The sequence below is a fragment of the Pseudopodoces humilis genome, chromosome 10, assembly GCF_049639895.1.
Source record: "Pseudopodoces humilis isolate 2021_Gansu_Grassland_sample_001 chromosome 10, ASM4963989v1, whole genome shotgun sequence".
NCBI lineage: Eukaryota > Metazoa > Chordata > Aves > Passeriformes > Paridae > Pseudopodoces > Pseudopodoces humilis.
In genome coordinates, this window is record NC_142209.1 from 173,281 (window position 1) to 425,000 (window position 251,720).

Genomic DNA, 251,720 nt, shown 5'->3' on the forward strand with positions numbered 1-251,720 from the left:
GCAAGTAGATTTTTTTCTGTGTGTCCTCCTGCAGCCAGGAGTACTTTTTGCACCATCTGAAGGAGAGCAAGCACCGGGGATTGGAATATCACAGCAGCCTGAGCTCTTGGTTGTTTCCACTCCTGAGCCTTCTGCTTGTCTTTCATCACCAAGTTCTTACAGATTTTACAGATCCCCAATGCTAATTCAGGGATCGAGCTGCGGATGCACAAACCCACATCAGAAGGGACAGAGCCTCTGCACGTGGCAGAAATTGCAGCACCCCGAGGGCGAGCCTGAAAACAGACAGGGAGTGCTGCCTTGTGGATGCTGACCTAGAGAATGACAGATGCCCATTCTGTTCTGTGAAAGGTTTGATGTGATGGCAGAGCATCTGCTGAGCCACACATTTTGGTTGAAGGAAACAGGGTTAAAAGAGGGAGAGCAGCAACAAGGTATGTTGAAGGAAGAGGGGGCAAAAAAGAAATCACTCCAATATGAAACCTTCCAGGCATCTGCCACTGTCACAAGCAATTTGCTTCTTTGCCTAACAGCAAGAGCATTTGCTGTTCAAATCATGTCTGGAAGCTGTGGGAGTATATAACGACAGTAAGGGGCTTCTGGGTTTTCTTGCTCCATTTTGAAATTCATCTCTCATCCTTGTTATATTAGCACTATTTTTAGCAGCTCCTACTCAGAATACAAGTGATTCTCCATGATGAATCTTGAGCACAATATGACAGCAAAGATGGCTGGGTGTCACCAAGCTGAAGAATCATTCTGGAGCCCACGTGTGGCACGGTTCTCTTAGAGATCCCACTGCATTGTCCTAAAGCCCTGGGGTGCTGCTTTCAGCTCAGTGACCTCCCCTGCAGGTCAGCAAGGCCGCTCAGCACATGCAGATGCTCCCTCCAGAGACAGCTGAATGTCCCTGGAGATCCTTGGCTGCTGGACAGTGTTCCCAAGGATCATCTTGTCCAGCTGCTGTGGGACGTGTCCTCCTCCTTCCCATGGCTCATCTCGGGGCCTCTCCTCACAGAGTTTCCTGCCCTTTCTGCACATCACTGGCTGTTCTTTCCCTTCCAGCTCTCACGGTCCCAGCCTTTCCCATTCCCAGCTAGCGTGTCTCCATCCCATTTCTCAGCCTGGCCCTGCCTCCAGGGGCACCCCAAGGTGCAGGTGCTCACAGGACAGCAGAAATGCAGCCCTGCAGCACAGGGCAGGACATGTCCCGTGGAGCAGAGGCGAATGCACAGGGCAGCCTGGCCGTGGTGTGCAGCTCCCAGTGACACAGGGAGAGGATGAGCAATGCCCAGGCAGGATTTGCTGGCTGATGGGACGTTGGGTGTGTTGTGATGGCCATCCAGTGCCCTGTGTGACAGCCCAGGGTCTGTGTCCTTTCCAGATGGGACAAGTCCATTAGGGAAATCTCATGTTAGATTTTGGTGGGTGAGGTTTAGCTGGACTGACTGCGACTGCAGCATTATTTCACAAAATGGGGAGCACGATTTGTCACAAACTGCAATTTCTTATGATGAACAAATAAGATAAACACTCTACTTATGGAATATAGAACTCATTGTGCATGATGGCAGTCAATTTTTGTCATGACAATACTGAGCATTGCTACTCCTTTCAGTGTGATGCACATCTTTAGAGCTGGCTTGTCTCTCCAGCGATCAGAGACAGTGTCCTGGAGCTGAACATACTCCATCTGAGGATGTCCAGCTCCATAATGGGCCTTTCTGGCTCCATTTATAACGTTATCCAGTGGAGTATCTCCTTTGATTTTGTGCATTATGTCCTTAGGACCACAAGTCCTCTGTGGATGATCATTTAGGATTGCTGCAGCAGGTGTTGGTCAGACTCCTGTGTGATCCAAGTGATCCCGTGTAAGATGAGCCAGTTATACTGGAGGCTTGATTCAAAACACATGTAGAAGCCCATATCTCTTCCCTTTGTGTTAAAACTTATTTCTAGCTGAAACACCAAAGCATGGATGTGCCTTGGGATAGCAGCTCACTGCTGAGCCAGTAATTGCAGTCTTTAGCATCCAGCCTGCGTCTGGAGTACCAGAAAGACTGGTTTCAGAAGAGACACTAAAATCTCAGCCACTTGCATCCTGCTGAGGAGTTCAGAAGGATAAAATGTAACAACATGAAACAATTATTTTTATTTTTTTTTTGAAAAAGCAGAAGTTTCTAAATGATAAGGCATCCAATGTTGTCCCTCTGAGCATCAGCTGCAGGGCACAACCATGTACCATGTTCCATAGATTTTGCTCACAGCTCTTTATCTGTTTTTAAAATCTTCCTCTGTGGCACAGTGAAACTCAGGTCTGCTCGGATTTTCAACACTCCTGCAAGATATATTTTAAATGGCAAGGTGTCCTGACAAAGCAGGGCTCAGCAAGCAGTGTCTGTTTTCCAGAAGGCTCTGCACGTCTGGTGTACAGGGTGAGCAGTCCTGTGCAGCCAGTCCCCGCAGCAATTCACATTTTCCCGGGGTACCAATTCCACATTTTTGCTGCACTGGATGTTTGCCACTTGCAATTTCATTTGTCTGAGTCACCTCCAAAACAGAGGTCAAGAAACTTCAGGCAAGGATCAATTGCTGTCAGCGTTTTCTCTTCTCACTGTTTGTGAGGTTTAAACTAGCTGCACATCAGGGCCGGCTGATCCTTTGGATAAGTGGCACCTTTTAGAATTGTCCCTCAGGCTGGGGCCACATGAAGATCTTTTACCTCTTCTCAAGCCAGCCCAGCCATGTATGCAGCCCGCTGGCATCACAGAGTGCCTTTGAAAAGGCTCTGTCTCTCTGCTGCAGCTGCTTGTCCTCGCTTTTGTGTTCCCTTAGCCTGAAATCGGGGTTCTTGCCGCTCCATCCACAGGCTTGTCAGATGTCACCTTTTCAATAGCAGGCATCCCTTGGGACAGGCACTGACAGATGCTTGCTGCCTCCAGCTGCCTTTTGTGAGCGGGTTTAGAGACCTCACCAATTAAACTGTGACCCGAGCAGTGAGAGCTTCCCCAGGACACATAGCCATGGCCTCACTCACAAAACGTCCCCTGGGCTCTGCACAGGTCAATAAAGCTCCAGCTTTTGCCCCCTGGCACGGACCTTGTGCTACAGCACCTCTACTCCTGCTAAGCTGCCACCGCAAAGATAAAAGGGAAGGGAGCGAGAAGGGTCCGTTTAAGACAGTAAATCCCACTACATCTGCAGCGATGGAAGATTTTGTTTTGTGCCTTGTAACTTCTCATCCTGCAGTGCGTGTCTGGGCAGAAGACAGCTCACTCACATTGAAGGGCTGGGTTTTTAAAGCTGGAGAACAGGAGCTGCTGCACAGCTGGGTTGCTAGGGTGCAGGAGGCACGAGGAGTGGTTTTGTTGCACACCGTACATAAAGACATCTTCATTTCTGACGCATCAACTCTCTTCCTGCCTCCCTTTATGCCTCCTCCTCCTCCTCCATTCCTTGGGGTGAAGCAGTGGGCCCACGAGTGAGCGGTGTGTGCTGGCTGTGAGCAGGACTGGCGGGCCCCACAGGCCCCACCATGGCCCAGCACAGCTCCTGGCTCAAAGGGGCTTTCCCAGAGAAATCAGGCACTGCAAACAGCTCCTGCAGAGCAGGAGCACACCCAGAAACGGGGATTTAAATAAACAGCAGCTCGGTGTCCATCGCAAAGACAGCGAGTGTCTGCCTGCCTGAGGCGACACAGCCCTGGGAATGACCCACACGGTCTTGTAGCAGCTAAGAGCAGCTGGCTTGCACTAAGATTCTTGTTGGAATAGGCCAAAGAGCTCTCAGGACAAAGAGTGGTTCTTTCCCATTCATTTTAAAATAAAAGCATACTGGAAATAAGCCACGCTTTCTGATTTTCCCCACAGCTTTTCCCGGGAGCAGCTGGAAGGCTGGGACTGGGACTGGGGCACTTTTCAGTGGGTTAAGGACGGGCTGGATGGCCAGGCCCAGGCATGGTGGTGACTGCAGTTATGTCCAGCTGGTGGTCAGTGGCGTTCCCAGGGGTCACTGCTGGGGCCAGTCCTGTTTAACATCGTTATCAATGATGTGCAAGAGGCGATTGAGTGCACCCTCAGCCAGTTCACAGACACCAGGCTGGGTGGGAGTGCTGGAGGGCAGGAAGGCTCTGCAGAGGGATCAGGACAGGCTCCATGAGCCAAGGCCAGCTGAATGAGGCTCCACAAGGCCAGCTGCTGGGTCCTGTGAAACGCTCCAGGCTGGGGCAGAGTGGCTGCGAAGCTGCCCAGCAGAAAAAGACCTGGAGGTGCTGGTCAGGAGTGGGTGAACATGAGCCAGCTGTGCCCAGGCGGGCAAGAAGGCCAAGGGCATCCTGGCCTGGATCAAGAACAGTGTGGCAGCAGCACCAGGGAAGGGATTGTTCCCCCTGCACTGGGCACTGGTCAGGCCACACCTCAAGTGCTGCTTCCAGTTCTGGGGAGAACTTTCTCACTACAAGAAAGGCGCTGGAGCAGGTCCAGAGAAGGACAGTGAAGGTGCTGAAGGCTCTGGAGAGCACAAGTCCTGTGAGGAGCAGCTGAGGGAGCTGTGGGTGTTTAGCCTGGAGAAAAGGAGGCTCAGGGGTGACCTTATCACTCGCTACCACTGCCTGACAGGAGGCTGTAATAGGGTAGGGGTTGGTCTGTTCTCCCAGGCAGCCAGTGCCAGGATGAGAAGAAATGGCCTCAAGCTCCACCAGGGGAGATTCAGTCTGGACACCAGGGAGAATTTCTTCACTGAAAGGGTGGTTATAGATCAAAGCAAGCTGCCCAGGGAAGTGGTGAAGTCACCATCACTGGAGGCAGCACTCAGTGCTATGGTTTAGTTGGGATGGAGGTGCTTGGTGAAAGGTTGACCTCGGAGGTCTTTTCCAAACTTAACGATTTTTCATGATTAGTTCTCATGATTAAAGTGGTGCCCCAGGAAGGGGTGAGCTGTCCAGTCACAGAGCTGTTCACCTGCTGATGAGTGCAGGAGCACTATTAGCATGGACAGTAGCAGGCACATTGGAAAAGGTGGTGACGTCATTGATACCAGCTGACATGATCTAATGGAAAAATAGACCTTTTCTAATGTGCTTAATAGTTTTTTCATGAGGAAGTTATGGTGGTGAAATAGATTTATAAGTGAATATGATATGCTATCAATATTTGGCTTAAAGTGTCATAAAATCCATATTAAATGCACTAAAAGTGTCTAAATGAGGCATTTCAAAGTGGTTTTTGTATTGAGAAAGCATCAGTGAACAACCATATGTTGACTGGTTTGTGGTGCAGTGTTATTCAAACTGTCTTAGTGATTAGCAGGAAATGTTTAAAGGGCTGTTAATCAAAATGGATGAGGAGACAGAGATTCGGGAAATTGGAAGGTAAGTTACTCAAATAATAGATTTTCCTGTGGTCTGATGGCCATGGAAAAAGAACAATAGCCAGACAAAACAAAACAAAACAAAACAAAACAAAACAACCCCAACCAACCAATCAAATGAAAAAAAAACCCACAAAAAAAAAAAAAATCACACCAAAAAACAACACTTAGCAAATCCAGTCCAGGAGAGGAAAAAAACTCATCCATTTGGGCTGAACAAAATTCTTCCTTTGACAGGAGCTGAAATATTTTTTCTGGGTTGTAACAGGACAAGTAGGCAGCTCAAAACCTTGGGGTTGAAGCAAAGAAAGAAAATACGCCTCCCACCTCTCGCTCAGAATGACGAGGAAATTGCAAGCCCGTAGAAAAGACAAAAGGCCTGAGCTGTAGGTGCACATAGAGCTAGGACACAAGTGAGAGCACGGGGGAGTTGTCTGGATTGAAGATTTGGTTGTATGAACTGTGTGAAGTGGAGCTAAGGGAGGTTCCAGACGAACGTGCTAACGTGTACAGAGCATCATTTCAGAGGAGAGCAGGCTCACCAAGAAACTCTGACAGCAAACTAAAGCTGCTTTGCCTTCAGGAGCTCCGTCTTGCCGTGTGCATGCAGGGCAGAAAGGGGACTGGGCCAGCCTAGAGGCACATCCACATGCTCCTGAGGTTTCTGTGTGAGCGGCAGAGTCCCCATACTGCAGCAGGGTGACCCATCCCTCCTGCCAGGCTGATCCAGGAGGAGATGGCCTCTCCTCGGGCCACCTCTGGGGGCTGGCCACCAGGGCCAGGCAGTCACACAGCCATTGCAGAGCCATGGGAAAGGACAATTCCCTCAGAGCCTGCTGTGGGACAGTGCTTCTGGCTGGGGGGCCCTGTGGGGCCGAGTGTGGCCTCTCGGTGTGTCTCTTAGGGAGGTCAGGCCGCACTCAGTGCCCTGGGACAGGAAATGTGGCTGCTGCAGTGTCAGGCACGGACACTGCTGAGCTCATCCATCCAAGCTCAGACCACAGTGGTCCTTCCAGGGCTCTCTGCTCCCAGCTCTCTAGCTGAATTCACTCAAGCCACACGCCTGTGTGGGTAAGATGCAGCCCTCGGTGCTGGAAGGGAATCTTACCTGCTACCGGGTGCACTGGAGAAAATATCAGCGGTGGGTGCTTGCACTGGAAGGGTTTTTGTGCAAAGAGTGCCTGGGGGTATGGAGGAAGCACTTTGAGAAGTTCAGCAGTCCAGGTCCCCTGCCCACAGCACTGGGGACGCTCACCTGGGCAGGAATGTCACCAAAGTGGCTGCATGTGGAGCCTGGGGGCTTGGGGACCAGTGCCAGCCCAGCTGGTGGCAGCTGTGTGGGAGCTGCTCCAGCCCCTCACCAAATGCTGAGTGGACGTGGATGGCCATGGCAGAGGCGTGCAGTGCTCTGCTGTGCACCTTCCCTCTCCCCTCCCCAAGGTGCCCCTGGCTCTGTGGCAGTGGTGATGGCTCCCAGCCCCTGCAAGGCAGGCCGGGGGAGGCAGCGTGGCCCTGGCCCAGCAGCACATCCTCACAGCCCTCCCGGTTCCCAGTGACACACAGCGGCATCTTCCCAGCCCATGGCAGCTGCTCTGGGATGGGAAGGGAAGGCACTGGGCCGGGAGGGCAGCAGCCTGTGGCAATGGCCACGGGAGCAGCAGCACTCCTCGTGCTTCCTGCCTCCTCCCACGGGCTGCCCTGGCTGCGGCGGAGCCCAGGGACACATCCCACGCGCTCGTGTGACGCTCTTCCCTGGCAGGGAAAGCTCCCTTTCAGAGCCTCATCTCCAGCTGCTCAGGATGAGCAGGGATGAGGAGAGGGGGTGAGGGATGCCACGGTGGGTACCACAGGCCTTTACAATCGTGCTGGCTCCAGAGAGCCCCTGGGTGTCTTGGGAGAGCCCCTGGGTGTCTCGGGAGAGCCCCTGGGTGCCTCTGGACAGCCCCTGGGTGCCTCTGGACAGCCCCTGGGTGCCTCTGGACAGCCCCTAGGTACCTCTGGAGAGCCCCTGGATTCCTCTGGAGAGCCCCTGGATTCCTCTGGAGAGCCCCTGGTGCCTCCAAAGCACCACACACCCCAGGGATGGCCCAGCCCCATCCCAACCCTGCATCCCAGCCCCATCCCATCCCTGCATCCCAGCCCATTCTCAGCTCTGAGTTCTCCACTAGCAGGTGAAGCGAGCCAGGGATGATGTGCCAGGCGTAAAACATGGCATGAGCTGCCGCTTCACTAGCTGGCAGGGAGGAGGAGGAGGAGGAGGAGAATTTGATGTTGAGCACAGCACAGCCTGTACCCTGGGAGAAGAGGCCTGCCTGTGATGGTGGGAGATGGAAGGGGATACTTTAGATTGGAGACCAGCTGGAGCAGCTGAGATGATATTAAACTGCAAGAGCTGGGAAACACAGCTTAGAGGAGAAACAGTGCACAAACCCAAACTCCTCTCATGGGGGCCAGGCTGAGCCAGTCAGTGTTAATGAACTGGAAAAAGGGAAATTTCAACTGCAGCACTTCTAGGAGTCTCCATGCCTGGGCCAGGGAGGATGGTCTTAAAAGCCCTTTAGGCTGGCTGTTGTGATTGCAGTGCCAGAAATTCCGATTACAGCCTGCTCACAGAGAAGTTGGGAAATGCAGAAGGTGACCTGATGTTGTCAACACCAGCATCTTAGTGTTACAGCCATGCAGCAAATGTGCTTGCAATCCACAGAGAAGTGTGACATTCCTAAATCCGGCTCTGCAACATTTTGCAGACAAACTGCAGAGTTTTGTGTTCTGCACAGAAGTTCCTTGCCCTAGCAAGCAGCCTTTGGGACCTGCCTGAGCCAGAGCTCTAACCTTGCCAGAGAGAAGGGCAAGGTTAGAGTTTGCAAACACCTTGATTTGTGTCAGCCAGATGAGCTCTTGAATTGTTTAAATGTCACTGCACAAGTTTGATAGTCAAATTAAATCAATTAGATATTTAGTAAATAATTAGTTACGTTTTTTTCTGTTTGCCATATTCTGCCCTTCGACTTCTCCCCAAAGAGAAGACACCAGAGAGCTCAGGAGCCAACTCTGCCAGTGCTCAGCTGCTGCCTACAGATCCACACAAGTGCTGTCAGCTCCCCAGCTAAAGGAGGAGGACATTCACTCAGGTGAGGTTTTACACTGCCCTGAGCTGGAGCTGATTTTCAGTCTGAACGGGGCAGGACTCGCAGGCACGTTGCCTCAGGTTTGGCAGCAGGACAGTCACGCTCCTACAAAAGCCTATTCCAGTTAATTAGAGCGTTGCCTTTCAGCACAATTAATGATCTGAGAGGATGCAGCATGCCGAGGGAGGTAAACTCTCCTGGCCTTTGGACTCTGTGCTGCTGGCTGGAGGCTTTAGGGACACAGGAGGGAAGGGCTCATCCTGCAGGTTCTGCAGAGGTGAGCAAAGCACTGGGAGGTTTCTGGGAGAGGGATGCAGCAGTGGGTGGTGTGGGCAGGCAGCCTGCTGCTAATCAGAGGCTCCTTTATCTCTCAGCAGGAGCAGGACTGGAGATGCAGCAGCCCATATGCACGGCCGTCTGCCCAAAGCCTTCCCCTCTTTGATGAGGATGGTACAGGCTGTGCTGAGCTGCAACTCGATAAATATCAGCCAATTCTCTCTGTCCCTAGAGGGGCAACTGCCTTCTGCACCATCCAAGGGCTGAGGAGAGGGAGCTGAAATCACTCCCTTCTCCTTGGAGCTAGAGCAGAGCCAGGGCAGGGCAGACACCCCTGCAGGTGTCTCGTGGCTTCATTCTTCAGCACAAAGTACCCTCGGAACTGCTTCAAAGACTTCTCTGGGCAGGCACAGTTAAGCCTTTTATTTTAATTAACCATCTTTCCTTGGGGATACCAGAGTCCCAAGGTCTGGCTTTTCATTTTGCAAAACAAACGGAGAAGGTGTTGCAGTGATACCCATACCTAAGGCAGATGTGCTGCCAACATCCTAAATTCCTTTTTTTCCACGCATGTACGTGAGCTGTCCTCAGATCTCTGTGCTGAGACATGCACATTTTAATTCCAATAGCGCTCAGCACCCCCCGCCGCCCCGAGCTTTTTTTGCAGCCTCACCAAAAATATATATTCACATGACTCTAGAATAAAACTGGAAAGTCTCATCTGCCTGGGTAGTTCCCTGGTGAATTTACATTCTTCTTTCCTTAAGAGCTCTATTTTCTTCATTTGTTGGGATTACAGTAACCTTTTCTGTTTAAAATTTTTGTCCCTTTTTTGATCCAGGTTACTTTAAATAGCAGAGGAAAGGAAATTAACAGAGGAACCGGCAAAGCTCATCTCGCTTCTCAGAATTGATTCTCTGACCTTTTTTCCTGCCTGTGTTTCCCCCACCCCACCCCCCCGAAAATCTGCTTTTCATCTGCATCATTCCAACCTCCTGCAACAGAGGAAGTCCCCGGAGCTTTTTGAGCCCTTTTAAAAGAGTCCACCTCTGCAGGCAGACACCGAGCTTCGTTTCTGGTAAGGTTTTCAATCTCTCACGCTTTGTCTGTGTTTTATACGTCAGCCTGTTCCTCCTGGGTGGGCAGGAAGGGGCCGGGTGCTGCTGCTGACTCCTGACTGGGTCACCCAGCGCTGCCGGGCTGTCGGGCTCGCCTATAAAACACAGCGCGATCCCGCAGCCGCCGCAGCCTCTCCTCCTCCTCCTCCTCCTTGTTTTTCCTGGAATACTCATCCGACCTCGGCAGCAAGATGTGCAAGGGACTCGCTGCGCTGCCAGCCACTTGCTTAAAAAGGTACTGTTTATTTCTGAGCATCTGCTGATGGTCTCGCTAGCCCGGAGACACGCTGATGCATTGGGAGGACAGATTTGGCTCTGATTATTTTGCGAGATTAGAGACAAATGATTGCTGAGAGGCTTTTGTGTTTCGGGTTTTTTTCAGCTAGAAGCAGAATTGCGGAAAGCTGTGGGAGCTCTAAAGCCTTTCTTCCCATCATCCCCATCATCAAGTCCAGCGGCTTTTAGCTTTGCGATGTTTTGATATTCCTGTCAGCTGCTTCTGCTGCAGTCTTCGCACCCCTTTTCTCCCTTGACTCCTCTCTGCTAAATTTTCTTGATTCTTTTAATGGGGAAGCAAGGCAGACAGGACGAAAATTAAGGATTATCGCCTGAAATGCATTTCAGAGGCAGAAATGCAGCCTGGCAGGAGCAGGGACCCGTGTGCCAGCAGGCAGGGATGTGGGGCACGCTGGCTCTGGATGCGGCACCAGCCGGGCTGGGATCGGCCTGAGCTCCCTGGGTGATGCTGAGGGGCCAGGCTGGGCTGGAGCCCAGGGCACAGTGGGGCTGTTGTGGGGCCAGGCTGGGCTGGAGCCCAGGGCACAGTGGGGCTGTTTGGGGCTCATCACACATCGTGTGGTGCCAATCAGGACTGTGGCCCTGCAGGACCTGGCTGCACCCTGGTGTGTGGGTTCAGCAGAGCAGAGCCTGCACAGCCCCAAACGTGCCCTCGGCAGCACAGCCTGCCCCACAGCCCAGCACCAGGGGTCTCTAGGCTGGCATGAGCCCTCCTGGAGGGCTGTCACTCCCTTTCAGGTGCTCTGGGGCCTGGAGATGCCCAGGAGGGAGGCACAGCGCTCCCTTCTCACCCAGCCCATCCCAGCTCGTGCGGGTCTCGGGAAGGCAGCGCTGCCTTTCTGCCCACTGGTGCCATCAGCAGCTCTCCTGAGGCTGCTGCCCACAGCTGTGCAGTGAGTTGGGAAAATGTGAGCAGAGACTCAGATGGCTCCCATCTGGAGGATAAAGCTTCCTGCTCATGGTTGGATTTGAAAACAGGTGCTGAGAATACAAGGAAAAAGTGTTGACACTTCCAGTTGGCAGGAACATTTGATGAGGATAAAAAGAAATTTGAAAAAATGCAAGGAAGAATAGTTCATGTCTTTTAAACACCTCTGTGCAGGATTCCCAGCGAAATCCCAGAAAGCTGTGGGACTGGCTGCAAGCAGCAGTGTCTTGTTCCCTCCTGCTGCCACCCCTCTGCAGACCTGAGCACTCTCCTTCTCCTGGGCAAGGAGCACGACAGCAGCCCAAGCCTGGCAGCCCAGAGCCCCTCCATGTGTGCCTGGGCAGAGCCTGGATGGTGGTGGTGGTCACAGGCACCCTGCTCTGAAGCAGCTGTGAGCTCCCTTTGCTCTCCCTGAGCGCTGGAGCTGTTAAGGGAACATTTCTGAGGCAAGCAGTGAGATCAGCTATGGCCAGCACGCCTGGCAGGGTGCTGGAGCAAAGAGCAGAGCTGGGAGGCTGAGCAGCTACTGGAGCCCTGTGCCACAGCCTCTTGCTCTTTTCCAGGCTGGGGAGAGGGAGAGGAATTTCCTGCTTTACACTACAGCTGTACCCTGGAGCAGACCAGGGCTTGTGCCCCTGAGCAAGCAGGAGTGGTTTGCCCACCCCTCAAACTGGAAGGAAGCCAAGAGAGGTGCCAAGACCACTATCAGCTGCATATCTAGGAGCTGCTGAGAGGAAATTATTGTCCTGAGCGTGCTGGAAGGTGGAACAGAATTAGGGATGAATCTTCAGAGGAGCTTTCCTTGGAGCAAGGGAGCAGCTTGCAGTCAGCGTGGGCTGGTTGTGGTGGAGCTCTTGGCTCATCCCCTGATCTCACCCCACAGTCTTGCTCCAAGCCCTTGACTTCCTCCCTTTCCTGTGTGTCATGGGCTTGCTGGGGTGGTCTGCCATGGCCCTGCAGTTCCTGTGGCTGGCTGGGGAGGTGGGGAGATGGCAGGGGCTGCAGAAAGGATTAGTAAGGGTGTAAGAAGCACAGGCTGGCAGCTGGGCAGACCAGCTCCAGGAGAGATGACACACACAGCATGGTGGTGCTTTTCCATTGCAATATTTTCACTGTAAACAGTCAGAAAACAGCAGCTTCTCCCCCTTTGCCACCTGCTCCCAGGCTGATGACCTCCTCAGCAAGAAGCTGTTGAACACGAGAAATTACTTCTTTGGCATTGTTGCATCTGTCTAGAAATAAAAATGTGCATTATGCGACGAGTGGAAAATCAGCCCTGGAGTCCCTGTCAGTGACCTGCATTTGTGTCACTGAGTGATGCTGGAGGAGCCTGTGCAGTGAGGAGGCTGCAGAGGGAGTGCAAAGCATCGTCTTCATCTCCTTGGTTTTTTTGCTTTCAGTGCCAAAGACATGAAGCACCGTCTGGGCTTCTTGCTGCAGAAGTCAGATTCCTGTGACTACAGCTCTTCCCAGGGCAAGAAGGAGAAGGTATCTGCAAGCCAGAGGTAAGAGCAGGTGCTGTCACCTATCTGGCTATCTAATCCCAGACTGGCTGCAGCATGTTGTTTACTCCTCCAGTAGTGTTTCTGCTGCTGCTTCCCAGTCCTTCCTGAGCACCTGTGCTTGGATCTAGTGTGGGAACAGCCCTGAGGTGTTGATAGTCCTGTCAGCTGACCATCCATACCTGAGGACTTCAATTTCCATGAAGAATGCTGAGCTAGAGGTCCCTTCCTGCCACCACTTCCATGATTCCATAGGAATGAGCACAGGGGAGGGTGTGTACAGTGTCCTGTGCCGGGGAATGATCCATTCCAGACCCAGTGCAGGATCAGCATCCCTGCCTCTTTGAGCTGCATTTGTGCAGTGGTCCACACAGCTGCACAGAGGTGTAGGCACACAAAACAGCCTGCAGCCTGTCAGGGCATCTCTGCTCTCCCCGAGCTGCAAGGAGAGTTCTCTCTCCAAAGAGGACTCCAAAGGGCAAGGTTTGCTCCTGGAACAGATGAGCCTTAGGGTGTTCCAGGATGAGGGAGGGGATGAATGCAGGAAGTGCTCCCTGTGTGTTTCCAGTTCCCACATTCCTCTCTTGCACATAGCTACTGTTCCCCTGCCAGGTTAAAGGAATCAGCCCTTTGAGTTATTCCAGCTCTGTGCTCCAGCAAGAGATGCAGCCAGGCAAAAAATAAATATGAATTCCACGGCAGTTTTTCCAGGAAAATTCATTTCTAGCCCATGGCTGGTGATGAGGATTGCAACCCAAAATTCCCATGAGTTAGATCTGGGATCCCTGGAGGTATCTGTTAAACAAGCTGGTATTTCATTCTCAGTCTCTTGTGTATGCTCTTAAAAGAATCAGGGAGAAAGATTTTCTAGTGGTGCTGAGAAACAAACAAAATTTGTCCTTTCTGCACTCCCTTTTACTCAGCCCTGTGTTTCTCCCTTTGTCTCCTCCTAGGCTTAGCCAAGAGGAAGTCAGAAAATGGGCAGACTCTTTGGAAAACTTGATCCATCATGACAGTAAGTGAAGAGGGCCCTTTGGCTGCCTGCAGAGCATGTGTGCTGTGAGCAGCCCCAGGAGGGGACATGGGACATTATCTTCTGGCTCTTAGGGGCACACAGGAGCTCCTCTGGCCACACAGACCTCAGGGAGGGGTGGAGATCCCTTGCTCAGGCCCAAGGGTCAGTCCCAATGTGATGTGAATGTGGTTTTGGCCTGCTGAGTTGTCTCTTTTGTGAAGACAGCTGGTTCAGCCCTTGTGCAAGAGGAGGGACCTACAGTTAGTGGTGGGTTAAACGAGAACCAAAAATTGGAGATATTATTTGCAGCTGAGCCCATGGGAGACTTTGTCTTCCCATCAGCTGTGGGCTAAACTGATGTCCTTGAGGTTTCCTTCACATTGTTCCCATGGTCTGAGACTCTGTGGAGCGTGCTGGCTGTCTCCTCGAGGCCTCCTGGGAGCACACGAGCTGCCTGTGTTCCCCTGGCAGGGATGCTGGAGGTCACGGCGGGGAGCAGGCAGCTGGGCCCCACGTGTGACATCCCCACGTGTGACATCCCCACGTGTGACATCCCCACGTGTGACATCCCCACGGGGCCTGTGGGAATCCCAGCCTGGCTGGCATGGACCAGCTGTCCCCACTGGCAGCTCCTTCTCTGGGAAGAACCCACAGTCCCTGTTTGCTGGGGCTCAGGGACCAGCACTCTCACCTGACCTGTTTCCCTTTGGACAATCCGTAGGAGGGCTGGCTGCTTTCCGTGCTTTCCTCAAATCTGAGTACAGTGAGGAAAACATCGAGTTCTGGGTCAGCTGTGAGGAGTACAAGAAAACCAAGTCACCAGCCAAGCTCAGCCCCAAGGCCAGGAAGATCTATGATGAGTTCATCTCGGTGCAGGCCACGAAAGAGGTATGTGCACTGAGCATTCCTCGGACAGAGGCACCACCCTGAATTCTGAAGCAGCAGCACAGGCAAGCAGAGGTCAGTGGTTTCACAAGAGATGAAGGTTCTGCTTCTCTGCCAGTTAGCAAGGACGTGGTGTGTTTTTTATTGATTTTATATTAAGCTTGGATAGAGAGAAGGTGTGTTTAGTTACACCCACGTGGCCATCCCGTGTGCACACTCAAATGGGAGAGGTCTGGGATCCCAATGTTTCAGCTGCTCCCGTGCAGTTTGAGTTTCCTGGCTGGCTCCATCCAGAGGGATGTGTGTCAGTCTCCCCTGACAGCTCTTCTGGTAGCAGGGATGCATTCGTTTCCAGCTTCTGCTGGGTAGCAGATAACAGATAACAGATTACAGATAGCAGATAACAGATTACAGATAACAGATTACAGATAGCAGATAACAGATTACAGATAACAGATAACAGATTACAGATAGCAGATTACAGATAGCAGATAATAGATTACACATAGCAGATAGCAGATTACAGATAGCAGATTACAGATAGCAGATTACAGGTAGCAGATAACAGATAACAGATTACAGATAGCAGATAACAGATTGCAGATAACAGATTACAGATAACAGATTACAGATAGCAGATTACACATAGCAGATAGCAGATAACAGATAACAGATTACAGATAGCAGATTACAGATTACAGATTACAGATTACAGATAGCAGATAGCAGATAGCAGATAGCAGATTACAGATAGCAGATTACAGATAGCAGATTACAGATAGCAGATTACAGATAGCAGATTACAGATAGCAGATTACAGATAGCAGATTACAGATAGCAGATTACAGATAGCAGATTACAGATAGCAGATTGCAGATAGCAGATAACAGATTACAGATAGCAGATTACACATAGCAGATTACACATAGCAGATAGCAGATTACACATAGCAGATTACACATAGCAGATTACACATAGCAGATAACAGATAGCAGATAACAGATAGCAGATAACAGATAGCAGATAACAGATAGCAGATAACAGATAGCAGATTACAGATAGCAGATTACAGATAGCAGATAACAGATTACACGTAGCAGATAGCAGATAACAGATTACAGGTAGCAGATTACAGGTAGCAGATTACAGGTAGCAGATTACAGGTAGCAGATTACAGGTAGCAGATTACAGGTAGCAGATTACAGGTAGCAGATTACAGGTAGCAGATTACAGGTAGCAGATTACAGGTAGCAGATTACAGGTAGCAGATTACAGATAGCAGATTACAGATAGCAGATAACAGATAGCAGATAACAGATAGCAGATAACAGATTACAGGTAGCAGATTACAGGTAGCAGATAGCAGATAGCAGATAGCAGATAGCAGATTACAGATAGCAGATTACAGATTACAGATTCTGGGCTGTCAAACAGCCATTTCAGACAACTGCTCTCCGAGCACACATGGTACAGAGACACTTGGATCTTCCCCGTCCTATTTCACCTTCTGGGACAGGTTCTACTGACACTGTCCCTTTGGCCCCCAGGTGAACTTGGATTCGTGCACACGGGAGAAGACGAGCCACAACATGCTGGAGCCGACACTGTCCTGCTTTGATGAGGCTCAGAGGAAAATATTCACCCTCATGGAAAAAGATTCTTACCGCCGTTTCCTCAAGTCCCCTTACTACCTGGACTTGGTCAGCCCGCCTGGCTCTGGATGTGGGCCTGAAAACTGCAAAAGAAACCACACTCACAGCTTAGACTGCAACTCCAACATCATTTCTCAGTGCGCCTGAGCCTGCAGCAAGGCAGGGCCGGGCTCTTGCAGAATATATGGCAGCAAAAGCATTCATTGGCATGAAGCAACAGAGCTGTCTCCAGTAGCTGTCTAATGTCCCCGTTGTATCCATGTCATGCAACAGCCAGCATTTGTAACCCAATCCAGGCTCAGTGTGTGTAGCAAACCCTCCTCTGAGGTCGGTGTAGGGGCGCTGGGGTCTGTGTCTGGCAGGAGCTGGGGGCAGTCGCTGTGTGAGCCCTGTGAGCCCGGGAGGCTGCTGGGGAGCTGTGCCAGCCATGGCACTGCCCACAGAGGGACCAGACCGGCAGGGTCACCGCTCCTCCTGCCGTCTGGATGGCTCCCAGACAGGTGTGGGCACAGAGGAAGCCGAGGGAAACGCTGGGGACTGTGATCTCCCCTTTCCAATCTGCAAAGGGTTAGGTGAAAAGGGCTCGCTGTTCAAAGCTCCCAAGTGTCCAGGCTGCCAGGAGTGTTTGCTCAGAGCTCAGGCTGTGCTGCACTGCAGTACCAGGCACAGGAAGAGCTCCTGCTCTTTCTTGAAGGGAGACCAGAACTTTTCGGGACAGCCTCCCTCGGTCGTCACAGCCACAGTGGCAGGGAAGCTCAGCCTCCCTCGGTCACCACAGGAAGCTCTTCCCTCTGTAGCACCACGTTCATGCTGGCCAAGGACCTTCCTTAGGGCTGTGCAGAGCTGTCACTTTTGGGGAGGCTCATTATTTCCTAAGCTATTAATTGTGACCTTCACGCTCCCAGGTTAAATCCTCCAGCAGAGCAGAACAGAAACGTGTTCCTTCTCTGGCAGACAGCTGTGTGTTCCTGACTCCAGGGCTGCCATTTGGATTCAGCTTTGCCTGTCCTGGCTTGTGAGGAGCAGCTTGTGAGGGAATAGGACCACAATATCTGAGGAGGAAAGGCCCTGCTTGGGAGTACTTGAAAATGTTGGAGTTTTTGAAGGTGTTATTTATGTATTTCAGCAGTAGCATGGCTCACTTTTCCTGAGGATGGTAGGAGGAAAGTGTCTGTCTCATGACTGCTCCGGGGCTTTGCCAGAAGGCAGCTGATGTTTTAATTGCAGTGGTGAGACGTGGCCTTTGCTGTGGCTTTGGCACTGCAGGGGCAGCACAGGAGGCGGCACAGGTGTCTCTGTCCCCCAGCCTTGGTCTCTCCTTCACCAGGTATCGCTGCTCTGGCCGCTGTGCATCCTGTGCTCTGCATCCCAGCCCAGACAACAGCTCTCACACCGGGGTTTTGGCATGGCAGGAGGAGGCTGTGGCTCTCCAGGCCCATCGAGAAACTTCTATTTTAACATGTGCTTTATTTTGTATTTATGCAGTGTACTAACACCTATCACCGTGCATGTTGAGCTAAAAGATGGAGAGGCTTGCTGAAGCTCTGAACATGGCCAAGCATGTGGCTATGTTTTATTTTCCCCTGGTACTGGGAACTCTTGGTAACTATTGCAAAAACTGTATTGATATTTAAATAATGATGAATGCAGTCTAAATAAAAATGTTTGCGTTAGTCCCTTCTAAAATGCCATTGTGTGAACAAAAGAAAATGCTCGGGGATCCAGTTCATTGGACAAGGTTGCTCTGAAAAGTTATGGAAAAGTTATGTTACAAGTGGCCTCGCTAAGAGATTAAGTCACAGAAAGATGAAACAGCTGATGGAACAACACTTACATCACATCCTTCAGACACATTCAGCACCACGAGCCTGGGGGATAGGGGCTTTTTATGGGTCTGACCTTGGCTGACCATCAGCTCAGCATGGGGATTAGCCACTCTCACCAAGGGCCTGGGGTGAGTGTGAGGCTCCCCTTGGCAGCTTTGGAGCAGGTAAGCCCACTCAGGGCGCCCTTCCCTGATGCAGGTGCTTTGCAACCCTGAGCAGACAGAACAAATTTTATCTGGAAGCTGAGCCTGTCCCTGGGCCGTGCCCTGTGAGTGCAAAGAGCAGGGCTGGCCCTTGCTCAGCCCCTGGGGCAGCCCAGCTGCTGCTGCTGGAGTAGGAGCTGACCCTGGGAGCCCGAGGCAGCAGAGGGGCTGGGGGTGCCTGTGCTGCCCTGGCCTTGCAATGTTTTCTGTGGATCAGCCCCCTGGGCTGATTCCCTTTCCAGTTTACTGAGAAACCACTGCATCATTGTGGCAGAAGCTCTCAGAGGCTCTTGGTCTTGCCAGGGCTTTGGGGCACGAGTTTCGGGCGTGCTCTGCAGTGGGTAAGGAAATGCTGCACCTTCAGTACAAAGAGCCAAAATGAACAGTCCTTTGAGACAGTAGCAGAAATACATGTTTATGTGTGGATTACTGAGTGGTACATGGACATGGGTTAACACAACTCCTCCCATCCTCCCCACATGAATATCTGCAGTGGAAATCCCATGGAGAACTCCAGACTGAAAACCTGCAGGGTGTGAGGAGCTGATGTGCCCCTCTGCCTTAGCTCTAGCCATTGGCCACAGCGTGCAGCACCCTCCAGGGAGTGACCAGGGCCTGAGGGGAGCCTGGGTGAGCTCTGGGACACTCTGGGCCACTGGGCTTTGGGCAGCCCTGGCAGAGCCCAGCCTCAGCACGCAGGGCAGGAGCTGAGTGCCTCACCCTGTGATGGATGAGGTGCGAGGCTCCGGGTCGCTGAGGTCACCATAAAACACACATCAAACCATCTCCTGCTGTTCCTCTGGGGGATGCAGCTGCAGGGAGCCCTTTTCCACACGTGCCCGTGGCAGGGAGCGGGTGCCAGGGTGGCGTGGAGGCAGTGCCTGGTGCCCCACGGCCCCGGCTGCAGCGTGGGGTTGCCTCGCCCCACGGCAGAGATCGGGCTCCCTCGGGAACACGAGATCTGCCTCCTGCACCTGCCAGTGCCAGGATGGCACAGAGCCCACGGGCACAGGGTGGTTCTGGGGGATGCACCTTTGTGCTCGCTCAGCTGGATGGCCGTGGTTTCCCTCAAGAGGGTCTGGGACCACGCAAAGCCCGCGCACATCCCCTCTGTGATGGACCCCGAGCACCACATCCAGAAACTCTGCTTTTTGGCTCTCTGACTCAGGGAGTTGGGATGCCCATGCTACAAGTATATATGTGTGTGTATATGTTACGTGTATATATGAATACAGGAGTACATGTTGTGTTTATATACTGCTATATATGCCAAATTTCATGAGAGCTAGAGTGATAAAATACATGAAGTATCTCATACCAGAAATATGGTTGGCATCAGCCCGATAGTAAATACCTCTGGGCCTGTGGAAAGCTGGGCCATGGGGCTGGTACAGGTGTTGCCACCTTTCTGGGCAAGCCTGCTCGAGTAATTAGCCAAATGACCCTTCTACACAAACACAACTTCCCTACAGCTCCAAAATGCTTCAGTGGCCGCATTTCCTGGCCACCCGGTAGGTCACTGGCAGCCCCCAAAGTAGACTTCCAGCATTTTAGCAGAAATTGAGCCAGGGAGGGATTGCCAACAGAGCTGTTTCGTCTCTCCTGAATCCAGCCTGCACCCTTCTGTTCAGCACATACATACCTAGACACCTTCTCCCTGCCCCACGTGTTCCTGCTGCGGCACTGACGTCCCAGGCCTTGTGGTGCACGGCAAGAGCCTCCAGCGGCATCCCAGCCTTGTGGCATTGGTGGTGGTGGTGGCATTTAACTGTGAAACAGGTGAGGGGATCTGGAAATAGCTGCCAAAGGATTAAGTAGAAATGGAAGATCCAGGTCCTTCTGCAGGGAAGCCTGTTTGGTTTTGCATTTCTGAGTCACGCTGTAAATGAGGAGCTCGAACATGCTGAACCACTTGTACTGACTCCATGGGGACGTTGGGAGGGTGCAGGGAGGGTGTGCAGGCAGAGGTGGGGGAGCAGCCTGCAGCAGGGGGGATGGCCAAGCCCCACATCCCGCACCCAGCCCTGCTTCCGCCTCCCCCTTGCTGCCCACCTGAAGGGTGGGCACTGCCAGGGTCCTGTGCCCTTTGATGGGACCCTCCTGCTGCTCACGCTCTGCCTTGGGCTCTTTAGGGTCACCCGAGCCACCCTCTGCATTCACCCCAGGGGAATGCCTGTGAGCATCACCCCTGCTGCTCCAGCACCGACTTTCCCAGGCCTTTTGCTCCAGAGCTTAAAAAAAGAGTCACGTTTGTGACTGCCTCCATCCTTCCCCTGCCTCCCCTCTCCTGCCTGGAAGACACAGCCCATTTCCTGCAGCTCGGATTTGTCTGCAGCTCCGATGTATTTTTCTTCATCACCATAGTGACAAAGTGTAAATATTTGGGGCTGGTGGGGTTTTGATCGGATTTTGAAAGTCTTGAAGAGGCTGGTGAATCCGTTGTTTGTGCTCTTGTGCTCTGCACGGGGTCCCGTGGCTGGCAGGGAGGCTGAGCACGCCGGGGAAGCTCCGGGGAGCCCGCGGGCAGCACGGGTGTTTGCTGGCACCTGCCAGGTTGGATGAAGCAGCTCTTTGCAAGCTGTGACCCCGGGGATGATGCACCAGGAAACCAAACGGGAATGAACCATCCAGGCCTGTGGGGCAGGGGTTTATCACGTTTCCCTCAAGGCTGAAATGAGACCCCAGGGGCTGCTTTTCATGTATGTCCTTGCCCCATCCTCAGGTGTGATTTATTCTGTTAGCAGAGGGCTGGCTTTGACAGCCTGTGGAAACACACGGCCTGGGCAGACAGGAGGAGGCAGGAGCGAGAGATGCAGGCTACACAAACTCAGCAGGGTCTGCACTCTGCTCTGGAAGCCAGGGGGTTATTTTTCATGTTTCCAATGACGGCTTTGAGTTTGCGTTTGTTTTTTTGGGTTTGGTTTGGATTTTTCAAATTGGATCTGAACATCTGGAATTTCAGCTTTCTTTCCCTCCCAGCACGGCCTCCCTCCCTCCTGTGCTCGATGTCCCTGTGTTGGGTTTGTGCAGAAGTGTTGCTTTGGCGTGCCTACTGCAGGGAGAAGCGACTGGAACAGGAGAGCCCATGGGCAGCCCCGGAGCTGCCATCCCAGCACCACGAGGGCTGTGCCCTGGCACAGGACGGGCCCCGGGAGCTCAGGGCGTCGTGCAAGGCTGGAGCGAGCAGGAGCTCTGAGCTGCTGAACAGTCCTGGTGTTTTGGACCAACAGGTCTCGTTTTATCCTCTTGTTTTTGTGTTTGGAGTGAAGCAAACAGGCTGACCCCGAGCTCTCTCTGCTCAGCCCCGGTGCCAGCCGGCTGTGCCGTACAGCGGTCCCTGCCGTGCCTGTCACAGTGCCCTCCTTGCTGTACGTGCCACCGCTGGCCCTGCCCTGCCCCGTCCCTGGACGTGCCACTGCTGCTGCCTGCTCTGGAAGGAAGTGATGCCCAGCAGGCAGTGGAGGTGTCTGAGCTCAGCCTGGCCAGGGAGGGGAGCGCCTGCAGGCACCTGTGCAGTGTCAGCAGCACCCTGGGAAGCCGGGAGGAGAGAGCGAGCCTGGGCCAAACCAGCAGTGTGGGCAATGCTGGGAGCAAAATTCACCTTCTAAGGAGTCCTAAGAGGACAAAGTCAACACCTCAGAGCCTCCAGCTACTGCCAAGCTCCGCAGCACCAGGGATGTGTCAGCTGGCCATGTGACCCCTGGCACTGCAGGGCTGGGGCTGATCCCTCACCCTTCTGGGTCCCAGCACCAGGGAGTTTCTGCAAATTGGTCTTTTGTGGGAGAGGAAAGAGATGGCAACAGAGGAAACACCAGGACATCTGACGGTCCAAAGCACGGGGGGAGGTGTTCAGCAACACCCCTGGGTGCTGTTCTAGGGTGGTATGGAGGAAGCAAAGCAGCTGCAGGAGAAGGGGCGGGTGTTTAGACAGAAGCAGTGGGGATGCCTTGCACAGCCCTGCTGCATTGCTACTTGATCAACTCATGATAAAACTCCGACCGCACAAATCTGGGCAGGGAGTCTTTCTCCATCAGGGCAAAGATCCTCTTCTGGGCCATGTCAAAGCTGGTTGGTGATGGCTCCACCAGGTTCTTCATGGTCATAGCCTTGGTGAAGTGGTCGATGTTCACCTGCCATGAGAGTGTAAGAGGGATGGGAGCCTGCCTTTGGAGGGCTGAGCGATGGGCTCCCCTCGCCTGCTCTGTGCCACCAACAATCACACAAAGGGTGAGGGGAGGCTCATTTCCCTGGAAGAATCACTGGTGGCAAAGCTGTGAGGATGAGCTCTGCCCTGCTGCACAGCCCACCTGGGGAGGAAGATCGCTGTACACTGGCATCCCTTATGACTGACATCAGGGCACAGGCGTGTCTGGGGGTGCCTGTGGCTGCAGACAGCCCAGCAGAGGCTGAGCATGCAAACAGGGGCTCCAGGCTTGTGGAGGATGGGACTGCAGCACGTGGGGATGGGGCTGCCCCTTGGCAAGGACACAGCCCCCCGAGCCCCTCAGGCCTGCAGCCATCGCTCTCCTTTGGGATGGAGGTGCCAGGGCAGCAGCCTCGTCCCTCCCAGCACCATCTCCTGCCCCATGGCCACTGACCTCTTTGGGTGCCTCCGTCTGGATGAACTCCTCATAGATCTTTTTGGCCTTCTCCACCAGCTTCACAGGGGACTTGGTTTTCTTGTAGTCCTCACAGGCCACCCAGAACTCGGCGTTCTCCTCACTGAACTCGGAGCGCAGGAAGCTGCGGAAGCTGGCGAGCCCGTCTGGGGGCCAAGGGGGAGGTGAGACCTCGCTGAGCACTGGCCAAGCCCTCGCTGGGCACCCCGGGGGACGTGGGGAGAGGGGAGGGGACCAGGGGGATGCAGGGGATGGGAACTCACAGGGGTTTTGCAGGAGCTTCTCCAAGGAATCACGCCACTGCAGAGCCTCCTCCGGAGATGGCCTGAGGAGAGTAAAGAAAGCCCAGGTGGTCCTTGGTTACCCACGGAAGCCTCCCTCGGGGCTCCAGGTTTTTAAACAATTCCGTTAAAAACGGGGAGGAGAGGAGTAACAAGTTGCAGAGGCTCTCAGAGCGGAGGCAGTGCTCTGGGGATGGAATGGGGATGCTGCTGCATCACAGCACAGGCACCCTTCTCTGGGGGCCAGCCGAGTGCAGGGGGTGAGGATGGGGTGGGGATGGGGTGAGGATGGGGATGGGATGGGAATGGGGATGGGGTGGGGATGGGGATGGGGATGGGATGGGATGGGATGGGATGGGATGGGATGGGGATGGGGATGGGGATGGGGATGGGGATGGGATGGGATGGGATGGGGATGGGGATGGGGATGGGGATGGGGAGGGGGTGGGGATGGGGATGGGGTGGGGATGGGATGGGATGGGGATGGGATGGGAATGGGGTGGGGATGGGATGGGATGGGATGGGATGGGATGGGATGGGATGGGGATGGGATGGGAGGGGATGGGATGGGATGGGATGGGATGGGATGGGGATGGGGATGGGGATGGGGATGGGATGGGGATGGGGATGGGGATGGGGATGGGATGGGATGGGGATGGGGATGGGGATGGGGATGGGGATGGGGATGGGGATGGGGATGGGGATGGGGATGGGATGGGATGGGATGGGATGGGATGGGATGGGATGGGGTGGGGATGGGATGGGATGGGATGGGGTGAGAATGGGGATGGGATGGGAATGGGGTGGGGATGGGATGGGAATGGGGTGGGGATGGGGATGGGGTGGGGATGGGGGTGGGGATGGGAATGGGGTGGGGATGGGGATGGAGTGGGGATGGTGAATTCCACCCTGCTTGAGCAGAGCTGGGGCTGGGCTGGAAGCGATTCCTTCTGCAGCCGCGGGGCTCCGGCTCCCAGACGGGAGAGCAGAGCTGGGGCTCGGCGGGCGGCCGGGAAGCATCCCCGTGTTCTCCTGCTGGGGAGGGGAGAGATGCTCCCCGAGCAGCCGGGCCGGGGTCAGCGCCCCGGGCTCCCGCAGCTCTCCCACGCCCTGCGGGTCACCGGCCTCGGCGCCGGCCCACGGAAACCTCCGGCCTCTTCCATCTGCCCGCTTCTCCCTCCGCTCTTTAGGATTTTTCAGTGCGATGTTCGCCGTGAGACTGAAGAGTTTTGTGGGTGTTTCTTTTTGTTTGTTTGTGGCTTTTTTGTTGTCTTATTTAAGCCCCGAGGAGTTTGAGCACGCTGCCCGGGCTCCCGGCTCCTTCCCTGCATCCCTGGCAGCGCTGGCTGGAGGGCAAGGGAAGCCCCCCGGATCAGCACTGGGTGCTGGGCTGGCTGTGGACAGTCTCCACTCCCTGCAGGCAGTGCTGCACTGTGTTCTGTGCTGCAGGGGCCACACACGGGGGCTGAAATCCCCTGGCTGAGCAGAGCATCCCCTGAGCGGGGAGGGAAGTGGGCAGGACAGCCTGTCCTGGTCCTGGGGGGCCAGGAGCTTCAGCAGCGGGTCTGGGGGAGCTCCAGGTGCCCAGCCCTGTCACACTGCCCAGGGGGCTCCAGTGGGAGAGGAGAGCAGCAGGAATGCCAGGTTTGCTCAGGGTGGGTACCAGCCCTCACTTGTCATGACAGGGGGTTCTTATCCTTCGCTTTCTGGACCCTGAATTGTGTTTGCACTTCTATCAAAAACCAGAGCTGTCCCTGCCCCCATGTCCCTGTCAGGTGAATTCTCACCCTGCTGAGGAGGAGCATCACTGCAGCAGCCTAACTCAATCCAGATTTCCTGGAAACCACCAAATTCACTTTCCCATTATGTGCCTGTCCCTGGGATGATGTTGACTGCGAGTGAGATGCTGACAGGTGAGTGATGCCAGAGCAGGAGCAAACAGCTCCTCCAGACAGGGGGGAGTGGAGATGTCCTCTGGCTTTCTGTGGGGATGGCTGATGGAGACAAAGGTGTCTCTGTCCCAGAGACATCTGGGCACGGCAGCGATGGGGTGAGAGCCACACGATGGCTCTGCCAGCCCTGCTTGGCACGGGCAGCTCTCACAGGGCAGCGCTGTGGCAGGCAGGATCCGTGCTGGCAAACGTGCCCCTGCTTATCACAACCCACACCCTGCATTGGCAGGAGAAATAATTCATGTTTCACGTGCTTTAAAAAACGTTGATAAGCCAGTATTATACAGCAGCTCGGTGCTGGAGAGCAGTGGCCAAGCCAAAGGCCGTAAGGTGAGGAGGTCCCATCACCACGAGCCCTGAGCCAGGTGTAGCCGTGGGGCTGTGCACCCAGCTGAGGGACACACTGCCGCCCCCAAGGCAGATGGCTGCAAAGGCTGGCACCTCTGGGCTGAGGCAGGTGACTCAGAGAAGTCCAAGTGCCGTATGCCTCTGGGAAAACCTTTATCGAATAACATGAAATCTCATCAAAAGTAAATTGAGTTTCCATGGGAAATCTAGTTTCCGTGGAGCTGTATTGGCTGACACGTCTCGAGCTGCCCTGACACGACTTCCTGAGCCTGCACCTAGCAGGGAGGTGACGAGGAGCCTGCCACGAGCTGCCCTCCACGTGCCAGCCCACGACAGGGCTTCAGCTCCTCTGCACCCCAGAAGGGCTGGGCAGTGCAGCCCAGCCCAGTGCAGTACTCACTTCTGGGCCTTGGCTGGCTTCTCCGGCTTCTCAGGGTAGGGGATGATGAAGTCGATGGTCGAGTCAGGCTTCTGGAGCAGTGTGCCCAGCTTTGTCTTGATCTCCTTGGCCCTGCAGCAGGGGAGGAGCAGAGACGGTGAGGCAGAGGAACGGGGCAGGGGACACTCACAGTTCCTGCCCTGCACCCACTCTGTAATTAATTCCAGATGAACAAATGGACCCTGATGCTGTGAGGGCTGTGCTGTTCCAAACAGGCGCTGTGCATTAGCGGCAGCTCTTGATCTCCGTGCTCTGTGCCCATCTGTGGCCAGGCTAATTGCATCAGCAGGGCTCTCAGGCTGCTCTGGGGCTGAATTAGGGATGTGTGGGTAGCACTCGGTCTCTACAGAGAGGAGCTTGAGGAGGGGCTGGTGAGGAGGTGAAGGAGCTGCCTTTGGAGAAGGTGCCGTGCTGGGGGGCACCTGCCCCGTGGTGCCACCCCACGCTGTGCCACTCAGAGCAGCACTCAGAGCCCTTCTAGAGAGATACAGCATGCTTATCAGTAAAATCCAGCCCGTTTCTGCAATGGGAAGGGTCCTGTGAACAGGCACCTCCTGGGTGCAGAGAGGCAGAAACGGTTTGAGGAGCCGAAGAGTGCCAAAGGCTGACTGCCGCTTCCCACTGCACCAAGGCCACGCTCCAGACCTGCACTTGGAGGATGCAGAGAAAACTGGGGGTCCTGGGGCTTGGCTGCAGGCCCAGCTGTCTCCCAAAATGTTCCCTTTCATGCAATACAAGGAGTAATTAGCTCCTGAGCATCTAAAACTGCTGAGGACACTTCCCCCCTTCCCTGCTGCAGCTCAGGGGTGGCAGCAAGAGCAAGCTGAGCTTTGCAGGGAACACTCAGGTGTGCTGCATGGAGCTGAAGAAATAAAGGGGTGAAAACAGAGCCCCCCAACCCCCATCTTTGTAGGGCAGGGGTTTCCCCTGGCACAGCAACATTTGGTGGTTTCCAGGGCATCTTGCTGGCACAGGAGGTGAGGGAGAGGGGACAGACTGCTCCTCACAGGTTAACTGAGCCGAGCTTTCAGCGTGGCTGGCAAAGCTGGGCTGCGGCTCCCTGGCTTTAGGGCTCCCTGCAATTTTCCTCTCTGCTGTTTATTTTCACAAGCCCTCTGTGGATGATTGCTCCATTGCTATGTCTGCTATTTCATTTCAATTCCTTTGATTTTTTCCCTCCTTGTAAAACTCTCTCTGTGTTTTGGTTTCCACCCGCCAGTCCCCACGGGTGACATTTGGAGACCCGGCACAGGGGTGTCTGCTCTGCTCCCTGCCAGCTGGCCCCCACTGCTGCTGCAGAGACCTGTCTGTGAGCAGCTGTCCTTGCGTGGGGTGGGCAGCAGGAGCAGGCAGAGGGAGCAGCCCAGCCCTGCAGCAGGGATCACCCGCCGTGGGTGCACGGCACACCCAGGAACACAACTTGTCATGGACAGCGTCAGCAGCTACAGGGACAGTGCCCATGGCTAGAGCTTCTGAGGAAACCTCAACCTGGGAGAGCTCAGGAACTCAGGAAAAGGGTGACAAGGTCACCATGCTCCCACACTGAGGTGTCTGGGACAGGGATGCTGCCCTTCATCCTGCTGTAAGCAAGTAAGCAAAATGCAGACAAGTGCTCCGAGCCAGAGCTGGCTCCTGCCATCCTGGGGCCGGCTCTCCAGCCAGCCTCAGTGCCCCTTGGCACCCTGCTGGCCAGCACTGCTGCTCTGGGACCACCTGGCACGGTCCTGAGCCATCCTGCAGATGGGAGCAGGTGAGGGGGGCAGGGGAAGGGGCAGCCCCCTTAGCACCGAAGCAGTGGGTGGCTACAGAGGGTGCCACAGGAAAGCTGAGAGGACAGGCTGGCCTCTCCCTTGGCTCTGCTTTCCCAGAATCCGTGCCTGTGGCCACAGGTTCCCGCAGGAAGGGGACACAGGGGCTCAGGGAGTGTCTCAGGAGCAGAAATGCTGGGTGCCACCTTGTCCCTCTCCCAGCGCTCGGGGGGGATGAGTGGGGATGCTGCCAGTGCCAGGTGCTGTGCAGCAGGGACCGTCCCTTCCAAGCAATGGGACCCTGTGTCACACCATGGGGGTTCATCTGGCAGGGGCAGCGGGAAGAGCAGGGGAGCAGGGGGAAGGGGAGCAGGGGGAAGAGCAGGGGAGCAGGGGCCAGGGGAGCAGGGGAGCAGGGGAGCAGGGGAGCAGGGGGCAGGGGAGCAGGGGGAAGAGCAGGGGAGCGGGGGGAAGGGGAAAGAGCAGGGGAGCAGGGGAGCAGGGGGAAGGGGGAAGGGGAGCAGGGGGAAGAGCAGGGGAGCAGGGGGAAGGGGAGCAGGGGGAAGAGCAGGGGAGCAGGGGCCAGGGGAGCAGGGGAGCAGGGGGAAGGGGAGCGGGGGAGCAGGGGAGCAGGGGGCAGGGGAGCAGGGGGAAGGGGAGCAGGGGGAAGAGCAGGGGAGCAGGGGGCAGGGGGCAGGGGAGCAGACACCTTGGGAGCAGTGGATGCCATCAGTGGAGTTCCTGAGCAGGCAGGGGGATGACACGAGCTGTGCTGGGAGCAGGGGCACCGAGAGCCAACGAGAGCCCACAGTGGCCCAAGGAGCTGGGAAGACAGGACTGGGACTCTGCTGCTGTCAGAGCAACACCTGGGGATGCCCTGCCAACACCTACACAAGGTCTGGATGCAATTGATGGTGGCTTCACACAACAAGGGCTCAGACATGGCTCAAAATGTTGCTGATTCCCACCCTCTGGCAGCGATTTATGGCCGAGGGCTGTCAGGCTCGGGAGGCACTGAGGCCCTCAGCAGCCCCATCCTGCTCCATCCCAGGGACCAAGGCACCCCCAGAGCCCTGCAGGTGTGGGGGCAGCAGCAGCAGCCTCCCCCTGGGCCAGAGCAATTCCCCAGCAGTGGGATCCCGGTGACATCTGGAGGGGCAGCAGAGATAAGGAAGGTTGTTGAAGGAAGCGAGGAAGGACGGAGTGGGCTGAAAGCCTGCAGGCTGAGGGAGGGAAGGGCTATTTAAAGACACCATCCTGGCGTCCTCCAGCGGATGGATTACAAGTTTTCAAGCAAGGCTTCAGGGAAGGCTAAACAGCAGGGGAAAAAAAAGGCAGCTATAAACAAAAAAGGCTTTTTTTAAAAAAAAACCTCAGCTATGGCCGAGTGAGAAAAAGCAAGAGGACTGTAAATGGTGGAAGGTTAACTGTGAGAACATATGGGAGCAAGCCAAGAAAAAGTCTGAGAAATAGCTTCCAAGAAGCATTAACAGAAAATATGGGCTCTGTCAAACATATCAAGAGCAAGAAGGGCTGCTGGGGAGGGCCAGGAGAGACTCCAGCTTTAAAAACAAAACAAAAATAGAAGCTCAAAGGAGTTTAAAGCCGTGGCTGAAAGCTAAAGGTGATGCTGTGCCCGGGGGCAGGGAGGTGCCGGAGGAAATGCCCCTTCACGTGCAGAAGCCTCCAGAGGGGATTTGAGGAGCCAAGAAGCTGCAGGAACGATGCTGAAAGGGCAGCAGTGGCAGCAGTGGCAGCCCCGTGGTGGACACATGGACAAATATGGTCTATTGGAGAGGAGTCAAGGCTCCTCTGGCCGCAGGAAGAGATTCCTCTCGTCCCTCTCTGAACAGGCCAGGCACACACGTGCTGGGGAGGGCAGGGGGCTGCAGCCCCTCGGGTCGGGGGGGCACCTTGGCTGGCTCTGCAGAGCCCTGGCAGCTGCAGGGGAAGGTGTCAGTGTGGGACAGGCAGCACACAGCTCTGGGGATGGTGCTGGGGAGCGCAGGCAGGGCTGTGCTGGCGCTGGGAGAAGGGGACAGTGACCCAGCAGCAGATCCTGGCTCCCCGGGTCCGGCACTCGGGGACAAGCTGGGGGAGCTGCAGGAAAGCCGTGACAGTGGCACTGGGGCACATGGAAAGCCTCATAGAGCAATGCAAGGTGATGCACAGCCCTGACTCTGCGTGTCAGAGCGTGAGTGGAGCCTTTGAGAGGGAGGATTTGAGGGCACAGCAGAAGAAAAAACATTGGCATAGCAGCAGTGGGAGAAAATCTTTATTAAGAAGATTTAGTGTTAAAAAGTGTCAGAAGAGTGACAGCAAGGGCGATAGGAGAGCAGAAACACGGGGATCACCCACAGCTGGAAGAGTGCTCCTGGCTGCCCATGGCACAGGAGACTGCAGGGGAGTGGGGAAAGTCAGCGTGGATTCCTGAGGATGGCTGGAGGTTTCCAGCAATGAAACCATCACAGGCCTGCGCTCCTGTTTGTGCCTCAGATGAGAATTTGCCTTTTGGGCAAGCAGCATCAACCCCCAGGGCACAATTTCAGCTGGAACCTCCCTGGAGCTCCCCTCAGGGCGGTGAATTTCCCCATAACTCTCACCCAAAAGGCAGCGCTAAGGCATTTGCAGGTGTGAGGGAACCCTCACTGAGGGACTCACTGAGCCTTTTCCTGAGTTTCCTCCTCAGGGGAGGCATGGAGTGCCCTGCTGCTGCAGTGACACCTCTGGAGCCCCTGGGAAGCCCGTGGGAGCGAGGAGAGGACATTTCCAACCAGCAGGGAACTGGCCAGGGCTGGAGCCTGATGGGCTCCCACGGCGTGGAGAGGAGCCCCTGCCAGCACCAGCTGCAGGTTTTGGGGCGAGCACCAGGGGGGAGAGAGATGAGAATGAGGATGGGTTCCACAAGGCGGGCACAGCTGCTGCTCTGTACAGGGCTGAGCCTCACGAGCTCAGGTCTGGCTGTTCCACGGGTGAGGGACACGCAGGCAAATAAAACAGGATTGTGAGGCACTTTGGATACAGGGCTGTTCTCACCTCAGAAAGGAAAAACCTCTCTCCTGATTTTTTCCTCCTCTCCTCCTCCGTGTTTTGTGGAAATGAAGATCTGAGGATAAGGGCTGGGTTTGGAGCAGCCCAAAGTCAGCCGGCAGAATGACCCCGGGGCAGAGTGGGGGGGTTTGGGACCGAAGCAGCGCTCATCCCGAGGATCTCAGCCCCTCTGAGCCCCCCAGCCAGCCCCTCCCCACTGGGAGCCGCACGGTCCCGGTCCCCAGAGGAGATGCTGTCCCCAGAGGAGATGCTGTCCCCAGGGGAGATGCTGTGCCCAGGGGAGATGCTGTGCCCAGGGGAGATGCTGTCCCCAGGGGAGATGCTGTCCCGCGGGCTCCCCGCACCTCCCGGCCGCTCTCACCTCTCCAGGCACGTGTGGGGCAGCGCCGCTAAGCCCTTGCACATCTTGGCCGGCTGCGGTGTCCTGGGCCGTGAGAGGAGCGCGGGTGACGGCAGAGGCTGGATGTGCAGCCCGGCCGCCGGCCCCGCTCTAAATAGAGCTGAGTCTGGAGCGGCGCCAGCCCCGCGGCCAATGCGGCTGCAGCCGGCCCTGCCTGCCCTGCCCATCCCCGTCCCGTCCTGTCCTGCCCATCCCTGCCCATCCCTGCCCTGCCCTGCCCATCCCTGCCCATCCCTGCCCTGCCCTGCTCATCCCTGCCCATCCCTGCCCATCCCTGCCCTGCCCATCCCTGCCCATCCCTGCCCTGCCCATCCCTGCCCTGCCCTGCCCTGCCCATCCCTGTCCATCCCTGCCCTGCCCATCCCTGCCCATCCCTGCCCTGCCCATCCCTGTCCATCCCTGCCCTGCCCATCCCTGCCCATCCCTGCCCATCCCTGTCCATCCCTGCCCTGCCCATCCCTGCCCATCCCTGCCCTGCCCTGCCCTGCCCTGCCCTGCCCATCCCTGCCCTGCCCTGCCCTGCTCATCCCTGCCCATCCCTGCCCTGCCCATCCCTGCCCATCCCTGCCCTGCCCTGCCCTGCCCTGCCCTGCCCTGCTCATCCCTGCCCATCCCTGCCCTGCCCTGCTCATCCCTGCTCATCCCTGCCCATCCCTGCCCATCCCTGCCCATCCCTGCCCTGCCCTGCCCATCCCTGCCCATCCCTGCCCATCCCTGTCCATCCCTGCCCTGCCCATCCCTGCCCATCCCTGCCCATCCCTGCCCTGCCCTGCCCTGCCCTGCCCTGCCCATCCCTGCCCTGCTGCTCCCTCCAGCCTCACACCAGGACAGGAAAACCTGCGCTCTATGGGCTCAGGACAGCCCATTGAACTGGAAGGGCCAAGCTGATGTTTAGGGGGCTCCAGGAAGCCCACAGCATTTCTTTTAATGATGCATCAGGCTGCAGGTCAGGATTTAGAGGAAGAAATTTTTCAGGTAGAAATGCTTCATTCAAGTGGGATTTTTCCAGTGAAAATTGGGGCTTTCAGAAAAGTAAAAGTGCTTACGAGAAGTCTCGCTGTTGATCTCAAGGCTGTGGCTAAAATACCCACTGCTTCAACAGTGGCGGTGGCTAACAGTGACATTTGTTTCACCTTGGCTCCTGGGTGACTGCAAATGTGCATTTCTGTGCTTTGTTTGGGAGCTGGGAACAGGGACTTTGCTCCCAACCCGACTGTCCACACCCAGGTGCACCAACAACCATCATTTCCCTGGGTAAAACCCGGGGTTACCTGTAGCTCTTGGTCCCCTTTCCCTCGTGCTGTGTCAGAGCTGTGCCCGCCTGGCTCTGGCTCCGGGCTGGATTTTGGGACTGTTGTGGGATTATGCAGCAAGACACTGCATTCAGGCATCCGAGTGCAGTCAGTGCAAGCTGGAATTCTGCTGGAAACTGCCTGCCTGGAGAGCCTGGGCTGGCTTTGTAGCGGTTCGTGGTGGAAACCGAATGAAGCAAAGCTTCAGAGGATGAGCTGCTCGGACAATAACGGCTTGGGCTGATGAGAGCCCCTGCAGGCGAGGCTCAGAGCCGGGGTCTGTGTGCTGCCCTTCCCTCTGCTGCCCCCCGGCCTCCCCCGGGTCCCAGAGCGGGGAAGGGAAGAGCAGCAGCCACAGAGGATGGAGGCGCTTCACTCTGCCAGGCTGTTCTCATTCTGCCCTGTTCCCAGAGGGCTCAGGAGGAGCTTGCAGGTGCCTCAGCTGGGTCAGGGGTAGCACAGGGCTCAGTGGCCCCATTTCCCAGCAGCTGGGGTGCAGCCCCCACTCTCTGAAGGAACACAGCCATGCAAACGGCACCTTGCCAGCAGGGATGTCACCGGGATGTCACCGGGATGTCACTGGGATGTCACCGGGATGTCACCGAGCGCCAGGCCAGCGCCTGCCAGCCCGGGGGCTGCTCTGAAGAGCTCCTCAGGAGCGTGGTGCTGCTTGCAGGAGGCTTTGCCAGCTGTTCCCTGGCTCGGAGGGAAGGGGCTGGCGGTTCCCAGAGCTCAGGGCTGGGGCGGCAGGGCCACGGGACCTCCTGGGAAAGCCCCGCTGCCGAGCCCCTGGGACCGCAGCCCTCCTGTCAGCACGAACCCCCTGCAATCCCAGCAGTGTCAGAATGCCAGGAGAACGTGGGGCCAGGTGCTCTGTGTGCATGCTGTCCAGCAGCCGAGCACCCCTCCCTGCTCTTCCCCCAGCTGCAGGCAGGGCTGTGTGCCCTCGGAACGCAGAGAGCCCCGCCAGGCGTGCCAAGGACACGGCTCCATCCCTGCACACCTGGAGCTTTGCCCAGTGAGACCCTCTGGGTCTGTTCCCTACAGACTTTTGTCTCCTTCACCTCTTTCAGCCCTGGGGGGGCAAATCCCCTCTGCAGTAATTCAGTGACCGAGGGTCTAAAAGCTGGGCTGGGGGTTTAAGGAGTGCTCAGAGCAAATTGGGGAGCTGAGGTCCAAAGTGTGGGAGGAAACTCCGTGTGGGAGGGTGATAAGGAAGCTGTAGTGTGTGCTGGGATTGCATTTTAACACAAATTTATCTGAAACACTGAAAAAACACTGTAACCACTGAGCAGAAACAAGGGTTACACAGAAATAGCTTGTGTTTTCCACAGACCTTTGTCCAGCAAGAAATGTTTGTTTTGTGTGTTTCAAGGCTTTGGAGTGCTAAGAAAATATTTCCAATAAGAAACTACACAGACCTTCCTTGTCTTCCCACGACAGCTTCATTTCTTTAAGAGCCCTTCAGGGAGAGCTTTTTTGGAGATCTGAGTGCACTCTGAGGAGCAGATTGTCTTGTGTACACAATGGCTGTTTCCTCCAGGAGGGCTCCAGGCTTGTGCTGCCCCTTCAAAAGCCGTGTGGAATCTCCCATTGCACCCGATTTATCCTGGACCCTGTTATTTCCAGACTTTATTATCCTTTCTAGCAACGTGCCTTTTATAGAAGGCAGCAGAGCTGCCTTGCAGTTTCCTGGTTCCCACTGGAACTTTTTAAGAACTAGCATCATATTTAACGATGTTGACCTTTTGGTAAAGGGATCGCTGCAATTCTCACCCAGGAGAGTATTTGGCCGTTCATCTGAGTGCTCCTTCTGGCAGGCTTTTAACCACGTCTTCTAAAAACGGGGTTAAAAATATTTCTTTTTCCCCTGCACGCTTTGGGACAGCAATGCAAATGTGTGTCCCCCAAGGAATGGTGGTAGTGTGAGCTCCCTAACAGCAAAGGGCAATGCAAGTAACTCAGTGAGGCTTTCTGTGATGGCTCATTCCTTCCTATAGAGCCTGGTCACATCCTGTCCTTGAGCCTCCCTGGAGAACTTTCTGCTTCTCACATAGTCATAATTCATGTTTATGCCTTTAGGATGCTTTCCTCATGTGTTCTGCGGCTTGCCTTTCACCTGTAAGTTTCCAGAGCTTGAAATATTTTTTTTTATTATTCTCTCATCTCAATTTTCCCTTAAGTTCTTACCACTTCAGGTATTCAATTCCACTCCCTTGTATAAGCACATGCCCTTTTAAAAATCTCTCTTTGAGCGCTGAGTGCAGTGTGCTGTGTAACCCAGTGCTGCAGGTGACCAGCCTTCGTACTCTGGACACGCAGGTGATGCTGACCAGCCTGCTCTCATTTCCCTTTCTGCATTAAAGGTGCTGTTTTGCTCTCACTGGGACAGTCTTATCAGGAGCTGTGGCTCTGTGGCCCCTTGAACCGAGCCCCACAGGTGGCTGAGGAGCTAAGTGCAGGCCTTGCACCATCTCACTGCCTCCACCAACCTGCTGAGGCCAACCCAACGATGGAAAGGCATGTGGAGGAGGAGGAGATGAGATCTAGGCTCTCTCCATCTGCCACATCCAAGTCAGTGACACAGGAGCCGTGGATGAGGTCAGAGAAAATCCTGGAAAGCAGTGTTACCCGGAGCACTGGGACTCTGGCCAGCAGGGAATTTGGGAGTCACGTATGTTCTGCGTCCCATCTGAGGAGCCACCGAGTTCCTCGACCCCGAGCACGAGGCCTGAGAACAGCCAGGGCCGTGCCTGGGACACTGCACTGCTGCTGGTGCCTGCTCCACGCCCACAGAAGGAAGCTGGGCAGGAGCAAGCCCCCTCCAAGGTGTGCACAGGGCTGGCCTCATCTCCTGCACTCCCGGGAACACGGGGCTCAGGCTCATTTGTGCCCCGAAGGAGAGCCCAGAGACACAGGCACTTGCAAGTATTTGCACGGTGTTTTTGTGACTGCAGGCACCAAGTGGCAGCCCAGGTGTGAGCAGAAGGTCCCTAGAGCAGTCCCTCTGCCCCCTGAGCAGGTGAGGACAGCAGTGTCTGCAGGCAGCTGCTGCAGGCAGAGCCTCCAGGGCTCCGCTATCCAAGCAGCACTGGTGCCACCGTGTGCTCTGTGAGGTGCAGCCTCCACACGCTGCCTTGCTCTGCTGTCCTGTGCCTGTCACCTGCCCGTCAGCATTCCCTCAAGTGACACCAGCTGAGCACACGAGGCCTGGGTTCCTGGTGCGTGGGTGACAGAGATTACCTCAGCACAAAGCGGCACAACCGGATCGGTCACAGGGCTTTATTCAAGGCCTGGGTTACATCATCTTTACCCGTGTCACAGATCCAGCAGCAGAGCACATTGTTTATCCTCACCCAGCAGCCAGCACCTGCATTTTGATCCCTTGACAGAATCAGCCACCGTGCAGAGAGGTGGATGTACCTCTGGCTCCACGCTAGCCACGCAAGCACCCCACACCTCTCCCGTGCGTGTGTTCATCCCCAGCCCAGAGAGCATCTGAAGGGTGAACCGAGCTCCTGCCCGCCATCCCTTCTGCTCTATGTGCCCTGCCCTGGCACTGCCTTTCCCAGCTCATGGATGGCCCCGTTCTCCAGCACCTCCACCTTCCCCTGGCCTGGCTGCAGCACGCAGGCCACCATAGCCCTGGCCACCGTGTCCACAGGCACCGAGTGAGCGGTGGGGAACACCCGAGCCACAGCACCCAGGAACTGCTGGACTATCCACTCCACGGGCCGGGACTCCTGGCGCTTGCACAGCAGCACCCTGCAGAGCAAGGGGGTGAGCTGGGTCAGCCTGCAACAGACTGAGGTCTCCAGCTGCACCAGGGCCCCCCGAGCCGACACGGGCTCTGGGGCTCTGCAGGGTCATGGGACGTGACAGAGCTGAGCCCTCAGACACTAAACTCCTTTCCCCACTGTGCTGATGAAAGCAGAATTCCAGTTCTCTTAGGTAGCAGGAGCACAGTACAGCTGAAAGGACACAGGTGAGTTTTCCCTCTGCAGAAGGCCAAGGTCCATCTGGAGATAAGCTCTGACCTATGTGCCCTGACCTGTGCTTCCAGCCCAAGGCTCCTGTCCTTGCATGGCACATGGCTCTGGCACTGGGATGGGCCATAGGAAATGCAGAGCTTGCTCCCTGCAGCACTGGGAAGCAGTCCACTCATCCATGAGCTGCATTTGCAGCCGGTGGCATTCTCCACTTCCCTCCCCAGCCCTGCCCTCATGTATCCTTTCTCTTCCTCCATCTCCCAGTGAAGCATCTCCCTGCTGCCCTGGCAACCCTCCACCCTGTGCCCGCCCTCCTCCACCACTACTCACGCTGGCCGGAGAATGGTACAGCGATCAAAACCAACAGCCTGCACCAGGTTTTCCACTTCTCCCTGTCAGAACAGCCAGGCAGGATGAAAGGAGACAAGGATGACTGCAAGCACCATCCTTGCTGCTGTAACACCCCGTGAACGGGCAGGAAAGAGCTGCAGGATGGCACTAATGCCAGCACAAAGCTGGGACGGGGCAGGCAGGGATCAGCTCCCCGGGCAGGAGCGCGGCCCGTGGTGGACACGGAGCGCAGGTCAGCAGCGCACCCTTGCATCCACCAGGCAAAACTGCAGCAGGATGCTCCGGAGAGCGGCCGGGCTCAGCATCCAGCCTGGGGACAGATCCAGGCGGCACAGGATGCTGGCAGGCAGCTCCGAGTCCAGCAGCTGTTGGGAGCTGCGGCACACAACACACGGAGAAGAAAGCTTTTGCGATGGGTGTGGTGTCCCTGGGGAGCGATCCTTCCATCGCAGGATAGTTCACGTCTCACCTGGACACCGCCCTGGGCCTCCCCACAGAGCTGTGAAGCCACCCCAGCTTAGGGTTGGGGAGCTGTTATTGGGCTAGAAACCCCAGCAGATGTTTCTGGAGCTTGAGGAGGGAGACAGACGCTGCATGCAGGTGTTGTGCTGCTTTATAAGAAGCCAGCTGCACGGCTCTCCAGCCAGCCCCTTCCCTGGTCCCGCAGCAGCACAGGACCCCCAGAGCCATTAGCATCTCAAGACCTCAGCTCCTGCTTCCTTCCCAAGCATCCCAGCACCCTGTGACTCCTGCAGGAACATCAGGAGCCCACCCCAGCCGCCCCCTCACCTTCACACGGAGGTAGAGGAAGCGGCTGTGCGCGTTTGCCCCCCGGGAGGACTGCAGGACAAAGTGCTTGCAGCCCCCTGCCCGCGCCAGCTCTGCTGCCTGCGCCACGTAGTCCCGATCCACACGGACAAAGCCGTCCTGCGGGGGACAGGAGGGTCAGCGGGGCAGGGGAGGGGACGAGCGGGACCCCCGCTCGCCCGGGGGTCAGGGGTGTCCCCACTCACTGCGCCAGCCTTGGCCCTGGTGGTGCCCAGGCAGCAGAAGCCCACGTCGTGTCCCTGGAAGGCGGCGGCGTGCTCGCCCAGCCGCTCGAAATCCACCACTGCCTGCTCCTGCGGGGAGACCGAGGGTCAGTGTCCCCTGTCCCCTGTCCCTGCCACCAGGGCTGGCCTGTCCCCTGTCCCCTGTCCCTGCCACCAGGGCTGGCCTGTCCCCTGTCCCCTGTCCCCTGTCCCTGCCACCAGGGCTGGCCTGTCCCCTGTCCCCTGTCCCCTGTCCCTGCCACCAGGGCTGGCCTGTCCCCTGTCCCCTGTCCCTGCCACCAGGGCTGGCCTGTCCCCTGTCCCTGCCACCAGGGCTGGCCTGTCCCCTGTCCCCCGTACCCCTGTCCCCCGTCCCCTGTCCCCTGTCCCCTGTCTCCTGTCCCCCGTACCCTGTCCCCTGTCCCCTGTCCCCCATACCCTGTCCTGTCCCCCGTCCCCTGTCCCCTGTCCCCTGTCCCCTGTCCCCCGTACCCTGTCCCCTGTCCCGCCCCCCCTACCCTGTCCCCTGTCCCCCGTCCCCTCTCCCCCGTCCCCTGTCCCCTGTCCCCCGTACCCTGTCCCCTGTCCCGTCCCCCGTACCCTGTCCCCTGTCCCCTGTCCCCTGTCCCCTGTCCCCTCACCACGGCCGCCTCGGCCCCTCCGAGGCTCAGCCGGCGCCGCCCGATCAGTGTGACCCTGGCGAAGGCTCCCCGGGCCAGCAGCTCCCGCAGCAGAGCCCGGCCCGTCTCCCCCGAGGCTCCCAGCACGAACCAGCTCCGGCCGCCGCCCGCCGCCATGGCCAGAGCAGCGGGCGGGACCGGGGCGGGACCGGGGCGGGACCGGGACACGGAGAGGGGACAGGGACAGAGGGACGGGGATGGGGACAGGGACAGGGCCGGGGACAGGGACAGGGACAGGGACAGGGACAGGGTCAGGGATAGGGACAGGGACAGGGACAGGGACAGGGACAGGGATAGGGACAGGGACAGGGACAGGGACAGGGACAGGGACAGGGACAGGGACAGGGACAGGGTCAGGGTCAGGGACAGGGATAGGGACAGGGACAGGGCCGGGGACAGGGACAGGGACAGGGACAGGGTCAGGGATAGGGACAGGGACAGGGACAGGGACAGGAGACAGGGACAGGGACAGGGTCAGGGACAGGGACAGGGATAGGGACAGGGATAGGGACAGGGTCAGGGACAGGGACAGGGATAGGGACAGGGATAGGGATAGGGACAGGGACAGGGATAGGGATAGGGATAGGGACAGGGGTAGAGACAGGTTCAGAGACAGGAACAGACACAGGGACAGGGACAGGGACAGGGACAGGGACAGGGACAGGGACAGGGACAGGGACAGGGACAGGGGTAGAGACAGGGTCAGGGACAGGAACAGACACAGACACAGGGACAGGGACAGGTCCAGGGCCGGTCCCGGTTCCGAGGGTTGGGCACTCCGTGCCCGGGGACGCGGGGCAGCTCCCGGGGCCCGGACGGGGCTGTCCGGGGCGGGGGCAGCCCCAGGGACCCCCGCTCAGCGCAGGGAAGGTGCCCCTGGGCCTGTGCCGGCTGTGGACACCCCGAGGATCCCGCTGCCCGCCCCGCTCGGGCGGAGGGGATGTGAGTTGGAGGGATGCTCGGAGGGGTCTGTGACCTGCCCGGAGGCTCCTCTCCAAACCCCGCTGGGTTCAGTGTGTGCTGCCCACCGGGGTGCCCGGCAGCTGTGTCCCCTGGGCAGGAGGCGGGTCACAGCCCTGCAGTGACTCCAGCGTGAAGCAGTCCCTGGTGCCTGAGGAACAAGGAGATGAAGCCCACTCCCTTGGGAACTCCCGCTGAGCAGGTCCTGGGGTGTGCCGGCAAGCACGGAGCCCTGCTCCGGGCACTGCCTGTGCTTTGTGCCTCTGACAGGGACAGCCATCACTGGGGTGCTCCAGGTGCCACCGGGACACAGCTCTGGAGCAGGCGTGCGGCACCCGCGGCTCTGCACGGCCGCTCCCCTGGGCAGCATCCAGGGGCCCCGCGGCACCACGATCCCGTTTGTCCTGATTCCTGGGGAGGGAGGTGCAGAGGCCTGAATGGCTGATGTCGGGATCAGCCGGGTGGTTTTCCAGCCTGGTGTGTCTGTCAAGTGCTCTCCCTGGCCGAGGGCTGAGGATGAATCCCAGGTGCACGTGCCGCTTGCGAGGCAGGACGCGCGTCATGACTGTCCCCGGCTTAATGGCTGGCATCCCGTTCCACCTGCCAGTGTGGAACCTGCCTGCCCACCGGGCTCTGCTCCGCAGCCACAGGCAAAGCCAGGTGGGTGAACGAGGGGGAGCTGGGGCCTACCGGGGCGCGGGGATACTGGGACGAGCGCTTGAGAGCGGCAGGGGAACCGTACAGTGCCACAGAAGTAAAGGCAGCGACGTGTACGGGGCGCCCGTGGTACCTTACAGGGTACGGAGTGCTCTAGGGTTTCACGGTACGCTGGGGATGCCACTGGGGACGGCGGGATCGGGACTCACGGGGACCACGCTCCCACCGCTCATGGTGTTCCTCTCCTCCACGGCAGGGCTCCGGGGTGCCAGCCGGGTGCCGGGGTGCCCGCTCTCCCGCTGGCATGGAGACCTGGTCCCGGCGCAGCGCTGCCTTCGACTGCGCGCCCCAGCCGGCAGCTTGCTGCCCCGACTGGATGGCGGAGCTCCCCGACGCTCTGCCCCTGTCCCGCCTCTCCATCCCCGGCACCCACGACTCCCTCAGCCTGTTCGGCGGCCGGCGCCTGCGGTGCCAGAGCTGGGGCCTGGAGGCTCAGCTGGCGGCCGGCATTCGCTTTCTGGACGTGCGCTGCAAGCTGCGGCGGGGCGAGCTCGGCATCTACCACCTGTGCACGTTCCAGCGGGCCAGCCTGCGGGGCGTGCTGCGCCGCACCCTGCGCTTCCTCCGCGCCCACCCCGGCGAGGCCGTGCTTATGCGCATCAAGGAGGAGCTGCCCGGCCTCCCCCGGGCCCGCTTCGCTGCCCAGCTGCGCCGCTGCCTGCTGGAGGAGGGACAGGGCTGCGTGTGGTGCCGGGAGGAGGTGCCCACGCTGGGCCAGGTGCGAGGGAAGATTGTGGTGCTGGAGGCGCTGGCTCGGGACGTGCTGGGCATCCCCTACGAGCGGCTGAACATCAGCGACGCCTGGAACGTGCTCTCGCTGGAGCGCAAGTGGGCCCGGGTGCGGCGGCACCTGGAGAAGGCGGCCGGAGGAGACCCGGCCACCATGTACCTCACCTTCTGCTCCGGCAATGGGCTCTTCACGTGGCCCGAGGAGGTGGCCCGCTTCGTGAACCCCCGCTGCTGGCAGCACCTGCGGCCCCGCGGGCAGCCCGTGCGCTGGGGAGTGCTCATCATGGACTTCCCTGGCTCCGGCCTTCTCCGCCTCATCGTGGACAGCAACGGCCCGAGGGGCAATGGACGGGGCACAGCGGCCCCCGGCAGCCCCACGGTGCCGGCCCGGGGCCACAGGGACACGGGGGCCACAGGGGACACGGGGGACACAGGGGACAGGCAGCACGGCCCTGCGCGCTGGCCCTCGGCAAGGACGCTGCCCCCGGCCCCGCGCCGCTGCCCCAGGAGCTCGGTGCCTGGAGGACACAAGCGGGTTTCTAGGTCGTGCAGAGCAGCGGGGAGCCTTCGTGTGACAGCGGGGTGACAGCGGGGTGACAGCGGGGTGACAGTGGGGTGACAGTGGGGTGACAGCAGTGTGACAGCAGGGTGACAGCGGTGTGACAGCGGGGTGACAGCGGGGTGACAGTGGGGTGACAGTGGGGTGACAGCAGTGTGACAGCAGGGTGACAGCAGGGTGACAGCAGGGTGACAGCGGTGTGACAGCAGGGTGACAGCAGGGTGACAGCGGGGTGACAGCAGGGTGACAGCGGTGTGACAGCAGGGTGACAGCGGTGTGACAGCAGGGTGACAGCAGGGTGACAGCGGGGTGACAGCAGTGTGACAGCAGGGTGACAGCAGGGTGACAGTGGTGTGACAGTGGTGTGACAGCAGGGTGACAGCAGTGTGACAGTGGTGTGACAGCAGGGTGACAGCGGGGTGACATTGGTGTGACAGCAGGGTGACAGCAGTGTGACAGTGGTGTGACAGCAGGGTGACAGCGGGGTGACATTGGTGTGACCGCCGCAGAGGCAGCAGAGGAGCGGGGCAGCCCGGGGAGCTGCGCCCTGCCCCGAGGAGCCAGGTACGGTGCCGGAGCGGGGCTGGGCCACCCCAGTCTCACAGGGCAGCAGGGATGGGGGGCACAGGACCTCCTGCCTCACCTCCTGTCGGGCCAGTGAGTCCTCCCAAAATGCCTCTCTGCAAAAGAGTCCTTTTCCTTAAGGGCAAATGCAAATAAAAAGAAGCTAGGAAAGCACTGCTTATGTTGCCTTGCCATTTCCCAACAGAAAAGTGCAGAAAAGACCTTTTGCTTTGGCTGCTTGGATGTGAAGGAGCCTGTACCCCTCTGCCCACGGATGAAGCGCAGTTAAATTGTTCTCTGTGACCATCTCGCTCTTAAAGCACAGCTGCAAGAAGTCACAGGAGTAAGAATTAATTTCAAAGGTGACAACAGGTGGTTAGCAACATCCCTCCCCTCATTATTTTAGCTTTTGTTTCTTTCTTGCAGGGGTTTGCAGTCCCAGGAATCAGGACTCTCAGGCAGAGCCAGCTTCAGCAAGGGCCACTCACCCTGTGCATGGAGAGCTGGATGGCCACAGAGGCAGCGATTCAGATGGGGCTGCCCTGTCACTGCATGCACTCCAAGGGATGCTGCATGGGCAGAGCCCAGCACTCTGCAACAGCTGGGGCAGTGCAGACAGGGCAGTTTGCAGATCCACACAAGCAAGGTGGATGAGGCATAAAAAAGACTTTAAAACATGTTCCATGCCCCACCTGAAGATAATAAATCACTAATCTAAATAGACAACACGATAACTCCTTGGAGCAGAAAGGTAACCAAGATCCCAGGGGGGAATCATCAACCAGGAGGGTGCCTGCTGCATCACTGGCAGCAGCCAAGCCAGACAGTGTGCTGAAGCTGGGAGGTGAGAAAGATGAGAGGAACTTTTAGAAGATGAAAGCTCAGCCCTGGCCTGCCAGAAGGTGAAGAACGTCCTCAGAGTTGCTTCTGTATTGGGTGAAACACAGCTGGGCACGGTGCCTGCTGGGGGAGATGCCTCAGGATTTGCTGGCCAGAGGAGAGGATGCCTTTTGCTCTGCAGCCCTGGCTAGAGACACGGCTCTTGGTGCTGAGCCTGTTCACCTGCTGCCCGGGGAGGGGAGCAGGCGATAGTACACAGCGGGGACACAGGTGACAGGCAGAGGAGCCTGGCTCTGTGTTTGCCATGTGAGACAAGGCTGAAATCCCTGCATTAAACCAGACGTGTGACAAAAGCACTGGTGGTGTCCAGGGTCCATTGGCTGCCAGTGCCTCCCGTGCCTGGGCTGCCCCCACGCCAGGCCAGTGTGGCTGGTACCGCGGTCCTGCCAGAGGATGGGCTCGGGGCCAGGTGGGTCAGTGGCTCTTCTCAGCATTCCAGGGATGCCCAGTGCCATGGAGAGCCAGGCAGGGCACAGGCACAGCAGTTCCTAGGAGCTGTAGGCTGGCTGGTTTGGCTGTCACTTAGGGCTGCCCCTGGACACGTCCCTGCAGCTGCCCCCCAGCACCCCGTACCCACCCTGTGCCTCGCTGGCAGGGCAGAGGTGCCGCCCGGGATTCCCCGGGTGGAACTCGTTTACGCCCTATCACCCAAGCAGTGAGCTAATGTCAGTGTTCTCTGTACCCCAGGCATCCTGTTTGGCAAAGCCTCCTCTGTGCCGTGCTCGTGTGGCTGCTGCCAGGCGCCCGGAGCCGGCGGGCGGCACGGGCAGGGGGGCCCGGGGGGCGGTGATCCCCAGTGATTCCTGCTCCATCACCAGCTTCGCAGTGAAAGGCAGGAGGCAGAGAGCTGTCCTACAGCTGAGGGCAAAGAGACATCTCCGAGAGGGTCTGGATAGGGTGGGCAGCAGTGATTTGCCCAAAGCTACCCCTCTATTCCACAGCCAGGGCTGTCCCAATGCCTCGAGGTCCCTCTGGGTGGGGGGTACAGGGTACCTGCCCCTGGATTTCTGGTCCTGGCTAATCCTTGCGACTATCTCGGTCCCTCCAAGCCTCTTAATGCATCTCCCGGTGTCCGAACGCTTTCAAATCGTGAGAAAGATTTTATCAGGTGCCGCCTGAGGCGGGGCAGGAGCTGGTAAGAGGGTGGAGGCAGACTTGCCCAAGGGCATCCTGCAGCTCAGGGACACCCTTCGGCTCAAGCGCTGTCTGGGGACCTGTGGTGGAAGGGAATCTCCTGCCCGCGCTCAGGAGACGCCTCTCAAGGCTCAGGGAGAGCCGCCCGAGTCCCCAGGGCGGAATGCAGGGATGGCAGCAGCGGAGCTGAACGCAGGCGTGTGTGTCCCCACAGCCCTGTCGGGCCGGATCGGGTGCTCCCCCCGGGCTGCTGAGCCCCCAGGAAGGTGCCCCCGTATCGCCGGGAGCAGCCGGGCCGGGCAGGGGTGACTCGGTTCCTGTGCGGTTTGCGGGGACATTGCACAAGGAGGGGAACGGGCAGTGCCAGCCCGGGCCCGGAGCCTCTGCCCTGCCCCGGAGGCACAGCCTGTGCTCGGCTCTGCGGCACCCACAGCACCGCCCCGGCTCTTTGCTCAGCACGGGCACGGCGAGGGACGAGCTCTCCATTGCCTGAGCCCAGAGGGACGGTGCGGAGGTGGCACGGGAAAGTGTCCCCGTACCTGGCTGGCAGCTCGCCTTGTGCCCTCGGAGGGATGGCTGTGCCATCCGGACAGCTGGGAAATCCCGACACGGCTCACGCAGGCTCAGGCCCTTCCTTGGCCGGCAGAGCAGCAGGAATCCAGCAGGAGCACCTGCCCTGCAGGATTCCCTGGAATCCCTTCCAGGGAAGGCAGCCTTGGAAAGAACCTGAGATGTGAGGGGGTTCCTAGTGATTAACCAGCTCCCAGCAGAGCTGGCTCGGCTTTTCTCTCCCTCCTGCCGTGTGCACCTTTTCCCTCTACCTGCGAAGCAAGGCTCAGTATCCATCCTGCCGTGTAGGAGCCCCTCTCTGAGCCCAGGCACGGGCACCACACAGAGCTCCAACTCCGTCACGTACTGTCTTTGCAGCAGCAACAGCCTCTGCATCTCAGACACCTTGATTCCGTTTTAAAGCAGTGCCAACAACTATTTGTAGTTACAAAAACAAAGGCGGGAGTATTATTTTTTTTCTACTGCTCTGCCCTACCATGTTGGGTTGCAGCAGAAGTGAAACTGGCAGGGGCACAGCCTGCCCTGGCCCGGGGCCGTGTACCCACGAACATCCCTCTGAGTCCCAGCGGTGTGTCACTGTGCAGAGGCGACCCTGAGCACCTGGAGCTGCTCTCCTTCCCAGCAGCTGCCCCTCAGCCTCTCTGCCTGCCTGGCTGCTCCCTCCTTCCCAAACCGCCCACTCGCAGCAGACAGTGCTGAGAGCAAGTGCTGCTCAATTACTGCATACACACACTCAGCAATTCCACAGAAAGAGACAACTGCATTAAATCATTTTTCAAGGAAGATATCCAGAGACAGGAAACAAAGTTCATTTATATTGGCCAGTGATAAAGTAATTGTAATGGGTTATGGCTCTTGCAGAATGGGTTCCTCCTTTTGTCTAGAATGAGTCCTGGTGGAGCAGCATCAAATTCTTTGGAACTGGAAAATTCATGTGACCTGCATGGCTCTTGTTTGGCTTTAGCTGGAAGTGAGCAGAGTAATTGCTGCAGAAAACCTGGCCAAGGCAATTCTACTTACGAGAAGGACGGGGTAAGAAAAGATTTATAATGATTATAATGATCCAAGGGGAGGTGGACACAATTAGACATGTTCCTGAAACACTGGTGGAAGCTCCTAAAGGATGTTAATAAGTCAGGGGGAAGTTCCTCTGGCATATTCCTGGACCTTTCTCATAAAGACTTAAAGCTAAAGACAGAAAAATACGTTGTGTAAGTAATTTTGTAACAAATAACAAATATAACAAATTGTTGTTTGTTTATAAATGGTATTGAAGATTCACAGCCAGGGGAAAACGCCTGCATGCAAGGAGAGCATCTGGCACTGGAGCTGGGAGGTTGTGAGCCACGCTCCCACTCAGCCCATGAGGGACCTCAGCACAGCTCAGCCTCCTCTGTCCTCTGCCAGCGTGGCACTGCCACACGGACACGGTGGCTCAGAGAGGTCTCGGTGCTCTGGGAGTCCTGGGCTGAGGCTGAGCACTTTTCAGGGGCCCCTCCTCCTCCTCCTGGGGTGCTCGGGCAAGCCTGGCTCATTGTGGCTCGTCTCCTGTGGCTGTCATGTCCCCGTGGCAGTGGGGCTGCAGCCAAGTCCCATGCCATGGGGCTGCTGCCAAGCCAGGTCCCGTGAGGACCGTGGCCAGCGCTGACCCCACTGTTCCCCAGCAGCCCCGGGCTCAGAGAGGGGTTTCTTGGGGCTGGAGAGCCCTGTGGCAGGGGAGGCAGGGGTGTGGGGCAGGATGTGGGCTGGAAGCAGGGCTGGGGTGGGAGGGGAAGAGGCCAGGGGCAGGCAGGGATGTGCTGCACGCTCGGAGGAAGCGTGAGCAGCACTGCCCAGCGAGGGACAGCTGCCGCTGGCTGGGCACGCTGTGATCACAGCTCTGGCATGGTAAATCCTGCTCCTTTCCTGGGGGTGACTGAGGGCCTGCCTGGACAAGGGGATCAGGGGAGGGCAGGGCTGTGGGCAGGCGCTGACAGGAACCACAGCTGGGGGCTGTGGGACACACAGGCTGCCCCAGGGACAGCCTGCCCGAGTGACCCCAAGCTCAGGGGCACTGCCGGGCACACCGGGCACTGCCAGGCAGAGGCAGATGCCAGCCTGGCTGGGCAGGAAGGGGCTCAGGGGGGGCACAGGACTCAGGGGCTCCCCAGGAGTGAAGTGCCCTTGGTGCAGCACATTGGTAGCTGGCTGGGAGCACCGCGTGTGCCTGCGTGCCAGTGCCACGGGGCACTGCCCTTGTGTGAGCCAGCACTGCCTGGCAGAGGTGGGGTGCACGTGTGAAACCCTTGGGATGTGCACGCTCACGTCTCCCTCCGTGCCAGGGCACTGCTGTGGGACGGCGACCGGCGGGGAGGACGCGGACTCTCCTGGGCTCTCCTGGCACCTGCCTGGCCATCGCTGCCCTCGCATGGGGTAAGCCACCCCCACCCGCTCAGTGACCCCGCTGCCAAGGGCTCTGCAGCTCTGGGAAACTGGAGAAATGTAGCATTGTTATTTTGGGGGTTCATCAGTCACAGCCCCAGGGCTGGATCCCCCTGGGCTGGGAGGGAGCCGCTCCTGCTTGTGGCAGCTGCCTCGGGGCACACTGTGCTCCCCTGGGGCGGCCAGGGCTGAGCTCCCTGCAGGATGTTTGGTTCCCCAGATGCAGTGTGGCAGCTGCTGCAGTCCTGTGAACCGGGGAAAGGCAGGGGCAGCTCTACCCACTGCCTACACCCACGCTCGTGCTGGGGAGTTGGAAATGGATGGAGCCCCAGGGCCCAGGGGTGTGAGGGTTCACAGCACAGCTGGGGCAGCACCACACACAGCTAGAGCGCCTCATTGACATTGGCAGTATAGAAACTCATCTGCTTTTGCTGTCTGGAGGATATTTCCTTCACAGGCTGGCATTGCACAGAGCAAAACCTACTGGTGCTCTGTCCCTGGGAATCCTCTGTGAGCTGAATTATTATCCTAAGAACCTTAGTGAGTGAGCTAAGGAACAGAAACGAGGCAAGTGCAGAAGTGTCAGGAGGAGGCTGAGATTTGGCTCTGAGAGAAAACAAAAAGGCAAAGGCACCTCAGCTGCAGAGGGAAGAGGTATCAGGGCTGCCACGGGAGCCAAGGGGTCAAAACACAGGAAAATATGGCCCATTTGGGGGCTCAGCACCAGCTGGGGCAGGGACAGGCAGCACAAGACAGGGGAGATGAGCTGTGCCACAGGGAGGGTGTAACTGGTGGAGCTGAAGGAAGGAGGTAGGAGGAGAGCATGTGGAGGATATAGACATGGAGCAGATGTCAAATTTGGGGATGGGCTGTGTGAGGGTAGCAGGCAGCTGCCTTGAGCTGTGCTGGGGAGCAGCAGGGGCCAGGAGGAGGGTGGTGGGAGCTGAGGATGGGGCAGGCTCCCAGAGGGTGCCCTGAGTTCCTGTCCTGCAGCCCCGAATTCCCAAAAGGTAAAGAGAGAACTACATTTTCCTCAGCTTCAGTTCTGTTGAACAAAGAGAATAGTTTGCTCTTTCACAAGAAAAACCAGATAAATTATGGGAAATTACTTACAAAAAACGTGTAACAATGGACCAAAGTACAGCCCTAATTAGACTTTAGAAGATGTGTATTTGCATCTAATCTGCAATGCCCAGATCCTTGCCTAACTGCAGTGTGAGAATGCTCTCCGAGAGGAAGCCAGGCTGGTTGTTTGGAGCAGCCTTTGATCCCCATCTCGCTTTCTGCACTGATGGAGATATGATATCCCCACATCACTTTCTGCAGTTGTGGAGATAGCTGCTCCTGGGGAGAATGGAGGAAGCTTCTTTCTGTGGCTAAAAGCCTTTGATTGCATAAAGTTGTGGTGTGAAATGCTGTAAATAAGAGCAGGGTTTCAGCAAAGTGCCCTTCACTTCTGGGTGTGGGTTCCAGTTACTTTCTGGCTTTTCCCTGCCTGGTGGGCATGGCCATGATGTGAGCTTGTTTTTGAAAGACCTTGTTTTGCAACACCGAGTTTTACAAGACTCTAGACCATCTCTGTCTCAGATGAGCAGGTTGGGGTCCAAGTGCTTTTGGGGGGTGAGGGCACACTGGCTGCTCTGTCTTGCTCCAATCTGGCTCTCATGTAGCAGGGTAAAGCAGGAAAACTGAAGTGTGTGCTTCTGCACCGCAGGAAGGAACTGTGCTTACAGAACCATCTTGAAGTGGGGCTTTCCCCTTTGGGAAGTTTTTGTGGGGAACGGGGCTGAACTTTCAATCCTCGTGCTGGAGGAGGGGTTGGCATCACTGCTTGGGGCTCTTCTGCCTCCTGTGCTCTGCCTGCCCCATCTCAGCCTTCACCCTGTCACCTCCACCTTCCTCATGCCTGTGCCATCCCCTCTGTCCTCAGCTCCTTCTGCCATGCCTGATCCAGCCAGATCTTTGTGTACCCACAGGGTCCCATTCTCACCCACACTCGTCCCTTCATCCAATCCCTTCACCCAGCCCGTCACCGGCCTCTCTTGGCCGAGGTGTCAGGCTTAGCCCACCCTCATGTCCCAAGGGATCCCATCCCTGACCCAGCTCCCACCCTTTGTGCATCAATCCCAGAGCTCGTCCCCCCTCACAGGCACGGTGCTGTGGGTGGAGGTGGGTGCCTGGACGTACCACTACAGCGACCAAGGGGACTACACGTGGGAGCAGGCCAGGAATTACTGCCAGACCTTCTTTACCGACCTGGTGGCGATCCAGAACCAGCAGGAGATCGAGTACCTCAACAGGAGCCTGCCCTACCACAAGCACTACTACTGGATCGGCATCCGCAAGCTGGGCGGCACCTGGACCTGGGTGGGCACCAGGAAGGCGCTGAGCAAGGAGGCCGAGAACTGGGCCCTGGGGGAGCCCAACAACCGCCGCTCCAACCAGGACTGCGTGGAGATCTACATCCAGCGGCCGCAGCAGGCCGGCAAGTGGAACGACGAGCCCTGCAGCCGCAAGAAAAAGGCGCTGTGCTACCGGGGTGAGCAGGGGACCGCGGTGCAGAGCTGGGCAGGGTGGGCTGGGCACCTCGGCAGGGTGGGCTGGGCACCTCGGCAGGGTGGGCTGGGCACCTCGGCAGGGTGGCCAGCAGCTGCTGATGGTCCTGCCCTGCGTGTGCAGCCTCCTGCCAGCCCTCGCTGTGCAGCCAGCGCAGCGAGTGCGTGGAGACCATCGGGAGCTACCGCTGCCAGTGCCACCCCGGCTTCCAGGGCCCCGAGTGCACGGATGGTGAGACACCCATCCCCACCCCTCCCTTTGTCCCTTTGGGGTGACAAAGCAGGGTTCTGCCGCTCCAAACGGGCCGTGGCACCGTGTCTCTCCCAGCTGTGCAGTGTGCCAAGCTGGAGCCCGAGGGAGTGACCGTGAGCTGCAGCCATCCCTACGGAGACTTCAGCTACAACTCCAGCTGCCAGTTTGGGTGCCCCGAGGGGTTTGAGCGGCGAGGGGCGGCCGTGCTGCGGTGCCTGCCTTCCCAGGAGTGGTCAGCAGACATCCCCACCTGCACAGGTAGGGCCTGGCGGGGGCTGACAGGGACCCTGCAGCTGGGATGCAGCATTGATGCTTTGGGGGGACCAGCCCCGTGTGCCCAATGCTGTTCGGGCAAGTGTTGCTGTGCCCTTACCTGTTGAGGAAGCATCTCCCGGTGCTGCATGAGAAGTGGGATTCCCTGGGGAGCTGCAATGGGCAGAGCAGCTGTGAGCTGAGGCCCTGTTCTGCCTGGCTGTCCCAGTGGCCACGAGTCCCACTCAGATAGCAGCACCCTGTGTGCACCAGGCACGGGGTCAGGATGGTGTCCTGGCTCCTCTGTCAACCCTGTGGCACCGTCTCTCTGCCCTAGCCCACCCTGATCTGCCTTGGGAAGGCATTTGGCATCTTGGGAAAGAGAAAGGGGGCTGCTGTCCCACAGCCAGGGGAAGGGTGTATCCTGGCAGGGGTGGGACACATTCAACAGGCATAAGGACTCAAGAAATGACGTTAGAAATAAGCTGGGAGGGACAGAGTGTGGCAGGAAACCACACAGGAGAGAAAGCTGTGGTATGTTATGCTGCAGGGGCAGAGAAAGTCTTCCTTCAGTGGCTTGAGGGTTTGCAGCCAGGCACCAGGCATCCCAGAGAACTGCCAGGCTTTTTGGGGGTGCAAGAGCCTCACTCCACCTTTCCTGTACTGCTCTGTGGTACACCTGCAGCCTTGCACAAGGACGGGGTGGGTGGGGGACTGCAGCAGACATGGGACACAGATGGGGACCCTCTGTAGTGAGAAGGAATGGGGGTGGGCAGCATCTTTGTATAAATATTCTTTTTAAAAGAAGCCTGCCTTGAGTTAGTGCTGCTGCTGCTGCCTGTGCAGGGCGGGTCTGTGGTCCAACCCAGGACCTAAGGTAGCTGAGAGCAGCAAAACTGTCTGCAGTTAAGGGGAACAGGGATGGAGACTGCTCTGTAACCAGTATCCCCAGCAGGGGCAAGGGCAGGAGCTGGCTCCCAGTTTTGTGAAAATCCCCACAAGCAAGCTGGGCTGAGCCTGTGTGCTCCAGGCTTTTTAAGCTCCCAGGGGCTTGCTTTCCCAGCTTGTTGTTTTTTTTCTGCTGGCTGTAATATGATTGATTTTTGTTTTATTACAAACAGTCAGATGAGTCAGTTGGTTGCCTGTGCTGATAACAAAATGGTGTTAGCAAGCATTGCCAGCTGGGCTTACTCCAGAAACAAGAGCAAGGCTGCAAGCAAGGCTGATGGTGCTGCAAGGACAGAGGGACAAGGCTGCCTGCCCCAAAGGGGCTGGGTCAGCTGCTCCCACCTGCACAGCATGCTCACCAACAGGCACCTCTGGGGACTCTGGGCAACCAGAACTGCCTGGAAAATAGCCAGGAAAGGAAAAGTCCACCCAGGAAAGAGCTTGGTGTCAGTCTGAAAGCAGAAGATGCAGCGAATGCAGTCTGTCTCTGCTGGGCTGGGTGGTGTTAATGCCCTGCTGACCTTTGGTGGCAGCAGAGCCACTCACCCCAGAAAACCTTGGGTATTGCCCTGGCATGCAGCAAAACACACTCTGGGCACAACCAGAGTTGTTTAGCCACTGCCGTGGGTTACACACCCAAAGCCATCCTCCTGCCGCTGTGACAAGGACAGAGGCTGGTCTCTGCTCCAGGAAAGGGAGGGAGGTGAATGGGACTGTAGCAGCTGTGGTCCTTCCTCCCAGGGGCTTTGGCCCAGGGTACTGAAAGGGATAAACAGGGCTCTGGCAGAGCAGCAACTTTGTCCCCCCAACAAAATCACTTGTAGGGCAGAAAAATCATTGCAGCAACTACAGATTTGAAGAGGTGAGTCTGGGTAAGATTTGATTTGGATTCAGCCTGAATCATGAGATTTAATCTCATCTATCCTATCTCTGAGATCTGCTCTCCCATTGCAGCCATCACCTGCCCAGTGCTGAGAGCTCCAGAGCAGGGAGAGCTGAACTGCTCCCACCTCCATGGGAACTTCACCTTTGGCTCCACATGTGCCTTCTCCTGCCAGACAGGGTTTGTGCTGAGGGGGCCAGAGAGCCGTGAGTGCACAGCCACGGGGACCTGGACTGGGGATGAAACAAGATGTGAAGGTAGAGCTGCTGCTAGAGGTGTCACAGCCCTCTGGCTCACCCTGGAATATTCTCCAGTGTTTTTGTCCTTTCATTCCAACAGTCTAGCCTTGTAGTCCCCAGACTCCTGCTCAAAGTGTTTCTCTGTCCCTGCAGCCATCACCTGCCCAGTGCTGAGAGCTCCAGAGCAGGGAGAGCTGAACTGCTCCCACCTCCATGGCAACTTCACCTTTGGCTCCACGTGTGCCTTCTCCTGCCAGACAGGGTTTGTGCTGATGGGGCCAGAGAGCCGTGAGTGCACAGCCACGGGGACCTGGACTGGGGATGAAACAAGATGTGAAGGTAGAGCTGCTGCCACAGCTCAGGGTGTCACTGCCTGTGGGGTGACTCTAGGGTTTCCCCAGTCTCTCAGACACCTAACACTTTAGCCATGTAGTTCCCTGGCTCCCCCTTGAATGTTTCTCTGTCCCTGCAGCCATTACCTGTCCAGTGCTCAGTGCTCCAGTCCAGGGAGAGCTGAACTGCTCCCACCTCCATGGCAACTTCACCTTTGGCTCCACATGTGCCTTCTCCTGCCAGGCAGGGTTTGTGCTGATGGGGCCAGAGAGCCGTGAGTGCACAGCCACGGGGACCTGGACTGGGGATGAAACAAGATGTGAAGGTAGAGCTGCTGCTCAAGGTGCCACAGGCCTTGGGCAGACCCTGGGATGTTTTCTTTTTATTCCTCTCATTACAAGAGTTCAGCCTCAGTCCCCAAGCTCCTGCCTGAAGTGTGCTTCTTCACTCCGCAGCCATCACCTGCCCAGTGCTCAGAGCTCCAGTCCAGGGAGAGCTGAACTGCTCCCACCTCCATGGGAACTTCACCTTTGGCTCCACATGTGCCTTCTCCTGCCAGACAGGGTTTGTGCTGATGGGGCCAGAGAGCCGTGAGTGCACAGCCACGGGGACCTGGACTGGGGACACCCCTCGCTGTGAAGGTAGAGCTGCTGCTGGAGTGATGGCCATCACTAGCTTTGGGGTGACACTGTGCTGTTCCCCAGCCCCTTGGTCCCAGAATTTTAGTCTCCCAGTTCCCAAGCTGCTGTTTGATGTGTGCCTCTTCACTCTGCAGCCACTGCCTGCCCAGTGCTGAGAGCTCCAGAGCAGGGAGAGCTGAACTGCTCCCACCTCCATGGCAACTTCACCTTTGGCTCCACATGTGCCTTCTCCTGCCAGACAGGGTTTGTGCTGAGGGGGCCAGAGAGCCGTGAGTGCACAGCCACGGGGACCTGGACTGGGGTTGAAACAAGATGTGAAGGTAGAGCTGCTGCTAGAGGTGTCACAGCCCTCTGGCTCACCCTGGAATATTCTCCAGTGTTTTTGTCCTTTCATTCCAACAGTTTAGCCTTGTAGTCCCCAGACTCCTGCTCAAAGTGTTTCTCTGTCCCTGCAGCCATCACCTGCCCAGTGCTGAGAGCTCCAGAGCAGGGAGAGCTGAACTGCTCCCACCTCCATGGGGACTTCACCTTTGGCTCCACATGTGCCTTCTCCTGCCAGGCAGGGTTTGTGCTGATGGGGCCAGAGAGCCGTGAGTGCACAGCCACAGGGACCTGGACTGGGGATGAAACAAGATGTGAAGGTAGAGCTGCTGCCACAGCTCAGGGTGTCACTGCCTGTGGGGTGACACTGTGACGTGTCCCAGCCCCTAGGTCCCAGCAGTGCAGTCTCCCTGGCTCCTTTCTGAGCTCTGCCTCTTTACCCTTGCAGCCACCAAATGCGCAGCACTGAGCACTCCAAAGATGGGCCAGGCTGCCTGCTCCCACCTCCATGGGAACTTCACCTTTGGCTCCACATGTGCCTTCTCCTGCCAGGCAGGGTTTGTGCTGATGGGGCCAGAGAGCCGTGAGTGCACAGCCACGGGGACCTGGACCGGGGACACCCCGCATTGCAAAGGTAAATCCTGTGGTCTCACACACGTCTGGGAGGGCTCTGCTGCAGCAGAGTGCTCTCCCCGGCACCCTGGGCTGTCAGTTTATCCCCTGGCTTGCCAGCCCACATGTCCCCATCCCACTGCCTTCAGTCCTGTCCTCTTGATGCTCCTGCTGTGCTTTATCTCCAGCCATCAGCTGCCCAGTGCTGGCTCCCCCCAGCAGAGGCCAGCTGAGCTGCTCTCACCTGCACGGGAACTTCAGCTACAACTCCACGTGCAGCTTTTCCTGCCAGGAGGGGTTTGTTCGGATGGGAGCAGAGATGCTCCGGTGTGAGGCCACGGGGAACTGGACCAGGGATCCCCCTGTCTGTGCAGGTACAGCGGGACCCCCCAGCTCCTCTGGCACTGCCGAGGTTCCAGCTTTCCTCCAAGCACATCTTGAATGTGGTGGAGAGGGAGTCCCCAGGGCTGTGAAGCCCTGAGAACATCCTAACGGGTGGCTCTGTGGCTTTGTTTCAGAGGATGGTGCCGTCCTAAAGCAGGTCCTGGCTTACAGCAGCGGCTCAGCGCTGGCAGTAGCTGGTGTTGTGCTCTCTGGGGGGCTCATTGCCCTCCTTGCCAGGAAGCTCAGTGACAGAGGTACAGAAATGCCCCCTGCAGCCCACCCTAGCTTTGGCCAGGGGCTCTCGGGCAAGGTGGTCACAGTCCCAGGGGAGGCTGGGGAGATCAGGAGAGTTTAACAGTGTGACTGCCTCCATTCACATGTTTTATCTGCTGAGTTGCTTGGGTTCTGGGCAGTTTGTCCAGCTCAGTGTCAGCAGCCAGGTTTGGAGGGTAGAGCCAGATAATCACTCTGAGGAAGGCAGCAAACGCTTGTTAAAGCAGCCCCACCCCATGCTTGCTAAACTCTGCTCAATTTCAGATGCTGCTGCTGCAGCTTCTCATGACCTTCACTAAACAGAGCTGGTTATTTCTTTTCTGTGTGCTTTATCCCCATGGACATTTCAACACTGTTACCAGAGGAGAAGAAGAAGCTCCTGAAACCCACCAGGTGAGAGCCGTGCTCTGCAGGAGGGTGGCTCTGCCCTGTGACTGTCACAGCCCTGTGTTCATCCTGCTGACACCCAGACCTGCCTGCGTGGGGCTGTTTTTATACGGGAGAATGCATCATTCAGCACTGGCGGGGTGCTAACCCCTGCCCTTCACACACTCCTGCACTCCCCAAGGTGACACCCTTGTGCTTGCCTTCCAGCGACCTGGGAGCGCCGGGCACCTTCACCAACGCAGCATATGATGCCAACCTGTGAGGTGAGGGCAGGTGGGACCCTCGCAGCTCAAAATTCAGCCGGGGTGCTCCTGCGCGGGGCCAGCCCTCGGGACGGATGTGGGTAACACCGGCTCCATCTCTGCTGTGCTGCCAGGCTGCCCGAGTGAGAGCCACCGTGTGTCCCAGGGCTGCAGGAGCTGGAGCACAGAGGGGCTCCATGCCCGTGCTGGTAGCCTGGCCCTGGGCAGTGCCACCACGCTGTGTGCAGCATTCCCTGGGCAGGGGAGCTGGGCAGTGTCACCACGCTGTGTGCAGCATTCCCTGGGCAGGGGAGCTGGGCAGTGTCACCACGCTGTGTGCAGCATTCCCTGGGCAGGGGAGCTGGGCAGTGTCACCACGCTGTGTGCAGCATTCCCTGGGCAGGGGAGCTGGGCAGTGTCACCACGCTGTGTGCAGCATTCCCTGGGCAGGGGAGCTGGGCAGTGTCACCACGCTGTGTGCAGCATTCCCTGGGCAGGGGAGCTGCCTCCAGTGCGGGCAGTGGAGACCCAGCGGGGCCAGGAGCAGCGTGCCGGGGCAGCCTGCAGCCAGCACTGGGCACGCTCCCCCCGGGGATCCGCACACTCCCCGAGCTCCACTCGTGCTCCCCCCGGTGAGCTTGTGTCAGCGGGGTCTGAATAAACACCTTTGTCTAAGTAACGCCTGCTGTGTGCCTGGGCCGGGCTGGGGGAAGGCTTCATTAAATAACCGACAGAAGCAGGGAAATGATTCTTCCCCTGGACTGGCCCGGCTGAGGCCACTTCTCCGCTGCTGTGTCCGGTCCGGGGCCCTCGGCTCAGGAAGGGCGCTGGGGTGCTGGACAATGTCCAGAGAAGGCCAGGAGGCTGGAGAAGGGGCTGGAGCACAAGTGCCGTGCGGTGCCATACCGGGCCGTGCGGTGCCATACCGGGCCGTGCGGTGCCATACCGGGCCGTTCCGTGCGGTGCCGTTCCGGGCAGGGCCCCGCGGTGCCGGAAGAGCCGGCTGAGGGAACTGGGGTTGTTTAGCCCAGAGAAAAGGAGTTTAGGGAGGACTTTATCACTGCCTGAAAGGAGACCGGAGCCCGGCGGGGTTTGGGTTGGACACTGGGAGGAATTTCTGCGCAAAAGGGACACCGGAATGGGCTGCGCCGGGCGGTGCTGGAGTCACCGCCCCCGGAGGAGTTCGCAGCCTGGGCACGGCGCTCAGAGCCGGGGGCTGGGGCACGGCCGGGACTCGCTGGGCCCTGAGCTGGTCCCTTTTCCAACTGATTCCCCCCGAGCGCGGACAGCGGCCGTTCCGTGCCGAGCCGTGCCGTGCCGAGCCGTGCCGTGCCGTGCCGAGCCGTGCCGTGCCGTGCCGTGCCGAGCCGAGCCGAGCCGGGGCGAGCCGAGCCGAGCCGTGCCGGGGCGAGCCGAGCCGTGCCGTGCTGAGCCGTGCCGAGCCGAGCCGAGCCGAGCCGAGCCGAGCCGTGCGCCGAGCCGTGCCGAGCTGAGGCGTGCCGAGCCGTGCCGTGCCGAGCCGTGCCGTGCCGTGCCGAGCCGAGCCGTGCTGAGCCGTGCCGTGCCGTGCCGAGCCGTGCCGAGCCGTGCCGTGCCGAGCCGAGCCGTGCCGTGCTGAGCCGAGCCGAGCCGAGCCGTTCCGGGGCGGGCCCTGCGCTGCCGGAAGCAGACGTGTGTGTCGGCAGGAACGGGAAGCGATGGCGGCGGCCGAGGCCGAGTGGGAGCCGGCGGGGCTGCTGCCCGCGCCGGGGGGCGGCCTGGACTGGGGTGAGGGCGGTTTCGGGGGTCCGGGAGCGGGGCTGGGTTGGGCCGGGCCGGCGCGGAGCTCCCCGGCGGGGCCGGGCCGGCGCTGAGCCCGCTGTCTCTCCGCAGAGGCCGTGCTGGGCGAGGAGCTGAGCGAGCTGCTGGGCGCCGCGGCCCCGAGGGACGAGCCGGAGGTGAGTACCGGGCGCGGCGGGCCCGGGCCCCGGGGCAGCCCGGCAGGAGAGCGTGGCCGCCCGGGGCTGGCCCTGCGGGGGCCGATGGCCGAAAGCCGGCGGGGCAGAGCGGGCAGGGTGCGGGCAGGGTGCTGAGGGAAGGGTGCGTGTGTTACACCTACACCCAGCCGGGCCATTCTTCATCCCTTCGCCTCTTAGATTGCTGCTTCTTTTCTTCTGTAGCGTAGGATTTTCTCCAAAAACCTTTGCTTGCGACCTTATGCATTAATCCGTATCTTTTTCGCTGTCCGCTTGTCCGGTGTGCTTTTTCTCTCCCGGGGCGTTTTCCCCGTGGATTCTCCTCTCCCGGCCCTGCCGTGTCCCTGCTCGCTGTGTCCTGATCCGGCAGGAGCCGGCTTACAGGCAGTGTGAAGCCCGGGTTGTTGGGGTGTTCCTACAGGCGTACAGCCCGTCACCGCACGGCATTTGGGAACAGACCGGCTGTACAAGGGACAGGCATTCCCCAGCAGCAGCTCTTGCCTGGCTGAAGACTCTTAGTGCACAGCTCACGTTGTGGTTTTTTGGTCATTCTTCCTTTAAATGTACTGTGTTGAGCTTTCTTTTCATTCTAACTTGTAAGTACCCTTATCTATGCGGTGTTTTTGGGCCTCCCTTCTAATTGCAGTGTAGTTTTTAGAAAAATCTTTGTTGTATATTTGTATAAGCTGGGTAGGTCATGTTTGTATTTTTCATGCGAGTGCTCATGAAGGGCCACAGGTGCACGGGAAACTGAGACTTAGAGATGCACAAGCAGAATAAGTGGATAAACCCCCCAATTGTTGTTTTAAAGGTTGTATGATAATATGTATGGAGTGATTTTAGGCTGTTTGTTTTGATTTTTGTTGGAAAAGCAAACCAATGTCTTTGGCTTTAGATGTTGACATCAGTGTATTTAAGTACAGGGAGACTTAACACACACTGTTAATCAGGTCTTGGGCAAATCAGTCTTGTGTCTGTTTTCCTGCTGGTAAACTGTCCCTGGTGCTGCTTTTGTTTGTAAAGTGCTTTGAGATGTAAGGGTGGAAGAGCATTAAATAAATTTTTCAAGGCAGATGAAGGATGGCAGCAGGTTTCTGCAACTTGTATTTTATGTGAGATGGTTCAATGACTGAATTTAGAACTTTTGCTTTACAAATTGCAAATAAGAATGCGGTAATTAGTGATGGTCTTAAACTGACCTGCCCCTTCCTACTGGTGTAAGTTAAAAAGAAGCCTTGTTTTGTGTGTTTCAGTTGAGAATTTCTCCTTTAAGGACTTTGATCTCTGCATACCTTAAGGCACCTTAAGTGATTGATAGATATGTTGTTTGTTTTGTTTTCTGGAGCTGTAAGAATGTGAACATAATGGCTGATGGTGTCAATGTATTTTTCTTTTTCTGTATTTGTCTCTTTTTCTGAACTGTCATTTCAGGAAAATGATCTCTATAACTTTCATTTTGATTTGGATTTGATGTCTTGGGACTCGGACCTTTGGAATATTACAGGCCATGCTTATGCAGGTAATAAACCTTCTGTGTTTTGCAGGTGCTACTCTTCCCCTCCTTCCCCACAAGGGTGAGCTCTTAAAACTCATGTGGAGCCGCTTGGTGCCCTGCAGCCTTTTGCTCTGTGATGAGAATTAGGCTGTGTTTCTGTAGGATGGGTACAGCTGGCAACAACCTACAAGCCATGCTATTTCATAACTTTAATCCCCCTACATTTTCTGCCATGCATTGCTTTGGGAATTAAATATCTGGTGTAGGACAGTGTGTTCTTTACTCTTCCTGTTGCTAAAAGCTTGTGCAGTGAAATTGTCTTTACCTGCCTCTTGCAGATGCAAACGTGAAGACAGAACCTTTGTCACCAGCTGCTTCCAGCTGCTCGGTTCCCTCGCCACCGTCTGTGGACTCTCCAGTGCAGAATGTGCCTGTATGCAAAGCCACATGTAACACACACAGCAACAGCTCTGACAAACAAAAAACCCCGTGCTTTACTCCTCTCACCAAATTCATGGCATAAGAAGAAAGAGCTTATTTACCCAACCCTTGCAAAATCCCCTCAGTGGTGTTTTCTTGCCTCTTCTCTGTGACCCATTTGAATAAGAGCATGTTCAGCTCTCTTTCCTCAGCTATGTTCATTAGGTTTGTTGCCAAAGTGCCTTCTAAAGGCTTCTGGGTCTAGCAGGTGTTTACCTTTGCCTCCCATTGCTCTGCTGATGGGGAGAAATACTTGTTGCGTTTTTTTCTTTTAGTGGTACCTGGCATTGACCAGATTCAAATTGCAGAGTAAAACCTTTCTCCTGTTGGCTGCAGCAGCAACACAGATGTGATGAAAAGCAGATATACTCTGAACTGCTGGTACATACTGCTCTGAGCTTCTGAAGCATTAGTCTCCTGTGCTTTCTGTCTGCAGGATGATGTGGACTTCAGCTGTAGCTCCCAGATGTCTCCCATCTCTCTCTACAGCAAGAGCTGCAAAAGCCCTGCATCCCCAGAAGGAGATGGGGGGAAGAAGCCTGCTGTGAGCATCTCTTCTCGATCTGGTATGAAAGAGAAAGTTACTTTCATCCTATAGATAATGTGTGGTGTCTTGCATCCAAATTATGAACTAACAGACACTAGATGTCCTATCATTTATGACTTGCATATTTAATCAGATGTGTTTATTTTTAACAAATATTACAGATGGGTAAAAAAACCCACATTAAAAGCCACTTCATTATTGCTTGCATTATATATTTTGTGCCTCTTGGTCCAATTCTGACTCTTTTTCCTTTTCTAGCAAATAACTCTGCGAGGAGCCTGAAGAGGTGTGGTCAGACGGTGTCCAGGCCTTTGATACAGCCCAAACCCCTTTTGCCTGCTGTGCCTGAAGCTCAGGCTAACATTGGCATCCCAGCTAAAACCATCATTATCCAGACTCTTCCCACGCTTGTGCCCCTGCCAAAGAATCAGCCAGTTGTTAACATCCAGCCAGCACCTCCTAAAGGTAAGGGAATGGTCTTGGCTGGGCCAGGCCTTGATGATGAGACAGTGACAGCATTGTCTGTTTGGGATGGCTGACAGAATGAAGTTAGCTTTGGTGTATGAAAGAGGAGGAATAGAAAAAAGGGTCCTACATGCATTGCTGGAAAATCTTTGGGCTGAGAAGATGGCCTTGCTCCTCTTGTACTGTCCTGTGAGGAGCAGCACTCACATGGGCATTGTTTGAAATGGAAGGCTGGATTATATAATTGTTTGGATTGGAGGACAGAGGCTGTGCTGAGCACTGGCAGCTGTGGAGATAAAAGTGCTGATTTGGAAGGATCTGTAGGGATGCTTTGCTCTGCTCTGCTTGCAGTGTCAGGTGGTACATAAGGTGATTACAGTGCTGTTCTGTTATAACCGAAGGGAGATCCAGCAGAATCAGTTGAGATGAAGCTGGAAAGCTTGGAAGAAGTGATATAAGCCTTTTTTTACCCACACAAAACTCTTTCACAGGATGGTGGGAACATGAGTTTATGGCTTTGTAGCTCACTAAGCAGCATCAAATAGAATGTTGTGAAATCTGCTAAAAATTGAGAGCTGTGTCAGAGGTTAGAAAAGTTGCTGATGCTAAGAGGAAAGTGACTTCCTGCCCGGTGATAATTCTTCATTCCTGCAGTTACCCTGTTACTGATTTTTGAAGCAGCTTGAGCTTTCATTTCTGGATCCAAAGCATTGTTTCTCTCTCCAGCCTGCGCAGCAGGGACACTGCTTGCCTTGCAGGAATTGCCAGCTGCAGTTGCTCGTTCCACCAGCTGATGGCCACAGTCCCTTGCAGCTGATTGCACTGGCCCTGAGCAAGGAAAAGGAGACAAATTCTTAAGGGCATGTATCTAGAAATTATTGCAATTGGGAAAAACTTGTCTCCATTACTGATTTCTCTTGCATCAGGGGTTCAGCCAAATCTGGAGATGCTGACATTTGTTACAACATGCCTAAGATTGCTAGACTGCTTAAAACACAGGTCAGCACTGTCAGCGTGACCTAATTCTTATTCCTTCTGATGCTCCAGCTGATAAAGTACCATCTGGAATAAGGAATGCTGGGGATATGGATTTCTTTGGATATAAGTCTAGTGCTCTGAAGATCAGCTTCTCTTTTTCCCTGAAGAAAAGTCGGGACAGTAGTTTCTGTGAGACAATACAGAGGAAATACTTTTGAGAAAGTATGTCCATGCTTCCCTTTAACTGATGATATGTTTAAAAATTCTCTTGTGCAGCTTCCATAACAAAAACCATAAGGATCTTTTTCATCACTCTAAATCCTCTGCATATGACAAGTTGGAACCACCAGTTTGAAATATGCCATTATCTTCCAAGAAGGATGAGAAATTTTATTTTTGCAGCCCCTTTTATAAAAGCTTGAAGGAGAAAGCATGGTCTTAGAGCATCATCTCTTTTCCACATTAGAAAAATAATTGAAGTAGTCTCAACTTCATCATTTAAGACTCTTAAACAGGATCATACTAAGTTTTGATGTCTTCAAGATGGTGTCTGAAAAAATATAAAAAAAACAAAGCTCTAGTTTTACCCCATACATAAGATCTTGGCACGAGGTAAATTGCTTCACTTTCCACCTTCCAGAAGGCTGGATAAATGCTGTAATCCATTGTCGTGCTTTTTGGTTGGAATGCTCAGCTGGAATGTGCTCTTTCTGAGAGCTGGCAAGGTCATCCTGTTACAAAGGATTAGAGAGACATTAATGTGTTTTCAGACAACAGAATATTACTCAAGCACCTGCTTGAGTTAAATGCAGTTGTTGGACTGAAATTTCTTGGAAGTGACTGTTTCTAATTCCATTTCAAACTCTGTCAAAATTACCTCATTTTGCCGGCTTTTCTTTAAGCTCTGTTCAGTTTGTGTATAAACTTCCTTGCATAAGATGTTTTTCTAAAGCAATGGTCTTGGTGTGAATTGAAGCTTCAGTGTAAGTTTTGAAAGTGTAACTTGCATTGTTCTTTTTTGTTCATCTTCCATCTCTGCTAGTTTGACTTGATCAGTGTGGCACGAGTCACTTCTGTGTAGTAAGTTTTCTATTGAATGCAGCAGTAGTTATAGAAAAAAGGGAGAAGGAGGATTGAGGTAAGTTGGCTAAATTCTTTGAGAAGGTTGTTCAGAGTGCTTCAAGTATTAGGAATTCTGAGTAATGTATATAACAAGTGTTGAATTTTATTAACTTTGAAGAGCTTTTGGGGCAGAGCTCGGTTTATTGGATTCCTGTAATATCTGTAGTTTTAGTTTGCAGGATGGATTAAGAGTCCTGTAAACTTTGGAACAGCTTCTTTCCATTCCTGTTGTGTGGGATATACTGATGGATTTGAGATCAGGTGTGCAGGGCAGGAGGGGATTGCAGTATGCCCTTACAAAGTGGTGATGTACAAATGCATTTCGTCCTTGCTGAGCGCTGCTGTTCTTGTGTTCCAGGTCCATCCGTGGTGCTGCCCCAGCCTGCTGTGGTACAGCTCCAGTCTTCAGGGGTGCTTCCTGCCTCCCAGCCAGTCATTGCAGTGGCAGGAGGGGCCCCAGCACTTCAGAACCACACGGTGAATGTGCTGTCTCCAGCTGCTGGGAGCGGCTCCAGCAGCGGCAAAATCCCGGTGACGAAGCCCCTGCTGCAGAGCAGCGCCCCGGCCGCGGGGCTGGACGTGAGTTCTGACTCTGAGAGCTGCTGGCCAAGGCTGTGCACATCTCTGTAACCTGCATGTGGGGCCTGATGGTCCCTTCAGAGTCTCAGGAAAACTCTTCATAGGATTTCCAGCTGTAAACGGGGAGTTTAGCAGCTTGGCACAGCTGCAGGCCAGGTGTGCAAGTGTAGTGGCAGAAGGCAGTGCTGATAGGTGTTTTCTGCCCCTTGTCTTCTCAAGTGCAACCTCTCAGTGGCTGCATCTCTCTTACTTACAGGAAGATTGGATATATCTGATTTTTGATAAGTGCTAAATCACTTTTCTAATCCATATAATAAAAACATTTTCTTTGGAGGCAGATGAATTGGAAATTTCAGTGCCTCATTCTTTTTCCATAGCCATTGATCTCCAGATTTTACTCATGATTTTTAGAAACTTCAGTTACTGAGCTCCATATGATCCTAATCTCTTCAGGGTCCCTTTTGATGGTGTAGTGAATGTGTAGAAGAGGGTTAAGCTCTCAACAATTACAGTGCAAATAAGAAAGTTTTTCCATAGTAGCTCACAGTAAGCAGTAAGTGTAAAGAGTAGCTTTTGAGATGTGTTTGGGCTTTTTTTTCCCTTTCAGTTTTGACATCTTAACCAGCTAGCCAGCTGGCTGTTAACTTCATTTAGCTCCTAGTAACTTGGAGCTGCTCTGATTGTGTTTTATTGTCCAAAGAAGACGTGCTTGAGGAAAGGACCAAAGCTTCTTGTTGGTGACTTCAAAACTCTGTCATTCCCCCATGAGGTATTCCAAGCACAGTTGTGAGCTGAGGATCCTATCACATCTCAGTGTAAGGGAGGAAGCACTGGTGGAAACACGTGGAATTTTGCTGTAAAGGCACCTGCTTATTAGCAGTGCAGGTCACTGTTTCCCAAAAGCAGTGGGAGCCTATTCCTTCAGCTCCTGTGGAGGGATGATGCTGTGTGGTTTCCTGGTGTCTGGGATTGCCACTCAGGCTTGATGGTAACTTTTCCTCACTAATCATATTTGTGTGTGGGCTGCATTTTATAATGAAAATATTGTGCTACAAATAGTTGAGCAGCCAGAGTACAGTGGAAACTTGATATTCAGTGTGCAAGAAGCAAACAAGAGTCTCTCAGTAGGCAGAGCAGTTAAGTGTGCTGCATTTTTTAGTGATAATTCCCTGTCACGCAGAGTTAACTCAAGAGATCAGTGACCTGCAGTCATTGGATTTGTGACCCCCTGTAAGCAGGGCTAGCATGGCACCTTGCCATTGCCTGAATGTAAGGTTTAATTGACAAAAGCCCCTTTTTGTCATCATACTCCATGTACATACCCATGACAACAGGAGTCAGATGTGTAGCTGGGGTATCAAACAGCTGTTTGTTTCCAAGGGTGGTTGTGTGGGCATTTCCCCCTTTTAGGGGAGCAGTTTGAAGACTTGTGAAGTGCTGCACGTCTTACCTGTGCTTGTTACATGGCAAAACAGTTGCAGCTGCTCTTTGGCACATAGTGTGAAACAGTGCTTTCAGAAAAAACAAATGTTTTGGGATTCAGCTGGAGCCAGCAGGGTTAAAGCATCTCCTTGGGCTGCCTTGGACACCACACGTGGAGCTCAGGGCTGCACAGATGGAGCTGTCATTTGAGCTCAGTAACACCTGTTATTGTTTGCTAATCTGAGCAGATGTTGCAGGATAAAAAGAAACACTGCAGGACTTTCTTTTGGGTTTAGGAGGGATAAACTGGTAGCTTTACACTCAGCCTGCCAGTGGTTTACAGCAGTGTGAGCTGATGGCAGGGCTGAGGCCCTGGGTAACCTGGTGGCACACATGTGCAGCCTGCCAGCCATGGGGAAGTGCCAGAATACTGCAGATCTAGAAAAGATTCATTATGCAAAATAACTTCAGCATAAGTGTGGATTTCTGTTGAGAGTCCTTGTTTCTGTGCTGTACATTGTGCAATATTTGTGTAACATAATCACATTAAGCAAGTTGTGTTCTGTTGAGTTAGAGACAGGAAAACCCTGAACTTCCATAAGAACAAAAATACCTTGCATAGGTTTTGTATTCCTGCAGTCAAAGATGTGTCTTCAAAGACAGCAGCTTTCATAAGCTGAGGTGGGAAGCAGCTCATTGAATGGTTTGTACTTTCAGCATTTTGTTAACTTTCCCAGCAGTGTACAAAAAAACTCTCTGGAGTATGAGAAACAATCTTACTTCTAGAGGTACAGCTTGTGTTGGAAGGGAGGTTAAATTTTACTCATAATTGAGTTTTCTTTGGAAGTAAATTGAGGTAGCAATGTTTATTTGTAAAGTGCATGACTCTTTGTAAAACCTCTGAAGATAAAGGACAATCTGAATCTGGTTAATGCTGTTTGAAGTGATGTTTGAAGGTTTGCAATGAACCTTCCAGTTCTCCATATTCACAGCATTTTTGTATATATCTCCACTCGTGGTGGTCTGGTTTTCAAAGCCAGAAAAGCAGAAGTTGCATCACTGATTCCTGATTGTTTTTAAGGCCAATGTTCTCCCTCTGTGGTCTGTGTTTCCTTAGAACCAGAAGATGCTATCTTGAGTGGAAGATCAATTCAATACAACTTTAAAAGTTGGAGGCTGCAAAAGAAGTTAGCAGGCACTCGCTACCTTTAATCTTGGTTAAGCACTTGTGCAAAGCAATGCTGCTGAAGCAGAGTGACATTGTAAATGGGTTCCTCTCCCTCCTGAGTATCAAAGAGTGACATTGTAAATGGGTTCCTCTCCCTCCTGAGTATCAAAGAGTGACATTGTAAATGGGTTCCTCTCCCTCCTGAGTATCAAAGAGTGACATTGTAAATGGGTTCCTCTCCCTCCCGAGTGTCAAAGTGCTGGAGCAGGGGGCATGTTTGCCTTGGGGCTGGGCCAGCTGTGTAGTGCTGATTGCCATACTGCTTCCAGGTTCAGCATTCCCATTCCACTTCACTCACCCAGCTCTTCCCATTTCCTGCATCACTTTTAGGTGGGATTGGATTGGGTGTGCAGTTGTGGCACAGTCCCCAAGAAAAGCCAGGCAAGAGCTGGAAGGCTGACCAAGGAGAACCTTAAGCTGTTTGCAGATTGTAAATTAAAACAGAATATCTTAAGGACACAAGTACTGGATTTTGTTTAAGCAAGGTTTAAAAATGAGTCAGAAAGTAGTTGGTGTGGCATAGGTTGAAATGCAGGTACTCCACAGAGTACCTGGAATCAGGCTGGGGAGAGCTCATGTTCCTCACAGCATCTGGAGAACTGTGAGTAAAGTAGAGCAATCTGGATAAAAAATAACACACAAAATGTAGATGGCAGTGTCTGAAACAAGTGACAGATGTACCTTAGGATGTACTCTCAGTGCAGAGTCACTGCACTGGTGCTCTAACACCTTATTTTCTTCAGGGAAGCATCTACATTTGCCAGAGGTTCCAGACACGTGATTAAAAGCTGTCCAGTAATGAATAATCCTGAGCAGGTCTGCAGACAAGAATGGATGTAAACAATTTGGTTTTCTCTGAGTTCCTCTTTTTGAAAAGGGGAATGTAACTCCTTCTTTGGAGTTCACAACTTGAGCCAAAGCTGCTGCATGAACTCATTCCTTGTTTTTTCATCTCTGAACAGTTTAAGTGATCCTGGCCCCAGACTGGTGTGTTCTATACACTGCAGTTCTTGGCTAGCCTGAATCTTTTTTTTGGTCCAGTTTTTATATGTCTGCAGAAGCTTTTTTATGTTAAATGTTGTAGTACTTAAAAAATTCAAGACAAAGCTTAGTGTTAATGAAAATACGTTAAAATCTTTTCCTTCTCCACTCTAAAGAGAGTAGCTGGAGTACAAACAGCTTCACTTTCACAGACTTTTGTTGGTGGCAGCAGACTAGACATTAAATAAATGATCTTTATAAAAGCAATTAGACCAACATGGAGGCAACCCAGAACGTTAATGCACTGTAAACGTGTTTTCTTCATCTTTGTCACCAAACTGCAGCATCATGAAGAATGATGTCTTCAAACAGCTTGTGGCCACTTTTTGTTAAAAACACCAGTGCCCTAGAACAGCATACTGTGTGCAGGTAGATACAGGGAGAGAGCTGAAGAGCTGTGGGTAAGGTTCTTTACATAGCCAGACTCAAAATCTGAGTTAGTTAATGTTACTATTCTGTGATTATACTGCTTCCCCAAAATAATACTTCTGGAATAGTTATTACCTTTTCTTCTTTAATATTCCTTCTCTGAGAGATACAGATTACAGCAGTGCCTGTGGTGGTAGGTACTGAAATATTCAGGTCTGTGTAAGATGGATCATTCAGTTATCTGTCAATGTAATGGTCATTAAGGCATTTCCAGTTGCAACTTAATAATGTGATGGAGATCTTCTGTTCCTAATGAAAAGAGAGTTGCTAATCTGTGAGGGAAAGGAAATCAACAGACTAGTGTTTAAACTTAGGATTTCTAGTAGTTTTGTGTAGTTCTGCAGTATCCATCACTGTTTATCCTTGTCAGCAGCAAGATGATTTTGGTCTGGGTTGTCCCATTCAGTGCAAACCACAAAATGAGTAAGTGGTAAAAGATGATGGAGTGTTCCTGCTTGGGAAAAAAATCAGTCATCAGGACTGCTGGAGGATGGGGAGGGGTTGCTTTGGGCTGTCCCAGTCTGGTCTTGCAGACTGAATGCCTGCTAGTGGTTAGAGTGAGTTATGTGCTCTCCTGGAGTACATAACTGGTGTGCTGGTTGAGCTTCACCCCGAAGGAATCCAGTTTGTGTGCTCTCAGAGACTGCTCTGTGATGTGAAGTGAAGCACATTTAGTGGGACAGTCAGGAAACTGAGCCACCCTCCTGATCTGAATTAGGATGTTGGGGTAGATTCATCCAGAGACTGCATTTAAACTGCTGTGTGAGTGCTTGATACACACAGAATGTGCAATCTGAGATTAGCAGCACTATTCAAAACCTCAAAAACTGTGTAGCATAGGTGGAAAAGGTACAGAAACATGTAATCAGTGTGGAAATGACTTGCAGACAGAACAGACTGGAAAACCCTAGAAATTTCCTGTTAGGAAAGCAGATTGTAGCCTGTAAAATGGTGCAGGGAGGAGTCAAGGTGAAAGGCATTCTTGGTGCCTTGCAGACCTGAAGAGAGGTATTTTCTCTCTTTGTGATTTGGTTGATCAAATCAAACTCGAGTGTGTTTGATGACCCCTGCATACAGAATATTGAGAATACAGAAGGAAACTGAGGCAGTGCAGGACCTGTTTTCCCTTAGGTGTACCATGACCCTGAGGTGCCTCTGTGCTGACCATTCCAGCTCACTGGAAGCAGAGTGTGGGAAGCTATCTGTGCAGACCTTTGCCAAAGCAGAGATTCTGCATGAAACAGAGGCAGTTTTAACTCTGGGTTGTTAACAGCCTGTGTTTTGTGTGTTCAGGCCAACGTCCTGAGGCGGCAGCAGCGCATGATCAAAAACCGGGAGTCAGCCTTCCAGTCACGCAAGAAAAAGAAGGAATACATGTTGGGACTGGAGGCCAGGCTGGAGGCAGCCCTGCTGGAGAATGAGAAACTCAAGAAAGAAAACAGCACGCTGAAGAGGCAGCTGGATGAAGTGGTATTAGAGGTGAGAGATTGTGATGAAAGTCTGATTTCATATGAAAACAGTTGTTTAAGTGGAAGGCACTTGAACAGACATGGGGTGATGTTGACTGAAGGACCTTTGAAGATTTCTGGCCCAGCATCCCTTTCCAAGCAAGACTTTCACCAACTCTGACACATTATCTGGTAGACTTTTAATTCTTTACTTCATGGTGCTTCTGAATATTTCACTGGATAAAAGTGGAATATAATGTATAAACCAAAGTTTTATTTTTAAATAGTTCAGGAATGTATTCACACGTAATTAGGCAAGTATAAATCAAAAAAGCAAATATAATTTAGTGTACTTGGCTTCTGACATACCCCTGCATATGTGCACCCCTCTTTTACTCAGTGTCTTCTGTTCTCTCTGTCTAGAACCAGAAGCTCAAAGTATCCTCTCCAAAGAGAAGAACACTGTGTGTGATGGTGATACTGGCCTTTATAATGTTGAATTACGGTCCATTGAGGTAAGCTGCTTAGAAGTTCCTGTTTGCCTAGCAAGTTAGCTGTCCTGATATTTTTGTTGGAATCATTAATAACAGCCATTGCTGTGTCTTAAAGCCTTGCACTTGAAATCTGAAATGTCCTTTATTCTCCTCCTGCTTGGGGGAAGATGCATCTGTATAATGGTTCCATTTTTGGAATCCTTCTGGCAGTAAGAACTAGATCTTGTACCTCTCAGTTCTCCTGGTTTGACATTTTTTTGTTCAGTGCAGCATACAGCAGTTTGTCTGCTCCATTTTTACCTGCAGAGATTAAGAACTCTGTTTAGAATCCTTTTTGGAAAAGAAGTCAGACTTGGAGAGCTGGTCTGCTTGCTCATGCCTGTGCTAATTTCAGTAGCTGTGACTTGAAGCTGCTTTAGTACTCAAAACACTCAGGAAATCCTGCTGTACATTCTGTGCCTTGCAGTCCTGACTGCAAGATGTGTCCAGCTGCAATCTCCCTCGTTACAGAGCCCTTGTCTCCCAGGTCTGGTGAAGAGGTTGTTCCTTCTCCTTGGTTAGTGGAAGTGGTAATCAGAAACCTCTCCTGTTGGAGCTGTTATCTGTAGGGTGTAGGAGCCAGAGAGCAGCAGGGAAATGCTACATCACCTCCCAGGCACTTTATAAAGAAACCTGTGGAAGAAAGGAGAATAAAAAAAAAAAAAATACTTCTTGCACATGCCTGTCTGTTTAACTTGGCTTTGGAACATAAAGACCTTTGAGATGGAGCTGTTCACTTTTCAAAAAGTATTTCAGTAGGATCCCAGTCAGCAGTGTCTCCATTTGTCCTCAGTGCCCCAGTCAAACTGAAGGAATGGGATAAATATGCAGGAAGACTTTGTTTCTGACTGTGATAGAATTTCAGAGAGTGATGTTTGTATTTTTAATAGTAGAAAATCTGCTAAAGCTGAAATGACTTCTGAAGTATTTGCACCTACTGCAAATATCCTTTATCTCAGGAAGTGAAATACAGGTGATAATTTTGCTTTGATATGGATGATGCTAAGGTAGACCAGTTCTTAGTGTCTTTAGAATTTGTATTGTGATTTTTGACTATCAGGCAGAAAAATCATCTTCCAGATACTAAGGGATTGATTTGATGTTTAATAAAGTAGGTAAAGCAAGAAGAAATCCTTGGATGTCTGACTGTTCCTGGCTGGTACAGTAGCTGAGCATGCCAGTGGAACTGCTGTGCCTGAACCAGGTGGTTTGCATCAGCACTGGATTTAGGCAATGAAGAGAAATGTAATTGCAAATTTGCAAGAATTACTCTTTCTGGGTTGGTTTTTTTTTTCCCTCCCTAGAAGAAGAAATGCTCACACTGCAATTAAAATTCTAGGCTGTGTGGTGTGAATGATTGTGCAATACTCTTTAGAAGACCCAGAATGTGGGATTTACAGACTATTTCTTTAGATTTCACTCCTCCCATACACATTTTCTCCCCTTTATAAAGGTGTCACTGAATGGCAGCTCCATGAACACGACAGGATTGCTGTTCTCTTTAGCCCTTCACAACAGAAGCTTCCAATATATGTGCTTTTTTCAGTCCCTGCAATTTCTTACAGAAATAAGTAAATTTTTGTGATAATATCCATGCTAACTTAGAGTTTAGCAAAAAGCTAAAGTTCAGCAAAACCACTGATTTTTTTCCCCCAAATCAGCTAACTGTGGAATCTCTAATTTCCATGCAGTGGTCAGCTGGAGGTAAGTATGTTCTGAAACCTTGTGTTGCCATTTTTTCTGTGTAAGGAATCATTTCACTTCCACACCTGAATGGAGCTGTGCCAGCATTTGGGCTCAGGATGTTTTGATCCAAACATATTAGCAGTGAATGTTTTGTTACTTAAAACCAATGAACCATTTCAAAGAGAGAGTGACATCCAAAAAAAGCAAAATCACTGGAAATTCACCCCCTAAAATCTGTACCAGCTGTTGAAATTTCCTTTTCTGGCCTTACTGTAAGATGCTTCTTAGGGAAGTGGTGGGTTCTTTTGAAGACTGGAGGTAAAACAAGAGGGCAGAGGTGTAGGTTAGCTGTTTCTGTCAAATCAGAGAAAGCAGGGAAGCAGTTGGGTTGTTTGGGGCTGGGGTGTGAGGCTGAAGAGCAGGCAGTGGATCAGGGAGGGTGCAGTGTTTGGCACTCAGCATCCCACAGAGCAATCCCATCTGCATGGGTGGCTGTGTAGGTACTTCTGGTTTTCCCTCTGCATTCATGGATGTCTGTTGCACTAATTAAGACTAACACATCATTTTTTTAATTGGACTTCAGTCTTGTTGGCCATGTGTGTGTGGTGAGATGTTTGTGATGTTTCATGGAGCACCCTGGGACTGCTTTCAGCTGTTTTGAGATTATGGAAAGCAGGCCAGGATGTGGCAGCCCTTGGCAGATAAAATTATTCTGCTGACACATTTTTTCATGCTGACAGATGTGTGGGGGTAATCTGTAACGCTGAACTTGGGGATTTGGGGCTGGGGTGGAAGTCTGGTAGGGAAGTTGGTCTGTTGACACAAGAAATCTGTTTGGAAATACCAGGAGAGTGCTGCCCAGTCTGCTTAATTACCAGCAAGCTTTCAGAACATCCTTCAGCCCTAGACACAGCACCATGGTATCTCTGGAAAAGAATGCAAGTCTAATTCGATGTAAATTGTATGCCAGTGTGATGTGAGGATGAGAAAGGGGCTTGTGTGCAGTTTGTGGTCACTCTGCATTAGGTAGAACTCTTTGGATTTGTTGCTGCTTTGTATTGAAAACTGAAACTTTCAGTTATTAAAAGCAGAAGTAATTTAGCAGGAGTTCTGGTAGTGTTTCTGTTTTATCTGTTTGTTTTATACTGGAAGAAAGGTGCCCAGGAATTTCCCATCTGTGTGTCAGTGAACTATTCTGTAATCTTGGTGAGTTATTTGGATTTGGATTCAACATGTGTAAAAACTTCCTTTTATTATTATTTAAGAGTGATTGGTGAGGTGTGTGGGGGGAAAAGGGTCCATTTTGGTTCAGTTCATTGCAGAAGTCACTCCCTTGCCCCAGCCTTGCATTCCCTGAGGTGCAAGGGAGGAATTGGAAACCAGCAGTGTTTGCACAAAAGGCAGTGAGCACACAGGCCCTGGCACTCAGCAGGGCTGGGAGCTGGAACCAGGGCATCTGAGCCAGGTGTACCTGGGGACCAGGTGTCACCAGAGCCAGGTGTCCCTGAGCCAGGTGTACCTGAGCCAGGTATACCTGGGGACCAGGTGTCCCCAGAGCCAGGTGTCCCCAGAGCCAGGTGTCCCCAGAGCCAGGTGTCCCTGAGCCAGGTGTCCCTGAGCCAGGTGTCCCCAGAGCCAGGTGTACCCAGAGCCAGGTGTCCCTGAGCCAGGTGTCCCTGAGCCAGGTATACCTGGGGACCAGGTGTCCCCAGAGCCAGGTGTCCCCAGAGCCAGGTGTCCCCAGAGCCAGGTGTCCCTGAGCCAGGTGTCCCTGAGCCAGGTGTCCCCAGAGCCAGGTGTCCCCAGAGCCAGGTGTCCCTGAGCCAGGTGTCCCAGAGCCAGGTGTCCCCAGAGTGTCCCCAGAGCCAGGTGTCCCTGAGCCAGGTGTCCCCAGAGTGTCCCCAGAGCCAGGTGTCCCTGAGCCAGGTGTCCCCAGAGTGTCCCCAGAGCCAGGTGTCCCCAGAGTGTCCCCAGAGCCAGGTGTCCCCAGAGTGTCCCCAGAGCCAGGTGTCCCTGAGCCAGGTGTCCCCAGAGTGTCCCCAGAGCCAGGTGTCCCCAGAGTGTCCCCAGAGCCAGGCTCTCCTCCATACGTGCTCTCTGTGGAGCCAGCGTTGGTCCCACTCCCAGCTGGCAGGGCATCCCTGAGCCATGGCAGTAATTAGCTAATTAGCTGTGCTGGTTTTTTAGCACTGGTCATTTTCAAATGATTGCAGTTGCTCCATGCCTTTTTCTCCCTCTTTGATTTCCACGTTTGTGTTGGACTGTGCCTTAGAGTAAACAGATCTGAAAATGTGTTAAACAAGCATGAACAGGGCTGAAACAAATGGCAACCAAGCACGTGTTCTAGTCTAAACAATCCATGTATTTATTTTGGGAATATTTTTATTTTGGTTCTCTGCCATGTTCTCATTTGAATATAAATTGCCTTGTATGTTTGTTTTTGTTTTTTTAACGCAAGTCCTACATGTGATAGTAAAGTATTTGCAGGAAAATAACCCAAGTTCAGTAAAAAGCAGGGAAAGGAGAACAGTCACAGAAGATGCAAAGGATAAATTTTCTGCATCTCCTCTTGGGACAGTAGCAGCAAAGCATGTAAGCCAGGTATTTGCTGGTGGTGTGGCACTATCTTTCTGGCTGTAAAAAGTGTTCAACTAGTTATTTTTTTATCCATAATCAGTCTGCACAAGCTTACATGGTGGTTGTCACCTAGCAGCAGTCTTGGAGCATTTATTTAGATGTCAGCCGGCCAGAATGTGTCCCAACTATCACTTCAGCAATGTAGTGGAGAGAAAACAAAGAAAAATATGAAGTTGGAGGGAGGAAAGGCAGATTTTCAGGAGCAGGAGGTTTGAGAGGGTGGTGTGATACTGCTTTTTTAATATTATTATTAGTAATAATTGTGTGTTCTCTTACAAGTTGGCCACCTCTGTGTGTCTGGAAGCCCTTTCAAACAGGAAGCCAGACACGGTGATGTGCAGAAAGCTGTATTTGTGGTGGAGGATGAGGGAGGTGGTGATTGATGGAGCTCAGTACAGCTGCTGCTGCTGCTCCAAAACCTCTTGTGACCTCGAGCAGCTGCACTAGAAAGGTTGGCCTTTAGCAGAGACTTCACTGCAGCCCCTCTCAGGGCTGTCCTCATGGACTTTCCTCTGCTTTCCAGGACTGTCCTGGAAACTGAATAATCTATTAAAAGTTTAGATCCACTGAGCAGTTGCAAATAAAGACTCTGGCCCGGCTGGCTGAGAAGTGTGATTTGTCTGCTGTTGTCATAGCCTACAGCAAATGAAGCAGCAGTTATTTTTGACTCCTGAAAGACTTAGGGGTGTGTCTCATTTCTTAAATTGGTAGCACAAACCAGGAAAAAAATCCCAGAAGTGCTAAGATTAATAATCTTTTCCTAAAAACGAGGAAATTGCCCAAGGATTGTTCAGCTTGCAAGCTACCATGACCTTCTGCTTGTAAGGACAGCATAATGAGAACACAAGTCTTTGATAGCAGTGCCCAGATCATCATCCCAGCTGGTGTGCAGGATGGCAGTCAGCTCTGCTGGGGTTTGCTGAGCTCCTGGAGCATGCAGGGTTTGGGCTGCTGACAGCAGCACGCATTGAGCACGCCTGTGCTGGTGGCACTCACTGGAGCTGAGCAGCCTTGACTTGGGGTGGGGAGAGCAGGGTTGTTCTGGGGCCTGCTGCATTCTGCAGTGTTCCTGTGCACCTTTGCTCTTGGTTGAGACTTTATCCTGGACTCCTCAGTTAGAGAAACAGAGCCATCTCAGGGCCAGCAGGAGCGTAGGGATACCTCGGGGATGGGATGTTGGGAAGTTATGGTGTAGTGCCAGCAAGGGAGCATTTTCTGTGTGGGCAGAGGAGCTGCTCTCGTTCCCAACACAAGTGCTGTGTTGCTGCAGAGGTGTGGGAGCTGTGTGCTCTGTGCTGGCTCTCTCAGTGCACCCACCAGCAGCCAGGCCAAGGTCCTGCTGTGCCCTGGAGCCACCCTGTGCTGCCCTGGCAGGTACCCCAGGCAGTGATGTGGCATGTTCAGAACCATCCCAAGTGTCCCTGGGTGGACTGAGGCCACGTGTCTGGCACCTGCCCAACACGAAGGGCAGTGACCAGCAGCCCAAACTCAGCATTATTTTTGCCTTCCCAGACTCTGTGTGTGCTCCTTCCTGCCTCCACTCCAGAGCAGAGTGGGGCAGGTTGGTTGGAACCACCCCTGGCTTGCAGCAGGAGTGGAAGAGGAGCTCCCAAACTTGCAGTGACTGCCTGAAGCATCTCTAGAAGGTGTTCTGAGAGCAGAGATCATGGGCTGTACTTCAGGGTCAGTTTCTCAGTTCATCCAGTCCTGGGCTTTCTTTGCACTCTGTAAAGGATAGAAAAGGATTGGTTTTCTGCTTTTTGCCAGCCTCAGTGGCCTCCCATGTGTCTTCAGGAGGTTGGTAGGCTTAAATGTGATGTATAGTAAACCTACATACAAATGATGACAGCCAAATGCCTGTGAATTTCTTACACACTAGTAGAGAGGAGAAATGTGAAGAAAAAGCTGTGAGATGAGTGCATGAGGCATGGAACAGAGCCATGGTAGCCAGGTCCAGGCTTCTGGCTGCCAGGGAAAGATGAAACCCTCTGGGTGTTTGAGCAAAAGCAGCAGAAGTGTCAGGAGACATTTGAGGCTCTTAACACTTGTAGTACAGGAAACTCAATGTAATGTTTGTGACACTGAAAGAACACGTTTCAGGGCTGAGTTGAGTGTACATTTGTGTTGGAGATGGCCCAAGGATGTAAAATTGCTTCTGCAGCACACCTTTGGTCTTGTGTTGTAGTTCCCTCCTGAAGACAGAGGGGGAAATCAAAAGAAAAAGGACAGGCTCAGTGAATGGGACATGGGTCTAGGTTCCAGAGCTTTTAATTCCTCTCTTGACAGGTTGAATAAAATTTGGCACCTTTGGTTTTCTTACAAGCTAAGCTCTGGGAGCAGGAAGGGATTCCTTCCTCTCTCCTCTGCTGATCACAGCCACAAGCTTTGGCAGTAAAGGCTGGATAATGGTATAGAGTTTTCCAAGCAAAAAAAAAGTGCTCTGGGTGTCAGTATTTGCTTTCTTCCCTTCTTTTCCAGAGGCTTAATTAAAAATAAATTGCTATTTGAAGCATGCAAAACACACCAAAAACTCCATTCAGGGTTGCTTTCCTCCTGTTCCCCTGCAGAGGAAGGAGGCTGGGCTGCTCTCTCCAGCCCAGCACTCAGAGAGAGCAGCTCTGGAGCAGCCCTCAGGAGAAGGCAGAGCCTTGCTGTCAGCAGATGGTGGAATAGAAACGAGAAATACTTTCCAGAGAGTGTCTGGCACTATGGCAGCCTTGTCTGGAATCAGTTAGGAAGAGGACAAGGTCTTTGGTTGGTGTCTCCTTGCAGTGTCAACTTTAGCTTGTTGGAAACTGCCCAGCTCATACTCAGAGATGGTTCTGTCCCCAGAAAACTCTTTGTTATGATATCACTGTTGGCTTTCGTCTGCAAATTACTGTACAACTTAAATGTCAGGATTCAAAACTTGAAGTGCACAGGATTTCTTCAGCCAGAAGCACAAATGAAATTTAGTTTGGTCTCCTGGTGAGACTTGCTTTCACATTTATCAAACTGACATTCAAACCAAAGAAGTGAAAATACAGCTAAAATATCAGGTGCTGTTGAATGCCTGGAGGAACCATGGCAGGAGTGCTGCTTTTCTTTCCCTCTTGTAATCAAATTTATCTACACTTCGGAACAAACGTCTGCATGGACTATTTAGTGGTTCTTTCTTTTTTCCCTTGGATCTGGTTTTGCATCTGAAGCAGCTCAGCCAGCTTGGGCTGGGTGTTTGTGGCTGGTGAAAACCCTCTCATGCTCATGGGCTCTGGGCTGTCCAAATGCAGGCTCGCAAGCCTTGCTGGGCACCCCAGGTGTGTGAGTGAGCCAAACAGGAAAGATTCCAGCTTCCAAAAGACTGCTTTGCCCAGTAAAGCCAATTCTCAGCTTCAGGCTTTTTTGACTTTAGATGTGGGGCAGCAGCTCAGTTCCCACCAATAGCAGGACTTGCACAGGGCAGGTATGCCAAAGTCCTCTTCCTTTTCCAGCCTCTCATCTTGTAGCTCAACAGGATGAAAAAACTGTCTGTGCTTTTGCCATCTGTCATATTAAACCAGTTCTTAAACCAACTGTTGATACCTTAGTTGAAAATGCTGTTTTTCTGAAGCTTTCTTCCCTCTGAACGGGATCTTCTACCTTTCTTTTTCACATTTTCTAACCTCTTCTGCCTGATGTTGATATTTACTTCCTCTCCAGTGTCATGGTGCTGGGATCTGTCCTGTAGACCCTTCCTGTTGCTGTTTGTATCGTTGCTGTTCTGCCTGGTGCTTGTGAAGCTCAGCAGATGTTTCCAGATGCTCTCTGCAGGACAGGTCCATCCCCATCCCAGCTGCTTTGAGGGCTTCCTTGCTCCTAAATCATGCTTTTTCCCCTTTCATTTGAGATGAAGGAGGAATATTCCTGATACCCTGTCTCAGCCCCTCAGGTAGCCACGTGGCAAGGAAAGGGCACAGACCATGACCTGCACATCCCCTCCTGTTTGCTCCCTGAAGATGGAGCCCTGTTTATGGACAAACTTCACTGGAGTTCCCTCTGGGGAGAAGGGGAGAAACGACACAACAGAACAACAACCTCTTCTGTTCCCATGGGGAAACACTAACAAAGCTCCCCAAGTAATTAGAAGGTGAAAGTGGGGCAGAATTTCAATTTATGGGGTTTTTCCTTATCCAGAAGTAAAATTATTTTGGTTTTGGGTCATGGCCACAAACCAGAGGAGTAACAAAGGGGATTTTTACGTTTATTTTTTTTCAGACATATCAGAGACATTGAGAAGGAATAATCATTTTGGATTATTAAGGAATGGGCAAGGGGGAGTGCAGAAGTGGCCCATAGAGCAGGAATTGCTACTAGCCCTGCTTCAAAAGAAAAATAACAATCCTGCTGAAGGAAAGGGCATTGGAAAAAACACCCTGATACCATATTTTGTTCTTGACTTTGTGTTCACATTGTCAGAAGTGGGTGCCATGGTTTATGCCTGTAAGGATGGCAAAACATTTTCTCTTTACTTCCTTCTTTGTCTTTTGCTGCTGAAGATATCTTCTTTCAGGTTGAAACATCCCATGCTCAGCTGATTTTTGATGAAAAGATAAAGATGTTTTACGCTTGAGGAAATATAAACATCTCTTCTAAAGCTGGTGCAATAAAGTGAGGTGTGTGTGGTTTAGAATGGGTGTGTAGCTGAAAGAACTAAATCACAAAAAGGAAGATCAGCTTTGACTGTAGAGCAGCGTGGGTCTTTCTCCTTGGTTTGGGTTTGTCTCTGTGGTTCAGAGTTCAGGGTGAGCTGCAGTGGGAATGAATTGGATGTGACACTTCACCTCCCCAAGCTGGAGCCTGAAATTACAAGAGCTGCTTTTGCAGAAGGAGACAAACAGGAAGGAAGATGCAGCTTGGAAAAAATGCAATTTGTTGCAGTTCCTCTGCTTAGATTTTTTCTCAGCCTTAACTAACTAGTTACATGGAAAGTTTCTCTGGTTCCATGTGTCATTTTGAATGGGAAAGGAGAGAAGTAGGATGGGCTAAAACACCAGATCCAGGGGTCCAGCAGCACACTGGGTGGCTGATACACTTCAGGCTGTGGAGGAAGGATTTACAGGAGAGTTAACAACTTTAAGATCTTATGAGGGATATTCTTGGTCTGATGAATAAGGTACCATGTACTTCTGGCTGTCATGACTCCAGATTAAGTACAGTAAGGGCATTTCACAGGTGAGGGGCTTCCAGCAGGAGTGTGAGGCATCCATTTAAATATCAGCCTTAGTCTGGAGCTCTGATTCTTGGGCTGAGACACTGCCAGTTGTGCTGATGCTTTCATTGGCAGAGAAGAAATGTGATCTCATGAAACCTACTAGGTAGTGGAGATTGTTTCTGTAAAATTGGATGGGCCTGGTGTTGCCTGATAGGAGGTTGTGAATAAACCATCCAGCTTTCCAGCAAGTGGAAGCAGTGAGACATTTGGACACCAATGTTCACGGGCAGTAAGGAAACTGTAAGTGCTTTTCTGCCCTTTGGCACAAGTGAAAGCAGAGCCTGGAGCATTTCTGCTGCCCTTGCTCCCTGCTGCTGCCCAGAAACCTGGAGGAGAGGAGGCACTCAAAGCAACATCAGCTGGATCTAGGATTGTCCTGCTCCTGTGGTTCAGAACATGACACAGTTGCTCACAGGGACACCTGGGTTACTACTAATAGGAGTGCAGAAGTGTTGGCAAAAGAGAGGGGATTTCTGGGCAATGCTGGCTGCCTTCTGCTTAGTTGTGGAGTATTTAATCTGCCCTCCTTGCTAGGTTTTGCCTGTCTCTGTTTGTATTTGTTGCCTGTTGCAAAGTGATGCTGTGTAAAACAGGAAATCCTCCCTTGCAGAGTTTATGCTGTGCTGCACAGGAGGAGGGGGCATGAGTTAAAATCTCTGAACTGATCAGCAGGAATGGCAGAGATCTTGTGGGTGTGCTGGGGGCTTGTTGCATTTTTATGTTTTGCCCCTGTTGCTGCTGGTGATGCTCTGCTGTTGTCAGATTTGTCGTTAGGATTTGGGTTTGCAAACATGCACATTTCAGGAAGCAGCCGTGTTATGAAAGAGGAAATGCAGCCTCTGGAGAGGAGAAATCGAAGTCTTGCTTCTGTGCTTTGGAGAGTTCTCGCCTGTAGCTCACCCTTCTGAGGATGCAGGTGTGGCACAGCCGTGGTGGGGCTGTGCTTGCAGCTCACACGTGCAGGGCTGCTCCTCTGGGCATGCAGGGATGCATGCCGTCCCTCTGTGCATGCAGGGATGCATGCTGTCCCTCTGTGCATGCAGAGATGCATGCGGTCCCTCTGTGCATGCAGGGATGCACACTGCTCTCTGTGCATGCAGGGATGCATGCTGTCCCTCTGTGCATGCAGGGATGCATGCTGTCCCTCTGTGCATGCAGGGATGCACACTGCTCTCTGTGCATGCAGGGATGCATGCTGTCCCTCTGTGCATGCAGGGATGCATGCTGTCCCTCTGTGCATGCAGGGATGCATGCTGTCCCTCTGTGCATGCAGGGATGCATGCTGTCCCTCTGTGCATGCAGGGATGCATGCTGTCCCTCTGTGCATGCAGGGATGCATGCTGTCCCTCCTCCTGTGCTGCATGGCTGTGCAGCCTCCCAGCCCGCAGCAGGACAGGCTGTCTGGCACCATGGCCTGCTGCCCTGCCATTGCTCCAAATCCCAGCAGAACTGAACATATTTAGGTTTGTGTACAGTCCTGGTGGATGTCTGGCATAACATTCCAGGCTTGCAGCTGCATGGAATTTGATAGCTAAGTTTTCCTTACATGCTGTATTCATATAAACCATGTAAATTGTACTTTGAGGCTGATGAAAGTTAAAGTTTAGGAGTGCTTTGATTTGATTGTAGATAATTTTCTTATCCCTGTAGGCCTGGGTTACAAGCAGAGTAGTTTCAGCAGATGAAGCTTGTGTGAGGGAATGTGAAAACTAGAGCATCAGAATCCTTCAAACAATTAAAACTGAAGAAGAAAACAGAAATGCTCTTCTGACTCATCCTGCTTTGAACAATGATATTATAGTGACACATCATTTCGTACAGTAGATGTGATGTGAACCTTATCCATGTGACACAACAGCAGCCAGAACCTTCTCCCCCTGGGTGTTTAATGCCTTACAGAAAAGAGCCTTGCAGACCCCTCATGTGTGTGACACATTTTGCTGTGCTTGTCACGTTTTCCAGTGTATTTGAAAAGGATCCCAATGGAGCAGATTCCAGTGTGAGTTCCAACCACCGGACCAGAAATCTTCTGGAGTTCTCAGCTGGCCAGGAGTCCAGCTCAGCTCAGAAGGTACCTGAGGGCATCATTTCCGAGAAGAGCAATAGGTGAGATCAAAACCTTTTACATATTTTGGGTGGCAGAGGGCAGTGGTGCTTTCAGCCCTCACTGCCTTGCTCACCTTTTACAGTGCTCTTGCTGTTTTTACAGAGTACCTGAGCTCTAAACACAGGGTTTTGAAAACTGCTCAGTTTTGCTTTTCTAATGAATGTGGTGTTTTATCTTCCAGAGATAGCAGAGCTTCAGCAGTGTACGTGTGTCCGTGCTGCACAGTGTTAGGGAAGAGAGCACATCCACAAGTGCTTGTCACCAAGGCCTTCAGCACCTTCTTCAGTTCAGCTCTTTGCTTTTCTCCTCTGATCTGTATTTCAGCTTGCATAGTTGTGATGTTTGTCATGCTGTCTATCTCTTCTTACTTTTTAAGCTGGAGTTTTTATTTTCTTAGTTGCTCGAGAGATGACCGGGGAATTTCACGACTAAGAACACACTCTGAACTTAGCAGTGCCTTTTTTCATTTAAAAAAGTCCATCTGAGTCCATCCCTGTGCTTATCCATTATTTAATTAAATACTGACTTGCAGGCTTCCTAGATCTCCAGCATGCAGTACATAAGTGAACATATAATTGCCTCCAGATTGAAGTCTGGCTAGTACAGCTCATGTTTTCCCCTTACAAGATTTATCCTATTAGACTGCCCCTTTCCAGTGGAGTGTTTTGGCTGGTTGAACAAAGCCAGGCACAGATGTGCAGAAAGCCCTAATGTATTTTGCCATGCAGAAAGAAGGCAATAAATCAGGAGCATTTTAAGGCTGTAGCCATGGTGAGGGCTCTGTGTCCTACGTGGTGCATTTCAGACCTGTGGGACAGAAGAGGGGAGTGGTTCTCTTAGGAGGATGTGCTCGTGCCTGTTCCTCCTTTTCTTTCACTTTTTCACCCTGGGTTTGGCAAGCTGTGAGCTTTTGCTGCATACTCTTTATCAGTCCTAGATGCAGTGGAGAGGAGAAGCAGACAGGAAGTTGGAGAGGAAGCTGGGAAAGGGAGGGGACTATGAATAAGGCTTTCATGAGCTCTTATACCTGATTTTTCAGAAAGAAGGTGAGGTTCAGGAGCTACAAGTCTGTCAAAACCAAGAGGACTAAAGCTGAAAACCTGTCAGGAGAGAAACCTACATTAGGTATTTGGTGATAAATTGTTAACCCCTCAGGAACTGCTGAGGGTGTTATGGACTTTTGTACTGAGAAATACGTGCTCTTTTTCACATTTTACCAAAACCAAGCACATTTTACCAAAACCAGTTCTGGAGACAGAGATGTAAATCCTCTCCACTCAGTTGTAATACAGTTTGTGGCTGCTCAATTGTCATATAGCTTATGGTCTTTCTATCTGCATGGTTTTAGTGGATAATAAATTTAGTATTTCTGGAGCAAGTCTTGCACTGGAATAAAAAAGAAAGTTGTGTCTGCAGAGATTGCATAGTTTGCATACTTTGAGGAATATTTTACAGACTACATATTCTATCAATATCGGACCTTCTTGGGAAGAGATCCAACATCTGCTGATGCTCATCTGTCTGCCCTGCACTGAGAGCTGTCAGCCCTCCTTGAGGGATTGACTGACAACATTGGATGTTTGATAGGAATGGTTACTCACCTGTTTCAGAGGTCTCACGGGAGCAGCTGTGACATTCATGGGTCTGCTGGTGTCCGTGCTCATTCTTTGGCTTTGGTCAAAGTTTTTTTAGGGATTTCTTGATGTGGTTTGTTGATTTTTTCCAGGTATGACCGTTCTGTGTCTGACAACAAAGCACTAATGATAGTCTCAGAAGAACCACTGTTATATATTTCACCCCCACCACCCCCCTGCCGGCCCCTGATCAACAGGACAGAGTCACTGAGGTGAGCAAACAACCAAAATGTTGTGAGCATTTCAAGTTTATTAGGAGTTGGTACATCAGCTCTGTGTTGCTGCTGTGAGTGATGCTGTTGTCCAGTCACGGTGTTCATCCAGTACATGACCAGTGTCTGCCCTGTCCAGTGCCTGCTGTCATAAGGACAGATCCACTTGGATCTTTGTCATCTTTCCATGGTTTCAGTAATGATTTGCACCACTCACTTTTCAAACTGGTCATTTGCAATAACTCAATAACAATTTTCTGATTGTCTGGGGGTTTTCACAACTTAAAATAGAAATCACTTCCTGTGTAGAAATGTTAATAGTATGGAAATCAGGTCCAGCTAAAATCCAAGAGAGTTATATAAGAGATGGTCTTCTGTTCTTCAGCTTCTGATAGAAGCAGACTGAACCTGACATTGCAGATGTTCTTTGTTCACTGTTAGAACTCTAACACCTGCCTCCACTTTTTCTGTAGATATGAGTCACTGACCTTATCTCCAGTCTCTTTGTCCATTCTTTCTCTGATTTATTTGCCATAATTTGCCCTTAACCAATAATTTGTCTTGAATTGATCAGCTTTTGATTTTAAATTTCAGTAGTCCTTCCAGTAATTTCAAAGTTACTGTTCATTGGTCAAAAGAAAGGGCTGTCTACTATTTGTGGGAACACCTGTGAATCTAATTACTTTATAGATAAATCTTAAAATAGTATTTTCTTCCTGTGGTATTAAAAATAAGCAATCATAAGGTGAAATAATAGTAATCTTCAGTGTCTATGATGTTTTGTAGTGGATACCTAGAACAGAGGCTAGACAAGATTAAGAGAGTAAAAGCAGGTATTTGTTAAAGGCCTTCAATAGATGTACCTTGGTCCACCCAGGGGCTACACCCAAAATGGAGCACAAGTTTTCACACTTCTTTGTTTGGTCCATTTGCATATTGGGGGTTAATCTTGCAGGTAATGAAGTAATTTACCCCAAGTTTGCTCCCCAAGTTTACATTTCTCAGGGCCTGAGGCAGTGAGGTGTCCTTGGTTCTCAGGCCTGGAGAGGAATTTTGTCTGGTCACAGTGTGAATGTGTTAGAGTTCCACACTAAAGAACTGCAGGATTACAAATCTATGAAAAACACAAAATCCCAGGGCATCTGTGTGGCAGCTGCAGTGCTGTGTGGCCCTGGTGGCAGTGCTGTTTGCAGTCTGTGCTGACTCTGGTTTCCTAGGCTGACCCACGAGCTGCGAGGATGGGTGCACAGGCACGAGGTGCAGCGGACGCGCTCCCGGCGGCTCAGCAACAGCCAGCAGCAGCAGCAGCAGCGAGCTCGAGTGCCACAGGTGTGCCCTGCCCATCCCTGCCCTGCCCTGCCCATCCCTGCCACCACAGATCTGTGCCCTGAACAGCCTCCCTCCCTCCTGTGCCCTGGGAGCCAGAAGTGCCATCCTGCCTGTGCTCAGGGCAGCCACCACTGCCCGCTCTCGATTGTCGCGTTGGCAGAGTTGTTCTTCCATCCCTGCTCGTGGATTCAGGGTCTTGAATTTTTAACAGCCATCAAAATATGTTCAGCATTTCCTAACATGAAATCAGTCATTATTCTTTTTATGGCTTCTCTGTAAGGATAAGCAATTACTGGGGAGAAATACAACCTACAGCACACTCGTGTGACTCACTGTTAAGGGCCACAGCTGATTGGTTTGGTTGAAATATTTCTATTGTTTAAATTTTTGCTAGAGGGGTTATTTTCTTTTGTAAGACTACAGAATTATCAGACTTGTGCTCACATTTCCCATATTTTAAAATCTCTTTTATCTACATGGTATACTGGTATAAAGGCTGAAATTAAGACAATGAATTTTTTAAGTATTTAATTGGTTAGACATAGTAACAGCTTTAAAAGGTATTCAGCATTACAATGTGGGAAATACTGCAATTTTTTAGAGAAGTGTTTATTAAACTTAGATCCTTCTCACTGGTCTCCAGAGCAGAATGGTAAAATATTTAGAAACATTGTCTGTAGTGCCAAGCTCCCTTTCTTGTCTCTGAATGTTGACTTCAAATTTGGCTGTATTAAAAACTTGCTGGTTTTGTTGTTCCAGCTTGATTGCTGACCATTTCAGGTTCTCATTTCAGTGGAAGTGTGCATGTTTCTGTGCAGGGCTGACCTCTGCCCCCCTCTCTGTGTGTTGTAGGGCAAACCAAGGGAATTATTGCTTATGGGCTCCACTTTGTGACACCTTTCCTTTCTCCCCCTTTTCCAGAGCTCCCTCAGTGACAAAGCAGATTCCCAGCTAATGGCCATGCCTTACACAGACACCAGTCTCAGGTAATGCAGAACAGCTCCTTTGTTATTGCTTTCTACTGAATAACCTACTTTTTCCCCAACAGCTGGTAAAGAATGCCCATTTTCATCTTCTCAGGGTTCTTAAGCCGAATACAGCTACTTTTCTTGGCCTGATTCTGTCCCTTAGCAAATAACTGCTTCTAATTATTTATATTACACTTAAAGTAACCCTGGTATTGCAGGTCCACTCTTCCAGGGCCTTTCTAGCCATGAATTTTAAGAAAATCCTTGCTTTGCTCTCCAGAATCCCTTTCTAAACAGATTTGAATATCTAGGGAAAAACAGGGGGAGCTGGCTTTGGATTCTCTGTGAGTCTCTCATTGTCTTCAAGAGGTAGAGCCATTATAGCTAGCACCAAATTATGATGATGACCCTGAAGTACCATTGTGTCTCATTTGCATCCTTTGTGTCCATCTGCTGACTTTGCTGATTATTGGAGCACGTTAATGCAGAGTTTCCTGCTGTCCCCTCCTCATGACTGTCCTGTCCCCCTTCCCTGGTGACAGCAAGCACTGCACAGAAGAGATTTAGGAAACAAAATTTCTCTCTCCTGATCTCTGTGTGAGTCTGTTCAGGAGGCTGTCTGCTTTGAGGTGCCAAAGAGGAGTGTAAGAGCAGAATGGAGAACAGAGGGGACTTTTGGTGAGAACAGCACCTGAAGTGGTGCTGTGGGAAGGAACAGCTGTGCACTCTCCGTTTGCATTGCTGCTTTGAAAGCAGCATCAGCCTGGGGGAGAAGAGCAAGCTGCAGACAGAAAACAGGCTGTCAGATTTTGATACATCTTAATTTACAAGGGAAAAAAAAAATAAAAAGCTTTTTGAGTTCTACAGGCAGATGAAGGATAGCTGTTTTAACTGAACACTCATGAACAAGCCTCATGCCATAAGGCAGTTTAATGTACATGCTTGAATTACTCTTGAAAAAAAGTTATCTGGATTATTTGAAACAGTGTGCAACATCATGCAACTCTGCATGGAATAATCTGTTGTGCTCTGAAGGAAGTGAGATTTTTTGGGCTGTTTTTTTCAGATTAATGATGTTTACATGAAAAGCAGCAGTGAGTCATGGCAGCTGCATGCTGAGACTGTCCTGGAGCTGCTAAGAACATAGAACAGATTTCCAGTTCCTCCCAGAGCCACCAGCTATTAGGTGCTCCATGAAATCATAGAATCACAGAGCAGTTTAGGCTGTAAAGGACCTCTGGAATCTCTAGCCCAGCTCCATCTCAGGAGGGGCTTGCTGGGCCTGGCTGTTTCCATGAGTGAGTAACCAAGCTCAGATGAGCTTTGTTTCCTGTGTGAGAAGGATGGGAGCCCATTCCTGTGGGGCAGAGCTCTGCAGAAGGGGGTGTCTAGAGAAGAGCTGCCTGCTCCTGGGCCCGCAGGATTTACACCCCCAGGCCCATGGAAGGGCAGCTGACTCTGGTCTAGCAGTGGCAGAGGAGATGGTGACAGCCTGCTATTACTGCTGCTGGAGAAAATCTCTTGATGATAGATTTGTTCCTTGTTATATTTTAGAAACACACTAAAATTATCTCAGTTAGCCCCCCTAGTTCAAAACCTGGGTGAGCAGAAGACAGCTGGGGAGGGGAGGTGTCCTTGCCACAAACACACGGTGTGCTGTTAAAGTGCAGGACATGAAAGTGGTCCAGCTAATGGTTTCCCTGAGTACAGCTTTCCAGTGTGATTAAACAAGTTACTTAGGAATGGGCTTGGGGAAGTACAAATGATAGCAGTGCATGCTAGGAATTTCTCACCTTTCCAAGATAAACAGTGGATAAGCACCATGATTGTAGGATTTGCCAGTGTTTTGGTTTGGAATGGTTTAGAGCATCTTTTCCTTGTGTCTCATGTGTGTAAGATGAGAACCGTGGAAAGATAAGCCAGAATTATGTGAATAACTTAGTTTTGCTCCTCTGTCTAAATTGAAAATCAAGAGCAAAACCTTTGAGTTGACCAGGGCAAAAATCTTTGAGTTGACCAGAGGACACAGCAGGGGGGGAAAAAAAAAAAAAAAAGGTGGGTGAGAAGGAAGGTGAATTTGTCATTTGACAGTAAATTAAAAGCTCTGTTTATGCTTAACTTTGCACTTCTTTCAATTTCAGTGGTTTGGATTCTTAGCAGTAAAAGAAAATTATTAAATTATTAAATGGTTTGATATTTTATTTCAGAATGTCATTGTATCCTTAAATTTATTTTCAGAAGTCATCACAATTTTTCAGACACTTCAGATTGAAACTTTTTTCCCTGTTGAGCTAGCAAACAGGATTTTGCTGGCCTCAGAAGCATGAACAAAAACAAATCTGGAAAACTTTGCTACAGTAAGACCTCTGAAGCACCTTGAACTTTCAAAAAATACTGGGTAGTTTCGTTGTCTTCACCTGTGTTCTGTGCTCCTCATGCTGCTCTCAGTGGATGAAGAGCTGCAGTTCCTTTAAAAAGCAGGTCTGCTCACTGAAATTAACTGTCTGGTCTGAGATAATTACCTTTGCCCTTCTTTATTTCAGCAGGAGCTCAGGCAATGAACTGCAGGTGTATTATGCCTCTCCCAGGAGCTATCAAGACTTCTTTGAAGCAATTCACCGAAGGGAGGACACGTTCTATGTGGTGTCATTCCGCAGGGTAAGATAAGGAATATCCCTGGCTGATATTGGCCTTTCACTTGTGTCCCCAAAACTGCTTCTGGCAGAGGCACCAAAGATGACTTAGTCAACATTGAAGATAAATCTGTTTCTTCTGAAATGATGCTTCTCTGTGTCCTTTACAGCATCATGGCCAGATCATGGTCTTTGCAAAACATGCCCATCACACTGGGAATGGAAAGAGCTTTGCAGAAACTTCGTAGTGCCAGGGCAAGACAGCCCAAAATTGCATGAACCCTGTGGTTAAACACATCTAATTAGAGCTACCTAATGGGGGTACAAACCTTCTGTGCTTCTGGGTATAGGAGCAAATGGACCCTCTGCGTCAGTTATTACTGTTAACACAGTTTCTGTCTTCCCCTAAAACCCTTGCATTTGCAGTTTTATGTGTCACATATTGCAGCTCTGCAGGATTGTGTGCAGGGCCACGATTTTTCTGCTGTTTTGTGACTTGTAGGTTGGTATGGATGAGCAGGTGTGCTGTCTGTGCTGAGATAGGACAGAGGCTTGTGCTGCAGCTTTGTCAGGCACAGCTTCACCTCTGCAGCACAGTTAGTGATGGTAAAAGCTGTTACAAAATGGAATTTCAGGTGTCTGGTGGCACTTTCTGCACTGCAAGCACGACTAGTGTTGAAGGCAGGACAGCTGCAGCAGTGAGAAGCTGTTTGGGATCTGGTAATGGAAATGATCAAGGCAAACAGTGGCTGAAACACCAGTCTGGAGCTGGAGGAATTTCTTCCCTCCCTTTTGCAGAGGTCTGGATGAGTTGTTGGCTATGTCTGTAATCTTTGGCTGAGCCTGGGGTCCTGCTGAGCCTCCTGCCCTGCATTTTGCAGTTGAGGTGTCGGATGAGAACTGTTCTGTGTGTGTGCTCAGCCAGCTCCTCCCAGCACCCTGCAAGGCTCCATTTGTTTCCTCTTCATGGGGGTGTCCTGAGAGGGGTCCCAGGGTGGTGGGGGAGCAGTGGTGGCCATGGCAGCAGCTCACCCAGCTAAAAGCAGTTCTGTGTCACAGCACACAGATAAACACAGCTGGTTTTAGCAGTTCCTGTGTTGTCATAGCTACCAATCTATAGATGTCTTAGATACAGAGGTAATACAGCCCTGTCCTACCTGGCACACAGCAAGTTTGTTAATTTGTGAGGTGCATGTCTGTAGAGAAGGTTCAGACAAGGCAAAAATAGCAGTGCTCTTCTTAGGACTAAGGTTTTATGCTGAGTAGAAATATGAAGTTAGTTTCCAGTCTTGGGATTATTGGGTTGTGTCACAAGGCTGGAATTTTGTTATTAAATGCTTGGCATGTTCTGCTGTTCTTTCAGCTAGCAACACAAATACAGCCAGCACCAGGCTCCACATATCCTGAGGATGAGGAGAAGGGAGCGGAGAATAAAAGCTTTCTTGGCAGCTCTGAAAGCAAAGCAGAGCAGTGTTTGTAGAGTTCTGCACTTGGGGCCATTGCTCCAGCTCACCTGAACACATGCACATGTCCCTAGGTCCTGTTTACACTGTGGGGTTAATGACCTGGAAGTTGTCAGCTCTCATTTCAAGCCGCAGATGTCCTTGGAAACAGCGTGCCTAGTGCCACACACTCCCCACAGCTTGCTGTGCTCTCTTGCAGGGAGAGGGGTGGGGGCGGTTCAAACCCATCCATGAAGTTGATTTGGTTGCAAAGCTTTTGGTATTTCTGTTTTATGAATGAAATGTCCTCACATAGAAGGCCGTTTCATGCATTACCTCATTTATTGTTTTAACAGGGCAGACCTGGTGTAGCAGCAAGCTCTGCCCTGAGGCACTTGTAAATGACTTGCTTGGATTCTTTTGTGAGTGCAGAAGAAAGGATCCTGCACAGCCCGAGGGGTGGCATCGGCAGGGCCCCAGCCTGGGAGGTGCCCTTTCACCTCCTCCTGGGGATTCCTTCATTTTCTCTGGCCACAGCTCCCTTTTCACCCCTGACTGGGGCTGGGAGGGGACTGGTTCCCCCCCAGTGCGTCCCACAGCTCACTGTGTCACTTGTCCAAGTGAGGAGCCAGGAAAGGATTTGTTCTCTCGCTGTTTGCCCTGCAGACACTCCCACACACTCAGTAAGCTGTTACAGCCCTCTGACACACAAACCAGAACAGCTAAAAGCTGCAGGCAGTGGTGGTTCTGGTGGTGGTGCTGTGCTCCAGGTGGAAGGTGGGACTGTGGATCTCGGGAGAGACCCCTGGATCCCGTGTCCCGTTTCCTGCTCTGTGCACAAACCCCAGCATTTCTCCTGGATGCATGTGATAAAACACTTGCACTACAGGAGCTGTGCCCTGAGTCCCTTGATTTTCTAGGAAATGGGTTTTGCTAGGGCTACCCCTGCCTTTTACGTGGTGGGACTCAGCCAAGGCTTCTGGAAGTGCAGGGTTGGGTGTTCTGGTGATGCTTGCTACCTGTAAGACTGAGACTGCCACGATCTCATCAATTTTCTTTCCTTGCCTTGGAAGGCTTGCAGGTCTGCATATTTACAGTTGAAGTTTATGTGTTTGGTTTTTTTCCCTTTTTAAGGAGGAGAGAGGAAAATGAAATAGCATTTGGATCAGCTGAGTCCGTAGAAGCAGAGCTTTTGCTCTGGGTCTCTAAAGAAATGAATTTGTTGCTATTTTCAGGGGAATCTGGAATGTCATTTCTAAACAAGAGAAGTCTGCTGCTCTGCCAACACCTTTGATTTCTGCTCTGTAATGTCTGTGATGCCAGGTGTGCTTGATGTGTCCTAAAAGCCCAGAGGAGTGTGGATACAGAGCCTGGTGGCTCTGGGTGAGCCTGGCACCCACACAGCTCTGCCAGAGCTCACGTCTGCTTTGCCACAGCCTGCTCAGCCCTTGACATGGTTTCTAGAATTACCTGGTAGTTAAGGTAATTAAGTAAATCATTGGAGCAAACAAATCCCTTCCACTTTACTTTGGTCTGTAAATGGTGCTGGAGATGACTCCACCCTTGTGTGGTTAGGGTCAGAGTCCCCACAACTTGGAGTGATAAAGCTGTAGATTTCTCCATCCTGGGAGGTTCACTCAGTGACCCTTTGATGACATCTCTGCAGGCATATTTAAAGACAGTGACATTTTTTAGGGTAAGAATGTAATTAGTGTTCTTAAGGAAAGCACAGTTTAAAGTTTAATTTGCTTGGAAAATGCAGAGGATTTCTGGCATTTCCTCTCACTGCTTTCTCTGTTTCAGAGCACAAATGTCTCCTAATATCAAAGTTTGCCCCTTGCATTTATTGCAGTGCATATGCAGTATCTTACAGCAGGATGTAGTAAAAAGTAGATATTAAATGGTGATTCTGTTTGTTAGAGCAAGAGTGATGCCAGCCCTTTGGGAATCAATGGCAAAGCCTTTACCAACATCTGTAAGACCAGGATTTTGCTCTATAAATTTCTGCTTCAGTGCCATAAACCATAGAGCTTCAGGAAAACCTGTTATTATGAAAGTAAATTTTTGGTCCTACAAGCCAACATCTGCAGTAAGCATTTAAGGGTTTCTCAAGTTCTGCAAACAATTTTTTGCTGAAATGTTGAAGCCAAATTTCAGTCAGAACTTTGATTCTTTCTTTGTTTGCTAGGAGTAAAAATGTCTAGATTGTGATGTGCTTCTGTTGGAAATAAGCCTGTGCTGTGCTAATTGTATTTGGGATGATATAATTGTATTTGGGATGATCTGTTACTTTCAGGAAGCAGAGGATTACAAAGGCTGGCTTTGACATGCTTGGGCAGCAGCAGTTTGCTGTGCTGCACACACTTCTGGAACAATAATTTGAATGTATCAGGGAGCACCAGGCAGGTTCCAATTGACTGCACTCCCGATGCCATCTACATCCTGCAGGCAAAACTGCTTTATTGGCTTCAGATGACATTTCACAGCTAGAAATCCATCCCTAACATATACTTAACTCCTACTTTGTTGCACTTGACAATGGGTGGTTTTTACTGAACATGGAGTTTTCTGCTGTTGACTTTTTTTGTGGATTTCTGCAGACTGGGATGTGTAATTTGGTGTTTGATTCAGATGAATTGATCAGTCCTGCTGCCCCTAGAGACAGAGCAGCTATTCTGTACGTCTGAGTCCTGGGGATTTGCAACTGCTGCAAGTTAACATGCAGATTTTTGAAAGATTTTACAAACTGCCCTTTTTCCTGTGGAGCCTGACCTTAGCTATTCAGAGGAAAAAAGCTGCTTTATCCCAGGATTGTAGGATTTTTAGATCTTGTCCTATATTTTATAAATATGCTGAGAATAATACATGGTGAAAGAACTGAGGCTCAGGGCATGGTATCCATGGTAAAACTGTCTGTCCTTTTCAAAGCAGAGGTCACCCTTTTGCCTGTCTTCTCTGTGAGGCCAATTCTTGCCTCTCTGGGAGAGCTTGAGGAAGCAAACAGTGTGTGTGATTGTGCTTCAGCATGCCCTGAAGCTCAGTGAGTCAGCCTCTGTCAAACTACAGCTGTATTTGACTTCCAGATTTGAAAATCCATGATGAAAACCTCCTGTTTCCATCTAAGTGTCAATAGTGAAAATTAAGTCTGGCCTGTCACATTCTTTGTTACAAATTCCCTCTTTTCTGGCCAGACTTTGGATTCTTTCTGTGTCAGGGAATTTTCTCCTTCTGAATCCCCAGTGACCACGTGAATACAAAGAAGCAAGGTTGCTTTCTGGTCTTTCTTGAATGTCTTCCTTTCTGCTGTGGAATATCTCAGGTAGGTGGGGAGGAGGGAGAGGTGGCTTTCAAAGGGACTGAGAGGTGGTGGGGAGAAGGTTTCTCTGTGCTCTTCCTGTTACTCAGCTGGGGAAGATGTTGCTTTTGGTACCTTAGATCTTTTATCTTAGACCTTTTTATCTTTTATCTTTATCTTAGACCTTTTATCTTAGAGCTTGGTCTAAAAAAACCTCCTGAGAGAAATCTAATAATCTAAATGAGGTCTAAAAATTGATGTTGGTCTATAGAACACAAATGGAGGTGGTGTTGAGGGCAGAGGCAGAAAACTCGAATATGTCTGGCATGAAGCAAAAGCTCCTCTTGGATTTTGTGTGTGTAGTCTTGCTTCATTTGTCCTCTCCGTGGCTGCTGGAACTTCATGAATCCTATTAATGCCCTCACTGAACTTCTTTACATGTCCCAGATCTAACTAATACTTGGTTATTTTTAAACCAGTGTTTGGAAGGACAACATACACTGCAGATAATTACAGTGAAGATAAAACATGCTGCAAGAAAGGTCTCCAGAACCCACAGCGGTTGCAGAGACGTGAGCAGTAATAGCATACATGTATTTAAAATGTGCTGCATGCCTGGGAGACAAGGGGGAAAGGAAATTGTTGGGTTTGGAAAACCTCTGTAAAAGACCCACTGCTTAGGAAATGGATGTGGACATAGGCTAGAGAAGTGTAATTGGGCAGTGTGGGAGGAGGATGTGATTATACAGTGGGAATTGTCTCAGTGAAGGAAGTGACATCTGTGTCTCGCTTAATGAGAGTGCAGAACAGACATTTGCTACCAACCAAGTGAGCAGGAGCACAAGTTTATCCACAGACAATTAATTTGTGTTCAATTACAGCAGGTGGTGAGAATATGTAGCTCTGAAACAGTTCCCTGGCTTCAGGAAATAACCCAAGTTCAACAATGCATTAATAATACTTTACTTATGCCAGATAACAGCACATCTTTCTTTGTGGTAGCATGGTATTCATTGAAGAAAATTTTACTGAGGTTTTTCTGAACAGTTCCCAGAAGGGAATGATGGCTCTTGCTTCTGATCTGCAGCAGTGTTTAATGATGGGATGGATGCTGACAGAGCCCTCACTGTACAGAGACAGAAATGACACCTTCAGCTCTGCAGCTGCAGGAACCAGTAGGAAATGACTTGGATCAGGAATGAACCCTTGGAAAAATGACCTTCCTGATACTTTGTTTGCCTTGAATGACAGCACATTTGACAGAGGGCACTTTGAAGTACCCATGCTTGCTTTCTGAGGTGTGCTTCACACTTCCACAGCTTCGGACTAGTGATATTTTCCTGTTCATTTTCAGATTTTGTATCTGACACTCTGGAGTCTGTATACAAGTAAAGCATGCAGAATAGAGATGGGTTTGGTTGCATCAGTGTCCTACCTTTTAGCAGATGTTAATCATGACAGTATTACATTTGAGACCGCTATTTAAAATCTTAGGCACACTTTTAGAGTTAATTCTGGTCAGATGAAGTTTTTTGCTTCCAGTTGGGATTAATCCTTTTGCCAGATTTTCAGCTGGACAGCACACAAAGCTTACTTTACAAAGTAAGAGCCCAGGTGCTGTCATGAGTGTGTGCAGATTATCATCACCTCCCACTGGACTGAACAGAACTCTTGCAGCTTCCAGGTTTTATTTTTAAATAGCTGACACTCCTAGGACAAGAAGTGTGATAGAATTCACTGCACATTTTTATCTTTAAACTGGCTTCGAAACTGCTTGAAGGTGGAACATAAAACTTGTTTTCAACTTCTGGGTGTCCTAGTTGCTTGTGGTCTATCTGCTGGGATGGTGGTGAGAAGAGCTCGTTTTGCCTGGTGCCTGGCATGGTTTGCTCCTCACCCTGCAGTTGGATGCACTCAAGTTTTGCCAGCCCATCTGATAGAGACTGCTTTGAGTTGGTGATTCAGGGTTTGGAATGCCGTGGGCTAAGCTGAGAGATCCTCCACGCTGGAAAGCACTGCTCAGGAAATCCTTTTGGTGTTTTGATTGCAAATGTTCAAATGTGCCTGTGAATAGTTCTGGCACTTGGAAGTGCCTTTGATGGAGAGGAGGCAGAGCTGTGCAGGGGGGCACAGCTCAGCAGTGTTGCCCCAGGAGGATGCAGAGGACAGGAGCTGCCTGCTCCATGCCACGGCCCCTGGAGCTGCTGGGCAAAGGCCACCGAGCACTGCACAAGAGATTGTTGTTGTTCCTTGGTTTTGTGACTGTCCAAAACAAGGCTGGAAGTGTCAGCTGCCTCAAAGAGGTTATATCCAGTATGAGAAAGTGGGCTGAGCTGTGCTCAGAGAGGTTGTGCTGTGTGAGAAGGTGCCCAGGCCTCAGGATCCGAGTCCTGCCAGGCTCCTGTGTAAGCAGTGCTCTCTGGGACTCCAGCAGTGCACATTCCCAAGCTGTGGAGATTCTTAGGTTGAGTCACTTGTTAGCATCTGGGAGGCCCTTGTTTAGCCTCCTTTCTAGGAAAGCAGTGTGGAGCTCCTCTCCTCTCCAAGAACAACCCTGAGCACTGGGACCTGCAGTTTTTCATCAGGAACTCAGCAGGTTATCAGTGGGCAGGTCAGGCTGGAAAAGGTGGCTGAAATGAAACCATTTTGCTGTCTCAGGTAATTTGGGACCAGCCTCTCCAGAAGGGCATCTCCTTACCATCAGGGAAATTACACTGTGGGTTTCTCTTTGCTTTTGCTGGACCGTGTTTGGCATTTGCTAAGCAGCTTACTGTGAGCCTTAACTCTCCAGCAGGCAGCAGAGGTGCTGCACAGAATCCAGGCATGAAATTTCCTCACTGCTCAAGCTCTGTTTCCAAAGTGCCAACCTAGAGAAACACGTGCAAAAGGGAAACAAGACATAAACATGCTGTCATTTGGAGAAAAGCAGCAGATGCAGCAGTTTGCTTGGTGTAAAATTTTGGTGAAATCAGGTAATTGCAGCTCTAGGAGAATAAGAGAAAGTGTAAAGGATTACATTTACACAACCAGAAAGAAACTTTAGGCTAAACACAGGTGTGGTACCACAGATGCTGAAAAAAGGGTGTGAGGCCAGCTGGGTAAGCAGCAGTGTCGTGACAGGGTGTTTCCATTTCAGGGTAGAGTTGGTTGGTGTTGCCTGGGTATGGCAGTCCAGGAGGAGGATATTGCCCACAGCATGGAACTTGGCAAAAGGATGTAAGAAATGTGTGTAAAAAGCAGCTGTGTCCCTCAGTCTCATTGTCATGCACACATGTGCCTGAAAGAGCACAGCAGAGGCTAGAGGGGAGAGCCTGACACCCTGTAAATTCTCAAATCATGACCATTTAATCCCCTACAGCACCCCATCCCTCCTCTGCTCTCCTGGAAATTCTAACCAGCACTGTCCAGCAGAGTAGAACCTCTTCACTGAATCAGATCTGACACCCTTAGGACTCAGTCTCTCCACATCTTCATGGTTGATTGGAGAATTTACCTGTTTGCTTATGAAAGTCACTTCCAGTACCCTGATTCTCCTAGGAAACAGGCATCTTAGAACAAGACTGGTGTGGCTTGGAAGAAGGAAACCAGAGCCCTGCACCTCAGCTGGGGCACATTCTGTCCAGTTGTGTTACAGATCACCTCTAGCTGCTCACAGAGCCCTTTGTGTTTGCAAATGCCCCAGCAAAGCCTTGCTGCAGCTGCCTGGGGCTGTAGGAGCTTACAGGTGGGTCTGGCCCAGCAGAGGATGTGCTGCTGTGCCCCTGGTGTTTCCCTGGCACTACACAGGAGTTCCAGGGCTGTGTGTGCCCCTGGTGTGTGTTTCCCTGGCACTACACAGGAGTTCCAGGGCTGTGTGTGCCCCTGGTGTTTCCCTGGCAGCACACAGGAGTTCCAGGGCTGTGTGTGTTTCCCTGGCACTACACAGGAGTTCCAGGGCTGTGTGAGCTCCTGGTGTGTGTTTCCCTGGCACTACACAGGTGTTCCAGGGCTGTGTGTGCCCCTGGTGTTTCCCTGGCAGCACACAGGAGTTCCAGGGCTGTGTGTGCCCCCGGTGTTTCCCTGGCAGCACACAGGAGTTCCAGGGCTGTGTGTGCCCCTGGTGTTTCCCTGGCAGCACACAGATGTTCCAGGGCTGTGTGTGCCCCTGGTGTTTCCCTGGCAGCACACAGGAGTTCCAGGGCTGTGTGTGCCCCTGGTGTTTCCCTGGCAGCACACAGGAGTTCCAGGGCTGTGTGTGCCCCTGGTGTTTCCCTGGCAGCACACAGATGTTCCAGGGCTGTGTGAGCTCCTGGTGTTTCCCTGGCAGCACACAGGTGTTCCAGGGCTGTGTGAGCTCCTGGTGTTTCCCTGGCAGCACACAGGTGTTCCAGGGCTGTGTGAGCTCCTGGTGTGGTTACAGACAGATGTGTGCTGATCAGAGCACAGGGGAAGCTCTCTGCAGCTCGGGACTGCCTGGAGCTCACCCTGCCTTGGCCAGGGCAGGAGGGAATGGAGGTGACAGGGAGCACATCCAGCAGCGGGAAGTAGCCCCAGGCTCTTGCTCTCCTGCACATCAAGAGCCTGATAAGATATTTCTGTCGCTGAGTTGAGGTAATGGAGGGAGTAGTGCCTACACATTAACTGGTTAATGGCAAGCTGAGTGGCCTTCCAGCTAGAAGAGAAGATTTGGATTGGTGCCTTCAGGGTGCTCAGGACCTCTGATATTCTGCAGAAATTGAGGTGAGTCCAAGATGTTCAGTTGTTTTGTGTAGAATTAAAACCAGTAGAGTAGTAAGAGAAGAGGGGAGGGTTCATATGGAAGCATAATTCAGGTGATTAAAAATGTGCCCGTGCAACTGATGCTATGTAGTGAAATCAGTTACTTTGCCATAGTATTTGTACCCTCAGTGCCTAAGAGAACACTGATTTTTGTGCTCCTCTAAAACCTTTCATGCATCATTCCTCACATCTTTATTCTGTGGTTAGATTTCTAGAGCTTTCTTTGACCTGAAAGTGCCCTGTATTTTGAAATAAAAAAGCTGAAAGCTCCAGTGGCTTGGTGAAACGTTATCAATGGGGCATTTCATTTCTGAAGCCCACATTTATGGAAGCAGAGCTTCTGTGGTTCTCTGATATGGTTGCATCATGCTTTGCAGGATGTTTGTGGAAAACGTTGAGGTTAACTTGAGACTTTTTGTTCCACGAGCAAAATGTACCTAATTAGAACAAAAAGCCTTTGCTGTAGTTCTGGATGATTCTGGCACATGCCAAGTGAGAATTGCACTGCTGAGGTCTTAGATTTGCTTAATTTGCAGTGTTCTTCTCATACTTCTGTTTTTCTTCCTTAACTTCTTCGCATCTGGCTTTCTTTCTGAAATCACTTCACAGGTTGCTGCTGCTACTTTACGGACTACCAGGCACCACAAGTTCTCAAACAGCACTCAAGGCTCCTTCTCTGCTACCTGGGGTCAGAAAAGCTCTTCTCAATTTCCCCCACCTATCCCAAACACCTACCATTGCATGGACTGGATTTCCTTCCAGAGGTGCCTTTCCCTCTGCAGGTTTTAAAAGGAGCCCAGACAACTCTGTGAGACGGCTAAAGCTGGAAAAAATTAATCTCAGTCTGAGTGGGGAGATGAAAGGCTTTTATTTGCTCGAGCTGTTACGTTCTGAATGTGGTGGAGGGCTGGCAAGTACTGATAGAATAAAACATATTACTCTGCAGGAGGAGATGGGCCCAGGCTGACAGCCACAGCCTGATGTCTTCTGAGTGGCGTGCAAGCAAGCATCTCCAGGTTTTTGTCTTCCCAAAGTGACCTTTCCCTCTCTTTTATCCAGTCTGGTGCCTGTGATCTCGCTAATTCAGTTGCTGTGGCAGACAGGCAGCTGCTCTCATGCACATCAGGAGATGGACAAGGAGCTTGTTTACAGTTTCCACCTCTCTTTATCCATTCTCAGGCTTCAGAGCAGGATCCAAGTAAACTATTGTCACGAGAGAAAGCTTTTTCTTTCTCTAGAAACTGCTGTTTTCTACCAGCTGTACCGTGGACAAGTGCAGGTGGCCTGTGTGATGGCTGGTACAGCACTGCAGTGCTCACACTGTTCAAAAGTGGGTGATTTCTTTTCTTCCCCAGCTCCATGAGCAGATCCCAGCACTTTTCAGGGGTAAAGACCAGTGAGTCATTGACATGGTTTATCAGCACCAGAAAGGAGGGTTCCTGGTGTTCATGCCAGTTCCTTGGCTGTGAGTACTCAGGTCCCTCTTTGGGCCATTTTATTGTCTTTTACTGTCTTGGTGGGAAAACAGCCTGAGCAGTTCAGACTTTCAGGAGAGTCTGACAATTGGCAGGGAAGGAGAAGGAACCTCCTGCTTTAGGTGGTCATGGGGATCAGATTGCTCAGGCTGTGCCCAGACATTCTGGAGTGCACTTGAGGTAGCTTGGGGATGATTAAAGAAGAATCTCAATGTCAGGCATCCTCTTCACTTCCAGGTATGAGTTAATCATGTAGCTTATATATGCTTTTAAGACCATTTTCCATCAGACTGTTTTCTTGTTTTGGTTTGAGAGGTTCTTTTTAGGGGAAAATGCTAAGTTTTTATAGTCCTTTTTCCCTTACAAAATGATCTCTCTTTCTAAAAACTGATTTATGTCTTCCTCAGCAAGAAATTCAAACAGAGCAGACAGTTAGCAAAAGATCTGGACTCAGAACTGAGATTTAGAAGTGAATCTTAGCTACAAATATGAAAAAATGAAGCTCATTGGGCTGTGCTAAATACAAACCAATAGGCAAAAAAAAAGAAAGAGAACTTCATACTCTCTTAACTGGGTGTGCTGGTTTTGCATTAATTGAGATTTGGTGAGTATTATTACTAACAGAGGCAATAACTTCTTCAACATTATTATATTGAATACCTCTTTAATTAGAAGGAGCTATTAATAGCTGATGAATCCTTAGCCATACAGATGTCCCAGGATCTGCAGAATGAGAAACATCTTTCCAACCAGCAGCTGTAATGCAATACACATTGCACAGCTTAAAATGCTGCCATCAAATTTGGATTCAGCCCACTGCATCCTGATATTGAAACCTCGCTGTCTGCACCAGTGTTTTGAGGGGAACAGAAGGCAGCTTGGCTTTGGAGCCCCACCATGGCCTGGGTGTGCCAGACCACTGTCCAGCATGGGCAGAGACCCTCCCAGCTCTGAGCTGAGCTCATTGCAGAGCTCTGGGTGAAGCTGGGGGATTCAGGCAAAGCTGCAGCCCACTGAGAAGTTCATTTCTGTGTTATCCCTTGTGTCCCATATTGCTCTATCCCTGGGGGTTTGGCAGTGCCATTTGCATTGATTGGATTTATATAAAGGTATTCCCTGCATAAGAGAATACTTTGGCATGGTTTGGAAGGAGGGAGAAACTGCTTTCAGGAGTGAAATCAGAGGAGAGAAGATGTCAGATGGGTAGAGAGGAAAGAGCACTCAATTCTTGAGGTTCCACGAAAGGTGCTTTCAAAGCCACTTTGCCCAGCAGGTACTGACAGTGCAAATGAGACCTGTGTTTTTAAAAACAGATCAAAGTTCACTAAAAGTACTGCCTCAGTTTATAAAGCAGCTTTCTGCCTGTGGCCATCATCAGGGTGACCTAAAATACAACTTCTTGCTGCTGCTTGGGGGGTGATTACTGCGTCTCAGTGGAGTGAACTTCATAGAGGTGTGGAGAGACATTCAGGTACCCTGAGCATGTGAGGCTGAAGGATGGAGGAGGAGGAGATCCCCAGACTCATAACCCACGGTCAGTTGCTGTTTCCAAGAATTTGAGGGATAACAAACATTTCTAACCCAGACTTTCCAGTCCTCTGATGTATTTCTGTGTAACTGATGCAAACTTCCACAATTAGGAAAGATTTGTTGCTGATTTCCTGTACATCTGCTGTGCTCTCAGAGGCAGCAGCTCCCTGGCTGCAGATGTGAATCAAGCTGCCACTGTCTGCTCTTGGGCAGCACCGTGGCTTAACCCCATCCAGCAAATAAGAACCATGCAGACACTTGTTCATGCCCTGTCTCCCCACCAGTGGGGGGAAAAAAGTACTCCTTGGAAAATAAAAACAGTTCAATGTTTCTCACCACCTGCTGCCTGATGCCCAACCTGTCCCAAGAAGCAGTCCTGGCCAGTTCTCCCCAGTTTGTGTACTGGACACAGCACTGTGTGCTGTGGGATATCCCTCTGTCCAGTTTGGGTCAGCTCTCCAGGCTCCCAGCAGTGCACCTGCTCACTGCCAGAGCATGGGAGAGCCACAAGTCCTTGATTTGGGGTAAGCTCTACTCAGCAGCAGCCAAAAAATCGGTGTGTTAGCAACATAAATTCAAAACAGGCGCTGCTAAGAAGAAAAATAACTCCCTCCCAGCTGAACCCAGGACAGGCACCCAAGGGCAAAGCAGCACCAAGCTGGGGCTGTTCCGGCAGGGAGAGGAGAGAGAGAGGAGCACCCTGAGTTTAATTTAGACTTACTTCATTCTCTCTTGTCGTTAGCCTTGCTTTGAATTTGTTTGTTTACCCCTCCCAGTGAATATATTCCCAGCAAGTTAACAACCACGGATCAGTGGATGGACCAGGAAAGGGAGAAAGTCACAATGGCTGTGAGATGTAAGCTGCAGTTGTCATTTTATTCCCTCAAACCAGGTCTGAATCCAGTACCTGATACCCTGGCTGCAGAGGACATGTATGCTCTCTTTGCAGACACTAAAACAAATTTTAAGATAAATGCCAGGTGTTGAACTCAAGAATGCATCTGTGAGTGCTCAGTTTTTGGGCTGATGAACAGTTGGGTCCTGTTGCACCTATTGTGCACACTTTTTAGGATAATTAGCAGCTGTAAAATGAAGTTTTGCAGTCTAGTATTATTTTTACCCAAATGTGTTTTTGCTTTAAATGTATATCCACCTGTGCACCAGTAATATATAGAATTTTTTTTTGCACGGGAAAATGTTTGGATCTACTTAATAGAAGTTGCCCTTCAGATTGAATCCTGTGTCTTGTGTCCAAGTTCTGACTGTGTCAGCTTCCGTGGCTGAGCCGTCAGAGATGCTCAGTCTGCTGCATTGACAGCTGCAGGTGATGTGCTGCTTGTTTTGCAGCTCTTACATAGTGTGGGGCTTCAATGGGAGGTTTCAATTCTTTCTGTCGCTGCAGAAGGCAAGGAGACAGCAATTTCAGATCAGAGCTGGCTCTTGTGCCATGTGTGTTGTAGGACTGAACACGCTGTGATCAAATTAATTGCCTTGATTTAAAAAAGACTGAAGTTTTGACTCTGCTTAGCAGTTGTTTCTGGTTAGGATTTTAAAGTTCTCTTGAATCCCCAGCTGCCTGCATGTGTGGGCATTTTTGCTCTGTAAGAATTCATCCTTTCTCCTGCTTGGAAATGAACTTGTTCTGCCAGAAGAGGCTGCGTGACCTTTCTTGGATTAGTGTAGCTGTTCCTGAACACTTCTCATGTGCATTTAACCCTGATTGCTGTCTTTGATGTCTTTGTAACCCTGATTGCTATCAGCAGCTTTCTCATACAGTCTTTTCATGAGAAAAAGTCAGGGAAAAGGTAAGGTGGAAGTATGACCTTGACAGACTTGTGAATTTGAGCCCAGGTGGTTCTGGGTGTTGGAATTGGTGCTTGGAGGAGCCCTGTGGTGCATTCTCCTGTGTGGAGGAAGGCTGTGGCTGGCAGGACTGGCTGTGGCACTGCCAGGGGGGCTCTGGAAAGCTCTCAGGATGGAGATCTCAGCACAAGGCGAGATCAAAGTGCTCCAGTACTTGCCTGTCCTTTGAAGTCAGCTGGAGGAGAGAGCAGAGGACAGCTGTATTAGCAAATGGATTTGGATCTGTGTTGAGCCTTTGGAGGAAGCCTGGCACGGTTTCTGTTTGGCTTTGAGCTGGTGGAGGCGATGGCCCTGGCTGCAAGGAGCGTGGCCATGCAGCAGCAGAGCTTTTGTGCTGGCTCACACTGGAGAGCTCTGTGCTGCTCAGGCTGGGCTGAGAAAGGCACAGCAGCACAAAAAGGGGCAGTAGAGCATTCCCCTCTGCACTTGGGGTCTGGCTGCTCTTTGGGGCAGTCTCCAGCTGAGCAGTAACTCTGGGAATCCAGGATTTGTCTTGTGTAGAGGACCTGAGGTCGTGCTGACAACTATAGAAACTTGGGGTTAATGTTTTGTGAGAGAAGCAAAGAATCTGGATTGTATCCTTTCTGGTTTTACTGGACTGGATTCACATGCCCTACCTAAATTACATGTTTTTGCAATTACAGATTGCAGTTGCAAAACTAATAGCCTGCAGATGCGATGCAAAAGCAGAGCTCTGCTGCAGTGAGTTATAGAAGGAGGGGTATTTCTTTTTATGGGTAATAGTAATAAAACAGTTAATTCCTTTTGGGTCTTACAGCTTTGTAAAATCTGCAAAGACAGTTGACAGACTCAGCTGGGAGTTACAGATGAACTGCATTTCTGTGCTTCTGTAGCCCCTGGGAAGGACAGAAAATGGCAGAGAAACATCATTTTCAAATAATTCAAAACAAACATTTTTAATTTTGTGATGCTGGTTAGACTGAGAGAGCCTTTAGAAGAAAACCTGATCCTTATCAAACATGATGGAGAAACTTTTCCACCAGTACAAGCTGGGATTCTTTTTCCTTCACAGAGGCACAGAACCAAGTCAGCTAGACATACCTTTTCCAGTTTGTTTAGAGACTCAGATAATTTCCACAAATAACACACACACAAATTATCAAAGCATTTTCAAGTCCTTTAGAGCGTTCCTATATGACTTTAACCAAAACTGTTCATTTAAACATAGAATTCTGTCCCTCACATCCTCTTACTTTGTGCTTAGGAATTTTTTTTTAATCTGCTGCCAAACCAAAATTACATCATAGCAAATGCATGCATTGTTCTTTACTGTTGGGCCTGCAGAGAAGTTCTGCAGACAAGTTTAACTGGCAGGATTTCTGTCCAGTCTCTGTCCTGTGCCCTCCACATTCACACAGCCTTTTTCCTTCCTATTCAAATCAAAAAGAACAAAACTACAAGGAAAAATACATTTATGAGAGAAATAAAGTCCAGATGGGGTTCCTTCACCTCGTTCTCCCTTGCAGTTGGGCTGGCATTGGTGTGCCCCATTCAGGCTTCTGCAGACTGATTTCCTGGGGCATTCCTTATCCACAGGGCAAGGATAATGGCATTTGGTGCCTCTTATTTTGGGTGTCTTGCCAGTCAAAAATGAGACTGAAATAGCTTGGATTGAAATGAGGTGGTTGGTCCTGGGTAATTCCAGAATGAGGGGTTTGCAGAGGGACAGGGAGCTTGAGAGGAGCTGGTGTCAGTTTAACAGGGTGAAGATAGATGTTTCAGTAGGACAGAGGTTACTGAGCTCTCTTTGGAAGCGTGCTCATATTCCACTCCCTGGAGGGGCACGTGGTGCCTTCTCAGAGCCCCGCTGGGTACAGTCTGCAGAACCTGGAACCAGCATATCTCACTGTTCTTTTAAGGCATAACTCCTCCTCTTCGGCCCTGTACGTTGAACAAAGGGATTTTAAACCATGAGAATGGAAAAACTGAGCAGTGTGTCAACATTTTTCACCTTTCTGTGGCACTGCTTTCCAGCTGCCTTCTGTGCACGTTTGTGAACCGCAGGGGACACAGCTCCCAGCAGCTCTCTGCCACCCTTTGCAGTCTCCATAACCTCTGGTTTTTAATCAGCAGAGATCCTCTGCTGCTGGTTGTCCTTCAGACAGAGCTCTGGGAGCTGAGCCCTGCTCGTGGGCAGGCAGCAGTGCTGGAGGGAGGGAGAACCCCTGGAAGGAAGCTCGTGTCAGGGTGAATTTCCCGTTCCTCTGAGGTCTCTGGGATTCTCACAGGGCTCCCTGGCTCACACTGAGGTGCTTTCCAGTCAGCAGGGTTTGGAGTCCACGCCATATCACATCTGGCAGTAGCACAATTTACAATAAAAGGCACTAAAGACTTCTTCATTAAAAGGTCTCTCATGTGGGAACTAAACTGGATAGCAGCTCCTTCTTCTGCAGGGACTGCGACTAGAAGCTGTTCCAAAGTGCAGTTAGGCTTTATTTATGAAAATTTGTCTGGGAATGGCAGAAAGGTGTAATCTTACACTAGAGGAGGACATTCATTGACTGTGGGATGGAGCTATTTCTGGTAAAACACTTAAATAAAAATCATATCTCATCACTTCATTCCATCACTGCAAAGTGCAAAGTACAGGCTGTAAAAACCACCTGTGCACAGAAACACTGGGATTGAAACAGCACTGGGGTAAAAAGGAGCAATTCTGGCAAAAATGAAAGCAGAAAAAAAACCTATTCCCACTGCTTTTTGAAGCTTTCTTGTTCTGGGACAATCTTCTTCCCAACCCTCAAAATGGGCTCAAAACCTAGAAAAGTAATTAGATGCTGTGATTAGGGGTTCAATTCTCAATTACAAACTCTTGAAGCGTGCTGCAAGCTCAAGCTGTGTTAGTGTGTGCTGGCTAACATGAGGTTAGCATAGGTAGAACTGGTACAATTTCTAATTAAGTTAAATGGTGTTGTTAAAGTGGTAAAGTGCTCTGAGGGTGGGCTGCTGGTACCTTGTGAAATTCTGTTGTGGGTTTTCTGTGGCTTCCTTGCAGTCATTATCCCATTTTTCACCTGCTCCCATACTCCTCATTCCCTGTAAGGATCCATGAGGAGGTGAGTAAATCTCCTTGGATTTCTAAGGTCTACCTTTGAAAAAATCCTCAGAAACCAACCACAGAAAAATCTCAACACATCATCTTTAAAAACAAGTCAGCTTTACTAAGTTCCTGGTGTGATGAGCAAGAGCAGTGGCAATGAGTCACAGTTTGTGTAGAGGCTAAAACTGGTTTCCTCTCTCTTTTTTCTCTTCTCAAACCCATCCCCGTGCTTTTCAGATACAAGGGTCAGAAACGTTTCCAGAGGCGCCCTCCCCTCTGCGTTTCTGCCCTGTTTAACATCCACTGGTGGCAAAGGCAGTGCTCAGGAAGCATTTCCTGATGGACCAGTGCTGCATCCAGTGTGCTGGAACCTCAGGGCACCGTGTGGTTGCCATCCCCCAGATGAATCAATAATGAAATGATGCAGCCATTTCCTCTACAAATTTGTAAACTTTCATACATGTCCCTTTTGAACTGGCAGAGGAAGCCAGAAATGCCAAATTCCCATTTACACCCTGATCTGTGCTCTGTGCTCTGCAGTGCTGGGAGCTGCTGGGGTGGAAGAGCATCAGTCCCTTGGCTCTGAGTGCATTGGTGAGTTCTGTGCCCTGGGAACAGCCTCCTTTTGTACTCAGAGAGCTGCTGAAATCCAGCCCTGGATTCCCAAAAATGAAGTTCTCAGGTACCATTTCCTGGCCAGGAGTTGTGTGCCAAAGGCTGGGATGCTGCTCAGAACCTCTGTGAGAGAGCAGGACAGACACATCACATCTCTGGCAACAGCAAAAAGCCTGAAACAATGATCCTGAAGTTTTTTTAAAAGTGTCAAATCTGTGGTTTGTGGGGGAGAAAAGCTGGCTCAGGGGCTCTGTCAACCCAGGGCTTTAAGAAGTCTAGCTCCTTGGAGTGTTTGTAGTCTGAACCAGTCTCTGAAGTGGCAATGCAGTATTTTGGGCCTGGGAGAGCACATTTGTGTTGCACATTCTCTGTATTGTCAAAAGCATACCTGTAAAGAAGGTCCAGTGTCGTGTCAGACTTGGAATCCCTGAAGATGTTCAGAAAAAATGGGGTAGAAAGTGCATGGATTTGATGCACAATTTTTGTATGATCAAAAAACCACTTGTTCTCTATCTGCTTCATCTTGAGATCACTCACTAGGTGTGGCCAGCCAGTGCACAGGTGAGGATTTAAGCTGTCTGGAGGTGTTGGACACTGGCAGAAGTTGTGGCATTAAAGAGAAAGGGATCCCTGGGATGTGGGGAGCTCCTCAGCCTGGCTCGGCAGCGGCTGGAACGCGGTCCTGGAACACAGCGGGGAGATTCAGGCTGGAAGAGGTTGAGGCACACAATTCCCTGGGAGACTTCTTAGTCATAAACAGAGATGAAAAAATGCCCAGCCACAATGTTTGTTTGCTGTCAGAAGCCTTGGGAAGCCGCTGGAGCGAGTGCCCTTTGGCACGCCTGGCTCCTGTTGCCCCCTCTGCTCGGGCAGTTTTCATTTGTTGGTTGCAATGTTCTAGCACAGAGCTGGTCTCCAAGGCAATGCTAAAGATCAAATCTCCTCATCAAGGCAAATTACCAGAAAGGCACATGAAAGTTTTCCTTTGGTATTTTAATCCAGTCTCCTCGGAGCGTTTATTGCCGTGAAGCAACAAACGTCACTTGTTTTCGCGGAAGGTTGTCCTTGCTTTGTCGGGGATGGATCTCTTGAGGAAGAGCAGGGATGGTTGGGACAGAGTCTCTGTGGGCAGGGGGCCGGGGGCCGTGTTCCTGGAGCCCTGGCTCCCACATGGATCACATCTGTGCCTCTGGGAAGGGTCAGGGGCTCAGCCCACCCTGCAGCAGCACGGCCAGCGCTGCTCCCACGGGCACATGTGTAAATGTGCCCAACAAAGCACATCCCAATCAAGCGTCCTTAATTAAGACCTCGGAAAAGCCTTTTGAAAAATGCTTATCCATACCTAAGCACAACAACTAAGAAGGTAAGAAAAATGTGGGGGAATTGATTTGACAGATAGGAGCCCCTGGGACAGGAGGAAAGACAGCTCCTGCTGGGAGTGCAGAGCCTTGCGGGGCTGGAAACGCGTTCCTTTGTGTCCCGTGTCACGGGGCTCCCCTCCAGCACCTGCACCTCTCTCTCCCCCAAACATCCCCTGCAATATTGTCCTCCAGGATTAGCTCCTGGCTTTGTGTCCTGGGGTGAGGCAGGAATGGAGGAGGTGCTCCCTGGGGCTGGTGGGATACGCATTCCCACAGCCAAAACGAGCAATATTGCCAGTTCTGTTATTTAAAAGCCAAGAAGTGATGATAGTTTAACAAAATGAAATAAAAAAGACCCATGCCCAGCATTTTTTTTTCTCTGTTTATTGAAACCTCGTGGTATGCAATGATGTTTTGTTTATGTCCTTAAAACGATGAGAATTAAAACCAGTTTTTTAATGAAAAAATGAAAATGAAAGCTAAAATGTCTCCATATTTTCATGCATCTAGCTAGGAAGGACTTTGAGTACCAAACCACATGTCATGAGACTGAGGCTGAAGCTGCAGGAAAAGCAGGACTTTTGGAATATTCTAGCACAGTGGAACAGGATTTCCATTGCCATTTGGCTGTAGGGTTAGAGATCTGTGAGGCTCTAAAGCTTTATCCCTGCTAGAGCCCTGATAACGCTGATCTGATAGGCAAGAAACCTCAGAATCCTTCTTGCAGTTCCATGTGTTGTTGGGAGTTATTAAATTAAGGTAACGTGTTCGTGGCTGGAATTTTAGTATCTGTGTCTATATTTATCTGTCTGTGTCATCTGGCCTCAGCATCACAGAGCTGCAGAGATGATCAAAAGCAAGATGAGAGTGCTGAAGCAAGGGTCTCATCTGGAATATTCTTTCCAGGCTGATATTTTTCCAGTCATTCTGCCAGCAGTCTCAGGTCTGCTCTGTCTGTTTAAACTGTCATCTCAGTGCAGCTCCTGCTGCAAGCCAAAGCCATCTGTTGTTGGGTAATAGTTCTGATTTATTCTGCCTCTGCTTGACACTCCTGAGCCAGATGCTGACTTGCAAAATTTGCTTTTATTCACTTTCATTTTTATACCATGTGTTAATATCACAAGCAGTGTTTTAATTTAGGTGGTTTTTTTGTCTACTGTTTAAAATGAGGGGTGAGTGATAGTGTCAGCCACCTCTGGGATGCAATTCAGCATCCTTCAGAAAGGCACAGGACATTTTAGAAACACATTCAAACAGTGCTGCTGAATGTCCAGTATCTTCCAAATCACTAATCTGTGCACTCATTTCTGTATTAATTAGAATTCATTATGTATTGCTTTCAAATAAAAGGTTTGGACTGCTTGAAGACATTTGGGCTTGAGAATGTTGTGGGTGGCTAAGTGTGGTCAGAACATCTGATATCCTACAGCATAGCCTTTGACTTCAGTGAATATGGGGAACTTTGCAAGTTTGCACTGACTGCCACAGTGCATATGGAAGATAAAGGTGATTAGAGAGATGGATAAACCTCACCAGTTGCAGATTTACAAAATGTCTCTTTGTAGGTGGCAGCTTCCAGACAATGTGTGCATCTTGCACATCAGCTCCTGCTGGAGTCTGGCTTTAGAGCTTTTTGTTTGTCTGTTTTCTCCAGAGCTGGTGTTGAATCACTGGGAGGTTGTGCAGCAGCTCCAAAGCACCTTTGAATGCAACTGTGAAGTAGCTCTTAATACAATTTATCCATTCAGTAAATAGAGGTGCCATTGTAAGGCAGCATGAATTACTGCACCAGGCTGCAGACAGGTTAGCAAAAAGCAGTTGCTACTTGTTAAAGACTCTCAGGTGGTGATGTGTGCAGTACCTGTGGTTTGGTGGGTAATGATGGACTTGCAGAAACATTGAAAAAGGAAAAAAACCAAACAGTACCAGCATTTTTTAAGCTCTGCTAAAAATAGTCATCAAACCATGGCAAGGGCATTGTTACAGAAGGTAATTTAATGGACATCTTATCTTGGGGCTGTTCCTTTGGGAACATTGGGTTTCAAGAACAGTTTTTATGTAAGGTTCATTGTCTTAGTGAATGCTGCCTTAATCTTAAGCGGTTCAAAAGTGAAATGGGAATTACATATGTGATCTGAGAATTATACCAGAGTGGTTTTATAATTTTGGTACCCAGATGGTTTTTGCAGACATTTATTTAAGTAATGTTTTCTTCTCATGGTCAGTCATTTGGTGTTTTGGGGGGAAAAAATTTTCATGGGAAAAAAAAGAGAAAGAAAGTGATATTTCTGCAATGTATCTCCAGAATATCTTGATATATTTATCACCTAACTTTGTGTGTAACTCAGTTCCCCAAATATTACATATAACACTGTAGCATTTATATTTTAAAATGGCAAAATTACAGTTTCCCTGACATTAATAATAAATTAATGTATCCTGAAGGAAGTCTAATTCAGTTTGCCAAAAAGATAACCTTGCCCAAAAGTATGAGATGTTTGTATGGGAAAAGCATGGGGAAGCATGAAAGGAGAGCATCAAACTGGCCTAATAATATGGGAGATGCCTGGACCAGAGCTTTTAAGTTCTGTTGATAGGGGAGGAACCGTATTTTTCCTGGCTGCAAGTAGAGCAGCAGAACCCTGAGGAAAGGCTGGTTTCTCCTGGCAGGCCAGGGCTGTGTCCTGAGCGTTTCCAGCTTCCTCTGGCAGAGCCAGGGCAGGCACTTTGGGCACTGCAGAGCTGGTGTTTCACACCCCAGCCCAGCTCTGAGCAGCACAGCCTGCTGCAGCAGGCACGTGGTGTGGAGCTGCACAGGGACAGCAGGATCACATGTAAACAGCTGCTCAAGTAAAGGCTTCCATTCAGCAAGGTCCTTTAAACCACATGTTTAAATATCATTGAAGTCAAGTTAAATTGCTTTAATCATATACATAAGCACTCTGTTGAATGAGGGCTTAATAGTAGTTTCCATCCCTTTGCACATGATCAAGGCTTTTTCATATTCTGCTGCATGCAACAGGAATTTCTTCTTGGTTACACAGCATGAGCAATTGCCACGACTTGTGGAAGACTCCCTCAACAATGTGAATTTTCTGAGCTGTTGTAAACAGTGCAGTGTGGAATGCCAGTAAGAGAGGATGGAAAGGCATTTCCCCAGCTCTCTACTTTGAGAGCAGATTTAACACATCTTCTCTGCTCTTTTCCAGGACCACCTGTTACTCCCAGCCACCACACATAACAAGACCAGGAGACCAAAGATGTCTATAGTGCTGCCAGCTGTAAACATCAATGGTGAGTGCAAAGGGAGAACGGGAACGATACGAGAACAGTTTCAAAGAGATGTGCCTGACTCGTACATGAAGAGCAAACTGGGGCCAAATGTCTGTCATTAGAGCTTTGCAAAAGAAGTCAAGCTGATCATGAGTGGGGTTTGGCTGCCAGGGTCCCTGTTGGGGCTGGAGTTCCAGCAAATCCCCTGTGCTTGGTCACCCAGACCGTGAGGATGGGGGGACTTGGCCAGGAGCAGTCTGGCTCCTTCAGGGACAGGGAGGGTGCCATCCAGGGCTGGGGATTTGTGCCCAGCTGATCAAGGGTTACATGGATGGGATTTAACTTCTCTGACTTGGTGGCTCACAGAGCCCATGGAGACTGTCCTCCTCTCCTCGTTTGGGTTCCTCCCACGCCTGCTTAGCAGGGCAAATTCCTTGGCCTTGCTGGTTTGTTAGGATGCTGACTGCCTTCCCTGGCCCTCCTCAGCTGTTTAGCACGCTGTTACACAACCCTCAGTGTGAGTGGGACCTCTCAGCACTGCCTGCTCAGGACTAATAATCATCACCTTACCGTGCTGCAGGACAGCAGAGAAAACAGCTTTGCACTGGGGCAGATTTCTGCTTTATTAGTGCACAGAAATGTTCTGGGTCAGCATTTCAGTCCCACCTGAGAGACGGGACATGACTTGCACAAACCTATCATGAATTCAGATGGTGAGGAATTGCCAAGCTGGGACATGTTAGGGACACAGGGTCACTGCCACACTCACCAGATGCATTGAGAACCCTGCAGCAGTGTAAACTTTACTTTCTGAACAACTGTGCACATAATGCTTTTTTAAAACATCTGTGTTTTACAGTACATGTGAATCATAAACCCAAGTGTTATTGTTAAATCCCAGCATGCCCAAAACATTATCTGCTGATGTGGATTTCCATAAACTAAGAAAAAAAGAATCCGTTCAGGCTTTTGGCATTTTGATAATTGCACTTTCCCATGCAGTTCAGCCCAGTGTGATAATCTGTACAGCTCTCCTAGGGGAATTTTTATTACAAGTATCAGAATTATTTTTGGCATTTATCTGCCTGAAACTCCCCTTTTTATGTCTATTACAAAAATCCTTTTCTGGCTGACCTGAATTATCACATACAAGTGGGCACTTTATCACTGAAGTACAAACACTATTTCTAAATTGCAAATTATTTCTTCTTGACATTTTACTGAGTCCTGTTTTTATTTGCAATAACTTCATTTGTTGGAGTAAATATAACTTGGAAAATATGCATCAGAATCCAGTGACAAATCTTATCCATAAATAATGAAACATTGTGAAATTATATTTTCATCAGTTCTTCAGGATTTTTCTTTGGAACATCAGCATAATCCAGGGAAAAAAAAAATGTCCAGGGATTTGGGCAGAGATGTGGAAACAGATGAGACACAAGAATAGCATTAAGTAAACAAGAGCATCAAAGACAGATTCCTCTGGGACACCCAGGCAGGTGTTAGGGGAGAAATTACAAGACACACAAGAGCCAGTAGGTAACTTGGCTTGCTTTCTAATCTGACTCTTGGTAACCTGTAGGAAAAGATTCCCTAAAACGTTCTGCCTGGAGGAGAACCCATTTCTGTCCTTTGAGAACATTGCTTCTCCACCCTGTTCTGCCTCTGTGGGGGCTGGAGATGATCTGCACAAGCAGCTGGGAGTTAGCAGAGCTTTCCCCCCAGCTGTCTGCTCTTCTTTTAAGCCCACCTTAATTCTTTGTGCACCTGCAGAGAGTTGGCTGCTGGAAAAGGACGAGTCTCCTTTGGGGAAACTGGCAAAACTTTCAGTGAAAGAACTTCTCTTTCCTCGTGCCTCAGCCAGATCTCTGTGCAAGAAGGGAAATCTTTTATAGAATCTTTTATATAATCTCTTCCTTTTCACTGCCACAGCCCTGGCAGAGGAGATGACAGGAATGCAAGTGAAGGGGTCTTTGTTGTGAAGTTTGTTCAGAACTTCATCACTTGCTTCTGTGAGTTCTGTGTGGTGGTTCCTGACATGGCTCTGCCAGACTGACCTGGCAGTTTTCACCAGGGAACAAAGCAGAGTCAAGGTTACAGCCTCAAGGGTTTTTCTGGGAGGAAAGTGGCAGTCCTTGTGCTGTGAGGTGGTGGCAAATGCCAACAGTCTTGTAATTGATGTGCAGGTGCACATGTTGCAGTCAATAAAATGGAAGTTGAAAAGAAGATGTACAAGGTAACAGCAATGTGTTATTAATTTTCCAGATAAAACTTTGCTTTCAAGCATTCAGCTGCTCTATGCTGGAAATGAGTAAAAACAGCCATCACTTTGTAACACTGTGCCATGTGCTCCTCAGGATCAGCCTTGCCCCTCAGAGGGCATTAGGATAGAGCCAGATCCTCACTGTGCAGGTGCACAGAAATATATTTGCCTATTTAAGTATGTTTAATATGGTAACATATGTTAAATATGTTTAATTTTTTTTTAAGTATAGGAACTTGTTATACATTGGTACATGTTAATCCTCTGCCTCTTAGTCCCTTTTCCTTCTTCCCCCCGGTCATAGCCCCTTTCCAAGCTGGCTGGGCCATCCCCCAGTTGACAGTCAATGTTTGCTGGCAGCTCTTCCCTTTCTGCCTCCCCAGCTGCTCTGGCAGCCCTCTGTCCTTGTGCCACGTCCCTGCAGGCTGCAGTCCCCTGGCACAGCTCTGTCCTGGTCCCTGCAGGCTGCAGTCCCCTGGCACAGCTCTGTCCTGTCCCTGCAGGCTGCAGTCCCCTGGCACAGCTCTGTCCTGGTCCCTGCAGGCTGCAGTCCCCTGGCACAGCTCTGTCCTGGTCCCTGCAGGCTGCAGTCCCCTGGCACAGCTCTGTCCTGGTCCCTGCAGGCTGCAGTCCCCTGGCACAGCTCTGTCCTGGTCCCTGCAGCCAGGCTGTGCCCAGAGCCAAAGCCCCAGCTCTGTGAACAAGTGCAGTACTCACAGAAAATCTGCCTGATGCTGCCCAAGGACCTCAGCACTGGGAGGGCTGCAGGGGGAAAAGCAGAACTGGGGAGCCTTAGTCCCACTCTACTGGGTTTGGGGGCACAGTTGGTGTGCCTTCCTGAGAAGTTACTCCAAGAAGAAATATCTTGCAGTTTCTCATGGGAATGAAAATGAGCTGCAATCTACAGTTAAACTCAGCCTTTTGTTTTCAAGCAAGTCATGTTTGTTATGCTGGATTGCAGCTATTATTTTAGAAATCTAACTATGCACTTGAGACCAGTTAAGTCTCCAGTAGGTTTCATTCCTAAATTTGCTTTTATTGTAATTCAGAATGTTGTTGGCTCATTACAGCAATTCCAAATTGACATATAGGCGGTGCCTTTCTTGAAGTTTAAGTGTAACCATCTGCCATTAGCCCTCTATTTATTTAACTGCAGTGGGTTACAAGGTGGATCTGTGGATCCAAGTGACCTGTAGAGAACAGCACAGCTGAGCCACTGTCCCCAGCTGAGCACGAAGCTCTGTGTGTGCAGCGTGCCCAGCCTGGCAGGGCTGCTCTGGGCTGCCCACAGCAGTGGGATGGGCAGTGCCCCAGGGCCAGCTCCGTGTCTGGCCCCAGAAATCCCTTTCAGGAGTTCTCCTGGGATTGGGTGAGGCTCTCACAGCTTGCTCCTGCTAGGAGCAGCTCTAGGTGTCTGTGCAGGTGTGTGCTCACCAGCAGTACTGCTGGCCTTGGCAGCAGCACAAACACCAAAAAGAGCTTTTATCTTCTCAGGATCCCTGTGCAAACAGTTCCCTATGCGTGGAAGTCCTTCCATCATTCACTCTTTAAACTGAGGCTTGGTGTCTGTGCTCCAAGGCCAAGACAAAAGTGAGAGATCTGATGGGAAAGTCCCTGGTGCAATCTAGGGCTCATTTTCTTGGAATTCGCAGCCGTGACAGAGAGTTTTGAACGTTTCACAGATATTCTGGATAGATCCAGGGGCGTGTCTTCATTGTGCCTTTGAGATGGCTGCTTGTGTGCCTGACCCTTGATAACCTCTGTGTTTCTGGGCTCTTAAGGAGCCCTCTTCTCCTAAGGGTTGCTTTTTGTCATGAAATGCAGCAGCAAAATAATCTCCCAAAGGCAGAAATGGAACAGAATGGTGACTTCAGCAGAGTCCATGTGCTCTGCTGTGTTGGCCAGCTTCTGATTCGTGACCAGTTCCAGCAGCTTTCCCTCTTGCCATCCATCGTCATACTGGTGTAACAGACTTCAAAAGTACTCTGAAATAATCCATGTTCTAGTGAAAAAGGGGGAAAGCAAATCTAGTGGAAAGGCTCTTTGATCAAAACTGGAGCGATTTCTGCCACCAGGCAGCAGGATTATTTGCATGCAGCTACAAAGAACCTCCTTTCAGCTGACAGCCGTGTGTAAGCAGGTCACAGATGTCCCAGGCTGGTAGCAAACTCTGAAAAATCTGTAAGGCAACCAGAACCCACACAGGCTGAGGAGGAAAATAAAAACAAAAGCTCTTTGGGAAGTGACAATGCTCTGTAAGTTCCCATGTCTTAGGGCTGAATAAATAAAGTCTTCAACTTCCTCTGCCTTTCAGGGTCAAGCAAACAAAAGATGCTGTTTCCTTTTTTCAGAGCAAGAAACAGAATTTGCAGTCAGTCATTGAGGAAGGTCTAAAACAATACATATCTGAGTGAAGAGCAGCTGCCTGCCCTGAAGGTTACTGCCTGACATTTTGGGAAGCCTCTCTCCCTTTGGAGAGCCTCAGTTTCCAGGAGGGCAGTGGTCCTGCTGTCCATAGCTGTTCTCCTCCACTGCTCTCCCTGGGTTTAAAGCCAGGCTGTGGTGCCCTTGGCTCCCTCTCACAGCTGCTGTCCTTGGCACCAGGCTGGGACGCCCATGCCACTCTGCCAGGCATAGAGGACACAGGTGTGAGCTACAGAACACTTCCCTCAGGGTTTCTGCTTTTTATCTGTGTTCAGCAGGAAGTGCTGAGAGCTCAGCACAGCCTCACGAGCTGCAGTGTGTGACCAGAAAGCTCTGGGAGTTGTGTATGGGGGTTAGCACCTAGGTGTGAGATGAAAGAAGGATGACTGCTAAGGTTTTCTGGGAAAGTCACTGAGAGTTTGTCAGGTTCTCTAAGCAGGATGTAGGGAGGTACATCTGAGAATGTCTCCAGTGCTGTCCTTCCCGTCGTGTTGAACTGCCATTCTTCTGTTTCTGGAGCTGCCAGAGGAGGAATAGAAGTTGTTTGAGTAGGGAGGAGTCAGAGCGCTGGTTAGAGCTCACTGCAGCAGCTGATGGCTGAGCCTGGGCTGGCACAGGAGAGCCTGGGGTGTCCTGTGTGCAGCCATGGACAAGCAGCAGGCACTGTGTTCTCCTGGAATTAGCAGGATTTGGCAGTGTCAGAGGTGTCCTTCTGCTGCAGAGCTCATGTAGGGCTGTGCTGCAGAGCTCAGGACTGCAGCGATGGCAGAACGGTGTTCAACAAGGAACTTTAACAACAGATTTTAGGAATCTTGTAAGATGCTGCCATTTGTGTTTGTGTTCTCAAAGTCACGTAAAAGTGCAGTTTGTCAAAACAAAATATTCCCTCAAACTTTGCTACATTTCTTTAAATCAGAATTGATCGTTACCTAAACTAAATCTTAAATGGAAGTTTTCAACAGCTTTTGTTACCCTTGAAAGACTTTGCTCTACCCAGCCATATTTGTTAACATGTTTTTGACAGAAAGGAGGAGATGAAATTATTCAGAAAAGTATGAAAGAAATAATTCAAGAATCTGTGCACAAAAGTAATGAAATCAGTGTCACTTGAGTTCATGTTTATTTATTTAGACAGGAAACGATCAAGAAATGAAATCATGAAGGCTTATTCCCTAATGATTTTTTATAATGAGCTGTTTACCTAAATTGCTAAATGACTAATCTATTTTTATGCATTTGAAATAACAGGAAGGTCATTTCAGAGGATCTTCAGTGCCTTTTGCCCCTGGATAGAGGCAGGATTACCCAGGGGTTTTGCTGGGGCAGGCCATGCCCCGGCGTGCCGGGTGCTCCCTGTGCAGACACGGCAGCTGCTGCAGGTGGCATTGTGCTGGGGACACTCACCAAGGGGCAGAGAATTACTCATAAATCAGCTGGACTTCATTCTTGGTATTTCCAGTGGAGTTATTGCAGCAGATTGGTTTTCCACAGGAATGACACACTTGTGTAAAATTCACGAGGTGTGATTAGGAAGAAGCCCTCGGCTGGTGCCAGGGTGGGAGCTGGGGATATCTGTGTCCCCTGGAGGTTTGTTAGCCCTGCCTGCTGAGCTCTCAGCTCACAGAGAGCTGTGCCCAGAGCTGTGCTGCACAGAGGGAACTTTCACCCCAGCCTGGGAGCTTATTGTTGCTGTCCCAGCTACTCTGTGCTATGTGCAGCGTGTTGTAATTCTAGCCTCCAGCCCAGCCAGTCTGCCTTCATGTATCTTCAAATGTTGTAAACTCGAGATTATATAATTCCTCTTGGTGTGAAATTATAGGTGGCAAATGGTTTCATGCTTGTGATACATGGGGCAGCTGTGTCTTTATTTCTGCAGTGATCTGGAGCGTAATTATCCATAATGAGCTCACCCCATAAAAAAGCTGCAGCAGAGCTGGTAGAGGAGGTTCACATTTATGAGTTGTGTCTTGAGGACATCACTGGAGTGAAGCTTGGGCAAAACACAGCAGTGTGAGAGGCCTGTCAGTGTTTGGTCAGTCTCTAAGGACACTCCTGCAGCAGGGCTGGGAGGTTTCTCCCTGCTCCTCGTGTCCTGGCTCTGTCCTCCAGGCTGCACTTCCCTCAGCCCTTCAAGCAGCCCACCTCACCCCTGGTGGGCACCTTCTGGCCTTGGGAAGTACTTGAAGAACACTTCTGGGTTCCTGAAGGACGTTTTTGCTCATTGCCCAGTTCATGAAGTAAATGGTATCCCTGTCCAGCACAAACGCCTTCTGGGTGAATGTGGATGAAGAAATGACTGCCAGCCCAGCTGCCCCTCTGTGTGGGAAAGGAGGCACCCCTGGTTCAGAGCAGGACTCGTACATTGAAGCTGTAAATCTCCTGTTGCTGTAGCTGGGAGACAGAAATGTTTGCAAGGGCTGTGTGTCTGTATTAGCACTGTGTTCAGAGCAGCTCTGCAGTGCTTTCATTACTGACACAGGCTCTGAATCACTGGAGCTCCTGGGGAGGGCAGTGCTCGCCCCACACACACAGGACATGCTGTTAAAAATACTCTTCTACGAGCAAGAGCTGATTGCAGTGTCTAAATAAATGAGGTAACTTTATGTGGCCAAGTGAGACAGGTGGAAAATTTGGCTCACTCTTTGGATACTGTCCAAACTATAAAGACATTTCAGCTGGGAGGGGATACAGGCTCTCACTGGCCTGCAGGCTTAAACCAGTGACACACTTCAACACCAGGGTACAAGTGATACTGGGTGATAGGCGAGGTCCATGTTAATGAAAACATGATGCTGCCTCTTGAAAATAAGAATTAAGGCCAGTAGTTAAATTAATTTTATCAGTAGGTGCCTGCAACTTGAAATGTTACATTCAAAGGTAAGGGTTAAGTAAAATAGGAAAACATTAAGGGAAAAACTAGCGGGGTTAAAATGCTGGCAAATGAAGATTGATTAAAGATTAAAAGCTTACTGCAAAAATCTTTAAAGGAGCACTAAAAAGTCCAGTGGGGTTAAGTAACACATTGAAGTCAATTCATAGAAGTAAGAAGATGATATCTTTTAAACAATGGCCATTGCAGCCAAATGAGGGAATGGGAAAAAAAAAAAAGAGGATAATTTCTGGCAGACTAAATGTCAAACCATAAGAAGTTAAGCCAGAAGATGATACTGAGCAACAGCATGCCTGAGGCATAAAAAAAATAGTAAAAATATTTTTCAGAGGAAGCCTGCCAGGGGATCTCTAGTGCCTGTGGAGGACCAAGGTGTAAAGGAACCCTTACAGTGGAAGTCAGCACTGCTGAAGGAAGGAGTGAAGTGTTCTTGTGCTGGTGTTAACCACTGAGGCTGTATAAATATCAGGAGAATGGCAGGTGACAAATGAGGCAAACTGCTAAAGCAGGGCTTCAGCTGCAGTGTCAGTTCTGCAGCAGCTGGCAGGGTGTGTGAGAGCTGAGTGTGTCCTGGCACGAGCAGCAGAGCAGGGCTGATCCCAGGAAAACCCTACCTTAGTGCTCTCTTCAGCACCCTTAAAGCATTCAAAAACCCTGGAAAAAGATGCTTCTTTGAGGCTGCTGGAAGGAAGGGGCTTTTGTGAGGCAAGAGGGAAGGCTGCTCTCAGATCAGCATCTCTCTGAAGATGGAACAGTTCTGCAGTGGAGGGGAGGGAAGGCTGCTCTCAGATCAGTGTCTCTCTGAAGATGGAGCAGTTCTGCAGTGGAGGGGTTGTTCCCAGGAGGTTCTGACACAGCTCTGTGCTGGGGAGCTGCTCCAGTCCCTGCTGCACTCAGAGGGAGCAGTGCCCTGCTCTGGGACAAGCCCTCCAGCCCCAGCTGTGGAAAGAATCCTTTCCTGGAATGCCTTTCCAGGCTACTCTCCTGTGTGCAGTTTTGTGTCCTGTGAGGTGGGTAGGTCTGGATTTGCAGGCGGTGTGGGAAGTTTGTTTATTCTTTTAGTGCCTCCCAAGTGGGCATGGGATGGTTCTGACTAAGAGCACTGCTCTTCCTCTAGCCTCTTTCCTTCACTCCCAGGAGTTTTCTGTGCAGCAGAACTCCTTACCCTTGCCTTTCTTTTCTCTTTGGGTTTTTGCCTCTTGTCATTAGCATTGTCACAGCTGATTAGATTTTAACTATGGTCATCCTGCAGCAATGCTACCCTGCCAACAACACACATATGCACAGCCAGAGCTGTCAAAAATGTCTGTGTTTTTTCTGAGAAACACTCCATCTGAGGGAGTTTTAAGTGAAGTGCCTGTGAGGGTCAGCTCTGGTGAGTCTGATCTTCTCTTGCTGAGGTGACCATCGGTTCCCTCTGCAAAACCAGAGCAATCACACCAAGTCCACCCTGGGCCATCTCTGCAGGAGCTCATGTTCTTCCTCTTCGAGGGAAGTGATGCAGCATGGAAAGAGATTGAAAAGGGAGGTGGGCAATCCTGGGGAAGAGGAGCTTCCCTCTCCCTGAGACCTCCCAGCGTAGACCAGGCTCTGCAAAGCACAGCTGGCACGGGCTGGCCACGGATTGCTCACGGGTGCTGCTGGCCTCTTCCAAAAACACACTGCTGGAAGCTCAGGGCAGCTGTGCTCCTCACACACAGCCAGTGCCAGTCCCTCTGGTGGCTCCATTATTTACTTCAGAGGCCACAGAGAGCTCGTTTCCTCTGGTTTTCTTGCTTGCCTCTCATGCCTGTGTATCTCCCTTGGATAACCCCTGAGAGCGCTGCTCTGACGGGTTAGACACTGAGAGACCTTCTCTCCTGGCTGTCAGCTCTGCCAACAGCTCATGGCTTCTCAGGGGGACACTGATGCTGTGGATCCAGTCCTCCTGTACTCCTAGAGACACCTGGCCCACAGTCTGAGGGGTGGCAGGGGACCTGGAGACTGAAATGCCAGGATCCCAGCCTGTGCCTGGGACTGAGGACAGCTGAGTTCACACAGGCGACACCGCTGCAACCGCTCTGTTTGGAAGTAGTTCCAAGTGGGAATTTGCTTTTAAAAAGGGAAGTTATTTGGGTCACACTGTAACTTTCTCCCTTGCCTCAAACAATCCTGTCCAACAAAGCAATCTGTAAATGTTTTAGCAATCCTGCTGCGTTGTTGCAGCGAGCGTATTTTTAGTCTGTGACACTGCTTCACTTCTATACTTATTTGGTAGTGTATACCAACCCTTCAGAGGGAAACACTGGCCAGATGTGCTGGGCAGGACAGTCAGGGCTCCTCAGAGGAGATGAGCTGGAAGATTGCAGCGGTGACAATGTGAGGTGACCCCTGGGTGAGGTGTGGGGACATCTGCAGCCCTTCAGCAGGCCAGGGCCAGAGCGCAGCTGGTGCCTTCAGCTCATGAAACCTGCACTTTCCCCGGCCCTGCTGCCCTAAACATGAGCTCTGGATTGGGCCAGGGAGGTTACAAGAAAAACTATTTGGGTAATTAGGTGCTAAATCATCCCTAAAGCTCAACTTCATCGTTGTCAGCTTGCACAGCTCACACAAAGCACCCAGGAGCTGGAACATGTTAGTGGCTCTGAAAGCTGCCCTGGTCTCTGCTGCTGTGAGAGGTGGGGCTGCAGAAGGGGCTCCGAGTGTAGAGAAATGCTGAGACTGAAAACTTTCTCTTTAGAAGGGACTGTGGGAAGTACAGAGTGTGAGTAGCTGTTCAGCAAAGGTGGCTTTAATGGAGTTGGTGGGTTTGGGTCACCTTGCACAGGGATGGTTCTCTGGCTCCTGTTTTGACATCAGTTCAACTGGTTCCATGGATAGCAAAGGCACCCTGTGCTCCCCACCACGAGGAGGGGATGATTCTCTGTCCTTACTGACAAAAACAGGTGGTTAAAGTAAGGATGGGGCAAGTGATTGCCCTCCCTGTGCCCTACCAGGAACAGGGACCAGATCTGTAATCCAGACCTGTGTGGCTGATGGCACCTTAAATGTGTGTTGAGTGAGCACAGCAGATACAGAGCCAGGCAGGTTCTGAGCATTTTGAAGTCAGAAAGCAGCCAGTAGTTGCAGGGTTATCTGCTGAAAAGGGCCTGAGCACTGAGGACAGCACTGAATGATAGAGTATTGGCCCCACAGAGTATTTTTTTTGTAATCCACTGTGATATTGCCCAGAGTAAAGTAAAATACATAGTTCTGGTAGAATAAGGATCTATAAATGTACCTGTGGCATGAGTGCACCTTCAGAGAGCTGTAAAGCTTTTCCATGGTGTTTGTAACAGTCCAGCAAGCTCAGGTGGCCTTTCAGGGGAGCTCTGTTTCAGTTTCTCTGAAGACAAGTTTTCACAATGAACATTTGCTGCAGCAAAGCTTTTTGGGGAAGATGTAATAGGAAAGGATAAATTATCAGAACTACATCTTCTTTAAGACAGGTGTGTCCATAGGGCCAGACATCCTGATGATACGTGTAAAGGTGAAGTCTGTGGAGTTGACATCACCATTTGTTCTTATTAATTGCAATTAGCAAGGCAGTTCCATTGCCTGCCTTTCAAGGCCTCTGTGCCTTTTATCTTGTGCTCTGAGAGAGCATCTCCCATAGAATGTCTCCCAGACATTTGAACACTCAGCTGATTGATAGATGTCAGTGCTACTGAGGGGGGTTTTGGTTTAATGGCCTTTTCAGTAAGACAGTTTTAAAAATCTAGTGCTTCAAGTATGAAGACAATTTTCCATCATCCTCAGTAATTTGCAGCAGTAGTTAATGGCCTCAGCCTTATTTGGGTTTGGTTTGGACTACAGACTTCAGCTTTCATCTGCTGGATCTTGCAGCATGATTGTTTGTAGGGGAAGAGCAGCACTGGGAATTAGGTTTCTGTTCCCTAGACCAGGCTTGTGCTGGGAGTTTGGCAGAGCCTGCAAGAGCCAGCAAGGCTCTTTGGGAAAGTGCAGTCAGCAGCAATCCTTGGCACAGTTACCTTTGCCATTAATTTGAAATAGTCAATCATCTGAAGCACGGCTTTTAAACCTGTTAACAAATAATTAACTGCAGCACAGGCTCTTGGGCCAGCAGGGATGGCTTCCTAAGCTGAGTCTGCACCGTGTGAGAAGCTGCATGTTCTGAACTTCAAAGAGGAGCAATAAATCTATTTATAAATCCAGACACCTCTACAGGAGATCCGTTCCTGTGCTTTCACTTACGTAATCCCACAAAACATCAGTCACAGGTGACTCAGTTCAGTGACCTTTGGAATCCCTGGGTGTCAGGGTTGCTCTGGCCATTGGGCAGCCCCGTGTGGCACAGCTGGCAACGCTGACACCCAGCCAGCCCTTGGGCTCAGGCAGAGCCAGCTGTGGCTCCCAGGCACCCTGCTGCCTGTGCCCAGGCTGGGCACTGTGGGCTGGCTGAGCTCTGGGCACACACACTGACCCCTCCAGGGGTCACCACCCGTGCCTGCTGAGCTCAGTGCTGGCCACAGCCCCTCTGCCCCACTGCTGCCTCCAGCTGCTGGGACTGCACGGGGGGGGAAGGAGAGAAAGCCTGACAAGGCTGATTTTGAATGATCTGACACAGGAATCACCAGGCAAAACCATTTTCTTGTTCTGGGAGTCAGATCAGGCCGTGTGGAGAGCGCACAGCCCCCGGTGCTGTGTCTGGGGAAGGTGCTGACCACAGCTCCGGTCGTGAGCGGGCACCTGCAGCTCACAGAAGGGCAGGGCCAGAGGGGGCAGGAGCAAACACAAGTGTCTGTGGAGCTCTGGTACCCAGGGCTCGATGGGCAGCCGCTCCTCCAGCCTTTCCTTAGAAACCCTTCATCATGGAGATCCTCTCACCTCCCCGAGGTGCTTTCATCCAGGGCTTGCATTTCGTTATCTTTAGAAACTCGGTCAAAGTTAAATACGTTTCTCTTGCAGTCGAGCTGTTGTTTCGAGTCCTGTCATTCTGCTGGCTTCTCCACAATGATCCTCTGCAGTTCTCAAGGTTTTTCTGTAGTACTTCTGCCCAGCCCCAGTTTTACTCATGTTTTCCAGCTCTGGCTGTGGTTGAAATGCATTCTGAAGATTTTGGACAGCTTCTCTCTTTTATCAAAACTGCAGTCTAGCCACTCCAAGGTGGTTGGAATCTCTCCAGTTTAACATCTTACAGAAATCCTCTAAGTGTGCTGTCTGTTCCTCATCCAGATCATGGAGCAGTTTGGTGGCATGGAGCTCAGGACGGAGCTGTGTGGAGTCTCTGTTTGCAATGACAGTGAGCTGCTCTTCCCACACAGGGGACTGTGCCAGCTGCACCCAGGTGGTGTTTGCCTGCTGAGACCCCGTCACACGGGGTTCAGAGAGCATCAGCCCCTCCCTGGGCTGGGCTGGGCTGGGTGGTGCCACCACTTTCAGACCCCTCCTTACAGCAGAGCTGGTCCAGGAGCCTGGCAGCAGCAGCAAGCAGTAACTGCTGTCCTTGGGTGACATCCCACCTCCTCTTGCATGCCTCTTTGGAGCCAGTGGCAATGGGAAAGGCTGCTGGAAGTGCCTGCAGTGGGCATCGAGCCATTCCCACTGCTGCCCTCCCCCCTGTGAGATTTACAGAGGCTTTCTGCAGCAGTTCGGTACCTTTGACCCTAAAAATGGAAAGAATCAGATGCCAACTTCAAACCTGCCTTTAACTCCTGCCTAACTCACAGGCTGAGGGCAGGATTTGGGTGCTTTTTGTGAATGTCTGGGGGGGTGTGCATCCCCTGAGTGCCTGCTGAACAGAGAGGGGCTCATTGTGAGCGTGATTCCCCCCAGCTCTCTGCTGTGCTGGACTCAAAGACCCCTCTTGCTGCAGGGTGGCAGAGCTGTGGCTGGCTTACTGCTGGCACACTTGGTTGGGAGGGAGCTGTGTCAGCACAGGGGGATCCCAGCTGGCCAGAAAGGGCTGGGCTGGTTCCCCAGTGCCACCCACACAGCTCAGCTCCTGCCTTGCCTGGGCACTGGGATGCCCCGAAGTTAATGATAGCCCCCTGTGCTGGCTGCTGTGGCTAGTCAGGGAAGCTCGGTGCATTACCGAGACGTTTTCCTGGCCCTGGCCACCGTCCCATCCCACCTCACCCACTTGTGGCTTTGGAGCACTGTTTCTCACGGAGCTGTCTCCTGTCAGCTGCAGCGTGGGAGCTGAGGAGCTGTGCCCAGCTTGCTGTGACACGGGGAGCCCATCTGTGCCGTTTGCTGGCTCCAGCCTCTGTGCCCCTCAGCTTCCCCCGGTGCCCCTCTGCCCCCCTTTCCAGCCCCCTCTGCTGACTGCTCCTGAGCCCCTGGGGTGGGAGCAAAGAGCACCTCCAAAGGCAGGGAGAAAGGGTGACCTGGAGGGATGGCCTCTGAGAGGGTCCCAGGAGGGATGAGGTGTGTCACCCCTGTGCTTCCCAGGGGCTTGGGTCAGTGGCACAGAGACCTGCACAGCTGCTCCTGGCTTCAGTCACTTGGTGGCACACACAGAGCTTTTTCCATTTCATTGCTTGCAGGTGGGAGCTTTGATTTCCCTTGCAGGCTCTCAGCCCCCTCAGCAAGGGCTTGCTCCTGCTTTTCATTACTGTACCAGACATAGTTGATCTAATGGCTTCCACAGGTGGCGTGGGGTACAGGAGGGTCCGGCCAGGGTTGTCAGCTGTCATCCAGAGTCAGAGTTAATCCAGGAAAACAGTAAAAATTAGTAATGTATATTGCATTCCTGCAGTCCATACGCTTTCCATTAGGTGATGTTCCACCCTCCTCAGCACAGAAGGGAAGCCCTGCCAGTGGCAGTCTTCTGACTCTGAAAGGGTTGGTCGTGCCTGGAAATCCGATCTCGGCTCTTGCATTCCTGGGCACGCTGTCTATGCAGGGAACGGTCTCCCACCTTTAAATGCAGGCAGCAGATGCTGGCCATGTGCACAGCCTGGAAGCCCAGCAGCTCCTGTGGCAGCAGATGTGCACACTGGGGTCCCCTGTGCTGCCCAGGGTCTTCTGTGTCCAGGGGTCTGCCAGGGGAGTGGCCTTGCCCAGTGTCACCACATCACTCAAGTAAAACAGCCAGCTCAGGATGGGAGTGAGGCACAGTTAATTCTTCTGAGAGATCACATTTTAGCTTCTTTTAATTAATAAACCGGTGCAGAAATTCCTCAAGATCCTCGGTGTCAAGAGGATTACAGAAAATGAAACATTCAGCTTTCTTAAATAAACCTTATCTTCAATCACTCCCATGCTTTAGTAAGAACAGCAGTTCTGTAATGGATGTTTCACGGTGCAAGTTCCATTGGTAATTATGTGCAGATGAAGAAGGGGAAATAAAAGCCATTAATTTGTGGGTGTGAGTGCAGATGCAGAGTGTGGTGTGGGCTCTTTGGGGTGTCACGAGCAGTCTGGGGCTCTGCTGTGTGAGGTGGAGCTCCAGAAGGGGAGATCCCCCACTGCAGCTCCTGCTCCAGACAAGGAAAGGTCCCCAGAGCTCTGCGGGATCCCTGGCTGGCAGGGCCAGCTCTGACCCCGTTTTCTTTATCCTGACCCGTGCAGAGAACGTGATCAACGGGCAGGACTACGAGGTGATGATGCAGATTGACTGTGAAGTGATGGACACCAGGATCCTCCACATCAAAAGTTCTTCTGTCCCTCCGTACCTGCGCGAGCAGCGCAGGAATCACAGCGGCACCTTCTACAGCTCGTCCCCCTCGGTCCCCGAGACGCCACACGCCCTCAGGGCCATCGTCAAATCCCTGCGGTAGCTCCTGTGGCAGCCACAGGGCAGCAGGTGCTGCCTCCAGCCCGAGCCCTTCCCTGGCAGCTCCTGGGGCTCCTGGCACAGCAGGGCCGGTTCCCTTCAGCCGTTCCTGTGCCTGACCCTGCCCGGGGCTGCACGGCTCCGCTGCCCGGGGTCAGTCCTGGGCCCTGCTGGCCATGGGCTATCCCTGCTGCGTGTCCACTGGCCACAGCTGGGGGGTCTGGGGCCCTGCTGGCCATGGGCTATCCCTGCTGCGTGTCCACTGGCCACAGCTGGGGGTTCTCTCCTGGTTTTGTCCCCGTGAGGCTGCTGGAGCTGGGCTGGTGAGCCAGAGCCAAGGCAGCAGATGCCCACCCTTGGGATCGTGCCGCTCTCCCCGCAGTTCCTGGGCAGCCCGAGGATGCCCTGTCCAGCCCCCAGCTGCTGGGCCTGACCACACAGCCCCTCTCCTCATCATTCCCTGCCCAAATCCTGCCAGTGCAGGAGGCCCTGGCAGCCCAGCCCAGGCACCCAGGAGGGTGCTGGGACCCCGCTCTCACCACTAAAGCACTAGTTCTGCTGAGAGCAGCCCCTCCGAGGCACTGCCAGCACCTGCCTGCCTCTCCAGGATCCTGCTGCTGCCTTCCCCGGCCCGTGGGGCTCCACAGCTGAGGGCTTGGCCCAAAGGAAGTGATTTCATGCAGCAGATGCATTTGTAAAGTTTGGTTTTTTTTGAGTTTGTTGGGTTTTTTTCTTCCTGGTTTTTGTTTGCGTGGGTTTTTTTGTGTGTGCTGTTTAATACTTTCCACTGCTAACAAGAGCCCGTGGAGCAGCACTGGCCCTGCTGGGGCAGAGGGGCTGCTTCAGTTCCATGGGACACAGCCCCAGCACCTTCTCCTGACACCTCACACCCCTCTGCCCTGCCAGCACTGACACCCCTGGGCACTGAGGGAACGTTCTGTTCACCCCAGACTCTGGCTGCAGCCAAGTGCTGCCTCTCCAGAGCGTCTGTGGAGCTCTGTGCACTGATCTGTCCCCGTTTGTCAGCCGAGCCCAGGCCGGAGCTGGGCCCAGCAGCTCCAGCACACTGGTGCTCGGCTGGGATGGGCTGCCAGCAGAGCATCAGCCTTGTGTAATCACTTCAGCATGTTGTTACATTATTTTTTCTCCCCTGTGCAGTTTGCACAGAAGATGATGAGTTTCATTTTGCCAGCCAGCTGCCATTCCTTCATGCTCTGAGCGCTAACTGCCTCACGTGGGGTTTTCAATTATTATTATTATTATTATTATTATTATTATTATTAATTATTCGTGTATGTGTGTGGCTGTTAGGAAATCAAGGTTGACCCTGCACAAGACAAACAGCTGCAGGGGCAGGGAGGAGGAGGAGGAGGAGGAGGAGCAGTTCCCCCTGTGCAGTGTGTGGAAGAGCTGTGCCCTTTGCCAGGTCCCGCAGGCAGCGCAGGCCCCGTCCTGGCGGCGCTGGCGCTGCTGGAAGGAGCCGGGCTCGGCTCTCTGCTCACACCCGTTCCCTTTCCTGGCCTGGCCCCACCTGAGCGTGGGCCAGCTCACACAACAGGCAGAAATGAAAACCCCAGCGGTGCCCCAGGCAGGGGCTGCTGGCTGCTCCGGGGAGCTGGGGAGGGCACCGGGCTGCTGGCTGGGCTTGGCACGGCAGGAAGGGCTGCTGGGGGCTGGGGGCTCGGGGCTGCTGCAGCACCACATCCTCAGCCAGCACCCCTGGGCTCCGGTGCTGGAGAGCATCTCTCATCCTGTGTAATTCTGTTCTCTGTGTCCCTAGTACTGAAGGCAATAAAATCCTTCTTTTATTTATTACTAATAACTGCTGTTGTGCTTGTTAATGCTGTTTTCCTTCGGCAAATTACAGGAACACGCCCTGGTCTGCCATCTCTTGGGCTGCAGGGTGGCTCTGCTTGGCACAGTGCTGGCACTGCCCGTGGCACAGCCACCCTGTGCCCCTCCTGCTGCTGGAGACGGGGCACCCTACACGAGCTGCTCACCCAGGGCCCGCCAGAGCAGCCCATGAGGGCTGGATGTGGCCATGCCACCCTGCCCCAGTGCCAGTCCCAAGCAGCCTTAAGGCCTCTGGGGTTTGTCTCTGTCTGGTGTGTAAACCAGCTCTCCCCAAACCACCCGAAAGCCACCCAAAACACCCCTGTGCATTTTCATGCACCCAGAGGGTGAAGCAGAGCCAAAGAAAGCCCCAAACAGCTGCAAAGGTACTGGATCCTTTATTACTGACAGCAGGTAAATACAAGATGCTGGTGGGCAGGAGGGCAAGGGCTGTGCCTCTGCGAGGGGATCGCGATGGTGCAGGAGCAGGGCGGGCGTGGGCAGGAGAGGGAAGGGAGGAGATGGAGAGGCACAGCCAGGGCTCTGCCAGCCCCTGCCCAGGCAGCCCAGCTGAGCAGAGCCTGCACCCAGCACATGCCAAGGGGGACTACTCTGGGTTACAAAATGAACAAACAAAAGCCATCCACACGTATTTACAGCATCCCCCTCCCGCCGCCGGCTCCCTCCAGGCGTGAGTCGGGGCTCGGGGTGCGCCCGGCCCCCCAGAGCGGCCTGCAGGGAGCAGAGCCCCATCGGAGGGGACAGTCCTCGGCAGAAGTACCAGCACCAGGGGCTGCTGGAGCTGTGCTCGCAGCCCCGATGTACAGCAGGATCTCCAAGGGGCTGGGAAGGTGGTCCTGAGAGACGGGGCATTCCCACGGGACGTGCGGGTGCTCCAGCAGGACGGGCAGCAGCAGCGTCCCGCTGGGGCCTGGTGGGTGCAGCTGTGCCCTGCTTCGGGGTGTCTCGCTGATCAGATAAAAACATCATCGGGAGCGCCTCGTCTGGGCCACCTCCTCTTCCCTGGGCAGGAGAGCCGGGCCTGCCCTTCCAAAGGAGAACCTCCTTCCCCTGGGAAGGAAAGTCGGAAGCAAGGATACAGCGAAGACGAAGGGGGTGGTTCTGGCCTGGGGATCGATCTACAATCCGCCATAAAAAACCAGCTTGGAACAAAACCCATCATTTACTCTTCAATTTGTACAAAATAACAATAATAACAATAAAAATAATAATAAAAGGTGCTGGTGGCCCCTGGCTTGCAGTGCCCCACTGTGGTGGGGGGTCTCAGTAGGCAAAGATGACGTGGTAGGTGACTTGGTGGCCATTGTCCCAGGCGTAGAGCAGGCGGTCCTTGGGGTTATAGTCTATCTGTGTGGTGTAGGCGTACTCGTTCTCAAAGAGCAGCCTGGGGATGATCTGCGTGTTGGTGTGCGTGTCAAAGGCGTAGGAGATGTTGGCGTTCCTCTTGTTGTAGCTGTCGACCGCGTACAGGACCCCACAGATGACGAAGCAGTTCCCGTAGAAGTTCTTGCGCAGCCCCGTCCGCCACGTGGTCTCCTTCTGCGTGCTGAGGTCGGCCGCGTTCAGCTTGCTCAGCACGATCACCTCCTGGTTGGAGCCCTCGTAGCTGATGGCCGGGTAGATGACCCACAGGCCGTTCTCGTCCACCGCAAAGTCCACGTCGGAGTGGCCCCGCCACCGCCACGGGGTGGACTCCTCGTAGGCCACGTCGTGCAGCATGGCCCAGGCGGCCACGTAGCGCTGCTTCAGGTCGTACTTGATGATGTTGCGCGTGAAGGCCCGGTTGTAGTAGAAGGAGCCGTTGTAGACGACGTGGCCCGTGCCAATCCAGCTGTACGGGAGCTTGTAGGAGTTGCTCCAGCGACCTGCGGGGCAGACACACCCGCCTGGTGAGACCTCCCTTCGCACCGGGGTGGGGGCACGCTCTGCCCCCAGCTCTGCCTGCACCCCCTCCCCGGCCACCAGGCACAGCCTGAGCTGTCCCACGTCCTGTACCACACGCCGGGTGCCAGCAGCCAAGGGTGGAAGGTCCCCAGGCAGATCGTCCCCCCACGATGCAGCATCCCCAGGGGTGAGGATGCTCCTTGGATCAGTGGTACCAGAGCTGGTGCAAACCCACCTTGCTTGAAATTGTCAAGGTTCCTGAACTCCACCAGCGTGTTCCCGTAGTAGTAATTGGTGACGTAGATCCGCTCCTCCTGGGCCAGGGGGTCCTTCATCCAGGCTCCCTCGTTGCGCCCGTAGGTGTTCTGGGTGGTGGGCCCCGAGATGGTGGACAGGGTGTCCTTGCAGCGCCCTGCAGGGAAGGGAAAGCTTGTGAGGCAGAGGCAGGGCTGCCACACTGTCCCTGGAGGCACCACCCCCCTGCAGCCCCTCACTCACCCAGCAGGCACCCCCTGCCACCCCCTGCCACCATGGCCCTGCTGCAGCTTTGTGAGGACCGGCCAGAACCCACAAACATCTCCCCACAGCCTCAGCCATGTCCCTGCTCCAGCTGAGGCTGCTGCCTGTCTCAGGTCCTTTCTCTTTTTGCTGTGCCCAGTCCAGCCCCTAAAGGTGAGAGGAAAACTACAGCAGGTTCCGGAGTTAATAAGTAGACCTCAGTGAAGCGGACATGTCCAGCTGCCATGTCCGTGACGCCTCCCACTGTGACCAAATCCAGGAGTGCTGCGCTCAGCAGGACACACTGTGGGCACGAGCCAGCCCCCCTCACACGGCAGGATGGGTGCAGGACCTGCAGGCACTCACTCACCAATGATGCTCCTGATGTCCTCCTCCTCCAGGCCCTCCTTTGGGGTGGCAGGGATGGCCGGGCTGACCGGCGTTGGGGGGGTGTTCGCCTGGAGCCAAGTTCCTGGGCTGCTCTCCACCTCACTCCAGCCTCCAGCAGGGGTGGCCACGGGCAAAGTCTCTGTGGCCGTGGCCACCAGCGTGCTGGCCAAGGCTGCTGGCAGCTGTGGGGTGCCCTCCTCGGGCAGCCCTGCCGGGGCGGTGACGGGCCCTGGGGCGGTGGGGTCCGGCGTGGCAGGGGACAGGGACGGGGACAGGGTGGCCGTGGCGGCGGTGCTGGTGGCCAGCAGGGTGGTGGGAGCACTGCCAGGGGTGGGTGGCCAGCCCACAGGAGAGGGCTTTCTCACGGCCTCGCCTGCCCTGCTGCTGGGCCTCAGGAGCTGGTCCTCTATCAGCAGGTCCACCGTGTTGTCCCCGCTGAACAGCTCGTCCGCTGCCGAGCACAGGCACAGGTGTCAGCCCCGCAGCCCCGGCCGGCTCCCACCCACCTGTCCCGGGGTGACACCACCTCTGCAGGCTCTACTGAACCACCCGTGTTCCCTCCCCACGTCCCCTCCGAGAGCCACAGTGCCCGTGGCAGGAGGTGAGTGAGGCCCCAGCACCTCAGGCCAGGCAGGGCAGGAGGTGATGGGGATCAGCTCTGCCCTGCCGAGACCTCCCGGAGACCGGGCAGGACGGAGACATCTCTCACCCATGGGGATGGAGACCCAGCTGCATCCCCATGCAGATGCCACTCACCTAACCCAGGGTGCCAAAGCAGGTGCCTCAGCACGGGGATCACTGGGGTTCCCCAGCAGTGGGGTTCTCCTCCTGGTCAGGAGTCCCCAAAGCCCCGCAGGGCTCAGCCCCTGCTCCCAGCACAGACCCCTGGCCGTGCTCCGAGCTGCCTCCACCCTGCACTCTGCACAAACCTCCCGGGAGGCCACTGGGCAGGCAGAACTGAAACACGAGCACGTTTAATAAACCTCCATTTGCTTCTGCAGAGGTGTTGATGCTGGGTGTTTTGAACCGAAGCAGTGACATATTTCCTCAGCTACCAGGGATTTTCCATGGAATAACAATGCTACAGTGCCCCACATCCGCAGCTCACAGGCTGCACGGCCATGAGGTGCCGGCTGTCCCACCTCCCCCTGCTGCTCCCACACATCCCCAGGGGATGAGGCACTGGCTCTGCTGCGGGATGCAGCCCCCATCCCACCAAGCACAGCTTCATACCCAACTCACGTTGCTCCTCGATGTCATTCTCTGACTCGGTGGACTGGGCTTTGTAGTAGGTGACCCCTCGGACAATGGTGGGCTTGGAAGGAGGCCGGCTCCTCACCCGCAGCTTCCTCTGCAGGAGCTGCTCGGGCTTCTTGTCCTCCAGGGAGAGCTGCAGCTCCGGGAGGGATTCCACAGAGTTGATCTGCTGGGAGATGGTCTCATCCTTCAGGAATCTTTCTTCATATTTTCCCTGGAAAAGACACAGGAGGTTGTTACCAAGCGGGCCAGAAACGCCACTTCTTGGCAAGAGTGGGTCAGGCTGCACAGCCCCACACCGGGCAGGGGGATCTGAGCTCCCTCCTTCCCCAGGGTGTCCCTCGGTCCGTTCTGCCATGGGAGCCCCCAGGGGACATTCCCCAGGGTGTCCCTCAGTCGGTTCTGCCATGGGAGCCCCCAGGGGACATTCCCCAGGGTGTCCCTCGGTCCGTTCTGCCATGGGAGCCCCCAGGGTGGCAGAGCAGCGCTGCTCCAGCTGCAGCCCCAGGATCCATGCAGCACACGCTGTGGGATGCGGGGCAGGCAGGAGGAGCAGGCTGGCTCCCGATGGCAGTGTGCAATGTGCACTGAGCTCTCCCAGCTCAGAGAGGCTGAAGGCACCTTCCCAGCAGGAGAGGGAACCTCTCGGAGCAGGAACCCCCCGGGCAGGGACCAGCTGCCACAGCTCGGGTCTGAAGGATTTCATCTCATTAAAGGAAATCGGAAAGGCAGCCTGAGGGCTGAAGCGGTGCCCATTTGGCTGAGAAGATGGGCCCTGCTGCAATTAGCAGCGAGAAAAGGGGAATATTGGGAAATGAGGTCACTCGGGGTAATAAAAGCCCCGCGCTCCGCTCCCCTGCCTGGCCGGGGCTGGCTCCTCTCCAGCGGGCAGCAGCTGCTGAGTGCAGGCTGGGGAGATGGGCAGTGGGGCAGGGAGCAGGGCAGTGGGGCTGGGGAGATGGGCAGTGGGGCTGGGAGCAGGGCAGTGGGGCTGGGAGCAGGGCAGTGGGGCAGGGCAGTGGGGCTGGGGAGATGGGCAGTGGGGCAGGGAGCAGGGCAGTGGGGCAGGCAGTGGGGCTGGGCAGTGGGGCAGGGAGCAGGGCAGTGGGGATGGGCAGTGGGGATGGGAGCAGGGCAGTGGGGCTGGGCAGTGGGGCAGGGAGCAGGGCAGGGAGCAGGGCAGTGGGGCAGGGCAGTGGGGCAGGGAGCAGGGCAGGGAGCAGGGCAGTGGGGCAGGGAGCAGGGCAGTGGGGCAGGGCAGTGGGGCAGGGAGCAGGGCAGGGAGCAGGGCAGTGGGGCAGGGAGCAGGGCAGGGAGCAGGGCAGGGAGCAGGGCAGTGGGGCAGGGAGCAGGGCAGGGAGCAGGGCAGTGGGGCAGGCAGTGGGGCAGGGAGCAGGGCAGGGAGCAGGGCAGTGGGGCAGGCAGTGGGGCAGGCAGTGGGGCAGGGAGCAGGGCAGTGGGGCAGGCAGTGGGGCAGGGAGCAGGGCAGTGGGGCAGGGAGCAGGGCAGGGAGCAGGGCAGGGAGCAGGGCAGTGGGGCAGGCAGTGGGGCAGGGAGCAGGGCAGGGAGCAGGGCAGGGAGCAGGGCAGTGGGGATGGGCAGTGGGGATGGGAGCAGGGCAGGGAGCAGGGCAGGGAGCAGGGCAGTGGGGCAGGCAGTGGGGCAGGGAGCAGGGCAGGGAGCAGGGCAGTGGGGCAGGCAGTGGGGCAGGGAGCAGGGCAGGGAGCAGGGCAGTGGGGATGGGAGCAGGGCAGGGAGCAGGGCAGTGGGGCAGGCAGTGGGGCAGGGAGCAGGGCAGCACGGCACAGGTGGTGCCATTGCCCTACTGCGGACACACGGCACACGTGTGGGAGCCCACCCTGTCCCCAGGGCCTCGGGGAGCCCGTCCCCACACAGGACCTGCAGAGCAGGGCTGGGGGCAAGTGCAGGCCCTTGGCATCCTCAGGAGCAGCCCTGTTTGAGCTGGAGTGGGGCACTCAGTGTCCCCCCAGGCAGACACCTCCTGCCGCCCTGCAGAGGGACACGGGGGTGCGGACAGGATGCTCCAGGAGCAGCCGGCGGGGATCAGAGGAGCCCGGGCCACCCTAGACAGCAGCACCGGGGCACAAGAGCTCCAGGACACCCCGGGCAGACCTTTTCCCAAAACAGCTCACGTCTCTCTGGGGCTGCACGGAAGCTGCTGCCCCCGGCAGAGGCTGTCCCCGTGCTGGGCAGACCCACAGCCCACATCCAGGGGGATGCCCGAGCCCTGCCCGCAGCAGCCAGGCCGGCGGAGGAGGGGACAGGAGGCGACAGGAGGGGACAGGAGGCGACAGGCTGTCCCTGCAGCGAGCCCCAAGCCCTGCTAATCAAAGGCTGTTTCCCACCGCTTCCCGCAATGACATCAGGCTTTCCAAGCGGCTCAGCCACCGCTGACCTCGAAAACCAACAGCCCACCTCCCCCTGCTTCCAGCTCCATCCCGTCCCAGCAGCAGCTGGGCTGTGCCGAGACACTGCTGGGGCTTGGGGGCGCATAAACAGGGCCCCTCCAGGCAGGAGAAACCCCCCCGGGAGCCCAGGGCAGCAGCGGTGACACCGAGCTGTACCTCCGGGTGGGCGTAGGCAGCCTCAGCATCCCGCTGCAGGGAGCTCTCCATGTCGGCCAGGCTGCTGCTGAGGAGCCTGGAGCAGTTCTCCCTGCCAGGGGCATCCTGCAGAGCCTCCTCCCCGCTGGCTCCAGCCCGCTGGCCTTCCTGCGTCGAGTTCCTGGACATGCCCTAGGAAAGCAAGGGAGGAGGCTTTACCCCACTGAAGGACAAGGGCTGTTCTGTTCTGTGGCCCCCAAACCACAGCCCTGGAGCTCCGTGCTGCCATCCTGGGCTCACAGCTGGGGATTCTCCACGAGGCTGGGCGCTTCAGCTGCTACAAAGATGCCCCTGCCCCCAGTGGGATCCAGGAACCCCATCCCTGGTGTGCATATCCCAGATCTTTGCTGAAGGTTCCCCTGGACTGGGAGAGTGGCCTTGGGGCTCTTCAGCCCCCATCTTCAGCCACACTTGCCAGCAAGTTCATCTTGCACTCATTGATCCCACTTTCCTGGCCTGGCCACTCAGGGACTGCTCCTCCTCAACAGCCTCCCACAGAATCTGAGGGTCTGGGGACAGGACAAGAGCCAGCGACCCCCAGAGCAGCTGTCCTGTGAGCAGGAGCGAGCTGGGGCTGGCTGCAACTCATCCAGCAGGCAAAACCCTTCGGCCTCCTCAGTCCCCAGCCACGGACACACCCCATGCCCAAGGGATTGTTGTGGTCTCTGCTCATCCCTCCTTGGGCTCCCACACCTCACACAGCACCTGCTTTGGGGGGCTGGCACATCGGTCACTTCAGCACAGGCGCTGGGGGTGGTTACCCTGATCCTTCGTTCTCAACCTGTCCCGCCATCCATTTCTCCTAAAAGCCACCGTGACCTCCATCTGGGACCTCCAGGTTGGCAGCTGATGGGACAGAGCTGATGTGAGCTGAGGACGAGGCAGAGGAGCTGCCTCGCTCGAGAACGCACTGCATGGACCAAGAATTGGGAGTTCCTTCCCTCTACCGACACCATCGGTCTAAAACACCTTCTTGTAGTGGGAAGAACTCGTGAGACCTCCTAACCTCTGTAAACCAGAGGGGTTAACCCCCAGTCCAGCAGGAACCCTCCAGCAAGCATTTTGCTGCAACAAGCAGAGGAACAGGGGACCTCATGATGCTCTCCCAGGAGCAGCTCTCGACACCATCCTCCTTTGGAGAGGATGACTGATTCCAACAGCCCTCACCACTTCTCCTGTGTAATGTTTGCTTTATGACCCGCTCGGGGACAGCATTTGCCTCCCCTGGAGCGGAGAGGCAGCACCAAAGGCTGGCCAGTGCTGGATGCAGCAGAGGCTGCTCAGCTGCCGCGCAGGGCAGCAGCTGCCAAAAGCACACCCGCCCGCCAGGGCCATGCTTTGAAGCCGTGCCAGGCTCCAGTTCAGCACTCAGCTGTCCCTGTTGTCAGACCCCAGGGCTGGTGCAGGGTGTGATCCTCCTCCACATCCTTTCAACAGGAATTCCCGTGCTAAGCCAGCAGCAGGAGGCATTTCACACCTGCTGCCTGCATCAGCTGGGCTCTGCCCCAAGCTCTGGGCAATCTCCTTCTAAGCCAGGCCTCTCCTGTCGTCCTCCATCCTGTCCAAGTGCCTGCAGGCAGCCTCAGCTGCTTTTACATGATCCTGCAGCCCCACTTCTGGGAAACCAGAGAGCTCTGTGAATTCCCTGCTCCTGCACCTCTACAGCTCCATCTCAGGCCAAACTCCTTCGGCCCTAGGGAGCTTTCTGCCCATCTGCCTCCCTGTGGCACACAGGCACTCCTGAGCGGGGTGAGCAGGCTGCAGAGGCCAGCCCGTGTGCCCAGCGTGCCACCAGCACTGCTGGCCCCAAACCCCCTGCAGGAACTGGCCGCTTTGGTACTGGAGCAGAGCGCAGGGACACCCCCACCTGAAATAATCCCTTGGCAAGCCCAAGGAAGGACTGAAGAACACGCTAAACCACAGGAAGAGGGTGGGATTGCAAAGGAGAACATTGGTGCTTTGTTATTTTCAGACCTCAAAACCCCTTTTGAGTCAATTTCCACGCTTGGAAACCCAGAGCCCCCCAGGCAAACGTGCTCCCCTCAGCTGTCTCCCTCCTGACCCCGGGATGGAGCACGCCGTGCCTTCCCAAAACACTTTAAAGTGGAATTTTGGCTTTATAAATCATCGCCTCTCAGCTCCTGGCTGGAGATGGACTGCTCCACTCCGACAAGAATGTGGAATTACCGTCCCAGATACGGACCAGGGGAGAAAACTCCAGTATTTAATCTGGCAACCTGTCGCTACATAGCTGAGCTCAGCTTAAACTGCAAACCCTACCCTGTGCTAGCCAAAGAAATATTAAACTGTATGGAAGTGAGAATTATTTCACTGGAAGTCTGCTCTAAAATAAAATGGAAGCTTGAGGGTTCTGCTCTGTTTTAACGGAGGCCAAGACGTAACTTGGTCCTTCAGGAATCTGAGCTCCTTGGCTCCCCACAGTCCTGCTGGGTGTACCCCTGCACCAGCCTGAACCTCTCGCCCCCACATCAAACAGCTCCAAAGCTCCTGCTTGACAGCAGCCGGCACACCAGCCCACAAGGAAAACTGAGAGGAGGAAAAAACTTAACAGCAGGGCCTTCTGACCCAAAGGAGATGCTGCTCCTGGTGAGGCCACGCTGGGATCCCGCTCCCAGTCCAGGCCCTGGGGGACTGGGGGAGCTGGAGAGGGTCAGGCCAGGCTGATGGGGTGGGGGTGCACTGGGCACTGCCTGTGGTCCGGTCTGGTTCAGAGACCCAAGCCTGCTCCGGTTCAGTTTCAGCCGAGTGAACATTTCCTCCCGGGCAAGGCGGCTCTGAACGCAGCAGGGTAGCAGGAACTCGGGTGAGGCCAGTCCCAGCGGGGCCAAGGACACTGCAGGAGAGCAGGACTCACCTCCTCCAGCTTCTCCACCCGACCCACCAGCTTGGTGGTGACTGAGTGCAGCTTCAGGAGGTCTAAGCCATAGAAGGCACTTTCCAGCATCTCGACGATGGCGGAGAGCTGCAAGGCAAGGGCAGAACACGGTCAGGAGCAGCACTGGCTCTAACACACCCCGTGGAGCTTCCTCAGCCGAAAGGGCGAGGGTGATGCACCCATCTGAGTGCAAGAATTCGGATTATAGAGCAGGTTTTCCCTTACACAGCCCTGCTGCCCTGGTCAGAGCACGGCATGCAGAGCAGAACTCGCCACCCCCACGGAGCCCCAGGACTTCAGGAGCACATTTTGGATGCTGGAGATTAGTAGCAGAGCAAGGTAAAACACTGCTCTCTTTGCCAGCTCTAGGCAGGCTCTCCCACGAGCCCAAAGGCTTCACTACTCCACCCGTGATGTGACTGCCAGCAAAGGAGGCAACAAGAAAAAGGCAGCTCAATTTGAGATCAGACTCTGAGTTCGTGCCATCCTGTGCTCTTTTTCCTGGAATAAGAAAAAAACTTGTTAAAAAGTCTTGAAATACTCTGCAATTGCAAGGGTGAAGAAACAGAAATTCAGTGCCAGCCTGGCAAGTGTTGCCTTTCTGAAGAACAATTTTATCAGGGGGATGCTGCCCTCTCCTGCAGCCAGCCCTTTGACAGACAGCCTGTGTTGAAGCCCCCCCTGTGCCTGTGTCCTGCCCAGCCCTCGGTCACCATTCCTGGGATATGGATGGAGCATGGCACGGCTCCACGGTGGGAAGGGCTCCTGGGCCACCTCCCCTGCATGGCCAGCGTGGTGCTGCACACCCTGCAGCCCCCGTGGCTGAGCAGCATTTCCAGTGCACAGGAATTACTGCAGGGCCGTGACATTTTCTCCCAGCAGCTACAAACCGGTCAGCAGAGCTTCATAAACATGGGAGAATCACAGGCAGCGCTGCTGGCAGCACTTGGAGTTTCCACCCCGGCCTCTGCAGCCTCCCTGTGGAGCTGACAGCAAAGGAAAGATTTTTTGGGCCAGATAAAATGGCAGCATTAAGAGACAAGAGCTGTTTTATGGCTGTGCATCCACTTTCCACTGAGAGCTGGATGGAGACGGCCGATACAATGCACACGGCCTGCCAGACAGCCGCTGGAGACAAGCGCTTTCCCTCCAGGCTGGACAATTTCCATCACTGCACAAAGGTTGCAGACCACACTAACCTCCTTCCCAATGATCCTGAGCACAGCCTCCTCGCACTGACTCTGCACCAACACCCCCAAAATCACACTGTGCCTGCGAGCAGCACGCTGTCCTGTCGCAGAAATAGATGTGAGGTTCAGCTGCTCCCTGCCAACACCACGCTGACCTTCCCCTGAAGAGCACACTGATGTTCCTATCAGCTCACTGCTCCCTTCCCTTCACCCACTGTGGCCTTTCATGGTCCTTGAGTTCCTACTGGACCTTGCTAAAGGCACAGAAGGACTGAAACCTCCTGCTGGGAAGCCCAGTGCAGGCACTCGACTGAGTCTGGCTGCCCTGGGCTGTGCTCCTGCTGCCTGGATTTCTCTCTCTCATTCCCTCAGGGATTCATCCTCCAGCCCACCCAAAGGAGGGACCTTCCCACAGCTGTCCCACACATGGAGTACCCAGGGCTTTTGTGTCAGATCATAAGAAAGTCTGGTAAAACACAACACACAAATGACCCTGTGCCCTTCCTGCTGCTGAACCGGGCGAGGGCGATGCTTGTCGGGGCAGCAAAGGGAGTAAAACCCTCTGGGGCCGCTCAGAGCTGTGGGGTGGCTGTGGGAGCTGCTCCTCATGAGAGGCACGAGAGCTGCAGCTGTGTCCCCTCCTGCTTCCCAGCTTCTCCTACAAGAAGGGGCTGTTCCCAATGATCCCGACCCCTGGAAGGGCTCTGGGCTTGGAGGGAAAGCGGTCCTGCTGCCCAGCTCCTGGATGGAGTGTGTGCTTGGACAAGCCCTGAGGAGGCTGTTCCTAGAGGACACAGCCGTTCCCTCACCGCAGCTGGCAGCGAGCTGCTCCCTGCTGGAAGCACGGCCGGAGCCAAGGGCAGCCAGGCACGCTCTGCTCCTCCCCGAGGAGGATGAGGAGGACAGAGCAGGAGCTGCTGGCATGGGAGCTCTGCCTGCCTCCCGGCAAGGGACCACCAGGGTGGCTCTGTCACCTGGGGGTGTCCCCTCCCCTGACCACAGAGAGCTCACCACTCTCACCTAAGGCCACGTGGGACCTCCTGGCTTTTCCCCAGACGAGGGACCACGAAACAGCCCCAGACTGGGACCCCTCCTCCCCTGAATGATGGATTGTCTGCCTGTGCCTGTTTATCTTCCCTAGCTGCAGGGGTGCCTGGACAAGAAGCTGCTGACTGTCTGCAGTGGGACACGATGGAACACATCCTCGAGCTCCAAGTTAATTAGAACGAGCCCATCGCGGTGGCCTCGACGGCAGCTGCCCCACGGCGCCTTGCGCGCTGCCTGCCTTCCCACCCGAGAGGGATTCGGGGGCACCGGTGCCACCAGCACTCAGCCTGCCCCTCCAGGGGCTCCCCAGCACCGGAGCAAGCACCTCCTGCTGCCCTACCCTGGCAGCAAACTGGGAACCCAGCAGGGTCTGCTGCCAGCCAAAGGAAGCACCCAGTGAAAGTCAGGAGCGCTTAAACACCGCCACTTCTGGGAAAGAGGGATGTATTACTACAGAGATGAGATACTAAGCAGTAGAGAAGTGTCAGCCTTTGAAACAACAAATCCATCCTGCCATCAGCCAGCTGTGCATCACACCCTCACGCTGATGCATCAGCAGCTCTCGGCCCGTGGAAGCCAAAACAGCTTTTTCTGCGTGGGTCCTTGGGAGTCCCTCTCTGCAACAGAAAAAAGAGCTGGCAGCTGCTGAGCGGAGCAGAGCTGTCCTCCAGGGACACTTGGGGCTGGACAGAGGGCAGGGAGCAGCCCAGCCCCTGCAGAAAGCCACAGAGGAGCCCAGGCAGCAAGGGATGAATCAAGTGAATCATCCACTGCAGCTGCTCGACTCAATCCCTTAAGCTGAGCTCGATTTTTGTATCAAACATGCAGATCTAAATGTAACTAGGAGATAGTTTAGGAAAAAGGGTTAGGGAGCAGGGTTTTTTTAGAAAAAGCTCAGAAAGAAGAGGCTTCAGAAGATCTTCTCGTCCCCAAAGAGTCAGGGGCTGAAGCTGCTCCCCTACCTTCAGGTCGCTGCTCTCTGCCTCCCGCAGCTTCTTCAGCCTGAAGTCTCCCTCGCAGGGGTTGAGGGCCGAGGGGGGAGCCACGCACGCACACTTGCAGCTGGGTCCTGACGTGATGGTTTCCACCGTGTAAAAATCCTCGGCTCTGAAAGCGCCCTCGTTAATCCTCTGGCAGGCGCCACGGCCCAGGGGTCTGACCAGGCATTTGCAGCGGCAGTCGGAGCCTTCGGACACCGCCTTCACCTTGTCGTAGTCACCTAGCAGCTGAGCACAGGCCAGCAGTGAGCAAACCTCCCTTCCTGCGCCCGCACGGCCGGGGACAGGCACGGCCTGCAGCTCAAGGTCCGAACAAGGACGCTCTGGGCACCCCGAGCCCCGAGGAAACCGGCCGGCTCTTCCAGAATCTGCCAGCCAAGGAGCGTTCTGGAGAGCTCAGAGCTGCTCACTGCCTATGAGGGGATAAAAACTGGCTTCTTCCAACAGGGCGTTTTTTATCCCACTGTGAGCAGAATGCCGCTTTGAATTTTAAATACGCGAATTTTAAATTTTTCCGCTTTCCTTTAATGCTCTGTGTGCAAAAGACCCAATAAGCCACCTGCTCCCCAGAGCAAGAGCGTTTTACACAGGCCAACAGGGCAAGGGTGCATCGGGTGAGGGACTGAAAGGCACCCTGTAAGCAGCGTAACCTGGTGGTGAAGCAGTATTTCTGATTAGCCCTATACAATGCCAGGAATTTCCTTTACGGAGATTTGCAGACAGCGCTTCTGAAAGCCCAAGCACAAAAATAACTTCAGCGGTTCGTTTCCAATGGTCTCTGCGTTAGCCATTTCCGAGGGCAGATAACAACACGCTGCCTGATCAGCCAAATCTAACAGAAACCTCCACCGCATCCCACTGGCAGGGAAAGAGCCTGGATCGGCACACAAAGAGGCCCCACCAATCCTCCTCCCAAGGAGCTCCCTTTTCTTCTGAGTCCCCCCGGAAAAATGATAGGACGGAGTTTGTGAAGCGCTCCCTGACGGGCTTCACCGATTTCCCTGCGCCCCGGGTGACGGATGAACTTCCTCCAGCGCACAGCATCACCGGGAATGCCCGGCCGGCATCCCCCGGGCTGCGGCAGCATCATCACCCAGCACCCCCGACAGCGCACAGCCAGCACGGCTCGGAGCGAGCCCGGAGCACCGAGCAGCGCCGGGAGCCCAGGCTCAGCACAGGCAGCCCTGCGGAGCGCGGCCAGCAGGCAGCATCAGGCGGCAGGATCGCTCAGCTGTGCCCGGCAGAGCCCCGAGGTTCCCCCAGCCCCGCGGTACCTGCGAGAGGATGTTCTCCTGGTTGTCCGCCTCGTCCTGCAGCGGCTCCGCGGAGGGCCCGGCCGTGCCGGAGGGGGGGGTCCCTGCCCGGGTGGGGGTCCCGGCCCGGCAGCCGGCGCCCAGCGCGGCCAGGCAGAGCAGCAGCGGCAGCGGCCGAGCCATGGGCGGGCGGCGGGGGGGCCGGGGGCGGGGGGGGCCGCCGCCGCTCCCTCCGGTGCGGGGCGGGGGGGGCGGGCCCACCCCCCCGCTCCGCCTCCTTCCCTCCCTCCGCTCCTCCTTCCCTCCCTCCCTCCTTCCCACGCTCCCTCCCTCCTTCCCTCCCTCCGCTCCTCCTTCCCTCCCTCCCTCCTTCCCTCGCTCCCTCCCTCCTTCCCTCCCTCCGCTCCTCCTTCCCTCCCTCCCTCCTTCCCTCCCTCCCGCTCCTCCTTCCCTCCCTCCGCTCCTCCCTCCCTCCTTCCCTCGCTCCCTCCCTCCCTCCCCTCCTCTCCCGGTCCTTTCCCCTTCGCCGGCGCTTCCCACCCTCGCCCGGGGCTCCCCGCAGCCGCTCGCTGCTGGGGCTCCCGGGGCTCCCGGGGCTCCCGGGGCTGTCCCGGAGCCCGGAGCAGGCTGCGGGGAGCCCCGGCACGCTCTGGGGAGCCGCCCCCCACCTCCCCCGGGGCCTGCGCTGCCGCTCTGCGCCCGGAGAGCCCGAGCATCCCTCCCCTGCCGTGTGCCAGGCAGCCGGGGGCGGACACAGAGCCATCCTTACAGCCTGTCTGGCTCCTGGGGCAGCTCCAGGAGCGGCCTGGCTCTCACGCTCCATCCTTTGGGAGCGGTCCCGATGGCACGGCGCGGCACACCGCGGCTCTCGGTCCCACTGCCCACGCCGGGCACACTCAAGCAGCGGATCCGAGCCAGGATCCCAGCCACGAGTGCCGACCTCTGTGTGCTGAGTGAAATTCGGGCTGGTTCGGCCGGGAAGCCCCGGCAGTGCCGTACCCTGAGCACCTCCTGCCAAGAGGAAATGTCCTGGACACGCTGTTCCCAGGGAAGCGCAGCGCAGCATCCCCCGCTGCGGAGGTGTCCCCGCTGCCGTGCCAATGCACACTCGGCTCGCTCGGGGGAACCGGAGGTGCCCTGAGGAGCCCACGGACGCAGACCGGCACCATGACCCGGGGGCAGCCCCGCATCTTCCTCCAGACGAGCCCAGGGCTCGCAGGCAGGGGTCACACAGGCGGAACGAGAGGCCAAGCTCCCCCGGTCCCTAAGGCACGCGTGTCCCAAAACCAGTCCAAACCCGGGACCAGGCACCCTCCTTGGGGGACTCCAGCTCCTCCATCCCATCCTTCCCCCCCGCTGGGGCTGCCAGACACAAAAACAACATCTCGTGGGCGAGAGGAAGCGGCTGTGGCACAGCGGATGGAGGGAGATGCTGAGCTCAGGATCCGTGTGGGATGGCGCCGTGCCTCCCTCTCCTCCGGCCTGTGGGGAAGGGGCAGGGCCGTGGGGTCCCTGCAGCGGGGCTGAGCAGAACTGAGCGGGAGGGGAAGTAACCAGGGAGGCTGGGAGGAGGAGGAGGAGGAGGAGGAGGAGGAGGAAGAGGAGGAGGAAGAGGAGGAGGAGAGCCAGCCTTTGGCAATTGGAGAGCAGTGGGAGGCAAAGGCATCTCTAAAAGCCTCCCCCCAGCAGCCTCTCAAGGATAATAGGTCCCTTGAGCACTGGCTCCTTCCCTTCGTTTCCACGGCTCGGTTTCCCTGCGGGCAGCTGCCCCATCTGTCGGCACAGGCTGTTTGTCCCCAGGCTGCCAGGCCAGCGCTTCTGGAGTCCCCAGAGCCCCGTGCAGGGCAGGCAGGGAGAGCAGCCCCAGAGCTGCCACAGCAAACAGCACCTACAACTCTGCGTTTCACTAATGATCACTTCCAAAGGCTGGGAAAACATAAGGGAAACAAATCAACCACGGTATTTCAAAACTAAAAGGAAGGATTTCATATGTTACTGGCATCCCTTGCTGATTACTTTTCTTTCTAAGGGGAAGAAAGCATTTCTGGTGGTATTTAGTTTGGGTTAAAGACGGGTTTAAGCCTGTCCTTTGGGGGCAAGGAGAGAAAGTGACAGGCACTTCGGGTTCAGAGCAGTCATCTCTAGTGTCTGAACATTCCTCCTTCAAGAAAAAAAACAACAAATCCACAGACTGAGGAGGACAGCAGAGCAAGGTAGTGTGGTTCTGGCTTTTCTGTCTTGCTGATGGAGACTGGCCCACACTTTGATCGGAGCAGGAGGCCCCAGTATCCCCATACCCGAGCCCATCCTGTGTTACTGGGCTCGAGCAGAGCCAGGGCTGCCCAAGGATGCAGGTGGACAGTGCTGTTCCAAGTGCAGCAAGAAAAAACACCACCAGATCTGGGTAAAAGGGAATTGAACAGCCTCAAGAGAGGCAACGAGTGTGTCTGTCCTGGAGCTGTGAGTGCAAAACCTGTCCCCTGAAAGCACATCCCTGGTGCCCTGAGTTTGTCTGGGCAGCTGTGAGGGGCCCTGCAGCAGGGACCCTGCAGCTCAGGGCCGTGCCAGCAGGAGGATGAAGGCTCAGGGTGCAGGGACCATTCCTTGGGATGTCAGGCTGTGCTGAGATCGGCTTGTGCCTGACAGCACAGGCTTTTGGGGGCACCTGAGGCAGCTCCCGGGGATGGGAGGGCTGCAGGCAGGTGCCTGGAGCTGGATCCCGAGGGATGCAAGGGCTGGATGCCGAGGGATGTCTGAGCTGGATCCCGAGGGATGTCTGAGCTGGATGCCGAGGGATGTCTGAGCTGGATGCCGAGGGATGTCTGAGCTGGATCCCGAGGGATGCAAGGACTGGATCCCGAGGGATGTCTGAGCTGGATGCCGAGGGATGTCTGAGCTGGATGCCGAGGGATGTCTGAGCTGGATGCCGAGGGATGTCTGAGCTGGATGCCGAGGGATGTCTGAGCTGGATGCCGAGGGATGCCGAGGCTGTGCCGTTCCCCTCGGGCCGGTCCCGCTGGCGGGGCCGCAGCTCCCCCGCGCGGCCCGGCCCGGCCCGGACACCCGGGCGCTCGGGGCTGCAGCTCCTCACAGCTCCTGGCCATTAAAACGCTTCATGCCGGGGTCACAGAGCCGTGCTGGCCTGCCCGCGACCCCCCGAGCCTCCTGCAGGCGGCACAAGGCTTTCCTGGCAGGAGAGATGCTGCAGGGTGTTCTCCATGGCAGTGATCCCCCCCGGGAGCTCTCGGTGTCTCTCCCGGTGCCGGGATGCTCCGGGGTGTTCTCCATGGCAGTGATTCCCCCCGGTGCCGGGATGCTCCGGGGTGTTCTCCATGGCAGTGATTCCCCCCCCGGAGCTCTCGGTGTCTCTCCCGGTGCCGGGATGCTCCGGGGTGTTCTCCATGGCAGTGATTCCCCCCGGTGCCGGGATGCTCCGGGGTGTTCTCCATGGCAGTGATTCCCCCCGGTGCCGGGATGCTCCGGGGTGTTCTCCATGGCAGTGATTCTCCCCCCGGAGCTCTCCGTGTCTCTCCCGGTGCCAGGATGCTCCGGGGTGTTCTCCATGGCAGTGATTCCCCCCCCGGAGCTCTCGGTGTCTCTCCCGGTGCCGGGATGCTCCGGGGTGTTCTCCATGGCAGTGATTCCCCCCGGTGCCGGGATGCTCCGGGGTGTTCTCCATGGCAGTGATTCCCCCCGGTGCCGGGATGCTCCGGGGTGTTCTCCATGGCAGTGATTCTCCCCCCGGAGCTCTCCGTGTCTCTCCCGGTGCCAGGATGCTCCGGGGTGTTCTCCATGGCAGTGATTCCCCCCGGTGCCGGGATGCTCCGGGGTGTTCTCCATGGCAGTGATCCCCCCCGGAGCTCTCGGTGTCTCTCCCGGTGCCGGGCAGCCCCGCGCTGGGTGCAGCGCTCCAGGTGTGGCTGGGCAGAGGGGAAGGATCCTCCCAGTGGCTGCTATCAGCCCTGAGCTAACGCACCCAGAGCACCTTTCTCCTTCCTCCCCGCCAAGGTGTGTTCCTGGCTCCCGGCCAGCTTGTTCCCTACCAGCAGCCTCAGGGCTTTCTGTGCCCTTTCCAGCTTTCCAGCTGGGTGGCCCAGCACACACCGCTGTGGGGCTGTTGCTGCCCCGGTGCAGGACCCTGCCCTTCTCTGCCTTGAGCTCCCTGTCACCCCCTTTTCCCCAGCCCGGCTCCGCAGGGCAGACCAAGCCTCCGGCTGGCCAGGCACCCCTGCCGCTCCGAAAGGACACTCGTCACACAAGCTGGGCCAGAAAGATCCCCAGCATCACATGGATGGGACACATCATCTTCCTTGTTTTCTGGCCTGGAGGTGAGCGAGGTGAGCTACAGACTGTGGCTGATCCTTGCCTGCTCCTGGTATGTGCTGGAGCCCTTCCCAGGATCTCCCTGTGGCTTCAGCTCCTGTGGCTTTTGGTGCCACGGCCTCGGGTATCAGCAGCACGTTCTGGGGACAGACCAAAGCCTGGGGGCAGGTGCTGTCCGTGCTCCCCCCTGCAGCCCTCCAGGGGTCACAGACAGACAGACAGAGGCTGCTGGAATATGGCACCACGGTCCTGGGTCCCGCAGCAGCAGCCGGGGCTCCTGCAGGAGCTCCTGGGCAGCTGCCCAGGGCTGCCAGGGAGGCAGGCCAGTGTGGGGAGTGGCAGGGGGACTCAGCAGCTGCCACTGAGCTGCCACAGCACAGTGACACGGTGGCTGGGATGGCAGGAGGCCCCGCAGGCCGGCAGGAGCCGCGGCAGTCGGTGGCAGCGCTCCTGCCACAGCTCCAGCAAGGTTTGCTGCAGGTGCCCAGGGTGGGGGCAGCTCCCTCCCACGTCCATCTGCTGAAGGAGGAAATCCATCCCAAGGGGTGAATTAACCGGGCAGGAAAACTCGTGACGTGGCCCTGAGCTGCCCAGCAATTTGAGAGGTTTCCCCACTGACCGCAGCAGTGAGATTTTTGTTTATGGTTTTGTTTTGTGTTTGTGTGAGTCAAATGATAGCTGGGTGAGCAGGCACGTGCTCCGGAAACCATTCCGGGGCTGTCCTCGGGAGCAGGAGGCTGCCCAAGCCTGACCCTTCAGCATTCCTCCCTCAGAGCACCTGAGCAGAAGGAGGAGGCCTGTCCAAGCCAGAACAAAAAATGTATTTAAAAATATGTCCTAAACCCAGTAATGATAGAACTTCCCAAGAACGGTTTTTGAAACCGGGAGCGGGCCAGGCGAGTTGCACCGTGTCAGGTGGGTTAGCTGGCTGGGATGAGCCCCAGCCTTCCTAGGCAGGTCTGTTCCACCTGTAAGAGCTTGTGAGAGCAGCTGAAAGCTGGGTCTAGGAGAACTTGCAGCAAGCTGAGCTGTGCAGGCATCGATTACACAGCTCAGGACTGATTACTGCAGTGAGAGGAACCTGGGACTTCCTTCTTGCTCTGCCTGATAATGATACTGTGCTGAAATTCCTGCCTTCCTGTTCCCATTCACCGAGCAATGGCACATGCTGGGGTCTGACATTTTCCCACCAGTGTCAGAGACTTTTGGGGTTCACCTGGGCTTTCCTTCACATCAAGGGATTCTGTCCTGTGCTGGCACAGGTACCCACAGAGTACCGAGGAAAGCCCAGCCCCATGGCTACCCCTGCATGGCACAGCCAGGAAAACAGGTCTGCCTGTTAGTCCTGGCTTGAACAGCGCAGAAGATGATAAAGAAATCCAGTGGTAAACCCTAGGGTGTGTCCCTACCTCCGACCCCAAACTCATACCAAGCACCTTGGATGGGATGCAGCTGTTCCATCCAGCCTTCCTGAGATGCCAGCTGATTGTACCCATCCCCACTTCACACTGTAATTAACCCTGGCCCTGTGATCAAAGCCAGGTTATGCCTTGCTGCGTTTCAAAATACAAATCTCCTTGAGCACAAACATCCCATCCCACCCCATCCCGTCCGGCACGTGCCCTCTGTGCCCGTGGGGCTGTGCAGGACAGCCCCTGGGTTCTGAGCTTCCTCGCAGTGCCCAGCCTGGCAGCACAGTGCCAGGCTGCTCCCCCAGGGCTCAGATGGCAGGGATCTCATTGCCCAAAGCAGTGGGAAGGATCATCATTCCTCCTGCCCATCCCACCCTTCCTGGGGAGGCTGTGGCAGGAAGGGCTCTGCAGATCCAGCGGTGCCAAGGGCACTGCACGTGTGTGCCCTCGCTGCCCTTGGCTGCACCAGCACCAGCTGGGACCTCACAGAAAGCACCTCGAGTGAGCAGCTTTTGGCACAAAATGAGTGGTTTTAGACAAAAGCCCCGATTTGCAGTGCTGGTGCAGAAGGACAGATCTCCCCACGCAGCCCTGGCCGCAGTGCCCTGTCCACACACCTTCCCCCTCCCTGCACCCCTCCATGCCCCCCTGACATGGCAGGGGATGAGAAGGGAAGCAGGGGCTTGTGGTAGCCATGGAGCTGCTCAGGGACAAAGCGAGGAAGCAAAACCTGTTTCAGTCTCTCAGGCAGAAGAGCAGAAGTTCCTGGGGCAGCCTCCAACTTGGACAAAAGTCAGGCTCTGAGGACTGGTTGGCTCCAGGGAATCCAGCTTGGCTGGCCCACATGAGTCCCAGCTGTGTTGGCACCCACCTTGGGATGTCCCCCTTGCCCTGCCCTGCTCTCCCCTGAGCTGAGCCGTGGCCCTGAGGGCTCAGGGGCTGTGCAGGGACAGCCGGGCAGAGCCTGCGCACCCCAGCCAGCCCCTGCAGAGGATGCTGGGGGTCAGCACTCAGCCCTGCTGGCAAAGCCAGCGTGCACCAGCTCCAGGACAGCCTGTCCTGCTCCAAAAAACACTTCAGAGGGGTCCAGGCCCCGTGGTTGGAGCCACATCTCACACTGCAGTGCAGAGCTGACCTTTGTCCTGCAGCAATCAAATCACTGATGAACACCTCACTGAGGGATGCACGGGCAGGGGAAAAAGGTGGAGAGAAAATAGGGATTAGCAAGGCCTGATAAAAACATGACCTCTCTCTGACAGCAGCCTGTGTCACAACAGACAGTATTGCCAGGTCCCTGGGGAATGGATGAGCTCAGCTCCTCAGGGAGGGAGCTGCGAGCAGCAGCCTGGCCAGCAGCATTCAGGGAGGCTGATTGATGAACTGGGATGTGCTGGGACAGGTTTCTCCAGCAGTCACCACATACCTGCGGCTCCTGCCGCTGAGGTGCCCTGGGCAGCACATCCAGGGATGGCACCAGGGCCACCAAAGCTGTCTGAAGGGTCTGCATGCTGAATGCTGAAGGGCCTGCAGCTGCAGCCATGAGAGGAGCACGGAGGTCCCTTGGCTTGGAGGAAGAAGAGGAGACTGAGGGGAGAACTCGTAGCAGGTGACAGCTTCCTCACAAGGGGAGCAGGAGGGCAGGCACCAATCCCTTCTGTCTGCTGACCAGCAGCAGAACCTGAGGGAACGGGCAGAAGCTGTGTCCAGCAAGGCTTAGGCTGGACATTAGGAGAAGGTTCTTCACCCAGAGAGTGCTTGGGCACTGGAACAGGCTCTCCAGGGAAGTGGTCATGCCTGCCAGAGTTTCAGAAGTGTTTGGGCAATGCTCTCAGGCACGTGGTGTGATTCTTGGGGTGTCCTGTGCAGGGCCAGGAGTTGTTCTTTGATGATCCTCGTGGGTCCCTTCCAGCTCTGAGATTCTATGGAAGCTGTTCCAACACGCTCTCTGTGTGCCCCGGGATAGCAGCAGCACATCTCAGCTCACTGAAGATCCCGTGGGCTTTTGGGGGCCCAAGAGGCATTTGGGAGGACACCTTCCTACCACCAGCTCCCAGACTGCACCGAGGATGGCTGTGTGCACAGAGGAGTGACATTTCCTGCAGGAATGCCCTACCCTCGTGGTCCCTGCTCATGAAACACTGGGGCCGTGACCCCAGGGCACCGGGAGGGCTTTGCTGGTGCTGGAAATGCCCAGGGCCATCACCAGGGGGTGGGAGGATGCCGCTGGTGCCCAGGAGGTGAGAGCTGCCTGCTGGGCTGTCCTGTGCTGGCTGATTCACTGGCCCCGTGCCCGGATTTGAGAAAGGCAAAGGCTCAGTGCCAGCAGCACTTCTGGTCCCCCTGCAGATGGCAGAGGGGTCCCCAAAGCCCCTCCGTGGGACAGGGCACGCGGCAGCACCCCCCCGTGCAGAGCAGGGACCTCCATCACGGATGTGCCCGTGGCTGAGCGCTCCAGGGCTGCACCAGCCCCACACCCTGTCCCTCCTGGAGACAGCTCACCCTGTCCCTCCTGGAGACAGCTCACCCTGCAGAGGATGGGCCTCTTCCCGCAGGTGCCCAAGGCCAGCACATAATGGACAGAGACCCCTCACAGCTCAGGGCATGAAGGAGAATGGCTAGTGCCCTGTGGCCCCGCAGGGAACCAAGAGGTGGATTATTAATGTCATTATTAATGCCATTATTAATGCCATTAATGCCTATTGCTGCTCCGGGAGGGCCATCCTTGACCAGGGACCTCCAAAGCCCACGTCACCATGGGCTGTAACAAAACACCTGAGATGTGCACAGAGCCCAGGCTGCCCCTGCTGCAGCCATTCCAGCTTCTCTGACCTTGGTCCCTGTTCCCAGCCCAAACGTGGGCCATGGTGCCTGCAATGGGCTCCCCGAGCCCCTGCCCTGCCTGGCAGCGAGCCCAGGGCCCCAGGAGGAGCCATCCTGAGGCAGCCTCCAGCCCTTCTGCTCCCCACACCTCTGCCCTGACACGGACACGAGCGGTGCCTCCCCCTGCCCCCTGCCTGCTCCCATCCTCCATCACCAGCTGGGCACAGCAGCAAGGGCCTGGCTCATCCCAGGAGCTGCCCAAAGCCCAGGGAGCCACGAGCTGCTGGAAGGGATCCGAGGAACTGCGGGCAGGGATGAGGTACAGCCCCCGAGCCCCGAGCTGGTGAGGGTGAGGATCTGCCCTGCTCTGGCTGCTGTCAGTGATTTCAGGGCACACAGCTGCCAGGGCTGCAGCCAGGACACGGCAGCACCCTGCTCTAGCCCTCACAGCGCTGTGTGGGGGTGATTTATCCCAACCACCACAGCCAGTTTGGCTTTTGCTGCCTCACCAAGAGCTCGGACGACAAAGACACGAAATATTGCTGCACCTGCCCAGAGGGGTGCCAGCCACCCCTGTGACTCAGGGAGCTCCCAAGGGGAGCTGAGCCCAGCTGAGCTGACCAAAGCTTCTGCTGAGACCGGCAGGAGCCCAGAGGAGGCCAGGGCTGGAGCTGTGCCCCCATGTCTGTCAGTCTGTCTGTGTGTCTGTGTGTGTGTGTGTCTGTGTGTCTGTGTGTCTGTGTGTCTGTGTGTCTGTGTGTGTGTGTGTGTGTCTGTGTGTCTGTGTGTGTGTGTGTGTCTGTGTGTCTGTGTGTCTGTCTGTCTGTGTGTGTGTGTGTGTGTGTGTCTGTGTGTCTGTCTGTCTGTCAGTCTGTCTGTGTGTCTGTCTGTCAGTCTGTGTGTCTGTCTGTCAGTCTGTCTGTCAGTCTGTGTGTCTGTCTGTCAGTCTGTGTGTCTGTCTGTCAGTCTGTCTGTCTGTCAGTCTGTCAGTCTGTCTGTCAGTCTGTCTGTGTGTCTGTGTGTCTGTGTGTCTGTGTGTCTGTGTGTCTGTCTGTCTATGTGTCTGTCAGTCAGTCTGTCTGTCAGTGTGTCAGTCTGTCTGTCTGTCAGTCTGTCTGTCTGTCAGTCTGTCAGTCAGTCTGTCTGTCTGTGTGTCTGTCAGTCTGTCTGTCAGTCAGTCTGTCTGTGTGTCTGTCAGTCTGTCTGTCTGTCAGTCTGTCAGTCAGTCAGTCTGTCTGTGTGTCAGTCAGTCTGTCTGTCAGTCAGTCTGTCAGTCAGTCAGTCTGTCAGTCAGTCTGTCTGTCAGTCAGTCTGTCAGTCAGTCTGTCAGTCAGTCAGTCTGTCTGTCTGTCAGTCAGTCAGTCTGTCTGTCAGTCAGTCAGTCAGTCTGTCAGTCAGTCTGTCAGTCAGTCAGTCTGTCTGTCTGTCAGTCAGTCAGTCTGTCTGTCAGTCTGCCTGTGTGTCTGTCTGTCTGTCAGTCAGTGTGTCTGTCTGTGCAGCTTCTCCTCCAGCACACGGGGCCCTGCACACACGTCCAGCAGCTGTGCTGCCCTGCACAGCCCGAGCCCAGGCCTCGCTCCTGCCTGCTGGGCTTGGGGCAGCCTGGAGGGAGAAATGAGCGCACAGCGAGCTGCTCTGCCTCAAGGTGAGCCTCACCTGCCTGCCCCGCTCCCTCCCCTGCTAGCACTTCGGTTTGGTACAAACCCCTGCATCTGCAGGGGGACTCTGGCCTTTCCAGGCCCTCCTCACTGACTGCTGGTGCCAAAAATGTTAATGACAGCATCACAGCCTCCCCAGGCTCTGCTCGTGCACAGCAGCATCGACTGACGAGCTCAACAAGGAATTTAACACTCATACTGATTCTTCTCACAGGCATCATCCGCCAGTTCCCTTTTTGATTTCTCCTCTGAGCACAGCTCCATGTTTTGAAGCGGTGCTGACAATCTTCCCTGACCCTGGGGGCAGTCCTGGCTCTACAAAACTCTCAGCAAAATCCACCAGGTCCAGGTCCCTCTTGGCTCTTCCCTGCCACCAGCCAGGTCACGCTGCTGCAACACTCTCAGAGGGGCTTTTGCTCCCTGCTTCTCACCCAGGTCCTCAGAGTTATGTCTCTCCTCTCCCCACCAAGATTTTCAACATCAAAGTTGCCATCCACTAAGCTTGGATCTTTCCAAACAAGCTGGCTTGTTGGTGTTCCATCCACCTGTTTACAGGGACATGCCAGTCCTTGTTGTTCTCTTCCATCCCGTTCCCTTCCCCTCCTGGAGAGGCAAAGGTCACCCAGCCACGGGATTTCAGCTCTGACACAGGGCAATACAGGTGATCACTCAGCTCAGAAGCATTGTGTCAGGCTGTCTTTTGAGTAACACTTGCCATTTCATTTATCTCAGCCCAGAGACAGAATGAGGCAGGGATGACAAATGACTGAGTGCCTCTGCATCTGGGGCAGGTGGCAATCCTAAAGCTGGAGCTGGTGTTACAGCAAAGCTCGAGGTTCTCAGTGCAAGCAGCCGAGGCAAGGTGATTTTTGCTCTCCAGAGCGAGGAGCCCAGGACTGCTGGAGGATGCTGTGGGGACCAAGGAGCCCCAGCTGAAGAGAGCCAGCCACTGACACTCCCTGTGCAGAAGGGAAGGCACCAGGGGTTTGGTCCCAGGGCATTTTAGGACGCAGCTGAACGAAGCCACAGAATCCAGGTCTGGTGCTGGGACCGGCTTTACTGCACTGAAATAAACATCACCAAAGGCCCAGCCCAATCTGCTCCCCAGCTCTGAACAGCCACAGCTGAGGGAGGCACCACCCCACAGAGGGCAGCTCCTCATTCTGTTCCATGCCAGGCCAAAAGCCAGCTCAGCCTAGGGAGGCACCTGAGCCTGCCCACACTAGTGCTGGTGCCTCAGGTCCTCACACAGGGCTGAGCTGGGAGATCTCAGCCCCAAACTCGAGACTGAGACACCTCTGCTGCTGGTGCCACCCCTCTGCTCTGCTCAAAACCAGCAGAGGATGGGAAGAAGTTAAAAAATGAAAGCAAGGTTCTTTAACTCTGTATTCCCACAGGCCAATTCCACCCAGAGCCTGGATTGTCCTGGCTGCCAGCTCTGCCAGCAGGTTTCCTACCCAGAGCCCAGAGTCCCCTCTCTGTGGGCACCCAGCACAGCCTCCCTCTAACCTCACCTGACCCCAGCCAGCCCCAGCCAAGGGAGCATTAAACCCGTAATTAATTATGTGACAGAGCAGGGTGAGCAAGCACCAGAGACATCTCCCAGGAGCCTAAGGCTGGGAAATAGTCTCAGGCTTCCCACAGGTGCTTAGCACACAAAACCACGCTGGAATCTTCAGAAATCACTCATGTCTTTCCTTACTAAAGAAGTCACCACCTTTCTGGCTTACCAGCCCTTCTGTGGCAGACTCCACGCGTCCCAGGTACGCACAGCTTTACACACAAGGCAACAATTTCAATTTCCTTCCAGCCCTCCAAGTCAAAGGTAGATGGATATTGGAATAAAAACACCACTGCATCAAGGACAAACCAGTTTCAGTCATTTATTCATTACAGCACTTGAAGTTACTTGGTGGCAGGTACTTGGTGAAGGTCCCCAGATAAACAACAGGAAGAATGGTTGGTACAACAGATTTATATAAAAAGAGTTAAATAGGTAAAAGAACATGGTAACCTCTCACTCTTGCTCTAAACAGAGCACACTGGCCCCGAGTCCAGGTCAGCATCATCCTTTCAAGCCAGTCATGGTTAAAACCCTCCAGTGCCCGTACCCAGGGGACAGCGAGGCATCTGTTCTCACAGTTGAGGCAGGCGTGTGCTCCTCAGGAGCTTGGGTTCAGCTGCTGGGCAGACCCTGCCTGCCAGAGAGGCTCCAGCTTGCTGAGCAGGTCTGCACAGCCAGCCCCAGTTCCATGAACAAGGGCAGCTCTGCTGAAGGTGAGCCTTCAAGTACATCAGGATCAGCCACAGGAGATGTGTTTGAGCCAGCTACAAACGCCAGCAGAGGCAGGATGCAGGGCAGCAGCCCAGACTGCTGCCTGTGCTGCCCTGAGCCAGATGGAAACCACAGGGGTTGAGGCTGCTCCCGAGCCACGCACAGCTCAGTCACTGCTTTGCAACTGTGTGAAGACAGACTCTGCCTACTCGAGGTCTCCAGTTTCTCCTAAAGAAAAATCTCATAGCAAAAGGTCTAAGCACTTCTCTTCAGCTTTCACACTTCCATTTTCAGGAACTGTTCACCTTCTGTGGAGAAGGAAGATGGATTGTGTCTGAAGCTGTGTGCCTGCAGGAGGGCTGGCAACACAGGTAGCACCAGAATGAAGAAATCCCAGGTCACTGATACAAGACTCTCACCCCACTGAGATGGCTTTACTTAATCTAAGAGATCACGGTATTTCTCTAGAGTCTGCTCCTCCAGTTCCAGCAGCTTCTGGTAAAATTTCTCAGCAGTGTCTTCATCCACATCCATCTGGAAAACAAGGAAAACAGCACTGTGAGACCATCACCTCCTCGGTGGCAGCCAGTGCAGACACTGAGAGCAGCTCTGGGGAAAAGCAGAGGGCATTTCCAGAGCTGCTACCTTCACAAACAGCCAACTAAAGACACCTGTCACCAGGGCATAAGCCAGAACATCATTCCACACTTAACATGCTCTGATCATCACTTCCATTATCTTCCAGGCTCCAGCCTAAGCCAGGAGTTACTGTAGGAAACACTGCAGATAACCCCACATCCCCTTCCTGCTGCTTAGCATTCAACAAGCATCTCCCTGGATGTGTTTCCTGGAGTGGAAACCCCAGGCACAGGACACCCTTGGCACCAGCCCTCCCATGCAGAGCACATGACAGAGCCCCAGCCAAGTCCCCTGCAGCAGGGAGCTCCCTCTCCACTCACCTTCCGAGGCTCCACGTAGCATCTCCCCAGTCCAGAAGTGCAGCTGTGGTACTTGACAAGAGAATCCAGGTACTCTGGCTTCTGCTTGAACAGCCACACCTGGGGAGAGCAGCACAAAGGTGTGCAAGTCCAGCCACACGCCTGCCCAGCCCAGCCTGGCTGCCAGCAGACACAGGAGACACCCCAGGTGCTCCCACCAAGCAGGGGGAGCTGTGACATGCCAGGTTCTGAGCTGGCCCCCCTTCAGATGTGACCCACCTGAGCCAGGAGTAACACTGCCAAAGCAGTTCAGCACGGCTGAACTCGCTCCCACTGTGCTTGAGACACGCTGTGCCCCCCATCACCCACCTCCACCCCCTGTGCTGCACATGGCTCTCCCTGGACAGGACGTTCTGCCAAGATCATTTATTTTATAGCTACTGGATGGAGCTCATAGAGCACCAAGGGGCAGATCAGCCCAAGGCTGCTCCCTGCTGTGGTGTTTGGGGGTCAAACACAGCACCACCCACCAGCCTTGCTGAGAGCCTCTTTGCTCAAGCCACAAGACCCCAGAGAAGCCACCCAGAAGGAAGGAATATTAAAATCAAGTTGTGAAGTACTTACGTGAGCTTCTGCTCCATTATAGGGTGTCAGAGTATAAGTTTTGGCAAAAAATCGGATCTGAGGGGAAAAGAAGGACATGGCAGAATCTGTACTGTGGCCCAGGGTTTGTTGGCAAGCCCTGAGCAGCCCAAACACTCCAGATAACCTGCCAGAGGTACAAATGCCTCTCAAACTGGGCAGTGGGTACCACTGCACACAGACTAAAGCATCCCTTTATCAGCACAAAGCGTTCTCTGGAGCCCCAGCAAGTGTCACTCCCTGATGAGCTCACCCCAAGGCAGGAGCAACAGCCCACACACACCACAGGTGCCTCTTCTGGAAAGGTCTCAGGGCAGGACTGGCAGCTTTGAGGACAACTGAGGAGGCACTGCCTCTCTGCTGCCAGGAGAAATGTGATCCATCAGGATCAGCTGCTGCAAGCTGGCAGCTTGAGATGAAGGGCCACTCTTGCAGGGAGAGCACCAAGGCTCAGAGCAGGCAGCCTCCAGGGACAGGGCTGCAGGGAAACTGGAAAGATGAAGGCCAGAGGAAGAAAGGCAAGGAAACTTTTGGGGCAGCAGGGGGAGAGGCAACAGAGAGCAGGAGGCTTTGCTTTCCATGGGCTTGGAAAGAGAAAAGCAACACTGCCTTCTAGAGGAATGGAAAGAACAACACTGGAAACCAGGTTGTTCTAGAAATGAACAGCATCTCAAAGCACAGGGGCCAAGCTGGGGCCACATCCTGAGCTCTGCTGCCAGCAAGCTGATGGTGTTCCACCAGCAGGACTGGCAAACCTTGCCTGGACAAACACTGCAGGGCTGAGCCCTGCCCCTCTGCACAGTGCCCAGCACCACAGCTCCCAACTCAGCTTGGAAACTGGAGCCCCGAGAGGAGAAAGGGAAGGTTTGCAGAGGGCCCAGCCTGCCCAGCCCAACGGAAGGAAGAAATCTGTAACAACACAGGCAGCAGCAAGGCTGCAGTGAAGTGTGTCACAGGACATCCACTCACCAACCACATGATGGGCATTAGCAGCTTCCACAGAAAAACAGGCAAAATTCTGTAGGTCATGTTGGACATAACGAGCCCAGGACAAACAACACTGGAATACAGACCCTGCAGAGAAGAAACCAAGTCAGTGTGCAATTACACCACAGCTAAAAGAATGGCTCACGCTCCTTCCCTCCCAGTACAGCAAGACAGGGTGTGTACAGACAACAACACTCCACTAAGTACAGAGCAGAGAGCAATTGGATGTAGTGATTTTTAAGAGGCCCAGATTGGAAATGTTTGTGTTACATCTGTGCCCATTTCAAAGCCCCAGGATAGGAAATGCAGCCTCCTGGTGCAATCTCCATGCAGGTCAGCAGCCACAGCAGACATCCCACAAATAACAGCCCTCTCAGACCAAAGGCTACCTCTTCTTTAAGATAGAAGAGCTCAGCCTTTTGGGACTAAACCATTTTCCCCAGAAGTGTTTGAGAATGGCACAACCTGCTGGACCAGGGCTGCAGCTGCCAACAAAATCCATCAATCCCCCAGGACAGGGAAGGCAAGCTGCTTGTACAGCTCACTGAGACAAAGCTGAGCAGCAGCAGAGCCATCAGCACAGCCTGCAGCTCCAGTGCTTGCACTGCCAGAGCAGCCCTGTGCTGATGGGCAGGGACACCTGAAAAAAGCAGAGGCTCTTTGCTCTTTAACACCAACTCTGAGCTGAAGAGAAGAGCCTGCAAGGTAAGAACCGCTCCCAGAATCTCCCTCTTTGGGAAGTTTTCCTGGCAAGAACTGCAGAATCTGGCAATCTCTCTGGCAGATTCTCCACCCCCTACACCACCAGTTCAGCCCCAGCCACGTTTAGCTCTTACCTGTGCATTAAGGAACGCACCAGATTGCTATGAATGCAACTAGGTAACAACAATGTCATGATAATTACAAACAGCAGAAGCTCATTAGGTCCCTGCAGCAACGCAAACCTCATCATCACCTGGCCATTAAGTTTCCTGTTCAGGACCACACTTGTCAGGTCAGTAGCATATTTAGAGGAACTGTATGATTCCTGCCCCTTGGCATGCTGATAGTCAGCGAGGCTGAAGGCAGACTCCCTGGCATTGCTGGAGGAGGTCCAGATAAGTCGTGAGGGCTTCTCGTTACCGCAGAGCAGAGCCTGAAGCTGACGAACCTGGAAAAAGAATCCTTAACTTATTTAACGCATCTTAGGGTATAACTTTACAGCACCCAAGGCTGTGAGCTTCTCTCAGCTTTCTCAGCCAGCTTTTCCTAGACTAGCCAAAAGGAGACACTTGTACAAGCAGCTGTCATTCTGCTGGACAGCTCCGTTGAGCACCTCAGAATTTAATACAGCCAAGCCTTAGTATTTATCCCACCAGACTGAAAACTACGTATGACTGACCTTTGTCTGCTGGCTCACTAAAGTAACTTCAAAATTATATTAACTCTTGCAACAAAAGTCACCATTTAGTGCTATTTAAACAGATGTCAAGGCCTTTACCCTTGTCATTCTTCATCTGTCAGACTGCAGCCTTCATCAGCATCTGAACCCGTGAGATCTGTGCTGCCCAGACCCATCCCTACCCACATCAGACATCAGACTGAGGGTTCAACCTTCCCACAAAGCCTCACCAGCATGAAGTGTCCAAAGAGGTTGGTAGCAAACACCTCCTGGAGCCCATCTCCATTCAGCCTGTCCGTCTGGGTCATGATGCCTTCTGCGGTGGTCAGCATGTGGAGCACCTTCCTGGAAGCCAAGAGCAGGAGCTGGTGAGGAACAGTGCCAGGAGGAACCCAGCACTGCCCCACCTCACAGGCACTGCACAGCTTCACCTTCGAGGGCAACATCAAACCATGGAAAGAACAGATGGGAAAGGTCTACGGAGTATGGCAGGTCCTTCATCCACAGGGGCCTCAATACTGACCAGACCAGAGAAGATCTGTCCCTTCCTTCACTTTCCCCTGGTAAAGTACTGTTACCAACATCTCCTTCCCTCATTTCACACTCAGATAACTTAATCAAGCTCCAGCATGGAAGCAGGCCCTCAGGCCATAGCTAATGGAGGCAAGAAAACCAGTCTGGCACCAGTGCTCAACAGCCCAGCAGTTCTGCTAGACACAAGTCACTGCTCCTCAGCTCAGCTTCCCCGTGCCACCCACACCAACACCACCAGCTTCACAAAGCACTGAGACCCACAGCTCTGAACAGCTACAAAAACCCACCCTGGCATCACAACAACGGGAAAGAGACACAGACTTCACCAGAGCAGCATTTCTCGTGCAGGGGCTGCAGGCTTTGGGTGACCTCTGGCCCTCCCCATGCACCCTCAGAGCTGGGATCAGGACCAGCCCAGCAGAGCACTCAGTCACCAAAGCCACCCCGCACACGGGAGCACAGGGATGGGCTCTGTCTCACACCAGGGAGGGACACGGGCTCCTCAGCACCGGACCCAAGGACACATTTGGGGATGGCAGCTCCCCATGCTGCCCACAGGCTGGGACCGGGACCCCCGGCAGCATCTCCTACCCGGTGAGGAGACCGTGCCAGAGAGCCTTGAAGTTCACGTGCGGGTTGGGCATGATCCCAGCGTTGAGGTAGACAAAGTCCAGGCGCTGAAACCTGCGTGGAGAAGAGCGCAGGAGGCGGGTTCGGAGGGGGGGTCAGGGCTGTCCGCTGGGGTGGGGGCTGATGGGGGCAGATCCCGTACCTGCAGCGGAGCTCACGGGCGGCCCGCAGCACGGAGGCCAGGTTACCCAGGTCCACCTCCACGGTGGACACCTGTGCGGAGGGGTGGGTGGCCAGGATGAGGTCCCGCGCGGCTTCGCTCTTCTGCTCGTTGCGGCAGGCGATGCACAGGTGGATGCGGCCATCCTCATCCAGCAGCCGCTGGCACAGCGCCAGCCCCACGCCGCTGCAACGGGACGGTGTCAGAGAGAGCCCTGCCCGGCCGGCCAGCCCGCCCCTCCCGCTCCCAGCCCGGCGGTGGCCCGTGGCCCGGCGGTGGCCCGTGGCCCGGCGGTGGCCCGTGGCCCGTGGCCCAGCGCTCACCCGCTCGCCCCGGTCACCAGCACCACGCGCTCCATCGCTGCCCCCCGCCCGCCGCCCCCGCGCTTTAAGCGCTGCGCGCGCCCGGGCCCGCCCCGCCCCGCCCCGCAGCCAATCAGAGCGCGGCAGGGGGGCGGGGCCTGGCCCCGGTGGCGTGATGGTGAGCCGAGCGCGGGGGGCGGGGCCAGAGGGACACGCCCCCATGACCACGCCCCAGTGACGCAGCCCGGCGCAGAGGCCACGCCCATACGCTGTGGCCACGCCCACTCCGCACAGGCCCCGCCCCCTTGGCGGCCAGCCTGGGGTGTCCCCGCTGTCCCCTCCCGTTCCCACTGCCGCTCCCACCGGGACCCCGCCGTGCCGCTCTGCCCCGCGCTGCCATCCCGTGCCACCCAGGGAGGTTTTGCAGCGCAGCAGAAGTGCCCGGCAGGTCGCTGTTCCCCCGGCCCGGGGAGGTCTGGGTGCGCGGGGCAGCCCTGCTGCAGGCGGGGTCCCAGCTGGAGCAGGGGATGGACACACCAGAAACCACACCAGGACACCCCAGCGTGTTCCTGAGTGCGCAGATGGTGCAGGGTGCCCGGGCCCTGGGAGCTGCAGTGTGCCCCGCCTGCCCCAGGGCTCCCAAACTGCTGAGACACGGCTGGGATGGAACACAACGCACCCGGGGCTCGGGGCGGACAGCCGAGGGGACAGGCAGAGAGAGGCACCAGCTCCATGACATCAATAAAGCCCGAACTCTTCCTCGACACGCTCAGCAGGGGTGAGACACCCTCTGTGGCAGCCAGCCAATCTGCAGGGCACAGAGAGCTGCACAGCCCACCATCCCTGCCCTGCCCTCTCCCAGCCCCTCTGCAGGGCACAGAACACTGCACATCCCTGCCCTGCCCTCTCCCAGCCCCTCTGCAGGGCACAGAACACTGCACATCCCTGCCCTGCCCTCTCCCAGCCCCTCTGCAGGGCACAGAACACTGCACATCCCTGCCCTGCCCTCTCCCAGCCCCTCTGCAGGGCACAGAACACTGCACATCCCTGCCCTGCCCTCTCCCAGCCCCTCTGCAGGGCACAGAACACTGCACAGCCCACCATCCCTGCCCTGCCCTCTCCCACACCCACGGTCCTGCCCCGCTCCTGCTGCTGGACACGTCCTGACACGGATGCCGAGCCTCAGAGCATCCTCCCTCCCACCCGCTGGGATGGACAGCGAGTGTGGGAGCGCCAGCCGGTCTCTCGATCATCCTTGCTCCAACTCTCAGGCTGTTCCCACCCCGCAGCCCAGGCACACAGGGCAGCTCCAGAGCCCCCAGCCCCGGGCAGCCTGCAGAAGCGCCACAAGGAAACCACGCAGGCGATTCACGTACCGAGTGTCTCTTCAGCGGGTTTGCCCCTACACACAGGTGCATCTACTGATATACACATGCCTTAGCCACGGGATACAGGGAACTGTGCCACGCGCGCCTGCTGCTGCTCAACTAATGAGTACAAAAGTGTGGAGGGCTCCCTGGACCCTCCAAGTCCACAGTTCCTCCTGCCCAGCCGCGGGAGGGTGTGGGGCGTGGTGGGTAGCCTGCCAGGACACACGGCTTTGGCACCTGCCCCGTTTGCTCAGGATGCTGCCAGGTCCGGGAGGACGGACCGGTGCCAGAATGCCGAGGGATGCTCAGGGTGGCAGAGCCCAGCTCAGGGGCTTCAGCTGGACTGTGATGCCAGGCTGAGAGCCAGGAGAGCTGGAGTGCCCCACTCCATGCCTGTGGGGTTATTGCAGGCACGGGCATCAGGCAGCTGCCAATGAAACTCTGCTCGTGTGTTCCTCTCCTGGCTGCTGAAGATGTGGGTTAACCCTGGGGGAGGATGACCTGGAGATTTCCCCATGGAAGTAAAACGTGCTGGCATCCTGCTGCCAGCTGCCGTGCACCGCCCATGGGGCATCCAAAACGCGTTTCTTGGGCAGCTGAGCTGCCCTGGAGTGGCTGTGGTGGGTGAGGGAATGTCCCCTCGGCACAGGATGCCCGCTCCTCCCTGGCTGCACACTCCAGCAGCCGGGAGCACCCCCAGTCTTCTCCCTGTGCAGCCGGGGCTGGCCAGCAGGGAGGGTGCTTCCTGCCTCTCCATGAGGCATGTCCAAAGCCCCAAATGTCCGTGGAGTCTTTGTTTTCACCCTGTGAGTGCACAGCCCACCGAGAGCAGCTCCCAGCTCCTCCTGAAGCGGGTGCTGGCTGCCGGTCTGTCCCTGCTCGGGCGGGCACACACCCGCACACATCCCTTCCCCAGGCGCCCGCCCTGCGTGTGGGCTGAGCTCCCTCACCGAGAAAGTCCAGCTGAATTCGTCCCCTCCAGCTGGGGAAGAGGAGCCGCTCTGTCCCGGTCCTTGTCACCAGGAGCACGCTGCATCAATAAATAACCCTCAGCCAAGGCTGTGCTGCTCCCGGGCTCGGGTCTCGGGGAAGCGGGAGCTCTGAGCCGTCCCACGCCGTGGGGCTTTGCTGTCCTTGGGGGTCTCCTCTGAGGCCTCACTGCACAACGAGAACACGAGCAGCTGCTCGGGGTTTATGGCTAAGTCCGAGTGGAGTGGCTTTGGTTTGCATCTGGGGCTCCTCTGGGGACAGGGAAGGATGGGGACCAGGATCGCGGGAGCCGAGGCTCATTCTTCACTGGCTGAGTCCTGGAGAAGGCGATGGATGTCCTGGAAGGAGGGACGATCTTTAGTGTCCCGTCTCCAGCAGCTGAGCATTAGCTTATAGACTGAGTCAGGGCATAGCATGGGCTGGGGAAGGTAGGTCTGCAACACAAAAAGCAAAAATGACAAAGAGAGAATTACTGCCACAGAACCCGATGTGCAAAGTGCTCCTGGAGAGCCCCGTTTCTCAGGGTGGCCCGTGTCTGCATGGCCCAGGGTGGGGGCTGCGCTGCCGTGAGCCCAGGGGCAGGGTGACCCCCAGATGGCACAGTGATGGGGCAGTTTGCTCCTCCCTCCCAGAGGAGTTCCTGTCCCACAGCTGCCTCACAGCCAAGCTCACCACTTGGTCACCTTAAAGTGTCCCAGGTGCATCACTGGCCCTCTTGTCCCGTCCTGTCCCATCCCATCCCATCCCATCCCATCCCATCCCATCCCATGGTTCCCATCCCATCCCATGGTTCCCATCCCATCCCATCCCATCCCATGGTTCCCATCCCATGGTTCCCCTCCCATCTCATCCCATCCCATCCCATCCCATGGTTCCCATCCCATCCCATGGTTCCCATCCCATCCCATCCCATGGTTCCCATCCCATCCCATCCCATCCCATCCCATGGTTCCCATCCCATGGTTCCCATCCCATGGTTCCCATCCCATCCCATGGTTCCCATCCCATCCCATCCCATCCCATCCCATCCCATCCCATGGTTCCCATCCCACCTCACCCCATCCCTACCTGCCGGCCCTGGTCCCGGAAGAACTCGCCGGTGTTTTCGATGACCTGCTCGTCAGACATGTGGGAGTAGGGCTGCTCCTGGCAGAGCGTGAAGGTCTCCCACAGCGTCACTCCGAACGCCCACACGTCACTGGCCGTTGTGAACTTACCCTGGCCAGAGGGAGCAGAGCAGAGCAGGGTCACGGGCTTTATCCCACCCTGCTCCAGAAGCTGTAGGTGCTCAGGGATCAAAACCTCGTTGTGGACGCTTTGGCATCCAGATCTGAGCTCAGAGAGGTGCCTGGCCCCACAGACCAGCTTTCTGCCTGGGGCCAGAGCCTGGCCAGCTCCAGCTCTGTCTGGCAGTGGCTGCTCTGAGAGCTGGGGCTTGCCAAGGACCCAGCTCCCTGTGAAGGTGAAAACCAACACTGCTCCCGCTTCCAGGTCTGGCCATGGCCAGTATAAAATGCCAAGCGTCCTGCTTAAAGGACGTCCTGCACTGTAACATCAAAAACCACCACAGTCCCCCCAGCCTGCCTCAAAAAGCTGCCACCACTCCTGCTTTCCCCATGCTTCACCCAAATCTGGGCTGCAGTGAGCACAGACCTCACCATCCCTCCTGCACCCCCAGGCCAAGGACACAGAGCCTGAGCCTGCCCAGAGCCATGTCAGTGTCCACCAGAGGAGCCCAGGCCCCGTGTACCAGCAGGATGCTCTCCCAGGACATCCAGCGGATGGGGAGCACCGCCCGGCCCTGGATGCGGTAGTAATCCCCGCTGTAGAGGTTCCTGCTCATCCCAAAGTCGGCAATCTTGATGGTGTAGTGCTTCCCCACCAGGCAGTTGCGCGTGGCCAGGTCCCGGTGCACGAAGTTGAGGGACGAGAGGTACCTCATGCCCGAGGCGATCTGGGTGGCCATGAAGCGCAGGTCACTGTCGGGGGGACACGGGGCTGATGAGAGAGGGAGGGGAAGGGGAAGGGGAAGGGGAAGGGGAAGGGGAAGGGGAAGGGGAAGGGGAAGGGGAAGGGGAAGGGAAGGGGAAGGGAAGGGGAAGGGGAAGGGGAAGGGGAAGGGGAAGGGGAAGGGGAAGGGGAAGGGGAAGGGGAAGGGGAAGGGGAAGGGGAAGGGGAAGGGGAAGGGGAAGGGGAAGGGGAAGGGGAAGGGGAAGGGGAGCAGCCCTACCTGACGGTGGGTGTGTGGCCATCTGCAGGGCCACCTGCCTGCTGGCGGGACAGGAACTGGTTGAGGTCCCCATTCTCCATGTACTCGGTGATCATGCACAGGGGATCATCTGTGATGCACACTGCCAGCAGCCGGATGATGTTGGGGTCCTTCAGCCGTGACATGATCTTGATTTCCTTCAGAAAATCATTCCTTTCCGGAACAGAAACCACACGGGTCGGACAGACAGACCCCGAGGGGCACGGAGGTGAGCGCAGACTGGCCAAGAGCGGCACCCACCCACCCACACCTCCTGAGGGACCTGTGGGCCCCTTCCCCTGGGACTGGAGATGAGCTGCAGGGTGGGCTCAGCAGCTGGACAGGCACTGGGGAGCTGGCTAGGAACAAGGACCCTGACACGTGGCAGCCCAGCATCCCCAGAGAGCTCAGGTGTGTGGTCCTTGCCGCTGGAGACAGGGGAAGCTTTCCAAGCATCCCAGCCCTCCTGGAGAAGCTCTGCACGGGGGCAGCGCTGGGCTCTGTGCCCCCCTCAGCCCCTACCTGGCATTCTTGTTGGCATCTGCCCGCAGCATCTTCACAGCCACCAGCACGGGGCGCTCAGAGCTGCCATCCAAGCCCTCCAGGGCAAAGTCCTTCCCTGTGAACTTCTCCATCCCCTCCACTTCACAGAGGTGAACCTGGGGGAGCAAGGGGCAGCCGTTACCTCTGCTCAGCCTCCCACAGCCCCGGCCAGCCGGGAGAGCTTTGCCCGATTCCCGCTCACCTCCCCAAACTGGCCTTCCCCCAGCTTCTCCTTGAAGGTCAGCAGCTTCCTGGGGAACTCCTCGACGGCCACGTCCTTGCCGGAGAGCAGGTCCATGGTGAGGGCTGGCACCGAGTAGGTGTTGCCACCTGTCACACCCTGCAGGTTGACGATGTCGGCCTCGGCGTAGTGCGGGACGCCCTCGGGGACGCCGGCCTTGGCGGGGCCGCTGCAGCCTGGGGGGACACAGCGGGGCCAGCCCTGCCGTGGGTGTCCTGCCCTGTGCCCTCTGCTCCCCGGTGCCTGCTCACACTGTCCCCGTCTGCCCCAGAGCCCCCCGTGCCGCCCCACGGGGCCGCATTCCCGCTGCTCCGCTCCTTCCTCTCCGGGGGCAAACACACCAGTCGAGCCCTGAGCACCAGGTGAGCAGAGATCAATGCCTGACCTCCAGATCATCGAGGAGGAGGTGCCAGAGCATCCCAAGGATGATGGTGGGACACAGCTTGGCCTGGCAGTGGATGTCGGAGATGGCTCTCGGTCACGGGCTTTGTGTGACCTTCATGTGGGATGCACGGGGGCTTGTGTGACCTCCCCCCTCTGTGACAAAATGTTTGGAGAGCGGCCAGAAGCTGGGGCTGGGGAGAGGGGGCTGCAGCAGGCTCAGTGCAGATGGCTGTGAGCACGCAGGGTGTCCTGGCTCTCACCTGTGTCCTCCTCCCCCGAGGTGAACTCGGGCAGCTTGCGGATCAGGCGGGAGGGCTCCTGGTAGTCGGGTCCCAGGGGGAAGATGCGGTCGTAGGTGGAGCTGGACTCCTGCTCGCTGGGCGAGGAGGAGCGGTTGTGGATGAACATGCTGGATTCGCTGGGCAGGGAGAGGCTGACGGTCATTTCATCATCCAGCATCCTCCGTGATGCCTGTCACAGCGGGGCAAGGGAGGAGAGAGGTGGGGTTCCCCACAGCATGGGCAGGGTGGGGCGTCTCGTGTTCCGTGGTACCAGGGATGTGCCCAAACCTCCTCTCTAGTGCCTTGTCCCTGGGTTACAACACCTGCCTGGGTTTGTCCTCATGCCCCCCCTTCTCTTGTCTGCCTCTATGGAGAAGGGTCCGGCTTCATCAGTTCTGTGAGTGACCTTGGTGGCTGTGGTGAGAACCCTCTGCACCCACGCTCCTGTTCCCCAGCTCAGCTTCAGGACAGAGGGATGGACAAACAGGCAAGTCCCAGAGTCACCACCCTGCTCAGCTAATTCCCCTTGCTTGGGCGATGGGTGAAAAGCACAGCCTTTCTGAGGAGGGGAAGGGAGCATCAGCCCTTGCACAGAGCCTGCTTTCTCTGTGCCGAGCCCAGAAGAACCTGCCCAGAATGATCCCAACCCCCACAGGGCGCCTCACCAGCCACACCACGCCTGCCCACCTTCTCCAGCATCTTCTGCCAGAACTGCCGCCACAGGATGATGACAATGATGGCCACCAGGATGAAGATGATGGCCACCAGGCACCCGATCAGGATGCGCGTGTTGCTGTCGTCCACCTTGAGCGTGGGGTCTAGCCGGAGAAGGGGACAGCGAGGGCGGTCACAGCGGGGCGTGGGGAGACCCCCTGCCCCCTTTCCTCGGTGGGGTGGGGCACGGCCCCCACCCGGCACAGGGAGACACGCTTCCCACGCTTACCGTAAGTGGTGGGCACCACGGGTGCCTCGGCGGGGGGCACCGAGTTGTTGTACATGGCTGCATCTGGCCAGCGAGAAGCCAACATCAGGCGGGGCTGTGGACACCCCCCAGCCCCACTGAGCCTCCCACCAGCACAGCCTGGTCCCTGCGGGGCTCGCAGGGACGGGTACCTGACTGGAAGGTGATCTCGCTGAACATCATCCAGGTGTCGGCAAAGTAGTACTGGCACTTGATGGCACTGGCCATGCGGTGCAGCAGGGGCACGGTGACGAAGCGGGCGCTGGGGTTCACGTCATCCAGCACCAGCACCGAGGACACGGCGCTGGGCTCCCACTCGCTGGCGTCGGCGCGGAAGTAGCACTGCACCTCCTTGAAGATCTTCACACCTTTGGCGAACATGTTGTTGCAGTGGACCTGTGGGGCAGCCTGTCAGCACGGCCGCCGAGGGGCACGGGGAGGGCGGCAGGGCGGGGGGGGCGTGGACCTTCATGGCGGTGAAGTTCCTGATGCGGTCGAACTCGAAGGTGATCTCCACGAAGCCGCCGGCCGTGCTCTCGTTGCGCCAGCCCACGTAGTCGTAGCCCGGCCAGACGTGGTACTCGTGGGTCTGCGTGAAGTCGTCCAGCCCCGACACCCCGTCCGTCAGCTGGCCCAGGCCCTCTGTCATGCTGGCAAAGGGACAGAAGGAGCGTGACTCTTGCCATCCCCACAAACCTGCACCTGCACCCTGCACCCCCCGGCAGCTCCTCACGGGCCCTGGGACACTCGGGGGGATCTTGTTCCTGATGTTCTCTCTGGAAAAGGCTGTGGGGTGCAGAACATGAGGTGCAGCTAGAGCAAATCCAAGGGAAGGGCTGGGGCTGCCTCCCCCATCACACTGTCCCATCACACTGTCCCCCTCACGATGTGCAGCCCTCCCAGGCTGGCCACGTCCCCCCCCCGAGGGACACCGCAAACATTTGCTCTGCTGAGGATCAGCCTGACAAGGCAGGGAAGAAACGTCCCCCTGGCCTGCTGGCCAGCGTGGCACGCAGTCCTCACCTGTAGCCGAAGGCCCCATCGTACACCGAGTCGTTGAGGTAGATGATGGTGCCCCCGGGAAGGACGAGCTGCTGCCCGACCGGCGCGTTGTAGGACACCAGCCCATCTGCAGGAGGGAGAGGTGAGTGCACGGACACCCGCCAGTCCCGGGCGCTGCAGCACGGACAGCCCCCATGGGATGGGCCACAAGGCCAGATGGGCGCTGGGGACACGGGGACAGGCACAGGAGAGCAGCACCCACCCAGCCAGGCGCAGCCGTACAGCTCCACGCGCAGGCAGACGCTCATGGAGTGGTCAGTGACGGGGATGAAGCGGACAAAGCGGGCAATGAGGGGCGGCTCCAGGTCCTTGAGGACGATGTCGTAGGTGTTGGTGTTTCCATCCAGCACCTGGAGAGAGAGCAGCACGGTGGGGATGGCCAGGAGGAGCCTCCTCACCCCCCACGCAATGCAGCCCCCGCCCTCCTCCTCACCTGCTTCCCGTGCCGGTTCCTCCAGGAGATCCAGCGGGTGCCATCCCGGCTGTAGTTGATCTTATACATGGGGGAAAACTCATTGCCGTGGCCCTTGGCGTGGCGCCCCTGGGTGCCCACCAGCGTGATGAAGTGCAGGGCTTGCAGGTCGATCTGCAGGAACTCCTTCAGGTCATCTGGCTCCACCGCGGTCTTGGGGCACCAGGCTCCGTCGCCGTCCTCCGAGTCCAGCCTGCGAGCCCGGAGCGGAGGAGCTGTTTGCAGGTGGCCGAGGCCGGCCCCGCGTCCCCCTCCTCCCTCCTGCTGGGGCTGCTGCAGGAGGGTGCCACACTCACCGTCCGTACTTGGCGGCCGTGGAGTCAGACCACTGGCTGGAGGCTGAGATGTCCTCGTCAGGGATGTGCCCGCCCGACATTCCCAGGGGGTACCGACACACCGCTGCAACGACACCGGCGGGGCGCTGGCCAGGAGGGAACCCCTCTGCCACTGCCCAGCCGGGCTGGGGCACATCCAGGGTGCCCCAAGGCAGCCTTCTCCACCCCTCTGGCTTGCAGAGAGGGGGTGAAGCAAGGAGGGGACAGTCCTGCCTAAGCAGGCACCCTCCCGAGCCAGCGAGGACCCTGGCCAGAAGCGGGTGCCAGCCCAGCTCCAAGGGCTGACGGGCAGGCCGGGCCCTGTCCCCAGGGATCTCCTCAGCCGTGCTGGCAACGACCTGGGCTGCGGTGGAGCCTGTGAGCTGGCACTGCTGTCCCCATGCTCCAGAGGGCTCACTCCAGAGGCCACTTGCCCAGAAACCTCACTGGCAGCAACCGTGTCGTGCTGCTCCCTGTCCCTGCCTTGGGGAGCCAGTGACCAAGACGGGCACTCATCCTCCCCGCTGCCCCCTCAGCTGCCATCTCCAGCCCTGCTCCCGGCCTGGCTGAGAGTGGAAAAGTACCCGGGGTGGCAGGCGGGCTGCAGCCCGGAGTGGCAGCCGACTCCCTCAGCACCGCATCCTCGCTGCTTCACAGGAGTTATTTTTTCACGCCTGGCTGCCAAGAGCACTGCTGAAAGGGCGGCTTGTTTGGCCGTGTTTACCGTCTGGCTGCCGGCTCCAGCCCACCGCGCTCCCGCCCCGAGCAAACACCCGCACCGAGGTGGCGAGGAGCGGGCAGGACGCTGTGCCCGGGCCACCTCCACCCACAGCCCCTGGCTCTGCAAAGAGCCCACATCCCCTCGTGCCACCATCCCCGGGACACCGGGACCGGATCCTACAGCCGGCACAGGGACGAGCGCGCCTTCATCGTGAGCACTGGCGCAGCGGGAGCATCTCCTCTGTCTCCTGCTCTGCTCCCACTGAATTCCTGTTTAGTTCTTGCCAAACATGGAGCCAGCCCTGGACTTTTGTCTTGGTAATAACAATCCTGGCCGGGCAAATCCAATCCTGCCAGCCACAGATGTCTGCAGGAGAAGCAGGATTGCCTCCCTAAGTAAGAACCAACCTCCAGGGAAGACACAGCTAACTCCTCCCACAGATGGAAGGAGCCTTTGAAGGGACTTGTTAAAGGGACTCCCTGGGGAAACCCTGGGAAAACCCTGGGAAAACCTGGGCTCTGTCCATCCCTGCAGCACAGGATGGGGCTGAGCCCTGCAGGAACGGCTCTAAACACGCTTGTGCCGCCGGCTGGCGCACTGTTGTGGTTTCTGAGCAGAAGCCAGGCACCCAGTCAAGCCACTTCACCAAAGCCAGCCTTGGTTTGCTGCAAAACCACCAGAGAAGGCACAGCCCAGCAGAGAAAACAACATCTTGGCACCTGGCAGCCTCGGTGAGCCCCCATGGGCAAGGGCCCCGGTCAGAGCCCAGGGCTGCTGTGCTTTGTTTGCCATGTCCAGCACCTGGCAGGGCAGGACAGCACCCGTGGCACGCACAGGGGGCTCTGCAGCTGCCCGAGGGAGGTGCAGGACAGCAGTGACCAGGCAGCTCCAGGCTTGGGGGGCCATCACATCCTGCCCCAGAGCTACAAAGTCCCAGAAATGAGGGAGAGGATGAGTCCAAACTTGGCCATCGGGCAGGAGCAGAGACCAGGGAAATGAAATGACGGCACCTGCAGCCACCTGGTCCCTGTGTGACTTACCGGGGTTGACCTGGGCTCTGGCAGCATGAGGGACGTGCAGCAGCAGTGGCAGCAGTGGCAGCAGTGGCAGCAGGGCCGGTCTGGGGGTGGCCAACATGTTGGCAGTCCTGTGGAGACAGAGCCAGGGCTCGTCACGCTGAGGCAGCCGAGGAGGGGACAAACACCAGCTCTGCTTGGGGCAGCCAGCTGAGGATGGCAGCGCTTCTCCTGCCACCCTGTGACCCCGTGTAGGAGGAACTGAGCTCCAAGCCTCAGCTCTGTGCTCACAGGGATCCTGGGAGCCATGGCGTGCCACATCCCCACGGAATGGCCACAGGACCCGCGGGAAGCTCCTTGGGCTCTGCCCGGGGCCAGCACTGGCCACCTCCACCGCCTGCCCTCAGCTGCCAGGAACCCCGAGCCCGGGCAGCTCCCGCTGTGCCCACACACCTCTGGGTGACCACCATGGGGTTTGGCACCACGCCGGGGGGAGCACCCGGGACACCCCTAAAGGTCACCAGCCTGCCCCAGGCTCCCTGAGCTCCCCTTATCTGCCAAGAGGACACTTCACACCAGCACCAGATGCAATCGGTTCTCCTTCTATTAAAAAAGGCTGTTTGAACCTAGTTGAAATGCACATTGACCTTTGAGAGAGCAGCCTACTAACCTGGGGGTTAAAGGGACCACAGCTGCTGGCCAAAAAGGGCCTGGCTGCTGGGGTAAATCCCCACTGCACCAGGGATGACTCCTGGCTGGCACATCCTTGAACCAGCCCAACACCACTGGGGCTGCAGGTGAACACCCACTTGTGTCTCTGCATTGCCCCGTGCTGTTGTCCCCACCACCAAGAGAAGGGCTAAACACACCCAGACCAGCTGCCCACATCCCACAGAGCCAGCTGGGAGCTGCTGGATCGCTGCCCCAGCTGGGGTTTGGCATGGCAGGAGCGAGACTGGGGTTTGGCATGGCAGGAGCGAGACTGGGGTTTGTTGTGGCCACACCAGCAGCCAAGGGGACAGCAAAACCCCAGGAGCTGCCACCTGCACTCTGCTAGAAGCTCTCTGCACCCCACAGCACCCTGCTGGATTCCTGGGGGACTCTGCCAAACACCACAAGCTCTGCAGGAGACACAAGTAAACACCTGCACTTGGGATCATTTCCCCCTTTTTTTCTAATTTTCTTTTATTTTTTTAATTTATTTTTTTAAAAGCACATATGTGGTTGCTTATCCCCCCTGTTCCCAGCTGGGAAACTGTAGCTAGTTGAGAATTTCAGCTGCATTGCCCAGAGGCACTCGCAGGAGGCTCCTGCATTTGATGATGGCCAGTTGCCCCCAACATTAAAATCTTAATTTCCTTCTGCATTCCAAAAAATATCCAGGGATATTTTTTCCCCACTACTCTTTCAGGCTGAGTAAACTCTTTAAGCATCAGGATACCAGATGCTGTAATCTCCTGCATTTCCATTTAGCCTAGCATAGGGAAATCATCCCCACGTAGCCACTGGGAAGTGCTTGGGGCTGGGGACAGTGTGGGGACAGTGTGGGGACAGTGTGGGGACAGTGGCTCAGGCTGAGGGCTAAGGGACACGCGGGCAGTACTGGCAGCCCAGCTGGAAGCCAGTCTTGTTCCGCCAGCCCTGCAAACGGGACGACTTTGCAACGTTTTGACTGAAAATGTTTGCTGAAAATTTTCAACCACTGGAAAGTTTTAGTGCAGAGAGTTTTTGGAGCTCCTCCCTGGCATCGCCTGGGCTTCGAGCTCCCCTTGGCTGCTGCTTTCTTGTTGTTTTCCCTTCTTATTTCCCTCCTTCCTTATTCTACTGAAACAACCAAGGGAAATAACTGGGGGAAAAACTAAATCCGCATTTGTTAAGAGACAAAGCCCACTCGAGCCGCGGTCCCCTTTGCTGTCCCAGGTGAGGTCCCCAGCTGGGTGAGGTCTCCAGCTCGCTTTGCGGGCACTGGAGGAGCCCGATGCAGGGAGGGGATGGATGGATGGATGGCAGCAGGCTGCCCACCCTGTGCACACCCGGTCCAGCCTGCCGGCACTTCCAGAGCTCCTCTCGCAGAGCTCCTGTCCTCACACGGGGCTGGGGCTGCCGTCCTGCCGGGCCAAGGGAACGTCCCCGAGCGGCGACAGGCTCGCCGGGAGCTCGGCCCGGCGATAAGGGGATAAGGATGTCGGGATAAGGGGATAAGGTTATTGGGATAAGGGGATAAGGGTTCAGGAGCCCTCCCCAGCTGGCACTACAGCCCCCAGCATGCCGTGCCGCCCTGGCGGGAGCACAGTGCAGCATGCTGGGACCCGTAGTCCTCCTCCCTTCCAAAAATGCCATTTTAGACTTTTTCTGGGCTGGATGCAGCCCCATTTTCTGCAGCAGAAGCGCCTCCCCGGCCACGGGCCGGCGGGCTCAGCCCGGGGCATCGCGGGTGCGAGGGGCAGCCAGCACGGCCCGGTGGCTCCCGGTGCCCGGCAGGAGCGCGCCCGGGGCCTGGGGACAGCGGGACAGAGGGACCCGGGACAGAGGGACCCGGGACAGAGGGACAGAGGGACAGCGGGACAGAGGGACCCGGGACAGAGGGACAGAGGGACAGCGGGACAGAGGGACCCGGGACAGAGGGACCCGGGACAGAGGGACCCGGGACAGCGGGACAGAGGGACAGCGGGACAGAGGGACAGCGGGACCCGGGACAGAGGGACCCGGGACAGCGGGACAGAGGGACAGCGGGACAGAGGGACAGCGGGACAGAGGGACCCGGGACAGAGGGACAGAGGGACAGCGGGACAGAGGGACCCGGGACAGAGGGACAGCGGGACAGAGGGACCCGGGACAGAGGGACCCGGGACAGAGGGACCCGGGACAGAGGGACAGCGGGACCCGGGACAGAGGGACAGCGGGACAGAGGGACCCGGGACAGAGGGACAGCGGGACAGAGGGACCGAGGGACAGCGGGACAGAGGGACAGCGGGACAGAGGGACAGCGGGACCCGGGACAGAGGGACCCGGGACAGCGGGACAGAGGGACAGCGGGACAGAGGGACAGCGGGACAGAGGGACCCGGGACAGCGGGACAGATGGACAGAGGGACAGGGACCCGGGACAGCGGGACAGAGGGATAGAGGGACAGGGACCCGGGACAGAGGGACAGCAGGACAGCGTCCCGTGGGTGCTGCATCCAGCAGCGCTCCCCACAGCTCCCGGCCCTGCCCCGCGCTCCGCCAGCCCGGATTGCAGCTCCGGCAGCGGGACACGAAGCTCAGGAGCAGCGGGACACGAAGCTCCGGCCAGCGGGACACGAAGCTCAGGAGCAGCGGGACACGAAGCTCAGGAGCAGCGGGACACGAAGCTCAGGAGCAGCGGGACACGAAGCTCAGGAGCAGCGGAGCCAATGAGCCCTGGTGCCTGCCGGGCCCTGGGGACAGCAGGGCCCCTCTGGCTCGGCAGCGCTGCCGCCAGCTCTGCCAGCAGACGCAGGGGCGGCAGCTGGGGACGGACACCGGGCCCGGGCCGCCCCCAGGCTCGGGGGGAACGCTGGCACCGCGGGGTCGGCTGGCGAAAAGGGGTCGCTTGTCACCTCCCCGAGCGAGCACAGCGCCCTGCTGCTGCCCCAGGGGCTGCCCGGGCAGACCCACAGCCCAGCCCCGGTACCCGGCTCCACAGTCCCGACCCCCCCGCAGGCCGAGCCCCGCACGGCCCCGGCACTCACCGCAGCGGGGCCGGCCCGGCTCCGAGCCCCGAGCCCGCGGAGCCAGGTGAGCACAGAACTTCTCCGGGCTGATGCAAGATGCCTCTGGGAGCTCGCTCGCATTCTGCGGATTCCTGGGAGCCGGCCAGAAATCCCACAATCCTACATCTCGCACATTTGGTTTCAATTAGGGAGCGGAGAGGGGGAGCCAGTCAGCGATCCGGGCTGGCTTTTTGGCAGAGGTTATTTTCCTCGGCCCGAGGGAATGTGCGCAAAGCTATAATTTACAGCAAAACCCATTCATAGCGCAAGAGAAAAATATAAAAAAGCCCCCGTGGCCAGCAAGGGAACTCAAAGCAGTAGGCAGCGCTTGGCTGTGGCACGGCACGCGTGTCCAGCACCCCCAAAACGCGGCTGGTGGGGACAGTCCACGAGAGCCCAGAGCGGGCCTGCAGGGTCCCAGGGGGAATCCTCCTCTCCTGGGGGAAGGATTTGGGACTCCTGCACGGGCACACGTGGCCGGGACAGCAGCCAGAGAGCCGGCCTGGCTCGGTGCTCCAGCTGCCCGAGCTCCGTGCGGAGCTGGTGGCTCGACATCATTTCCAGGTACCAGCCTGGCACGGCGGCTACGCAACGAGGCAGGGAGAAAATAGTAACAATACTACTAATGCTAATAATGATGGGCTCATGGTGATCTTCGTGCAACAGCAAAAACCACAATTAAAGAACTTCTTTTTTTAAAAAAAATAATTTTTGACTGTTTTTGCTTTGTTGAATTCCACGCTCACATTATGGGAAGGAAGTAGCACCCCTGGCAGCAGGCCAGCAACTCCCTAAAAGGCTTTCCTGTCCGACTAGAAACCCCACAGCCCCAGGGCTGTAGCCTTGCTCCTAAACCAACCTCTGCCAGCCTGAAGTCTGCAGCCAAAGCAGCAGAATGGCAGCAGGGGAAGGCACCGCTGCCCCCGGCAGACACTGGGACCCTCGTCACTGCCACCAGAGAAGGGCTGCAGCTCCAGCTGAGCCAGCACTGCCCAGGGGGACAGAGGCAGGGCACGGCTTCCCCTGGGCTGGCAGGGAGCCGTGCCCCATGTGCTGCCCCAGAGAGCTGGCATGGAGAAGCACAGGCTGCCCTACGTGCGCACTGGCACAAACACCAGCCAGCTCTGCTCCACTCCCCTCCTGCTACCTGGGACTGCTGCTCAAACAACTTGGCAGCAGCCAGCATCCCAGTGCTGTGTCCCAGGACAGAGCTAGTGCAAAGGTGGTGGTCTGCAAGCCAAAGGCCACACAGAGCCCAGCCAGCCTGTAGTGAGCCAGCAGCAGGCACAGAGCCAGCCAGGACCCTCCACACTGCCCTGGTGGCCCAGGCACAGGGCCTGGGGAAACAAGTGCTTGGCTGAGCCCGGGATGCTCAGCAGCCACCTTTGAACCCGGGGGGCACCTGGTGACTTCCCCCAGAGGGAGCGCTTTGGGTCCCATTCCCAGGCCTGCAAGGGACAATCCTTCCCCAGGCAGCCCCAGGGCAGCAGGAGCCTGTGACCACAGCAGGAGCAGGAGAGGGGCTGGCCAAGATCTACATCCTTCCTCCCAACCAGGAGGGGAGGCAGCACAGCTGCTCTGCCCGAGGCTATCAGGACACCACACTCCTCGGCACTGGGCTCATGCAGGAGCCAGATTCCCCCCAGGAAAAGCAGAGGGCACATGGCACTGGTGGTTTCACCCTGAGCACACCTCCCTGTTCCCACCTCCTCAAGGCTTGCCACTGTTTGCAGAAATGAGAGAGGAGGGTGCAACTCTCTGCTTCCTCCAGGAAGGCCCCAAATGAGCAGTGCAGGCTAGAGGCCCTGTCTGCAGCCACCCTCACTGCACTGAACAGAGCACTTGGCATGACGCTGTCAGCTCTCTGCTCCATGAGCCTCTTGCTGGAAAGTCACTGTCACTCAGACACCACCAGATGACAAACAGGAGGGACTCAGAGTTTAATTGGGGGCTTCCAGTTGTGCAATATACAAAGGATGACCAAAAGGGAGGACATGGGCAATGACAAGAACCCTATTAAAAAAAAATAGTCATGTAGATTTAAAAAAAATAAAAATTCAAGATTAAACCCAGCCCCGTACCATAAAAATCCTCTCTCTGCATGTACAATGACTATTACTATATACATGTTTAAAAATAAATGCCCACAGCCTGGAGAGCAAAGAGCAGCACCACAGCTGTGCTTTGTGGCAGGGGAATCCATAGTGTTTGGTTTTTAAATTAAAATATAAATAGGAGCATACAACGTGCCAAGAACCGAGTGGGTCAGATCCTGCTCTGCACAGAGCTGTCCCTGCCAGGCCCAGCCATCAGCCTGTGAGCTCCTGGCAGGATGGGCACCACGCTGCCTCTACATCCCGTTCTTCACCAGCTCGTGGATCCCATCCTCGTCAATGATCAGAGGTGTGCGGAACTCTCGGTCCTTCACGTACTTCTCCAGACCCTAGGGGAATGAGGAGGGGCTCATCAGAACACAGCACATCACCCGCTCTGCTGTGCTGCTCACGGGGCCTCTGCTCCCCTCCTGTGCTGGCACCCAGGGGAGCACTGCCCCAAAAAGCTCCCCAGTGAATTGGAGTCCCTTTTGTGCCTTATCCCCTCACATGTGTGCCCTGCCAGCCCGCTCCATCTGCAAAGGCCTCCGAGCTCTGCAGAGCCAGTACTCACCTCTCCTCCGTAGGAGACCAGGGGAGAAATTTCACACTGGATTGGCAGGTCGTTTGCATCCTTCAGGCTGCAGAGACAAATGTACAGTCAGGAGAGTCAGGTACAGCCCAGGGAGGGGACACAGATGGGCCCAAGATCTGCGGAGGCCAGGCGGAGGCTCAGGGGCTGTCTGGGGCCCACACAGACCCTGCCAGTGCAGAGCTGCCCTGGGTTAGTCAAGCCTTGCGTGCTCTCCAGAGATGCCAGCTAAAGTTTAGATACCAGCAGCGACTGAAAGGGAAAAGAGCTTTAGATGGGGCTTTCAGGGTGCCTTTCCATGTCTGTAACCACAGCAGTGGCTGTGCCCCCAGCCCCGCTGTTTTTGATGCTGCCTGGGAACGAGTCACCCTTTCCTTCTCCTCCTGCAGCCCTGGGGTGATGTGAGATGCACTCACCGAGCACCTGCCCGTTCGGCTGGACACAAGAGGTCTTGCTTTAAGCCCTCTCTTGCTTAAAACCTCAGGACACAGGGTAAGCCCTTCTGCTCCCTCAGAAACACTCCCTGAAACACTGTCTGCCCCTTCTGCCTTTGCCTGTTAGATCATCTCGCCTCCTCTGTTCTGCCTGTGGGCTGCAGCTGGTGAGCAGAATGTCAGGACCACACCAGTGCTGCCACCAGCCTCCGTAGGACACGCTTGGATGATCCCGGGATCCAGCTGGGAGTGCAGCTGTGTGGACCCAACAAGCAGCCACGGCAACAGCACCCCAGCGTGGCCCTTCCCAGCCAGTGGCCACAGCAGCCAGGCAGGCATGGCAGGATGCCATCCGTGACAACACTCCCTTCACCCAGGCTGAAGCTCCTTCCTGCTGCCACGCACTCACTCAGCCCCCTCCTGTCCCAAGTGTCAGTAGATAAAACTCACCCAGCCCAACCCACACTGGTGTTTACCTTGAGTGTTAGATTCAAGATAGTTGTTTTAAAAAAAAAAAATTGACATTAAGTGGTTATGAAGGGTAAATGTAAGACAAGGTGCATCCTTTCTCCTACATGCTAACTAGTGTAATGGCTTAGTCGTAAGCCTGAAAACACTTGGAGTCTGGAATTAAAATATATAAAACAGCTGTATCCCACCAGAAAGTGTCTGAAGATGCAGCTTCCGAAAGAAGGGAATGTGACAAGATTGCTAATTCTGTGAGTCATTTACACTCACCAGCTCCAAGTCCCAGCACGTCTGTGCCTACAGAACACAACGGAAGAGTTAAAGCTTCCCTGTGTATTCCCGTAAACTTTCCAGCACTGAGCCAGGGGCTTTCCCTGGTGTCACGCTCTGGATCTTCCAAACTCAAGAGCTGGAGTCACACAAAGCCCAGCTGGCTGCTGTGCTCAGATTCACACATGCTACATCAAAGCCTGCCTGACGTTTGCTTCGTGTTTTTAATCCCATTTGGGTCTGCCTGGCGGACACCGGGAGGAGACGGCAGCCATCCCCAGCTCTGGGACCGCCAGGAGCAGTCCCTGCCATGCTGTGACCCCTGGGGGCTGCGTGCAGCCAGCACCAGGCTGCTGCCATCCTGCACCAAGAGCATGAGCCCCATCCAGTCACCCCTGTGAGAGGAGCCCGGCCGGGAGCGGAGCTGCCTGCGCCCGCCACCAGGAGAAGCCCCCGTGCCCGGTGGTGCCATGCCCCAGTGCCCGCATGCGGCCCCGTTAGCCTGGCACGCTGCTCTGCCTGCAGCCCGTTAGTCCCTAAGCACAGCCCCGCCACCATGCACCTGGGGACACCAATAGTTACTTGTCATTGACATCTGCTGGGCTGGCAGCTGACCTTCCGTTTGTGACGCTACACGGGAATAAACAAGGGTTAGCAAGGGGGGAAAACCAGAGCCAAACGAGTCTGGGGTTTGCTGATCCCTAAAGAGGGCGGCGGGAGCTCTTGTGCTCGAGGGATGTGCTGATGCCAGCCTGGCTGCACGGATCTGCTGCCTGCTCTGGCTTTAGGGAGCCACCCCCTCCCTGCAGAGCCAACCTTGGCTGTGCAATGGAGGCTGGCAGGATTCAGGTGCTGAACTGAGAAGGAAAGCTGCTGCTGGCTGAGCACCACTCCTGCTGCCACCACACAGCTCACACCCAGCTCTGCTCCGCAGGTCACCCAGGAGAGGGGACCCATAGCCAGCCGCTTCTGTGACACCGTTATCAGTGCTGGGATTGCCTTGTGCTCAATATCCAGCCCCAAGTGGAGAAGCAGCTCACCGAGGGATGGCAGGGATGCGTGTGCCGTTCTCATCCACGAAGTGCCCCCCTGCATTGAGAACCCAGCAGTGGTGCAGGGACATCAGGGCATGTCGGGCTGTGGTGGGGTTGTCCTTGCCATTCTGGCTGTCAGCGTTCTTCAGGGGAGAGAACTCATCCTCACGCAGCACCTCGTACACCACAAACTTCCTGGGGGAACACAGCGTGGGAGGCTCAGGTCTGGAAACTGTGGCTGCTTCCCCTGCCAGGGTGGCTGAGCTGGGCCCACAGCCCTCCCCCAGCCCACACCCACAGGCTGTTTTCACAGCCACGCAGGAGGGAGGGGAGGGCCTGGCCCGTAGGGTCAGCAGATGTTCTGGCACAGGAGCAGGGCTCAAGCCCAGCAAGAGGCACACAAGGCCCATCCCTCCAGCTGCCAGCCTGTCCCCCTCCCCGGGCAGCGCCAGTGGGCACACCCTGGCACAACCCCAGAGGCTCTCAGAGCTGCCCCAGGGAGAGCCAGCAGCCAGCCTGGACCCCACGGAGAACAAAGGACATACTTGGAAAACTGGAAGATGTCGAAGACAAACTTCTCCATCTTAATCCCATTGGGCTTCTCGGGTTGGATTAGCTGCCCTGTAGTGATGTCCACGTGTGGGATCTTCTTCTCAGCCACGTGGTGCTGCAGTTGTGGTTCGTAAGTGCTGTAACGGGCCAAGAAAGAGACGTCACTTGCCCAGGCAAGCCACGTCCCCAGCTCAGCCACTGCTGCAGCAGGACAGCTGCCCTGCTCTGACCCCGGCTGCCCCAAGGCACGGGCTGCTCGTCCCCACAGCAGCCAGGAGGGCCGGCCCCACATGCCTGCGCTCTGGGAGCAGCATCCACATATGGCCCGGAGAAACCTTATGTGAAGGAAGGGGCTGTGCAGAGAGGTGGGGTCAGACCAGCTGTGCAGGGCCAGACACCGGGGGCCCCATCCCAGCACGCCTGGAGCTCAACCAGCAGAAAGCAAGGCACAGCCAGCTCTGCCCAGCAGCAGAGGCACTTCAGCACCAGCACTCCTGTTCTGGCACTCCAGCAGCCCTTACTTGACCACGTCTTTCAGGAAGGCAGTGGTGAAGTAGTGGTTGGCGATGTTGCCCGCGTTGAAGAGCAGCCGCCCGTCCGCGCCGCGCTGCTGGGCGGTGGCCAGGGAGATCTCGCTGTACTCCACCACCTGGTACACGCCGTCCACACGGCACACCACGCCCACCGGCTCCGTGGGGTTGGTCTTCTCCACCACCTGCCCGAGGGAAGCACTGTCAGGGAAAGCACCCAAAGCCCCACGCCTCAAACACACTCCCCTGTAAACAGCGGGCCCGGACCAGGCCTTTCCCTCTGCTGGGATGGGGATGCTGGAGCCCTCCCAGCTGCTTCTGGCACTGGGGACTGGAGGAAGCTGCGATGGCAGGGCCGGGTGACAGGTGTGAGACACGCCCAGAGGGCACAGCAGGATGTGGCACCAAGCCAACCTGCAGCTGGCAGCTGGCACGGATATTTTTAGCCAGCTTGCTATGCACAACCAAAAGGTTGCTGGCTCAGCAGAGCCATCCCCCTGACCTTCCTCTCCTCCTTGCACCTCACACAGCTCCATCTGAGTGTGGGATACCCCAGCAAATCCCTACCCACCACTGTCACACAGAGTGGTGGCATGCAGCAGCGCAGGGCTTTCTCCTTTCTGCGTGCTAAGGTTTATTTCCTCTTTCATGCAGGCCAGGAGGAGAAACTGCCTTGCCTTTCTCAGCTTACCCTCTGAAAGCTGCAAGGCCAGTAAGTTCTTTCACCTGTTTGCCAGAGCCAAGCCCAATGCAAACAAAAACTCTGGCTGTCAAGCCAGTCTTTAAGCAAAGCTTGAAGTGTGCAATGCCCTATCCACAAGAAATGGGGCCGGGTTCAGCGTCAGCTGCACCCACCGTGTCCTGGTCTGGTGCCCAGGATGTCAGGCTGGGGACAGCTGGCAGCTTATGGCAAGGATCTTGTCTGCTTGTGCTACCCACAGCCATCCAGAAAAGAGCTGCCCAGCACCCAGGTGTGCACCAGCCAGCTACACAGGGCTCCCAAGCAGCCTCTTGCCTCTTGGCCCAGGGGGACCTCTAAGCCCTGGGCCTGTTGGTGCCACATCCCTGTGCAAGGCAGAAGAGCAGTGCCAGGCATCCTCCAGGTTGCCAGGGGCAGGCAGGACTATCCCAGGGGCAGGCAGGACTATCCCAGGGGCAGGCAGGACTCTAGCAGCATGTGTTACTTCACCAGCGAGCTCCAGGTACTTAGCTATCCCTCCCGGTAGTGGCAAGCCAGCAAATGAAGGGTGTAAAGTCAGGGAAGCCAGACAAGGAGCAGGACAGAGCCCACCCAGTTCTGCAGAAGCAGTGCCTGCCTACTCCCAAAACCATACCTTGGCCCCACAGTCTGCTCCCTTCTCCAAGCAGAACCCGATGAACCTGGGGTCAGCCACCTTCACCAGGATGTTGTCCACACAGTAGACGTGGACGCTCTGCACTCCCCTCCGCTCCATGTCGTCCATGATGCCGTGTGAGCCCAGGGCCCGGTACAGGCCCCCGTTGCCATCTGCAGAGGGAACACACCCCTGGGGCTGCAGCAACACCCCACTCCCTGTCAGCCATCCACACTCATCCTCCTTCCCCGTGGGCTGATGTGGAAGGTCACCAGCCCAGCTGTGTCCCAGCCTGGTCCTCCCTGCCGAGACAGACACTCCCAGCCCGAGTCAGCCGCGGGCCAGGTCACAGTGAAGACTGCAGCTCCAAAAGCTGCTCCTCAGCACCACGTCTCACCCCTGGCCACCAACCTGGTGCCATAGCAATCTTGCCCTTCTCCTCCAGCAGGATTTTCCCATCGAATCCCAGGGCAGGCAGCATGCCCTGCTGGAAGAAGATGATGTTCTCCTTCTTCAAGCCAAAATAGCGATGTTTCTGGAAGAACTCCTTGGTGGACTCCATGGTGCGGCCACTTGTCATGATGTACCTGTTGCAGAGTAAAAGACACCCAATGAGCAGGGAGGAGAGGCAGGGTCTCACACCCCTCATCCCAAATGTGGAGAACACCCAGGATAGGCTTTTCACCCCTCCACACTAGGAGGATTTGACCTGCTGTGGTCCTACCACCTTGACATGCCAATGAAAGGTTTCACCCTTCTTGCAACACGTTATCTCCAAAACTACACAACACTGTGCATGGGACACCCAGCTGCAGTGCCAGCTCCTGCCTTGTCTACAGAGCACCTCAGCAGCTTCCACCTTGCATGGACATGAAAGCCCTTCCCAAGGGCTGTGGGACTGAGTCTGACAACGTGGGACCTGACAGCGCCAGCCTTGAACCCCTCACTCTAAGGGGCTACGCCCATTGCAAAGCATTGACACCAAGAGGGGCTATGCCAGTCTGTGGTCCTTGAGCTGCCGAGGGGCTCTGCATCAACCCAGGGGCTACTAAGGGGAACTGCACCAACCCAGGCTAGCCTCGGGCTGCCAAAGGGAACTGCACCAACCCAGGCTAGCCTCGGGCTGCCAAAGGGAACTGCAGGGGATCGCGGGCTGCTGACACCCAGAGGGCTGTGCCGATCCCCCGGGCCCTGATGCAGCGGTGCCAGCCGGGCACTGTCAGTCCTGTCCCCCCGAGGCCGTGGCTCACCAGGGGATGTGGCAGGGAGTGCCGTGCTGCTCCTCCGCCATCTGCTGCAGCCGCCGCAGGCGCTGGGCCTGGAGGTGGAAGAGGGTCTTGCGGGAGGGCAGCCCCACGTCGCACATGCCCTTGGGGTAGGGGACGCCGAGGCGGGTGCCCTGCCCGCCGGCCAGCAGCAGCGCGGCCACGCGGCTCGCCGCGATCTCCGCCAGCCCTGGGGGAGCAGACACGCGTGGGGCCCGCCGCTCCGGCTGCCCGCCGCTCCGAGCCCCGCCGCCCCGCGCACCTACCGCGGCTCTCCCAGCGCGGCACCAGCCCGCGGTCGCGGGAGGCGCTGCCCAGCACATCCCGCGGCACCGGCTCCATGCGCGCATCCAGCCCCGCCGCCGCTCCCGCCCCGCCGCCGTCCCCGCGGGCGCGGCGGAAGAAGCGGTTGATCTCGGCCACGTCCATGTGGCACAGCTCGGCCGCCAGCGCCCGGCGGGCCGCGCCATCCAGCTCGGGCCAGAAGCGCAGCACATGGTCCTGGCCGCCCGCCGCCAGCCGCTCCCGCAGCGCCGCCGCCTCTCGCCCCTCAGCCCCGGCCGCCTCCATCCCGCCCGCCGCCGGGGGGCTGCCGCCCCCGCCGCTTTTATACCGCCCGCCGGCCAATGGCCGGGCCCCTCACCACGTGGTGGCGCCGCTCGCCCAATGGGCGCCGGGGGAGGGGCGGAACCGCCCGCCCCCCTCGCTGCGCCGCCGCCAATGGGAGCGGCCGCTGCGGGGGCGCGCGCCGCGGCCTGCCATGGCAACGCGCGCCACGTCAGCGCGCGGCCCCGGCGGGCCCGGAGGGGATGGAAAAAGCCCAAATCCACCCCAAAAAGCGGCGGCGATCCCCGGGGAGGAGGAGTCAGCCCGGCCCGGCCCGGCCTCGGGGCGTCAGCAGCGATGACACACGCGCCGCTCCTGCCGTCATCGGGGTGGCGCGGCATGCCGGAATGACAGAATGTGCCGAACTGCAAGGGAGCCCCAGGGGCAGCGAGTGCAGCTCCCGGCCCTGCACCGACACCGCCAGGAGCCACCCCCGGTGCCGGCACGGGGCAGCGTCAGCGAGCTGCAGCCGAAGCACCGCTCCCCCGGCGGGGATTGTGCAAGCTCAGCCTCTCCCGGGCAGGCTGTGCGTCAGCAGCCGGCCCATGGAGGACACAGCATGGGGAGCCCTCAGGACAGCCGGCCCAGGGAGGACACAGCATGGGGAGCCCTCAGGACAGGGGGCCCAGGGAGGACACAGCATGGGGAGCCCTCAGGACAGGGGGCCCATGGAGGACACAGCATGGGGAGCCCTCAGGAGAGCCGGCCCATGGAGGACACAGCATGGGGAGCCCTCAGGAGAGCCGGCCCAGGGAGGACACAGCATGGGGAGCCCTCAGGAGAGCCGGCCCAGGGAGGACACAGCATGGGGAGCCCTCAGGAGAGCCGGCCCATGGAGGACACAGCATGGGGAGCCCTCAGGAGAGCCGGCCCAGGGAGGACAGACAGCATGGGGAGCCCTCAGGAGAGCCGGCCCACGGAGGACACAGCATGGGGAGCCCTCAGGACAGCCCCAGGCTGAGTAAGCAGCACTGCCGCAGGAAGCCGAGCCCCCAGTGACCGGGAGGGGACACACTGGGCTCCGGCCAGGCACAGAGCAGCCCGGCCTGCGGGGAATGCCCGGGGAGTGCAATCAGAGGAAAAGGAAGACTTTTCTTAGTGTCTTAATGGGAGTTATAACAGTATGGAAATGATAGGGTAAATCACTGTTACTGCTCCCTGGCTGGAACGCTGTTGGCGTGACTCAAAATGTATTCCAAGATGATTTCCCGTACACATGTGTGCTAAGAGGGGTGGAGTGGGGAAGTGGAGTGGAGACAGCACATCCAGGCTCTGTGGAAATCCTGACAGGGAGGGAGAACTCTCTCCTGACAGGGAGGGTATTTTGCAGGTGATACTTTCTACGGGTCCTTTGTGTATCAGGTCAGCCACAGGAGACAGAGATGTCCTGCTGCAGGACCAACAGCTGTGGTGAAATCCCCCTCCTTAGATGAACCTGCTTCGTTAAAGCCCAATAATAATGTTAACAGCCCCCTCTATCCCACAGTTCCCCGCCTCCAAGCTACAACCACCCCTCACTGGAACTGGAAGGGGTTCTGACAGCCACGGTCACCAAGCACAAATACCAGCGCTGCCACGGCTGGGTCCAGTCCTGTGTCCCCAGACCGAGGCCCTGGTGCTCGGTGACAGAGAACTTGCCCAGCTATGTGACATTTCAGTGTCCCACAAGAAGGGCACGCTGCACAACCACGTCGTACTGAAGCGTTGTTTATTGATCACCTGTATCAAGCACACATCTGCTCGGCAACGGTGCGTGACGGGATACAACAGTTGACATCTAACCCGAAGGGAGGCACGTGGTTACAGGATCCGGCACAGCACGAGGAGGTGTACTGAACCCTCTGGAAAGAGCCTGGCTACAACACGGTGCTCAGGCTATGTTGTTACGAGGCTCAAGAGCAGTGAGAATAAAATTAGGAATACGGCTAAGACTGGAGCTGACTTGTGCTTTGGCCAGTGATTTAAACACCAGTTCCCCTGCGAATAGGGTATGTAGGTTGGTGCTACACCGAGGGTTAGTGGGGGGGAGCAGCACAGACCAGGAAACCCAGCGAGCATCTGAGTGGAAAGCCTCAACACTTGTGCACCTCAAGCAGGCAGTAATCCCGAGATGAGGAAAGCCAGGCCCATCCCAGACACACCACGACAGATGTCTTAGACTGAATCGCCATGCACAATTCAGATACAATCCAGAGTTAAGGAACTCAAAGGTTTCAGCAGGGCTAAAACTTATGCCAAGACACCAAGAGGTCACTGAAACACCAGAGTGAGCTTCATTTTGACAGAAAAAGTCTTGGAAGGCAGAGAGTGAGGAATAACAATACAATGCTTCTAAATTTCCCTGTACCCCAGAGCCTGCAGAAGGGTGGATCCAGTGACAGGACAGAGATCAACATCTTCAACTCTTGCCAGGAGGAATATAAAGAAAAGCAGCTTTGGGGTTTTTACCCAGCTCAGTGTTCAAGCCTGGTCAATGAGCATCTGAAGAAAAATGTCTGGTAGCAGGAGTTTGCATCGTGAGGATTTATTTAGCTGCTGTTAAAGAAGCTGAACAAAACCTCAGCCAAACTCTGCTGGAAGAGCTGCCATGCTGCAGGAACAGGCTGTAGCTCCTCTATGAACATCAATCCTGGCACAGCTCTATCTTTAGTTGAAAGAATTCTGACTGAAAAAGTCATGCTTGAAAGATGACAGAGCAGCTCACAGTCCTCGACAAATGCATGTGAGAACCTTAAACACATTTTAGTTCCGTACCTGCATCCCAGCATGTCCCTGTCCCAGTGCTGCTGTAGGTGACAGACCTCACACCCTGCACCCAGGGGAGCTGGCACTCAGCAGGGCAGGAGCTCTGGGGTCTGCTCCTGCCGGCTCAGTGCTGCTGACATTCAACATGTGCAGGCCTGCACCAAAGTGCTTTGAGCTCTGGCTCAACCCGCAGGGACAGCAGTATCGCAGAGCTGAGTAGGTCAGCCAAGACCCAGCCACGCTTTAAACACTGCTCTCCACTCAGGAAAAACCCTCACCCAGTTAATCATTCAGTTCCTCCCAGACACTAAAAGGTGCTTCACCAAAAGGACAGTTCAGCTAAAAGCAATGAATCACACACCCCACCTATGCAAAGGCTGCTGAACAACTATGTACACCAAAGTAGCATCATTCCCAGAAAAATCTGATCAGCAAATCACACCTTAGAACTCATTGTGGGATTTTTTTTTCCTTCACCTGGCAAGCCCACCATCTCAAAGGCAACAGAAGAATTCAGATTGGTCCTTTCTGAGGGAGTTTGGTACAGGCCACAGTAGACAGGACTATACACCAGCACAGAGAGCAACTCAGACTCATGAAATGCTACAGACATTGGATCTCCTGACACACCACACACAGGGCAAAAAATCAAGAGGAGCTTTTTAAGTGCAGGATTCCAGCAAGTCCAGCATCAGCAAAATGCAAATGCTAAATTGCAAGGTAATTCAGGTATTATTCCAAGGAAGGTCGGGGATGGTTCAGGCAGCTGTCCCCAAGCATTTCATCTGAAGAAAAGAATTCAGGAGGGCTTTCCTCCTCACTGAAACTGGGACCAAGACCACAAGCCAGAATACACTGGTGATTCTCTAAAGAGGGCTGTTTCACACTGTGCCCAACAGGAGCAGAGTGCCCACCCTGTTGGGAGAGGCTCTGCTGGGTGCATGGATCTGGAAATCCCTGGGAAACAGCCTCTGCCTGCCCCGTGGCAGCAGCTGACTGGAGCCACGGGAGCAGAGCGCGCTTTGGGGGGAAGTGATGCTGCTCACCAGTGTCTTCCCCAAAGGCACGTGGCTGTTGTCCCTGACACTGTGAAAGACCTTCTCCTGGCCAGTCCAGTCTGATGACTGATTAAGCCCTTTCTGTACAGGATCTCAGATTGCCTCAAGCCCTTTTTGTAACCTATGAAGGACCAAAAGTGTCAGTGCTTCTAATCTACAAGTCTTAATGGGTTAATGCAAAACCAAAACGCACAACACAGAAAAGCCAAGCGTGGGACCTACAACGGACAAATATTTGCTCTTGTAAGACTCCCAAGGCAGGAGTCCTGCTGTGCCACAAAGAATACTGTGTGCTGTAGCACTCCTTTCCAAAAATATCACTGAAAAGATGCTTACATATCACAGATGATTTGGCATCAGAGCTAGGGAGCATCAGGAGCCAGCACAGGGCATGTGCTAGAAAGATGAATCCACACGGCACGGTTTTCACATCTACTCAGGCTACAAAGTGCTTACAGGTTGTGTTGGGACTGAGGCTGGCACTGCTCTGACCAGGTCTCCACCATCAGTCCCGGCCCACCCCAGGCATACAAGCAAGCTCAGCTCCCCACAGGCAGCATCATCCACACCTCACTGCCCAGCCCAGCATCAGCTGCATGGCTCTGCTCAGGTCACCATGACCGGGTAACCCCACAGGCTCAGCAGATCCAATTTCATTGCCTCCCTCTGCTCTGTGTGAGAAGACTCAAAAGTCCTCCTGGTCTGGTTTAGAGAGGATGGTGTTTCTGCTTCTTTATTTATAATAGGTATCAACAAAAAGCAGGCAAGCCTTCTTCTTCCTCCCCCAGCACTGGAGAGGAGTACCTGCATTATAGGAAAGCTTAACAAAGAAATCCTCTCCCCAGAGCCAAGCCCAGTGCCAGGGCCAAGGCTTTGGTCTCACTTCCAATCAGCAAGAAGCCCTTTCCAGGATCTGCTCGGCCTCCCGGGCTCCCCCTGTCCCCACTGCTGCCAGCCGGGTGGCCCGGGCAGAGCCACACCCCCTGTAAATGAGCAAGCACAGCACACACACAAGCACACGCTGAAAGCGTCCCGCCCTCCTCAGCACATCACAAAGCAGCAGTAAAGTTTCAAAGCCCATTCAAGTCCTTTGCACCTCTCCTTCACAGATGACTCCAGGGCTAGGAAGCTCTTTTGCACATTCAACATGTGAGGAAGAGGAGCAAGACAGCTCTCCTGATTGTTGCTACTGCCTACAGCAAGTTTTGGTACAGATATCCTCTCTTATAGGCACTCAGCGGGTAAAACGTAGCCACAACAAACTTGCCATCAAAAATCTTTCCAGTCAGCATTTTTTGGGCAGCTTTGGAATCACCAGCATTTGCATATTCAACAAAGACCTGAAAGAGAGAGAGAAGTAGGACTTGCAGTGCACCATGCCACTTGAGACCTCCCACCCCTGCAATGGGGGAAACCATTCCTAAACAAATTTTTCCCCTCCATCCTCGGCTGAGCAGAGAGCACTGGAGCTAAGAGTTGAGTCTCCAAACTGGGATTTCATCTCCTGCTCCTTGGTAAGGTGGGAGAAAGTATGCTGCTGGTCTACACCCTCAACAATTCCTCTCCCACCAACTGGCTTCTCCCCTTCATTCCTTCCATCCTTCCACCTCCCAGGTTAGGTAACCTTACATAACCAGAAGGAACCTGTGCTGTCCTTCAAAACAGCCATTTATTTTTAGCACTGCCATCAGCCACATTTCCAGGCACTGAGCAGCAGTCCTGCAGCACGTGGAGTGTACGTGGGAACACACAGCTTCTTCCCTGCATTCACTTACTTGGCCTTTACCAGGATTCTCCTTTGGGATAAGCAAGGAAACCACCGGTCCGTATTTCTGACACTCCTCCCTTATGTCTTCCAGGATATCTGGGAAAGGAAAGAGCTGGTTGTCTTTCACTTTGCAAACTAGGGTGAGCCAAGAGACAAGTGAAGGCGAGATGAACACAGCAAGAACACCCGGACAACAAACATTCCTTTCCACTCAATTTAAAATAAACAAGCACAAGGTGACACAGCAGAAGCTGGCACTGCTTAATGGCCACATAATGAGATGGAAGTGCCTGAACTGAGGCTCAGGAACAGAGACCTGCAGGCAGTGAACCTCCAGCAGCAGATTCCAGTAGCTAAAACATTGGGGATTTAGGAGTGCCTGCTAAGGCACTTGGAGAAGGGGAACTAAAGGAGCTGGCACAAACCCTTCTTTGTGTGAGCAGAACTCGACCTTTCAACTTGTTTTCCTAGAGCTCTCTCGTTTGTGCTGCTCACAAGGATTTGACAGCAAGAGAAATGCAAATCCCACCACCACGCCTGCCATGCACCACTCTTTAGGAACTCCAGTGAGATACTTTAGTTCTCTGCTGAGATCTCGGCTAAGTTCATTAGCAAATTTTTAAGGATCTGTGCTATTGGGCTTCAGAGTCCTGTACATATCCAGCAGAAGCACAAACACCTTGTGAATTTGGTGGGCATCTAACCAAAGAATAATTTTTTTTAAAAAACCAATCTGTGATCCTTCAAGAATTCCCTACAAGCTCTGCTTTGTCTCTCAGTCTATTCTCTGTTGGTGCAGTTGACCCCTTGCAACCAAAGCTCAGCTGGGCAGCTCCGTTTGCTGTTCTTGTGCCTATTAACTGCTCACCTGCTTGCTCTCACATCCCCAGAGCCACAGAAAACAGAGGCTGTAAGACAACATTGCTTTAAGGAAATTGCACCTACCTTCATACTCTTCTTCACACTGCAGAGAAGCATCACTTAGAACATTTAGCAGCCTCAGCACAGGTGTGGGGAGCATCACCAAATCTTCAATATGGGGAGCTGTTTGACACCCACAGAATTAAAGAAACAATGTCAAAGGAACAAGCAAACAGGAAGCTGACTCAATATGCACTGCGATACTCAAGCACTTACTGCTCTTTGCAGTAGTTTTGCTTCCCTCCACTATTAACTGCATTTATAGTCAGAAATCTCCATTTCTATCTTATCTTTACCTGCGCACTGACTCTTCCAAAGGGTTCAGCGCACTCTGCAATTATTCTGAGGCCAGCATCTGAAATTGCTTTTCAAATTAAGGCTAGAATTGTGTCTGCTTAGCCCAGTCTCAGAAACTGATGTGACCTCAAGAACCATGCTAGTTGAACAAACTACCCCATCTACATGGAGATGTGAGAAGATCAAAGGAATACTCTGCAACTGCCTCTCCCATCACTGCTCCCAGACAAGCTGAAAACAGGCTGGCCAGCTTCCCTAATTCAGCTGTTCTCAGATCTCCTTAGAATATCTTTTAGATCTTCCCTGAACACCATATAAACCCTCCTCCCCCCAAAATCCAACTGCAATCCACTGCTTTGAAGACCACCATACTTAAGCTACTTAAACAGTGCGGTGCTGTAGAATCAGGCACGGCCACAGGGTGTGTGAGCAGTGATCCTGTGAAGGACTTCATAGGAGCAGAAATAAAACCCTTTGGGTGCTGGACATGGGGCACTTGGCTCTAGAAAACAAGCAGCTCCAGGATGGCCTGGAGCAGGGCAGCATAGATGCCACTGTGGGAGAAGACAACAGTCAAGGAGAAAAGGCTAATGAAAGCTGTGAGAGTCACGTTCCAAGGATAATCAGTCCTCTGGAAACTCAAAGCCACAGGGACAGCGTCCCTTCTGCAGGAAAAATGCTTGATTTCGTGCTCCTGTACACTAGTGACAGGCCATTAATGGATTTAAGATCTGGGCACCCAAGCTGCAGTACTTGGAGAGTGTTAATGCGTTTATTTGTTTTGGCAGCTACAGCAGCTGAACACAATAGCAGGACCTCATAGCTACCCCACTTGACAGTGAGGGGAGAGAAAAGGGAAATGGCTTCATGTCTCCAGTCTGAGCCTTCTGACCATGGCTGCAAAGTGAGCTGTTATTTCCTAGGAAATACTTTTCCCAGCTAAGCACACAATGCCTGTGGGGGAGCTGACATCTCTGCCAGGCACAGTCAGATGTTGATCTCACAGTGCAAGAAGAGATGCAAGGCAAGCACAGATGCTGTAAATCTCCTGCCTGTCATGGAAGAGCCCTTATGAAAAGCTCAGAGTGAAAGGCCTTATCAGTACAGATGATGCCCAGACAGCTCTCAGGGACAGCCCTTTGAAGAAAGGCATGTTCCAGCTCCTAGTGCACCTCTAGAACTATTCTTCCATAGGACTATTTGCAACCAAATATTATTGGTCAGATGATCAGATGAACTGAAGACTGAAAGAACATTTAAGTGTCACCATGGTCTTATATGCCACCTCTTTTATTTGCAGAATCATAGACTTGTTTGGATTGGAAAAGACCTTTTAAATTATGAACTCCAACCTGGCATGGCCAAGCCCACCACTAAACAATGTTCCCAGGTGCCACATCTACACATTTTTAATGGGCATAGTGATTCCACCACTTCCCTGGGCAGGCTGTTCCAATGTTTGACAATCCTTTTATTGAAGAAATTTTTCCTAAGAACAAATCTAAACCTCCTCTGGTGCAACCTGAGGCTGTTTCTTCTTTGTCCTGTCACCTGCTACCTGGGAGAAAAGACAGACACTAAAGTAAACCTGTCCTTCATTTCACATGTCTTTTTCTAGAGAGGGAGACAAACCAACCCCTAGAACTCAGAGACACCTGGTCTTCTTGTGCCCAAGTGACAAATACATTTCTGGCAATCCCCCTCTGCCCTAGGAGGTACTTTCTGCCCAGCTCCTCTGCTCCTCTGCAAATGCCAGGTGACACCAACCACACTGACAGCACAGGAAAGGACTTGATGAACTGGAAAGACAAGACTTAGCTGTAAATGACAAGGAAAGCTATTCTCAGCTGTCTTTGCTCTAAACAGAAAAGCCGTGTCCAAGTGAAAGGCAATGCCAGATCATTTTCTGACTTGCTGGGAAAGCAGCAGTAAATGCTTCTTTGTGCAGACAAGCATATGTGCAAGTCTGGCAAAGAAAAGAAGCAGCAAAGAGACCTCAGAAAAATGGAAGCTGTTATATAAACTCCGAGCAGTAGCCACAGAAGCACCTTCCTCGGTACAGTTAGAGGTCTGTGTGTTTAAAACCAGCCCAGAAAGCACTGCCAACATACAATTCCCTCTGCTCCAAAGCAGTGCTGGCTGCAAGGCTCAGCCAGGGAAAGCTTTGATTAGAACAGCTTCTGAGACACGTGTGAAGTTTGAACACAGGAATGAGTTTGTTACCTTTGCCTAACATACAGAAATATCAGAATCTTTAAGGAGCAATACTTAACAATCTTTGCTGCAAGGTACACCAAGGAGCTTAAGAAAAGCAGGGCCAAGATTCAAGGGGAAATGCTAGCTCAGCCTGAAGCATTAATTTATGCAGCAGAACACCTCACTGGTGCTCTTGAGAGCACACAAGCTCTGGAGAATGCTACTGAATTGCATTTGGAAGAGAACACAGGGACAGACACAAGCAGGGAGGTGTTAGCCCACCTTCGCTGACTGCCTGCAAAGCACATGGGGAGATCTTGAGGAAAGAACACTATTTCATTAAATCAAAGGGACAGCACCAGATGAGAGTGCCATCTGTCCATGGCCTGCCACTGTAGGCCAGTCACTGCAGAAACAGGCTCACACCACAGACACACTGGGACTATCTGACCTGTGCAGAGGCAGCAGCAGATGCCACCCCCGGCCACTGCCCAAGGAGTTCACATTCCTGGTGATTTCTGAACTGGGAAACACTTGCTGTAAGAAAACCCACCCACTCACCATAAATAGCACTGCACTCTTCAAAAGCACCTCAACAGCCAGAATGTTAGGTAAATATCCTGGTTCTGTGCCCTCAGATGAATGCTGCTGCCAGTACACTCGGGGGCAGAGTTTAATCAGTCCAGCTATGAAAAAGTGACAGCCTGTGGGGCTGGAGGAGTAGGGCAGCTCTGAGAGCACAGGCACCTCTCTGACCTCCCTCCTGTGGTGCCATGGAGAGCTGGCAAGTGCCACTGAGGAGCAGCAATGAGACCAGACCAAGAAACAACAGTTAATTGCCCTCTGTGCTGCTTCCAGCACATGCTGAGAGAATCCTGAGCAGGGGCCACAGCCACAGCTTACCAAAGGGAATGCTGAAGAATGGGCTGCATAAAGCCTTCTCAGCAGAGGCTCGTTTTCCTTGGTCACAATGAAGCATGCTGCAAGAGAAGACACTTTATGTTCATGCATGCGACATTCCTGCACTGACACATCCCACTCAGGCAGAAGTTAGCACAGAGGAACACCCTAACTTCGGGGTGGTTATGGTACAAGGAGAAGAGTGGGACAGCTGAAGGATCCCCTGAAAGCATTTTGGGTAGATGGCAAAGCAAGCTTTCCTTCTTGATGTCTCTCAGCACCAAATAATGGAAATTGCTCACTTACAAGTCTACAAGAGACACAGCATGTTCCACATCCTCAGGCCATTCATCCCATGTTTCGGGCATACATGCAGTCTTATGAGAGCGATCACACACTGATCTTTTCACAAATAGGATTCAAAGCAGCTAATAACCCAGAGCATGCCTGAGAATATCCCTAACTTGGCTTTACCAGCGGCTCCCAATGCTATTTCTGCCAAGTTGTGTCCTCATTCCCTCTGTAGCCTCAGAGCACAGTCACAGGACAGTGAAAACAATCCCCCTTGGCAGACTCCTCAGGAGAGTTGCAAAAGTGCCTTTGAATCCTGGCAGCAGTGGAGAGCAGCACTTTCTGCCCCCTCCCTCATTTTTATGGTAAGAATCTCCAAAAGCAGCAAAATCTGCAGTTTTCTCCAAATACAATCTGCTGCCAGTGCAAAGCACTGAAACAGCAAATGATCAGCATCATGACTGATACTCTCTATGTGCTTACTCCAAATTGTGCCAAAATCTGAGGAACTGAAGCATCTCTGCTAATGCTTGCACTTGTTACCAGCACAGTGGGAGATTAAAAAAAAAATTAAAAAAAAAAGAAAAGGAAGTGTTAGGTGTGAGCTCTGAGTTGCTAAGAGCAAGGCTTGTCTTTGAAGAGCACATCTTTAAGCAACAGTTATGAAATATGTGATAGTACCTTTTGATAAGGTCTCTGAGGTGATAAGCTGGAATGGCTGAATTAACCACCCCCTCACTGGAAAATATGCGATCGATGATGGCAGAACTGTTTGTCTGGAAAGAAAAGAAACAGTGGTTAGGGAGGTAAAAACCAGCCTGTGCAAAGCTTGCAACATCTGATGGCTTTCCAGAGTGGATGCAGAGGGCTGTGCTTCTCTGGGCTTTTGTGAGAGATCCCCAATGCCCAAGCCTCACATGTTAAACTAGCAGGCTCACATCAAATTCACTTTTTCCCATTTGCCAGCAAAAGCTGGAAATTCCCACGTGTGGGAAACTTCACTGTTACTGTGGAGATTGTGGTGCTGAAAGGATATTCTTTCTGGGAAGGGGAACACAAAGTTACTTCACACAGAACAGAGGACAGTCAGGCTCCAAGGCTCACAATACAGAGCTTTCCCCTTCTCAGGATACAGACTTACAAGAAGATCCCCAAATCACAGCTAACATTACACTAAACCCAGCAAATAATTCCTCTGTCACTGTGCTGCTGAACTAGCTGACAGCCATCAGCCACTGGCTTTGTTCTTCCTCCTATGCCACAACTACAGCCAGCACAGTTTGCCCACCAAATGTAGGCAAGGCACAGGCTCCAAACAGAGACTTCTGGAACACTCCTATTTCAGTAACCTGAACACAAGTAGCATTCAGACACGCCAGTCCCACAGGGCAGGTAGGTCTTTAAGGCTCAGGAATCTTAATTCTCAAGGCAATAGGATTAGATAAACATCCTGGAAACACTACCTAGTTGCCAGGTGCTACCTCACAAATCCAGATTATGAACAAGAAGCAGAAGGATTCATTTGGTGCAAGCAAGAGCTGTCTCACCTTCCATTCCTGAGATTGGACTGTATGTTTCAGTTTCATTCCTGAGAACATTTCCAGTAAAACGATTCCCAGACTCCACAGATCCACAGCAGAGGTGCACTCTGTCTCACTCTGGAGCCCTGCCTGCGCCAGGCAGTTCTGCAGTTCTGCCTCTGGAGCCCGATACCCGTCTGTTTGAATGTATTTCACATCCTACAGGAGACCAAGCACACAGAAAAAGTTGATTTTCCACACTCAGGTTCTCCACTCTATCCTTAAATCAGTTCTGATATCCTTCCACAGGGGTCCCCAAAATACCATTGCTAAATTGACAGAAAGCTTTGTAGAGCCGGCTGTGCAAGGCAGGCAGTTCAACTCCCCATACTGCTGTGCTGAGGGAACAGCAGGACTGTCTGGAAGAAAAACATCTCCCAGCAAAACAGCACTGACCTCAGAAAGACAGCACTGCTGGGAGGAGGGGGCTGGATGTCCCTGTGCACTGGCCCTTTAACCTCTCCTACATGCAGACCATGCTAGAAATTTTGGGCTAAGGGCTGAGCAGCCACAGTTCTCTCCCACGTCATCTGCCTGAGAGCACAGACAGCCCTGTCTGAGCACTGAGCATCACGAGCTGCTGCCATTATCCAGGTGCTGATGTTCTCTGGAAGCAGGCAGCTAAAATGCTCAGACAAGGAAATCATCAAAGGCACTTCCCATGCACCTCTCCCATCTCCCCTTGAAGCCTCAAGTGCTGCAGCAATCAGTACCTGCCCAGCTGCCAGGGCTGCCTGCTCCAAAGAAAACAGGGAATTAGAGAATCACACAAGTACTGGCTGGAGGGGCTGCTCTGAAGGCTCCAGGCAGTACCTGCTCAGTCAGATGTGCCTTTGTCCAGCCAAGTCTTCGAAGTGTCCAAAGACAAACTGCATGCTGGCCTTTTTAACATGTGGGGGCTTATTTTAGATACACTGATGCAACTCAAGGAATGACAGAAGAATATGCAAGCCTGGATAAGGCACAGGATTAGGAATTCTTACCATGAGAATATACTCAGACCAAGATTATGTGGTTCCCTGACTGAAAATAAAGTTTACAGAAGACATCTTCCAGCAACAGAGCTCAAAAGTGGTTTATGAGCTTAAGAATGATACACAAACTGCTCACCCGTGTCCCTGCTCCTATCAGTGGGGAGCAGAGCCTCCAGCATGGCAATAGCAGCAGCTTGGCAGGCCCCCAAACAACATTTACAGATAGAGAAAGCACTGTGGTCAATGGCACCAGCAAAAAGAGCGAGATGGAATTTCACTCCTACCACCTAAAGCATTTTGAGAGCTGTAAGTGGGTGAGACCTTGCTCTGTGTACAACCATTCCCAGTTACACAGCAATAGCAGGAAATTCTGTGTAAGGATAAGCTTGGCAGGGCTGTCATAAATAAAAGTATCGTGGTCTTGGACTGAGATAAGGAAATTATGCACAAAGGCTGTGGCCCAAGGCAGGGGTGGGGACAGCACACTGGTACCTGGTGCATATTCAAAACAAGGTCACAAGGTTCACCCATACAACCAGTGTCTTTCTGAGAACGGGCAAAGGAAACTCAGCCCAAAGAAAGCAGATTGGAAGAAACCATGGAAGCAAATAAAACACCCCATCAACTATTATGAGGCAACTCACACAGCAAGCAGCAAAACACAGACCTGAATTAAATAAAAATATCTGCATTAGACACAGGACACCATGAGAGTGTATTTTGCTGATAGACAGCAACAGATTACCACCAGAAACTCAGCCAAGAATGTGGGAGAACTGAAGACAACACGGGGGAGTTAAGAAGTCCAAACATTAAAAGCAACTCCTGTACCAAAGAATTCAGAGAGAGGTCACCCACACAACCCTCTGATACTCACAATCAGTGGGCTGCACTGTCAATACCAGGTAAACCAGTAAAAAAGTATATAAATTTAAAACTGCTAAGTGAGTAAAGTGCGTGGAATAGGGACAAACCAGGACACTGTAGGGAGGCACAGAAAAATTTACCATCCATCACCCAGTGATTAAAGACAAGTGTGCTACAAGGTTACCTGATGGGAAAGCTTTACTGAGACTCCTCACAGGCTGCTACTGAGAGAGGGAGGAGTGAAAGGAAGCTCTCTGCTTCCATCAGAAGCCATGGAAGAGAACAGAATGGACAAGGACAAAAAACTCAGTATCCTCAAAGCAAAAGTGACAGCAAGAAGACTGAGCAGGAGACCAGCAAATGGGACAGAGAGGAGAACAGGCAGAGACTGTCTGTGTCAGTAAAGAACAGACACTGCCCACCCAGGACCAGACTATGGATTTGTGTGGGAAAGAAACATCCAGACTTCCTCAGGAAGAGAGGCTGCTGAAGATAGGGTGAAAGTAAAGGCAAGCACAAGGACGCTGCCAGAGATAACACTCTTGGCTGGGGAGGCTGATGGCAAAGCCTGGATTACTACTACACAAAATAAGGGATGATAAAAGGGAATTCTACATTTCTGGGTGCTCCCACTCGTCTGACCACATGAAAACTAGCAAACTTTCCAGGAAGCTGAGACACTACTTTTCTCAGTGCATCATTAACATTGGAATTTGTAGCACAAAGACTAAGACATCAACAGAAACCAGAGACATGCAAGGAGAATGGGAACACAGCTTTGGTGTCTGAGGCAGACAACATTTTAACCTTTTCCAGTAAACCCTCAGCACCAGCTCAGCTCCTACTCCGATCAGCCCACTTGGAAAACATCACAGGGCCACACAACTCAACACAGAGCCATCTGCCTCAAGAGTAGCACATTCCAAACCTGATTCCCCTCCTTGAAGCTAAGTCCAAAGTCAATGAGCTTAAAGCACTCCTCCTCTGCGCTCCACAGGATGTTGCGTGGCTTGAGGTCTGCGTGCACGTAGCCTTTGTGGTGCAGGAAAGCCAGGGCTTCCAGGACATCTCGGGCGCAGTGCTGGATCATCCACATGGAGCAGCCCTGGTTGCTGGAGTGCAGCAGCAGCTCGGACACGCTGATGTCCAGCAGCTCCAGCAGCAGACAGCGAGACGGGCCATTGGCAGAGTAGTGGTTGGTGAACACGCCGTAGAGCGTCACTACAACGAGACACGGGGACAGGTAACGAGCGTGCGGCCAGCACCTCCCACGCTGCACACCACAAAAGCTGTGGCAGGCAGCTCAGATGTTTTTGGAACGGGTGACGTTCAGAGAGACAGAGAACCAGGGAGGAAGCAGCAAGGGAAAACCAGCCATGTCACCCCTAGGAGCTCTGGACAGGCTGGTCTCACAACACTCCCCAGGCTCTGCTGAAGTGACAGGGCCGAGCGCTCCTGCTCAGGACAGTCCCTGCAGCACGGACAAGCACATCCCAACGGGCAAACTGGACAAAGGGCCACTCTTTAGAAACGTGTCAACCTCATCCCGGGACAAACTTTGCAGATGGGGGACCCATGTGCTGTGTGGGCATCCAGGCACACTATGGCATTAAAAACCATTTCACACCGACAAAAAGTTATCAGTGGCGGGTGAACTTCGGCACTTCCCACAATCACCTCTGACACACAGGCTTCCTCCCTTCCCAGGCTCACTCCCACCCACGAAGGCAGCCCAGAAGCTGCAGCCCCGTGGGAACACATTGCGCCACTGCTGTCCCGCAGTGAACACAGTCCTGGCCGGGGCTCTGGCACCCTGCCCAAAGGAGGACTCTGGGGTGCCCTGCCCGCAGTGACCCGCTCTGCCCGTCTCCCTGGGGGATGTCAGCCGCAGATCCCCCACCCGGGAGCACCCGCTGCAGGGAAGCTGCTCCGGGGTGCCCAGGCTCGGAGCCCCCAAATCCGCCCGCAGGGGTGCCAGTCCCAGCGGCACATCGGCCTGGGCTGTATTCCCAAAGGCGCCGGAGCTCCCTTCCCTGCCTGAAAGGGTGGCTCGGAGACACGGGTTTGGCAGAGGGAGCCAGCCCTGGGGGGACAGAGGGTGCCCGAGAAGGGCTGTCTGGGGTCGGGGAGGGCGCGGGGGTGCCGTTACCGATGTTGCGGTGCCCGCGGAGCTGCTCGAGCGCGGCGCGCTCCTTGCGGAACCCGTACTCGGCGCAGTCGGCGGCGGGCGGGCGGGCGCCGGGGCGGCGAGCGGGGCCGGGCCGCGGCCCCGGGGGCGGCACGAACTCCTTGACGGCGCGGGGAGGGGCCCGGGGGCCCCCGCAGCAGCGCACCCGGTCCCCCGAGGCCGAGGAGCCGCTGCCCAGCGGCGCCTGCACCTCCCACAGCCGGCCCAGCGCCTCCAGCAGCGGCGGCGCCGCGCCCCACGCGCACCCCGACATGGCGCCGTGCCGCCTCACATCGCCGTCCCCCCCCCGCCCCCCCGCCGCCCCGGCCCCGCCCCCGGCCCCGCCCCCTCCCGCCGCCGCGCTCCGGCCGCCATGACACCGGAAACGGGGCGGCACGGCCGGCGGCACCGCCTCGGCGGGGCGGGGCCCGGCAGCGAGCGGGGCCCTCGGTTCCGCAGGGACCCCCGGTACGGGCCGGCTCCAGCGCCCGCAGCGCTCCCGGGGCTCGCACGGCCGCAGCCCAGACACCAACCAGGCTCCTGTCCCCCGGCACCCCCGAGGCCCGGTCCCTTCAGCCCGGGCACGGGCGGGCTCCAGCACCTCAACAGCCTCGGGGCTCCGTCCCCTCAGCCCGGGCACCCCCGGGAGCCGGTCCCTTCAGCCCGGGCACCCCCGGGAGCCGGTCCCTTCAGTCCGGGCACCCACTGGAGCCGGTTCCCTCAGCCCGGGCACCCCCGGGAGCCGGTTCCCTCAGCCCGGGCACCCCCGGGAGCCGGTTCCCTCAGCCCGGGCACCCCCGGGAGCCGGTTCCCTCAGCCCGGGCACCCCCGGGAGCCGGTTCCCTCAGCCCGGGCACCCCCGGGAGCCGGTTCCCTCAGCCCGGGCACCCCCGGGAGCCGGTTCCCTCAGCCCGGGCACCCCCGGGAGCCGGTTCCCTCAGCCCGGGCACAGGATCATCATCCAGCACCCTCAGCCCTCCCGGGGCTCGCCCGCCCTCAGCCCAACACCAGCCAGGGCTCCCGTCCCCTCAGTGCCAGGGCGGCCACGTTCTCCACCCCAAACTCCCCCTCTGCCCCTGACTCCCCACCAGGATGGCGACAGGGTCGTGCAGGGTGTCCTCTCCCATCAAGAGAATGCCACACAGCAGTGGGTAAAAAAGAAAAAGAAAATTTATTGTGCAATCTGCATCTCTTGTCCCAAACCACACACAAGCATGCTGACAACATAAATAAAGGGACTGGGCCGGCTGTAAGTGACGGCCCTCCCTTAAGGGGAAGAAGGTTCCCTTGGGATCACAGTTAGGGTTGGATGGAAGATGCTGGTTCTTCAGAGGGGGCTACAAGCTGTTTCCATCAACACCTACACTGCAGTGCAGAGCTGGGCAGCACACACCCCCTGTATCTGCGGGTGGAGGCGGCCATGCACAGCGCGATCACATTGTCACAGGGTGCGTGACACCTCAGCACTGAACACGGGCTCTGTGCAGCTCTGCATCCCCTCACTCTTGAGCAGGGCTTTCCCAGAGCTGAGAGCTGCAGGGCCCCAGAGCCACCACGGATGGCATCACTGCTCCAACGGCAAGGACACGGGTGGCTGCTCCCAGGGCAATGGGATCCATGCTCACAGCTTCCTTCCTTCAGTGGGCCAGCGTGGCTTTGGGTGCTGGAAGCTTCAGCCCAACCACCCTGAGTGGCCCAGGAGCTGTGAGCAGGCCTATCCATGAGCTCCTGGGCTCCTCCAACCCGACCCGGGGCTTTGGAGCTTTTTCTCTGAAAACCACCTTTGTGGTGAGGATGTACATAAAAGCTCTAAGCAAGAAGTTCCATCTCACAGCTGCTTCCTTCCATTGGCACAGGCTGGCTAACCCCTCCTGTAATCCATGGCAAAACATTCATACAGCAGTATCAGAGGACTGCACTGGCTGCGTGTCCCAGTCTCACAGAGACCACTGTCCCAGGAAATAAAGGGGAGCAGTGACACTGGCCCACATGGAGAGGGCTGCCTGCCTGGACAGTTCTGTCCATGGTGGCTGGGACGAGACCAGGAAACAAGCAGGAGCTGGAAGGGGGTCTCACAGAGAGCTCAGCTCCCTGCCAGAGCCTCTGGCCAGCAGCTGCGCAGTCCCAGGTGCCCAGCCCTGTGCCCTGCCAGAGCTCAGGTCTGCAAGGAGATGGCACTCAGCAGAGTAACACCACGATTCCAGCACCTGGAGAAGGCCCTGGACACATCTGCTGTCCTGGCTCGCTGGCACCAGGCACTAGGGCTGGGTGAGCCTGCTGCTACCCCAGCATGGGGAATCTCAGCAAGCACATGACAAGCTGGGAAATCCTCTGGACCAAGGCAGCCAGTGCAGACACGGAGGAGTGTGTGGTGCTTGTGGGATGCTCACAGGATGCTCAGAGCTGATGGGGTTTGGGGCAGGCTGGTACTTCTACCCCCACACACCCCCTTGGTCCCCAGCTCAGCAAGGCTCCTGGCAGCAGACAGGGTGGCAGTGGCACTGTGGCAGGACAGGAGCTTGGCACTGACCAGGGTGAATAGGCCCAGAATGGGACTGCAGGAGCCCTGGCGAGACAGGCCGTGCCCCTCCTGGGAATCTGGGGAGAAGCGGGTTGTCATGGCTCCCCAGAGCCCACACCGGGCAGCAATGGCTCCTTCCACCCCGAGGCTTCCCCCTTTCCAAAATAATCACCCCAAAAAAGGCAAGTGGCAGCAAGAGACAAGTCTGGGAGAGCCAGCCCCCACGGTGCCCGTGTCACAGCTACCCACTGCTACTCAAAGGACAGTAGGTCAGGATGGGTCCCCTCCACCTCCCAGCCAGGGCTACGTGGCTCTGGCCGCCCTGTGCTCCCGGTTGGCTCGTGCTCCAGCCCCGCTCTCCGTGAGGGCTTCTCTGTGCTGAGTGACATCTCAGTGGCCCTCTCACCCACTGGCCACTGGCTCTCCCGGCTGCCCTTATGGATGAGGTCGGGCACAGGTAAGGCACTGGCAGGCTGGTCCCCAGCGGGCTCTAGGGCGCCCGTCACGCTGGGGACCCCAGGGCATTCTGGAGGAGACGGGTCCCCCATCCCCAGCTGCTCCTCTGTGGGGTCAGGGTGGGCTGTGGGTGGTTCGGGAGGCTCCTCCACACCACTCCCCATGCTGGTCCCCTCCGGCTGCGGAGCGATGAGCATGTCCTGGGGGGTCTTCAGAGCACGCGGCGTCCGCTTCTTGGTGATGGGGGGCGGGGGTTCCAGCCGGGGAAAGGCATCCAGCCCCACAGCCCTGCAAGCACAGAGGGACAGTTGCACACAGCGCCGTGCTGGGCCCCTCCAGCCTGTCCCAATGGCCCTGCACGGGGTGCACAGTGCGGGGACACTCACCCGTCGTCGGCAGCCGGCTGTCCCGTGCCCAGCACGGCGCCCGCGCTGGCATTCACCTCCATGGCTCCCACGCCGGGCAGCCCGGCCGGCTCCTTGCGGCGCAGGAGGTCGCTCACCTTGGCACCCACGGCCTTGCCCAGGTTGCGGAGGTGCTGGCTGCCAGCGGGCCGGCAGGGCTGCGGCAGGGTGCCAGCCGCGGCAGGGACGTGCTGTGCCCGTGGCGTGGGTGCCGTGCCGGCGCTGGCGTTCTCAAACATGCTCTGGTCCACTGGAGGGGGAAAGGGAATAGACAGGACGTGAGCCAGGCTGGAGGGGGGATCCCAGCAGGGCCGGCCCGCCAGCACCATGGGAACACAAATTTGGGGACTGGGAGGATGTTCCTACAGCCCTGCAGAGGCTGTGGGCAGCCGGGGCATGCCAGGGCTGCCCAGGGAAGTGCATGCATGGGGGACCAGCGTGGGGCAAGGCAGGATAGCAGTGAGCCCAGGGCTCCACATTGGCACTGCCAACACGCTGAGAGCTTCTCTTACCTGACACCAAGCGACTTGGGAAGCAGGTTGTGGAAAAAGAGAGAGCAAGCGAGCATTTACCAGGGGAACGGCAAGGGAAGAGGTGTGGAAGGGAAGTGTCCCTTCCAACCCTGCCAGGGGAGGTGTGCTGCCAAGCCCCTGCTCAGACCTGTCGTGCTGCCTGAAGAGATGGGACTCACATGGGGGACCCTTGTCAGCCACACCCTGGTAGAGCCACGGGGCCTCCTCTCAGGGCACCCAGTTTGGGCTCTGCACTGCCCACCCCACCATGGCTCCCTCAGCTCAGACCAGGCTGTCTCTGGTGGTGGCAGCATGTGCTTGCTGGGGAGAGCTCTCTGCAATCACCTCTGAGCTACACTGGCTTCTCCACCATGTCTTCCCAGCAAGAGTCCTTGAAGCTGTGGGGGCTGCCCCCAGGAGTGCCAGCTCAAAGCCCTGTGGCTGCCTCTGTGTCGGTGTGGGTCTTTGTGATGGCTCCAGCCAGCTCCTGGGTGAGCTCCTGGGTGAGCTGTTCTGGGGCCTCACTGCCCATCAGCATCCTCTGTCCAACTCTACCTCTGCATGCCAGGGGCACATACTGGGACAGAGACAGCCCTCTCCACATCCCATGGGACAGAGAGGAAGGGTTCCCAGCACTGCTCCAACCTCGTGGTGGGCTGGACTCTTACAGGGATGCCCAACTTACTGCAGGCCCTTTCCTCTGCCTTCTGTGGCCGCACAGTCCTGCTGAACAGCGAGCTCCCTGCCTGCACCTGCAGCATCTACCTGCCCTGGGGTTCATCCTACAGCTATTCATCTGCACCAAGAGAGCCACCCAGCAGTGCCTGGGCAGCCTCTCCTCCAGCCTGGACACCAGCTCTCGGGGGTGCGAGCAGCCTCACAACCTCTTGAAGAGCTCTCTTCTGGCTCCTCAGATGACTTCCAGCCCAAGAGGGACAGGCTGGCCAGCAGCAGAGCCAGCATCACGGTCCAGGACAAACTCACAGCTTCCAAGTGCCAGCCTGTGCTCCAGCATGGAACCAGTGCTGCCCCATCTTCCCCACAGCGTGGCTGCTCAAGACCCACATCCAGCACAGCTCCAGGAGAGCTACAGCTGCAAAGGGCTCCTGCAGGCCCGAGCTCCTGGGGGAGCAGGAGCTCAAGGCACAGGAGGCTGCAGCCCCCGGGATGCCTGTGCAGCCCCCAGGATGTCTGTGCAGCCCCTGGGATGTCTGTGCAGCCCCCAGGATATCTGTGCAGCCCCTGGGGTGTCTGTGCAGCTCCCGGGATACCCGTTCAGCCCTCAGGATGTCTGTGCAGCCCCCAGGATGTCTGTGCAGCCCCCAGGGTGTCCATGCAGCCCCCAGGATGTCTGTGCAGCCCCCAGGATGTCTGTGCAGCCCCCAGGGTGTCCATGCAGCCCCTGGGGTGTCCATGCAGCCCCCAGGGTGTCTGTGCAGCCCCCAGGATGTCTGTGCAGCCCCCAGGGTGTCCATGCAGCCCCTGGGGTGTCCATGCAGCCCCCAGGGTGTCCATGCAGCCCCCGGGATGTCTGTGCAGCCCCCAGGGTGTCCATGCAGCCCCTGGGGTGTCCATGCAGCCCCCAGGGTGTCCATGCAGCCCCCAGGATGTCTGTGCAGCCCTCGGGATGCCCGTTCAGCCCCTAGGATGTCTGTGCAGCCCCCAGGATGTTTGTGCAGCCCCCAGGATGTTTGTGCAGCCCCCAGGATGTCTGTGCAGCCCCCGGGATGTCTGTGCAGCCCTCGGGATGCCCGTGCAGCCCCTAGGATGTCTGTGCAGCCCCCAGGGTGTCCATGCAGCCCCTAGGATGTCTGTGCAGCCCCCAGGATGTCTGTGCAGCCCCTAGGATGTCTGTGCAGCCCCCGGGATGTCTGTGCAGCCCCCAGGATGTCTGTGCAGCCCCCGGGATGCCCGTGCAGCCCCCAGGATGTCTGTGCAGCCCCCGGGATGTCTGTGCAGTCCCCAGGGTGTCCATGCAGCCCCTGGGGTGTCCATGCAGCCCCCGGGATGTTTGTGCAGCCCCCAGGATGTCTGTGCAGCCCCCAGGGTGTCCATGCAGCCCCCAGGATGTCTGTGCAGCCCCCGGGATGTCTGTGCAGCCCCCAGGATGTCTGTGCAGCCCCCGGGATGCCCGTGCAGCCCCCAGGATGTCTGTGCAGCCCCCGGGATGTCTGTGCAGCCCCCGGGATGTCTGTGCAGCCCCCGGGATGCCCGTGCAGCCCCAGCAGCCAGGCGGCTGCCACGGGAGGGCACTGCTCCACCACTCCTGCCAGCAGCAGAATGAATTGTTCCAGGAGCAGCCGGCTCCTGCCTGAGCGCTGCTTTTGCCTGCACAACACTTCTGCCATCCTTTAAGAGACCTCTTCCCTACTTTTCCTTCTCCAGCAGCCAAAAATTCCCCGAGCCCCTGGAAGTGCGGATTAGCACCTCTGCATCTCCGTGGGGAGCTCTGCAGATGCCAGGAAGCCCCTGGCTCCCTCAAGCTGTTGGATCAGCCCTGAGACAAGCCTGTGATGTGCAGTGGCTGAAGGGCAGGACTGAAACACCTCTACTCCCAGCAATATTCTGGGCACCTCGCTCTCGTGGGCATCCTGTGGCTGGCACCAAAAGCAGGGGTCCCACAGGAGAGGAAGCTTAGGTTGGAGGGGCTCTCTGCAAGGCCAGAGGATGCCACTGCTGGTGCTGGCACCCAGCATGGAGAGGGAAGGAAGTACAGAAAGACAGAGTCAGTGAGAAGAAAGAGACAACAGAAAGCCTTGAGAAATAGAAAGATTTATTTAGCAAAAGCCAGTTGACTAATGACAACACCCAAGGGTTAAGTGCACTTACATTGACAGATTGGCTTCCCAGACAGATTGAGTCAACAGTTAGTAATACGACAGTTGTAGGAAAAGAAAGGACAAAAAATATAGCTATAAAACCCCTGTCAAGGTCCATAACAAAAGTGAGAGGCTAGAGAGGAGTCTTGGAGGCAGTGCTGACTTAGGAGGGGTCATTTACAAGTGTACACCCACGGTGCAGCATGAGGCTGGCAGCATCCCACCCGGCCCTGGCAGCACCCCCTCGGCCTGTGGGGCACCTGCCAGTGTCCCCTGTGGGGCACCTGCCAGTGTCCCCTGTGGGGCACCTGCCAGTGTCCCCTGTGGGCAGAGTGTGGGGCAGGAGCCCGAGGCCACAGCTGGTCCCGACAGCCCCTCACGGGACACGGCCTGAGCTCTGTGTGTGCGGCAGGGATGGACCGGAGCGGTGGCCCAGGAGATGATTCCCCCACCTGCTTCCTGAGGCAGCCCAGCCTGGAAGAGACCTCTGGCCTGCTGCTGCTCCTCTCAGGCTCTCCCTTCTCTGCTTCGTGTGTAGAGCTGAGCTCCTGCTGTCCTTTCCCCTGAATGATCTGTCTGCCCACACCGAAATCCCTGTCCAAGCTCAACCCTCCCTACCCTGTAAGCGCCATGCCTCGTGCTTGCCGTCATGCCCACCTCTCCCTCCCAGCTGGACCAGCCTCACACCCCCTGACTGCACCTTCAGCTGCTGCAAGCTGGCAGTGGGATGTTGGCTCCCCAGCAGAGGGGCTGGCACACAGCTGTCCCCACAGCCATGTGGGACAGGGCACATGGAGACAGTGGTGCCTAGAGGACAGGAGCACCACGTACCAAACTGCACCCTCTCCCACTCTGCCTGCTCTGTGGCTGGTGCAGAGCTCCCCTGGACACCAGGCACTGCTGGGGACACTGAAACATGTTCTTCTTTCCTTCTCACTAGACCCTCTAGTTCCTCAAGTCCATCCAGTGGTGGAGAGTGCATAGCACAGCTCGTGCTGACCCCGGGATCTCATCCACACACCTCTCCTCAGCAGCCCTCAGCCCCAAGGGCACCGGGGCAGAGAGAAGTGGTGCACCTTCCTCAGCAGCCAGGCTGAGCCCTGGAGGAGCCCCAGAGGTGGTGCCAGCCAGGGGTTAGCTGCAGGCAGATTGAGCAGAGACAGAGCTGGCGAAAGTGAGAGTAGCAAGCAACAAAGCAAAGCAGAAGCAGGACAGGAGGGAGGATGGGGAGGAAAACTGTGCCAAATCCCCACCTCATCGAGTGCTTCTACATGAAGCAGGGTGGACATCCGGACTTTGGTTCATACCCCTTCAATCATGGCCTCTTAGAGGCTCAGCACCAGGCAGGTGATAGAAGTGTTTGCAGAAAAGGAACGAGCTCTGGATCCCTTGCAGGCCCCCAGAGATGGCTTTCAGCCATAAGTGTCTCGAGGGCTGGTGGGGGACCCTGAGGATTTGGATTCACTTTTCCAGAGGGTGCAAACCAGAGGTGTGATGAAGCACCCCTGTGGGCAGCAGCAATTCACTCTCCACCGAGGGCTGGAAGTGTGCTCATCCCTGAAGATGCCAATGCCAGCACTGCAGCTCCCAGGCTCGGTCTGGGGCAAAACAACTGCTTGGAAGTGGGAGGGTTTGTCTATAAAGCAAAGCAGGGAGTTTGTGGTGATGGGAAGTGTTTGAAAATGTGAGTTGAGAGCACGAAAAAGGCTTTGGCTGAGGAGCCAAAGGATTAGATGATTAGGGGGAGGACACTCCACAGCTTGGTGCTGCATGCCCTGGCTCCCTGCTCCACACTGCGCTGTGCCTTCCTCTCTGCTCCAGCCTGGCAGCAGAGCAGGCTCTGCCTGCACGGCCTCCACCTGCCTTGGCACTGAAAAACCCTGTCCTGGAAATGCCACATCCCCCTGCCAGCAACTGCCTGCACCTGGCCAGCCTGTGCAAGCTCAGCTCACCTCTTCAAATCCTTTCCAGGCTCATCCCCAGTGTCCCTCAGTGCCACACTTCTCACTCACAGACCCACTCTGACAGTGCACTGTCACCAACCCTCACCTAGCGTGGTCCTGTACTCGTCCCCCAGCACGCAGAGAGCCCGACCAGCTGCTCTGTCCTTGCTCACCACCTCGGAGCTGTCCCCTCTTGTCCCTGCTCACCGCCCTAGACTGCTCTCCTGTTCCCCCAGCAAAACCCTTCCTCGGCTTCACTGCTTCCCCAGCAGCAGCAGGGGCTAATCCAGCCGCAGTCCTTCACTCTGCCTCACCTGGACACACAGTTTGAAGGGAGATGGGCCCAGAGGGGAGCACAAGGAGCTGTCAGCTCAGCAAAGCAGGGATGCTGCAGCTCAGCGCACAAGCCCCCGCAGGCCGGAGCACAGCACGCCCGGCACACGGCCTGGGCACGGCTCCATCCTCACCTCCGCTCGCTCCCTGCTCTGCCCCCTCCCTCCGGGCTGTCCCGTCCCTGCCAGGGCCGTGGGGCTGCGGCCAGGCTCCTTCCCAGCCCCCGCAGGTCCTGGCTGCTGTGCACCGCCTCCTCTGAGCCCTACACCGCGATCTCGTCCTCCAGGCTGTCACCCAGCTCCTGCCTGGGCTGGACGTGGAGCAGGCGCGGCGGCTCCTCCTGGGACCAGGAGTCGCGCTCCTCGCTCTCGTCCGTGTTGGACTCGTACTCGGAGGCGATGCCGGACTCGCGGAACTTGATGAGCTCCAGGCTGCCCAGGGCTGGCTCCGGGCCGGGCGGCCCCGAGTCCGGCAGGAAGCGGTAGCACTCCAGCTTCACCAGACAGTCGTTCCTACCTATGGGGCTGCCCACGGCGCTGGGGAAAGCCGAGCTGGGGCCCAGCGGCGGCGGGTGGGTGTCCTCGGGCTGCGGGGTGGTCGGGTCGCAGAGGACGGGGAGCGCGTTGGAGCGGAAGGTGATCTCCAGCAGACTGTCCTGGGAGCCTGCTGCAAGAGAAGGGCACGGCTGAGAGCTCGCCTGGGCATCCCCTGGCCACCACGGCTGGCTGCACACTGGCCGGGGGAGGACAGTCTGGGGTCATTTGAGTATCAACCTCTCGCTGTTTTGAGGGGCTTATTTGGTGTCACTAATGCCAGGAGCTGCTGCTGGCCAGCAAAGGGACAGCTTTGCAGGACAAGAAGTTAGCCATCTTCCAGCCCAGCTCCTGAGGAGAGCTGATGGCCGCATCTGCTGGAGAGGAATGTCAGGTAGGGGCTCTTGGGCAGGTATGGAGCTGGCCTGGAGCATGCAGGCACCAGGGAAAGCGGACGTACAGCTGACGGAGGTAGGTGACTACCTGTCCATACAGCCCTCCCCAAGCCCCTTCCCACGCTGCATGCAAGCACCCTGCTGCACACACACAAGGCAGGCCAGAAGGGCACAAATAACCCTCTGAACAAAATGACTGGAAATGCACAGAAACCCCAAGACAAACACCCACGTGCGTGTCCCCCGCGGCCCTGGCTAGCGGCGAGGGGAGAGGAACGGGTGGCAGCGCTTACTGGTCGTGTTCCCCGCCAGCTTCAGCTCCAGCTCCTGCACCTGTTTGACCAGGAGCGAGATGTGCTGCAGCAGGTCCTTGTTCTGGAGCAGGAGCTGGTGCACACGAGCCTGGGCCTCCAGCCGTGCCGCCGCTTCTGCTGCCAGCTGGTCCTTCAGCAGGTGGACCTGGGCGGGACACAGCGGGTGAGCAGGGGCAGATCCAGGGCTGAGGGCTCTGGCCACCCCTGCTCACGTCCCAGGGCTCAGCAGCACCCCAGCCACGAGGAATGGCGACGAAGCCGTTCCCTGCGGGCACTGCGGATGTGACGGGAGCGTGCGGGCGGTGCCAGCCCAGGGCTCACTGTCCCCTGGCCTCCCTGAGGGACGAGCTGCAGGGCTCACTGTCCCCTGGCCTCCCTGAGGGACGAGCTGCAGGGCTCACTGTCCCCTGGCCTCCCTGAGGGACGAGCTGCAGGGCTCACTGTCCCCTGGCCTCCCTGAGGGACGAGCTGCAGGGCTCACTGTCCCCTGGCCTCCCTGAGGGACGAGCTGCAGGCCAGGAGGGCAGCGCTGACCGAGCTGCCGTGGGGCACAGCAGCTGCACGTGGAAACGTGTGCCTGGAAAGGGCAGCCCAGGAGGAGCCAGAGGGACACGGCAGAGGAGACAGGCTCCACACACTGCATGGTGCCGTGGTGCGAGGGTGCTGGCCCTGGAAGCGCTGTCTTTTTGGGCAGCTTTCCCAGAAACAGGGCCCAGCCAGCGGCCTCTGTGCAAGGAGGGGCTGGAGCAGCACCCATGGCAGGGAGCTGCCGAGCGGGGACGGCTCTGGGGTGCGAGCTGGCTGCTCAGCCTGGCTCTGGGAGACGGGAAAGACCACCACTGATTTCAGCACAACTACCTCTGTAGGAACATCTGTGTCCCCAGAACCGTGCCCCCGAGGAGGAAGGTGCCCTCCTGCCCAGGGCAGCTCTCTGATCTGCATTTGAGCAAGGAGAACCCCAGAAATGTACATGGCACGAGGGAACAGCAGTGACCTGGGGGCCACTTTGGCTCTGCACCCCTTCCTGGCACCCACCCATGGCTCTTACAACTACTCCAGCAAGGACTGAAGCCAGGAAAGTACAGATTACAACTAAATTTAAAAAAAAAATCCAAACCAAAAATAACCCCAAAACAAAAACCAGCAAACACAAAAGGCTATTTTACTGTGGCCTAGAAAGTGACCTTGAGGAAGAAGAGGAAGCTCTCTGTACCTGCCAAGCTGTGAGCTACTGCTGCAGCTGCAGGGCCCCTGGGGGCCACCTGCCCCCCAAGATGGCCCAAATGTGGCCAGCAAGGTGGCACAGCAGTGCCCTTGGCAGAGCTGAGCTGAAGCACAGCGAGCCTGGGAGTGACAGGAGACCAGGCAAAGGACTGGGATTTACAACTTTCCGTGAAGCCAGCCCAAGAGCAAGGGGTGCAATATTTTACACTCTGAGCAGGCACCGTGGAGCCTTCTGGATTGTGAGCAACACTGTACTTGGACAGACACAAAGGATTCCCCAAGGATGCAGATCCCTCTTCCAGAGGGGAAAGCAACTGGGCAGTCTGTGACCCCAAAAGGCATCTGGGCTCTGGAGGCAGCAGCTCAAGCAGAACTGATCAACAAATACTGATCTAGTGATGCGAGAGGAGCAAAGCCACGGGGCAGCACAAAGGCTGCTGGAGCCCATGGCTCGGGCCACGAAGAAAGTTGATGAATTGCAGCGAGCTCTGTGAGGGGTCAGGGAACAAGTAAAGCTCAGGTAATGAGTTGGATAAAGCAGCCAGAGCTGCTTCAGTGAGAAATAGCTTGATGGAGAATGAGCAGCCAGCTGCACAGCCCAGGCACACAGCAGTCACTGGGGCACTGGAGAGCAGACAGGGGCAGGGGCCCCAGACAGCTGGAGGCAAAGCAGAGCCAAGCACCTCACAGAGCTCCCTCCCCACGGAGCTGCCTGCCTTCAACGCTGCCTCCAGGCAGGAGACTCCAGCAGCACCCAGGGGCTCAGCAGAGTGCCCCAGCCCTGCCGCTGCCCCCGGGAAAGAACGGAGGGGAGAACCTGTGCCACGGCCACTTGTGTCTGCTGCTGCTGCTGCTGCAGGAGCTGCTGGAGAAGCTGCATCTGGTGGTGGGCAGAGAGGGGTGTTCCCAGGTCGGGCAGCTGCGCAGATGAGGGCAGCAGCATCTTGGGTGACGCTGTCAGGATATCTTCAGGGTGGAGGCAGCTCTGCAAAACACAGAGTTGAAGGTGTGATCCCCTGGCACTCGCCCCAGAGAGCCACACACGAGCTTTGGCACAGAGCAGCCGCCCAGAAGACCCAGAAAAGAAGCGGCTACACTCAAAGCACACTTTGCTGAGGGTGCTTACAACCTTTGAAAACAGTACTTTTTCAGTTTCAACAACAACCCAAATACTTTAGGTAGAAAATTCCCAAAAAGGCTGACGTTTCCCGTGGGAATTTCCACCGTGTCAAAAAAGTCTTTTATTTTTGTGTTTTTGGTGGGAAAAAAGTGCCTATCAGCTGTGCCCCGTTCCCCTTTCCGTGTGGCTGCACACAGCCGAGCCTCAGCACTGCGCTCTGCAGGAGCGCCCTGGGCCCCAGCCAAAGGGCAGCCTTTGATCCGGGAGCTGGGGAACGCTGCGCCATCGCTGCTGACCCCGAGGGGTGCAGGTCAGGGCGGTGGGGCCGTGGCACCCCCCAGGGCAGGGACCCTGGGCCCGGTGTGGCACCCACCTCCTTGCCCACGGCGTCCAGGTCGGTGACGCCGCGGCTGAAGTCCAGGATGTCGGCTCCGGGCAGCGGCAGCTCCACGGCGTCGATGTCGGTCTCCTCGGCCGAGGCGGCCGCTCTGTCCACGCCGGACAGGCGGCAGGCTGCGGGACAGGGCACGGCCTGCTGCACCTCAGGCTGCCCTGGCTCGCCCGTGGCATGGGCAGCGACGCCCACAGCGGGTCCCACGGTGCCACCCACCCTCCAGCCCTGCGGGGAGCGGGTGCACAGACGCCGCTGCCCTTGCTGCTGCTGCTGCTCGGGAGGAGGCTGCAGCCAAACCCCAGCCCCAGCACACCAAACCTGGGAGCCAAAAGCCCTGATGTGGGACAAACGGGCCACCGAGAACAGAAAACACAGATAAAGCTGAAGAAAGGTAAACAAGAGATTACGGGAAAGAAAAACAAAAAACAGATGCTCTGAATTCCCCGGGGAGCTGCATATCGTGGCCGGGACATTGTGTGGAGGAAAAGCAAACAATGAGCAGCCCAGGGCAGCCCGATGATTAGGTCAGCAGGACAGCACTGCTCACACAGGCCAGCAGGAAACCGCAGCCCAGCCCAGGCTGCTCCTGGTGGGATGTGCGGGATCCAGCCCTCAGCATGGCAGGGCACGGCAGGGAATCCACACACAGCACCTGCCAGCGTCCTGCCCGGCACTGCGAGGGTTTGATTAACCTCTCACAAAACTTCTGCCTCCCCTCCAGCACAAGGAGCAAGGCTGGGACCCTGCAGAGCTCAGGGTGACGGGGCTGGAGCAGCAGCCCCCCAGTCAGGCATCCCTGCACCCTCTACCCACAGGGCTGAGAGAGACTGGGCTCTGCGGCCTGCCTGCAGCCCTGACAGCCTGATGGGAGGCCAGAAACACGGCAGTGTCCGTTCTGGGAATTGCAGAGAGCTGGCCCAGGCCCGGCCATGCCCGGGGACACGAGGAAGGTCTGTGCTTGGGGCCTCCTGTGCGGGAGCAGCAGCGGGGCGATGTTTGCAGCGTGTGCAGCCAAGCACACAGCAGAGCCCTGGGCACTGCTAATGGGCTCTCAGCAAGGGGCATGTCTGAGAGCATCAGGCTAACACCTCCAGACGGGTCCTTGCTGGGCAGGATCCCAGCCTGAGCTAACACCTCCAGACGGGTCCTTGCTGGGCAGGATCCCAGCCTGAGCTAACACCTCCAGACGGGTCCTTGCTGGGCAGGATCCCAGCCTGAGCCTGGAGCACAGCGGGCCAGGCTGCAGTGCAAATCCATCGCCCAGAGGTGTCGGCCACCAAGGGGCAGCGTGGGGGGACAGTCCCTCTGTGCCCCACATCTGCCAGGCTCCTGGGCCCCCACACCACCCCACAGCTCCTCCTCTGCGCGGTACCTGGCACGTCCAGGTCGTCTCCGTTCCTCTCGCTGTCCGCGTCCTCCTGGCCGTCGGCGTTCTGCTGCGTGTGCTGCAGGCTCAGCTTGTGGCACACCTCGAACGCCTGCCCCACCGTCCGCACGATGCGCATGGCCTGGCTCTGCGGGAGCGCGCGGGGATGCACCTGCAGCCCGGCTGCCTCTGCACGCCGACCCCCCAGCCCGGCACAGCCCTCGGGGGGCTCGCACCCCTGGGCTGGCAGCTCCAGGGCAGCGCCACGGGGCCCTGCCCCGGCTGCTCCGCCCGGAGTACACCGGGATGGGATGGGAGATCTTTACCTTCTTCTTGGACTTGAAGACGTTGCACCTGAAGACGTTGCTGGAGCCATCCCTGGCAATGTAGCTGAAGATCTTTAGGTCCTGGGAGTCATGAGATACATAGAATATCCTGCAAGGACAGGATGGAAGATGTGAGCACACCCGTTATGCCCAGGAGACTGCCAAGGCCACAACCGATGCTTCCCATGGCACGGGGTGCTGGCACATGCCCAACCTCTGCAGCACATCCCTGCTAACGCCCATCCGAAATTTTTCTGGCAGTGGTTTTACCTCAGCTGGGAAAATCTGCCTGCTGATTCAGCAGCAGCAAACATTTTGTAAAGGCAGCACGGGACTTCTCTGCTCAGCCCCCAGGGACAGCGTCAGTGGCCCAGGAGCCCTCCAGGGATGGAGAAGAGCCAAGCCCACTCCTGGCCTGCTGACACAGCTGGATGCCTTGCCCAGCTGCCTGCCACCCCCTTCCCAGCACGGCTGGGGGCCTCTCTCACCCCAATTTGGTCTCCCTGGGACAGACACCCCCTGCCCTTGGCTTTTGGGAACAAGGTGGAGGAGGAGAGCTGGGGACTTTGGGAAGTGCCATGGCTCTCCAGTGGGCAGCACCGCTGTGGTGTGGGTAAGGGGCACAGCAGAGCCATGCAAGCCTCTGTCCCCTCACCCAACAGCCTTACCTGTAGATGGGATCGTGCATGACGAGCATTTTGTTCTCGTCCCAGGCCCACTCTTTTTTCTGCAATGAAAGGAGCTGAAAATTAGCACGTCAGATGCTGTCCTTGAGAACAAGGACAGGGCACAGAGACAGTCCAGGGACATATTTGGGAAGCTCTTGTCACAGCTCTGCTGCCGCTCCCCTGCAGCCCTTTGCCGAGGCTCGGGTCCTGTTGGGGACCAGCCACATCCCAAATCACCTCCCACAGGGCCCCTGAGCCCCTTCTGCACCACACCAGGACTGGCTCAGCCACCCTGCAGGAACATCGCTCACCCGAGGCTGACCCCAGCCCACCCCTCCCTCTCCCAGCCCACCAGGCTTTCCCAGAAATTCAAGGATGCTGCAGGTCCCTGCAGCGGGAGGGGAGGGGCTCTGCTGCCCCAGGGACCGGGGCTGCCTACCTTCTTCTTCTTCTTCAGGATGACCTTCACACCGTCCACCGACACGATGAGATTCACTTTCTTCTTCTTGATATTCTTGGCTTTAAACTCATACTGCAGGAGATGGAAGAAAACACCTGAATTAGCCTTCCTGTGCCAGGCCAGCCCCAGTGAGGGGTGAAGAGGCTTTGACAGGAGGGGGCAAGAGGGACAGGGACAGGTTTTCCTGCTCCCACATCAGTCTGTACACCCATGCTGGGACAGGACAGGGGGTCTTTCTGCCCGCAGTGCCCAGCATCTGGAGGAGCACACACCGAAGCAATCCAGCCCCTGGGTGTGGATAATGCTTTACCCAGCTCAGGATGCTGCTGGGAATGTTAGCTTGTGTTTCAAAGGCACTTGCTGTGCTCCTCTGAAGGGCTGTGCCTCCGCAGAGAGGGAGCTGGGGAGATCCCTGTCCCCAGGGATGCGCAGCCTGGCTGCGCTTGCCCCGCTGGCTTGTGGCCATTGCTGAGCTCTGGAAAGTGAAATGGCATTTTGAGTTGGGTATTTTCGGGCTCACTGTAAAACTGAAGGTGATTGCTGAGGATTCTGTGAACCCCTCCAGGGGAGATGGGATAATGCAATTATCCACTTCAATTAGAAGTCACCGGACAGGAAAAAATCCCAACGGGAACTTCCAAAGATCAGTGACTAAACACAAAGCTCTGCTCTGGCCTGGGGAGAGAATGAGATTCCCCCCAAATCCACCCACTCTGGCATTTAGAGTGTTACCAGCGGGGAGAAGGCTGGCAGGAGCAGGCTAAGTTATCCATTTGGGCTGATCCTGCTGTGGCACTTCTGAGGAGTCCCATAACTGGTTTGCCACAGGTGCAGCCACATCAGGCACCCGATCTGCTGGTCCCACTTGCATGGAGCTGTGGGCCACGGGGACAGACCCTCTGTGCCCAGAAAAAGCCCTGCATGCTGCCCCTCGCCCGCCCGAGGCGAGGATTTGATGTCCCCTCCCATGATGTGGGCAGTGCGGAGGGAGCGGTGCCCACGCCAGCCTCGCTGTGACACTGCCAGCACCGCGTGTTGCATCAGCTCTGGCAGCCAGAGCCAGCAGGCAGGAAAAGCTGCTGGCCCTGACCTGTGATCAAATGATAAAAGACCTGAAAGTGCAATTCCTCAAAGCTGTTTTACAGAGGCTGAAGGGGGTGGGGGATTCGGGAGCCTCGGAGAGCTGCTCTGCCCTCCCCCCAGCAGTGAGCAGGCAAGCCCACCCACACTGGGGCTGAAGCCATGGGCTGGAGAAAGCAGAGCCCAGCTCCCACCACGGCTCTGGTCAGCCTCAAAGCCCCCAGCACATCCCCAGATGCTGCTTGCATCCTCCATGTTCCTCATGGAGAAGGGTCTCACCAAAGAACCCACCCGCGGGGGCTTCCAAGTGCCGTCCCCACCGTTACCAGCAGAGGTGAAACTGCACTCCAGACCCCCTTCTTTGTGTCTTGTCAGGACACTAGGCTGGTGGCACCTCACACTAAAGGAATGTCTTGATTTAGCCCTGAAAAGATGGGCTTTGGCCTGACTGCCCTGGAGTAATTAACCCAGTCCTTTCTGAGGCTCTGCGTGTGATTTTCCAGGAGCTGCAGGGCTGATCTGGAAGCTCTCCGCAGCATCCAGGGTGACTGCACGGCACCTTGGGCACTGCTGCCTGATTTATTGGTCCTGACCATCACTGATTATACACATCCAGTTGCATTTCGGAGCTCCTGGTGCTGTGGGGTTTCTACTCTGGGCTACCCCAAGTGCCAACTGATGCGGCTGGAACAGAGGAAGATATCTCAGGGTAAGACTGACTATTTTTAGCCTGGTTTTTGAGTGAGCAGCTCTAACAGGACAGCAATGCAGACAGGCCAGGAGGTTTCAGCAAAGACACTACCCAGCTCTGGCACATTTCAGGGACAGAATCATGCAGAGCTCCTTGGAGAGGCTTCCACAATCCCTGGCTGCAGGCAAGGGATTCTGAGCCTGGCAGTGCTGGGGAGCGCTGTGGGAAGAGCTGCTGAGCCTGTGCCACGCTGCCCCTTGTGCTGATGGCTCACAGCAAAACTCCAGCAAAACCCACTGGAAACCAAGCAGTCAAATTCTCAGAAGGACCGAGCAGACAGATTTGTTAAACCCTTCCCTAAATCCTTTATCCTGCCAGCGAGAGGAGAGCCGAGCTCCGTGCGAGGCTGAGCCATGTGCTCACAGAGCTGCTGCCTGCTTTGAGGCTCAGGGGAGCCCCAGGGATGAGCTGTCCCACCCAAAGTGCAGCTCCAGCCAGCAGAACTCCAGCAAACCCGTGCCCACCGGGGCTCCAGGGAGACGCCAAGCAGCATTTAATCACAGAGCAGCAGGGAGGAGCAGCCACATCCCACAGGGCCCCTCCTGCCCCACAGCAGCTGCCCGGCTGCTCTCGCATCCCGGGGCTGTGCAGGGAAATCACCGGGTCCCACGGGCCAGGAGATGCCACTGCTGCTTCAGAGGAGCTCCCTAACTCGGTCTGAGGAAGTGTCAGCTCTGTGCAGTTCCTCTGAGCGAGACCTGAGCCACGGAGACTGCAAGGGGTGAACCCAAAACCCTTCACTTAACGGAGGAACATCTCTGCACGGCTGATCAGGACCTCCCTGCCTTGGGAGCTGCTCCTGATGACAACTCTGCCCAGGCACAGAGATCTGCTCTGCCTGCCCGTGTTTGTCAGCGTTCCTCCTCCTGCTGCAAAACAAAGAGAGAAAGCTTCAGGGGGCTGCAGAGCATTAGGAGTTTAGCTGCTCCTGCTGCTGGAGGAGAGCAGAGGAGATGATGGCAGGGTTGGAAACGCCACCAAAGGGGTTCTGAGATGGTGGCACAGCCCCAGCCCCTGCTGCTGGCCCCACAACAAGCAGCACTGGCTGACCCACAGGAAAAGGAAAGCCACAGGTTTCCACCGCCACCCAGTCCTTGCTGGGAGTGTGTCCTGCATCCCAAAGATGGAATGTCTCTGTGTTTGGGCGCAGTGGTGGCAGCAATTCACCCCCCGCTCGCTGGGCACTGGCATTTGGTGACTGCCTCAGGAGAAAAAACCCATTTCATACGTGATAAGCTCAGCTACCCATGGCTCCATCTTGGGGAGCTGAATCCCAGCCTACGGCTTAATAAAGATCTGATACAGAAATAATTATCCAGCTCGAAATCAAGAAAGGAAAGAGGATTTGCACAGCATTCCCATGATTCCCTTTGCTTTCACACCATGCAGGATTTCACTGCGCTACTTCTAACCAATTAAAAACCGTAACAGAAGAGCTTTCTTAGCCTTCAACCCAGGCATTTTCCCCCATCTCGGGTATATTTCTGGACCTTTAAATACCTGTAATAATATTACAAGCTTGGGTTAATTATATTAATTCTTCTTTATAGCAATGCCAGAAGAAAGAGAAGAATTAATTTCAGGGAAATGCACAGAAAATGGAAAAGGAAACAACAAAATCATCTGTTCCTGGATTTGCACAGCTCCACAGTCGGTCTCCCACTGAAGCTCTGAGCTGCATTAAAATTTTTGAGCAAAGACTAAAAGTGGCCATCTGAGATACATCAGTTAAAACCCCCCACAACTGTTTGAGAGGAAAAGCAAAGGTGGTCTCAGTAACACAAAAGAAGTACGAGATCACTCATAAAATGCGACCAAGTGAATAAAGATGATCCCTTCATTTTACCCTGCCCACAAAAAAACATTTGAAAATTCATCTTTTCAAATGGAAGAGAAACATGTACTCCATCAGAGCTCAGCAGCTTTCCCATCGGCCTCAGGTTAGTGGGAGCCTATTTTCAACATCTGTCTTTTGTGCAGAGTTCAGTATTTAAATAACTTTGGAAGGAAAAGAAGGCAGCTGGTGTATGCATCACTGCACCGGCAGAGTGTTAGAACTGCCCTAGCTGGAGAAGCCAGCAACATATGTTACTTAATAGAGAGCACATGTAACCTTGTCAGCTGGGAGTAAAGTCGTGTGTGAGTCCCAGAGTGATGGGTATGTGTGAAAAGCAGGGAGAACTCAGCATCCCTAGAAAGATGCTTCCCTCCCTGTGGTGCTGCTTCCACGCAGCACAAGTGTGAGAAAACACGCTGCACACAGGGTCAGGCAGATCAGGCACAGGAGGAGAGATGATGTCTTTCTAGATCTGTCACCCCCCCACATTCACAGGCATCTGAAAAATGTTAACCTGAATAAAAATGCCCTCATTTCATTCCAGCCTGCCTAAACTGCCTCAGGTACAACTGAAGTCTGCCCACTAGCACCGTCTGTAAGTAAGGGAAGGTACCAGGAATGCTTTATGGTCACATTGTGTCAGCAGAATACAAATAAACAGAGTATTTTTTAAAGGAAGTTGCTCTAAGTGCATCAAGCTGCCCCTGTCCCCATCCACCACCTATCCCCCTCCTCAAAAAAAAAAAAAAAAATAAAAAGGTTACGAGCTTGTATCTTGTACTGGGGAAAGAGCAGTGTTCTGAGAATTCAATTAACAGGGAAAAAGCAATTCTCACTAAACTCACTGCTGCTCTGCTAGCTTGGGAGGCAGGAGATGAAAATCTACCGTAAGGAAAAGCACTCATAAAAGCCATTTTATTATTATTATTATTATTATTATTATTATTTTATTTTATGTTATTTTATTTTATTTTATTTTATGTTATTTTATTTTATTTTATGTTATTTTATTTTATTTTATTTTATTTTATTTTATTTTATGTTATGTTATGTTATTTTATTTTATTTTATTTTATGCTATTTTATTTTATTTTTTTTTTTTTTATTTTATTTTATTTTATGTTATGTAATTTTATTTTATTTTATTTTATTTTTTGCTATTTTTTTTTATTTTATTTTATGTTATGTTATTTTATTTTATTTTATGCTATGTTATTTTATTTTATTTTATTTTATGCTATTTTATTTTATTTTATTTTATGTTATTTTATTTAATTTAATTTAATTTAATTTAATTTTATTTTATTTTATTTTATGTTATGTTATTTTATTTTATTTTATGCTATGTTATTTTATTTTATTTTATTTTATGTTATTTTATTTTATTTTATTTTATGTTATTTTATTTAATTTAATTTAATTTTATTTTATTTTATGTTATTTTATTTTTTTTTATTTTATTTTATTTTATGTTATTTTATTTTATTTTATTTTATGTTATTTTATTTTATTTTATTTTATGTTATTTTATTTTTTTTTTATTTTATGTTATTTTATTTTATTTTATTTTATGTTATTTTATTTTATTTTATTTTATTTTATTTTATTTTATGCTATTTTATTTTATTTTATTTTATTTTATTTTATTTTATTTTATTTTATTTTATGTTATTTTATTTTATTTTATTTTATGTTATTTTATTTTTTTTATTTTATTTTATTTTACTTTTGCCAGAAAGCTGTATTTGTGTGTGCTCACACAGAAAGGACACGGAGCTGTGGGCAAAGGCGGGTGCCCCCAGGCAGCTGTGCTGAATGCAGAGGGCTGCCTGGGCAGCACCCTCAGCTCTGAGCTCCCCTGCCTGGCTCAGCAGCTCATAGAAAGCCTCATAAAACACCTCCCGAGCTGGACTTTCACCCTGGCTCAGCCCAGGCTAACGCTGGCACTCCCTGCACTCGGGGCTGTGCTCTTGATCGAGAATTAACTTATTACAAAGTGACAGATCCAGTTCAGCGGGCACCTGGCAATCCCTGCTGCTGGGAACACAGGGAACCACAGCAAAGCTCAGGAATGTCCAGCAGCTGCCCAGGAGAGAAGCCAGAGAAACCTCGCTGGGATCCTGAGAGCCGTAACCGGGAGGGGTGGCAAAGGCAGCTCTGCACTGGGCACGGGGATTTGGCTTTTCTGAGCCACACAAAGAGATGGCACCAGCCCCAGCGCCCTGCAGGGGCTCAGAAGGCACCCGTGGGCTGTGTGGGAACGGGAACCTGCGAGGGAAAGGCCCTTTTTTCCTGGCCAGGGATGCCAAGCCGGCCTGGGCTGGGCAGGGAAGGCAGGAGGAGCAGGAAGGCAGCACCAGCTTGCCCCGGCCCTTTGTGGGGCAGCCAACAGCCAGAGCTGGGTGCCACTCTCCTGCCAAAGCAGCGGGGGCAGACTGCAGCCAGAACACCTCCTGCCCTCTTCCTGCTGCTGGATAACCGGGAGAAGCGTGCCTTCCAGCCCGGGAGAGCAGCACTGCGGACAAGGGAACCACTGCAGCTCCAGTGCCAGGCTGCCAGCAGCCGGGCACAGCAGCACAGCCCACGGTGCCGGGCTGGGGCAGAGCACAGCCCACAGTGCCAGGCTGGGCAGTGTCCAGCTGCAGTGCCAGGCTGGGCAGTGTCCAGCTGCAGTGCCAGGCTGGGCAGTGTCCAGCTGCAGTGCCAGGCTGGGCAGTGTCCAGCTGCAGTGCCAGGCTGGGCAGTGTCCAGCTGCAGTGCCAGGCTGGGCAGTGTCCAGCTGCAGTGCCAGGCTGGGCAGTGTCCAGCTGCAGTGCCAGGCTGGGCAGTGTCCAGCTGCAGTGCCAGGCTGGGCAGTGTCCAGCTGCAGTGCCAGACTGGGGCAGTGTCCAGCTGCAGTGCCAGGCTGGGCAGTGTCCAGCTGCCTCCCCCAGAGCCCAGGGCAGGAGGGAGGGAGGCAGATCCTGCCAGGGCTCCCCAGCAGCATCCATCACGCCCTGCCCAGAAGCAGAAGCGCAGCTGGCAGCGTGCCCTGCTGCCCGGGCAGGGCTGTGCTGGCTGGGCAGCAGCTCCCAGGAGGGCAGGCAGCAACATCCAAAAGGCATTTCTGAGCATGGTTCAGAGCAGCTGCCAGCCCAGCACTCCGGGCTGTGCCTCACACCCTCAGGGGACTCAGGCTGGCTGCAGGGGAGCACTGCAATACCTGCTCAGCCTACCGATGTGAGCAGCAATAATGGACTGAAGCTCGTTTTTAAAACACTGCTTTAAGCCACCCTACCAGAGTGCTGTGCTGCTGCCTGTGTCTGAGGACCCCCACACCTTCACTGTGGGGTCCCACCCCAGTTCCTCTGTGCATCTGCAAATCTGGCCATGCCCATGCTCCACACATGAGCAGGGATGCCTGCAGCACCTCCCTGCTCCCTCCAGGAGCTGGGATACAGAAAGAGCAGAAAAGCAGGGAAATTTGGGAATCTCCTTTTGCTTGGGCTCCCTGCTCCTGCCACCAAATCTGAGGACAGAGGCAGCCCGTGGTGCTCACACTTGCAGCGGGGATGGGTGGCACTGTGGGGCACAGGAACATGGAGATACCTGGGGCTGAAGGTTCTCAGCAGCTCCACCAGCAGACTGCCAGCATGGCATGGCCAAACATGCTGGACACCTCTGCTGTCCTGATAGTTTGGGTTTAAACTCAGGATTAAATATCCCCTCTCCTCCTGCCTACGCCCCTTTGCCGTGGTTTTGGCACAAGCTGGACTTAAATTGAAGGCCACAGTAATTTGGAAGAGAGGAGGAATAAAGAAGTGCTGGCTGCTTGTTCTTGGGCTTAGCGATGCTTTTTAAAACCCTTCCACAGCTCCTCGGAGTTTGCATTTGCACATATGGGAAATGCAGCTCTGAGGTGCCTGTGTTTGTCTGAAATAGATATGATTTTGGTTTGCACTGACAAGGTCAGTGCCTGTTTTCCCATCCAACTTCAGGTTTAATTTTGGTAACCGTCTGTGATGGTTGTGCGTACCCACGGGTATAAATGGGAGCCAGGCTAAAAATACCCGTGTTGTGAGAGCAGCAGAGCAAAGTTAAGGTTGCTGCTTCAAAAGCACCCCAGGATTGCAGCATAGCCATCTATCACACAAAATATGTTTTCCAATAACATGGAACACTTCACAATCAATGCCTTCTGCTCGGTTTGCTATTTCCTCCCCGAGAGCTGCCTCCATCCGCTTCCTCCAGCCTCCCCTCACTACCTCCGAGTTTCACAAGTTGAGGTGGCAAACTGGGACACACTCACCAGCCATCTGCAGGAGAAGCAGCTTCACAGGAAGCTCAGAGAAATCAGAGCTGAATTAAATCAGTATCAGTCACAGGGTTAAATGGAGACAGTTCACACACAGCAACTTACGCCAACCCTTTCTTTTGAAGACTTCCATTTGCAAGATGATTTACCTCCCTTACAAGAAATCCTCAGGCGTTCCATACCTCTCCGTGTGTGGCTGTTGTTTTTAAAACACCTTTGAAGCAGAGTTCCAAGGAGGCCTGAGGCACCCCAGCAGCAGCAGCGGCGGCAGTGCTGTGCCATGAGGGATGCAGGGGCTGGGGCAGGAGCTCAGTTCCCAGCTCCTTCCATCCCCCAGTTCCACCTGCAGCTCACCAAAGCCACCAGGCTCCCCGGGCAAGGCTCACTGTCCGCTCCAGGGGCCTGGAATAACACCAAGCTCAGGAAAGGAGGACTCCAGCCCAGCCATCCCCTTCCTCCTCCCGCCTGGGCACGTTCAGTGAGAGCTCCCAGTGCCCACGGGCTGGGACAGCAGCACTGCTCAGCCAGGCATGAAGGTCGGTGGAGACCCTGCAGACATCTCCAAACCCCTTCCAGGAGTCCAAGGAAGTGAAAAGGACACGGGCTGGAGCCGGGAGGGAGGAGGCAAGCTGTCCCTGCCGTCTGGGGTGCCCCAGCAGGGTGTGAGGTGTGTGGGTGCCTGTGGGATACTGGTCAAACTGGTTATAAAAACAACAGCCGGCCCTGAGCTGCTCCCTGCAGCCAAGGAAAACAAGGAGGGGCTCGGTGTGATCTGTGGGCAGAGCACAGGGAATGAGCTGCACACCTTTTCACATTTCCCACCTGCTGCTCCAATAAGCGGCAGCGCATTCCTCGGAAAGCCCACATCTGCTGGAATTTGTGGTGTTTTCAATCAGACCCGCATTGGTTTGAGCTGTGCAGGCAGAGGCAGCACAAGGTGTTTGTGCAGCCTCCCTTGGAAGGAGGTTTGGCAGGGCAGGAGCGGCGATGGCCTCTGCTCTGAGCCCTGAGCCAGAACGAGCTGGCTTTAAAGAGCAGCACTGGCACCTGCAGCAGCTCCATCACAGCCCTGTCCTGCCCAGCCAGCCCTGCCAAAGCCCTGCCCCTCGCTGCCTCAGGGACCCCAGCACACAGGGGTACACCAGTGTCCAGCACCTTCCTCCACACAGAAGGAAAAGAAAATTCCCGTGTTCTAAATCAGCTTTCTCCCCCAAACGCATCCTTTCAAACAGACCCTGCCTCAAGGCAGCTCAGGTCACCCTGCCCACGTGGATGGGATGCAGGGCTGACACTGCAGAGGAGCACAAAGCCACCCCAAATCCACCCTGAGGGCAGGTGACAAAGCCAGGGGCGCCCTGAGAAGATCCCCACACAGCGCTTGAGAGAGGTGTCAGCTCAGCAAAGCGAGCCACATCACAGCACGGTGATATTTCTGCCCCAAGTTGTGAAATACAGGATTTATTTTGGTATTTTTTTTTTTTTTACTGCTCACCACAGAGCTGCTCTCCCACTGTTGCATAAAAAGCTTGAGTAAGAGCAGTGGAGAAGGCAAATGAGAATAGCCAGGCAGAGACACGCCAAGGAAGGCAGGCTGGTAATACTGTAACTAAATCAGCAATTATGAAATACAGACAATTAATAAAGAATGAATGAGCAGCAGCATTAAAGGCTTGGTGCATCAGAAACAAGCCAGCCCTGTGGGGCTCTTCAGGTGCTGCTGGTGCTCAACAATGTTTCTGGGTTGTAACTGGGGAAGAGAGTAATTACTCACATCACCCTTGCTTCACAGTTCCTACTTCAACAATAATTAATGCAAGCATTAAAACCCATTCAGTAAATTCCACATGTTAATGGCAACAAGAATAATGTCCTTTAGAGAGATACAGGCAGAATTACAGAAAATATTTCCAGGTAATAAAAGTAGTAAGATTTTAGGTGGAGTTAGAAAAGAGGGGTTGAAATGCACCTCAGCAGCAGAGCCCCAGAGAAAGCAATGAGAGACAGAGGACAGAATGTCACTGTGCTTCCAGGAAACCCCAGTGAGGACAGCACAGCAATGCTCATTTCTGTGCAGGGCTGGGGAAAAAAAAAAGAAAACAAAGAAAGAAAGAAAAAAAAAGAAAATAAAAAACCACCCCATAGTATTTGCTATCCAGGCTATCCAGGCCAAGTGTGCAGGAATCTGGCATCTGCTCATTTCAGGATGATTTTATATGGCATTGGCCAAGCAGCCTCTCACAGGAAAAAGGAACAGAAGCTGCATCTGCCAGAAATGTATCCCAAAAAGACCCTGGAGGCGTTGCAAAGTGTCATCCCAGTTCAAAGGACACCATGAAGACAGTGTGGTCCTGTGCAGCAGAACAGAAAGGTGACATTATCTGCAGCCACTGCAATCCCTGCCAACACAATCCATTCCTACACAACATCTCCTGCTTTATCACACACTTCAAGGAAGAAACAGAAAACAGTTCAGGAAAAAACCAACAAGAACATGAGGCAGTTTCCCACATGCCAGAGGTTAAAACAAACTCTTTATTTGCCTTGTCCACAGAGCAGGCTTGGAGGTTCCTGGTCCACAGCCCACACCTGGGACCTGGGAAGAGCTTCCTCACATCAAAGGCTCCGACTTCAGGCAAATGCACAAAATCAGCAAGCTGGGAGCTGAAGTTGGACCCACTCAAAGCACAGAAAGACAGGTTTTTTTTCCACAGAAAGCTCAAGGGGACCTGCACCCCGAGTCACACTCACCAACAGCTTTGGCCAATTATTCTGCATTTCTCCTCTCCTTTCAGATAATGTGGATTTCTTATCATGTAAACAGAGGTCAGCACAGATGTGGTCTCTGTGCTGGAGATACACACACATCCCCCAGGTTCCCAAGGATCAGGGAGTGTTTGACAGAGTCCAGACCACTCCCATCCATCATGTTAAGAGGCACCAGGAAAATGTAATTGGAGCAAAATGCTAAAACACAACTGGAGGCCTTGGAGAGAAGAAGGAAGAGAAGATGGCTCTCTGGGATGCATATCACTGCTGCAACCCAACAACAACAGCACTCCAACACATCACAGGTGTTTAACAGGCTGCTCCTCTTAAAGGATCAAGCTGAAATTTAACCATCTCTGCTGAAGTGTCCTGTGGCAAACACACACTTCAGGCTGGCTTTTGCAGCTCCTGCTGGAACACATCAGCAGTTTCCATATGCAAGCCCATGACAAGGGGAACTGGTTTGGTTGGGGATTTTTCCCTGTCACGTTTCGCTCCCTCTGCTGAGGCTGAGGGATCCTTCTCAGAGCCTGGCCTGAGAAGGAAACACTTTCTGCTCTGAAAACTCTTTGTCTAGAGCCTTTGTCCTGGGTAGACTTTGCCCCAGGTGGGAGAGTCTTTGCAGAAGTGACAGCAGCAGATCCCAAGGCAGGGACACCCTGCCACAGCACCCTGCCACGGCCAGGAGCATCCCTGGCAGCCCCTGGGAGCTGGCCCAGGGGATTCTCCAGGGATTTCAGCCTGCTCTGCAGGCTACAGCCTCCTCTGCTGGGATGGGGACAGCGCTTGGCTCCTTGTTCTGGGCAGCGCTTGCTCCTTCTGCTGCCCTACAACAGATCCATCCTCTCCTCCCACTCCCTAATTAAACTCCCATTCCACAGACCAGCTCACACAACAGATTTTGCAACCTCTTCTTTTAACCAGATGTGCTGCTTTCCTCTGCTCCCACACAGGGCAGGAAGCAGTGACACCCCAAATCCCTCACCTGCTGCACTGACACCCCAAATCCCTCACCCTGCTGCAGTGACACCCCAAATCCCTCACCTGCTGCAGTGACACCCCAAATCCCTCACCTGCTGCACTGACACCCCAAATCCCTCACCTGCTGCACTGACACCCCAAATCTCCCTCACCTGCTGCAGTGACACCCCAAATCCCTCACCTGCTGCACTGACACCCCAAATCCCTCACCTGCTGCACTGACACCCCAAATCCCTCACCTGCTGCACTGACACCCCAAATCCCTCACCCTGCTGCACTGACACCCCAAATCCCTCACATGCTGCACTGACACCCCAAATCCCTCACCTGCTGCACTGACACCCCAAATCCCCCTCACCTTGCTGCACTGACACCCCAAATCCCCCTCACCCTGCTGCACTGACACCCCAAATCTCCCTCACCCTGCTGCAAGGCTCTGCCTGTGCCTCCCTGGGACACAGCATCCCTTGGAACACCTTCCTGCTGCACCCAGCCAAAACCAAGAATTCAGTTTAGCAGGGAAGAAACTGGGGCACGTGGTTGTTGGTTTGGTTTTTTTTGGAAGGCTGCAGCCCCAGGTTTTTGTCTCTCTTCTGAGGTGATGCAGCAGAAAACACCACAACAGATTAAATTAAAGGGTCCTTGGCCTTTGAGGACCAGCAGGGAAGCACAGGAGCAGAAAAGATCACACACAGGAGTGGCATTCAAAGGTGCTCCAGTTTGGTTTGACTTGAATTCAGCCAGGTGCCCTGCACAGGGATATCCCCTCGAAGGAGTCTGACAGGTCACAGCCTCCCTGCATCTTAAGTTCTCACCCAAAAAATGGATACTAAATACTGCTGGACCCCTGCTTGTGAGCTTTATTAACTCTTTGGTGTCCTTTTCCTAGGTTATTTCTCCCTTTGAGCATGGAGCACGAGTGAGGCATTGTCTCTGGACACACTCAAGCCTGGCTGGAAGATGTGGCTGCCACAACTGGGCTGCCTGCATCTCTCCTGCTCAGGCAGCACTCAGCACCAGGAGCCCTTGGTCCCACTCCATCCCAAGAGCAAAATGTTGCCACGATGGCAGGAAACTGATGGAAGCACTGATTTGTTACAAAACACATGAAAATTCCATGTTGCAGTAAGTAAGAAGGGAAAAGCCTCCAAATGAAGGCAGTGCCAGGGGGGAGAGGAGACACGAGCTCAGGGAGAAGGTGCAGCTCTTCACTGCCCTGCCCAGACACTGCTGAGGACGAGCCACAGAGCCTGGGATCAGCCAAACCTCAGCACTCCTCTCTCAAAGCTCTTTTTTCTTATCAACAACCTCTCAGGTAGCCAAGAGCTTATTCTCAGGCAGCAGAAATTTACTCTAAAATGCAAAGGGAAGTGCAGTACCTTCACCAGCAATCTCCCAGCAGCAGGAGACACTGTCCCCTCTTGGGGACAGCAGTGGGGCTGCTGTGCTGAGCTGGTGACACTGAACACAGCCCTCTCCCAAAACACCACCTTCAGCAAGCCTGAGGCTCAGGCCATCAAAGCAATCTCTGTCACCTTGCAGAAGGCAATCAAAGGATGTTGGTTTCTGTAGGAACTCTTCAAACCCTCACAAACAGCGGCCACCAGCACTAACACGACCCCAAAGCTCCCAGAACAGGCTGCAGACCCCCTCCCCTTGATCCACTCCTGCCTGGGAGGCACAGTGTGCAACAAATCTTTCCTTACCAGGCAGGAGGAAAAGCTCCTGAGAGCAGGAGAGCCGCGCTGGCAGCTCCCCTGGCTCCCGTGTGCCTTGCTCCAGGAGCAGCTCCACGTTCCCCTGCCAGAAGCACCTGCAGGGACAGCCAGGGAAAGCAGGGCTGGCTGGCTGTGCTGTGCCCCACAGACAGTGCAACACACCCCGAGGGACCATTTCTGAGGAGGAAGAGGAGGAACAGGAGGAAGCACAAGGGCTCGTAGGGGATGGACATTTCACCAATGTCCATCCTCTTTACGTGCTGGCCATGCTCTCAGAGAGGGGTGGGAGCAGCAGAGCAGCCCGTGGCTGGCAAGGAGTGCCAGGGAAGGTCTGTCCTTGGCTGGGAAGGAGTTCCAGGGAAGGTCTGTCCTTGGCTGGGAAGGAGTTCCAGGGAAGGTCTGTCCTTGGCTGGGAAGGAGTTCCAGGGAAGGTCTGTCCTTGGCTGGGAAGGAGTTCCAGGGAAGGTCTGTCCTCCCTCCACGCTCAGGGGGCCCGGCAGGCACCGCTGGCCGGGATTTTGGGGAGGTGTGTGCCAGGTGTTTGCTGGTGGCTCCGAGGCACAGCAGGGCACTGCAGGGGCTCAGTGTGAGCAGGGGGGAAGCCCCAGGCAGGGAGGGAGGTGAATTGCAGGGAGACACCACTCTGGGATCTCTGGGAGGCTCCCAGGGAAGCGGCAGAGTCCAGCCCAGGAAGGTCCAGCCGGGCAGGAGGAGGGGAGGATGTGCCGGAGGACAGAAGGCACTGCTGCCTCCCAGCTCTCTGCCAGCAGCTCCTGCCCTGGGCCTGCTGCCTGCTCGGCTCCCAGTCCTCTCCAAGGCACTGGGCTGGCTCCAGGCCAGCATCACCCACCAGAGGCTGCTGCCTGTGCTGGCACACCCAGTGCCAGCCGTGTGTCCCTGCCTGCAGCAGAGGTGCTGAGCTCCTCGGGACACAGCAGCTCACACAGCATCCACCTCCTGCCTCAGGAGCTTCCCAAACCACACTGCCACACCTGGCTGTGCCTCCCTTCATCCTCACCTGCTCCACCACCGAGCTGTCCATCCAGCTGGGAGCCCAGCCTGGCAGGGACACGCTGCCGCCGCAGCTTTGGCACACAGCTCTCGGGCAGGGCATTGCTGGAAGCTGGAAGCAGCGAGCTCGTCCTGAGTTATTTCTGCAGGCAGGGAGCAGGGGCTGGGAGTGTGCCTGCTCCTCATCTCCCCAGCACCAGGGGTCACAGCTGGCTGAGCCCTGCCACTGCTGCCCAGCCCAGCACGGGCACTGCTCGCTCCCTCTCCGTGCCCTTCCAAAGGCTCCTGGCCCTTCTTCCCAGCATTAATGGCTCACCCTTCACACCCCTTCCCCAGTCCAGACCTGTCCTCTGCCACAGGGCCACTGACCTCTCTGAACTCCCTGTTTCACTGCTGTGCACTGGAACCCACACAGCTCCCCTGGAAAACACCAGCCCCATCCTGGCCGTGACCCCAAGGCAGGCAACAGAGCCAGGTCAGCAGGCTTGGGCCAGCTCTCCTGGAAACGTGGCCAGAACTGGACAAAAAGGCTGCTCCAATCAATCTGGGTACTAATTTAACCAGTTATTGATTAAACACTAACCACAGGATGAGCTCCTGGCCCATTCCATGCCATGCTGGTAGCAACACCAGACTAGCCATTATTTTATTACAACATTAAGTGGCACTGGTGATGCCAGGAGAAATGCAAGCGTGCCCAGAAGGCTTCAGCCCTTTATTGTGCCTGTCAGAGCACTGAAAGAGCAATTTAAATTATTACAGTCATCCTTTCAGCTCCTCCCAGGTCCAAAACAACATGATCTTGTTCATCTTGGATACCCACATCAATTCACCTTGCAGCGAGTGCCAGGGCTTGGCACCAAGCAGGCTGTGCCCTTCAGGTGGCCAAAGCCTGAGCATCTCCTGGCCAGCCCACTTCCCCGTGCTGGTCCTCAGAGACAGACAGGGCTGGGCACACAGGGCCAGCCTGCTCCCAAATCCTGCTCCCTCCTACAGAGGGACACCCGTGCACGGGCAGAGAGAGAAGGGAAGAAAGGAAAGCATCGCTGTGAACGGCCCCAAGCTTTTAAAAACCCACCACGGCAGGAGCAGGGACAGCTGAGAAATATTGTAATTAAAGGAGCTCAGAGTCAGACCAGGAGCTCTACACCAATAACTGGCCAAACACATCAATTTTCACACCAGTCCAGCTGCACCTGTGGCCTGCAGAGGATGCGAAATGTTGCTTTACACAAGCTTGTAGAAATTCAGCAATTCTGCCAATTCGCTAAAATTGAGCTCAGCTATGCAAAGCAGCACAAGTCCCACAAAATCAGATGTACCTGAGAGAGTAGGAGGTGTAGAGGAGCAAGATTCTCAAGTGCTTGGAATGCCTCCCTGTTCTGAGCCTGCAGAACTCAGCTGGACACTTCCCAGGAACAGCCTTGCAGGAGACTTCCACTGAGGCAGCTTTTAAGAAGCGTCTGTATAGGATTTCATCCTTTCTGGCTCCAAAGAAAACCTGGATCAAAGCTGCACTCAGCAATCCAAAAGGGCTGGTTCCCAATTCTCTAGAACCACAGCACCAAGCAAGCAGCCATGCCAGGGGCATGGAGAGGAAAGCATGAATTTACATCATGAATTTACATCATGAATTGACATCATGTAAAAAATACACAGTTGTCGTTGTCATTTAGGGCCCAGGAGCTCACCAGGAAGGGAGGGGAAGGAAAAGGATATCTTGCCTCCTGCCCAGGCTCCTGACACCTGCAGCAGCTCACAGTCCATAGGGCTGGGAAGACACGGTGGGAAGGGCTTAGGGAACACACACCACTCTTAGTTTGGGGATTTGGATGTTCAGGCAGCTTCCTGGACTTAGGGATCAGCTCCTGGTATCTTGCACCCAGAGGAGCCAAGGAGCATTTGGAAAGCCAGCCCACTCCAGCAGCTCAGGGTGAGGTAACATGGACAGGGTCACCCTGTTTGGGATGGGGAGGAGACAGAGCCAGCTGTACTGGCCCTGCTGCCTGCCCAGAAATGAGCCCTGGTGCTCATATAATAAATAATCTGTTTATCACCTACGTGGCCATCAGTGGTCACAGGGAGAGATGTGGCTTTGGAGGAGAGCAAATGCTCTCAGAATTGCTCTCCCAGAGCATCTTTAGCACGGCTGATGTCCCACTCCACCGAGCCATGTCACACCAGGTGTGCTGCAGAGAGGGCTGTGCTCCCAGCACACCCAGCCCAGGCAGGAAGGAAAAGCTGAGACAGTCAGCTGAGCACCTCCCCTTCCCTCCTCAGCCCCAGCTGTGAGAATCCCGGGAATTCTCCACATTCTCCTGCTTCTGGACAGAAACTCGCTCTGGCCAGGACCATGAGCACGGCCACGGCATCACCAGCCCTTCAGCAGTGGGGAGGAGGGGATGGCATCCGTGGCCTGCTACACCAAGTCCCTGTTTAGAGTTCCTCCCAGCCCTGACCACGAAAGGGACCAGCTTTGGGCTCCTCCACCCCTCCTGCTCTGCTGGAGCAGGGGGGCAGTGCTGCCAGAGCTGCTGCTGCTGCTGCTGCCCCGTCCCTCCCTGCTCCCAGCCCAGCCTGGGCAGTCATGGGGGGCTCCCAGGGCACTCTCCCCACCAGGATCCCCCTGCTGGGGCAGACAGCATCCTCACTTCTTTGCAGGGTCATTTTTAAACCGCTCAGTAAAGAGAGGCAAAGCCCAGGGAGCAGAGTGGTGAAGGCAGCACGGAGAAAGGGGAGTTGAGGCAGCAGAGGGGATGGTGAGGGTCCCCCTCCTTCATCAGCAGTGACTACCTTGGAACAAACTGAGACAGAGCACCTTCCCCCTAAACCAGGGACTGCATTAAAATCCACACAAACCTCGGGGCCAGCAGCTGCTGCACACCCTACACACAAAACTGCTGCTGCTTGCACTTGGTGATCTCCCACTGCTCGCTTTCTGCACCTAAACAAACGTTTTCCTTCCTCTGGCTTCCCCGTGGCAGCACCACGGGATTGTTCTGTGCCTCACAGCAGAAGGGTAGCTGTGTCTGTAAGGAGGACATGTGTTCCCTCAGCTCCACCAAGCCAAGAGCCTGGCCAGAAACATCCTCAGCAGTGCTGTGGTCCCTCTGCTGCCAGGCACCCAGCCAGGGCAGAGCAACCCAGGGGAGAGCCCTGCATGTACACAGCCAGCACACCACAGCAACCAGCAGGCATCCAAAGCCTCTCTGCATGTACACAGCCAGCACACCACAGCAACCAGCAGGCATCCAAAGCCTCTCTGCATGTACACAGCCAGCACACCACAGCAACCAGCAGGCATCCAAAGCCTCTCTGGCACATCTGATCTGGCCTTTCAATGACTTGCACCTCTCCTGCCTCACACCAGGTGAAGGAAGCCTGAGCACACATCACTCACCACAGAAACCATTATTTCACCCCACTCTGTGCCCTTTCACTGCCACTCAGAGCTGCACCTAGGAATTTTCTAGACTTTGCTGGAGTTTATTTATACTGGTCAACATGGATGTTCTAAGCCCTCGAAGCTGTGCCAGTCCTTCCACACTGAGGTGGAGTTCTGTGATTTTTGGGACTGGTGGTGCATTTGTTCCAAAGTCTTATCTTCACAGGCAGTGAAGGAAACTGCTGTTTATGAGAGCTCTTGATGTTCTGTCCCAAACTTTGGACACAAGGTGGGAAAACTTAATGCCATGAAGGCTTTCCCAGCTCGTGGCCCAGGCACAGCATTAACCCCCACGGGGAGGACAGGACTGCAGGCAGGAAAGCTGTTGAGGAAAGCCCACACATTATTTACGCCCTGGAGGTTTGAAACAGAAGAGCCTGGAAATCTCTGTCCTTTGAACATGATCCTCCCCACCTTGGGCTAGGATACTCCTGTCCTCCTCTGGTGAAAGAAAAATGAGGTTATAGGCAGGAGGGGCTGAGGGGAGCAGAGCTCTGGGGCAGCTTTGGTGCTTATGGGGTCCCATGGCAGAGATCAGCTCATCCCTTACTCAATGTCCCTGCAGGCCCTTCCTGCTCAGTGTTACTCCCAGCAGAGCCACTCCTGGAGGACAGGGCACGCTCCAGGACACAGCAAACCCCAGGCCATGGACACCAGTCAGCTCCTGCTTTTCCCAGCCTGGGGACAGTGAGTTTGTATGGTTTGCTGCCCTCCCAGCCCCTCCAACACCCCGCAGTTGTGCTGGCCAGAGGCTGGGGAGGAGAAGAAAAGCTCCTCTCCTGGCTCCTGGCCAAGCATTACACAGCAAGGGTGTCCCATATCCTGTATTTTGGGAAGCCAGATGACTTCATTCGCAGCTGATACCCCCTGACCTACTCACCCTTAGCCAGGCTCACTGCTGGCCAGCCCCAGAGCTGCTCACCCTGCTGTGTGATGTGCACAGTGCCATTCAGCACTAACCCTCTGCCACACCCGGATTTTCGATGTGCTGGAGCTCTCACACACACAGTGAAACCCCGGGAGCCTCCTGCACGAGCTGAGGAGCCCAGGAGAGATGGAGAGGGACAGAGGACAGGGCTGGTGTGAGGTGAAGCTGTGGGTGAGGAGGGAGGAGAAGGCCACACTCACCCTGATGCGCCGCATGGCCGTCACGATCTCCACGCGGCTGTTGGGCCGCGGCACATCCAGGCTCCCGATGTACTGCAAGGAAAGAAAAGAGATCAGCTCGGCTCCTGCAGCACTGGGAACCCCCTGCTCCCACCTCAGGGGTATCCACACAGCCAGCCCAGGCTCACACCCGGGGAAGGAGCAGCATCTTGCCTGCTGCACCTGAATCCCTCAGCTTGAGCTGTTCCCTCACCACAACACTGCCAGTAGTCAAAACCCCTTTTTCTAGCAGTGAAATAACTTCAGCCGTCTGGCCAGCAGGACTCACTCATCCAGGCCATGATCAAAGCACACAGGAACAAGCAAATATCCCCTCGGTGGCAGTGACTCATCTGTGACAGACCTGGATATTGGAATATCCCTAAAATAGCCGGCCCAGCCTGTCCTCTCCATTATTTCACCGCAGCCTGCCAAGCCCGTGGCTGTTTTTGCAGGAATGCTGAGCCTCCAGGCCAAGCCTCCAGAATAAAGGAGCCGCTTTGCTATTCACAGGGGACCAAAGGCAGCGCCACCGCGACCCAGCACGGAGAGCCGCGGAACAAAAACCTTTTTAAAAATAAAGCGGGAGAGGGCAGATTCTGAAGAAGGATCAGAAAACAGACAAGCGATGAAGAGTCAATGCTGAGCACTAAAAACGTGTAGTCAGAAGAAAAGCGTTTTGAGCCGATTTCCTGGCCCTCTGTGCTCCCACGCTTCATCTCCACACGAGGCCTGACGTAACCCTCGGCAGCACAGCGCGGGCACCAAAGCCAGCGGGGCTACGTGCCCTGGGAGCGTGGCCAGGACCTCTGCTGACAGCACTGCTGAGGCCCAGCTGGCTCCCAGCAGCAGCACCCACATGGGTGCCCAGGCAGGGGCTGCTGAGAGGGGCTGTGCCTGTCCCAGCATCGCTGCTGCAGGACTGCCTGCAGTGTGAGCAGCGATGGCACCGAGCAGGGCACCCCAGAGGGACAGACACCCAGGGAGCCCCGTGTTCCTGGGAGCCCCCCTTGCTGACCCCACAGCCCAGCCTGGGGGACGCAGAGTCCAGCAGTGACCAGCACAGGCAGTGGTGCTGAGAGCAGATGTGCAGAGGGAGGATACAGAAATAAGCCCCGAACATCTGGCGTGTCCATCACGTGCGGGCAGCCCTGCTTATGTAACCGGGAATTCCAGCCCCGGGAACCCTCCCTGCCACATCCCCTGCCACCCTTCAAAGGGACAGCTCACCTGGGAGAGCCATCCCAGGCACCAGCACCTGCCCTTTTCCAAGGGCAGAAATCACATGTGACAAGTGTGCTGCAGAAGAGCAACCCTTCACAGTGTGGTGAACATCCCCCCCAAAACGTGGGCCTGGGGCTTGGTCCTTCAGCTAAACAACTGAAACAACAATATCCCCCCAAAATGTGGGCCTGGGGCTTGGTCCTTCAGCTAAACAACTTCCCAGGTGAGCTGGGGGATGCTCTGAGGACCCATCCACTCCCAGCAGTGATCTGCAGGCATTGAGCACACCGAGGGCCGCTCTGCTCCGCTCTCCTCCAGCCCTCCTACTCCCAGCACCGATTTTAATCATGGCAATGGGTGTGGGAGCAGGCAGGTGAGGCAAAGAGGAGCCAGAAGTTCCACAGTTCAATCCTTGCACTCACCCAGCCCAGCCCTGGGACTGAGCTCCTCCTCTGCCTGGCAGGAGCTCACAGAACCCCAGGCATGGGCACAGCGAGGAGAAAGGAAGGTGCCCAGACAAAAGGGGAGAGAATAAAGCTGGGCCAAAGAGCTGACAAAGAGAACAGACCCGTGAAAGAACTCGCCCTCCCCGAGGAAGGAATGTGTGTACACCAGCAGGATGTGGCTTTTCCAAATAATCACCTCCAGACCCACGGCCCCGCCACCCTGCCAAGGCATGGGGGGGACAGAACTGGAGTCCCCCACCCACACCTGGAGCCAGAGCAGGGATCAGGGGCTCACAAATCCCCACGGGCTGTCCCAGGCAGACTCCCCCTCCCCAGTTAGGGGAAGAAAGGCCATGTGCTGGGAGAGCAGGTGGCCAAGGGGGTCCCTCGAGCCCTGGCAGCCCCACAGACACAGAGGCAGCCCCAACACTGCCCAGGGCCACTGCTGCTCCAGGCTGTGATGCCAGCACCTCTCTCACAGGGAGCTTCCAGTCCTCCACACACCCCCTGCTCCTCATCCCCACGCTGGGATCCAGCCTTCCATCCATCCATCCATCCATCATCCATCATCCATCCATCCATCCATCCATCCATCATCCATCCATCCATCCATCCATCCATCATCCATCCATCATCCATCCATCCATCATCCATCCATCCATCCATCATCCATCCATCCATCCATCCATCCATCCATCCATCCATCCATCCATCATCCATCCATCCATCCATCCATCCATCATCCATCCATCATCCATCCATCATCCATCCATCCATCCATCCATCCATCATCCATCATCCATCCATCATCCATCCATCCATCCATCCATCCATCCATCCATCCATCATCCATCCATCCATCATCCATCCATCCATCATCCATCCATCCATCCATCATCCATCCATCCATCCATCATCCGTCCATCCATCATCCATCATCCATCCATCATCCATCATCCATCATCCATCCATCCATCCATCATCCATCCATCCATCATCCACCCATCATCCATCCATCCATCCATCATCCATCCATCCATCCATCCATCATCCATCCATCCATCCATCATCCATCATCCATCCATCCATCATCCATCCATCCATCATCCATCCATCCATCATCCATCCATCATCCATCCATCCATCCATCATCCATCCATCCATCCATCCATCATCCATCATCCATCCATCCATCCATCCATCATCCATCCATCCATCCATCCATCATCCATCCATCCATCCATCCATCCATCCATCCATCCATCATCCATCATCCATCCATCCATCCATCCATCCATCCATCCATCATCCATCCATCCATCATCCATCCATCCATCCATCCATCATCCATCCATCCATCATCCATCCATCCATCATCCATCCATCCATCCATCCATCCATCCATCCATCCATCCATCCATCATCCATCATCCATCCATCATCCATCCATCCATCCATCCATCATCCATCCATCCATCATCCATCATCCATCCATCATCCATCATCCATCCATCCATCCATCCATCCATCCATCATCCATCATCCATCCATCCATCCATCCATCCATCCATCCATCCATCCATCCATCATCCATCATCCATCCATCATCCATCCATCCATCCATCATCCATCCATCCATCCATCCATCCATCATCCATCATCCATCCATCCATCCATCCATCCATCATCCATCCATCCATCATCCATCCATCCATCCATCCATCATCCATCCATCATCCATCCATCATCCATCCATCATCCATCCATCATCCATCCATCAATCCATCCATCATCCATCCATCATCCATCCATCATCATCCATCCATCCATCCATCATCCATCCAGGGTCCCAGAAAGGACAGGTCCTCCCCTGCCAGGGGGTTCCAGCACCATTGGGCTTCTCACAGCCAGAGGGACTCTGCTTGCTGTGTCTCCCCACCCAACAGGCTCTCCTCTCTGCTCCGGGCACAGGGCCCTGCACACAGCCTGCAGCACTGCACCCTCTGCCCACGGCTTCCAAAAGATCTGCCCAGTTCTGGGAAATGCCAGGGGAAAAAAATCAATTTGTTTTTTAAACAGAAAACAAAGGGGAGCGCTTTGCCAAAGCACTGTTTGCACAAGTCACTCAGATTCTCGTTTTTCCTCCAGGCTGTTGAACACTGCTCGTTTTCTGCTCTGTCAGGAACGAATTTTCTTGCAAAGTTGCTTTTTCTGCGACAGCAGGTGGCAGATATTTTGGGAAAAGCGAAGGCCAATCGCATCCCTGGCGGGGACACCTCGGAAGGGGTGTTGATGAGAGGGCTGGTGGGCAGAGGTGGGCAGCCAAAGCCTTCCCAGGGAGGAGATGCCACCTTCCTGCCGCCCCGACAGCCCAACGCTGCGAGCAAAGGTCAGGGCTGAATCATCCCACGGGGAGCCTGCACTGCCTGCTGCTGCTGCTGCTGCTGCTTCCAGAGCCACCCCGAGCCACAGACGAGGAGCCAGAGCTTCCTCCTGGGAGCTGCAGGCAGGCAGCGGGGCACAACGCTGGCACCGGCCCAGCAGAGCCCTGTCCGGGCACGGGAGGGGTTGTGGGGCCCCAGCAGGGAGATGGGAGGCACCAGATGTGGGACACGAGGGTCCCCAGATCCCCAGAGAGCGCAGGACAAGGTGAGGCCGCCCCAGGCACTGGGACAGTGACCCTGCCACAGTGGCTGTGCCACGGAGCGAGGGACAAAGTGCTCGGGCTCCAGTGTGGAGCCTGTGTCCCTGTGTTCCTGGGGAACACCCAGCCTGCCTGCAGGCTGCCTGATAAGGGCTTCTCCCAGGCTGCTGCTGCTGCTGCCAGGAAAGCAGCGACAAATCCATTCCCAGGACTTTGGCTGTCCCACTGTTCCTGCTCCCAGAGGCTCTGGGCTGCCCTGCCCCGGCTCTGCCCTGCACCTCAGAACAGCCAGCCTGCAGGGTGGAAACGGGGAAGTTCACTCAGACTGTGCTGCTGCAGGCTCAGAGGCCAAAAGGGATGGAAAATTCACCATGCCAGCCGGCTTCAATGGAAAAAAGTGCTGGCACAGACTATTCTATTGCACAGACGGGTGCTCTGCTGAGCTGGGCTCTCTGCACCCCGAGGACAACACGAGGCAGCGTGTCACAGCCACCCAGAGCTGTGCAGCTGGACACTGGCACTGACAGCCAGACTGACAGACACACAGGTACAGCCCTGAGGGACACCCATGTGTCTGCTGGTCCCAGCTTAAACTTCAGCCCTGCTCAGGAGCTGCCCCTGCAGTGGTTCAGGTGCCAGAAACACAGAGCTCTGGGGGCTCACAGAGCCACGAGCAGCACACCTGCTCTGCCCTCCCACCAGCCAAAACGGGGCTCACCCCAAAAGGGGACACCTGTGCTGCAGGTGGCCAGCAGGGCACAGCCCCAGCGGGTGCCCAGGGGGGATGAAGTTTTTCCACACCAGTGAAGCAGGAGTGTCCATCCCCACGTCCCCTGGCCGTGTTTCCATCCCCACCCTGCCCACAGCTGCCCCCAGAGCGGGCACCTACAGCAGGGATGTGCAAGCCCAGAGCGCTGCAGAAAGCGGGGCTGGGAGCATCCCCCCTCCTGCTGCTCCTGCTGGGGCTTCTGGCACCTGCAGAGCCCACGTGTGTCTGTCTGGGACCCACAGCCTGGACCCACAGCGTGGGCACACAGCCTGGACCCACAGCGTGGGCACACACAGCCTGGGACTCACAGACTGGACCCACAGCCTGGACCCACAGCCTGGGCACACAGCCTGGGCACACAGCCTGGGCACACAGCCTGGACCCACAGCCTGGACCCACAGCCTGGACACACAGCCTGGACCCACAGCCTGGGCACACACAGCTCTGCCAAAGCCAGACAGAGTTTTCTTTGCCAGGAGCTCCACTAAGCAGCCCAGGAACCGACCTAACAAGCGTGGCAGAAATATGCCACTGTTTGAGAGGAGAACCTTTGTAGACTTGGGAAGGTTATTTATAGCCCCGAGGCAGCAATCCCGGGCTCAGGCACACTGCAGCTCTGCTCTGGGCTGAGCAGAGCCAGAGCTGCCAGTACAAACAGCCCCCAAACAGAGCTGCCAGCTCGCTCCCAGCCAGCCCAACTGGTGCACAGCATCACACAACCTGGCTCCTGCTTCCCAGCCCTCCAGGAAAGGGATCCTTGCTGGGAAGGGAGCCTGAAGCAGTGGAAGGGAACTGCACACCTCCATCAGGGCTGCCTGCAATTCAGTTCACTTCCAACGCTGTTATTTGCAGCCCCTACATTCATAAAAACATACACACGAGTGGAAACACACATGTTCTCCCTGCTCAGTGCTCCCCTGAGCTGGAATGGCTTTCCTGATAAGGCATTTCTCTTTGGAGCAAGTGGCAGTGCCTGCAGGCAGGCAGGTGGGCTGGACAGAGGAAGGGACAGAACGGATCAGACTCGAGTCTCCTCCATGTCCCATCTCCAAACATAGACAGCAACAGATGCTCAGTTCAACTTCAGTTTCCCACGCACAGAAGCAGAGAAAAGCACTGACAGAAATGACAGGAAGTGCCTGGTTGCCAAGACCACTTAAGGGAAAAAATCCACCCCACCAACCAAACACCAAAACCCCACCTGCTGCACAGAAGGACAGAAACCCTCCCGAACCTCCAGTGCCACCTTCCCCTGCCAGCAGCTCTGGTAGCAGGAACAGCAGGTTTCAGCACATGGGATGCCCAGGCCACAGGCACTGGGTCCACCAAGGACTGAGATGTGTTGGGGCAGCCACGTCTCCCCTTGCCTGCACACAGGGGAGCAGCAGAGAGGGTCCTCACACCCATCTGCCCCTCCTCTGGAAACCACCTACATCAGACACTTGAGAGGATTAATGGGACTGAAGGAGTAGCAGCTCTTTCCAAATAAAGGGCATTTGGTAGGTGGGACCTTGCTCTGGACCACAAAAGCCCAGCCCAGGCCTGCCCCAGCTCCCAGGACAGGGACAGGAGTGAGTCCCTGAGCAAACCCAGCAGCCCAACAGCCGAGGCTCTGCCAGCCCCCAGCACCCCACTCCCTCTGCCTGCTGCTCTCTGGGGGCGCTGGAGCAGCCTGAGCCGTGATTTCTGAACTCACACAATTGCTGGTGTTGCACAAGGTGGCCCTTGGGTTTTGTCCTGCAGCACCAGAGCTCTGGGAAGATAAGGAGCAAGCTCACATCCCTCCCTTTCTCACAGACATGGAAGAGAACAGGAGGTGTCTTTCCTCTCCACATCCCCATTATCTAAACAGAAATCCACTGCACGAGTGGGAATCTCTGTCCATTCCCCTGCACCGTGCTGCAGCTCCCAGTTCCTTCATCCAAACATTTCAGCTAACCCAGGAGGCCAGGCTTTTGATTTTAATCAACAATTTACACTGCAAGAGGAAAACAAACGTGGTGCCTCCCCTCGGAGCCAGCTCCTCCGATTCCCCGCAGCCTGACCAAGGCATGTCTGGGATACAGCGGGGTTTGGTGGCCAATGAAAACAGATCCAGAAGCGTGAACTGAATTGCTGTTCCCAAGAAGATGGAGCAGGATTTTCCATCTCTTGGATTTCTCCCCAGAAAACGGATTAACGTAATCCTTAGGGGACGCTTTGCTCTGACTCGGTGACCCCGTGCCAGCACACACAAGTGGCTCCGGTGGGGACAAGAGGGACAAGGCTCCCGATGGCATCGCAGCTCAAGTGACGGCAGCACTCGGGTCCGTCACCCTCTGCTCGACAAAGGGTCAAATTCTGGCTGCCCATGGCCACCAGCCCCCCGGGCTGCCCATGGCCACCAGCCCCCCGGGCTGCCCATGGCCACCAGCCCCCCGGGCTGCCCATGGCCACCAGCCCCCCGGGCTGCCCATGGCCACCAGCCCCCCGGGCTGCCAAGCCTCCCCCGGCAGAGGGACCAGGGGACAACAGCACGGATGGCAGCTGCTGCTGCGGGACCGAAACACGCACTGCACCCACCCCACGTGCCACCCAAAGACGGCAGCAGGTCTGGCTGTAAAAACACAATTAAAAATGAAAGCAATAAATCAGCGCACACTGCCTCAGGCCCACGCTACCCCCCTGCAGTGAGCCCCAAGCAGGCTCGTCAGGAATCTCAGGCTGCTGGAGCAAAGAGCGCTGATCCAGCTGCTGAGCTCTAACACCGGCATCCCCCGCACTATCGCTGTCCCAGGAGGATTTGAGCAGACAGCCACCGGAGTCCCGACACCCCAGACGAGCATTTTTCCGCTTAATCCTCCCCCAAAGTTCTGCTCTAAATCAGAGTTCCACATTTTTGTGACTCGCGCTGGGTGCCCGGCTGCAACAAGAGCTGTGCGGGTGGAAGCGCTCGGGATTCTTGGGATGAAAGGAAGTAAAGGAGTGTAAGCATTTAATTAATCTCCAGCAATCTAATAAAAGGATAGAGTAATTGCCTCAGCCATCTGCATTCTGTATCTGGCATCAAGGGCTGCTGGAGGCACCCAGGGACTCGGAAGCCGGGTTCCGTGCGGGCTGTGCTCGGCACCAGCGTGTGCCAGCGGATCCCAAATCAGAGAAAGAGGAGCTAACAAAGGCTGATATGCAGCACTGCATCAGCGCGGCCAGGCCGGCAGCGTGGGGCACAGAGGAGCCAGGAGCAGAGCCTGTCCCACTCCCCGGGTCACCCGAAGCTGCCACGGAAGAGGTTTTTGGGAGATTTGGGAGGTGAGATGCTCTGCAGCCTCCCCGCAGGTGAGGGCTGAGCAGGGGCTGGCGGTAAAACAGCAATCGGCTCCAGCCACCCAGGAGCAAAAGGCTGCAAAGTTGGGCTTGAACAGCCCTCCCCAGGAAACAGTTGCGAAGCAGGTTTAAGTTCTCTCCATAAACAACTCCTCGGCCGCTTTGCTCTCCTGCAGCACGGTGCCTGCCATCGGGCAGGTGATGGCCTCTGCAGAGGAACCCTCCCGGCCCCGAGAAAAGGCGGAAAACAACACTTTGACACCCTCCGAGGAGCCGCAGCCTTGTCCCGAGGGCATCGCACACAATCAGATGCCAAATTTTCTTCCCCTGACAGCACATGTTCTCCGAAGCCAACAACGTGCGACAGACGCCTGCCTTGCTGTCCCCCAGAATGGTTTTACACCGGGTTTACACCAGGCTTTTCTGCTGAGTGAAGCCCACCCGAGCACATCCGCCGGCACGAGAACCGGATTCCCCGGGAGAAGGAAACGGGGCAGGATTTTACGTTTCCCCTTTCCAGATCTCCCGGCCAGCTCCTTCCCGATTTCCTGCTGCTGGCCAGCGTGCCCTGCTCGGCTCCTGCCAGCCTGCGGGAAGCCACAGCCGACGTGGAGCGAGAGGAGGAGGAAAAGTCCCAACGGAGAGGAAAAGATAAAAAGAAAAGAGCGCTCGGTGCCAAATCCACTAGCGAGGATGGTTTACATCCGTAAAGAGAAATAGCGAGCGTTTATTTGGGGTGCGTGTCCCTGACCGCCCGCACGGCAAATGGCACACAGCTCCGGAGGGGTCCAGGGCAGGCTGCAGCCCCCAGGCTGCCGTGCCCGCAGCGCTGGAGCACAGAGCACTGAGCCCTGCCGGGGAGATGCACACAGAGCCCGCTCCCGGGGCCAGCGTCCCCGAGCAGTACCACGCGGAGCCCGGAGGGATGCAGGGCCGGGGAGAGATGCTGGGCTGAAGCAGGAGGGTGACCCCGCTCCAGCCTGACCCAGCCCACCGGTCCGAGCATCCCCGCCGGACAGGTGGGAAGCCTCGCCCGACTCCAGCTGAGTTCAGGGGTGACCGAGCAACGCCGAGGGGAAGGGCTCCGGCGAAAAGCAGAAAGCCCCATCGCTGTGCCAAAAGAGAGCAGCAAAACCGGGCATCCCGCAGCGTCGGGGTGCGGCGACCCCCGCGGCTCCCCCGCGCCCGCCGCCCACCTTGGCCTCGAAGCAGATGCCGTGCTGGAAGGCGTCCTCGTTGTGCAGGGGGATGCGGAGGTCGTGCCGGTCGTCCACCAGGTTGTACTTGGACTTGGCGGGCATGGCGGCCCCGCGGCCGGGCAGCCCTGCAGCGGGCCCGGCCCTGCCGCCGCCGCCGCCGCCGGCCCGCCCTGGCCGGCCCCCGGGCGGGGACGGGCCCCCGCGGGGGGAGCGGGGGGGGGGGGGGGTGGGCGGTCTCGGGGCTGTGTCCCCCCTACCCGGCCCGGCACCGGCACCGGGGGCTGTGTGCCCCCTACCCGGACCGGCACCGGCACCGGCACCGGGGGCTGTGTGCCCCCTACCCGGACCGGCACCGGCACCGGGGGCTGTGTGCCCCCTACCCGGACCGGCACCGGCACCGGCACCGGGGGCTGTGTGCCCCCTACCCGGACCGGCACCGGCACCGGCACCGGGGGCTGTGTGCCCCCTACCCGGACCGGCACCGGCACCGGGGGCTGTGTGCCCCCTACCCGGACCGGCACCGGTACCGGGGACTGTGTGCCCCCTACCCGGACCGGCACCGGCACCGGGGGCTGTGTGCCCCCTACCCGGACCGGCACCGGGACCGGGGGCTGTGTGCCCCCTACCCGGACCGGCACCGGCACCGGCACCGGCACCGGCACCGGGGGCTGTGTGCCCCCTACCCGGACCGGCACCGGTACCGGGGACTGTGTGCCCCCTACCCGGACCGGCACCGGCACCGGGGGCTGTGTGCCCCCTACCCGGACCGGCACCGGCACCGGGGGCTGTGCGCCCCCTCCCCGGACCGGCACCGGCACCGGGAGCTCCGCGGGCGGGCGGCGCTGACACCCAGTGCTTGCGCCCCGCCGCCAAACTTGGAATAGGCGGAGAAGCAGAGAAGGGATAATGGGAAGCGACTCCTCGGGAGCGGTTCGGGGAGGGCGGGCAGCAGCGGACAGGGCACCCGCATCCCTCCGGCTGGGGAGCCGCGCCGAGGAACTCCGCACGCAAATCCTTGTCTCAACGCCGGACACGGTGGGAACCAAGCGAGCTGGAAGTATGGAAATATGGAATATGGAAAATCTCCATCTTGCGCTTAAAGAAAGACCAGCTCTTGAACCAGGCCCCCGGCCCTACCGGGCCCTCCCTTACCAAAGTCCCAAAAGCTGTGAATAAGCTCCCCACCCACTGAGAGCAGCCCAGAGCTTCTCAGGGAGCAACTCACATGGATCTGACCTCCAGCCCAGGCTGTTGCACCCCTTACCCCGCACGCACAGTGCACTCTCAGGTGGGGCTCCATCCTTCCGTGTTTGGATATCCACGGATGCTGCAGAGCTCATGACCCCGCAGAGTGTCTGAAGAGCCACCGCTGGCCTCAGAGGCACTGCCCTCCCCAGGAGAACCACGCTTCCCAAAGCCCTTGCCTTGCCTGCGTGTTCCTACAGCCAGAGCCCGCTTCCCACAGGGCTCCAAATGCCTGCAGTGCAAAGAGCAGCACTCATTGTTGATCCTTCCCCGTGCAGAACAGATCCTGGGCCATTGATTTTTCAGCCTGAATCGATGTGGTGAAACTTGAGTTTATCAGACAGTTCAGTGGCAGCCAGAGCACTTCAGCCACATCTGAAAATGTATTGTTCCACTCAAAATGGGGTGGGCTTCCCACCACTCCCAGAGGCTCAGCTGACCGGCTGGGCACAGACAATTACAGCACAAGCTGAGAAATCCCTGGCACCTCATGCCACGAGAGGTGTATGTGAACAGCTGCTGCGCTGCCAGTTTCCCCATGCCAGGCCCAGGGAGGGATTTCACAGAGCTGACAGCGCCTGGACAAGTGAATCAAGGGACAATTTCCCACTGAAAGTGAGCCCTGGGGTCTTGAAAACTTGAAAACTCTTGAAACTCTTGAAAACTTTTACTCCTGGTTTTCAAGGGGATCAGTGCTGTGTGTTGTAGGTGTGACAGCACCCGCGGAGATCCCTGGGGAAAAATGGTGCAGAGAGCTGAACACCTGCTTGGAGTCACTTCAGCCTGGGACAGGCAGGAGCTGCTGGTGGAATGTTTTGGAGCCTGGATCTGCTCCGTGGTTCTTGCTGAAAGCTTCTGTTTAGCGAAGGTTTGGCTGACAGCACGGAAGTCCCAGGTGCTGGGAATGATACAGACACCACGTAAGTCCCCTGAGTCTCTCATCCAACACCTGCTCCAAGCAGGGTGAGCTTCAGCTTCGAGATGAGAGCGGCAGCTCAGAGATGTGTCTGGGCATATTGCAAGTACCCCAGGGACAGAGATCCCCCAGCCTCTCTGGAGCCCCGTTCCTGTGCTAAATTTGATTACAGGCACACATTCTTGCAGACTGTAGAATTCCCACAGCCAGCAGAGCCCCGTGGATGTGAGGAAGAGCTGAATCCCGTGTGGGAGGGCTGCAAGCATCTCTCCGGTGCACGGTGCCCTCGGGGAGCTGCTCCCCCAGGCACGGGCATGGGCGTTTGATGGATCAGAGCCTGGGGAACAAACCAGCTCCTTCCAGGCGCTCCCGGTGGGTTTGCCTGGCAGCACCGGGGCTCCTGACAGATGTCCTGGGCTGTGCATAGCCTGCTCCTCTGGCTTTCACACAGTTCTCAGTGTCTGCTGCACTGCCCGGAGCCAGCCCGCAGCCGGTTCCTAGAATATTGGGGTTGGAGCAAGGGACAAGCCTCCCTCTCTCTGCAGTTACTCGTGGGTCTCTGACACCCCGGGTGCGGCAAACAGCAGCGTGGGGGACAGCGGCTGTGCTGTCACCGGCTTGTCCCAAAGCCACTGCCCGATGCCGCACGTGTGCCTGGGGGGATGGACTGCATGGGGCAGCTCAGGTCACCCGCGGCACTTCTCACCTTTCCCCTTCTCGTTGGCGTACAGAAATCAGCGGGGTCTCACTTTATATTTTTTTCTTTTCCCCGTGCGATCAGTGACCTTACAGGTTAAAGCCTGCCCTTGCTCCTCCCTTCCAAACCTCCGCCTCTCGCTGGGAGAGCCTTTTCTGGCTGCCCATCCCAGGCTGCCCATCCCGGGCTGTCCATCCCAGCCTGTCCATCCCAGCCTGTCCATCCCAGCCTGTCCATCCCAGCCTGTCCATCCCAGCCTGTCCATCCCACTGTCCATCCCAGCCTGTCCATCCCAGCCTGCCCATCCCAGCCTGTCCATCCCACTGTCCATCCCAGCCTGTCCATCCCAGCCTGTCCATCCCAGCCTGTCCATCCCAGCCTGTCCATCCCAGCCTCTCCATCCCACTGTCCATCCCAGCCTGTCCATCCCAGCCTGTCCATCCCAGCCTGTCCATCCCAGCCTGTCCATCCCAGCCTGCCCATCCCAGCCTCTCCATCCCACTGTCCATCCCAGCCTGCCCATCCCAGCCTGTCCATCCCACTCTGCCTATCCCACTCTGCCCATCCCAGCCTGTCCATCCCAGCCTGTCCATCCCAGCCTGTCCATCCCACTGTCCATCCCAGCCTGTCCATCCCAGCCTGTCCATCCCAGCCTGTCCATCCCACTGTCCATCCCGGGCTGTCCATCCCACTGTCCATCCCACTGTCCATCCCACTGTCCATCCCAGCCTGTCCATCCCCACTCTGCCCATCCCAGGCTGCCGAGCTGAGCAGGAGATCCAGGAAGGACACGAAGGGAAATTAACCCTCATACTCGTGTTTGTCCTACGAGTCCAGAACCTGTCTCCTCCCATTCAAAATCAATAATTAGGAGTCCCGGAATAACCCGTCGAGGTTGTGTAACCGGTTTGCTCCTTGTCGCATCCCTGTCCGTCCCCACCCGTCTGTGCCCGCCCGTCGGGGGCTGAGGTGTCCCCCGAGCCCGAGGGGACCCTGCCAGGACAGGGGACACGGCTCTGCCACCCTGAGCCACCGCCGGGACCTTCCGAGGGCTCGCCCGTGACCCCTCCGGGCAGCCCCGCGGGGAAGCGGCTCGGGGCCGGTGCCGGGGCCGGAGCGGTGCCGGAGCGGTGTCAGGGCCGGTGTCGGGGCCGGTGTCAGGGCCGGTGCCGGGGCCGGTGTCAGGGCCGGTGTCGGGGCCGGTGTCGGGGCCGGTGTCAGGGCCGGTGTCAGGGCCGGTGTCAGGGCCGGTGTCGGGGCCGGTGTCGGGGCCGGTGTCGGGGCCGGTGTCGGGGCCGGAGCGGTGTCAGGGCCGCTGTCAGGGCCGGTGTCAGGGCCGGTGTCAGGGCCGGGGTCGGGGCCGGGGTCGGGGCCGGGGCCGGAGCGGTGCCGGCTCTCCCGGGAATCTGCGGGATGTGCATTTGTAAGGCTGGCCTGCCATCTCCTGGGAAAGCCGAGAAGTGCGGCACGGAAAACCCAAACCGGACGGAGGGTCCGCGATCTCCTTCCCCAGGCTCTGCCCAGCTTTCGGGGCTGTGGGTGTGTGTGGGTTGTTCCCCCTTCGCTCTGCCCGGGGGAAACCAGCCCCACCTGCCATCCCCAGACTGCCTTCGGCTCCCTGCGCGGCCGAGGGGATGTTCCAGCGGAGCTGATGGCACAGGAAGATAAAAACTGGGTCTCTGTGTGCCCGCAGAGCCCCCAGCAGCAGCAGCTGGGGTGTCTTGGGGTGCAGCGGGGAGAGGTGATCGTCATCCCACTTGGGAACACGCCTGTGCATGGGTCTGCAGTGAGCCACACACCCCAACAGCAAAGCACCCTAAAGACTTGGTCAGGGTGGTTTGGGTTGGTCCAAAAGCACCCCAAAGTCTTGGCAGGTCTCAGAGCTGGAAAAGAGATCATACTGTACAAATATGTTATAAATAAATGTCTGTTATTAATATTTAACGTATTATAAATATGTTATAAATAAATCACAGCCTGGCCTGTGAGTGTCAGCCTGCACCACCTAGTCTCACCCCTATGAAAAACCACAATGAAAACACCACACTTTTCCCACCAGAAAATCCTGCATGCTACTGTAATATCCACAGTCTGTAGCAGGAACCTCCTTTATCTAACCTAAAACACAACGTTTGCAGAGCTCCCTGTACCTCCAACACGGTTGGTGCCAGCACAACGAAGCTGAACCTTCCCCAAAACTTCCCCCACAAGCCCTGTGCCCCAGCACTGTGGGGGGAGAAGCCAGCTGCCCTCAAAAGTGGCAATGGTGAGCACGTACCCTGGCCCCAGGAGGCTGGTGCCCCCTTCCTGTGCTGCCTGTGTTCTCAAAACAGAGGCTCATAAATCAGAGAAAGCATAACAGGGCTTTAGGCCAGGAACACAAGTATTTTTTACTGTGCTGGATGCAGGTGGGAATGGGAAACATCCCAGGGCACGGCTGTGAGAAGAAGCGAGCAGATGGCAGACTTTGCAGCTCTGCACAGTAATTTGTAAAGCAAATTGGCCCTTGGGCAGGCGGTCACACAGCAAAGGGGGGATCCAGCTCACAGCTCGGTGTCCCCACTGCTCTGATGGCCTTCCACACAATCCTACAGCAGCAAATGCTTTTGGGGTCGCGTTCCTGCGACTGGAGAGTGCAGCAGAGCCGCCTGTGTGACACCAGGGCATCCCAAAGCTCCTCCCTGTGCTGGGCTCGGGCCCCAGCTCATCCCTCCATCCTCCCTGGGGCAGAGGCGGTGAGCCAGCACCACCAGCACATGCTTGTCCTGCCCCATGAAAGCCGCTGATCAGCATCTAAACAGCAAGGTCTGGGAAGGAGGCAAATGACTTCAGAAAGGGGAGGAAGGCGAGTCTGCTGGAATTAAGGTCAGGAACTTGCTGGCATTTGCTGACATTTTGTTCCTGATGAGCTGGCAGGGCTCATTCTCATCAGGCACACACTTATGTATGCATTTATTTATTTTAGAGGTGAGCCTGGAAACAGCTTCAGAGCTGTTTCTGAAAACACAGACTCATCTTTGATATCCAGCAGGGTGCAGGCAGACTGCTAATCAAACCACCTGAAAACTCAGACTTTGTCTTCACAGACATTTCGAATCTTTGCACTGTGGTTTCCTTTCAATTTGAAATCATCCCAAGTTTTTGGAAGTTCTCCACAAACCCCAAGTCTTGAAAGGTTTTTGTTGCAGAAAAACAAACACTTGGTGCTTCTGAGCTAAACACACTCCCTGCAGCAGAGCAGGTGCCGGCTGAAATTACCCCTGCTCCCTGCCAGCCCCAGCACAGCCTGCAGGGCAGCCCTGAGAGTTTGGGGCACCCAGAGTCCCCTTGCCATGGCAGGGAGCTGGTGGCAGTGGGAGCCCATCCCTAGGAACTTCCCAGGAGGCTCCACATACGGAGCAGGATATTCCCACAGCGGCTGGAGCAGCGTCCACGTCCCCCGAGCATCTCACGGCCTTACAGGAGCCATCCCCTACAATGTTCCTCATGCTCTTACCTCACTGCCCCATCAGACACCCCTAAAAGTGCTGTGGGAAACACAACACCCTGCATGAACATCCCTCCGGAGCGTTCTGAGCTCCAGCAGCTGAGTTGTCAGCGGGTTTTCAGGGAGCTGAGCACTAACTCTGCTCACTGCAGAGAGAGGCTGGGGCTGTGCCCTGCCAGCCAGGGCTGCAGCCACGGGCAGCTGCTCCAGGGGCATGGCATCATCCCAAATTCATTCTCAGTTTGTCACAGTGCTGGTCTGGAGGCGGAATGGCTGCAGAAGGAAAGTTCTTGGGGTTGTTTTTGTCTCTCTGTGGAGGAGTTTGTACAGCTGGAGCTCCCATCTCTGCAGGAAGAGCTCAAGGCACCAGGGGCTCCAGGCTAACCTGGTCCCTACATCCCAGGGCAGAGGGTGCAGTGGTGGCCAATGTTTCATGTTCCAGCAGAGACAAGAAGGAATATGCTTTTTCTCAGCTTCTAAGGAGCCAGAAGAACTTCTTCTTCATTTGCATGGCAAGCATGTAGCCTAGTTCAAGTAACGTGTTATTGCAATGTCTAGCTGTTCAGGCTTCTGGTAGCAATCCCCCACTTTGGCTGAAAAGTAAATCCAGAATTTGGCATTCTTCACGTGGGAATGCAGCTTAGCATCTTCACACGTGTCTCAGGAGTGCAGGACAGCGCCCAGAGGAGGAGGCGTCACCCTGGCTGCTCCCTCCCTCGGATCGCTGCGGTTCATTGGAGCTACCTTTGATACGATTGCAATTCGCCAAGGCTTATTTGCTGTATAATCAGACACATGGCCCCTTCCTTTAATTGCCTTGTAAACTGCCAGGATGATTAATTCTGCCACAAGGCTGCATTAATGCGGGGGTGATGGGTGGTGAGTTAGGGGGTGCTGGGGGGCTGGGACAGCCCCAGGGGGGCTCTGTGCCTCGGTGGCAGTGCCTGCACACCTTTCCCACCTTTCCCAGGGCAGGGAAGCTGGAAATCCTCGGGGTTCAGAGGCTGCAGATGGGGGCGGCAGTGCCAGGAGAGCCCCCCGAGCTGGGACAGAGCCAACCCCGGCACTCACAGACACCCCGGGACACGGAGCCATCGCCCCCGAGCTGGGACACCCCCCCAGCTCTGCCTTCCTCCCCCAGCCCTGTCTTCCTCCCCCAGCTCTCCTTCCTCCCCCAGCCCTGCCTTCCTCCCCCAGCCCTGTCTTCCTCCCCCAGCCCTGCCTTCCTCCCCCAGCCCTGTCTTCCTCCCCCAGCCCTGCCTTCCTCCCCCAGCTCTGTCTTCCTCCCCCAGCTCTCCTTCCTCCCCCAGCTCTCTTTCCTCCCCCAGCTCTCCTTCCTCCCCCAGCCCTGCCTTCCTCCCCCCCCTCTGTCTTCCTCCCCCAGCCCTGCCTTCCTCCCCCAGCTCTCCTTCCTCCCCCAGCTCTCCTTCCTCCCCCAGCTCTCCTTCCTCCCCCAGCCCTGTCTTCCTCCCCCAGCTCTCCTTCCTCCCCCAGCTCTGTCTTCCTCCCCCAGCCCTGCCTTCCTCCCCCAGCCCTCCGCACACCCCGCCGACAGGCGCTGCCCGGCAAAGGCAGTATTTCACTCTCTCTCCACGGATTTTACCGCTGGGGCTCTGATATATTCTCCTAAGGGACCTCTCATATCTGGGCAATGAACGTTTCTGTGCTTGCAGCTCAGCTTTCTTGCCTGGAGATAAATTCAGATGAAACAATAATATATATCGGCTCCAAATCCCAACGAGTGTAAATACCAGGGGAGGGCACAGGGGACAGTCCTGGCTTCCATCGCTGCGGGATTTACACCATTCGCTGTGTCTGGGGCTGGGGAAAGGAGGGGTGAACAGCTCGGGGGTGTCTGGGGGCTCAGGGGCTGCTGCCAGCACGGTCGGGCACACGGGGAAGGAGGCACGGGAAGGGATGTGGCGATGAGCCGGGGACCGAGCGGGGATAACCAAAGCTCACAGGAGGAGGTGCGAGCTGGCATCCAGCCGGAACCATTTGCACAGCCTCAGCTGAAGATACACCCGGGGAATGGGTGTATCGGTCTGTCCAAGTCCAGGGGCAGGGATTTGCCCCGGGCTGGCTGCCTGGTGTGGGGAAGGAGCCCGAGTTCCCTGGGCAGGAGCCGCATCCCTGCGGGAGCGCGGAGAGCCCAGTGGCCTGGGACACGTGCCAGAGGTTCTGCTCAGCAGGAAGAAACCTCTTGAGATTGTCCCTCCCTCGGTTTCAAGGAGCAGGTTATTTTGGAAACGTGCTGTGGAAAAATGCCCACAAAGAGAAGAGGGCAAGGGGGGTGAGGGCGGGTGCAGGCGCTCAG

The 251,720-nt window shown here is 55.0% G+C and overlaps 13 protein-coding genes and 1 long non-coding RNA gene across 21 annotated transcripts; 6 read left to right on the top strand and 8 right to left on the bottom strand.

Moving 5' to 3' along the window:
• Positions 1 to 9,056: 9,056 nt before the first annotated feature.
• RGS4 (regulator of G protein signaling 4) lies at positions 9,057 to 17,841 on the top strand. Of its 3 annotated transcripts, XM_088060513.1 has the most exons (6): positions 9,057 to 9,183; positions 9,613 to 9,849; positions 12,515 to 12,619; positions 13,570 to 13,631; positions 14,353 to 14,519; positions 16,064 to 17,841. In XM_088060513.1, exons 3-6 carry the CDS (start codon positions 12,525 to 12,527, stop codon positions 16,313 to 16,315), a joined length of 576 nt encoding a protein of 191 aa, XP_087916639.1. In that variant the 5' UTR covers positions 9,057 to 9,183; positions 9,613 to 9,849; positions 12,515 to 12,524; the 3' UTR covers positions 16,316 to 17,841. The 3 variants fall into 3 exon arrangements, with proteins under 3 accessions (XP_087916639.1, XP_087916638.1, XP_005528689.1); XM_088060512.1 differs by lacking the exon at positions 9,057 to 9,183 and having other exon boundaries at positions 9,522 to 9,849; XM_005528632.3 differs by lacking the exons at positions 9,057 to 9,183; positions 9,613 to 9,849 and adding an exon at positions 9,948 to 10,124.
• Positions 17,842 to 18,586: 745 nt separating this feature from the next.
• Positions 18,587 to 31,093, bottom strand: LOC102106255 (regulator of G protein signaling 5). Its single transcript, XM_005528630.3, has 5 exons — positions 30,997 to 31,093; positions 25,798 to 25,908; positions 23,080 to 23,141; positions 22,796 to 22,962; positions 18,587 to 22,327 (listed from the first exon to the last, which is right to left on the bottom strand). The coding sequence occupies exons 1-5, from the start codon at positions 31,038 to 31,040 to the stop codon at positions 22,166 to 22,168; spliced, it is 546 nt and encodes a 181-aa protein (XP_005528687.1). The 5' UTR covers positions 31,041 to 31,093; the 3' UTR covers positions 18,587 to 22,165.
• A 4,502-nt stretch (positions 31,094 to 35,595) lies between these two features.
• HTATIP2 (HIV-1 Tat interactive protein 2) lies at positions 35,596 to 38,519 on the bottom strand. Its single transcript, XM_005528720.3, has 5 exons — positions 38,340 to 38,519; positions 37,681 to 37,788; positions 37,457 to 37,594; positions 36,647 to 36,708; positions 35,596 to 36,092 (listed from the first exon to the last, which is right to left on the bottom strand). Exons 1-5 carry the CDS (start codon positions 38,493 to 38,495, stop codon positions 35,867 to 35,869), a joined length of 690 nt encoding a protein of 229 aa, XP_005528777.2. The 5' UTR covers positions 38,496 to 38,519; the 3' UTR covers positions 35,596 to 35,866.
• A 560-nt stretch (positions 38,520 to 39,079) lies between these two features.
• LOC106628453 (uncharacterized) lies at positions 39,080 to 41,386 on the top strand. The gene is made up of 2 exons (XM_014257518.2): positions 39,080 to 39,998; positions 40,252 to 41,386. Exons 1-2 carry the CDS (start codon positions 39,783 to 39,785, stop codon positions 41,368 to 41,370), a joined length of 1,335 nt encoding a protein of 444 aa, XP_014112993.2. The 5' UTR covers positions 39,080 to 39,782; the 3' UTR covers positions 41,371 to 41,386.
• Positions 41,387 to 41,481: 95 nt separating this feature from the next.
• Positions 41,482 to 43,078, top strand: LOC106628455 (uncharacterized). The gene is made up of 3 exons (XR_001331845.2): positions 41,482 to 41,907; positions 42,113 to 42,250; positions 42,334 to 43,078. It is a non-coding gene; the product is annotated as an uncharacterized LOC106628455 (long non-coding RNA).
• A 3,247-nt stretch (positions 43,079 to 46,325) lies between these two features.
• On the top strand, positions 46,326 to 55,930 carry LOC102106390 (P-selectin). Its single transcript, XM_014257620.2, has 17 exons — positions 46,326 to 46,398; positions 46,833 to 46,923; positions 49,082 to 49,471; positions 49,612 to 49,719; positions 49,816 to 49,998; positions 51,895 to 52,080; positions 52,216 to 52,401; positions 52,535 to 52,720; positions 52,851 to 53,036; positions 53,171 to 53,356; positions 53,492 to 53,677; positions 53,806 to 53,991; positions 54,158 to 54,343; positions 54,488 to 54,607; positions 54,989 to 55,019; positions 55,221 to 55,276; positions 55,390 to 55,930. The coding sequence occupies exons 1-16, from the start codon at positions 46,396 to 46,398 to the stop codon at positions 55,273 to 55,275; spliced, it is 2,469 nt and encodes an 822-aa protein (XP_014113095.2). The 5' UTR covers positions 46,326 to 46,395; the 3' UTR covers position 55,276; positions 55,390 to 55,930.
• Positions 55,931 to 56,922: 992 nt separating this feature from the next.
• On the top strand, positions 56,923 to 127,247 carry ATF6 (activating transcription factor 6). Of its 2 annotated transcripts, none has more exons than XM_014257604.2 (16): positions 56,923 to 57,022; positions 57,128 to 57,192; positions 58,642 to 58,729; positions 59,044 to 59,138; positions 59,622 to 59,751; positions 59,991 to 60,197; positions 62,656 to 62,876; positions 68,290 to 68,475; positions 68,868 to 68,959; positions 80,493 to 80,636; positions 82,364 to 82,483; positions 83,701 to 83,812; positions 84,734 to 84,798; positions 87,324 to 87,438; positions 110,023 to 110,107; positions 125,221 to 127,247. In XM_014257604.2, the coding sequence occupies exons 1-16, from the start codon at positions 56,953 to 56,955 to the stop codon at positions 125,427 to 125,429; spliced, it is 2,004 nt and encodes a 667-aa protein (XP_014113079.2). In that variant the 5' UTR covers positions 56,923 to 56,952; the 3' UTR covers positions 125,430 to 127,247. The 2 variants fall into 2 exon arrangements, with proteins under 2 accessions (XP_014113079.2, XP_087916641.1); XM_088060515.1 differs by having other exon boundaries at positions 87,327 to 87,438.
• Positions 127,248 to 127,641: 394 nt separating this feature from the next.
• OLFML2B (olfactomedin like 2B) lies at positions 127,642 to 141,499 on the bottom strand. 2 transcript variants are annotated; one of them, XM_005528722.3, is made up of 8 exons: positions 141,338 to 141,499; positions 140,028 to 140,291; positions 136,808 to 136,915; positions 133,894 to 134,064; positions 131,294 to 131,522; positions 130,032 to 130,502; positions 129,399 to 129,575; positions 127,642 to 129,144 (listed from the first exon to the last, which is right to left on the bottom strand). In XM_005528722.3, the coding sequence occupies exons 1-8, from the start codon at positions 141,497 to 141,499 to the stop codon at positions 128,543 to 128,545; spliced, it is 2,184 nt and encodes a 727-aa protein (XP_005528779.1). In that variant the 3' UTR covers positions 127,642 to 128,542. The 2 variants fall into 2 exon arrangements, with proteins under 2 accessions (XP_005528779.1, XP_087916798.1); XM_088060672.1 differs by having other exon boundaries at positions 131,285 to 131,522.
• Positions 141,500 to 153,387: 11,888 nt separating this feature from the next.
• HSD17B7 (hydroxysteroid 17-beta dehydrogenase 7) lies at positions 153,388 to 159,489 on the bottom strand. Of its 2 annotated transcripts, XM_014257532.2 has the most exons (10): positions 159,400 to 159,489; positions 159,059 to 159,262; positions 158,878 to 158,970; positions 157,983 to 158,097; positions 157,327 to 157,521; positions 156,354 to 156,458; positions 155,367 to 155,423; positions 154,764 to 154,862; positions 154,224 to 154,338; positions 153,388 to 154,112 (listed from the first exon to the last, which is right to left on the bottom strand). In XM_014257532.2, the coding sequence occupies exons 1-9, from the start codon at positions 159,432 to 159,434 to the stop codon at positions 154,243 to 154,245; spliced, it is 999 nt and encodes a 332-aa protein (XP_014113007.2). In that variant the 5' UTR covers positions 159,435 to 159,489; the 3' UTR covers positions 153,388 to 154,112; positions 154,224 to 154,242. The 2 variants fall into 2 exon arrangements, with proteins under 2 accessions (XP_014113007.2, XP_005528694.2); XM_005528637.3 differs by having other exon boundaries at positions 153,388 to 154,338.
• Positions 159,490 to 160,745: 1,256 nt separating this feature from the next.
• DDR2 (discoidin domain receptor tyrosine kinase 2) lies at positions 160,746 to 173,803 on the bottom strand. Its single transcript, XM_005528639.3, has 17 exons — positions 173,694 to 173,803; positions 170,006 to 170,112; positions 168,227 to 168,329; positions 167,892 to 168,123; positions 167,661 to 167,808; positions 167,420 to 167,525; positions 166,863 to 167,046; positions 166,549 to 166,792; positions 166,379 to 166,441; positions 166,123 to 166,253; positions 165,415 to 165,625; positions 164,732 to 164,946; positions 164,509 to 164,645; positions 163,969 to 164,160; positions 163,489 to 163,717; positions 162,807 to 162,956; positions 160,746 to 162,172 (listed from the first exon to the last, which is right to left on the bottom strand). The coding sequence occupies exons 2-17, from the start codon at positions 170,100 to 170,102 to the stop codon at positions 162,035 to 162,037; spliced, it is 2,580 nt and encodes an 859-aa protein (XP_005528696.2). The 5' UTR covers positions 170,103 to 170,112; positions 173,694 to 173,803; the 3' UTR covers positions 160,746 to 162,034.
• A 1,827-nt stretch (positions 173,804 to 175,630) lies between these two features.
• Positions 175,631 to 182,856, bottom strand: UAP1 (UDP-N-acetylglucosamine pyrophosphorylase 1). Its single transcript, XM_088060642.1, has 10 exons — positions 182,553 to 182,856; positions 182,272 to 182,476; positions 181,433 to 181,608; positions 181,022 to 181,194; positions 179,679 to 179,872; positions 179,151 to 179,294; positions 178,612 to 178,800; positions 178,154 to 178,201; positions 176,382 to 176,448; positions 175,631 to 176,157 (listed from the first exon to the last, which is right to left on the bottom strand). Exons 1-10 carry the CDS (start codon positions 182,854 to 182,856, stop codon positions 176,065 to 176,067), a joined length of 1,593 nt encoding a protein of 530 aa, XP_087916768.1. The 3' UTR covers positions 175,631 to 176,064.
• Positions 182,857 to 184,583: 1,727 nt separating this feature from the next.
• On the bottom strand, positions 184,584 to 198,930 carry UHMK1 (U2AF homology motif kinase 1). The gene is made up of 8 exons (XM_005528723.3): positions 198,639 to 198,930; positions 197,418 to 197,710; positions 194,616 to 194,807; positions 193,750 to 193,844; positions 192,781 to 192,857; positions 189,409 to 189,507; positions 188,471 to 188,559; positions 184,584 to 188,035 (listed from the first exon to the last, which is right to left on the bottom strand). Exons 1-8 carry the CDS (start codon positions 198,928 to 198,930, stop codon positions 187,889 to 187,891), a joined length of 1,284 nt encoding a protein of 427 aa, XP_005528780.2. The 3' UTR covers positions 184,584 to 187,888.
• An 878-nt stretch (positions 198,931 to 199,808) lies between these two features.
• NOS1AP (nitric oxide synthase 1 adaptor protein) lies at positions 199,809 to 243,210 on the bottom strand. Of its 3 annotated transcripts, none has more exons than XM_014257611.2 (12): positions 243,056 to 243,210; positions 233,456 to 233,527; positions 214,424 to 214,516; positions 213,985 to 214,043; positions 213,317 to 213,425; positions 212,997 to 213,138; positions 211,604 to 211,743; positions 210,928 to 211,095; positions 208,866 to 209,031; positions 208,161 to 208,310; positions 202,020 to 202,287; positions 199,809 to 201,921 (listed from the first exon to the last, which is right to left on the bottom strand). In XM_014257611.2, the coding sequence occupies exons 1-12, from the start codon at positions 243,158 to 243,160 to the stop codon at positions 201,429 to 201,431; spliced, it is 1,965 nt and encodes a 654-aa protein (XP_014113086.2). In that variant the 5' UTR covers positions 243,161 to 243,210; the 3' UTR covers positions 199,809 to 201,428. The 3 variants fall into 3 exon arrangements, with proteins under 3 accessions (XP_014113086.2, XP_014113085.2, XP_087916657.1); XM_014257610.2 differs by having other exon boundaries at positions 208,161 to 208,307; positions 213,985 to 214,058; XM_088060531.1 differs by having other exon boundaries at positions 213,985 to 214,058.
• SPATA46 (spermatogenesis associated 46) lies at positions 202,299 to 204,864 on the top strand. The gene is given in 5 exon segments (XM_088060160.1): positions 202,299 to 203,345; positions 203,348 to 203,424; positions 203,427 to 203,565; positions 203,568 to 203,703; positions 204,744 to 204,864. Coding segments are annotated over 5 exon segments (708 nt in total). The 5' UTR covers positions 202,299 to 203,110.
• Positions 243,211 to 251,720: the final 8,510 nt, after the last annotated feature.

What these genes read in the sequence shown, in the direction of transcription:
- LOC102106255 (XM_005528630.3), bottom strand. Translation starts at nt 31,040, where the DNA reads ATGTGCAAGGGCTTAGCGGCGCTGCCCCACACGTGCCTGGAGAG. An exon ending in AAGCCAGCCAAGGCCCAGAA is followed by an intron (nt 23,142 to 25,797) that starts GTGAGTACTGCA and finishes TACTCTCCTCAG; the next exon opens with GCCATCTCCGGAGGAGGCTC. An exon ending in AGACGGAGGCACCCAAAGAG is followed by an intron (nt 22,328 to 22,795) that starts GTCAGTGGCCAT and finishes CTCTCATGGCAG; the next exon opens with GTGAACATCGACCACTTCAC.
- NOS1AP (XM_088060531.1), bottom strand. Translation starts at nt 243,160, where the DNA reads ATGCCCGCCAAGTCCAAGTACAACCTGGTGGACGACCGGCACGACCTC. An exon ending in GCATCTGCTTCGAGGCCAAG is followed by an intron (nt 233,528 to 243,055) that starts GTGGGCGGCGGG and finishes CTTTCCTTGCAG; the next exon opens with TACATCGGGAGCCTGGATGT. An exon ending in CAGCCGGCTGCCGACGACGG is followed by an intron (nt 201,922 to 202,019) that starts GTGAGTGTCCCC and finishes CTGTGCTTGCAG; the next exon opens with GGCTGTGGGGCTGGATGCCT.
- ATF6 (XM_014257604.2), top strand. Translation starts at nt 56,953, where the DNA reads ATGGCGGCGGCCGAGGCCGAGTGGGAGCCGGCGGGGCTGCTGCCCGCG. An exon ending in CCCCGAGGGACGAGCCGGAG is followed by an intron (nt 57,193 to 58,641) that starts GTGAGTACCGGG and finishes CTGTCATTTCAG; the next exon opens with GAAAATGATCTCTATAACTT. An exon ending in TGGATGAAGTGGTATTAGAG is followed by an intron (nt 68,476 to 68,867) that starts GTGAGAGATTGT and finishes CTCTCTGTCTAG; the next exon opens with AACCAGAAGCTCAAAGTATC.
- HTATIP2 (XM_005528720.3), bottom strand. Translation starts at nt 38,495, where the DNA reads ATGGCGGCGGGCGGCGGCCGGAGCTGGTTCGTGCTGGGAGCCTCGGGG. An exon ending in GAGGGGCCGAGGCGGCCGTG is followed by an intron (nt 37,789 to 38,339) that starts GTGAGGGGACAG and finishes GTCTCCCCGCAG; the next exon opens with GAGCAGGCAGTGGTGGATTT. An exon ending in CCAGGGCCAAGGCTGGCGCA is followed by an intron (nt 37,595 to 37,680) that starts GTGAGTGGGGAC and finishes TGTCCCCCGCAG; the next exon opens with GACGGCTTTGTCCGTGTGGA.
- UAP1 (XM_088060642.1), bottom strand. Translation starts at nt 182,856, where the DNA reads ATGGAGGCGGCCGGGGCTGAGGGGCGAGAGGCGGCGGCGCTGCGGGAG. An exon ending in ACTCCCTGCCACATCCCCTG is followed by an intron (nt 181,609 to 182,271) that starts GTGAGCCACGGC and finishes ACTCTGCAACAG; the next exon opens with GTACATCATGACAAGTGGCC. An exon ending in TGGTCTCCTACGGAGGAGAG is followed by an intron (nt 176,158 to 176,381) that starts GTGAGTACTGGC and finishes TCATTCCCCTAG; the next exon opens with GGTCTGGAGAAGTACGTGAA.
- LOC106628453 (XM_014257518.2), top strand. Translation starts at nt 39,783, where the DNA reads ATGTCGGGATCAGCCGGGTGGTTTTCCAGCCTGGTGTGTCTGTCAAGT. An exon ending in GCAGCCACAGGCAAAGCCAG is followed by an intron (nt 39,999 to 40,251) that starts GTGGGTGAACGA and finishes CCTCCACGGCAG; the next exon opens with GGCTCCGGGGTGCCAGCCGG.
- HSD17B7 (XM_014257532.2), bottom strand. Translation starts at nt 159,434, where the DNA reads ATGGAGCGCGTGGTGCTGGTGACCGGGGCGAGCGG. An exon ending in CTGGTGACCGGGGCGAGCGG is followed by an intron (nt 159,263 to 159,399) that starts GTGAGCGCTGGG and finishes GTCCCGTTGCAG; the next exon opens with CGGCGTGGGGCTGGCGCTGT. An exon ending in TCTTTGGACACTTCATGCTG is followed by an intron (nt 157,522 to 157,982) that starts GTGAGGCTTTGT and finishes TTCTTTTTCCAG; the next exon opens with GTTCGTCAGCTTCAGGCTCT.
- OLFML2B (XM_088060672.1), bottom strand. Translation starts at nt 141,499, where the DNA reads ATGGCTCGGCCGCTGCCGCTGCTGCTCTGCCTGGCCGCGCTGGGCGCC. An exon ending in CAGAGAGCAGCGACCTGAAG is followed by an intron (nt 136,916 to 140,027) that starts GTAGGGGAGCAG and finishes CTTGCCTTGCAG; the next exon opens with CTCTCCGCCATCGTCGAGAT. An exon ending in CCTTGACAATTTCAAGCAAG is followed by an intron (nt 129,145 to 129,398) that starts GTGGGTTTGCAC and finishes TCTGCCCCGCAG; the next exon opens with GTCGCTGGAGCAACTCCTAC.
- LOC102106390 (XM_014257620.2), top strand. An exon ending in AGACATCCCCACCTGCACAG is followed by an intron (nt 49,999 to 51,894) that starts GTAGGGCCTGGC and finishes CTCCCATTGCAG; the next exon opens with CCATCACCTGCCCAGTGCTG. An exon ending in GGACACCCCGCATTGCAAAG is followed by an intron (nt 53,992 to 54,157) that starts GTAAATCCTGTG and finishes CTTTATCTCCAG; the next exon opens with CCATCAGCTGCCCAGTGCTG.
- DDR2 (XM_005528639.3), bottom strand. Translation starts at nt 170,102, where the DNA reads ATGTTGGCCACCCCCAGACCGGCCCTGCTGCCACTGCTGCCACTGCTG. An exon ending in GATGGGGCCTTCGGCTACAG is followed by an intron (nt 167,047 to 167,419) that starts GTGAGGACTGCG and finishes TCCCTTTGCCAG; the next exon opens with CATGACAGAGGGCCTGGGCC. An exon ending in CTCGGGGGAGGAGGACACAG is followed by an intron (nt 164,947 to 165,414) that starts GTGAGAGCCAGG and finishes GTGTCCCCCCAG; the next exon opens with GCTGCAGCGGCCCCGCCAAG.
- UHMK1 (XM_005528723.3), bottom strand. Translation starts at nt 198,930, where the DNA reads ATGTCGGGGTGCGCGTGGGGCGCGGCGCCGCCGCTGCTGGAGGCGCTG. An exon ending in GCTTCAAGGAGGGGAATCAG is followed by an intron (nt 194,808 to 197,417) that starts GTTTGGAATGTG and finishes GGTCTCCTGTAG; the next exon opens with GATGTGAAATACATTCAAAC. An exon ending in TCCAATCTCAGGAATGGAAG is followed by an intron (nt 193,845 to 194,615) that starts GTGAGACAGCTC and finishes TTTTCTTTCCAG; the next exon opens with ACAAACAGTTCTGCCATCAT.
- RGS4 (XM_005528632.3), top strand. Translation starts at nt 10,081, where the DNA reads ATGTGCAAGGGACTCGCTGCGCTGCCAGCCACTTGCTTAAAAAG. An exon ending in AAGGTATCTGCAAGCCAGAG is followed by an intron (nt 12,620 to 13,569) that starts GTAAGAGCAGGT and finishes GTCTCCTCCTAG; the next exon opens with GCTTAGCCAAGAGGAAGTCA. An exon ending in CGGTGCAGGCCACGAAAGAG is followed by an intron (nt 14,520 to 16,063) that starts GTATGTGCACTG and finishes TTTGGCCCCCAG; the next exon opens with GTGAACTTGGATTCGTGCAC.